Consider the following 287424-nt stretch of genomic DNA (forward strand, 5'->3'; position numbering starts at 1 on the left):
GCCCGCGGACACAGGGAAGGGTCGAGGTGAAGGGCTAGGCCTCACCTCGGCGAAGCGGCTGCCCCCTAGTCCGTAGCGGCTTTTGAGACGCTCCACTACCAAATCCTGCCCGGGCGGTTTCACTAGCCGCGGCTCCATAGCGCGCCGAGGTCGCCGTTGTCTCCCCGGGAACAGCTTTCAAACACAGAGCTGCGGGGCGCGCAGAGGCGGAGCTCGCGCAACGGAACGGCGACGTGACGCACGGTGCGCCCCGCCCCGCCCCCTTGGGGGGGATGGTCGGGAGCAACGCGGAAACGCGAGGAGGCCCAGCCTGACAGGGCGGCGGCGGGCGTGGCCAGAGGGGCGTGGCCAGAGGAGCGCGGCCACTTAAGTTGAGCCCGGGAGTCGGAGGCGAGGAAGAGAAGCGCAAACTGGAGTCCCTCTCTCACTCTCTGTACTGCGTTAAAAATGTCCTGGTGTTACAAACGTTTTTCCTGCTGAATGATTTAACGACCAATTCCTTTACTCCTGTGTTAACTGGGCTGATAAATGGCGTTTTATCTTTGACTTCAATTTTTTGCTACTTGCTACCAAACAAAGAGTCCGGTCGTCCGCAGCAGTTACACCTTAGCAGGTGTGGCCCCTCACGGGAGGGCGCTCAGCCGTAGCCTCAGGCACCCCCACGGCTTCTCCGGAAGCCACCACTTGCTCCGTAACCTCTGCGCCTTGCGTGCATGTGGGAATGCGTACACGCTACGTCCCCAGACGACGTGGTCACCAGGACGGTCCAAACCTGACTTGGTGGCAACCCTCTCTTGGCTCTAATAAAGCTTACGTGTATTTAGGGTGCGTTTGGACATACGAAAGTAGTGTTCTTTAATCAAGATGGCCTTTGCTAACTGTAAAAAGGCAAAAATCAAGAATACATCGTACTGCAAGACACAGAATTCTCAAAAAGGATTTACTCCCTTACTTGCCCTGCCATTGGCCTGGGTTCCATATGTATCTTAAAAAGCAGTGTTAGAGGGGGTGCCTGGGTGGCTCAGCGGATTAAGCCTCTGCCTTGGCTCAGGTCATGATCTCAGGGTCCTGGGATGGAGCCCAATATCTGGCTCTCTGTCAAATAAATAAAATCTTAAAATTTAAAAAAAAAAAAAAAGCAGTATTAGAATGTAAATTCCCTGTATCAATGTAATGAATGTAAGAGCATGTACTTTTCTTTTTTTTAACAGCTTTTCCCAATACCCAGAACGGGGCCAGGCATTTGTACATGCCCAATATGTATTGGGATGGTATACCAACCCAAATCCTCTATTAAACCGAGACTAATTGAAAGGAATAACTGAAAAACCACTTAATTTTTCTCATTTATACAATCACACTAGTGTGATCCTTTACTTTTCTAAATTGTGAATGTTCAACAGCATGTCTGGACTAACAAATCCTAGATTCTCTGGAGTATCTTTCAAGTTCTTCAAATGTCAAAGGTTTAGAAGATCATTTTAAAAAGTAGTTATCTGAAAATCATTTATACCAATACTCTTTGCCATCAAATATTACTTACAATGTATAAATAATTTTTTATACTCTGTTTTAAACAGATTTCTAATGAGACAACATAAAGTCAAGCCAGTGGCGGGGGGGGGGGGGGGAATACATGTCTTGGATTTATACTACATTAGCAATTAAATAACAAAAAGAAATAACAAAGTCCTTTCCTGAAATGTGACACAAAGTCTTTGTCATTAATGCCCCATCATTCATTTCCATCATTCATTACTCACACACAACAGACACATGACATCCCTCCCCTCCTGTCTGGTGGCTGATCGGGTATTATACGATAACCTATTTCCAAATCCCCAAACAGAATAAATGCTACTGTCTTTCACTTAAAAAAAAGAGATGATTTCACTTGGAAGAACACAGGAGGGTAGAAGGCAGTCACTGTTGGTAATCAGAATACATAAAATTTTGTGCTCTAGATTCTTTATAGTTGTATATTGAGTAGTATGAGAACATCTCCCCCTCACTAACCCCCTCCACCACCTTTTTAGCAGTTTGCCTAACTTTTGATACTAATCATTTCCAAATAAATTTTTAGTGTGTATGTATCAAACTTGTAAAGAAGTCACTTTCTTGGGAGCCTTGGAAATTATGTGGTAGTCTGATTTACAGAACTTTAATTGTCCTCTTTACTTTGGCTCTAAGATGAACAAACAACTAGATGCACAAGTAATAAGTTTTTTAAATGTCATGGCTGTTAACAATTGTCACTTTATTTTTGCTACAAAATTCACCAGAAAAAGGTACTGCAACAATCTAGTATAAAGCAAATCTTTAACCAAAGAACATGGTATAGACCTTTTTAAAATAGTCATACTTTATCACAACAACTGCAAGGAAAAATTCAAGTTCTATCAGAACCAAGCTGCAGTTTGAGGTAGTAGAAACAGATGACAGAGAAGTTAAAAAACAAAAACAAAAAAAACTAAGGAAATACTTGTTTAAAATGTAAAAATTAATTTAATACCTTTGAAAGGGCACAGGAAACTACATATCATTTAAGAAAAGAAGGTACTCTACTTAAAAGTTAATTTAACTATACAGGAGGTGCAAGGATTATAGAAGAGCACTTTGGTTAAGTCTCTACCCTCTGTGGCTCTACCCATTCATAAGTGAGTCTCTATGCATAAATGAGCACACCAATATTTAAAATTACCAAATATATTTCAAATCTAAAATAAAAATTATCCAAGTTGTGGTCCCTTTATTCAAATGGTAAATTTATCCATGCAGGAAATCCAGTATCTTAAAAGGTAAAATTAAATTGCATATATCATATTCCTTCAATAGTTTGAGAAGGTCTATTGCTTTTAACAAGATTAGTATTATTCCATTTTAATACAGATATGTCAGGAGTACATAAACACAAGTACACCTGATTTACACCAGTGTTTAAACTTTTATTTCACACCATGCAAGGTCAATTATAACACATTAAAAAGTGACAACAGCTATAAGCTGCAATTGTACATTTATACATTGGAAACGTCCATTTTCAAAAGCTGAACATAATTATTACCATATTGTCACAACAGCTAAGCTTCAATTCAACTGTTTATACAGGTAAAATTTACTAGAAAAAACAATGATTTTATATCTGTCCACATTCTGTGATACTAATTCTTCGACTAACAGACCCTATAGGAGAGCCAAATGATTCAATCTTTTTCACAGTATCCATGCCATCCTTAACAAACCCAAATACTACATGCTTAAAGTCCAAATGTTCTGCTTTTTTCAGTGTTATAAAAAACTGAGAATTATTGGTATCCCGGCCTCGATTGGCCATTGATAGTAAGCCAGGACCAGTATGTTTCACATTAAAATTTTCATCTTCAAATTTATCTCCATAGATAGATCGTCCTCCTGTTCCATCATGTTTGGTGATATCTCCCCCCTGAAAGAAGATTTCAATTAATAAGAGTTTTGAAGAAAATAATAAAATACACACAGATCTACCACTACAATGTTAAGTCCTAAAAACTCAACTTCCTTGAGAATGTGGTTTGAAAACTAAGAAATACCCATTTTTGAAAGACAAAAATGAAAAGGTCTTTTGCCCACCCTCAATTTCTAGCAGGTTTCAAGGTAACAGAAATTTAAACCATTTTAGGTTGAAACTGTTTGTGGGGACAGGAAGTTGGATATGACACCAACTACTATGCAGAAAAGCTAAAGAAATCTTAAGAAAATTCCAGGTGAAGAGAAACACTCAAATTTCCCAAGTTAGTGTGGTTCACTTTTCTAGACTTCAACTGTGATACACAATTAAATACTTACTTGGCAAATAAAATCTGGAATTACTCTGTGAAAAATGGAGTTCTTGAAGCCAAAGCCTTTCTCTCCAGTGCAGAGTGCTCTGAAGTTCTCCGCAGTCTGAGGAACAATGTTTGAAAATAATTCCATGGTTATACGTCCTAGAGGTTCATCGTCTGCGCAAACATCAAAAAACACCACAGGATTTGTCTCCTTCGATAACTCTGCTGTCAGTGATACTTGTCCTTTCTGGAGTTTCAATAAATTCTGTTGACATTCTTCAAATTTTTTTTTAAAACAATCAGCCATTTCTTTGGTTTTAAACCTTACTGCAAGCTGTTCCACTTTGGCTTCTCCATCTATTAAACAACAAAACAACATATATTTAATTTTAAATATTTAATATTAAAATAACTGTTATAAGCTGTCTTACATATTTGTTACGGATTTTAGAAAGGACCAAAAAAGTAAAAAGTAGCATTTGAATATAGAACTCACCAGCATAATCTGAGGCAGTCCAAACTAAAGCATTGTTCGAAACATTCAAGGGTTTTAATTCCATTGTTTTGGTGATGACATGGTTTGCACACACTTTAAAAACCTGGTCTCTTCTCATTAGGATCCGGTAGTAATTCTTCATTGTATGCCAAAGAATCTTTATGTCTCCTACACCACGCTCTTTCCACTGACTGACCTCTCGATCCCATCTATAGAGTTTGGCTCTCTCTTTAAATAAAATTTCTTCATCTTCTTCTCCAGATTTTACTTCTACCTATGACAGCAAATAAAATTATAAGCTGCTGCTTTTAACATATTACATGACAAATTCCAAAGATCCAAATTCCACACAATATTGTCTTTGCAATGACATTAACGGAATTTGAACTACAGTATCAAGATAAATGGTAATATCCAAGGGCTAGGAATACATCTGATTTGGATGAAGCAGTAAAGACCTGATTTGTCATGAAATATTTCTCTTATATAGTATTCTTCCTCCTTTTGGAAAGTAAATACATTGTTTTATGGGACAGAAGAGATTCCAAAAAGTGCTCTTGAAGAGAAATATTAACTACTGATTGTAGTTGAAAACCGACAAAATAATTTGCCTAAAATAACGTTCTTGTCCAGAAAATGTAGTTTACTTTTCATTGAAAGGATTTTGGCAAGTATGAGGCTGGATACTTTTTACTTCCAGAATTATATTATGAAAACAAGATATTCTAAAAAGATATGAAAAAACTTAGTTCTTCCCAGCAATTTCATGTAGAATCTATATTTATATGTGTATATATATAAATATATATATAGTAATAAAAAGCTTCCACTTGAAAGGGTAAATATTCTGAAAGAAATGCAAACAAAGTTAGTCCTGCAAGTCAAGCCTATGTCAAGTTTTAAATTTAAAATGTGAAGTTATTAGTAAGTGTTCCATTCTTTTAATATTTACCTCAGGTAATGACACTATTGGTTCAAAATGGATATCTTCATTGTGAACTACTTCTTCATCACTACCATCTTCATCTTCGCCAACTTTACTGGTTGACTGTGCTCCAAACACAGCTGCTCCAGTATTTGCCCACTGGAAATTCTTATCTGATAAATAAATTAGGATATTTAAACAGTGGTATCAAATTTTATATGCTTTTAATCCCCCTGTTACCTTCTTAAGGCCTGTAATTTCCAGTGATATGACATATACTTTTAGTAAAAATGCTTAAAATTATATTACTCTGACAAGTTTAACTCATATAGTGAGCACACAGTACTACTCACAGTACAGAGTACTGTATATGCTTTGAGCTACAAAGATAAGATCATCTGGGACGCCTGGGTGGCTCAGTTGGTTAAACAGCTGCCTTCGGCTCAGGTCATGATCCCAGCGTCCAGGGATCGAGTCCCACATCCGGCTCCTTGCTCAGCGGGGAGCCTGCTTCCCCCTCAGCCTCTGCCTGCCACTCTGTCTGCCTGTGCTCCGCGCTCGCTCTCTCTCTCTCTAACAAATAAATTAAAAAATCTTAAAAAAAAAAATTTAATTAAAAAAAAAAAAAAAACAAAGATAAGATCATCTGAGCCTCCGGCAAATTTCATGATACTGAACTATGCAAGAACTTCCAGTAATGAAGCACATTCTTAACACATACCCCGGAAATTTTGAACAATTAGCTCGGCTCCAAAGGTAATTTACTTCATAAAACATTTTATCACATATGAAAAATAACTTTTAAACCTAAAAATGTCCTCTCAAAGAGGCCATACCTGCTACCTCCAAAGTAGTCAAAGCAGCCTAAACACATTTATAGCTTTTCTACCTCAACTTCTTCCTGAAGTAACTAGTGTTGCAGCTTAGATTTCTTGGCCAGGTGGTAGAAGGTAGCACAGGGAGAAGCTCACTGACTCCCAACTATCCTCAAGGGATACCAGGCTGTTGGTGCTGAAGACTCCCTATTCCCATGCAGAGAAACAAAGATTGTTACTCTCCCTTAGGCCTTGGAGAAGATGAAAACTAGTTACTTCTTCATCCCCATCTCAGCCTGCTAATACATTCCTCACTGTCTTAGAGAAAAGAAACATCTCTTAGCTTTTCATCACTTGTTGATGAATCACTATCTTAGAAAATTCTATATCCAGTGCTAAAAACTCTTAAGGGGCAAAAATATCACAGATAATTTAAAAAGTAACTCAGCACCTTGAAGAAAGCACAAAATGAGTATCTAGTAACAGTAACTCCCTCTACGCCAAATTTAGTGGGGAGAGGAAAAAAAAAGAGAGGAAAAAAAACTTCAAAAAAGAGAAAGAAGACAAAAGTCCTTAGGAAGATATTGCAAAAGAGGGGTGCCTAAGTGGCTCAGTTGGTCAAGCAACCAACTCTTGATTTTGGCTTAGGTCAGGATCTCAGAGTTGTGAGATCATGTAGCACAAAGGCTCCGCGCTGGGCGTGAAGCCTGCTTAAGATTCTCTCTCCCCCCTCACTTTGTCCCCCACCAAAGCTCTTGCATATATGCACACACTCTCTCCTCTTTCTCTCTTAAAAACAAAAATAGAACACAAAACTGGTTCAGGAACTCCCAAGCAAAGAAAAATTTTTAATTACCCCAAAAGACCCTTGAGAGGTATGGCAGAAAATTCCAAAATGTCTCAGTGGTTCTTAATGCTGGGTGAATTGTAAGAATCACACAGGAACTTTTAAGATATCAATGCCTAGGCTACCACGCCCAGAGAGTCCAATATAATGTTTTGCTTTGTTTTTTTAAAAAAAAAAACCAAAAAATGAAAAACCTCCCAGGAAATTCTAATATGAAGCCAAGGTTTTTTGAAAACCAGGAGGAAGAATTTTATAGTAAAAATATAAGTTATACATGTCAATAATCACAATTTCACAGTAACAGTTCTAGGCAACAGGACGTAGGAGACTTGCACTATAAGAACAGGTTTACAAAAACATTACAAAATCTGAAGGAAATAGATAAAATAGTGATTACTGACGAAGGCAGGTGATTTTTAAACAGGAACCCCCTTATTATTCTCTTAGTTTCTGTATTAAATATTACACAACAGATGTGGAATGATTGACAGACCTATGTGAATAGAGCTTGCAAAGAAAATGAGTTAAAAAAAAACAAAATCACAACAAAAAATGAACAGGAGCAGATTTAAAAAAAAAAAAAAAAAAGAATCATTACAGAAAAAGAATATGCAAATAAGAAGAGGAAAAAAAGATTCCTCTGAACCTAAAACCAACCAAAACAGAAAGTTTAAAATCAGAAAGGTCCATGCAATGCCAGGAACAAGTTATATATTTAAAAAAGAAAGAAAGAATGAAAGGAAGGAGGGAAGGGAGGGAGGGAGGGAGGGAAAGAGTAAGGAAGATGGACACCCACATTCTGGTGAAATTTATGACCTCTTACAAAAAACCTAATTAAAAATAAAGTAATGAAAAAATCTAAAGATTAATCAGAAACACAAACAAAAGGAGAACTGTCCAAACCAAAAGGTACTTCTTTGAAAAGACAGCACAAATTCCTGCCATATCTAAGAACAAAATAGAGTAAGAAATGTAGTTAACAAAGAACTTGGTAAGTCACCTCAGCAAAAAATGACAAGTGGTGGTGAGAAGTAAATGTCATGAGGTTTGAGTCTAGCCTATTTCACACTTTACTGCACAGTATGGATAGAGTACTTTGAAAAGGTTACACTGAAAAACAGGCATCCTAACTCATCAACTTTTATTTGATAATTTTTTGTGTACGGATAACTATCTATAAGGGCTTATTATCTTCTGACTTCAGGCTACTATACATTAAAAAAATATATAGCAACTTGACATCGGTGAGGATATTAATTCCAGCATAACAAACAATACCTGAAGGTAATTTCTGAAAGTTTTACATGTGCGTCTGTAAATGGCAGGCGCTGTGAAAAAAGTGTAAGCATGTGGGTGGGAAGAACACTATTCTGAATTACATAAATCATGTAAGTATATATTTTTAATAACATTTATTCCACAAATCAAGCATCTTGTATAAGAACAACTTAGGTGGTGCTATAATCAGAAATATGATAGTCATTATAAGAAAGAGAAAGTAATATGCTAATAAACTTGAAACAATCAAGTAATATATTATTTTCTACAAATGATACAAAATGCACAAAAACAGAAAACCACTGAAAAAGATGGGAAACCTCATCAACCATAAATTTATAGTGATAAATCAGCACAAGCCTTATATTCAAACTCGATCAAGGAAACTAGAAAAATAGAAAGCTATAAAGTCATCTCCTTAAAAAATAAGATGCACAAATCTGAAATATTCACAAAAACCAAATCCAAAAGTATAATTCAAAGAACAACGCACCAAAATCAAGGTAATTCCGGAACTGGAAAGATGGTTCTACATTTCAGGATGGGAAAGACTACCAACAGGATTTATAGTGAATTAAGAGAAAATTCTCATGGTTTATATTAATAAATGTTGAAAATAATAGTAAAATATAAAAGTCCTTCCTTATTAAAACCCTTAAACAAAATGGAAGGTGAGATGAGGGAAGAAATGTCCAACTTAGTTACAACACTTGGCAAAGAACTAGTTCTTTCAGTTGTGTTTGATTCTGTAACATGATCTTTAAAATCTCTCCTCTTGATCTTACCTTTAGAACCAAAAGCAAAATCCCCAGAATTACTGGAAGCCAAGTCTGCAAATGACAGCCCTGCGCTACTTCCAAATCCAAATGAAACTGTTTTGCTTTCCACTGGCAAAAGGAAAAGAATAATTTAACATTTCATTTAATATATACTGAACATCAAAGCTTTTACCCAGGACCAAGAGAGAATGGGTTGGGATGTTCTATACTACCAAAGGGTTTGGGTGTGTGGTGTGAAGCATTTGTCTTCTGATTATTTCTCTAAAGGACAGTTACAAAATACAACCAATTTTGAACTTCTTCAGTGTAAAGTGTACAGGTACTACTCTCATGACAAACTATACCAACAGCACACCAAAAATCTTTTTTAAAAATGTAGGGCACCTGGGTGGCTCAGTCATTAAGGATCTGCCTTCAGGTCAGATCATAAGTCCTGGAATCAAGCCCTGCATCGGGTTCCCTCCACAGCAGAGAGCCTGCTTCTCCCTTTCTCCCTCCCCCTGCTTGTTCCCTCTCTCGCTCTCTGTCTCTCTCTGTCAAATAAATAGAATCTTAAAAAAAAAATTAAAATGAGATGTAGATCTATACTAAGCCAAATAATAGAACTTACAGTTTTCTATAATCTAAAACTTTCATTCACAGGCAGAGTTTCAAAAAAGACATGCATAAAGAATCTCTATCCTAAATAAGCTCAAAAAAAAAAAAAAAAATGAACATCTTTCTCATCTTTGGTCACCAGGAGTTTGGGGGTCTTAATCCTGACAATGTGTAACTACATGATCTCTTAGATTACTAAGCCCTACTTTTATTTTCTGAAAACATGAGATTTTTAGGTCTGAAATTACTTCCTCTTCTAACACATAAGGACTCTCAAGTGCCTATAAATATAGTAATTGTGCATTATTCAAGACTACTTCTGAAACAAATTAGGTAAAACAGACAAGCAATTTTAAAGGAATATAATTATAAAAGATTCCCACCCCCAATATCAACTGAAATGAAAAAACATGGAGGAAAGCATATCAGGTCTTGATTACTATAACTGATTAATCTAATAAAGCACACAGAGAAAAAGACACTGAGGTAGTACCATAAAAATTTAACCACCTTATTGTAATATCTACAATTACTTCATATATAAATTTTAATATACTTCAATGATAATTCAAACAATATTCAAATATTCCTATCACAAAGAAAAATCTCCACTAGGCATACTTGTTATTTATTCTCAGGTAGAAAGGTCAGAGTCACAGCGCTTCATATTCCTTAATAACGACAACTCTAACAATAAAAATACATGTTTATTATCTTTGTTGACAAGGCAGTATGATTTTCTGGTTATTATTACAAATATTTCATGCCCCTTTATACGTTTCAAATATGTTTTAAGGGAAGGGAGTTTTTAGAATTGACATTTGAATCTATTTTCTCAAACGCAGAGGTAGGTGACCTTATGTAATGTATGCCTAAGATTTTTGTAAACGTATTAAATTTTACCTTGGCTTGTAGAATCTGCATCATTTTCCTTTCTAGTAGACAAATCTACAGGTTTATCCACAGTTCCAGAAGAAACAGGTGGTGAACTAAGAGATTTGGTAATAAAATCAGGTTCTTCAGATTTACATAAAAATGGTGCAGTCACTTTACTCCCACCTGTATACATACTGTCAGCAGAGTTAGCTATTTCTTCACTCTGGGATTTCTGCAAAGAGGAAGTAAAAAATAACTATGCCATTAAATACTGACTGACAAAAAGGATCATATTCCTATTTTAAAAGAAATTGAGGACTTGAGAATTCTGGACATAATGGAATAAGCACACTTCACCCTATCTCTCCCATTCCACACTCCATCCTATCTTTTCCAATACCTACTATTGAACTGGACTGAAACAGATAAAGCAAGTATAAAAAGCCTCTGAAAGGTGGATAAAGCAGGAGGATTAAGAACCCCAAGATTTTGGGCACCTGGATGGCTCAGCGGGTTAAAGCCTCTGCCTTCGGCTCAGGTCGTGATCCCAGGGTCCTGGGATCAAGCCCCACGTCCGGCTCTCTCCTCCGTGGGGAGTTTGCTTCCTCCTCTCTCTGCCTGCCTCCCTGCCTACTTGTGATTTCTGTCCGACAAATAAATAAATAAAATATTAAAAAAAAAAAAAAAGAACCCCAAGACTTGAGTTATAATCCAGTGGTAAGTATCTTCCAGGGTTTTTCCTTCCCCACCAACTCATATTCCAGCCTCAGTGCTACAGAAGCTCCAAAACCGAAGCTGCAATGACAGAGATGGAAAAAAGTCCCAAGAAAAGCCAACTCTCCTCAGCCAGGGGTTGGGGGTTATCATGAAATGATCCATGTGTTGAATGAGCAGAAAAAAACTTTAAAGAAGCTACTGTAACAATGCTCCAGGATATAAGAGCAAATATTCTTTAAAATAAATGAAAAGATAACAAGTTCTCAGCAAAAAAACTGAAGGTATAAAAAGAGTCAAGTGGGAATTTTACAAATGAAAAAATATAGTAACAGAAAGCAACATAGATGATTTACCCAAAAAAACCACATTCTGGCCCATAAAACGCACCTCAACAAATTCAACAGAACAGAAATCATACAAAGTATATATACTCAGTCAACAAAGGAATTAAGCTAGAAATCATTGCCAGAAATATAGCTTGAGAAATTCCAAATATTAAGAGATTAAACAACCCATTTTCAAAAAATAATACATATATACAAAGGCCTCTAGATAAATTAAAAATATTTTTAAATAAATATGAAACTACAACTTATCAAAACTTATAAAATGCAACAAAAGCAAGGAAGGGAAAATTTACAGTACTGAATGCATGCATACATTAAGATCATCAATGGGGTGCCTGGGTGGTTCAGTCCATTAAAAGCATGTGACTTTGGCTCAGGTCATGATCACAGGGTTCCTAGACTGAGCCCTGCATCAGGATCCTTGCTCAGTGGGAAGTCTGCTTCTCCCTCTCCCTCTGCCCCTCCCCTGGGCTCGTGCTCTCTCCCTTCCTCTCTCAAATAAATAAAATCTTTAAGAAAAAAATCTAAAATCAATGAACTCCTACCTTAAGAAACTAGAGAAAGAAGAGCAATATAAAATTAAAGATTAGAAAAAAATGAAAAGTATAGCAAAAATCAATAAAGCAGGAAATTAAAAGAGGAAAACAACAAAATCAAAAGCTGGTTTTTTGAAAATGTCAATAAAAACCGATAAACCCACAGTAGGCTAACCAAGAAAACAAGATGCAAATTATTAATATTAGAAATGAAACAAGGAGGCGCCTGGGTGGCTCAGTGGGTTAAGAATGCCTTCGGCTCAGGTCATGATCTCGGGGTCCTGGGATCGAGTCCCGCATCAGGCTCTCTGCTTGGCAGGGAGCCTGCTTCCTCCTCTCTTTCTCTCTCTCTCTGCCTGCCTCTCTGCCTACTTGTGATCTCTGTCAAATAAACTCTCTCTAAAAAAAAAAAAGAAAGAAAAGGAAAAAAGAAATGAAACAAGGGGCGCCTGAGTGGCTCAGTCAAAGCGTCTGGCTCCAGTTCCAGTCATGATCCTGGGGTCCTGGGATTGAGCCCCTCCTGCAGATCTCTGCTCAGTGGGGAGTTTGTTTCTCCCTCTGCCCCTCCCCCTGTTCGTGCGCGCTCTCTCTCTCAAACAAATAATTTTTAAAAAAGGAAAAGAAATGAAACAAGAGCCATCAGTACTCACTTTTAATTGATGGGTATTAAAAGGGTAATAAATTTTAATTTAGACACCACAGACACCATTACACCCACAAATTTGATTAACATAAATGAAATGGACCAATTCCTTGAAAGTCACAACCTACCAAAACTCATAGAAGAAGAAATAGATAATCTGAATAGGCCTACATCTACTAAAGAAAATGTATCATCAATCAATTAATATCATTCCAGGACCAAATGGTTTCAGTACTGAGTTCTTTCAAACATTTAAGAAAGAAAGACTAGCAATTCCTACAATGTCTTCTAGAAAACAGAAGGAGAAGGAACACTTTCTAAGTACATTAAGCAAAAATTAATAGGAGAAACAGACAAATCTACAGTTATGCCTCGCAACAGTCTTCTCATTAATAAAAAGAATAAGGAAACAAAAAAGTAGTCAAAGATAATATATTGAGACTAGGACAGCACAGCATCAATTAGCTTGATCTAATTAACATAAAACACTACCCCAAAAGAGCAGACTACACATTCCTCTCAAGTGCACAACAATCACCAAGACAGCCTTCATTAAAACTGTAAGAACTGAAATTACTCAAAATACGTTCACAGACAATAAAGGTATTAAACTAGAAATCAATACCAGAATACGTGGAATATCACCAAATATTTGGAAGCAACATACTACCTAATGCATGTACCAAAAGAATACCTCAAGGAAAATAAGTATTTTAAACTGAAAGAAAATTAAAATACCACAGAGTAAAAGTTTTGGGATGGAGCTGAACAGTTCCTAGAAACTTAGAACATTAACTATACTAGAAACGAAGAATGGCTCCACTTTGAGAAACTAGAAAAAGAGCAAAATAAATTGGAAATGACCTTCCATGGATCAATGAATAAACTGTGTTATAGCCACACAATGGACTACTACTTAGGGATAGACAAATGCCTATACTGTAGGATTTCATTCATATGAAATCCTATACTATAGGATTTCATTCATATGTTGGTCTGGAAAACGCAAAAATATAGAAACAGAAAACAGATCAGCAGTTGCTAAAAGATATGGGTAGGGGAGGATCTGACTACAAAGGGATGATACGAAGGAATTCTGGGTGTGTTGGAATTATTCTATCCTGTCTTTGGTGGGAATTAAAAGAATTCAGGCATGTGTAAGAACTCAGAGAAAACAGATACACATACACAAAAGTGAATTTTACTTCTGTAAATAAAAAAAATTACTACAAATGAAAAAAGTCCTTAACATACCTGAAGCACAAGGAAAAGAAAATTCATTCTGTTTATATCAAATGTTTTATGCTATCACAGCAGTATTATTGTAATAGCCAAAAAGTAAAACCAACCCAAGTGGCCATCAACAGATGAATGGATAAATGAAATGTGGCATATCCATACAATGGAATATTATTCAGTCATAAAAATCAATAAATGCATATATATGCTACAATGTAGATATACTTGAACACATTAAGCGAAAGAAGCCAGACACAAAAGTTATTTATAAGAAATGTCCACAATAGGGAGGCGCCTGGGTGGCTCAGTAGGTTAAAGCCTCTGCCCTCGGCTCAGGTCATGATCCCAGGGTCCTGGGATCGAGCCCCACATTGGGCTCTCTGCTCAGCAGAGAGCCTGCTTCCTCCTCTCTCTCTGCCTACTTGTGATCTCTCTCTGTCAAATAAATAAATAAAATCTTAAAAAAAAAAAAAAAAAAGAAATGTCCACAATAGGCAAACTTACAGAGATAGTCCATCACTGGTTTCTAGGGCTGGAGGAACTAGGGGGAAATGGGGAAGGGTGGTAACTGGTAGAGGTTAGAGGTTTTTCTTGGGGTGATGAAACTATTCAAAACTGATTGTGGTAATGGTTGCAGAACCCTGTGAATATACTAAAAACCTCGGAATTATATGCTTTAAAATGAGTGAACTGTATGTACATGTGAATTATACCACAATAAATGTTACCCCAAAAAAGTAGGCTAGATTGCTTCTGTGGGGGGAAGGGTTTTAATTCAGCTCCTAATGCATCCTCACCTTAGAGGCCTTGAATGGAAAACTCAATACAGACAAATCAAATTACTTCTGTTTTGTTCAATACTGTATCCCCAATTGTCAGCATAGTGAAAGCACACAGTAAATGCTTATAAACAGAGTACACTTAGGTATTTTAAGCAACAGATATCATATTCAAAATTAATTAAACTGAGTGTAAAGCAGGAACAACACATTCCGAGAAAGTGTAAATCCACATCTCTTAGAGCATATTTTAGTTTAAATGGTTTTTAGTTTTCTATTTCATCTCTGTGTATAAAAAGGTACTAGCTCTCCTCCAAAATGTATACTTTATTGCAGCATTTTTTTCCCAACCTTTATAGAAGAGATTCATCATATTTAACTTTGGTACCAAAAGTATTTTTGGATAGCCACTAATACTACTATTTAATGAACAGTGTGATAGTGTTACAGGATATTTTCTAACAATCACAAATGTTTCAAAATAACACAATTGTCACCTCAAGTAAGATACTTCAAGTCCTATAAACAGCGTGGTTTATAAAATACTTACAAAATACACCAAGTCCTTGTGTGCCAGCTCAAGTGGCATGCACCACAAGGTAGAAAAAGAATAAATGATGAACAATTCAGTCTGTGCATCAGTACTGAAATTATTTTTCAGTTTTAAAATAAATGTTAAAGTAGTAACTTACTAAAAGTTTTGCACATAAGAGGCCATGTTTAAATCACTGTTTAAATCTGTATAATCCAAGTTTTTATTAATATGATTATACTGTACTTGTTGAATAAATAGCCACATGATAAAGCCTCTAACAGTGAGGAATTAGAGTAACAGTCACTAAATACTGTGAATGTAAATACAATGAAATACATGTAAATACAATGAATCCATGGAAACTGCTGAGTGATTTGAAATATACTTTAGATTGAAATAGTGAGACCACTGCTGCAAAAACTTCAGATTTCCACAAATAAATCTATCTGGTTATAAATGAGAAAGTGGTATCTTTACATCAACTGATGACCATTAATTATATGTGTACTGATGAATTAAATTTAAACCTACACATCCTAGGTGGCCAGCTAGACTCCTCAGAGTCAGAGAGACTATGAAGAACAATAAATTTCTTAGACTCAGACGACCACATCTCTCTCTAGCCACATGTCCCTTAAATAAACCACTACATGTGTAACTAATTCCAGGACTCTACTCTATTTTAACCATCTAACAAAAACAAAAATAAAACAACAAAAAAAGCCAGTATTACTTGAGGAGGCAGGAACATTCTGAATACATGCCAATATTAGACTGTAAACAATTACTAGACAGGGACCTTATCTTCTCTTTTCTGTGAAATACAAATTAAGATAACCAAGGTGCTTGATATCTATTAAAATTATCACTACAGGGGCGCCTGGGTGGCTCAGTGGGTTAAGGCCTCTGCCTTCAGCTCGGGTCATGATCCCAGGGTCTTGGGATCGAGCCCCGCATCGGGTTCCCCGCTCAGCAGTGGGCCTGCTTCCTCCTTTCTCTCTCTGCCTGCCTTTCTACCTACTTGTGGTCTCTGTCTCTCAAATAAATAAAATCTTTAAAAAAAAAAAAATTATCACTACAGTTGTGCTAAGAAAGTAATCAAATCATGAAATTGACAAAGCAAGTTATAGGCCAAGGAACTGTCTCAAATATTACTTCCTATCCACTCTGCCCACCAGAGAATAAACTAATTTGCATGGAAAATGAACTAATTAGTATCATTCTTAGTATTGTGGTAAACACTCCAAAGGATAGTCTGCTCAGTCCACCTCTCCCATCCCCACAAAAACCCAACATACACAGGAGGTGAACCTTTACAGTCCTCTATGCAGAAAAAAATTCCCTCTTCTCTGGTCAAAGCTGACTGGTAAATGCCTAACCCATTTTCTTTCCACAACACATTACCACCATTTGGTAAAAACATTCTAGTCTACTGCATCAACAAAGGCAGCTGAATCAGAAGGAAAATAATGGAGATGCTCTTACTTGAGAGTCCTGAACTTTTTGAAATTCTGACTGAAAGTCTTCCCCATTTCCATTGTCCTCATCAGTATCACTACAGACTCCACAAAAAAATGTAGGTGGAAGTTTTAATGTATCTGCTTTTGCCTTCTCTTCAACTGTTGGTTTCTTTTCCCAAACAATAACACATTCTTTTTCATTATCTGAAAATTCCACAGAACACAAGCAAAAGAAAGTTACAAGAAGTTCAACTCCTCTCCAAGAACGGTTCTCAATATAATGTACAGATTACAGACCCAGATAGCAATACCTATGAGTAGTAATGGAGAACAGGATCACCAAGAAAACAATGTTTTACACTTCATACTGTTTTCAAATATTTTAAAACATGAGAGGAATAGTACATAAGTAAAACTGGTAATTATAAAAATGATCAGAAGATTCCTTTTAAATAGAAGATTTTTTAAAAAACTTGTAACTAGTGGGGCACCTGAGTGGCTCAGTTGGTTAAGTGTCTGATTCTTGATTCCACTCAAGTCATGATCTCTGGATTCTGAGATCAAGACCCACATTTGGCACCGCATTGGACATGGAGCCTGCTTAAGATTTTCTCTCCCCTCTGCTCCTCCCCCTCCCTTTCTCTCTCTCCCTCAAATGAATGAATTAATTAATAGAATTTATAAGAGCATTATAATTAGTAATTTTAATTTAACATACCTGTTAGCTTTTCTTCTAATGGTCTACATTTTTCTGAGTCATCCAGATACAGTTTTCCATTAAGTTTCTTGACAGCTGTTTCAAAATCTTCATCTTAAGTATAATTGATTTTATTAAACAAAAGGAATCTCTATTAAGTTTCAGAAATTTTTCTAGCCAGAAATCTAGGAATTATCTTTCAACTTCATACTTTCCCTTATTCCCCACATTGAAAGAACACTCAATTTTGCCAATTCTATATTCCTAATGCCTCTCCTATCATTACAGAAATTCCATTCAGGCTCTCTTCTTGTGTGAGCTACTCTATCAATAATCTTCCTATCTCCATGTCCCACAACCCAATCCTCTACACCAAACTCAACCAGTCCTACTGAAACTTCCTGAGCATGGAACTCCCCTGCTGAAAGACTCTGGTATGGCTCACAGAGTTTTCCATAATCAAATACCCATCTGCCTCATTACTCCCCCATCCCTCTAAGTCAACAGGGAAACTGAGGATTACTTTCAATTCTCAAAACGCCTGCTCAACTTATGGTAGCCATCCACAAAATCCTCACTTAATAAATGCAATTGTTTCAATCATTACATCCACTGACTATTTACAATATATACACCGAGGATAAACATTTAAGCTACAAGGACAGCAGTGTTGGGTTCTAAGAGGCAGGCTTTAAATAATTTAACCATACCCCCCCCATTACTAAGATTAGCATGAAAAGAATGCATTTAAAATAACAGAAGATTTACCATCCTCTTCTTCTTCACTAATATAATCTGGTTTATTCTTATAGCAGAAGAAAGTTGGAGGAAGTTTAAGTTTGCTTGCAAGATCTTTTTGCTCAGGGGTGGGTGTTAATTCATATACAATAAGAACATCATCATCTGAGGGAGGATCTTCAGGTTTTTCCTTCTCTTTTGCTATAAAGTCAGTCCAAAAAATTACAAAGACAAGATATTAAATAGTTGTATTAACACCAATATCCTAGCTGAAAATAAAACCACTGAACTTATTTTTAGGTTAAAATAGCAGAGTGATGAAAACACATAAACTCTGATATGGACAAAGTTCTGTAAAGAATTAGAAGTCTGATTTAATGTTCTGTCAAAACCCTTACTGAACACAGAATCTATTTAAAACCAAAAAGCTACTGCATTTACTCACTGATCATTTAAAAAAAACTACTATTAATGGCTATAATTGTAAAAGGCATTTAAATAGTGCTGCCATAATCATATCTGGCATACTAAGCAATTGTTTAGCAAAATATCCATGCATTTGCAACAACTGAAAAAACTTAGAGAAATCATGAGCAAAGATTAGTATAAATATGAAACTAATGCAAAGCCAACCTTGATTAGTTCCTACAAGAAAAGTTAACAATTGCCAAGGATGGTGGGTGATTGGAGTTAACAACTGCCAAGGATGGTGGGTGACTGGAGTTATATCCAGTTTTGCACATTTCCAAGCATGATAACATATAAAACTAAATTAAAATTAAAATCCTTGGTGTAATACTGTAAGAATTTAGGACAAATTTTATAACTGAAAAACTACAACAAAAAAAGGAAAACACAAAGAAAAAGGGGATTCTTTATACAATACACTGTGGCCTATAAATAAAGAGGAATATCTGGCAAAAGGAACAGATAAAACAAATCATGTACCAACAGGTGCTGTCCAAAATCGTATCTTAGCCACATGTGGCTATTAAGCACTTTAAACGTGGCTAGTCCAAACTGAGTCCTACTTCAAGTATAAAAATACACACTAGGGGCACCTGGGTGGCTCAGTTGGTTAACTGCCGAACTCTTTGATTTCGGCTCAGGTCTTGATCTTGGGATCATGAGACTGAGCCCTGTGTCAGGTTTCACACTCAGAACAGAGTCTGCTTGAGATTCTCTCTCCTCCCCACTCCACCTCTCTGTCCCTCCCATTTGTGAGCACACGCTCACTGGCTCTCCCTCAAAAAAAAAAAAAAAGATAATAAAATAAAATAAAAATAAAAATACACACTGGACTTTGAAGACTTTGTATAAAAAAACAAAAAACCCAGAATATGAAGTATATCATTATTTTTACACTGATTAGAACTTGAAATGTTATTTCAGATATAATGTTACTGAATAGATTAAAATTAAATTCATCTGCTTCTTTTTTTCACCTATCTTTTATTCTATTTTTTAATGTGGCTATTAGGAAATTCTAGGGGCACCTGGGTGGCTCAGTGGGTTAAGCCTCTGCCTTTGGCTCAGGTCGTATCTCAGGATCCTGGAATCGAACCCCATGTCAGGCTGTCACCAGGGGGCCTGCTTCCCCCTCTCTCTCTGCCTGCCTCTCTGCCTACTTGTGATCTCTCTCTCTCTCTCTTTCTGTCAAATAAATAAATAAAATCTGTTAAAAAAAAAGAAAAGAAAATTCTAAATTACATACACAGGTCATATTTGATCTGATCTAGAGAACTGGAGACCTTTTACAATGCTAAACTTGCCTTTTACTCTCCTTAATTAGAAAAACATAGTATCAATTACAATACTGTAAGATATATAGATTCTTACTCCAATTCTGCTATTAGCTGGTAGAGAAAGTGTGGACATTTCAGATAGCCCAGCCAAGCCGCAGTTTCCTCAGTGTCTGAAACCTCCATTTCTAAGGTCCTTTGGGACCATTATATTCTTGGACTTGAAACAGAGTAAGGCTCTTTGTCATACAGTAGTATACTGGTAAATCTGCTCTTAAGACCAGGGATTCTTAACCTACAGTCCTGGAGTGTGCATTCAAGTACATGTCATTTAGAGGAAGAAGTCCACACTTTTCACAAATTCCCAAAGAATACACTGTTAAGAATGAGGGTTAAAAATTAAAAGCAGGGGTGCCTGGGTGGCTCAGTGGGTTAAGGCCTCTGCCGTCGACTCAGGTCATGATCTCAGGGTCCTGGGATCGAGCCCCGCATCGGGCTCTCTGCTCAGCAGGGAGCCTGCTTACCCCTCCCCCTCTGCCTGCCTCTCTGCCTACTTGTGATCTCTCTCCTGTCAAATAAATAAATAAATAAATCTTAAAAAAAAATAAGAATGCTTTATTAAAAAATATATATAAAAAATAAAAATTAAAAGCAAAGTTCTTTAGCTAGTATTATGATTGAGTAAAGGGCCCCCAAATCAAGGATTGTTATTTCATCACTGAATATAGTTGTGTTGCTCAAGGTATGTTGTTAGATACTAATAGTTTTCATTTCCCTAACCTTGCTCTCAAAGGTCTTTAACAGATTCCCCCACTTCCTATTACTCCACTCTAATACCAACGTTTACTTTTATAACATACCAGGTATACAACGCTGGCTGTTAAAAATGACATCTACTTTCAAATAGGATATTTTTCTAAACCCTATCCAAAAGGATAATATTAAAGGGCAACTCTGTTCCATGTGTATACATGCTAGCAGACAGTCCTGGCTAAAGATAAATGTTAGAAAAAACAAAGGTCTTCATTAAGCAGAGTTACAAATAATAGAATAATGAAGTATAAAGCAGCAAAAGGTAAAGATCACATGGATCTACCTAAAAATAATGCTGTACAATACTGAGAAAACATGTCATCCAAGTACATTAAAACCAAAACAAAACAAAAACAGCATTAAAGGATGTTATATACCACCAGCCAAAAAAATACTTGTTTAAACAGACATTATTTTAACATGCACACCTTAGTGTTAAGTACTTAATTTTATACAGCCAGTTACTTTGCTAAGGACTACCAGCTGCTAAAAAAAACTGACGTCATCTCATACTGAGAATACTCGCTCTATACCTTCGTTCTCAGGCTGTGAGGAAGGGATGCTGGTCCAAAAAGCCATTGGATTAGATTTAAAAAGGCTAAAATTAAATCCTAGAAAATAAAGAGTATTTCATTTTTGGACATCTTAAGAATCAAAGTGAATGTGATTTTAAAATACAAAAAGCCAGAGTCCCTCAATTTATACCGATTTGGCCATCACAGATACTCATTTATCCTGGTAGTTTCATTCTTTGCTCATTTAATAAATAGTGGTGAGACGACCTTATATGACATATAAACATCTCAGTATCATGTTTTTTGAGTGACAAGAGAATGATACACTGAAGAATGAACACTTTAAAAAAAAAATCAAACTCAAGCTAATACTCATGAGTACATGAGTCACTAAACTTTGGTACTGTATTAGGTTCTTGTTCTCTGCACTAAACATAATATAAATATCTTCCAGTTAGATCTCCTCAATAACTTACACACACGTTCTCTGCTGCTGTTTAAACAGTCACAGGGAAACAGATTTAGGCAGAAAAAAAAAATCTGTACAATTATTTTTTGGCTGTTCACAATGCACTATGTTTATGACCCAACTTTTACTAAAACATTAGTATCCTACAAAGAGTATATGCATTAAGCAAATTATTTACACACAATGGATGAAAAATTCTGCTTATACTAAAGACTAAGTGCTTACCCTTTTCTGGTGTTTTAAAGGTGTAGTTAGTTGAGGACTCTTCCTTTGGAAAAGCAAAGAGATTTCTGACTTTGCCATCTGAAGATTGTTTGCTATCTGAATTCTTTGACTCTTTGCAGTTAGGTTCCACTTTTCTTTCAGATCCACTCTTGACTACTGAACTAATTTCACTACTATTTTTCAAAGGTGCATTAAAACTAAATCCAAACAAAGACCCAGTGGCTGAACTGTGGCCAAATGCAAATGGTTTTGATTTTTCACTACTAAAAATACTTTTAACGGACTCTGAACCAAATACAAACTTTGGAGGAGAAACCACTGCTTTTGTTGTTGCTTCAGATGTGCTAGACACTTCTCCAACTTCTGAAGTTGCATCTGCTGTGTCGTCACCCTGAATTAAATCTGTCCTCTCTCTTGTGGTTTCTTCTAATACAGCAACAGCAATTTTGCCACATGGTGACTCTCTAGGAGTGGTTGAACGAGAAACCTGAGGTGTTATCAAAGAATCTTTTTCTTGGGCTATTTTTGCTTCATCAAATATTTTCTTAAATGAGTCTGCAACATCCTGTAGTTTAAAACGGACAGCTAAATGTTCTACTTTTCTTTCCCCATCTGCAAAATCACAAGCAGTCCACACCCACACTCGTTCTGTCCCTTTCATATTTTGCAAAGTCATATCTGGAGTTATTCTGTGATTGGCACAAAGTTTTAATACCTGGTCCCTTCTCATCACTATTCGAACTTGCTTATTATCATAATTCTGTAAAATCTTTATATCACCAATGCCTCTTTCTTTCCACTGACCAACATCTTTATCATATCTATAGAGTTTTGCTCTGTGGCTAAAAACAACTTGTTCATTTTCCTCACCACTGGACACTTCCACTAGATCAGGTAAAGGTACAACAGGTTCAAAGTACTGGCCATCTCTTTCTTCTTCCTGAGTAACATCAGATTCTTCATCAGTGCCAACTGAGGTCCCACTCTGGTTCAATTTGGCAGGAGACTTAGATGGACTCAAAGCAGACTTAAAACTGAAGTTAAATCCTGTTGTTGACTCACCAAAGCGAAAGAGATTTTTCCTCACGGGGCTACTTGCCAGTGGAGAAGCATGTACTGAGCTACTACTCACACTATCATCCAAAGCATCTTCCCTTAAATCATAGTTGTCCCACTCCAGTGTGGGCCCTGTGTTTTCAGGGTTTGGCTTGCTGGTTGTATCAGAGGCACTGGCAGCACCTGCATCAGAAGATTCACTCTCTCCATCAGTGACTTTTGTTTGATCATTTGTCAAAAACGTTTTGAAATCTTTTAACCCACTCTTCATTTCTTCTGCTCTCTGGATTAACTTGGCAGCTCTGCCAGTGTCTACAAGTTTATGAGGAGTTTGAAGTGGTATATCTAATAGAAGTCGCTGGCATTCCTCAAATTTCTGCTTGAATTCTTCAGCCAGCTCTGGTGTTTTAAATTTTGCTGCCAGCTGCTCTAGTTTGGCATCACCATCAGAAAAATCACTCGCTAACCACATCCATGCTCTATCGGATCCAGAGAGAGGCTTCAGGTTCATCGTAGTTGTTATCCAATGATTAGCACACACTTTTAGTACCTGTTCTCTTCGCATCAGCATTCTTAACTTGCCATTGACTTCATTCTTGAGAATTTTTAAGTTCCCCAGGCCCCTTTCTTTCCACTGACTTATCTCAGCATCAAACCTAAATAATTTTACCCGCTGTGAATAAAGAACTTTTTCATCTTCTTCTCCTGTTACAAGTTCTACTTTTTCAGGCATCTGAACTACTGGTTCAAAATGGATGTCATCACTGTCCTCAGTCCGATAGGCATCATCATCTTTCTCAAGGTCAGCAGAAGTGTCAGCTTTATCAGCCATTTTACCACTTTGTGATGAGAATAATTTTTCTCCTGCACCTGAAAATCCCTTGAAATTAGGGTCTTTTTTGCCAAACTGAAATCCTTCTCCTGAAGTTGATTTTGCTAGATCTGCAAAGGTAAAAGTACTACCAGTTTGACCAAAAATTACACTACTACCATTCTTCTGACTACTGATATCCTGAGCCTGAACACCAGTGTCATTTTCAAGGGGCTTTTCACTTTTCTTCTCTTGAATTCCAGACTCCTGAATGCCAAATTTAAATCCATCAGCAGACATAGGGACAGAAAAACTAAATCCTTCTTTTGTTGACTTAGAATCTGTATTAGAAGAACCCTGAAATGTAAATGAAGGTGTACTTTCTTGATCCACATGCCCAAATTTAAATCCTTGTTCTGTAGTACCAAATTTAAAACCTTTTTCAGAAAAGTTACTTTTAAATCCTGTTCCAACTTGACTTCCAGAAGAGTCATTTAACTTAGTTTTTGAGCCGAAAGTGAAAGCTGAAGAAGCTTCTGCAATAGGTTTATGAGTTGGTTTAGAGGCATTACAAGCCACACATTTTAAGGAAGAACTCTCATTTTGCACAAAGCAAATGCTACAATCCCACTGTCCTTCCTTCTTGGTGAACATTCCTTCAAATCCACCCTTTGGAGCCTTGCATGTATCTGACGAGGCAGGAGCTAGAACAGCAGAAGTAGGCTGATTTTGTTTACTTGGATTCTGGCAAGCAACACAGGTGGTAGCACTTGCCTCATTTCGCACTAAGCAAACGCTGCAATCCCACTGTCCTTCCTTCTTGGTGAACAAGCCTTCAAATCCACTCTTTGGAGCCTTGCATGTATCTGATGAGGCAGGTGCTAGAATAGCAGAAGTAGGTTGCTTTTGTTTACTTGGATTTTGGCAAGCAACACAGGTGGTAGCGTTTGCCTCATTTCGCACTAAGCAAATACTGCAATCCCACTGTCCTTCCTTCTTGGTGAACATGCCTTCAAATCCACTCTTTGGAGCTTTGCTTGTCTCTGAAGTACTAAACTTAAAAGAGGCAGGTGCTGGAACAGCAGAGGTGGACAGACTCAGTTTACCTGGATTCCGACAAGCAACACATACTGTAGCACTTGCTTCATTTCGTAATGAGCAGCAACTGCAATCCCACTCTCCTTCCTTCTTAGCAAACATGTCCTCAAATCCACTCTTTGGGGTTTTACTTATTTCTGAAGTACCAAACTTAAAGGAAGCAGGAGCTGAAACAGAAGAAGTAGGTAAATTCTGTTTTCTTGGATTCTGACAGGCAGCACACTTTGTAGAACTTCCTTCATTCTGTACAAGGCATACACTGCAATCCCACTGTCCTTCCTTCGTAGAAAAAACAGATCTGAAATCATTGTTAACAGACTTAGGAAGATCTCCCTGGCCAAATTTAAATGAAGCTTGCTGAACAAATGAAGATCCATTCTTGTTAGCAGCCTTTGCATTCTGGCATGCGATGCACCTAGATACAGTAGGTTCGTTTCTCACTAAGCAAATACTACAATCCCAGTGACCTTCTTTCTTTGGAGTCGTTGATGCAAATCTATCTGGTGTATTTTCTAGGCCAGCTGTAAGAGCAGACACAGTTTCAACTAATGGTGGGCCAAGGAGTTCTTTCTTGTTTGGGTTTAGATTCTGGCATGATACACACTTCTTAGCAGTTGCAGCATTCTTTAATGAGCAGCTGTTACAATGCCACCAAGACCCTTCTTTCTTTGCAATTTGAAATTCAAAATTCCTGTTTCCAGCATCAGATTTGCAAATATCTTTGTTATCATGACTCGTGGGTTCTTTTACAATTCTCATAGCCTGATTTGTTGTTGTGGCTACATTTGCTCCTAAGGCTTTTAAAATGTTCTGGGCCTCTTCAAACTTGCACTTAAAAAGTGCTGCCTCCTCGGGAGTTTTGAATCTAATAGCCAGTTGTTCTGGTTTGGGCAACTCATCAGCGTAATCAAGAGCATGCCATACAAAAGATCTGTCAGAGCCAGCGTTTGGTGTCAGTTTCATATCCGGACTGATGTAATGATTTGCACAGATTTTCAATACTTGCTCTCGTCTCATGAGAAGGCGAATTTTACCAGACGTTTTATGCCTGAGGATTTTTACATTACCAATTCCACGTTCCTTCCATTCTTTGGATTCCGCATCAAAACGAAACAATTTTGCACGATTGCAAAAGAACTCTTCTTCATCTTCCTCACCAGTTTTTACTTCAATCTTATCAGGAAGAGGTACCACAGGCTCAAAGTGAGGGCCATCATCATCATCATCACCATGGGCACTCCCTCCATCTGTTTCATGACTCTTGTTGGCCAGTTCCGGTGCAGGTGTTCCAAATACCGATTTCCCTGGACCATGGAAAGTAAACATGTCATCACTTCGACGAAAACCAGAATTCTTTTGCTGATTTGGACCCATGTTTTCAGTAAATGAAATTCCAGGCACATTTTTGCTTCCAAAACTGAACGTATTTCGAGGTCCAATGGTTTGACTAGCTTTTGGTCCACTGTAGCCATCTCCTTGCAAAGGTTTATCTGAAGTTAAGAGACCTAAAAGGCTTTCATTATTACTGTAAGCTGTAGAAGGGGGTTGTGTTACAACCTGCGGTGAAGAAAAGGTAAAGTCACCATCATTTGACTTGAAATTTGAGTTAAATTTAAAAGGAGTTGGCTGTGTTGTATGTGCAGGTGCTGTCAAAGATGGTCTTATTCCTTCACCTGGCACAGGCTGAACAAAATTAGATTTTCCAAATTCAATAACCTTAGATTCTGCAGGTCTTGAAGCATGAGCTGCAACTGGGGGTTTTGTGAAATAACCTGGCTCTGGCAAAGGTGGATTTGTGCTTGTCTGTTGAACATTGTAATTAAAGTAATCATCACCCCTGGGTGATAGAATTCCTGTTGCAGGAGACTCAAAACGCAATGGAGGACCATACATCTCTTGAGAGAACATACAAGCAGATGAGCTTTGGACTGGTGGTGTGTGCATCTGTTGGGAATAGGCATATATATGTTGTTGAGGTGGAAGCCTATTCATGCCATAAACCGGGCCCTAAAAGAAAAAAAGAGTTAAAGATTTTTGTTAAGTTGTCTACAAAACTACAGATAACTAGATACAAACCAATTCTCACAAACCACAAACATGAGCATTATAAGGTAAAGATATCATTAAAGTATATACCACAGCATTAAAAGAAGACATTACTTACAAAAATACTTACAGTTATACTCCTTTCTTGGCATATAACGGAAATTGCTTTAACTAATAACAGAATCTTAAAAATCCAATTCTACAATAAATGCATAGAATAAATTTCTTCTTTACTCCTAAATAATGTGTTCAATGATGTTAACAATAATGATGATGATGATGGAGACTAACATTTATCGAGCATTTACTAATGTGCCAACTGGGCACTATTCTAAGCACTTTACATAATATCTCATTTTAATATCCTCAAAAACCCTATGAATTAAGGGATTATTATCCTCATTTTACATATGAGGCAACTAATGCATAGAGAGATTAAGAAACTTGCCCAAGGTCACAGTGAGCAGAAGAGCCAGGGTCTAAATTCACCCAAGCCATCTGTCTTCAAAGCTTCATAACTCAACTACAGTTGTAATACTGGTTGTTAATAGACACCTACACAGTCACTTCAGGCCTGAAGTACTTACCACATAGTGGTTCAGCAAGGCCGTTCTAGTCCTGTTTCCACCAAAACAAAATGATAAAGGACCCATCACCACCACCATCCCCCCCACTTTTGGGAAATATTCTAAATGTTCACACTTATTGTAACATAAAAATAAGATGAGTAAGAAGCATAACTTCTGTATCTGGAAAGAAATTTAAAATAGCTATATCTTATGGGACATATAAGTTTTAATGCTGAACTACTTCTTGAATTTCTTTGAAGGAAGCCTGAACAATTAAAAAGGAGATATTTATAAATGTATAAATTATTCCTTTGTTACCTTTGTGGGAGTAACATTAGCTGCTGGTCTGAGAAGATACTGGGAATTATATGCTGGTGACTGACTATAATATACTGAAGGGCCAGTAGTTGCAACTAAAAAAAAAAAAAAAGAAAAAAAAAGAAAAGAAAGAAAACAGTTAAAAAAGTCTATACTATAGTTAAGACTATCTAGGCAAGAACTATAAATTACAAAAACAATAGAAATCAAAGAAAGATTTAACTATAGATTTTTTTAAATTTCTATACATCAAAATATACCATAAAGAAGATTATCAAATGACAAACTAGGAAAACCCCTAAATATGACACATGAGGAGTAAGAGAGCAGCACCACAGTGGTCAACAAGAACAAGCGCCTCACAACAAGCATCAAAAAAGGAGCCAAGAAGAAAGTGTTTGGTCCATTTTCTAAGAAAGACTGATATGATACGAAAGCACAGTCTATGTTCAACATCAGAAATACTGGGAATACACTAGTCACAGGAAGGATTTAAGGAACCAAAATGCATCTGATTGGCCTCAGGGCCATTTTTTAAAGTAAGCCTTCAAAATTTGCAGAAAGACAAGGTTGCATTTTATAAACTCAAGCTGAAAATGTTCCAGTCAAAAATCACCTGATAAATTCATGCAAAGAATCTCACAGGTAACACAAAACGTGTTCCTTGGCTTTAAAGAAAAAAAAAAAAAAAAAAGGCACATCATGACTGACACTCATGTTGATGTCCAAACTATTTATTTGATCAGTTTTGTATGAGTTTCACCAGAAAACCAACAACTGGAAGACACTCATGTTCATGGCAAAGCTACCAACAATTACTGCTTAGTTTGTTTTATTAAAGTTTTATCAGAAAACAAAACAACTTAAAAGACCATTTATGCCGTGACATGGAAGAAATGGAAACTGTGACCCAAGAGGCGCTAAACAATTGATTCTAGAAAGCCCTGAAAAAGACCTAGAAAAGACTAGTCTATTTATGTTCTCTTCATAGTGACTAGAAAAGTAAAAATTGCTAAAGAAGCCCAAGTTTGAATTTGGAAAACTAACGGAACTGCCTGGTAAAGATGGTTATTTTAAACATTCTGGGGAGAAAAAAGGAACAGAACACAGAACAAGCTGATGGATATGAGCCAAGAATCATAAAGTCTGAAAATTTAACTAGTGACTTTATCAGTGACTAGTGACTCTTAACAATGGAGGGGAAAAAAAGTTTTTATAAACCTACTAAAAATAATCTTATTAGGAAAAAAGTACCAAATAAACAGATAACTCAGAAAATATAAAAAGATCATAAACTGTTGAACATGCTCAGTATAAAAAATAAAAACTGATACCATGTTTGTTTTTAAAAATTGGTGAAGGTTTTTCAAAACCAATAAATTGCTAACAGTAAGCAAGAATGCAATGAGATGGGCACTATCAGACAGTGGTGGTAAAAAAGTGTAAACTGGCATAGCTTTTCCGGAAAGCAATTATCCAACACAAAAGAATTTTTTAAATACCCTAACAATCCTAAGAATGTGTCCACAGCATTATTTATAACAGCAAACTGGAAATAATAAGGGAATAAAATTTGCAGTCCTTCTACATGATGGGAAAACCTGTATTCATTAAAAATATTTTCAAAAAATATTTAAGAAAATGCTCAGAATTCTAATATTTAAAAAACAGACTACTCATCTACATACAACATGACAAAAATCTCACTAAAAATTCTTTACATATACAAAGAGAAAGGATCAGAAGGAAATGCTCCAAAATGTTAATTAATAGCACTCTAAGTGGTATAGTTTTTAGTTTACATTGCTAGTACTTCTGATTATTTCCTATAAACGTAAGAATCATTGTTTTCAATCATCTTATTTTAAAAAGACAAGAAACATTTTGGTATATTTTTACTTTCATTAAGAAAAAACAAAATCTGTGAGCATAGGAATGCAAAACAGGGGACTTAAGCTCTCTACTTTTCAGGGCCACAAAGCTGCTTTGCGACCTTGTCAATTAGCTATTAGGGGTCTCCCTATTTCTCAGTTGTAAAATGAGGATGTGCTGCTTCTATACATTTCATAGGGTAATTGCAAGAATAAAATGAGACAATGTGAATGTTATGTTTAACAACCAGAAGACCTTTTATGTCTGTACACAGAAGAAATGGAAATTGTGACTCAAAAGGTGCCAAACGATCGATTCCACACAGCACTCAAAAAGCCCTAGAAAAGGCTAGCCAGTTTACTGACTTCTCTATGCCAGACTCTATACAGTGCTCAGGGTTTTTAAGTGAGCAATGTATGAATTCCCGACACATCTCATAAATTTATCTATCACTTATGACATTTAGTAAGTTTGACTCTACAGGATTTCCTATTATTTTTATCTACATTAGAAGACACGGTCAAAAGAGGATAGTGAGGCTGGCTGCCTTCAGTACGGCCCTATGAACCATCATATAATGTGCTCATCTAAACTGGAACATACTGTTCTAAATCTTCCCTGGATTAAAACCAATTAGAAAAAAAGCACACTACTACCATTTCAGGAATCTAGCTCATGTCAAGGAAATCTGTTTTTATCATCATTTTTGGCTACCTGTGGGCAATATATCATACTGGCAAGGGGCTTTCCAGTTAAGACCACTGAAGTCTGAACCCCAACTCTACCAATAATTAGCTGTACAATAATGGATAAATTACATAACCTTTCTAAACCCACTTCCTCATCTATAAAAACAGAATTCATGGGGTACCTTAGCGGTAAAGTCAGTTAACAATCTGCCTTCAGCTCAGATCAGGATCCCAGGGTCTGGGACTGGGCCCTGTCTTCAGGCGCCCTGCTTAGCAGGGAGTCTGCTTCTCCTTCTCCCTCTGCCTCCCTACCCCCTGCTCATGCACTCTCTCTTTCTCTCAAATAAACAAACAAAATCTTTAAAAAAACAATAATAATAATGATATCTACCATTCTGGGTTACCATGATTAAAGGAAATTACATGCACAAAGCATTTTTGCACACAAACAACCCACAGGACACCCTTGGTGCATTAAGTGTTTACTGTACACTCTAATATACACCTACACATACACAAATGCTCACAATAATGTGAGGCAAGTTTTATCTCCACATTTCAAACACACAAACTGGCTCAAGAGGTCACTATGTACTAGACAGCACAACTTCAAATTCCAATATGGCCCAGCTCCAACTCCTTCCTTCTTTGTATGACCATGGTATTTCAAAATAAACAAGATTTCCTATGAATGTCCTCTAAGTATATTGCCAAAATAAATCCTGAGAAGGTTTTACTTAGCCATCTCTTAATGCAAAATGATACCAGGTAACACTGTCCAAAGTCCGGAATAGTCTCAGCTTCTCTGACAGATGTATTAAAGGATCAGATAAAGCTTGTTTTGTTTCTGCTTAGAGTTATAAAAATTTCAGTAATACCAAACATGGCTTAAGAAACATATAAGCAGACATGTATAAACATGTATATAAACAAATGTATATAGACAAGGTGAGTTCACAAGTTATCTGTGTAAAAGAGGAAGAAGTACAGTGACTTTACTAAAATCTGGGATTATCCAGTTGCGAACCTGTTAGTGGAGCCCCATGAAAAGTCTGTGATCCCTGATATCCATCAGGCGCTGAATCTGGTCCATAATTCTCTGCAGGCCAACGATGAGGGGACCCTGAGTTACTACTATGTAGTTTCAACTCCTGCATTTCTTTCTGTTGGAAGAAAGAAAACAACTGTAAAACAATTGTATCATCTAGAAATAGTGATAGAGCAAACAAATATTTTAAATTTAAATACTTTAAATACTTGATGATGTGTTTTTAGAGATTCAGTATTTCTAGTAGATCTGTGTATCAGGTGCTCATTTAAGTAAATGATCCTTAATTAGTTAAAACTTATTTCCTCCCATTCTTTCATTCTTTAGTACCATATTACCTAATTCATTCTGGATTAGAGTTAGCTATCACCTAAACTGATAACCTCCTAGATGGCTTTATCTCCATTTCCATTCCACACATGCCTAAATTAATCTTTCCAAGTTGACGGTTTTGGTTTTTTTTTTTTTTTTAAGATTTTATTTATTTATTTACTTATATGAGAAGGCAGGGGGAGCAAGAGACAGCACAAGTAGGGAGAGGGGCAGAGGAAGAGGGAGAAGCAGACTCCTCACTGAGCAGGAAGCTCAATGGGGGCCTCGATCCCAGGACACGGAGATTCTGACCTGAGCCAAAGGCAGACATTTAATCAACTAAGCCACCTAGGTGCCCCTAAAGTTGAGTTCCAGCCAAGACACTTCCCTGTTCAAAAACACAAGTACCTACAAATTAAACTTCTCTGATATTCTTGGTCCTCAGAAGTATTGCTCCAAACACCCTTCCAAAACCTCCTTTCCACACTGCTTTCCCTTCCAGTCCATCTAGGCTACTCAATGTTCTAAAGTACCTCCCAATACTAGCTTTCGACCTACACACAAATGATATAACAAAACACGACAAATCTTTCAAGGCTGATGCGCTAATGATCCAGTAGGAAAGGGATAATAACTGGTATCTGCTCAGAATATATTATATATATAATATAGAGTCCAGGTATTTTACTTAAATTCTTAATCCTTACACAAATAAGCAATATTAACTCACATCTTGAGAAAAATAAATGATGCAGGAAATAGCACAGCTGGAATTCAAACCAGATTTTACCCCAAATATGTTTTCTTAATACCACTCTGCTGCCTACATGTACAGAAGACATACTGCTTTCTAATGGTAACTATGTGGCTACTTACCAGATCTCTGTTTGTTTTACAGACAACTAAATGACAACACCCTCTCCACCCACAGAAACTATAAAATGTCCCTTATAAAACATGCACTTATCAAGAAACTATTTCTTTTTCCAAAGAAACTACAGTGGTATCAATTAGCAGTCATTTTTTAAAATAGTATCAAATATCTGTATATTGGTCTAGGTATCCAACCAGCTGTAAGTGAGGTCACAGACACAGCATGTCTTACTTTCTTCTTCTAACAGTGCTTCCAAATAGATATTTCCTAAAAGCCATAAATATGGAGGTCAAAGATATCTTGAATTTTCAAATTAAATGGATTTTCCCCATTCATCCATCTACTGTATTTAGCCCAGAAGCTACACATTCAAAAAAAAAAAAAAATAAGAAACTGATGGAATCACCTGGAAAAATTTCGTAGTCACTACAGTTTTGAACAGGCAATTAATGCTATAATCATAATTTTAAAATTCAAACAACTAGAAAATGTGCTGAGAACTGGTTTCAATAATTCCCACATTTCAGATGAGAAGCCAAGCAAAAAGAAAAGAAGCCCCTGGCTCAAGAGCATTAATTAGTAGCAGAGTTAGTACTAAACCTCAGCTTTTCAGGAACATAATGTTCCACTATACTTCCACAGAATACAACGCTAGGTACCTAAACCTATAAGGTAAGCCAAGATGGTATGTAATATCATAATAGGCCATAATTACATAAAATAAACAAACAAAATCTTTGCACAAATTCAAAATTTTGTTCCCCTCCAAACAGCACTTTTGTTAAGTCTTACACATTGCTGATAACACTGTAATAACTGCACACACATCACAATATCCTTCAAAATAACTTCAAAAGTATGAGTGCTTTAGTTCTTGCCCAACAAGCATGAAACAACCTACATGTACTCCCAATTCCAAAGAAGCAAATAAAGCTCCTTTAAGCCTAAGAGTTAAGATGACTTTCATATAGCTAATTTATAAAATCATGAAGACATAACCATTTCCTTACATGATTAAGTCAAATTCTTATAAAGGTACCAAAAAGATAGGAAACTCAGACTACATATCAACACCTAGCTATAAAATACGACACACAACACCAGAGAGAATGAACTCCTAGACCAACGTATTATTAGTTTATTTCACTAGTTCAATTCAGTCACTTGGGAACCACCTCTATGTCAGGAATGCTGCTATGTTTTGGATTAAAGAGTCTTTCCCTTTGAAGGATTCACACCTGGTGGAGGAAGCAGAAACAAGTAATTTCAAAAATATGGTTAAGGTCTAAAGACACATGAAAAGATGCTTAACATCACAGAAATGCAATTCAAAACCACAATGATATATCACCTCACACCTGTCAGAATGGCTGAAATCAAAAACACAAGAAACAATTAAGTGTTGGCAAGGATGTGGAGAAAAAGGAATCTTCGCACACTGTTGGTGAGAATGCAAACTGGTGCAGCCACTGTGAAACACAGTTTGGAGGTTGCTCAAAAAATTAAAAACAGAACTACCAGTAATCACACTACTGGTATTTACCCAAAGAATCTGGAAACACTAATTTGAAGAGATATATGCACCCCTATGTTTATTGCAGCACTATTTACAACATCCAAGATATGGAAGCAGCACAAGTGTCCAATGATAGATGAATGGATTAAAAAAGATGTGGTATATAAATATACAGTGGAGTATTATTCAGTCACAAAAAGAATGAAATCCTACCGTTTGCAACAATGGGGATGGATCTAGAGAATATAATGCTAAGCGAAATAAGCCAGAGAAAGATAAATACCACAGGACTTCACTTGTATGTGGAATTTAAAAAAAAACAAAATAAAGGAAGGGTGGGAGAAAGAAACAAACCGAAAAAAAACAGACTCAACTATAGAGAACAGAGAGATGGTTATCAGAGGCGAAGTGGGTGAAGGAACGGATGAAATAGGTGATGGGGATTAAGAATACATTTATCTTGGTGGGAATGCAAACTGGTATAGCCAGCCACTCTGGAAAACAGTATGGAGGTCCCTCAAAAAGTTAAAAATAGATCTACTCTACAACCCAGCAACTGCACTACTAGATATTTATCCAAAGGATACAAACATAATGATTCAAAGGGACACATGTACCCAAATGTTTTTAGCAACAACGTCCACAATAGTCAAACTATGGAAAGAGCCCGTGTCCATCAAGATGAATGGATAAAGAAGATGTGGTATATATATATAATGAAATATTACTCAGCCATCAAAAAGAATGAAATCTTGCCATGTACAATGATATGGATGGAACCAGAGGGTATTATGCTAAGTGAAATAAGTCAGTCAAAGACAAATACCATATGATTTCACTCACAGGTGGAATTTAAGAAACAAAACAGATGAACATGGGGGAAAGAAAGGAAAAAATAAAATAAGATAAAAACAGAGAGGGAGGCAAACTAAGAGATTCTTAACTACAAGGAACAAACTGAGGGTTGCTGGAGGGGAGATGGGTTGAGGGAAGGGATAACTGAGTAATGGACATTAAGGAGGGCACTTGATATAGGATGAGCACTGGGTGTTATATGCAACTGATAAATCACTAAATTCTACCCCTAAAACTAATAATATACTATATGTTAACTTAATTGAATTTAAATTTAAAAACTGGAAAAAATTAAAAAGAATATATTTATGTTCATAAGCACCAAGCAACATACAGAACTGCTGAGTCACTATACTGTGACTATACTGTAACCTGAAACTAATGTTAACGCTATGTTAACTACACTGGAATTAAAGTTTAAAAAACTAAAATTAAAAAATGAGAAAAATAATATGGTTAAGTGTCAAGGTAAACTATACAAAATAGTATGACTCTAGTAACACAGCAAAGGGACATTTTGGACAGTTTTACAAGGGAGTGAGGGAGTGGTCAAGGAAGAAATCTTGGCCTAAGAGAGGCACAGTTTAGAGATATTAAGTGATTTACCTTAATGGCCTCTACTTGTTGGCAGATCATTTTCAATAAGGAATTTTGATCTTCTGCCCATCGAGGTGGTGTTTTGGGAGAATACTAAAAAAAATAACAAGAAAGTATTTAAAACATTTACAACAGAAACATTCTGCAATGAAGTGATTCATTTCTTTCTACTTACCTTGTAACTTTTACTTGGTGATAGAGAATATATGCTGGGAGATGGCGTAGAATGTTTTATTTCTGAGTCTGCATTCCGCAAAGAACCATTTTTATAAAAAGGACCTCCTTCACTATAGTCATCAAGTTCCTGCATGACTGAATTAAGCATCTCTTTTACAGACTCCAGTGGCACAGGCAACTAAAAAAAAAGGGCACCAAATCAAAGGCTTTAGTTTGCAAAAATAAACTAGCAACTCTAAAATAAATACAAAAACTTTATCTTACTAATTTGCTTTTATGTTCACTTTTGTGTAATAAGCACTTTATACTTAACATAGGAACCCACATGAAACCATTGTGTAATCTAAAGTCTTCTGACTCTAAAGTCTATCTCTTCTGTTAACCATAGTAATGGTAGAGGAATGTTAACTTGGGAAGTTTTTCTACATGAACAAAATAAGCTACTGATTTTTATTAATTTTGAGTGGGGAGAGAAACACAGATGCTAGAAAGTGCCAGACAGTATCAATCTTAATGTAAGAGCAGCAACATGAATTAATCAACAAAATACTTGGAAGGTTGAACACAAATGAAGTTAATACCAACACGACAGTCTCAAACTGCTGACAGAAAAAAGATAATCCATAGCAAATGGAAAAGATGAGAAGAAATGCTCTGAAGGTGTCAGCAACTACTTTCAATTTCAGTAAAATGTTTAACTGCCAAATTAATTAACAACTAATCCTTAGGCTGCAATATTTGCTTTCATTACACTGCCAAGATAACAAAAATTAGGAACCTTTTTAAATTCCCTAACAAGTATTTTTATAGAAGAAAAAGTTAGATACCCAAGTTTAAGAAATATTAAACCTAAGACACAAAGCAATGCTAATATTTACACACCATTTCTGCACACTAATAATAAATATTACTACTTTTGAAATTATTGAACTATAAAACCAAAGTAAAACTACTTACCATCCATTCAGCAATAGTAAGAAAGTACAAAGAGCCTGCAGCTTACCTTCTTGGCCACTGAAAGATTGGAATCACTGTCATCTAAAATCTTTATTAGGTAGTCCCTGGCCTTTCTCAGGTAATTTTTGCACTCTTCTTGTTCTTCAGGAGACAGGGCATCATTTTCAATGTCTTCTGCTTTTCTGTGAAAAATCTACACAAAGAATGCTTTTATGAAACAATTAGGTTTTTAAAACAAACAAAAAACTATTAATTCACATACCAACATCTACTTACCAGTGCAAGATTCCAGTAAGAAACAACGTTTTTTATAGATTCAAAAGCAGTCATAGCATCTTCTATATTTCCATTAACTACATCCAATATAGCAAATGTTATGTGTGCTTCTTCCTCGTATTCACCAACTTCAGATGCCTAAACACATTTAGTCATTTTTAGTCCAGCTGCCTCTCCCCAGAATATCAAACCCAAGTGATTTCCCAAAGATTTTACAGGACCTAATTAACAGCTCAGCCTTCTTTTCTGCCATGTTTTGTGACAGCTAATGGATTTTGAGAACAAGAGAAGGATCAAAAAGCCAGCAATTGATTTAAGCAGTTTATACCTCTATTTCTTTGTTTATAAACTGGAAATCCATATCTCCAGTTCATTCACAAAGGCATCCTCCATTACCTGAATGTCTGCACTATGAAAATGTTTAAACAGAGGGTCCGCAGGTTCAGGAATACTGCTCTTCTTTTTGATTGTCTTCAACATTGGCAAAACTTTTTTCCAATAATGAACACTTCTGCCTATGTATTCCCGTTGATCATAAAAAGAATTAAGACCGCTGCCCTAAAATAGAAAGTTAGAAGCACACAACCTAAGGAACATAAATAACAGAATCTAAAAATTCCTTTATAAATGGTCTGAACAACTGATTAAAATTTCAAATCAAGGCAAAACAGAATCTCAAAAGTCACAGAACTCACTTTCCATATGTTGGAATAAACACCCACCATAATACCAGTGATCATTCTAGACCCAACCGTTAAACACTTTCAATGATACTACCTAATGAGGCAACCCCATCTGTTTTTTAAAAGTTGCCATTTTACATAGCCCAAACTTGTCAGAGTGTCACAGTTTGGTCGCAGAGTTAATAAACATCCACCCCTTGCCAAAAGAACAGACCTGTTCTTGCCAAAGAACAGACCTCAAATATTTATAAAGATCTGTAACACCCTTAACCTACAAGGCCTTCTGTTACCAACAGGTAAAAAAAAATTTTGAGGCTGGATAATAATTATCATAACTTAATTATGAAGTAATAATAACAGCTAATACTTATGTAATATTTACTGTGCTAGGCACTACTCTAAGTGTTTATATATTAACTATTAACTATTTTGTGGCAAGATTTAAAAAAATACATTTCACCTGGCATAATGTGAATAAGCTGACACTATTTCTTTGAACTGAATTTAAGACTCAGTGAAAAGTCCCGATTTTTAAAAATCAGCTAATGTTCTTAAAAATTCTTACACTTCAGTGAACTCACCGTTTTCTGAAGGCATTTTGCCCAATGCACGAGCAGGGCAGGCTGAAGGCCATGTTTCTCCTGGCCCCTCAGTGTGTTTATGTCATGCTGAACTAGAAGTCGCAATTTTGCTGTGGTTCCAGGTCTAAAAAAAAGTTTAATAAAACTGATTTATAAACACACAGTTCAAAACTTACATGTGTGTTAATCACATAAAAATTAAACTCAATCTTCACATGAGAATTAGATACCTAGGCATTAAGTTTTTAAATAGGTTTTTAAGTTAAAAACTTAGGCTGTAAATTAATGTTTTTATTTTACTACTTACATTGTTTTTCTGTGAATTAGATTACAAACTGCATCCCACCATGATTTTTGTCTTTCTGTACAAAGCTGTTTACAAACAGGAAGTGGCAAGCATAGTGGCTGATAGAAGCTATAGTGAGAACTACATTTCTCCTTTAATTGTAAGTGGCTGGTATATATTACTCCAAGTAGAAATACCTGTTTTGTTTAAAGAAAATCAATTTAGGTTAGAAAAAAATTAAACAAAATTCAAAAATTTAATTTGTTAAAGTCTTTGCTTACTTCAAGATCTAAAATACATATTGATTCAGGTGCATTTGTTTCAAGTCTTGAGGTCTCCTGGGGCAAATGATGAAACAGCTGCTTTAGCCATTTCCGAACTGCAGGTAAGGCAGACAACGAATTCCACTGTAAGCCAAGCCAGGTAAGGTGCTGAAGACTACCATTATGTGCTCGAATGGCACCTGAAATAAAGAGCAAAAACTGGCCTGAAGTTTTGGGAATCTTGCTTGTGCCATCAGTTTTGCCAATTAGTCACAATAAATGCATCTTAATTTTATAACTGCTTTTCTGTATCAGAGCTGAGTCAAATTCTATGCTAAGCAAAGTCTCATGTTCCTACTAAAGGCAGTCACACTTCATATTTAGGAATTTTAAAAACAAGCTCCTTTCAAGTCCATCTAAGAAAAAGAAGTACTCACTAGAACTCAACAGAACACAGGAGTGACAGAAGCCACAGAGTATGAAATCCTGAAACAACGGATGTTCAGTAAAGTCATTAAAACAATGGGATTCCACAACATTAATCCCTTGGGGTAGTAAAGAGATCTTTTTTTCCACAAGAAACTTAATACTGAAAAAGTTATGGGCTTTTAGAAGCGTAAAGAGGTACAACCTTCCTGGCAACATGGCAATTTGCAAGAGACTTAAAGGTGCTCATCGACTTTACTCCAGTAATTCTGGTTTTAGAAAACTCTATGGAAAAATCTGAAATAGAGATACTGTATTTTTCACAGTAAAAAAACTGAAAACATCTTAGAACTCAAACAGCAAAAAGTGGCAAGCATATTATGGCTAATTCATATAACAAATTATATTGCCAATAAAGTAGTTATTTACAGAAACAGATAAACAGGGAAAGAATTCATGATAGAAGACAATCACATGTACAGTATAAACAACTATTTAGAAGAATAACATTCCATCACTACCACTACCAATCCCTCACACCATCTTCCCCCCAACCCAAAAATACCTCAAGGAATACAGGGAAATATTAAGTCATTATTTCTGGGTAGTAAGATTATGAGATTATTTCTCCTTTTGCTTTTATTCTCCTAAAATAAAAGGATTGAGATACGAAATATTTACTTTAGAAGATGCAACTTACCAACATCATATCTAGCCAAATCATCAGGCTCTGGCGCTTGTACATCAATGTTTCCAATATCATCATTACCAAGAAAAGATCTATCTTTAGGTGACTGACTAGAAAACAGAGCATCATACAACGCAGACTGCCCACTTTTATTGGCAAAGGATTCTACAACCTCTTTTAAAAAATCTTGCTTGTCGCGACTTAAGTTTAGCAGCATGTGTCCTGAAAAACAAATTATTTCCATTGTTTAAAAAACAGATTATTTTTACTCACATCTCTCAACAGTTTCATTCATATACCCTACGGAGAAAAAACATGATTATCTCAGAGCTAACCCTCCAACCCAGCAACTAAAACTGAACAAAATGGGTGCTTATGCAAAAAATGAACACAGATTACAGTTTTAACAGTTATCTTTATCTACCTGCTAGAGCGAGAAGGAGACCAGAGTATGTCTGAAAATGCCAAAAGTACTTAAAGTATTTACACTTTAGATGTAAAGTGTATCATTTAAGTGGCCATAGGAGAGCACAGCCAAGCTCAAATTCTCTGATCTGATACACTGATTTTCAAACCTAGCTGCTAAGAATCATCCTTGAAAAAGCTTTTAAAAAGTAATTATTTCCAGGCTGCACTTCCTAGAGATTGGTTCCACAGGTGTGGGGTGAGGAATCTATTTTTAAAACATTCCCTTGGATGAAGTTTTAGTATATGCTAGAACATGGCGGAACCTCGAAAACCACTATGCACGTGTCGTGTAATTCAATTTATATAAAATGTCCAGAATAAAGAAATCTAAAGAGATAGAATATTAGTGGTGGCCTAGGACTAGAGGGTTTGGGGGAAAATGGGGAGTGACTGCTAATGGTTATGAGGTTTCATTAAGAGGTGATGAAAATATTCTAAAATAGACTGCACTGATGGTTGCACAATTATGTGTACACACTAAAAACCAGAGTTGTACATTTATATGAATTATATACAATGTGAATTTCATCTCAATTAAGCTGTTTAAGATAAAAACAACAACAACAACAAAAACACCACTCTTTGGAATAATTCGCTTGTCAGTCAGATCAGACTTAGCTCTCCGAAAATTTGCAGACAAGTTCGGGAACATCCAGATCAAAGACATTAAAACACAGTTCATTTTACTAACTGACACTGCAAAAACATCCATGTCAGTCTTGCAAAGACAGATGAGAGATATTAAAAAAAAAAAAATGCAGTCATTTCTTCAAGGATTGGAAGTCCACCTCCTACAAAAAACCAAGCTGTGAGATAGAGGAGCAATATATGCTTTGACCAGTAGCCTAACCACAGACAAAGCTTAGAGTAACTTTACTACTACTACTTGATCGATACAAAGTTCATTTAATTTTATATTAAAACTGTTTCTTACATAAAGCATTATGTTTCTTCAGTTCACTGCTTGATTCGCTAGCTACACAAACATCCTGGAAGAAGTGTCTGCTTTAGCAAAACCAGGTAATATGTAATAGACCTTTAGGATCCATCTCAAATAATCAAAACCAGGAATAAATTTACAAGTTCCAAAAGCCTAACAGTAATTAAGGATATATCTTCCATCTTCTTTACTTGTCGTCAGTTTCTTAAGGGATCCATGACTTCTTCACCTTTATATCCCCCATAGCAGTGTCTTATAAATTATCAATGCTAAATGGCTGGTAAATCAGTTAATTTGTCTTAGTTCAGGAAGTGCTTTAAAATATTCAGAAGGAGGCTCTAGCAGCTAGATAAAGGAGGGGTTAAAGAGTTTCTCTCCATCCAGGAGCAAAAACTATCAAACATTTGTTACCTTCTGAAGGAGAAATTTCTTCTAATTCTATCTTTATCTCTTGCCCTCACCCAATATGGTAAAGAGAAATAAGTGATTATGACAAATTATCTCCTAAACAGATTATCATAAATGCTCTAATAGAGAAGTTTTCCTTTTTCTTTTAAATATAAAATTAAACATTACTATTACCTGATTGGCTTAGACGATCACAGGCCATCATTTCCACCAGATTTTGTCCAACTTCTCCTTTTATTAATTTAATCTTTGGTCTTGGAACCTGATAATTTTAGAATCAAAGGTCTTAATTTAGTGATACCCATATATCTAATAGTAAGATGTCCCTTTCTATTACATTGTGCTTTTTTGATGACGAACAGTTAGCCAATGGTTAAACTGAGCTGGAGCTGCGTTATTCCAAGTGGAAAAAACTGGGAATTGAGGAATTTAGATAATATGTAAAAGATGCCTACAAAAACAAAACTAACTTCTGAGAAATTACTTTTTAGTATAAAAGCACCTTCAAATGCCACACTGTAGACAGCACATTTTCAAAGAGTATGGTTAATGCGGGATACCCCTGGGATAAAGTGGGAGAGCCAAGAGTGCAAAAGGACTCCATTCTTCCTCATCAGAATTAAATGGTTTCAAGACAGACTTTGTTTTAATGCCTAGCTGAAATGCAAATAGACTAATACCACAGCATTCCCTTGATCAAGAGTCTGAAAATCCTACCATTAAAGAAGCTGGCCTAACATGGTTTTTTTTAGGACCTCTGTGCCAGTCCATGCTTCCCCTGTAAGCTTATAACCATTTGATAATTACAAAAACATGATAATATAAAACTCAATCATCCAGGTTTTTCCATTATTTAACCATTCAATGGAAATGTGTGGTTAAGTGAGAGAGAGAGGTAGATGTTTATGTGCTGAAATGATATTAAATGGCAGATAAAGCATATCTCCACTGAGGCAAAAGAGTTTTTAAAAGTAAAGAAAGGGTGTATTTTATGCTTGCATATGCAGAAAAACTTCTAAATAGTAAAAAAACTGGTAACAGTCATCTTGTAGAAAAGGTATGAGTGAATGGTTTAGAAAGGAAATTAAGTTTTTACTATTAAAAGGGGTCAAAGTTTAAAATAGTTGACTGTATTAACTTTAAAAATCATATATACTAAAAAAATTTAAGATTCCAGTTTCCATTAAAAATAACTGTCACCTACTTGAAGATTCTTTAAAATATTAATAGTAACCTTTTAGTACCTACATAAATTAGCAAACTTCATTAACTTCCCTAATTTTCACTAATACATATATTCTTCATGAACCTAAATGCTTCTGCTGAGCAAATAAGAACACTTAACATTGTGAGCTGAATGTCAAGGGGTTTTTTTTGTTTGTTTGTTTTTAAGATTTTATTTATTTGACAGAGATCACAAGTAGGCAGAGAGGCAGGCAGAGAGAGAGAGAAAGGGAAGCAGCCTCCCTGCTGAGCAGAGAGCCGGATGCGGGGGCTCAATCCCAGGACCGAGATCATGACCCGAGCCGAAGGCAGAGGCTTTAACCCACTGAGCCACCCAGGTGCCCCTGAATGTCAAGGGTTTTTTAAAAAATCAGTATCATATGAACTAGAAGGAGGAGCCTTCCTTAAAAGTAATTCTACAGTGAATCCTTTTTTCTTTCCCTCAATCAAAAGACAGTTCTCTAAAACTACCAATAATTTTTATAAGCCAGGCTATTGGCAGACTTTTATTTCTTCTCATTTCAGAATTAAAGCAAGCTGTTTAAAGAAAACAAAGACTACAAAAATGGACTGGGAAGGGATAATAGCAAGCATCTCATCATCTCAAAATAATGGTTCACATTTTGGCATATTTCCTTCAGGTCATGTTCTATGTATAAAGAACAAAATCATGTTTTCAAAGATAAACATACTATTATATATGTCATTAATGTTATATACATATCAACATACATACATCTTTCAATTAACATGTTAAAATGCTTATGACAGGGGCACCTGGGTGGCTCAGTGGGTTAAGCCTCTGCCTTCGGCTCAGGTCAGGATCCCAGGGTCTTAGGATCAAGCCCTGCATCAGGCTCTCTGCTCAGCAGGGAGCAGGCTTCCTCCTCTCTCTGCCTGCCTCTCTGCCTACTTGTGATCTCTGTCAAATAAATTTTTTTAAATCTTAAAAAAAAAATAAAAAAATAAATGCTTTTGGTAAACAGATTCTTGTATCACAGCTTACGTAACCATCTCACAAAATTTATTTACCAGGTTTCTATCCAAGTTATGCATGTCCATGTTTTTGAATCAAATTTTACCCATATTTGAGACCATCTCCTTATTACAGATTTCCAGAAATAGCAGAGTAAAAAAGATTAAAGTCTTCAAAGTGGTCTTCCAGTTACTAAGTCATAGCAATACAGACTGCCTCCAACAATGCATCAACATTATCTATTTCACCTCACCAATACTGTATAAATCTTATTTTTCAGCTATCAAATTAACTATTTCATTTTGACTTCAATTCTACATATTTATTCATATTTTTAATATACACCAGGACACACCTCCATGCGAAATACAACAATCTCAGTGAAATGCCAACTGCACCCAAAACCAGAAAAAGCTTACCTGAAATGCTATGAGATAGCACAACGTAGCCAGCTCAGAGAGAGCTCGCCATTGCACTTCACTATGCTGACCCATCTTCAGAAGCAGAGAACCAGCATGCATGTAGAAATGTCCTTTTACTTCTAAGAAGGTAGTTGAGAGTTCATCATTTCCACCCACAGAAGACTTCACAGACTGAAGAGCACTATCAAAACTGCAATATTGAATTATTAAACAGGTATTAAACCTATTGCATTGCAAATAATCCTGGTTTCATGAGTTAATTAAAACAAAGGAATTTACTCCAAACTTCATCTTCCACATTCAAACTAATAATCCTTATTCTCTACTTCATAAATTATGAATCATCTAGTGTTTATTTTTATTCCACATACTTCTTATACTTCAAGCTTAACCTCTAGAAGGTCTTATTCCAGTTATTTCGGGCTCTTCACAATCACAAAAAAGATACAAATCAAATGACAAGATTACGGACTATGGTGAATTCTTCATAACTGACCACAATAAAACTGGAAAACTAAAACATTTTCCAGTTTCTTCTTGATCACATGGTTTCATTATTTAATTCAAAGTTGGAATTTCTCCAATTAGACAAGTCGTTTTCAAATTATAAGTAAATAACTGATAAGGTATTAAGGTTATCAATAACATAACTGCTCTTCTTAAGATATAGATAACTAGGGGCGCCTGGGTGGCTCAGTGGGTTAAAGCCTCTGCCTTTGGCTCAGGTCATGATCCCAGGGTCCTGGGATCGAGCCCCGCATCGGGCTCTCTGCTCCGTGGAGAGCCTGCTTTCTCCTCTCTCTCTGCCTGCCTCTCTGCCTACTTGTGATCTCTGTCAAATAAATAAATAAAATCTTAAAAAAAAAAAAAAGATATAGATAACTACAGGCCTAAATTGTATTCCTATTATTTGTAAATGTACTAATTAATGCTTCTAAATCCAAATGGAACTCAGAATCTTCATTTTGTACGAAAAGCAACATTTAATAGAAATGGGCTGCATGATTTCTAAGTAGGTTTATAGGAGGTGGGTTCCAGGAACTCCCAGAGTTTCTCAAGACTCCTTCAGGGTATCCATGAAGTTTAAATTATTTTTACAGTACTCCTAAGAAATTGCCTTTTCCACCCTCACTTGCTCAGGTAACCAAAAATGTTTGCGTATGTAAGTTATACAAAAGAAAACATCCTAAATATTTTCTAAAATAATCTGAAAGTTAAAATCTTTCTAGATACTACCCTTACCTTACCATCGTAGGACACTTAAGAAAATTCTTCAAGAAAACTATCCCATCCCCTAACATCAGATGGGGAACAAGAATTACTTTTCAAACAAATGGACAGTCCAAACCAGGGACTGACAAACTGTTTCTATAGGGCCACATACTAATCTGGCTATACAGGCATACAATCTGTGACAGCTGCTCAACTCCACCATTGTAGTATATGAGCTGCTAAAGATAATACATAACAAGAGGCACAGCTGTGTTCCAATGAAAGTGTATTTACAAAATCGGGCAATGAGCCTATCTGGCCTACAAGAGCTAGTCAACCCCTGCTCTAAACTAACACTGTTATACAAATCCAAGTGATGTTTTTGTTCAATGAAATTTATTTTAATAAAGTGGAGATATGGTCCTCAAAATCAAAATTTAGGAAAACAGAAAAATCATACGTTATATTTTAGTTATCTTGTTTCTAAGCTAAAACAGCAAGAGTTCTCTGAAATACTAGTGATGCTAACTGCTTCTACAACATCTGACAGATGGAAGTCTATTTTGATTTTCACACAAGATTATATCATTTTTGAAATAAAATATGAAACAGCAGTTAGAACATTTTCAGGACTGACTCTTTATTAAGCATGCCAAAATTGGATACGTAAGTATAATAATTTAATCAAGTCTGAAAGAAAACACAGTTTTCTAAAAATCAAAGTCATACAAAACCAATTATAATATCCCCACAGAAGAAATAAGATTCCAAGTGGTTTATTGTATTAAGTATTACCCCTGGGTATGTTACAGAAATAGCAATGCAGTAAAGATATTTACACTGATGAACTGAATCACTACAAAAAGAAAATCTATGATTGACACTGAAGTACTTTCCTTAAGTCAACATACCTTTCCAATAATTCTCTACTTTCTTGCACATCTCTAGTGGAGAGCGTAAGATGCATAAGGTTAGCATAGGCCAGAAGTAAATCTTTATTAGTAGTTTGCCAGTTACTTTTATCAGACTCCAAACACTGTAAAGATTCCAGATATTCCTATTTTGTAGAAAAAACACTCAATTATAAAACTTTACCAAGCACTACCAAGTTAGTTTTATGCCTATAAACTCCTTTGACTATCCCTATACTTGTAAAACTAATTTTTCATCAGCCTATGAAAACACCAAACATGCATACCTTAATTCTATTTATCTCTCTAATCTACCCATTCTAAAGTTTAAAACATCCTAGTAAAAGGTTCATTTCACAGCTGCTATACATAAATGAAATAAATTTAAGTTTTAGAGAGCAGTGCTTAAATACAAAGTAATATATACTAACTGAATACAGAGAAGTGTAGAGACCCAAATGTTTTTACCTACCTTAAGGGTCTGTACAACACATGAATTCCATTCTAAACTTGAACGCAGAGCTATGTTTTTCTCTGCCTCATGGCAGTGGCCCACAGCATCCTTCAATCTTTTATTTGAGCGATACAGTTCTACTAGTCGGATGTTCACATAGACATCATCAGGTCTTGCATAAAGTTCTGACTGAATCAAGTCAAAAAGTTTATTCCATCCATCTTCACCTTTGCAATCTAAAAGCTGCTCCTATTAAAAGAGCATCATTTAATTTAGAGAAAGACCAGTGTAAGTTTAAGCACATCATGGTTCCTATGAGCACAATTCCACCATGTCTAACTTTAGTAAATTACCACCAGAAGTACCATCCTATATAACCCAAATCTCAAGGGAGAGAGCAGCTCCTAGCCCAGAAACTAAACCTCAAGAAATTTATGTGGAGAGAAACATGTGGGATGACATAGTAGCAACAGCTGCCCATATACACCTTATAGACTGCAAGGACTATTGCCCCACATCGTTGTACACCCCACCCACCACCACAAGCCTAGCCTCCCCAGTCAACCCTCATAACCACAGTCCTTATCTCCAAACTCTTCTGCACATCCCTAAATCTGACTCAATCCCCCACCTCCTCTGCTCCCACTTTAAAGCTTCTACTGTTTTGCTATCTTCTCAGAGTCTTCACCATCTAGCCTTAACTAAATGGAGTATTATCTCAAGATAACCCCCATTACTTCCCTGCCATGGTGGCCTTTTCTCTGCTAGCCTATATACAAGTAGAGGAAGTGGGTTTAGTAAACTGCTCACCTCCAAATCATCTCCCCACACACACACCTGCTTATAATCCTGTCTTCCAAAGGACACGCTATCCAGCTCTTCCATTCACTCCTCCTCATGAGCAACTGGAAATACTCCATTCCTAACAGTCCTCACTAGCTAATACAACTGGAATAGATACAAAAATAGCCTGGCTACTCAGTTCATTAATTACCATATCTTCATGGCTTTGCTCTATATTCCAGTGTCAGCCATCCATTTAGCACTGACTTGGGTCTTCAAAATCTGTATTTTGGTCATACCATTTAGATCACTATACCTCTTATTCTTTCACCTCACTGTGGGCACATGTGCCCTCATAGCCACATATCTTTGTCTCTACCACATGGAAGGAAAGCTTCTGTCAATTCACTGGTATCACCAGATTTTAATTTTCCATAAGACACATATTTTCCTTCACTGTCAAGCTACAATGTCCCAATTCTTAATATCCGTAATTACTGCTTGCTTACAGATCACCTCAATTAATTCACTCTACCTTTCCTTAGAAAAACCCTACCAACTGCTTTCTCTGTGCCTATCTATACACTAACTGTTGAGCAATAGGGGGTGGGGCATTTGGGAATCTAGGGAGATCACAACCAGTCTAACTTTCATAATCTCAAGTCTCCAAACTGGTAATGCCTAGAACAAAATCATATGTGACCTCTAATAGATTTAAATTCTCCATTCCTGAAAAGGTTACTTCATACTCCTCAACTTTCTTCACATTTCCCACACTTTCCCTCAACCAACCCTTTCAACATATGACTACAATTCACCCTTCACTGAGAAAACTGAAGCCATCATTCCACTTTACCTTACCAACTGTACTCACCTTTTCACTGTTCCTCCACATAGCAAAGACCAAGCTCCCCATTGTGCTGTTTCACTGCCCTCTCCCTTCACCAATCTCTCTCCTTCTTACATATCAGTTCCATAAACTTACACTTGGCCTTTCTAGAGCTCCAAAAAAAACCCTAGACTTCACTTATGTGTAAGTTTAAAAATCTGTGGGGTGCCTGGGGGACTCAGTTGGTTGAGCATCTGACTCTTGGTTTCAGATCAGATCAAGATCTCAAGAGTTGTGAGATCAAAGTCCATGACAGGCTCTGTGCTCAGCAGAGGGTCTGCTGGAGAGTCTCTCCCTCCTCCTCTTCCTCACCCCCCCTCACGCACTCATGCTTTCTCTAAAATAAATAAATCTTTTTTAAAAAATTTGTAAGTAAAAGATCAACACCTTCATGGGTGCTTTTCAGAAACTCTTATATGCAAGAGAAAAAGCCCTTTCACCAATAATTTCATTCATTAAAACAAATACTAAAAAAATATTTACCTTAAGTAAGGCTTAAATTTTAGGAGAAACAGAATTACTCTGCTAAACAGTTATAAGTCTCATGCATTTCAATTTCAAAAAATGGGGGAAGATCTAATATAAAGAAGGTTTGGCTTTAGACAACAGTGTATTTTTTTTAAGTTTTTATGTAAGTAATCTCTACACCTAACATGGGGCTCAAACTCACAACCCCAAGAATCAAGAATTCCAGGCTCCAAATGATCCAGCTAGGCACCCCTAGACACTAGTGTCTTTTTTTTTTTTTAACCTTTTTTTTAAAGATTTTATTTATTTGAACGAGAGAGAGAGATCACAAGTAGGCAGAGAGGCAGGCAGAGGTGGGGGGAAGCAGGCTCCCTGCTGAACAGAGCCCAATGTGGGGCTCAATCCCAGGACCCTGAGATCATGACCTGAGCCAAAGGCAGAGGCTTAACCTACCGAGCCAACCAGGTGCCCCAACACCAGTGTCTTTAAAGTTACTAAAGAGGGGCACCCGCGTGGCTCAGTCAGTTAAGCTCTGCCTTCAGCTCAGGTCATGATCCTTGAGTCCCAGGATCCATCCTGGCATCCGGCTCCCTGCTGATTAGGGAGTTTGCTACTCCCCACTCTCTGAGACTCCCCCTCCGCTCATGCTCTCTCTGTCAAATAAATAAGTGAAATCTTTAAAAATAAATAAATAATAAAGTTACTAAAGAAAATCAACATCCTTCAGAAGCAGCTATTTTACAATACAAGAAAAATAAACTCCTATCAATATATATGTTCCTTAACATCATTGTCATCAAATAAAGTGGACTGTCAAGGCCAATAAGGAAATTATGTTTGAGGCTAACACAAAGGTAAAGAAACCTACACACTTAAACTTGACATTTTAGATTAATATCTAAAACCCAGCTGCTTAATTATAGAAACAAGAAAACTTGATGTAACTGGTATTTATCTCTAGGGTTTTTAAAAATATTTCAGATTTTAAAATCTGTGAACATTCGTTCATATGAGATTTATAATGGAAAAAAACTGGGAACAACCAAAATGTCCATCAAAAGTAAATAGTTAAACTGTGGAATACATCCATACACAAAATACTACTCAGCAATAATAGGAACAAACTACTGACACACCCAACTTGGACTGATCTCAGGAGCATTATGCTGAATGAAAAAAAAGCTAACCTCAAAAATCACTGCATGATTCCACTTACATAACATTTTGAAATTATAAAATTATAAATATGGAGAACAAATTAGTAGTTGCTAGAGGTTAACAATGATGGGAAGAGGGGGCTCCTGGGTGGCTCAGTGGGTTAAGCCTCTGCCTTCGGCTCAGGTCACGATCTCAGGGTCCTGGGATCGAGCCCCGCGTCGGGCTCTCCACATCGGGGAAGCGGAAAGCCTGCTTCCCCCTCTCTCTCTCTGCCTGCCTCTCTGCCTACTTGTGATCTCTGTCTGTCCAATAAATAAATAAAATCTTTGGAATGATGGGAAGAAGGGGGTGGGTAGGACTATAAAAGAGGTAGCATGAGACAGAAGTATGCGATGATGAAACAGTTTTGTACTTTAATTGCAGTGGTGGTTACACCAATCTATACGTGATAAAATGAAAAATTACACACACATTTTATCAATATCAAATTCCTAATTTTGATATTGTACTATAGTTACATAACAAGTAGCCACTGGGGAAAGCTAGGTGACAGATACACAGAACCTGTCTGTACAACCTTTCCAACTTCTTGTGAAAAATATAATTATTTCAAAATAAATTCTACTGGGGTGCTTGGATGGCTCAGTTGGTTAAATGTCTGACTTCAGCACAGGTCGTGGTCTCAGGGTCCTGAGATTGAACTCTAAGTCAGGATCTGCACTTAGCAGGAATCTGCTTGTCCCTCTCCCTCTGCCCCTCACCCCCCATTCATGCTCACTCACTCTATCTCAAATAAAATCTAAAATAAAGTAAAATGAAATCAATTCTAACATGTATGTATATATGCCTATATACATATACATATACAAAATATGTGTAATAGGGGTGGGGGAGCCATTAAAAATAATATACAGCTGACCCTTGAACAACATAGGTTTGAAATGTACAGTTCTGTTCACATGTTGATTTTTTTCAACAAATACAGTACTCTAAATATATGGTCTCCTCATAAATTTTTTTATTTTTTTTCTCCTAATTTTAACATGTTCTTTTCTCTAACATTTTAAATGTAGGAATACAGTATATAATACAACAGGATACAAAATAAGTGTTAAATGACTATTCATGTTATCAGTAAGGCTTCCAGTCAACAGTAGACTACTGAAGTTTTGGGGGAGTCAAAACGTCTACGGAGGAGCTCCTGGCACTCAGTTCCAGAGTATGTGACTCTTGATCTTGGGATTTTGAGTTTGAGCCCCACATTCAGTGTAGAGATTACTTAAAAAAATAAAATCTTAAAAAAAAAAATTATATGGAGGGGCACGTGGGTGGCTCAGTGGGTTAAGCCTCTGCCTTCGGCTTAGGTCATGATCTCTGGGTCCTGGGACTGAGCCAGGCATAAGGCTCTCTGCTCAGCGGCAGCCTGCTTGCTTACCCCTCTCTCTGCCTGCCTCTCTGCCTACTTGCGATCTCTCTCTGTCAAATAAAATCTTTTTTAAAAAATTATATGGCTATTTTCAACTGCACAGGGAGTCGTGGCACCTAGCTCCCACATCATTCAATGGTCAACTACACACTTAAAATTCTGTTGGCAAATTTGGAAAGACTTTCTCCAAAAGAGTTACTTAGGTAAACTATGTTTTACTCAGTAAAAAATAACCATTAGAATTGGTCATTGGTCAATACATTAGTAAAAACTTCCTATTATTTTTAGTAATTCTCTTTAACATATGGGAGAAACTGTTATCTTTTGCTTGAAAACTTCAACTGTTCCCTAACACAATCCTTTCCATTTTTTTCCTTAAAGATTTTATTTTTAAGTAATCTCTACACCCAATGTGGGACTCAAACTCACAACCTCAAAATCAAGAGTAACATCCTCTACCAACTGAGCCAGCAAGGCACCCCAGACTCTTCCTACTTTTAGATGACAGTTCTTAAAAAACCTGCGTAATAACCCTAAACTGTCATCCCTTTCACCCAATGAAGCAAAAATTTTGTATCAGACAGAGCTCAATTTAAATCCTAACCCTACCATCTAGCTATAAAAATGTAAAATCCCTATATTAATCATTTCATAAGGGTAATGATGCCATTTATAAAACATAATAGTGCCTAATAAAGCCGCATATACTCCGAAAGGTTTTGAAGAAAAAAATTTTGTTCTGCAATTTCTTATAGATATAATTAACATATAACATTGTATTATTTAAGGTGTACAACAATTTAAGGCATATATATAGTGACATGATTTCCACAATAAGGTTACATCCATCACTTCACGTGGTTATAAATTATTCTTTTCTTGATGTATCTGGGAGGCTGCCTTCAACTCAGGTCATGATCCGAGAGTCCTGGGATCAAGCACTGAGTCAGGTTCCCTGCTCAGCAAGGAGTCTGCTTGTCCCTCTGCCTCTGCCCCTCCCCCCAGCTTGTGAGTCAGCGCTCTCTGTCTGAAATAAATAAAATCTTTATTTTTTAAAAAAATATTTTATTTATTTATTTGACAGAGATCACAAATAGGCAGAGAGGCAGGCGGCGGGGGGGGGGGGGGGCAGGCTCCCCACTGAGCAGAGAGCCCGATGCGAGGTCGATCAAAGGACCCGGGGATCATGACCTGAGCTGAAAGCAGAGGCCTTAACCCACCAAGCCACCCAGGCACCCCTCAAATAAATAAAATCTTTAAAAAAAAGTTATTTTTCTTGTGATGAGAACTTTGAAGATCTACCTGCTCTCTTCATAGCTTTCAGATATACAATATGGTATGGTTAACAATAGTCACTATACTATACATATCCCCAGAATTTATACACAGAAGTCTGTACCTTTTTACCACCTTCACCCATTTCCCACCAACTCCCACACATACTGGTTTAAGGTTTGCTACTACAAAGTCATTTAAATTCCAAATATTAGAAATGGCTGTGTCTTAAGTTTTCTCCAACAGTTTTTACTATGTTTTGTTCTGTTTTTACCTTTAGTTTATAAATTGCAGGACTTCCTGGGAAAAGTTTAGCTGCTCTTTCAACCCAGTATTTTGCTCTTCCATCAGTAACATCATTTTTACAAAGCAATTCTGCAATCTTCAAAACAAGATCTTTTTGTGTTGGGTTTAATTCCACTGAACGCTGACACCAGAAAAGAAATAATAAGTTAGGATTCCTAAAGTACCTACGCTCACATATAAAAGTTAAAAATTTATCGCTGTCTACCTTAAAAATTGTTCCCAATGACAACATGGTATTTCAAAGTTGTTTAAGTCAAACTTAAAGTGTACTGGAATTTTTTGCAGATGAATTAAAGAAAAATTATGTTTTTATCAGGTAAGTGCTCCCAAAAAAGAAAGAAAACCACACTCATAAGAACAGCATTTCTGGGTGTTAATCCTCTTTTAGAAGTGCTAACTTAATGATTAAATTACAGTGTACTTTGAGCCAAATAATTTAAGATCTATTCTTATCAGTGTTAATAGTATTATCATACCAATGCTTATTTTCATAACATCCATAAAATATATTTGAATTATTTATTATATAAATTACTCTGGGTATCACGTGTGTGACTGTGCAAAGGCTATATTTTAATCTTAAATGCTTTACCTTGTAACATTCAACAGCTTTGTCTATATTTTCCTCCACTTCATGAAGAAGACCAAGAAATCTGTGAGCTTTGGGATCTCTTTCTTGCACATTAATATACGCAGTTATATATCTGTTTAAAAATAATAATACAAAAATAATCTTCATATTATAACATTCAGAACTGTATCTAATTCCAACCTGAAGAGTACATCTTAAACCAAAGCAAACACTAAACTAATCCACACTGTTATTCTCGTTATTGACTACCACTATTTACTTAAACTAGAATATGCAAAAAACTCAGAAGTATCCATAAAAAGAATAAACACATAGATACAAAATTGACAATATACTTATTTTACCATTAACTACTACATTTACCAAATGTTTTCTCTAATGCTACCCATACATAAGAAATGAACACATAAATTGCTTTTCCCCGATATTTTGATAAAGCACTAAAAAGTTTTACACAGAAATTAGAAAAAGATTATAGTAAATATTTACCTTTTCTTATTGTACTATTCACCTTTTAAACAAGAAAGTAATATCTAATAATAGTACTGTTCCCAGCTAAAACAGAGCAGAGGAAAAATTACTAAATAAACTAACAAACGTAGGTAATATCCATTTCTTAAATCAAGTTAACAGCTAAAAAATAAGCATCTTCTAGGCTCAATAAATATTATATATAAATATATACATAAACAATAAATGTATCTATATATACACCAAAAACCAAAACTGGAGGAAAAAGGGTCATATTAAAAAGGAACAAGGTTGACAGTCCCATTGCTGCTAGTTAAATAAAGGTGTTATTATTTTCCTCACCTATCAACATTTTCATCTTCCCATATATGTCTTTAACCTGTCTGCTCGCCTCCCTCCTAATTTCCCGCTTTAAGGCATTCTAAATCAGGAAATCAGATCACTGAACTTCTTGGCCTTAGGAGGTGAGACAAAGCCTCAGACTGTTACCTATTGAGTCAAAGATCTTTTACACAAGCTATTCTCCTGTCCAGAAATCACAGTTTAATTTTGTATTCATTGGCATTTTTCCAGCTGATTAAAGTACCAGATTTCTAACCAGGAAGAAATTTAAAACAGCATGGTTCTCTTTTATTCCTTAGAAGTGTTTTAAGTCTAATGGTTTCTTGCCCTAAGTATAAACAAGCGGCATGCATGCAGAAAATACTCATTCTAGGCTCAATCTTCACGGAATTGAGGCTAGTCCTTTGTATCAGTCTGGAGTGATATAATACCTTATTTCCAGGACATACATAGAAGAACTGCTAAAAAAACATATTATTTTCACCCATTTCAAGTAAGAATACCCTGATGGCGGCGGGGAATGACTTTAGAAAACTAAAGCATGTTTACAGTTTGGTACTTACTTTTTAGCAAGATCATATTCTTTAACTTCATAGTACAGCTTTGCAAAATAGAATCCTTTCATTGACTTCTAAAAAAAAATTAAGAGTTCTTTTAATTTTTCATATTTTAAATTTTGTAAAGTATTCATAGAACTAAAAATCTGCCCTAATAAGGTTAGTATTAACATACTTGATTCTTTTTCACCTAAAAGGTATGAAAAAAAAACTGCCTGCAGAAATGGACATATATCGTAAAAATCATGATTCCATGTTTTATAATTCTCATCATAAAACTAAAAATAAATTTAAGAACAGCAGGACAAGACAACAGCAGAAATTAAGAATTTATAACAGCAAGAAAGCTGAAAAAACATGTGGTGCAACTCTCTCACTTTACAGATAACTAAACAGACGGAAACCTGCTTTCTTAGGAGAGGCAAGGTATACTAAAACCTTCTCTTGCCATATTCAAGTCTTTATGGGAAAAAATAAGAAAGTACTTCCAACCCATTAAGGCATGGAGGACTCTCTGGTCCAGGTACTGTTTGTTGTTCTCTCTACAGATCAGTGTTTTACACTCAAGGAATTAAAAAGGTAGAAATAAAAGTTGAATACTTCCAGTAATAAACCAAGTCCACACCCTGGCTCTTTTACTTCCGTAAGTTCCAAAGTTTAAGATCCTGGGACGCACCAGATTCTATCATACACACACGATAAGAGTACAGAGCCATCAAACATAATTTTTGAAAATTATACAAGGACACAGAAAAAAACCAATATATTAATTGAAAAAAGAAGTCTACAAAGCAGTATGTTTTCATTTATTCATTTGATTTCTTTAAAAATGAAGATTTAGGATTTGTTTGTTGTGCCTGCTATCATTTACCAGGCACAGGGGCACCAGTAGGACACACAAAAAAATCTGTCTTCAAGAGGCCTGCATTTTAGGAGAGGTGACAAGCAAACTATTACCTATATAGGAGCAGAAGAGAGTGCTATTTTATAGTATTTCATCAATTATTTTCAGTATACCATATTTCGACAAAGCTAGAATCACTATTTATCTCACAAATCACAGGAATCCTAATACTGCTGCCTGTTCAGTTGGCAGTGTTTCTTCTTTCTTAGCTGGTAATGGGTGATGGTATGGCATCATATGTTCTATAAAATAAGAGAGTTGTCGGGAAACGTCTTACTAAGGGGATATTTGATCAGATACCTAATAAGGTAAAGAAGTGATTATCTAGGGAAGACTAGAGAGAAGATGGACTGTTTGCCCACTGTTAACTATGTTTCAATTTTTCCTTTTTAATCAAACCTACAGAAAACACTCTTAATCACACTCATCTTCTTAAAATATTCTTCTCAATGACTTCAAAGACACCATGCTCTCTAGTTTAACTTCCACCTTAGTGGCCATTCCTTCTCAGGCTCTTCCTCACACTGACTTCCCCACGAACCAGTCCTAAATCCTCTTCTCTTTCAGATCTCCTCTGTGACAAATACTGAATCTCACCTATGACTACTGACAGTATATTGACTCTCAAATATGTATCTTTGGCTCTCACTTTTCCCTAAACTCTAAACTTATGTGCAAAATATCATCACCAAAATCTGTCAGTTCTACCTTCTACATTACCTCAATCAACCCATTTTTTTACATCTCTGTTGCTATTACCAAAGTCCAAGCCTGCTATGATCTCCCTCTAGAACTTCTGAAAAGGCTAACTCCTTCCTGTTTCCCGCTATGTATTTTTTCTCCCATCTAATTCATTCACCAAAGGGGTATCATTTCAAACATAAGACAAACCATGTTATGCTTTTTTTTTTTTTAATTTAAAATCCTTCTATGGCTTCCATTATGCTTTGAAAATACCCAAATTTCTCACCAAAGGCTAGCAAGACATGGACTTTACTTCATCTGGCCCTTGCATACTATAGGTTAGCCAGTGACTAAAACCAGAATGCATCTCTACAACTGGGGCAGCCCTGGGGAATCTGTTTTAAACAGGCCAACAGCCGGTATTGATATGATATGATTTCTATCCATCACTTTTAGTATCAGAGTGAGAAATTCAATCAATGTACGTAAATGAAAGAGAAACTATGGTTCCTTAAACAAACGCCTCATCATCTAGAGACGTGTGAATGAAAGAACAAGATTCTCACTATCCTAGTGAAACCACAACTAAGGGGAAATGAGCTTGAGAGAATTACCTGACCAAAACAAAACAGAAATCCCTACTAAGCAAGACTCTAGTCTGACACAGTGAAACAGTTAAGTGTCGAATAAATGGAAGGCTCCCCATGCCCCACACCTCCCTCTTACCTCCCCCTATATCTTGGGGAAGCAGGGTTGGGTCCAGTGTATTTATTAAAAACGTAACACAGATATTCTAAGTCAAGTGAGTAGAGAAAAATTCTAGGGAAGCAAAAGGGGGGAAAAATCTACATTTTTAGTAGGAATACAGACCCAGAAAAGTGGGGTCTCCCAATCCTTCTGATTTTAAGTTTTGAGCAGATGTCAGAAAAGTTACCATACTGACTTTGGACAGTCAAGTCCTCAGAAACCTCACTTTTTGGTCCTTGATGTCACTTCATCCTATCTTTGTGAAGCAGAATTCACCTATCACTGGATTTGTTCACTCACTAATGGCTAGGTTTACTTAGATCTTCACCCCACATGAAGTGGGGTGAATCTTGCTCAGTACAAAAGAAACCACAGTTCAAACATTGACTGCCTGCATGAGTGTTTGCTTGATGAACAATTAAGACAAAGCTAACATCTAGGCAGGACAATGCAGCAGCAAAGTGGTATTTCAGATAGTTCTGAATAGCATTCTCCTGCTATCATACTAAAGTATGCCTGCTTCATTATTTCTCACAAAATCGTGTTAATTTCCTTCACTGAATTTATACAGTTCATAAGTATTTTTGTTTGTATAGGTATCTATCCCTCAAAACTCTAAGGCTTGGGCGCCTGGGTGACTCAGTGGGTTAAAGCCTCTGCCCTCGGCTCGGGTCATGATCCCAGGGTCCTGGGATTGAGCCCCACATCAGGCTCTCTGCTGAGTAGAGAGCCTACTTCCCCCTCCTTCTCTCTCTGTCTGCCTCTCTGACTGCTTGTGATCTCTGTCCATCAAATAAATAAATAAATAAATAAATATCTTAAAAAAAAAAAAAAACTGTAAGGCTCCACTGAGGTAAGACCCTGTGGTTTGCCCACCACCATGGAACCAGGAACATTAACTGGCAGATGTTACATATTCACTATTTATTGAAATACACATAAATTTGTGTACCATTGATTATTTCCTAATGAATTCCTAAAAACTAAGTAACTAGTTCAAAGACTACAACTAGTTCAAAAAATATAAATATGTGAACCATTAACTATATTGCCAGTACAGTTTATAGCATAGTTTATCATTTATATGCCAGTATAGTTTATAGCCATACAGTTTATAGCAATCTACTTCTCCACTCAGTATTTGAATGCCTCAGAGTATATACTCCTCCAAATTAATTAATTAATTAATTTTTCCCATTTCTTCAATCACTGCCAACTTGGTAAACAGAAGAGGTACCACTAAGTCAACCTGGCATTTCTCTGATTGATAAGACCAATTTTTAATGTTCACACTGAAATATTTAGAGTATAAATTCTCTACTAATATGCTATGGCCATTCCCAACTTTCAAAGGGCACAGAAACTATTCTCTTGCTAATTTTTAACGGTTCTTAACCATACTGACATCTGAAGGTTTTTTGGTTGTTTTTTTTGAAGCCAAGAGTCAGAGGTCCAACCAAGTGCACCACCCAGATGCCCCTCAGGGCTTTCTGCAGCTCTCCCAAATTGTCATTTATCTGTGTTTATGTGTTGTGAAATAAAGCTTCAATTTTTATGCAGTAAAAACTACCTTTACTGGTTCTTTTTTTTTTTTTCCAGATTATATGGTAAAAAAGGTCTTTCTCATTTGAGTTGAAAACTCATCTATATTTTCTTTCAGTTTCTCTAAAGTTACTTTTAAGTCAAACTTGTTTTGGTAAATAATGAAGAGCCCTATTTTTTAAAAATAAATGATTAAACCAAAAAAATCATTAAACAAAATATCAATTGTTCAAGCAACATCTACTGTATAATCCATATTTTCTCCATGGCTTTGCAATGTCACATAAATCTATGTTATGGCATCTTAACTTAAAACCCCTTTCTCCTACTATACTTCTTAGTCCTCACCAAAGAAGGTGTTAAATTAGCAGATATGTTTTAAGTCATAAAAGCATACGTGAAGATTAAAAAATTTTTAATTACAGAAAAGTATAAAGTTGGCAAGACATACACACATACACACACACACACACACACACACACGAATCTTTTGTTTGTATCTTACACTACTTCCTCTCTTAAGGAACCAATACTGCTAAATAATTTTCACAAGCTCTGACTGACAAAGTGAAGGAAGCCATAGGGCAATAATGGGACACAGATGTGGATAGTTATTTAGGGCAAACAAGAGCATGAAAGTGTTTTCGGGCTAAGGAAAAACAGGCAGTTGAGGAGAATCTGAAAGAAAAGGGGGGAAATAAGGGCTTAGGAAACTGAAAGGGGTAACAAGAAAAGATGTCAGGGAAATACCTTGAAAAGGAAATTTACAGTTGACAGAAGAATGAATAGGGCCTGGTGGTTCACTGCCAACAGTCTCAGTTTACCAATGAAGAAGTGAAGTAGTTTGTTGAGTAAACGTGTGAAGAATCGGAGGTGCACAGTGAAATTCTAAAACAGAGACTGAAAAGAGTAAGTGATCAAGGACAGGTGCAAGGCCCACAAATAAATGCTCACCTATACAGTCACATAATCTCCAACAAGGGTGCTAACAACACTCAATGGAGAAAAGACTGTTTTCAACAAATGGTGCTGAGAAGACTAGATATTCATAGGCAAAAGAGTAAAGCTGGACCCTTACTTTACACCGTCTGCAAAAATGAACCCCAAGTGAATTAAAGACCTAAAACTAAGATCCAAAACTATAAAACTCCTAGAAGAAAACACAGGGGAAAAGCTATATGACATTTGATTAAGCAATATATTTCTTGGGATTGACACCAAACACATGGGAAACCAAAGTAAAAACAAACAAAAAGAAGTAAATCAAACTTAAAAACTTTTATATATCAAAGGACACAATCAATAGGGTAAAAAAGTCAACCTATAGAATGGGAGTAATAAGTGAAACCATACAGCTGATAAAGGATTAATATCTAGGATATATTTTTAAAAAAACACTCCTACAATTCAATAATAAAAAAATCAAATAACCCAACTAGAAAACAGGTAAAAGACTTTATAATAGACATTACTCCAAAAATGATATATGAATTCCTAAAAGCACACAAAGAGCTGCTCAATATCACCAATAAAGGAAATGGAAATCAAAATCACCATGGGAGGGGCGCCTGGGTGGCTCAGTGGGTTAAGCCTCTGCCTTCGGCTGGGGTCATGATCCCAGGGTCCTGGGATCGAGCCCTGCATCGGGCTCTCTGCTCAGTGGGGAGCCTGCTTCCCCGCCTCTCTCTCTGCCTGCCTCTCTGCCTACTTGTGATCTCTGTCTGTCAAATGGATAAATAGAATCTTTAAAAAAAAAAAAAAATCACCATGGGCGCCTGGGTGGCTCAGTGGGTTAAGCCTCTGCCTTCAGCTCAGGTCATGATCTCAGGGTCCTGGGATCGAGCCCCGCATCGGGCTCTCTGCTCAGCGGGGAGCCTGCTTCCCCCTCTCTCTGCCTGCGTTTCCGCCTACTTGTGATCTCTGTCTGTCAAATAAATAAATAAAATCTTTTTAAAAAAATCACCATGGGATACCACTTTATATCCACTAGAATGGCTACTATGCAAAAAGGAAAAAAAAAAAAATGAAAATAACAAGTGTTGGTAGTGGTATGGAAAAGTTGGAACCCTTGTGTATTGTTAGTGGAAATGTAAAATGGTGCAACCATTATGGAAACAATATGGTAGTTCCTCACAAAAGTAAAATTTAAACTACCATACAATCCAGCAATCCAACTTCTGGGTATATAACCAAAAAATGAACAAATGAATGTAAGCAGAGAGATAAAAATTGTAAGCACAGAAAGAAATGCTAGAGATCAAAAACATTATCATAGAAATGAAGAAAGCCTTTGATGGGCTTACTAATAACCTGAACATGGCTGAGGTAAGAATCTCCAAACTTGAGGCTATCTCAAAAAAATCTACAAAGCTGAAAAGCCAATAGAAAAAAAGATAAAGACAAACAAAACAAAATATCCAAGAACTGTGGAACAACCACAAAAGGAATAACATCCATGAAATAAGACTACAAGAAAGAGAAAAGATGAAGGAACAGGAGAAATACCTGAAACAATAATTACTATGAAATTCCCCCAACTTAATGTTACACAAAAACCCACAAATCCAGAAAGCTCAGATCTAGCATCGAGCAGAATAAATGACAATAATAATAATAATAATAATAATAATAAACCTACACATATCCTATTCAAACTACTGAAAATAAAAGACAAACGATATAGAACCTGGAGAAAAAAGAAAACCTCTCCTATGACAGGAGCAAAAGTAAAAAATCACATTTAACTTCTCAAAAACCATGCAAGCAAAAGAGTGGAGTGAAATATTTGAAGTTGAGAGAAAAAACAGCCAACCTAGAGTTCAGTACTCCATAAGAAATGGGAGAAATATTTTCTCACACAAACAAAATTGAAGGAATTTGTTACCAATACATCAGCCTTACATAAGATGTTGATAATTTAGAGAAAAAAAAAAATGATACAGATGAGAAATTCACATCTATGTAAAATATACATATATGAAGGTAAAATAAAAACTATTTTTCTTTCTCTTAACTGATCTAACATATACCAGTTGTTCAAAACAATACCAACACGTATTTCCATTTTGTATGAGAAATGTATACAAAATTTGTATGTTTACATACATGCTCATGTATTTTATATAAAAGTAAAATATGTGATGGCAATGACACAAAGAAAAGGAAAATTTAAGATTACTTTATTATGAGGTACTCACATTACCCATGAAGTACTGTAGTATTATTTGAAAGTAGACCTGGATTAGTTGTAAATGTATACTGCAAACTCTATGGCAACCACTAAACAAGTAAAAAAAAAAAAACCTTAACATGCTAAAAAAGGAGCAAAATTGGAGTCACAGAAAATTCTAAGTGAAAACCAGGGAAGGCAGAAAAAGAAAGGAAGCCAGAAATTAGGAAGAACTAGGACAACAGAAAATAGCAATAAATATGATAGCTCTTAACACAACCATATCAATATTAACTAGAACGTCAATGGTAGAAGTCTACCAATAGATAATTTTAATGCACAATGACAATGTCTAAGATTAACTATACGTTGTCTACGAGAAACTCCAATTAAATACGAAAACTCATACAGATTAAAGGTAAATGGCTGAAAAAAAGAAAACACTAACTCAAAAAGATATATGCATCCCCAAGTTCGCTGCATTACTTACTTCTGCCAAGACATGAAAACAAACTACGTGTCCACTAACAGATGAATAAAGAAAATGTGGCACATATATACAACAGAATATATTTTAACCATAAAAATATGAAATCCTGCCATTTGCAATAACATGAGTCAATTTCAAGGGCATTACATTAAATGAAATAAGTCAGGGAATGACAAATACAGCATGATTTCCCTTATATGTGTGGAATTGCAAAAAACAAAGACTCAAGATCATAGATAGAAAAAAGACTGGTGGTTGCCAGAGTTGGGAGGGTGGGCAAAAATGGGATTGAGCCAGGCATGGGGCTCCTTGTTGAGGAGGGATCCTGCTTCTCCCTCTGCCTGCATGTCCCCTGCTTGTGCTCTCTAGTACACACACTTTCTCTGCCAAATAAACAAATAAAATCTTAAAAAAAAAAAAAAAAAGCAGACAAGAAATAGATTACCTAAATAGGCCTATACCTATTAAAGAAATTGAATAAATAATAATCTCCCAAGACTAAAAAGCACCAGGTTCACTGGTGAAGTCTACCAAACTTAATGAAAAAGAAATTATACCAATTCTCTACACTCTTCCAGAAGATACAAGCAAATAAAATAACTCTTAATTCCTCCTATGAGACCAGCATTACCTTAATACCAAAACCAGACAAAAACATTACAAGGAAACTACAGACAAGCATCACTCACAAACACAGCTACAAAAGGTCCTCAAAAGAATATTAGCAAACCAAATCCAACAATGTATAAAAAAGAATTATACGCCAAAACCAAGTGGGGATTTATCCCAGGTATGCAAGGCTGGTTCAACTTTTAAAAATGAATTAATATAATCCATCACATCAACAAGCTAAAAAAAAAAACCAAAAACAAAGAATAAAAAACTCATGATCACATTAATATATGTAGAAAAACATTTGACAAAAACTCCACACCCACTCACAATAAAACAAACAAACAAGCAACAAAAACAATGCTCAGTAAACCAGGAATAGAGGCAAATTCCTCAACTTAATAAAGAATATGTACAAAAGCAAACATACTTAATGGTAAGGAACTCAAAAGTTTTCTCACTGAGATCAGGAACAAGGCAAGGATGTCCCCTCTCATCAAGGATGTCCCTTTACACCATCATAGTGGAAGTCCTAGCTAATACAGTAACAGAGAAAAAAGAAAAAAGAAAAGAAATGAAACACAGGTTGGAAAGGAAAAAATAAAACTATATTTGCAGATGACATGACTGTCCACATAGAAATCTAAAACAACTGGTGAAAAAATCCTGGAAATAAGAAGTAAGTTTGAAGAATAATAGGGTAATACAAAAAAGTCAATCACTTTCCTATATACCAGCATGAACAAGATGAATTTGAAATATAAAACACAGTATCACTTACATTAGCACCCCCAAAAAGGAAATGAAGGTGATCCCTGAACATTGTGGGAGGTGGGGGTGCCATCCCTCTGCACAGTTGAAAATCCATATATAACTTTTGACTCCCCCAAAAACCTAACTACTAAAAGCCCGCTATTAATTAAAAGCCTTACTAATAACATAAGACAATTAACACACAGTCTGTACATGATACTATATGCTGCATTCTTAAAACTAGAGAAAAAAAACCAAATCATAAGGAAAAAAGTCATAAGGAAGATGAAAATACATTAATACCCTACTGTATTTATTTTTTAAAAATTGCATAGAAGTGGACACGTGCTGTTTAAACCCTGTTTTTCACGCATCAAGTATAGTTATAAACCTAACAAGATATGTGTAAGAAAAAAAACATATGTAAGATCTGTAAGAGAGTAACTACAAAATTCTGATTAATGAAATCAAAGAACTAGGGGCACCTGCGTGGCTCAGTTGGTTAAGTGACTGCCTTCAGCTCAGGTCATGATCCTGCAGTCACAGGATCAAGTCCCCCATCAGGCTCCCTGCTCAGCAGGGAGTCTGCTTCTCCCTCTGACCCTCCCTCTTCTCAAGTTCACTCTCTCTCATTCTCGCTCTCTCTCAAATAAGTAAATAAAATCTTTTAAAAAAGAAAGATATCAAAGAACTAAATAACTGAAGACATTCCATGTTCATGGACAGAAGAAGATCTGATCTTAACAAGATGTCAGTTTTTCCCAACTTCACCTACAGATTCAGTGCAATCCCAATCAAAATCCCAAGAACTTATTTTGTGGATATCAACAAAGTGATTCTCAAGTTTACTGATAGAGGCAAAAAACCCAGAGTTGCAAAATATTGAAGAAAAAAATTAGGAATGACACTACCTGATTTCAATACTTACTATAAACCTAGACTAATCAAGACAATGTGGTATTAGGTGGTCCCTTCCAAAGAGCTGATAATGTAGCAGAAGTGGAGCAGAAAAAGCGCACCTTCCACAAGTTCACCTACCCTGGCATGGACCTCAACCAGCTGCTGGATGTGTCCTAAAAGCCATTAGTGCAGCTATACAGTGCCTGGCAGCAGTAGAGGCTCAGCTGGGGTTTGTGGAGGAAACAACACTCAGTGCTGAAGCATGTGTGCAAGGCCAAAGAGGCTCCCCTGATGGAAAAGGTGGTTAAGATGCACGATCATCCTGTCTGAGAGTGGTGGGCAACATGGTGGGTGTCTACAATGGCAAGACCTTCAAATAAGAGGAAACCAAGCCCAAGATGACTGGCCACTATCTGGGTGAGTTCTCCATTACCTTCAAGGCTGTGAAGCACAGCAGGCCTGGTATTGAGACCACCCACTCCTCTACTTCATCCCTGTTAAGCAGCCTGTTCAGCCAATAAAGGCACAGACTTCTCAAAAAAACAAAACAAAACAAAACAAAAACAAAGTATATTAGCAAAATCAAAAACAAAAGTATACTAGCAAAAATATAAACAAAATGGACCCATATAAATATAGTTAACCGATTTCTGACAAAGGAGCAAGGGCAATATAGTGGAGGCAAAATAGTCTTTCAACAAAGAGTACTGGAATAATTGACATCCACACAAAACCATAATAAAAATAATAACAACACAGACCTCATACCCTTTGCAAAATTTAACACAAAATGGATCACAAACCTAAATGGAAACATAAAACTATAAAATTTCTAGGAGATAATGGGAGAAAATCTAAATGACCTCAGGCTTGGTGATGACTTCTTAATATACAACACCAACAAGACAACCCATTAAAGAACTGATATGCCATATTTCATTAAAATTAAGAATTTCTGTTCTGGGGGTGCCCAGGTGGCTTACTCGTTAACCATCTGCCTTTGGCTCAGGTCATGATCCCAGGGTCCTGGGATGGAGCCCTGTACCAAGATCCCTGCTCAGCAGGAAGCCTATTTCTCCCTCTCCCCCTGCCTGTGTTCCCTCTCTCGCTGTGTCTCTGTCAAATTTAAAAAAAAAAAAAAAAAAAAAAAAAAACCTTAAAAAAAAAAAACTTCTGTTCTGCAAAAGACACTGTCAAGAGAACGAAGACAAGCCACAGAATGGAAAAAATATTTGCAAGAGAAACATTTGAGAAATAACTATTACCCAAAATATACTAATTATAATAAGAAGAAAACGAGACTTTTTTATTTCTTTTTAAAGATTTTATTTATTTACTTGACAGACAGAGATCACAAGTAGGCAGAGAGGCAGGCAGAGAGAGAGGAGGAAGCAGGCTCCCTGCTGAGCAGAGAGCCCGATGTGGGACTCGATCCCAGGACCCTGGGATCATGACCTGAGCCGAAAGCAGAGGCTTTAACCCACTGAGCCACCCAGGTTCCCAGAAAACGAGATTTAAAAATGAATCAATGGGGGCGCCTGGGTGGCTCAGTGGATTAAAGCCTCTGCCTTCGGCTGGGGAGCCTGCTTCCCTCTCTTTGCCTGCCTCTCTGCCTACTTGTGATCTCTGTCTGTCAAATAAATAAAATCTTTGAAAAAAAAATTCAGTGATCTGAACACATCACCAAAAATAATAATAATAATAATAATACAGACAGAAAATAAATATATTAAAAAATCCACATTGATTTAACTGCAAATTAAAATAAGATACCATTACATATGTATCAGAATAGCCAATATCTAGAACACTTACAACACCAAATGATGGCAAGGTGTTACAGGAACTCTCATTCATTGCTGGTAGAAATGCAAAATGGTATATACACCGTGGAAGACAGTTTGGCAGTTTCTTACAAAACTAAACATAGACATACACATGTACACACACACACCCAAAATCTAAAAACCTAAACATACACTTAAATGATCTAGCAATAGTGTTCCTTGGTATTTACTCAAAAGAACTGAGAACTTAAGTCACCCAAATTCCCGCATACAAAAGTTTTATAGTCAAATCTTTGAAGCAACCAAAATCTTCTTCAGTAGATAAATGAATAAATCGTGGTACATGCAGTTAATAAGATATTATTCAGCACTTTAAAAAAAATGAACTATCAAGCCATGAAGAGACATGGAGAAGACTTAAGTATGCATTACTGAATGGAAAAAGCCAATCTGAAAAGGTTACATACTGTACGGTTCCAACTATAAGATATTCTGAAAAAGGCAAAACTATGAGGACACAAAAGAGTAATGGTTGGGGTGCCTGGGTGACTCAGTGGGTTATTCCTCTGCCTTCAGCTCAGGTCATGATCTCGGCGTCCTGGGATTGAGTCCCACACTGGGCTCTCTGCTCAGTGGGGAGCCTGCTTCCCCCTTTCTCTCTGCCTGCCTCTCTGCCTAGTTGTGATCTCCCTCTCTCCGTCAAATAAATAAATAAAATCTTAAAATAAAAAAAAATAAAAAATAAAAAAGATTAGTGGTTGCCAGGGACTAGGGGTAAGGATGAATAGGCTGAGCACAGAGGATTTTTAGAACAATAAAACTACTCTGTGTGACACAAGAATGGTAGATATACATCATTATATATTTGTCAAAACCCATAGATTATACAACACCATAAACGAACCCTAAGGTAAACTACGGACTTTGGGTGCCAATGATATGTCAAAATACGTTCAACTGTAACAAGTATACCACTCTGGGGGGGAATATTGATAACGGGTGAGGCCAAGCATTGTGTGCAGGCAGGGAGTTATGGGAGGAGTATCTGTACCTTCTCCACAATATTGCTGTGAACCTTAAGGTTGAGAAGAGGCCACAGGAAAGAAGGCAGGAATGGTCTAGGAGCAAAACAGACTGTGGCCACCCAAGGTTAGGAGGGAGACAGCACAGAGGAGGGCAAGAAACCGATTATCACACCAAGGAGTCCACAGGGGTAAGATGAAGTCCCATAATACTTGGCTTTGAAAGCAAGAGAGGCCGAGGAATTTAAAAATCAGAGAGATCTGGCTCTGAGAGCCCAGAACGCATACACAAAGCACAACTAACAGCCTACAGAGATACAGCACAGAAGCAGCAACTTGAAAAATATCTGCAGTATACAATGAGGAATACACTTATTTACTCATATACAGTTATTTACTCATCTCAGAGCATGTCACAAAGAGGCAAGGATAACAAGGATTCCCCTCCAGGAACAAAGGAGTTAACAGGGGCCATTTCCCTCCAACGACCCCAGCATAAACACATGACCATCTCTGGGAAACACAGTGGTATTACATTCACTACTTAACTTGCTTATACCAACCAACCTTCCTTCCCCATGCCACCCAGGCTTCTGTGGATCTATCCTTCCCAGTCACACTTCCCTCAGTCTCAGCCCTGTCTGTGGGTTCCTGCCCCAGAAGATCAGTGCAAACCCTGCCCACACCACATCTGTGACCCACGCATTTTTATCAGTTTAGAAGCAGTGGCAGCAGATCTCATTTCACAAAGAGCCCAGCATGTACCTTGCTAAAACACAGCCACCCCAACAGGGAACAAACACTGCCCACAACAGGCAAAAAGAATCTCTAAAGATGACTGGACTAAAGAAAAAATTGGCCAGAACAGAATAGCAGAGCACATCCAACATGCAGAGGAGACACTCCCTGAAGCACCAGGTCCTGGGAAACAGGGGACACTGCACTGCAAAGGCATTACATCCTCCTTTTCCTAAGGCATTACCTTCAAGAGTGGGAGACATAGCTGACTTTCCTAACACAAAGAAATAGAAAGTAGGGCAAAATAAGGAGACAGAGGAATATGACTCGAAAGAACAGGATAATAAACACAGCAAAACACCTAAGCAAAACAGATATAAATAATATACATGATAGAGAATTTAAAGTAATATTCATACAGATACTCCCTGGACTTGAGAAAAGAGTGGAAGACATCAGTGAGACCCTTAACAAAGAGATACCCAAAAAAAAAACAAAAACAAAAACAAAAAAATCCAGAGGTGAAGAATATAATAAATGAAATTAAAAATACCCTTGATGAAATAAATAGCAGGCTAGAAAAAGCAATGATGCTGAGCAAGTAAAAGAGAAAAAATTATGCAAATTGAGAATAAACTTAGGAAACTCAGCTACTCCACCAAATGTAATAATATCCACATTATAGGGACCCCAGAAGAAAAAGAGAGAGAAAAGAAGGCTGAAAATGTGTTTAAAGAAATAATAAGCTAAAAACTTCCCTATCTGGGGAAAGAAACAGATATCTAGATCCAGGAGGCACAGGGATTTCCCCCTACCAAAAAAAAAAAAAAAATCAACCAAAGATTATCTACACCAACACACATAGTAATTAAAATGACAAAACGTACCAACAAAGAAAAAAAATTTTAAAGCAGCAAGAGAAAAGAAGAGAGTTACATACAAGGGAAACTCCATGAAGCGATCAGTGGATTTTTTTTCAGCAGAAACTTTGCAGGTCAGAAGAGAGTGGGATGACAGATTCAAAAGGCTGAAAGAGAAAAATGTGCAGCCAAGACTACTTTATCCAGCAAGACTATCATTCAGAATAAAAGAGATAAAGAGTTTTTCAGACAAACAGAAACTAAGGGAGTTCATGACCAGTAAATCAGCCCTTCAAGAAGTTAATTAAAGGGGACTCTAAGTGGAAAGGAAAGACTATAAGTATGAAAAGGAGGAATCACAAATGTGACTTTTATACTTAAAAATAATTTTATCTGTCAAAATCAGTCAATGGACTCACAAAATAAAAGGATGTTAATGAGTGACACTATATACCTAAAACATGGAGGTGGGAGGAGAAGAATGGGTTCAAACATAAACATTAACTCATACAGAATACTAAATGCATTCTAAAGATGTTACATACAAACCTAATGGTAACCACAAATCAAAAGCTGGTAGTAAATATGCAAAAAATAAAAAGGACCCCAAGTATATCACTAAACCCAGCAAATCATAAAAAAGCGCAAGGATCAGAGCAAAACCACACAAAACAAGTAATAAAATAGCAATGTATATCTATCAATAATTACTTTGAATGTAAATGGACTAAGTCTAAATGCTCCAACCAAAAGACAGGGTGACAGACTGCATTTAAAAAAAAAAAAAAAAAACCAAGACCCTTCTATATACTGCCTACAAGAGACTCATTTCAGATCTAAAGATACTACAGATTCAAAGTAACGGGAAGGAGAAATATTTATCATTCAAACGGCTGTCAAAAGAAAGCTGGAGTAGCAATAGTTGTATCAGACAAGAGAAACTTGAAAGCAAAGACTGTAACAAGAGATAATAAAGGACATTATATCATTGTAAAGGGGAAAATCCAACCACAAGACATAACAATTATAAATATTTATGCATTCAATATAGGAGCACTCAAATTCACGAAACAGTTAATAACATAAAGGAACTAACCAACAATAATAAAATAATAGTAGGTACTTCAACACTTCACATACATCAATGGACATATCATCCAAACAAAAAATCAACAAGGCAACAGTCGCTTTCAATGACACAGTGGAACACATGGATTCAACAGATACATTCAGAACGTTCCATCCTAGAACAGCAGAATACACATTCTTTACAAGTGCACACGTAACACTGTCCAGAACAAATCACAAATTAAGCCACAAATCACATCAAATTAAAAAAGATCAAAGTTATACCATGCATCTTTTCTGACAACATGATTAAACAAGCCATCAACCCCAAGAAAAAATCTGAAAAGACCACAAATACATGCAGTTTATTAACATGATACTACTAAACAATGAATGGGCCAAGGAGTCAAAAAAGAAATCAGAAAGTACATAGAAACAAACACAACGGACCAAAAATCTTTGGGATACAACAAAAGATGTTCTAACAGGGAAGTTCAGAGGTGCCTGGGTGGCTCAGTCAGTTGGGCATCTGCCTTTAACTCAGGTCATGATTCTAGGGTCATGGGATCGAGACCTGCGTGGGGCTCCCTGCTCACTGGGGAGCCTAATTCTCCCTATCCTCCCTGCTCATGCTCTCTCTTGCTAGCTCTCTCTCCAATAAATAAATGGAAACTTTAAAAAAAAAGTTAATAGCAATACAGGTGCACCTGAAGAAAGAAAAACCCCAATGCAACTAAAAGACCCAGAAAAAAAATAAACAAAACCCAAGACCAGCAAAAGAATATAATATAGATTAGAGCAAAAATAAATGTTATAGAAACTAAAATAACAAATCAATGAAACCAGGAGTTGATTCTTTGAAATGATCAACAAAACTGATAAACCTCTAGCCAAACTCATCAAACAATCAAACAAATACTGAGGGGAGAGGGGGCTCAAACAAAATCACAAATGAAAGGGAAACAACCACCACCACCTGTAACAGAATATTGTGAAAAACTGCATGCCGGGGTGCCTGGGTGGCTCAGTGGGTTTAAAGCCTCTGCCTTCGGCTCAGGTCATGATCCCGGGATCAAGCCCCGAATAGGACTCTCTGCTCAGTAGGGAGCCTGCTTCCCCCGCCCCCTGCCTGCCTCTCTGCCTACTTGTGATCTCTGTCAAATAAATTAAAATCTTTAAGAAAAAAGCAAAGAAAAGAAAAACTGCATGCCAACAAAATAGACAATCTAGAAGAAACAGATAAATTCCTAGAAACAAATAACATACCAAAACTGAAGCAAGAAGAAATAGAAAATATGAACAGATTGATTACCGGCAATGAAACTGAATCAGTAATCAAAAAACTCCCAACTAGGGGCACCTGGGTGGCTCAGTGGGTTAAAGCCTCTGCCTTCGGCTTGGGTCATGATTCGAGCCCCGCACGGGGCTCTCTGCTGAGCAAGGAGCCTGCTTCCCTTCCTCTCTCTCTGCCTACCTCTCTGCCTACTTGTGATCTCTGTCAAATAAATATATACAATCTTAAAAAAAAAAAAAAAAAAAAAAAACTCCCAACAAAAGTCCATGACCAGATAGCTTCGAAGTAAAAGTCTACCAAACATTTAAAGAAAAGTTAATACCTATTCTTCTCATACTATTCCAAAAAGCAGAAGAGGAAGAAAAAGTTCCAAATTCAAATTCATTCTACAAGGCCAGCATTACCCTGATAGTAAAACCAGATAAAGACACAACTGAAAAAGAGAACTACAGATCTAACAAACACATTTGCAAAAATCTTCAACAAAATACAAGCAAACTGAATCCAACAACACATTAAAAAAATCATTCACCACAACCAAGTGGGATTTATTCCCAGGATGCAAGTGTAGTTCAACATTTGCAAATCAATCAACGTGGTACATCCCATCAATGAGAAAGGATAAAAACCATATGCTCATTTCAAAAGATGCAAAAGAAGCATCTGACAAAGTACAACATCCATTCATGATATAAACCCTCAACAAAGTAAGTTTAGAGGGAACATACTTCAAAATAATAAAAGTCTTACATAAAAAACCCACAGTGAACATCATACTCAATGGGGGAAATTAAGAGCTTCCCAAGGGCTAAGGTCAGAAACAAGACAAGGATGTCCATTCTAACTACTGTTGTTATTCAACACAGTACTAGAAGTCCTAGTCATAGAAATACAACAAAAAGAAATGAAAAGCACCCCAAATTGGTAAGGAAAAAGTAAAACTTTCACCATTTGCAGATGATATGATACTATACATAGACTCCACCAAAAAAACTACTAGAACTGATAAATCAATTCAATAAAGTCAAGAATACAAAATCAATGTGCAGAAATCTATTGCATTTCTATAAATCATTATGTATGAAGCAACAGAAAGAGAAATTAACAACCCTATTTACAATTCCACCAAAAATAATATAATATCTAAGAACAAACTTCACAAGAGATGGAAACTATAAAATAATGATGAAATTGCAAACGACAGAAAAAATAAAAAGCTATTCCATCCTCATGAATCGGAAGAACAAATACTGTTAAGAGGTTGACACCACCAAAAGCCATCTACACATTTAACGCAATCAAAATACCAACAGCATATTTTACAAAGCTAGAACAAACAATCCTAAAATTTGTATGCAACCATGGAAGACCCTGAATAGCCAAGAATGGAAAAGGAAAAAACAAACAAACAAACAAAAACTGGAGGTACCACAATTCTGGACTTCAAGTTGTATTACAAAGCTGTAAACAAAAAATCAAAAGTTTAGTACTGGCACAAAAACACACAGATCAATAGAACAGAACAGAAAGCCCAAAAATAAACACACGATTATATGGTTACTCTCCAACAAAGGAGGAAACATTCAATAGGAAAAAGACGGTCTCTTCAACAAATGGTGTTGGGAAAACTGAACAGCTACATGCAAAAGGAGAAAACTGGACCACTTTCTCACACCATACATAAAAATAAATTCAAAATGGATTAAGGATCTAAATGTGAAACCTGAAACCATAAAACTCGTAGAAGAGAGCTCAAAAAGTAATTTCTCTGACATCAGCCACAGCAACCTTTTCCTAGACAGGTCTCCTGAAACTACGGAAATAAAAGCAAAAATAAACTATCGGTACTACATGAAAATAAAAAGCTTCTGCACTGAAGGAAAGAATAAAAAAACTAAAAGGCAACCTACTGAGTAGAAGGTATTTGCAAATGACATATCCAAAATACATGAAGTTGGGACGCCTGGGTGGCTCAGTAGTTAAGCATCTGCCTTCAGCTCAGGTCATGATCCCAGGGTCCTGGGACTGAGCTGGGCATCTGGCTCCCTGCCTGGCGGGAAGCCTGCTTCTCCCTCTCCCACTCCCCCTACTTGTGTTCCCTCTCTCGCTGGGTCTCTCTTTGTAAAATGAATAAAATCTTTAAAACAAAACAACAAAACCAAAATACTTGAAGACTTTATACAACACCCAAAAAATAATACAATTTTTAAAAGAACAGAAGACATGTACAGACGTTTCTCTAAAGACGACATACAGATGGCCAACAAACACATAAAAAGATGTTCATTATCACTCATTACCAGGGAAATGCAATTCAAAACTAGACTGACAGATCATCTCACATCTATCAGAATGGCTAAAATTTCCATCCTTGTTGACAAGGATGTGCAGAAAAAGGAAACCTCTAGCACTGTTGGTAGGAATGCAAAGTGATGAACCTGTTATGGTAAACAGCATGGAAGTTCTTCAAAAACTTAAAAGACAGCTACCATATGATCCAGTAATCATTAACAACTGGTTTTTTACTCAAAAAATACAAAAACACTAATTCAGAGGCACCTGGGTGGCTCAGTCGGTTAAGTGTCTGCCTTCAGCTCAGGTTGTAATCTTGGGGTCCTGGAATCAAGCGCCACTTGGAACTGTTGGGCTCCCTGCTCAGCAGGGAGTCTGCTTCTCCCTCTCTCTCTGCCCCTCCCCCTCACTTGTGTGCACAAGCTCACTCTCTCAAATGAAAATGTAAAACCTTTTTTTAAAAAAGTTTAAAAAAAACACTAATTCAAGAGGATATACACACACACATATTTATTGCTGTATTATTTACAAAAGGTAAATTATGGAAGCAGCCCAAGTGTCTATCAAGAGTCAAATGGATAAAGATGTGGTACATATATACAAAATGGAGTATTAGCCATAAAAAAGAACAAAATCTTGCCATTTGCAACAACATGGATGGAGCTAGAGAGTATAACGCGAAGTGAAATAAGTGAGAGAGACAAATATACCATACGATTTCACTCATGTGGAGGTTAAGAAACAAAACAAACGAGCAAAGGAAAAAAGAGAGAGAGAAACCACAAAACAGACTCTTAACAAGAGAACAAACTGATGGTTACCAGAGGGGAAATGGGAAAGGGGATGGGTAAAATAAGTGAGAGGGATTAAAGACATACACTTATGATGACCACTGTATAATCACTATAATACAATCACTATATTGTGTATCTGCAACTAATAGAACAGTGTTAACAATGGAATTAAAATAAAAAACTTTTAAAAAGGCATTAAAATGGCAGATTTACTACATATATTTTACAACTTAAAACATCAATAACATAACATACCAAAACTCATCACAATGTACACTTCAAATGGTAAACTGTATCTCAATAGAGCTATATAAAATATCCTCTCATTTTATGGCAAAATAGTGATGTATTCTCAGAAAACTATTCCAAGAGACCTCAGTGTAACAGTATTGAGTATACATCCTTAACAGGATATATTTTAAAAGTAAAGAACTATAGGGGCGCCTGGGTGGCTCAGTTGGTTAAGCATCTGACTCTTGATTTCAGCTCAGGTCATGATCTTGCAGTCATGGGACTGAGCCCCACACTGGGCTCTACACTCAGTGTGGTGTCTGCTTCAGAGTCTAAATAAATAAATAAATTTTTTAAATAAATATAAAAGAACTACAAGCAATCTTAAACTTCAGTATTAATAAACACCTGAGAAAAGCAAGGAGGCTAGAAGTGTAATCATAAGAGCCTCCCCAAATCCATAAATTTAAGACATATGAAGAAAAACATATGAGAAAAACAAGGAGGCTAGAAGTGTAATCATAAGAGCCTCCCCAAATCCATAAATTTAAGACATATGAAGCAGTTTATGACAATATACAATAATCAAGATGGCATTACAATGAACAGAGCTTTCTTCCCCCTTTTAAAAGATGAATAGATTCCCACTAGTTACAATATCAACACATAATAGAAAAACCAACTCCACTGTCTATTTTGCTTCGAAATAGCCCACTAAAGACTATCTTAGGATAAATGAACAGCAATTATTAAATAATAATATACAGAACCATAAAATTGTGGGGAAGTTTGATATTCTTCTGTCTCTATTCTGTTCATTTTATAAAGGAACTGAAGCCAAAGGGGGTTAAGTGCCTTGTTTAAGGATACATAGGTAGAAAGAAAAAGAGCCAATGTTATCCATAATTCAGTCAGTCCATGATTCAGGACATCCATGATTCAGTCACTGCTTCTTCCCATGACACTTTATGCCACTGTAAGCAAATATTTAAATTCATTTACACTTTTAACTCTCAAAACTGATGTGGGGCTGAAAAGAGGAACATTCAGACCTGGAGGGACGTCACATTAACCCAGCTTTTGCACAGCCAAATCACTCTCCACCTTTACACCAGGTCCCCAACACACACTGCAAAAAGCTTAAGCAAATGATTTTTCCTCAGTATAAATCAACAGGCTCCAAACTTGAGGGGTCCTAACAAGGGTAAGGGCAGGAGTTATAAAGGCAGATAAGCAAAGTTTCTAGATACTGAACAATGAGTTCCCCAATCTCCTTCCCTTGGAAGAGAAGGTTAAAAATAGAATAAAGACACAAGTAAGAAAGATACGGAGAGCAAACCAGACCCAACGTTCAGTTAACAAAAACATAAGACTGGGGTGAGGGGAAGAGGGAGCTTGGGATGGGTGGGGGGTGTACAGATGCTGAAAGACATAAAACAATGTCCCAGAACTGAAGGAAATGAGTTTTCCAACTTAAAAGAAACCTCCAGAAAACCTATAAACTATCAATAACAAGAATCACATCAGATTTCTAACAATACAAATGATCAGAAAATAAAGCAATATTTTCAAAATTGGGGGCACCAGGGGGGCTCAGTCATTAAGCATCTGCCTTTAGATCAAGTCATGATCCCAGGGCCCTAGAATGGAGCCTCACATCAGGCTCCCTGCTCAGCGGGAAGCCTGCTTCTTCCTCTCCCACTCCCGTTTGTATTCCCTCTTTCACTCTGTCAAATAAATAAATAGAAATCTTAAAAAAAAAAAAAAAAACAAACAAACAACTTTCAGAATTGGAGATAAAAATTATTTCAAACGTAGACTCTGATAACCAAACTATAAATTAGGTGAAGACGTCTTCAGGCATATCATGTTAAAAAAAAAAAAAAAATCCCATCTATCCCTTCTCAAAGTAAACTGGAGACTGTGATACACCAAAACAGAGAAAGTCAAAAGGACATGGATTACAAAAAACCAAGGGTCTAAAAAAGAAAAAAAACTGAAGGTTATTCTCAAGATGATGATAAAGCCAAGCCCCAGAGGTAGAATTGTGCAGCCAAGAGAAGGAGAAGCCAATCCAGACTGCAGCAGTAAGACAAGAGTGCTCCACAAGAAAGACTCTTAAAAAAATTTTCAGGCTGAAATCAATGGATTATGTGACCTCTTTGATCACACTTGAGAGCTAAACTGAGTTTGGGTAAAGAATTAGTAATACCTCCTAGATAACTCAACAAACCAAAAAAATAAAGCAACTATTCGCTCCAGGAAAAATAAACTACACAATAAAGGTGGCTCAAATGCAAAATACATACCTTATCATAATTACATAAACACAAACTATACATCTAGCCAAAAATTACAACAACAAAACTAGAAGATGAGGGGGAGAAAAATCTGTGGACAGAGATCTGCAGGACAGAGGCAAAAATATCTAAAATGTGGAAAAGGAGACAGAGCAATAAAAGTATGTATTATTCAGAAGTCTAAAGTATACGGTAAACAAACAACTAGGAGCTGTCAGAGTGCATCTGAGCAGTAGGAATTAGGGGCGTGGATTGGGAGGCCAACTCAACAGAAATCTAGGAAAACTAAATAGAATCTAACTAGAGAAAGAAAAGAAACACAAGTGATACTATCAACAAGGACAAAAGCAGGCATGAAGGAACAGAAAATGACAAAACAAAAAAGACAAACAAATGAAAGCATAACAGAAGCCTGGAAAGGTAAGACTATGTACCCATCATTGCATTCCAGAACTTAGGACATCCCAGAAAGCATCACCAGTTCACACATGGCCAATCTCTACCAAACTGGAAGCCAAGTAAATACTAATCTTTCTACTCTTCAAAGCCACATCTCTGCCTCCACCACCCTCTCCCTTTGAAACTATCCAAAGCACCCTGTTCTGTCCTTTCACTTAAACCTAAGTTTATAGAACACCACCACCTGTTACAAAGTTACTCATTTGCTAATAAAAATCCCACTGAAATCCCCAAGTTCTAAAGTAAATGATTTTTCCTGTTTGAAGAAAAACATCTGATTAAAATAATACTCTTTAAATGTAAAACAGAGGTGGCCATAATAACAAGTCTTTAAAATTCTGACTCCATCCCCCTTTATTTGATGGAAAAGTTAGGTAGTTCAAAGAACATTCTAAATTCTGTCTACAGAATTAAGATCTTAATCTTTTCGGAGCCAGGGTCCCCACTAAAAATCTCAAGAAAGCTCTAAACTTGGCTTTTTAGAAAGTATGTCAATTTCAGCAGTACAGAAACCTTTAATGAAGTTCTGTTTTAGACTCCAGCACCACATTTGTTGTTTATGACTATGCCAGCAGTTAAAACTACAATCTGTATGGGACGCCTGGGTGGCTCAGTTGGTTAAGCAGCTGCCTTCGGCTCAGGTCATGATCCCAGCGTCCTGGGATGGAGTCCCACATCGGGCTCCTTGCTTGGCGGGAAGCCTGCTTCTCCCTCTCCCTCTGCCTGTGCTCGCTCTCGCTCGCTCTCTCTCTCTCTCTGACAAATAAATAAATAAAATCTTAAAAAAAAAAAAAAACAAAAAACAAAAAACTATAATCTGTATGTAGGTACCTATTCCTCTCTTCTGGTGGAACAAGCTATAACCTACTCCCTTATTCCTAAAAAAAAACTAAACCAGACCAATTACGAAAATCCTACAAAGACATATGCCTAGTATATGACTAAAGATACAGTTATGCAGCTATTATTATCATGTTCATCCCTGGGTTTCTTTTAATTTCTTTATTAAGAAAGAAATAACACATTAAGAAATAACACATCTTTATTCTCAGAGGCCCTTACCTAGAAGAGAGCTTGAATGACTGTCCTTTTAACATCAACGTTTAGTACTTACTGTGTGCCAGGCATTGCCCTAAATGTTTACCATGAGTCATCCTATATACTCCTATCAATACCACTACTCCAACTTACTTAAGTTTTTAACTTGCCTCAAATCACAAAGCTTACAAATGACAGTACTGTGATTCAACTCCCAAGAAAATTGACTCAAGATCCTGTGCGCACCACCCACACTTAGCCTTTTTCCTCACCCTCCACATCCAATCACTAAGATTCTGATGAACCCAAAATATCTGGCACCAAATATCTTAAAAGAGAAAAAAATACGCTGAGCATGTTGTCAAAAAGGCTAAAAATTTTAAGCCATAGTAACAACCGCCTGTAAGAAATTCAGAATACCCAAGACTGCGTTTAAAAAAAATAAAGCAGATGAAAGAAGCCTCTTAAAGAATACAGGCAATGGGAGAGTGGAGTGTGAAGAGTAGGGACAGAATCCTTATAAACGCACAATGACAGATGCTTCAAAATAGAGAAAACTCCCAGTGTCATTTGCGCGGTCTGTCAGGGAGTTGCAAGCGTGGCCACCCCTGCACCAGTCCGCTGGATACGTACGATGGTTGCCCGTCACCGCAGTAAAAGCCCCCCCGGAGGAGCGTCAGTGCCCCCGCGCTCGGTTCCACCGACCTCTAAAGCCTGGACCTCTAAAGCGGCACGCTTCCGCCGCAGCGGTAACTGTCCGGGAAAGAAGAAACCCGCCGCAAATGGCAGGCTCCGGAGCCCCGGTGACGAGGCCGCGGGGACGCAGCCGAGAACCCCGGGACGCGACGGGCCCGCCAATAAGGACCGTCAGGAGCAGGCCAGGAGGAAGAGGAAGAGCTGGCGCCAACGGCACCCGCCGCGGCCTTCCCACCCCCACCCTCCACCTCAAGCTCACGAGCGCCACGCCGCCCACCGGACCGCGGGAGCCGGCGGGCGCTTCAACGCGCCAGGGAGCGGCGGCCGCCGGGAGCCATGACGCCGGCGCCGCGCGGGGCCGCGGCAGGGCCAGGGCGGAGGCCACCGGCTCTCCAAGATCCACTCACCTCTCGGGGCGATGGGACGGAACCCTGCACCGAGGCGATGTACCGCTCCACGTCGGCCTTGCTGCGCCTCATCGCGCCACCGACCTGACTCCCAGGGCGCGGGAGGCCAGAGCCGAGGCCCACAGCCGTCGCCGTCTCCAAGAGCGAAGCGCCTGAAAGCCCGTGACGCAGCGCCGTCGCCGGCCGACGAGCGGCCCTCCCCGCGTGCGTGTTGCGTCAGCACTGTGCGCCACGCCGACGTTGGCGTCCCTCCCGCCGCGCACGGCCCTCTGGGCGGCCCGGCCCTTGGCTACGCGTGGTCCTGCAGAGGCCTGGTGGTATTTACGCTGTGGGAGCGTCTGCTGTGAGGCGTGGGAAGGGGAAGTTCAACACCGCGCTAGGACCAAGGGACTAGTAATTGTATCAGCGGGACGATGTTTTACCGCGTGGGTTCTCAAAACTTTCGGCCGTTTCTTTTAATTAACGTGATGCTGTGGAAGGGAAAAGCACTCTCAGGCCATTTTGGTGAGCGTGAAAATTGGAAACACCTTTCTGGAGGCTGTTGGTTAAATATGTTATGTCGGACACGTGTGAATAAGAAGCATACATGTTAAAATTCATGTATTTTAAAAGAACATGTTATATGAGAAAATTGAAAGTCCATAATTAAAAGGCCACAAATAACTGGTTTTGGACGGTTATAATTGTATAATTTGAAGAGACCCCCATTTTTATATTTATATATATATACAAATATATATATTTCAATAGCAGAACGGTATTTACCAAAATGTTTATAGTAATCATCTAAACATGAGTCATCTGTATTTTCCAGATCTTCAAAAATATTTATTTCCGCCCAACCCCCACTCCGAGACTGCTTTTTATTGAATGGCTTTCTCAGAACAGGAATAAGTCAACTTATTAAAGAAGTCAGATATTCTGACGACTTAAAAACAAAGTCAACAATGAATACTGTTACGCTGAAAAGAAATAAAAAATTTTAAAAAAAAAAAGTCAAATTGGTGATACTCCTAAACTTGCATACAGGTCTGGGAAATGCTTCTTTTGAATTCAAGTTATATTTAAACAATAAAGAATACATTTACCATTTAAAAACAGTATTTTGTTTTGATTAAATTATCTGATTTATGAAATTACACAGTTTAATTTGAAAAGGAGGTTTAAAATTCTTTGTATTTTGGTGGTAAGATACATCTCCCACACCTGTTCTTTTTTATAAGAAAAACACTTTTGTTTCATAGTCATTCTGTTCTTGAGAGCAATTTAAAACAAGAGCAAAATTCTATTAATGTACAACAATGATTTTCCCTCCTACAAAATCATTTTGGGCCAGGAAAGCAGTACCCCAAAATGCTTTGTACCCCAAAGCAGTACAAATGAAGTGAGCCCTAACACTTAGTAACAATTTATGTTGGCAAAAGTGGGCCTCCCTCAATTGTTCTACCATGGATGAAGGCAAAAAACTCTACATTCACCTTCACAGCCCCTTCATTCATGTTTTCACTACAGAAAACAAGGTACCAGCAGGTTTTTTAGAATATCCAATGTAATAATTAGCTGAGAACAAGTACCAGAGGAAGCAAAACAAAGAGCAGAAGAAAACTTGTAAGAATTAAATTATTATCTTCAGGAATATATGAGTATATATTGTAGCCATAAAACAAAAACAAGTCATTAAAAAAAGTTTACTTTGCAAATTTGAATTTTGAAATCTTAGTTAAAAATGCTTTATAAAATGTTTTCAGTGGTGAAGACATTAGGTATAAAAAGATCATATCCCTGTATACATACAATAGGGTCTTAATTATCCAGGAAAATATCAAATGAAATATGTTGAAATTTTTAGCTGGAAGTTTAGAATTTGTGGTTATGGATAATTTTTATCTTTTTTTTAAAGATTTTATTTAGAGAGTATCCATGTGCACGAGGCTGAATGGTGCAGGCAGTGTGCAGAGGGGGAGGGAAAGAGGATGGTAAGCAGACTCCAAGCCCAGTGTGGAGCCCCATGTGGGGCCCAGTCCCAGGACAGGAGATCATGACCTCAGCCAAAACCAAGAGTTGGGTGCTTAACCGGACAAACTACTCTTATTTTTATCTTTTTTTTTTTAATGTAGGCAAAATATAACTGTATCCAATCACCTAGAATTAACCTGGCCTCTACAGGCCATCTTCCCAGCCTCTCCTTTTTTATTTTTCCATATCTTCCCAAATTTTTTACAATCAGCAAGTATTGTTTTATAATGGGAGGAAAAAGAGTGTTCTCTTTTGTTTTATCTCAGTCATATTGGATGTGAATAAAAAAAACAAATGATTCTGAGATTAGTAGTATGACATATATTAGAAATAACACTTAGGGTGCCTGGGTGGCTCAGTCCTTGTTAGGTGTCTGTCTTCAGCTCAGGTCATGATCCCAGGATCCTGGGATCAAGTCCCACATCGGGCTATCTGCTTAGCTGGGACACTTCTTCTCCCTCTGCCTGGTGCTCCGCCTACTTGTGCGGGCGCACACGTTCTCTCTCACTCTCTCTCTCTCTCTCTAATAAATAGATAAGCTTAAAAAAAAAAAAAAGAACAAAGAGAATGTGGTTTGGGATAGAAGATCCTATTTTAGATAGTTGATTTATTTCCCTTTAGGTGCCATTTATATATCCGAGTGGAGATACCTAATATAGAGATGGAATAGTAGGATGAAGATCAGTGATGGATTGGAAATCATAAACCTTAGGTGACAGTTGAAGCCATGAGTTTGCCTTGGATGTGTTATTACTAACACAGCCATAGCTAACAAATAAGAACTTGATCTGTTCCATGTCCTTCTCTTAACATTTGACATGTATTAGCTCATTTAATTCTCAACAGCTTCAGGAGGGTACTATTAAATATTATCATCCTTGGTTTTACAGATAGGAAACCAAGGGAGTGAACAGCAAGCAACTTTCCCAAGCACACTTACCTGGTAAAATCACTACCATTAATCTGTTTAAGTCAAATAAACTGAAAAGCATTGGGCCAAAAGGAGAATCTTCTTGAAGAACTCAGATGACTTTTCTTAAGTATGTTTATTATGCTTCAAAACATAAATTTGGGGGACACCTGGGTGGCTCAGTACGTTAAGCCTCTGACTCTTGATTTGGCTCAGGGTGTATCTCTGGGTTGTGGGGCTGAGCCCCCACTTTGGGCTCAGCAGGAAGTCTGCTGGATATTTTCTCTCCCTCTTCTCCACCCTCTCTCTAAAATTAATTAATTAAATCTTTTTAAAAAACTTAGTTTTCACCAAATAGGAAGATGAGTCTGACCTGTGCTTTCAAATAGACATTCTCCATGATGATGTCCATTCTAGTCCACATCTTTTCCCAGCACAAACCAGTTACATCCAAATTTCTCACAAGTAATTACCCCTCCTCCAAATCATACATCTAACTATAATGTTCTCTACAAAGGAACTCCTTAGCAGGGAGATGAATTCCACTCTAATGGCTCCATTACTCATGTTGATGCACTGCAAATTCAAGTGAGAGATGACTCCATAGAAATATTTGGCTTATGACATTTTTCATTAGCATCAGTTTTACCTGATTAATCAGAGTCCTTAACTTCTGAACTAATTGAACTAACAGGCATTTAACATTGATGCTGGTCAAACAAGTTTCTCTCATTTCAAATACCCCTAGCCTCTATTGCTAATCATCATCAACTGCAGATACATCTTTCATATATCACATGATTTCTTTTTTCTTCAGAATCATGCATACTGTCAGTTCATCCCATCATTTTCTGTTTTCCCAATTTGTATGATTCTACAGTAATCCTAAACTACTGCTTTGTAGACAGCATTTTGAATATTCTCATGGCCTTTGAACTCAATAGACATGATGAGATTTAAAATGTTCATGAGGAACCTCAGAAACAAAAAGAACCAACATGACCACACACTGCCATTTTTTGGTTCTTGGACATAAGTTATTTTCATTTTAAAACTTTTGCTTTGGGGCGCCTGGGTGGCTCAGTGGGTTAAGGCCTCTGCCTTCGGCTCGGGTCATGATCCCAGGGTTCTGGGATCAAGCCCCGCATTGGGCTCTCTGCTCAGCGGGGAGCCTGCTTCCTCCTCTCTCTCGTGCCTGCTTCTCTGCCTACTTCTCTGCCTACTTGTGATCTCCGTCTGTCAAATAAATAAATAAAATCTTTAAAAAAAAAAAACACTTTTGCTTTGATCGCCTCTCTGAAAATAGAGGCTCTTGCACTTGCTGCTCTTGACGTCCATACAGCCTTAACTGTCTTTCATGTGCAGAAATGGATCTTTTACCCATCAACTGACAGAGGGTTTGGAGCTATGACATGACAGCACAACCCTGCCTGAAATTATGTGAGACAAAGCTTGTACAAATAATAAATTAAGGAATACACACACACACATATGTATATGTATTTGTATGCATATACATATATGTGTGTATGTGTGTATATATGTACATGTGTATGTATCTATGGGAACTGAGTCCCCCAAATCAGTGCTGTCTAATGTGACCAAACATGTAACTTAAAATATTCTAGAAACCACACTTTAAAAAGTAAAAAGGAACAGGAGAAACCAATTTTAATAATCTTTTATTCAACCAATATACTTAAAATATTACAATTTCAACATGCAATTAATATAAACAAATTGTTAATAAGCTATCTTACTTTTTGTACTAAGCATTTAAAATTTGGTGTATATTTTACATTTACATCTTAATTCAGATGCCAACGTTTCATGAAAAATACTTGATCTGTATTTACATTTAGATTAGATTTAGGGTTAAAAAAATAGATGAATATACCCAAGTTGTTCCAGACATACTTAGAAGTATTCAGGAATTGAACTGAATATCAAGTTTGTTGTTTGTTTATCTTTTTGTTGATTTGCAAATATGGAATGCTTCACAAATTTGCATGTCATCCATGCTCAGGAGCCATGCTGATCTTCTGTGTATCATTCCAATTTTAGCATATGTGCTGCAGAAGTGAGCACCGGATATCAAGTTTTTAAATTTAAATTAATTAAAATTAAATCAACTTTAAAACTTCATTGCTCAGTAGCAGTAGCTACATTTCTAGTGCTCAAGTGCCATATGTGTCTAGTGTGTCGGACAGCACAGTTCTATATAATTCTGTTGCTTGTTGTTCAGACATTAAACATAAAAAGGAACAGGTTATGTAACTGTAGAACTCAATGTGGCTGAAGGAACATCCAAAAAATACAACATCCCAGAAGCTAAAAAGTGGAGCTTTAAGAAGAGAATAATCAACAGCATAAAATGCTACCAAAAGATCAGGAACAGGGGAGCCTGAGTGGCACAGTCGGTTAAGTACCGCATTCTTGGTTTAGCTCAGGTTCTGATCTCAAGGTGGTGAGTCTGAGCCCCATGTCAGGCTGAGGACCTTATTTTTTTTTTTAAAGATTTTATTTATTTATTTGACGGAGATCACAAGCAGGCAGAGAGGCCGGGAGAGAAGCAGGCTCCCCGCTGAGCAGAGAGCCCAACGCGGGGCTCCATCCCAGGACCCTGGGATCATGACCCGAGCCAAAGGCAGAGGCTCCAACCCACTGAGCCACCCAGGCGCCCCAGGCTGAGGACCTTATTAAAAATACAGAGCTCACAGTGCCTGGGTGGCACAGTCAGGCATCTAACTCCTGTTTTTGGCTCAGGTCATGATCTCTGGATCATGAGATTGAGCTCCATGTTAGGCACTGAGCTCAGTGCAGAATCTGCTTGAGATTCTCTCTCCCTCTCCCTCTGCCCCTCCTGCTCCTGCTTTCACACTCTCGTTCTCGTTCTAAAATAAGTGAATGAATCTTAAAAAAAAAAAAAACCAGGAATGATGAAAAACTCTTTAAACTTGCTTTCTTAAAGTTGATTTTTGAAAGAAATGGTACAGACAAAAAACAGCATGCAAATGGCTAAGAAGGAATTAGGTGGTAAGGAAATGAAGGCACAAAATGATGATTACTCTCTTTTTAATAGGGAGAATTGATGTTGGTATTAATGGTAAATGCTCATCACAAAAAACTGCCCTTTTGGGAAGTATATAGCTTTATGACTTTTGAGATGTATAGATTCATAGAATCACTTCCACAATCAGGATACGGAACCATTCCATCATCCCCCAAGATTCAATCCCATTACCAATTTTGAGTCACCCCACATTCAACCTTTATCACTGATTATTTCTTTACACTCTAGTTTTGTCACTTCAAGAATATCATATGAATGAAATCATATAGTATGTAACCTTTTGATACTAGCTTATGTCACTTAGATTATGCTTTTGAAATTCATCCAAGTCCTTGCATGTAGGTTATTCTCCCTCTTTGCTGAGTAATGGTTCTCTATGAATGTACTGCAGGTTTAGCCATTTACCATATGTAGGACATTTGGGTTGTTACCAATTTCTGGTAATTATGAATAGAGTTGCTATAAACATTTGTAAATGTGTTTTCAATGAACACAGTTTTCATTTCTCTAGGGCAAGAGGTGGCAAACTATGGCCTGTGGGCTGGTGGCCTATTTCTGCAAATAAAATGTTATTGCAGCACAGCTTTGCCCCTTCATTTACATACTTCTCTTATAGCTGCTTTTGCACTACAGTGACATTGCAGAGTAGTTGTGGCAGAGAACTATGTCTTTAAGCCTAAAATATTTACTCTCTAGCCTCTTTTTTTAAATTTTATATGTTTATTTGACAGAGAGAGAGAGAGATCACAAGTAGGCAGTGAGGCAGGCAGAGAGAGGGGAGGGAAGCAGGCTCCCCGCTGAGCAGAGAGCCCGATGCAGGACTTGATCCCGGGACCCTGAGATCATAACCTGAGCTGAAGGCAGAGGCTTAACCCACTGAGCCACCCAGGCGCCCCTCTAGCCCCTTTTTAAAAAGATTTATTTATTTATTTATCGAGAGAGAGAGCACACACACACGCAGGGGGAGTGGCAGAGGGAGAGGGAGAAGCAGGTTCCCCTCTGAGCAAGTCTCGACGCAGAACTCGATCCCAGAACCCTGGGATCATGACCCAAGCCAAAGGCAGACGCCCAACCAACTAAGCCACGAAGGTGTCCCAACTCTCTAGCCCTTTAAGGAAAACTTCACTTATATCTGCTGTAAAGTCTCGGGATTGGGATTGGTGGATGCTATGGTGGGTGTTAGGGTTTAACATAAAAAACTGCCGACCTGTTTTCTAGAGCAGTTATATCATTTTTCCTTTCCCATTAGAAATATATGAGAGCTAGGTGCTCTGCATCATTGTTATCACTTGATATCATCAGTATTTTTTTGCTTAAGCCATTCTAGAAAGTATGTAGCAGATCACATCATGGTTTTATTTTATCCCTTAGTAGGGACGTTGTTTCACAGACGTATTTACCATCCATATATCTTGTCCAGTAAACTGTTTTAGTTGTTGAATGAGGTTGTTAGTTATCTTAGTGTTGAGGCTTGAGAGGATTTTGTATTCTGATTGAAAGTTCTGTATCAGCTATGTGATGAACGAACATCTTTCTCTCAGTCTATAGTTTATTTCATTTTCTGAACAGTGTCTTCCACAAAGCAAACGTTTTTTATTTTGGTAAAGTTCAGCTTCCAATTTTTTTTCTTTCATGAATCATGGTTTTGATGTCATATCTAAGAACTCTTAACATAATCGCCAGTCACAAAGGTTTTCTTCCACATCTTATGCTTTTATTGATATATATGACCCACTTTGAGTTAATTTTTGTCAAGAATTTGGGGAGGGGAGTTGCATATGGATATACAATTATTCCAGAACTGTCCTTCCTGCATTAATTTACTATTGCCCCATTTGTAGAAATTAAATGACCGTATTAGCTTGAGTCTATATCTCTTTTGTTTCACTGATTTGTCTTCCTTTCTTCCTCCCTCCTTCCCTCCTTCCCTCCGTCCCTCCTTTCCTTGCTTCCTCCCTTCCTTCCTTTTAGAGAGAGAGTGAAAGAGAGGGCAGGAGTTGGCAGGGGCAGAAAGAGAGAGAATCTTAAGCAGCTTCCACGAGGGGCTCAAACACATGACCCTGAGATCAAAATCAAGAGTTTGTGTTTTAACCAACTAAGCCACCCAGGTGCACCTGATTTATGTATCTTTTTTGCACATACTTCACAGTCTTGATTACTCTAGCTATATATGTCTATTCTTTTAAAGATTTGTTTATTTATTTGAGAGAGAGTGCACATGAGAGCAGGGCAGGGGGCAAAGGGAGAGGGAGAGAGAGAATCCTTGAGCCAACTCCCTGCCGAGCATGGAGGCTGGCATGGGGATCAATCCCAGGACGCTGAGATCATGACCTGAGCTAAGACTGAGTCCACTGTTCAACCAACTGAGCCATCCAGGCACGCCTAGCTCTATATAAGTCTTAAAATCGAGTAGTGTAATTCCTCAAGTAGTACAACTCTGTGTCAGAATTTCTTCTACAATTCCAACCAATATTTTGTGTTTTTTTCTTAAGATTTTATTTATTTATTTGACAGAGAGAGAGATCACAAGTAGGCAGAGAGGCAGGCAGAGACAGGGGGAAGCAGGCTCCCTGCTGAGCAGAGAGCCCGATGCGGGGCTCGATCCCAGGACCCTGAGATCATGACCTGAGCCGAAGGCAGAGGCTTTAACCCACTGAGCCACCCAGGTGTCCCCAATATTTTGTGGTTTTAAGCATATACATCCTGTACATGTTTTCTTGGACTGTAGCAATTCATTTTTCACAGAGTGACTGTAAATGATACTATTTTTTAGATTTTGGCTTTCAATTGCTCATTGTTAATACAGAGAAATACAGTTGATTTTTGTATGTTGACCTTATATCCTGTGACATTGCTAGTGGCACCTTTTAGTTGTAGGAGGTATTTTATAGGTTACTTGAGATATTTTTTAAACATTTTTTTAAAGATTTTATTCATTTATTTGTCAGAGAGAGAGCACAAGCAGGCAAAGTGGCAGGCAAAGGCAGAGAGAGAAGCAGGCTTCCCACTGAGCAAGGAGCCCAATGGGGGACTCGATCCCAGGAGCTTGGGATCATGACCTGAGCCAAAGGCAACGGCCCAACTGACTGAGCCACCCAGGCATCCCAGTTACTTGAGATTTTACACACTGACAATCATATTATGCAATCTGTATGCCTTTTATTTCTTTTTTTTTTTTTTAAGATTATTTATTTATTTATTTGACAGACAGAGATCACAAGTAGGCAGAGAGGCAGGCGGGGGGTGGGAGGTGGGGGGAAAGCAGGCTCCCTGCTGAGCAGAGATTCCCAATGTGGGGCTTGATCCCAGGACTCTGGGATCACGACCCGAGCAGAAGGCAGAGGCTTTAACCCACTGAGCCACCCAGGCGCCCCTGCCTTTTATTTCTTTATCTTGCCTTATTTTATGTCTTAGCACTATTAGTACAATACTGAAGAGGACCTGTGAGAGAGAACATTCTTTCCTTGTTTTAGATCTTAAGGGAAAAGACTTTCACCAGTAAGTGTAATGTCAGCTATAGGTTTAGGTAGATACCTTTATCAGGTTAGGGAAATTTCTTTCTATTCCTAGTTTGCTAACAGTTTTTATCATGAATGGACATTCTTTAGGCTGCTATTATGATTACATTGATTAATTTTTAAATATTAGACCATCCTAAAATTACCAGGATAAATCCTGCATGGTTGTGATGTGTGTTGTTTGTTTATTGTCATAAAATACACATAACATAACATTTACCATTTTAACCATTTTTAAATGTACAATTCAGTGACATTAAGTACATTCATGATGTTGTGCAACTGTCACCACTATCCATTTCCCAAAGTTTTTTTATTGTCCCAAATAGAAACTATACCCATTAAACAATTAACTTCCCATTCCCCCCAGGCCCTGGTAACCTTTATTCTACTTTATGTGTCTGTGAATTTACCTATTACCTCATATACCTGGAACTATACAGTAGTCGTTCTTTTGTGTCTAGCTCACTTGGTTTAGCATAATGTTTTCAGTGTTCATTCATGGTATAGCATTTTCTAGAATTTTATGGCTTTCTGTGGCTGAATGCATACTAACCTTTTATATACTACTTGATTCTATTTGCCAATTTTTGTTGAGGATTTTGCATCTAAGTTGAGAGATATTCATATTTTCTTTTATTATCCTTTTAAATTTAAATTTAATCTAATTAACATATACTGTATTATTAGTTTCAGACATAGAATTTAGTGATTCATCAGTTGTATATAATACCCCGTGCCCTCCCTGATGTGTCACCTAATTACACCATCCCCTCACCCATCTCCCCACAGCAACCCTCAGTTTGTTTCCTAGAGTTAAAAGTCTCTTTTGGTTTGTCTCCCTGTTTTCATTTTATTTTATTTTTCCTTTCCTTCCTCTATGTTTATCTGTTTTGTTTCTTATATTCCACATATGAGTGAAATCACATGGTATTTGTCTTTCTCTGACTGACTTATTTTACTCAGCATAATACCCTCTAGCTCCATCCACATTGTTGCAAATGGCAAGATTTCATTATTTTTAATGGCTGAGTAATATATATATTATATATAATATATATAATATATTCCATTATATATATCATATCTTCTTTATTTATATTATATATATTATTTATATTATATTATATATATTTTATATATAATATATATTATATATATTTATATGATATATATATCATATAAATATATATATATATATCTTCTTTCTTCATTCATCTATCGATGGACATCTGGGCTTTTTCCACAGTCTGGCTGTTGTGGACATTGCTGCTATGAACACTGAGGTATACATGCCTGCTACATTTGTATCTTTGGGGTAAATTCCTAGTAGTGCAATTCCTGGGTTGTAGGGTAATTCTACTTTTAACTTCGTGAGGAACCTCTGTACTGTATTCTGGAGCAGCTGCACCTGCTTGCATTCCCACCAACAATGTAAGAGGGTTCCCCTTTCCCTGCATCCTCACCAATGTCTGTTGTTTCCTGACTTGTTAATTTTAGCCATTCTGACTGGTATGAGGTGGTATCTCAGTGTGGTTTTGATTTGTATTTCCACAATGCCAAGTGATGTTGAGGGCTTTTTCATGTGTCTGTTGGCCATTTGGATGTCTTCTTTGGAGAAATGTCTGTTCATGTCTTCTGCCCATTTCTTGACTGGATTATTTGTTTTCTGGGTGTTGAGTTTGATAAGTCCTTTCTAGATTTTGGATAGGAGCCCTTTATCTGATAAGACATTTGCAGATATCTTCTCCCATTCTGTAAATTGTCTTGGTTTTGTCAACTATTTTCTTTGCTGTGGAGAAGATTTTTATCTTGATGAAATCACAGTAGTTCATTTTTGCCTTTGTTTCCCTTGCCTTTGGAAATGTGTCTAGCAAGAATTTCCTTTGGCCAAGGTCACAGAGGTTGCTGCCTGTGTTCTTCTCTAGGATTTTGATGGATTCTTGTCTCACATTTAGGTCTTCCATCCATTTGGAGTCTATTTTTGTGTATGGTATAAGAAAATGGTCCACTTTCATTCTTCTGCATGTGGCTGTCCAATTTTCCCAACACCATTTGTTGAACAGACTGTCTTTTTTCCAGTGGATATACTTTCCTGCTTTGTTGAAGATTAGTTGACCATAGAGGTGAGGGTCCATTTCTGGGTTCTCTATTCTGTGTCATTGATCGATGTTTCTGTTTTTGTGCCTGTACCATATTGTCTTGGTGATTACAGCTTTGTAATATAGCTTGAATTGTGATGCCCTCAGCTTTGGTTTTCTTTTTCAGGATTGCTTTGGCTATTTGGGATCTTTTCTGGTTCCATACAAATTTTAGGATTGTTTGTTCCAGCTGTGTGAAAAATGTTGATGGTATTTTGATAGGTATTGCACTAAATGTGTAGATTGCTTTGGGTAGCATAGACATTTAACAATATTTATTCTTCCAGTTTATGATAGAATGTTTTCCCATGTCTTTATTTCATCCTCAATTTCTTTCATAAGTGTTCTGTACTTTTCAGAGTATAGATCTTTTACCTTTTTGGTTAGATTTATTCCTAGATCTCTTATGGGTTTTGGTGCAGTTGTAAATGGGATCGATTCCTTGATTTCTCTTTCTTCTTCCTCATTGTTAGTGCATAGAAATGCAACTGACTTCTGTGTATGATTTTATATCCTGCAACTTTGCAGAATTCCTGTTTGAGTTCTAGCAATTTGGGGGTGAAGTCTTTTGGGTTTTCTGCATAGAGTATAATGTTATCTGCAAAAAGTGAGAGTCTGACTTCTTTTTTGCTGATTAGGATGCATTTTCTTTCTTTTTGTTGTCTTATTTCTGAGGCTAGGGCTTTCAGTACTATGGTAAAACAACAGTGGTGACATCCCTGACATGTCACAGCAGGTGACATCCCTGCTGTGCTCCTGACCTTAGGAGAAAAGCTCAGTTTTTCCCCGTTGAGGAGGATATTCACTGTGTGTTTTTCATATATGGCTTTTATGATATTGAGGTACGTTCCCTCTGTAAGGGATACTGATATTTTCTAATTTCGTTTGAGATTTTCTCTTTGATCCATCAATTATTTAGAAGTCTGTTGTTTAATTTCCAAGTGTTTAGAGATTCTCCTATTTCATTTTTTTTTTTTTATTCCTAGTTTGCTTCCATTAAGGTCAGGGGACATACTTTGCATGATTTCAATTCTTTTAAAATTATTAAGGTTTGCTTTTTTTTTTTTTAAGGTTTGCTTTCTGATCCAAAATATAGTCTATTTTGGTGAATCTTCCATGTTCACTTGAAAAGAATGTGTGTTCTGCTGTTGAGTGTTCTCCAGATGTCAATTAGATCCAGTTGGTTATGGTCTTGTTCCATTCTCTGTGTCTTTATTGATTTTCCATCTACTGAGTTATAATGATTATTGAGAGAGGGGTATTTAAGTCCCAAACTATAATTTTGGATTTGTCTGTTCTTTCCTTTAGTTCTTTCAGTTTTGGTTTCCAGAATTTTGAGGCTCTGGTATTAGATGCAGATGCATTTTGGATTATTGTATCTTGTTAGTGAATTGACATTTTTATCATTATGTAATGTTCTTCTTTATCCCTGATGATTTTCTTTGCTCTGAAATCTACTTTGTCTGATACTATATGTCTACTCTAGCTCTTCTGATTAATGTTCCTATGGTATTTCTTTTTCCATCTTTTTACTTTTAATCTACCTGTATCATTATATTTAAAGTAGGGTGATTTTTTAAAAGATTTTATTTATTTATTTGACAGAGATCACAAGTAGGCAGAGAGGCAGGCAGAGAGAGAGGAGGAAGCAGGCTCCCTGCTGAGCAGAGAACCCGATGCGGGGCTCAATCCCAGGACCCCGGGATCATGACCTGAGCTGAAAGCAGAGGCTTTAACCCACTGAGCCACCCAGGTGCCCCTAAAGTAGGTTTCTTAAACAGCATTTAGTTAGGTATTGTTTTATCCACTCTGACAATATATATCTTTTAGTTATTATGTTTAATCCATTTGTACTTAATGTAATTATTGATTGGATTTATGTCTACCATTAAACCAAATAAATGGTTTTTATTTGTTCCATTTTTCAATTCTCTTTTTACTCTTTTCTGCTTTTTTAGTGTTTTGAATATTTTGAATAATAATATTCTCATTTTGTTTTAATTTATTTATTGTCTGAGTATATCCCTTTGCATAGGTTTTTTAAGTGTGTCTCTAGGGATTACAATATACTTATAGACTACTTAGATGAATACAGTATAATTTCAAATAGAATGTAGAAATCTAATGACCATATAGATATCTTTACCTTCCCCTCTTTATGTTATAGGTGTCTCAAAGTACATTTACATGCATTGTAAACTGCACTGAACAATCTTACAATTTTTCCTTTCAATCATCAAAAATATTTTAAAGAACGATAAAGGTAGATACACTAGACAGAGATCACTAAGGAAATAGAAGATTTTAACAATGCTATAAACAAATTAGATCTAAAAGACATCTACAGAAAACTCCACCCAACAACAGCAGACTGCATGTTACTCTTACGAGCACATGGAACATTCTCCAGTGTACACCATGTGCCAGGGCATAAAACAAAACTCAATAAATTTAAAAGAATTGAAATAATAAAAAATACGTTTTTCCCACGACAATGGATTGAAGGCAGAAATCAATTACACAAAGAAATCTTAGAAACTCACAAATATGTGCATATTAAACAACATAATTTTTTTTTTTTTTTTTTTTTTTGGGTAGGCTCCATCCCCAGCATGGCAACACAGGGCTTGAACGCACCACCCTGAGATCACACCTGAGCTGAGATCAAGAGTCAGATGCTCAACCAACAGAGCCAACCAGGTGCCCTTAAAAACATACTTCTAAATAATCAGTGAGTCAAAAAAGAGATCACAAGGAAATTAGAAATATCTTGAAATGAATGAAAATAAATATACAATATATCAAAACTTATGGGATACAGTTAAAGTAGTACTTAGAGGGAAATTTATAGCTGAAATTCCTATATTTAAAAAGAATGATCTCGGGGTGCCTGGGTGGCTCAGTGGGTTAAGCCCCTGCCTTCGGCTCAGGTCGTGATCCCAGGGACCTGGGATCGAGCCTCACATCGGGCTCTCTGCTCAGCAGGGAGCCTGCTTCCCCCCCTCTCTCTGTCTGCCTCTTTGCCTGCTTTAAAAAAAAAAAAAAAAAAGAATGATCTCAAATGAATAACCTAAACCTGTATCATAAGACATAGAAAAAGAAGGGGCACCTGGGTGCCTCAGTTGGTTAGGTGTCCCACTCTTGATATCATCTTGGGTCTTGATCTCAGGTTCATAAGTTCAGGCTCTACATTGGGCTCCATGCTGGCTATGGAGCCTACTTAAAAAAAGGGGGGGAAGGTGTACCCGGGTGGCTCAGTTAGTTAAGCGTCTGCCTTCAGCTCAGGTCATGATCCCAGGGCTCTGGGATTGAGCCCCACATTGTAAGGGTTTCTGCTCAACGGGACCCTGCTTCTGCCTTTCCCTCTGCGTGCCACTCCCCCTGCTTGTGCTTTCTCTCTCTGTCAAATACATAAAATCTTTAAGAAAAAGAAGGCATAGAAAAAGAACAAACTAAACATAAAGCAAGCAGAAGGGAGGAAATAACAAAGATTAGAGCTGAAATCGGTGAAATAGAGACCAGAAAGATAATAGAGAAAACTAAAAAAAAAAATTTAATGGGTAGAAAAATTGGACGTTTCCCCAAAGAGGATATACAAATGGCCAATAATCATATGAAAAGATGCCAAATGTCACCAGTCATTAGAGAAATGAAAACCAAAATCACAGTGAGATCATTTTATACTCCATTAGGATGGCTACTATCAAAAAAAAAATCGGGAAATGATGGGGAGCCTGTGCGGCTCAGTCGTTAAGTGTGTGCCTTCAGCTCAGGTCATGATCCCGGGGTCCTGGGATCAAGCCCCACATCAGACTCCCTGCTCAGCAGGAAGCCTGCTTCTCCCTCTCCCACTCCCCCACCTGTGTTCCCTCTCTCACTGTGTCTCTCTCTGTCAAATAAATAAATAAAATCTTTTAAAAAAATCAGGAAATGAGAAGTGTTGGCGAGCAATTGGAGTCCTATGGACTGTTGGTAGGAGTGTACAAAAGTACAACCACTATGGAAAACAGTATGACAGTTTCTCGAAAAATTAAAAATAGAATTATTATATGATCCAGCCATCCCATTTGTGTGTGTATATACAAAAGAAGTGAAAGTAGGATCTTGAATTGATACTTACACACATATCTTCCTAAAAGCTTTATTCACAATAACCAAGAGGTAGAAGCCATCCATGTCCATTGACAGATTAATGGATAAACAAAATGTGGTTGTATTGGTTATATATACAGTGGAATTTTATTCAACCTTAAAAAGAGGAAATCCTGTCACATGCTATCCCATGGATGAAGCTTGAGGACAATGTACTACGGGAAGTAAGCCGGTCACCAAAAGGCAAATACTTGTATGACGTATCTAAACTAGTCAGATTCAGAGAAACAGCAAATTGAGTGGTGGTCACCAGGGGAGGGAAAAGGAGGAAACAGCTGTTTAATGTGTGTAGAGTTTCAGTTTTGCAAAAAGGAACAAGTTCTGGAGATCTGTTTAACAACAATGCAATTATACTTAACACTACTGAAATGTACACTTAAAAATGGTTAGGATGGTAAATTTCATGTTATATATTTTTTACAATTAAATTTTTAAAATTATTTTTAAAAATAGAGAAAATCAACAAAATCAAAATTTGGTTTTTGAAAAGATTTTGAAAAGTGACAAACCTTTGGTTAGATTGACCAAGAAAAATAGGCTCAAATTACTAAAATCGAGAATAAAAGGAAGGATATTAATACTGACTTAAAGAAAAAAGATTGTAAGGAGTACTGTGAACACTTACATGCATCATATGTTTGTGAATTAGATAATTTAGATGAAGTGGACTAATTCATAGAAAAAAACTACCAAAATGACTCAGGAAGAAATAGAAAATGTGAATAGACCTGTATAAGAGATTGAATTGGAATTAAAAAACATGCAGGAGCACCTCAGCGGCTCAGTCATTTGAGCTACTGACTCGGTTTCAGCTTGGGTTTTGATCTCGGGGTCGTGGGATCGAGCCCTGTTTGGGGCTCTGTGCTCAGTGTGGGTTCTCTCTCTCTCTCCCCCTCTGCCCCTTCCTCTGCTTTCTGTCTCTCAAATAAATAAATAAATAAATAATTTTTAAAAAGAATAAAAATAAGGGGCACCTGGGTGGCTCAACCATTAAGTGCTTGCCTTTGGCTCAGGTGATGATCTTCAGGTCCTGTGATGAAGCCTCCCCCCAGGCTTCCTACACACTGGGGAGTCTGCTTCTCCTTCTTCCTCTGCCCCTCCCCTGTGCTCATGTATGCTCTCCCTCTCTCTCTCTCTCTCTCTCTCTCAAACAAAAATCTTTAAAAAGTAATAAAAATAAAAATTTTAAAAAAGCATCTAACAATGAAAAGCCCAGGACCAAGTGGCTTCACTGGTGAATTCTAAACTTTTAAAGAAAAATGGATGCCAATCCTTCTTAAACTCTTCAAAAAATTAGAAGAGAATGGAGCACTCTCTAATGTAATCCCTGACCAAAGTATTACCCTGATTCCATACTCAGGAAAAAACAACAAAACTACAGACCAATATCCTTTATGAATATGCATGCAAAAATCCTCAGCAAAATGTAAGCCAACAATCCAGCAGCTTCTAAAATGGATTACACCAAGTAGGACTTATCCCAGGAATGTGAAGTTAGTTCACATACAAAAGTCAGCCAATGTATTACAAAATATTGATAGAATTAAATGACAAAACCACATGATCATCTCAACAAGTTCAGGAAAAAGCATTTAATAAACCTCAATCCCTTTCATGATAGATATAATCAACATGGTAGGAACAGAAGGGAATTCCTCACCTGTTAAAGGGTATCTACAAAACCCACAGTTGACATTGTATTTAATGGCAAAAGACAGAAGGTTTCCTTCTAAGATCAGGAACAGAACAAAGATGTTCTTTTTCACTATTTCTGTTTAACATTGTACTAGAGGTTCTAGCCAGGGCAATTAGGGGAGAAAAACAAAAGGTATTCATGTAGAAATGGAAGACATAAAAATACCTCTTTCTTTTTTTTTTTTTTTAAGATTTTTATTTATTTATTTGAGATAGAATGAGAGAGAGAGCCCAAGTGAGCGCACACAAGCATGGGGAGCAGCAGGCAGAGGGAGAAGCAGACTCCCTGCAGAGCAGGGAGCCGGATGCGGGGCTCCATCCCAGGACCCTGGGATCATGACCTTAGCTGAAGGCAGAGGCTTTAACCCACTGAGCCACCCAGGTGCCCCCAAAATACCTCTTTCACAAATGACATAGTCTTGTATATGGAAAACTCTTAAGTGTTCTAAAAAGAAAAAAAAAATCTACTAGAACTAATAAACAAGTTCAACAAGTTTGCATGATACAAGGTCAATTAAAAATCAGTTGTCTGGGACACCTAGGTGGCTCAGTCGGTTAAGCCGCTGCCTTGTGGCTCAGGTCATGATCCCAACATCCTGGGATCAAGTCCCGCATTGGGCTCCTTGCTCGGCAGGGAGCCTGCTTCTCTCTCTGCCTCTGCCTGCCACTCTGCCTGCTTGTGCGCTCTCTCTCTCTCTCTTCTGACAAATAAATAAATAAAATCTTAAAAAAAAAAAGTTAAAAAAATCAGTTGTCTTATGTAAAATAGCAATGAACAATTGAAATTAAGAAAACAGTTCCATTTAGAATAACATCAAAAAGAATAAAATGAATAAGTTTAAAGAAATGTAAATTTGTAGACTGAAAAGTACACATTTCTTTTTAAGATTTTATTTATTTATTTGACAGAGAGAGAGAGATCCCAAGTAGGCAGAGAGGCAGGCAGAGAGAGAGAGAGTGACAGAAGGAAGCAGGCTCCCCACTGAGTAGGCAGAGGCAGAGAGAGAAGCAGGCTCCCCGCCGAGCAAGGAGCCCGATATGGGGCTCGATCCCAGGACCCTAGGATCATGACCTGAGCCAAAGGCAGAGGCTTTAACCCACTGACCCACCCAGGGGCCCCAAAAGTACACATTTTTTAAAGGAGTTAAGGGAGATCCAAATAAATGGAAAGATACCCCATTTCATCAATTGGGCAAAAATATTTGTCCACCCAAAAACTTGCATGCAAATGTTTATAGCAGCACAATTCATAACAGCCAAAGGTGGAAACAATCCAAATGTCCATCAACTGTAAACTTAGAAACAAAATGTGGTATACACATATAACATATAACAATATTATCTGGTAAAAAAGGAGTGAAGAACCGATACATGCTTCAATGTGGATAAACCTTGACAACATTATGCTAATTGAAAGAAACTAGTCACAAAGACAACATATTATATAATTAAATTTTTAAAAAGATTTTATTTATTTACTTATCAGAGACAGAAAATACAAGCAGGGGAGCGGCAGGCAGAGGGAGGTGGGTGGGGAGCCTGATGCAGGGCTCCATCCCAGGACCCTGAGATCATGACCCGAGCCAAAGGCAGATGCTTAACTGACTCAGCCACCCAGGCGTCCTTATATAATTCAATTTATATGAAATGTCCAGAGTATGCAAATTCATAAACACATAAACAACAGAAAGTTGGCTAATGGTTGCTAAGGGATGAGAGGGGGGATTGGGAGTGACTGCTAACATATATGGGGTCTCTTGTTAGGGTGATGTAATTGTCCTATAATTAAATCATGGGGGTGGCTGACAAACATTGTGAATATACAAAAAAAAAAGAAAAAGAAAAAAATCACTGACAAATTAAATCCTCTGGAGAGCGTAGATATTTTTGTTGAGGCAGACAATCCACCTGGTTAGATTCAAACCACAGCTTCCAGCTCCCCTTCTGTGGTCTGTGATTCCAGTCAGTTCCCCTCCCAGAGCATGGATGGGGCTATTCAAGTTCTGTCCCAGTGTGTGCCACCTAGTGGCCAGTTGCGGACCACCGTCTGTCAGTTCAGCCTGTCTTCGCTGTGTTGAACAGGACCAGGTCTGTGCAGGAGCCGCTCAGAAAGCAGCCCCCGAGTTCATAAACAACATTGTGGGGTCACTTCCTTACGCAGCTCTCTCAGCAATTTCCCCGTTACTTTTGTTTCCTGAAGCTTCTAGTTTTCAGTCTTCTGATCAGAAAACTGAGGCTTGACCTATGCAGTTCTGCCATGCACTCTGCCTCTGGGGCCAAGCAGCAGGAGGACAGAGTTGGAACTAAAGCAACACAGTGTTCACCCTCTTGGGACTACAGCTGCCCCGGATGAAGTTTTTCCCCTTCAGAGTTTTGGCTCCTGGGTCTCAAATAAACGGAAATTCTCACAGGTTCTTTTCACAGGCTATTCTCTTGGACTGGAAAGCCCCCTGCCCCGTTCTCCCTCTGCAAAGCTCTTTGCCTTGTCTTTCAGACCCCAGTTCAGCCGTCACCCCCTTTGGGAAGTCTTTCCCAAAGAAGACTTGGAAGTCCTGTGATAATAGTCACAAGAGATAAGACTATTTAAATGAACCATTCTCCCCTCTGAGCAATCTGTGTATCCTACTCCTATTTCTAATGTCAGTTCTTACTGCATGATGTTCTGAGGCATTTTTTACGGCTCCTGGTACACTGTGAACGTTCCAAGGCTAAAACATTTATTACTGCTTCACTGGCTTGTAGTGCAGTGGCTGACAAAAGTTTACGTTCGGGTCGCCTGGGTGGCTCAGTGGGTTAAAACCTCTGCCTTCGGCTCAGGTCATGATCTCAGGGTCCTGGGATCAAGCCCCGCATCGGGCTCTCTGCTCAGCGGGCTCTCTGCTCAGCGGGAAGCCTGCTTCCCTTCCTGCCTCTCTGCCTACTTGTGATTTCTGTCTGTCAAATGGATAAATAAAAATCTTTAAAAAAGGGGCGCCTGGATGGCTCAGTGGGTTAAAGCCTCTGCCTTCGGTTCGGGTCATGATCCCGGGGTCCTGGGATCGAGCCCCGCGTCGGGCTCTCTGCTCAGCGGGGAGCCTGCTTTCCCCCCCCCCCCACTCTCTGCCTGCCTCTCTGCCTACTTGTAATCTCTCTCTCTCTGTCAAAAAAATAAATAAAATCTTAAAAAAAAAAAAGCCATTCTGACCTATGCACCAGTTAGTGACAATCATCAAGTGGACATCTCCTACTTGATCTTGTGGCATCAAAAATTCTAATATGACAGTAGGATTGGAAAGTAAAGAAGGAAATCCCAAGGTTTTAGAAGGGAGAAGAAATTACATTTTTCCTTCCCAAACACTGAGGTCGAGAAGTCGAGTCAGGTGAGGCAATCACCGCACTTGTACAGTCCCCTGTTGACTGGCGATTCTAGAAGGTGAGGGGGTGAATCCGAGGCACCGAACTCATGATCCACCCAGTAAGGTCTTAAGGTTTGGGGGGTCACAGTACAGCTTAGGGAGCACACCTGGAACAGAGCTTTACTCTCAACTCTGCTAAGTTAGAATTTGTGAGAATTTATGTAGGAGCCGCTTTAAAAAGCTCACCAGTGCTCCATGGATGAAGGAAAATTTGCCAACAACAAAGAGGTAAACAATATTGCAGACACATATTTAACCCATTTAATAAAGCACATTAAAAAAAATAAAGTTAGCATTTCCATTACTGTAGCATATTAATTTTGGCGAACTGGAAAGCACTAGATGAATTGAATAAAGTCTCCCTTCTTCCCTGCCAAAAAACTCCAAACAAAACACTTAAGAACCATTTTAATAACATTTTCAAAAGATTATTTTAGGGAGACAGAGAGTGAGCTAGCAACGGGGCACTCACCCCTGGCCTCTTCCCTTGCCTGGCTGACCAGTGATCCCCTCCGAAGATCCGGCTCCTCTAGGAGCCTTCCCTCCCCCTCTGCTGCTGTGATCTGGCGAAACTCTTTGCTTACCCTCGCAACACTTCCTACGTGGTGCTGTAATTCCCCATCTCTCCTACTTCGAGAGAGGAAATCAAACCTCTGCACCTGCCCCAGGGAGGAAAAGGAGTCCGAGACTCAAATCACAGAGACCCAGAATCTCTATGTTCAAGGAGGATGGAGGGGAAGGACAGGATGGTGCAGGGGAAGAGGAATGTCCCTCAAAGGCATCATGCAGTGCCTCAGGGCTGGATGAGGGACGTATGAAGATATGCCAATATACATATATAAGGAGACAGAAGAGATCTCCTTTGTTAAGAAGTGAAAATACTATGGTGAATAGTGGGAAGACTCCACCACTATTCTGTATGGTTCTGGGATTTGGCTCACACACAGCAACCAGGTCATGTTCTTTTATTCATACACATGAATATTTCTACTTTACATTCAAGAACACTTTCCTTTTCTCTCTCTTGCACACACACCCCAAGTAACAGAGTAGAAACATTTATACATTTGGAATCACAGGGAGACTTGGGTTCAGATTCTGGATATGGCACTTTTAAGTCATGCAACCTCAAAGGACCTACTTAATGTCATTATGCTCTGCTCCTCTGCTGTAATGTGAAAAGAACTTTAAGTAACTCATATAATTTTAAGGATTAAATAAGATAGTATTTCTGGAAACCGCCTTGTGAACTTTATATAGAGAATGTTTAATTTGATATTCTTACATGGATGGAGATATGACTATTTAAATTGTGTTCCAAAATACTACATATAGTAAAAATTTAAAATGACTTCAAAGAAAAACTTTTTAAAAAACTGATATATAATAGACATATAATATTCTATATCAGCTGTACATGATTCAATATCTGTAATACTTATGAAATGATGCCAGTAAGTCTAGTTATCCATCACCATACATAATTACAGAATTTTTTATTCTCATAAGAACTATTAAGACCTGCTCTTAGCAACTTCCAGGTATACAATATAGTATTATTAACAATAGTCACCATACTATATAGTACACCGCTGTGACTTTATAACTGGAAGTTTGTACCTTTTGATCGCCTTCACCCATTTCACCGGCCCCAACACCCAGCTTCTGGCAATCACCAGTCTCGTTCTCTGTATTGATGAGTTTTTTTTTTTTTTTTAAAGATTCTGTATGTAAGTGAGAGCATATACTTGTTTTTCTGTCTGATTTATTTCATTTAGCGTAAAGCCCTCAAGTTCCATCTATATTGTTGCAAATGGTAAAATTTCCTTTTTTATGGATGAATAATATTCGTGTGTGTGTGTGTGCGCGCGCGCACGTATGCACAACACAATTTCTTTATTCATTCATCTGTGGATGGACACTAAGCTTGTTTCCAAAACAGTTTTCTTTTTAAAAAAGATTTTAAAAGATTTTATGTTTTAAAAAAGATCTATTTATTTATTTTAGAGAGAGAGAGGGCACGAAAGAGAGAGTCGGGGGAGGGCAGAGGGAGAGAATCTTCAAGCCGACTCCTCGCTGAGTGCAGAGCCTGATGCAGGACTTGAGCCCATGAGCCATAAGATCATGACCTGAGCTGAAATCAAGAGTTGGGTGTTTAACAAACTGAGCAACCCAGGTGCCCCTTAAAGACTTTATTTTTTTGGGTGCCTGGGTGGCTTAGACGGTTGAGCCTTTGGCTCATGATCTCCAGGTCCTGGGATCTAACCCCGCATTGGGCTCCCAGTTCAGCAGGCTCCCTCTCCCTCTGCTTCTCCCCCTGTTTGTGCTCTCTCTCTCAAATGAATAAATTTTAAAAATCTTAAAAAAAAAAAGATTTTATATTTTAAAGTAATCTCTACACCCAACACGGGGCTCGAACTCACAACCCCAAGATTAAAGTTGCACACTCCACCGACTGAGCTAGCCAGGCACCCCACCAAAACAGTTTTCTTAAGCATTAGTCCTATCTTCTCATAGTTCCATGTCTCAAAGTTACTCAAATGAAACAATGCACAATAGGATTATTCTTAACAATTATGAACATTTATTAAGCACCAAGAATATACTGCAATGGTTGCTATGTAAAAACATAATTAACAGCATAGTGTCGTTGCCATCAAGCTTACAATCTAAAATGAAATACAACAATGCTACAAGCCTACCTCAAAATTTCCTTAACTTAGAAATGGCTATTTTGGCAAGTAAATGAAGCAAAATGGCCTATCATTTTAGGTATAATGTTAATAAGGCTTTGAACATGATCCAAAGAATGTTTTGCTTGTACCTACCAGACATTTCCTCAATTATACTAGTCTTGGTAAGAAAAAGAACATGTAGAAATTGGGTAAGAACAATAAATTATTTCAAATTGCCTTCTAGGACTTTAAACAGAGAAGGCTTACTAGCCTGAGTTTTTCCACTGCCACGGAAAACCCCATGAACAATATTATGAACTCAACCAAGCCTGTCTTCTATTCTACTTGCAACTTTTCGACTTCTTCCTTTCCCACAGGTAAGGGCTCCAATGATGCCCCTATCAGGGAAGAAATCCAGACAAAATATCCTAAAGTTGTAGAGGGTTACCAAACTGAACTTTCAGGAAATATGAATTCCTATTTTAAAAGAGGAGTGAGCAGAGACAGCAGTGGGACATCTGGCTGCAGGAGAGGCCAGGCTATGAAAGCTGTGTAAACAAAAGCAGCTGAGCTCAGTTCATGCATCTTCGAAGTGATTTTAATGGTTGCTTTTCTGTCTCTTATTTCTGGTGTAGGGGGATTTGACAATATAGGATCAAGATCCCAAATTGCAAAGCCTGTACTATTTTGCCTATGTCCACAGGATAATATTTAATAAATACTTCCAAAGTTTTCCTTGCTGGTCATGTATTAGTTGACAAAGGCACTCTGAAGGGATTTTGATTCTTACTGTCAAATGCAAAGACACTTTTAAATGTCTGAGTACATACAGTCTTCAACTACATATTGATTTTTTCAATCACTGATAATTCTTTGAACTCTAAAAGAACACTAAAAAGTAACTGGTTATAAGTTACCTGAAAACTGAAATAAAATTTACTCTGTAAAGTGCATGCACAAACTTTAAAAAAAATACATGCATACAAATATTTTAATGGCAGAGTGGTAGCATCCTGAGTTTTTGTTTGTTTGTTTGTTTGTTTTTTAATGGCAAAACAATATTTCAGCATTTTTTAAAAAAAAACAATAATTTCCTCCTTAAAAGTCCATCTTGGGAACTTTCTTTTAAATGGTAACACAGCAGCAGCAACATTTAAAAAATGTTCACAAAATTTGCTTTGCATACAAGTTTATCGAGAAAGAATGGTCCAGAAACTTCAGGATAAACTTTCTAAGAACACTTTCTATAAAGTAGAATAATCCACTACTTTTGACCTAAAATTGACATTTAAAAATCCTTCCAATTTAAAAGTGTCATTTTTACCTCCTCCTTATAGTAAATAAAATCCAATCACAACATTTGAAATGAAAAACTGAAACACCTACCAATATCATCCTTTTAATAAGATGAGAAAAACTAATTTCAACGTGTTTCCCAAAAAAAGGAGAGAAAAATAGAAAATCAAGTATCACCATAGCTGTGGCAGAGGAATTTGGGTTTACAAATCTCAATCAATGCACTTATTTTTGGTATTGCATGAAACAGCTAGAATTCCTGAAGAACGTATTTTCTAAGGCAAGGCAAGTTTGATTATGTATAAAGCATAAACATTAGCATGGTTATAAAGGCAGTAAGACCAATACATATACATTCACTTGTTTTAAGTCATACATTCCAAGCTACGTAAAATTTAATTTCGGGTCCTATTCTAAGACTACATCATTTACCTTAAGCTTAGAAGCAGAATTGCTGTAATGTGCTAAAAAATACTTCATTTTTTCCAATATTGTAAAGTATACTGAATTTTCAAATGCCTAGTATAAATTTTTTTGCACAAAATTTAAAAAGGCATACTATTAGCTAGCTATAACTACTGGGTTAAGTAATTGTACTAAGGAAGGAGTTCACAAGGAGAACAAAATATAAAACTAAGCATAATTATTGCATTTAACAAAAAAAAATGAAATCAAGTAGTTCTAAATGCACTTGTTTTTTTGTCTTAGTAATATGTATATTTCATTTTATAGCTACTAGCCATTAGTCTGATAAACATACTCAGATTCTTTAAGATTTGTTTTTCTTGGCTGGTTATTTTCCTTCTTTCTATCCTCCCCAACAGCAGTTGGAATTATTTTTCTTTCAAATATAAAGTAAAATAATGTTTCTATTTTTATCTGAGTCATGTGAAAGCTGATTCCTTACTTTCATTTTTAAAAGTTAAATTAATTTTTTTGGACCTTAATTAAAATCTAACATCTAAACCCTGTGTTTTTTTGCTGTTAAGTACAATCTACATTTTGACAAATTGATGAGGGTTATTAACAAAAGCAAATCTTGATTTCATGTGTGTTTTAAATATGATTACACAAGCTTTTCTTCTTTTTTAATGAGAAGAAGGAGATGAAGAAAACCATTTGTACAGGCCCTCTTCACTCTCAACTATTTTGAGATACAGCTTTAAATAGTGTGGATCAAGTCAAGTAATGTTGGTAATCTCTTTTCTTTGCATAGAAGAGAACAAACAAATAAAGGAAGTTATTTCCTTCCTAAGGTCTCAGCTAGTTTCTTAAGTCTTTTCTTCAGCTCCAATGGAAATTTCTCATAGCACTTCTTACAGACTGGCTTCATGTCAAACTCCACAAATTTATTCCTAAAGACAGTAACAATAATAAAAGAAATTAGGAGAAATGTATTTGACACAGATATATAAATAATGTGAGGTAATTTAACTGAAGTAAATGAAGACATTATTTGATGACATTGAAATTCACAGCAAAAAACTGTAATTCTAATCTCAACTTCTGTCATTGTGGTAGATGTAAAAAATTGTCCTTATAAATATATCTTATACATCTGTCTGTGTAATACAGAATGTACATTACATTTTAGTCTGTGCTACGAATACAGGAAATCTAATGTCAATATAATTTAGGTAAGTCAAGTCAATCACACATTAAAGTACCATGAGAACACTTTAAAGAAGAGTTATTTAAAGCCCAGAGTTGTATTTCTAATTTGAATGACCTTCTCTTTGTTGAAAGCAAATTAATCTTCATTAATATTTTAAATTAGGTAGCTATGAGGTTTCATCTTTCCCTACATAAAATGGTTTGATTTCTACCTCCAACAATGACAAAAAATCATTTTCAAAGAAATCTTAAGTTGTAATGGGTTATTTTGGTTAGCTGTCTGACAGAAAGGTCGGCAGGGGAGATATGAGAAAGTTTTTAATCACCCTTAAGAAACAGAAATGAAACTGGTTGCCTGTGGTTCCATTTTGTGAATGGTCAGCTGTATGGAGAACTCAACTCTTTTTTTCTAAACCTAGAGCAATTCACATTATCAATCTATTTGTGAAACAGTTCTGGAGAAGCCGAGTTTTTAGATAGCTTTCTAACTGTCTGTTATGCATTTCCAACTGGTAATTACAAATAGCTTCTTACTGCTGGAATCTAGGGTGTTAAACTGTGAACTGAGGAGATACACAACCTTGTAACTTGTACATTTTCCTAGCTTGTTTTTAGGTGGCATTTCTGGAACAAGGCTAGTGGTACATTGTTACCTATGGCAAATGATTAAATCAGATGATACAATTTTAAAGAACAAAGTTAATGCCAAAGTTAATTCCTAATCATATAGTTAATAAAATGAAACTTTTTTATTCTCAAGCATTACATGGCAGTTATTCCCTAGCTGTTTTTCACAGAGATCTTAATGCTGACAGAAATTCAAATGATGTTATTTTTCTACTGACAGTTTGATTTAAATGGTACTCCTGAATTACAATTTTCTCCCAAAGACTGCTAGCATGAAAGCTATTAAAACTGCCATTTTTTGGATGAAGGAAATACATTATCACTGCTTCCAGAGATACTGTTAAGCAAACTTCAATGGTTTTAGTTTTGTATTTGAATTTTAATTCCTCTTTATGGAAGGAAACATGAAAACTGGAATAATAAAAAACTTTTGGAGCTCAGAACACAATGGAAACCGTGAAGAAACAATGGGACAATCATGCCAGTAATTCAAAAGAATTTCAAAGATTGAAATATTTCCCATAAAAATCAGGAATAAAGTAGGGTTTGAAAACATCAAGAAAATGAATTCATAAACAGCAGCAATGAGCACTCTATGAAAGTGCATACAGACACCAAAGACAGTAGATCTCTTATTATAAAGAGGGTCTTTGCTTAGATACAAAACATGCTGAAAGGATTTAATACAGAGCTTAGAACATGTGACACTTGGAATTTATCAAATAAATCATTTTAGGCAAAGAAACCAAAACCAGGATTTTAGAAGATTGTAGTTAGCAGAGAAAAATACTTAAAAAAATTTTCTCAGTATCTACTAAATAGAGATTGGAATTCTTCCCTTTGTATCCATTTTTGGAAAAAATAAATCTGTACCACATTGTGATATGAACAAAGCGATGAGGGAGTCGGCAGATTAAGGGAAATAAGTGAAGTACAAGCTGGTTTTAGGTGGGGATTTTAGTAATGTAAGCTTTAATAATTTTAATAATTAGGCAAAAGAACCGGCTCTACACGGGTCAAGTACTTGTATTTCAAGCTCTGACAGCTACAAATATGTGCCAAAAGAAACAAAAAAACGAAAGACCAAAAAGAATAAAACATACTCTAAAGGACTAACCAAAGAAGAAAGCAGTGAAAATGATGACAGAAGGGACAGAAAAGTTTACAAACAGACTGGCTTTTTCTTTTTCTGCTTGTCCTTATCCTTTGCTTCTCTCTCCCGTTTGGCAAGTCGCCTCTTAAATTCTTCTGGCATTTTTTCATAACAGTGTTTGCAGACTGGTTTTAGATCAATTTCAACAAACTTATCCCTTTGAACAGGACAGAGAAGGAATAGAAGAAAGAACATAAAACAATTAAAGGAAGAACCTTTACTTTTGGAAGGGACACAAAGAATAAGGAATCAATTCTTTTTAAAACTCCATATTTTATAAAATTTTACCCCAATGTTTTCAGTCTTAGGATTCACACTGGACTAAACTGTAGACTTACTTGAGTGTTAATTTAGTGTTGCAGGTAGAACAGGCAAAACAGTTCACACACCAGGCCTTATTAAGAGCAGAGACCACTAGAGAAAGAAGAAAGAGATCGGGTCACACACGTTGGTATGGAAAGTGGAGCTGACATTTTCAACTCTGACAGAGCTAAGGTGGCTTCCATGACAGTTGGAAGAGGTTCTCAAGAGGTTTTATTGCAAAAGTATCACATGACTAAGAATCTCGGTGCCATTAATGTTTACCAAACCAATCAAATCAATTAATTAATTAATTAAAGGCTATTTTTTCACATTACTAGAAAAACTGAGCCCTTCTGTCTTCCATGACTATAGGCTGGTTCACCTTAGGGAAGATTAACAGTGGCTTTTTCAATCTTTACTTAAACTTTTTCTTCTTTGAGTATCCTGTGAGACATATAAACGGTATGTACCATGTCTTCCCATTAAAGCTTGTCCTCTCACTCCCGTGGATGCTGGGGTGTACATTTAACACGCACTACATCACTCAAATGCGCTTTTCTGGCACAGGGCCTGCCTATGAGCACATTTGCTGCTACCTTTCCGTGCCTACTGCCACTGGCCCAACAAAGAAATAGGGACTAGATAAGTAATTTAAAAAAAATCCAGACATTAACTTATTTGCCTATAGAAACTGACAAAAAGAAGCACGCTTCCCTTCCCTTCCCAGCTTCTCTCACCTGACAAATACGTCACATAGGAGGGAGTTAAGTTTTACTTTCTATGGCGCTGAAGATTGCTCTTCTGAACTACTCCTTTTGCAAACTGCATCATGGGCAGTGTATTGCAAAGTATTTCCCAAGTTGGGTTCTCTGACGAGAACCACAAAGCATGCTGAAAACAGGAATGTTTAAACTTTGCCAGGAAGTTTCTAGCAGAATTGTGCTAGCGACTATTAGCAAACACAGCTGCTTCCTTTCTGTCCCAGTTAATCAGCTCTGCCTAATTACTGCAATACAAGTAAGCATTTCTCGGTAAGCTGAGAAAAGTCTACAGAAAACTGCCAGGTTTTAGCATCTGCAGGGTTAAATTGACTCTCGCTGACTACCATGGCAGATTGAGTTGTTCCTAATAAATACTGCTTTACAGCTTCCAAGTTATGTAATTCCAGGGGATGGAAATAGAAACAGATCTCAAGGTTGGCTGTGAACGTTCCCACAATATCTACCATAACAACCCTGTGGCAATGCCCTAAAGTATTATTATAAAGGAGTAACAAATCCATCTCTTAGGATATTAGCATTTCTGCTATGGATTACTTGCAAAATATGCCAAAGGAAAAAAAAGTAACTGATAATGATCATATTCCAAGCAATATAATATGAACTCTTTCAATTTTCACATTACCTAAGTGTTCTTGTGTCAAAACGATGGCATATAAAATTCCTACAGATACCTACCATCACCTTCTATAACACGGTTGCAATGGAAACAAACATCACCAAATAGCTGAAAGTGAAAAAAAAAAGTGGTAAAAATTCAAGATACGTTAGAACTAAGTTTTAGAACACCAAATATTTAATATAATTTCAGTTCTTTCTACCACTTAAAACAGACAGCTGACTACCTAGATCCAGAATTTATCATTCATTACTAGCGAAAATTAGTAAAGTACATGGACTATTTTTCCTTTTTACAATGAAAATAAATTAATTTACTTTTCATTATTATCAAAAACAAAGAAAGGCTTTAGAAATGTTCCAGATTTTGGGGCACCTGGGTGGCTCAGTGGTTTAAAGCCTCTGCCTTCGGCTCAGGTCACGATCCCAGGGTCTTGGGATCGAGCCCGGCATCAGGCTCTCTGCTTAGCAGGGAGCCTGCTTCCTCCCCTCCTCTCTCTCTGCCTGACTCTCTGCCTACTTGTGATCTCTGTCTCTCAAATAAATAAATAAAATCTTAAAAAAAAAAAAAAGAAAAGAAATGTTCCAGATTTAAGGAGGCTAAAGGAAAATGACAACCCTAGATAGGGTCTAGTACTGGAGTGGAAAAAAATGATACAAAGACATTACTAGTACAAGTGACAAAATTGGAATACATACACTAAAGTATTAAAGTATTATATCAATACTGACTATGATTATGCAAGAGAACTCCATAATCTTGGGAAATATAAATTGAAGTACTTAGGGACAAAGGACCATGATGAACTAACGTACCATCAAATGCTTCAGAAAAAATAGGTGCATATATACAAATACATACATTTGCATATAAAGATATGCAAATTTATTAAGTATATGTTTGCACAGAAAGAAACACATGTAAATGATGAAAAGGTACATATGTTTTTTTCAAACCCTTTTTTAAAAATTTTTATTTCAAAACCTTTCTGTGAATCTGAAATTATTTCCCAAGTAAGTTAAAAAGAGATCTCTATAGTCCAATGTACATTTTTTCAAGAGATTTCCTTGTAGCTAAAATATTAATCTCAAATTCATCTAAGTATCTGTAGTATCCAATGAGGACAATAAATACCTGGTTATAGTGGGTTTCACAATACGCCAGGCCCTTCCTTTCATAATGGCGATGTCCAAGAAATGGCTTTTCACACTTGGCACAAACAAAATGCTGAAAAAAATTGCTAGAGGTCATTTTTGAATTGTGATATTTTATTTATTTAAAGAAGTAAAACTCCCAAAGTTAAACTAGATACATGAAGTTTGAGGTAGCTATTTCATTTGGCCAAGGCTAACCCTGTGACACTTTCCGTCTTACTTAATTCAGGTATCTTGAGCTTCTGAAAGGTTACTTTATGATACAGCCTATTTAAACAACACAGAATGAGAATAGAGGTCAACATGTGAGTAGCAGTTTTAGGGAGGGGTTGCTGCTGCATATGGACCATGACACTTCCAGCTTCAAGAAGGATTTAAGAACAAAAGAGCACATCCTGTATCATTACCAAGAGATCACAAAAGCAGTGTATATTCTATATTCTTAATTTTCTACAGAGTCATTTGTCTTGAAAATGTCCATATTTAATCTTTAGAATCTCCTTCTCCCAGCACATCTGAATGAAAAGTACTGGTTACCGTTCACAACTGACTCACCTCCACATGCCACTGCTTGCCCATGGCATTCACCACGCGCCCTTCAATGGGCCGCCGACAAGCTCCACAGATGGGGACCCCCATCTTATCATGGCACGGCAGGCAGTACAGCTCCCCTTTCAGCTCCCGGGCATCAGCAGTCAGCTCCTTCCTGTCCACAAGAAAGACATGGCACTGAACACTACTGCCGAGAGAGAACAATCAGGCAACCAATGTGGCTAACACACTTTTTAGCAGGTTTTTGGAGATTTCACTGTAACAATCCCTGTAACCCCTTTTCCCCTCTTACGGTTGCTCACAGTATCCTAAATTAATAGGCTTGAAGGGGTTTCAGATTCCTATCAAAACATCAATATCATACCATAATGATAAAATATACAAATAAGTTAGATCACACTGATCTTATTTATCACGTCTTTTTCTATTATCACATTACAATCCCTTTGTCTTCCTTAAAAAGCTAGAAGAGATTCATCACAATGCCTAGGATGGTGATGTTATCTTTCCAAAATAACTGAGGTCTAATTTAAAGACTAAAGGTCTAAATTTAAATTTAGACTAAAGGTCTAAATTTAAAGACTAGTTACTAACAAATTGTCACAAGCTATTAAGAGTTATAGGTTAACAGAAAACAAACAGATGAAATGCCCAGAACTTTCCTCCCCCAAATGCTTTAGTACAGTATTATTTCCAGTCTCCTGCATCAATAAATATTTAGCCAGAAGTGGCCCCAATTAGCCAAATGGACTTGTTTACATTTCATCTGTTTTAAGTAATTCTTCAGAAGTGCTAATGACAAATGAACAGAGAAAAATTCCACAAAGTGGAACAGGCAAGAAAATGAGATAAGATACAAACTGATAATCACAAAAAAAGATGAGGTGGCTGTCCTTATAGCACAAAGCTGTTTTCTTGATCTTTAGCTTCTCTCATCTCTCCCACCCCACAATAATTTAGTATGTACGTTCATATTGATTAAAGTAACTTTCTCCATTAAATTTTTTTTAAAGATTTTATTTATTTATTTGAGAGACAGAGATCACAAGTAGGCAGAGAGGCAGGCAGAGAGAGAGGAGGAAGCAGGCTCCCTGCTGAGCAGAGAGCCCAATATGGGGCTCAATCCCAGGACCCTGGGACATGACCGGAGCCGAAGGCAGAGGCTTTAACCCGCTGAGCCACCCAGGCGCCCCATCCATTAAATTTTTATATAGCAAATTTAGAAAACCACAGTCTAATAATTTATCATGAGTTTCTGAAAAAAAAAAAAATCCCCTTTAGAAGTAAATAAAGCAAAATTAAATAAATGTAGTTCAAGATATTTTAAGATAACACCCTAATTATTACAACTGTAAAAGTTAAATATGTACAAACAGGAGACTTTTTAAAGGTTTTTTTTTTCCTTTTCTTTTTCTTTTGATCCTGTATTGAAAAATCAGTGATCAAAAACAGTTTTGGGGACAACTGAGGATATTTTACTATTGACTGAATATTTAGAGGTATGTGTAAATGTACATATGTACACATATACACACACATGGGGTGAGTGTGTGCTGTACACACTCAAAAGTGGCAAAATGTCAAGTGATGAAATTCTAAGATGGTTATTTTTTTATTATTCTCTTGACTTCTTACAGGTTTTAAATTTTCTAAGTTACATGTTGGAGAAAAGCAATCTGGTATGCTGGAGTGACAGAAATATAGAAAAATGTGATCTTTTATTTCCACTATCTGTGCAATCAAAAGGGAGGGGATGGCAATACCCGCAGTTGGCACAGTTGAAATGGTCTGGATGGTACGGGTCATTCTTGAATATCAGCGGCTGCTCATCGATGATGGCATGGCACTTCTGGCAGATGTATTTTCCGAGGCCTCTGGCTTTCTCACGATTATGACAGGGACGACATAGATGTCTAAATAGAGCCGAAAACCTTTTTAGAAACTTCAATTGAAAATCTGAGGTTCTTTCTAATAATTAGAAATATGCTCCTCATATCTCTGAAAAGAAGTTAAAGAAATCATTTTTTAAAAAATCACTCCTGGCTTACCAGAGCAGAATCAAGCCACTGCTTTTTACATGAAAACTGATTTATTCCAACCCAGGTAACCCAACTGATCTTTAAGAAACTCCAGGTGAAGTACCGATTCCCCTTCTGTTGGCCCAGGGCCACATGTAGTCTAAGATCGTCTTCTAACAGATACCAGATGAACCAATACACTGCAGTCTTGAGTCCCCTGTACCTTCAGCTCAGTGCCCTAAAGAACCGCCTCATCAGGGAAAACAGGCATGACCTTGTAGCAGTTCCTTCTCCACCCACACCTGACAAGGATGGAACACTCCTACCTCCCAGCATTCTTGACAAAGCCAATATCTGCCAGAACTTCCTGGCAGAGGTCACAGCGGAAGCACTCAGGATGCCAGCTGTTATTCATGGCTTTGATCACTCGGCCAATGATGAATTCACCTGTGGGAAAGTAACACACAAAGGATGTCCAGTGTGCATCCTATTGCGGAAAGTAGTAAGGCAAAAGACACCAAAAGAGAAATGTTTAAATCGTTCTCCACAACTAGGGACTTTCTATATATGTGTTGACCACAGTAAGCACTGCATGAGGAAGAAACTCTTGTTTCATCTGAGTCCTTGGTTTTGATTCTGTAGTCACATTTTCAGGTTGTCTTATCACATCTCTGATCATGGTTTTCCTTTTCCCAATGACATACCGGGCTCTCCTGAAGACCTTTTGTTTATTTCTGGTCATCGCTGACATAGAAAACCTAAATCCACAGCACATTTTCTTGAAACCTATATTTAATTTCTTCTTTCACTAAACTTTAGAACATTCTACTCAGTTTTTCCGATCTCTGGAGACCTTCTAGTAGAAGCATTAGCAACCAGTGAGGTGGTTAAAATGCAAGCAAGTGAAACACTTGTGTAACACACAGCAACCCTTAAGCATCTGAGCACTAATGTCTTCCCTGCCTCTCTCCTGGCAACCCCCAAAGTGAGCAGGTAAAGGATGAACTAGCAGGGAACAAGAATATCCAAAAGATGATCTGATAAAAGTCTCAATCGGTCCTCAAACAACTTAACAGTGGATCTCCTTAAAAATCATTTCTCTCTGGGTTTTGATACTCTTCCAGCTTGTTATATGTTAATAAGGGAAAGGACGAATAAGTTATCTGGATGCAATTTTTAATGAGCACCAAACACCATTTTCACCACTGGCATAATTTTGAGACTCACTTTTTACTTTGCCATTCAGCAATAAGACTTACCGCACTGATGACAGCAAGGAGCAAAGAGCATCTGAAAGTCATGTTCACAGTACTTCCTTCCTTCAAACTGAAATAGAAAGTACCATCAACTTGTACAGACGAAACAATCACAGGATAAATATAATTATTCCGTGGAGACATATAGGAAAGATGTTTTTGAGCTAAGAGCTCTGCCCTAAGAATTTATAATTCTACTGAGATTTTTAAAAGCAGATGTACTTTTTTACCCTCCCTAAAGATCCAAACAACTGAGGTGAGACCCGGTACAATGGCTCCAGAGTACAAGTGACCTCCCTCTACCAATGCTAAGTCTTCTCTGGCTTGCAGACTCATCTTAAAGAGTCTAACGAGAGCTGCAGATCCCTCTCTCCAGAATACAGGCATATACACACAAACCCTGTCCTACTTTTTTTCAGGTTGATATCTGAAATGTTATACCATAAGCTTAAATATTTCCAAAGAGTAGATACTCCAGTATATTTCAGATTGACACATTTCAAAATGAGGCCAAAACCCATTTAAAAAAAAGAAACATATTCTATTTTAACAGTTGGAAAAAATTGTATCCTCCACTTTTCTCCTTGAACTATTTCCATATCATCCCCCAAAGTTTTATTTTGGTGTGGTATTTTTTTTCCTAAACTCTATACTGAAGTCCTTGACAGATCACCCTACCATACTTCTCGGCAACTAAAATGTGTATAATGAAACTTTAAAATATGTTTTATTTTCTGAACCCAGAAGGTTCTAAAACATTCTTTTTCTTCTGGATTAAATTATCATTACAATGATTACTAATACATAAATGGTCAAAACAGGAGTATGTCAAAATGTTAAATTTTACTTTCCACTATTTGTTTACTTGAAAAGCCTATCTTAATGAGATAAGCAGGGCTCCTCTTCCCCTCACAATTACTGCATGTATCCAAGGATAAATACGACTTACATTGGAAGAGTCAGGGTTCAACACTAATTTCTATTTTGGGGGCTGCTTTTACCCTCTTTACATAAGTCACGAGAATTATGTCTCCCTTTGAATCTTTGAGCTCCTTGCAAGTTATATATTAAATGTATTACATACTGTTTGACTATCAAAACCCATTTTTATTTATTTTTAAAGATTTATTTATTTGTCAGGGGTCGGGGGGGGGGATAGCACAAGCAGCAGGAGTGGCGGGCAGAGGGAGAAGCAGGCTCCCTAAGGAAGGAGCCTGACTCAGGATGGATCCCAGGACCCTGGGATCATGACCTGAGCCAAAGGCAGACGCTTAGTAACTGAGCCACCCAAGCATCCCTCAACATCCTTTTTTTTTTTTTTTAAAAGATTTTATTTATTTATTTGACAGAGAGATCACAAGAAGGCAGAGAGTGGGGAGCAGGCTCCCTGCTGAGCAGAGAGCCTGATGCGGGGCTCGATCCCAAGACCCTGAGATCATGACCTGAGCCGAAGGCAGAGGCTTAACCCATTGAGCCACCCAGGCGCCCCTCAACATCCATTTTTAATGATATTTAGTAGTCAACTCAATTTGCTCAATCGTAGAAATCAGCTGCAGCTTTGCTTAATTTATTGAACATTATCGACTATGCCTTAATTGGCAGACCAGCCAAAGCAGATTTATTTTTTGCCAGAAAAAGGCTTGCTTCATTTTGAAATTCAAATGAGTTCTAATACATTTAATGAATCTGTTTTTAAAAAGCTGCAAACAGATGATAATACATTGATATGCTACATTAACCCAGTCTTATCATAATGCACTGTACAGCCCCAAGCATTAGTTATTTATGAAGTAGATATGTTCCCTTATTGGATATATATTACATATGTATATATGAAATCTGATGTTTAGCTTCTAGCAGTAATTAAAAAAATTAAAGATTCAGAATCAACTCCATTGATTTAGTTGGACACGATAAATTGTTTACCACCCACCCAAGTCTTAATCAGTGGTGAAAGATCAGGCTCAGAAATGTGTGTGTCAAGTGGTCACTAACATTTAAAAGACTGATTAAGGATAACAATGCATCATTAATGAATAGTTGAACACTACATCAAAAACTAATGATGTATATGTGCCAGCTAACTGAACATAATAAAAAAATGCATCACAACATCTTCAGAAGGAAAGGAGAATGTTTTGTGCATTATTTGTATGTGTGTGTTTGTGCGCGCGCGCACGCACATGCATTACAGTTTTATTATAGTTTTTAAAATTAGTACTTTTTAAATGGAAACAACCTGACCAAAAAAATCTGTCACAGAATTTGGTGATCCATTAAAACAAAGTTTAATTAAAAAAGAAAAACTAAACTTTTATTTTATATTTAATGAAAGAGAAAGATGTATATTGTTTAAAACAAAAGCAAAATGAGTCCAGCTGTTAGCATATATACTGTATTTGCTAGCAGAAGGTAGAAAAAATTAGGATTGGTTGTAATTTGAATTTTTTTAAAGATTTATTTACTTACTTAGAGAGTGCATGCAGGGGAGGGTCAAAGGGAAGGGAAGAGAATTCCAAGCAGACTCCCCACTGAGCATGGAGCCTGAAACAAACAGGGCTCAAACCCACAACTCTGAGATCATGACCTGAGTGGAAACAAGAGTCGGATGCTTAACCGACCAAGGCATCCAGGTGCCCCTCCAGTAAATTTTTTAAGATATAATTCAAACAGGGGTGCCTGGGTGGCTCAGTGGGTTAATCCTCTGCCTTCAGCTCAGGTCGTGGTCTCAGGGTCCTGGGATCGAGCCCCACATCGGGCTCTCTGCTCGGTGGGGAGCCTGCTTCTCCCTCTTTGCCTGCCTCTCTACTTGTGGTCTCTCTCTCTAATAAATAAATAAAATCTTTTTAAAAAAAAGATATAATTCAAATAGGTAGTATAAGAACACTGACTGTGGATCCAAAAGGCCTGAAGTATGGTTGAACCACTGACTGGCTGTGTGACTTTGGTCAAGCTGTTTAACCTCTCAGTGCCTCATGAGAGTCACAAGTCTCTTCTCTTCTGGCTGTTGTGTTCTGGCTCTTTAACACATACTCATCATGTTCCCAATTTCTTACCACTGCTCTCTTTGCTTTGCTCTCACAGGACTCTCCCTTTAAAAGGATGAGTTCTGTGGTATAAATAAACAGTGGAATACCATTCAGCTATAAAAAAGAAGGGAATCCTGCTATTTGCAACAACATGGACAGACCTGCAGGGCATTGTGCAAAAGAAATAATTCAGGCAGAGAAAGACAGATACTGTGTGACCTGGTTTATGTGTGGAATGTAAAAACGCTAAACTCACAGAAACAGAGAGTTGTTATTGAGGCCTGGAGGGATGGGGGGAAATGGGGAGATGTTAGTCAAGGGGTACAAACTTCCAGTTATAAAATGAATAAATTCTGGGGATCTAATGTATAGTTATAGTTAAAAATACTGTACGGTAGACTTAAGAGTAGATTTTTTTTTTTTTTAAGATTTTATTTATTTATTTGACAGGCAGAGATCACAAGTAGGCAGAGAGGCAGGCAGAGAGAGAGGAGGAAGCAGGCTCCCTGCTGAGCAGAGAGCCCGATGCGGGGCTCAATCCCAGGACCCTGGGATCATGACCTGAGCCGAAGGCAGAGGCTTTAACCCACTGAGCCACCCACGCACCCCTTAAGAGTAGATCTTAAATGTTTTCACCACACACACATTCAAAAGATAATTACATGAGGTGCTGATGTGTTGACTGACCTTACTGTGGTCATCATTTCATAAGATACACATGTATTAAATCATCATGTTGTACACCTTAAACTTACACAATGTTGTCTGTTGATCATGTTTCAACAAAACTGGAGAAAAAGGATGAGTCCTTTTGAAATCAGGGATGAAAAGGGCAAAGTCTTAAAAGGAAGCTGTCATGATTACATTTCCAAATCTGCCACAAATCTCAATATAGAACATCCAACATAGTTCCTACTGTGTGAACCCAAAACTGGTTTAAAATACCATCAGCCTGTAGGAAGTATTAATGCTCCAGACAGTGTTAAAACAGAATGTCTAAGAACCCTGGTTGTTGCCACCTGCAAGTAACAGGGATTGTTCGGTATGAGGGAGGATGAACTCTAACCAAAAATAGCTCTGTTTTGAACTGTTCTAAGTTTTGAGTTCTGTGAAGATTCTCTTTGCGTGGGGGGTAAGAGGAGGTAGGGAGAAATTCTGCTGCTTTAAAGAGAGCTCAGAATTAGAAACTGGGCTGACAGTCTCATTTCAAGGCAAGTGCAAACGTTAACAATCTTCACTTAGTGATTTGTACTGGTTTGTCATAAATTGCTTTGAAGTGAGTGGGTCAGCAGACAAGCACCTCCTCTAGTTGGACAGTTTCCTCCCAAACAGACCTCCCTTCTCAGAGTTCAGCCTTCCTGAGTAATCATGATTCTGTATAAAAGGAAATGAGTGAAGAAATCTCTTTGTAAACTCTCTTTCCACTAAATCACTCATCATAAATTGGTCTTTCCTGTTATGCATTCTGTGATAGGGAGAAAAGGACACATTCGGGAATTTCAAACTAAAGAGAAAGAAACCTGAAGTATTAACAAAGAACCTATCCCCTAAACGTGTACTATGCCAAACTGAAAAAGGCTGCACACCATGTTCATAGCCTTGGTTCAGTGTGACTCGTCATGCTTCTGGAATTATAGCTCTCTTTAACTGTCAGTTCCATTTTACTTTCAAAAGTATCTTCTTAGGGGAATATTAAGATCATCCTTTTACTGGAGATGTTCCAAGATATCACAAACTTAGATTTAGGAACCATTATAGTGGCTATCTACAGTCGGTAATGTTAGGGCCTCTTGTTTGAATAGGTATCTCCCCCAGCCCCAATGGCATTTAAACAGCCTTCTCATGCCGCCAATGACTTGGTCATTTTACAAATATTTCTTCATATGTACTGGACGATGACTGGAGATCCTAGTAACTCATGAAAACCAGCATTGATGGAAGCAGATTTCCCTTCGAAGCTAACTACAATACCAAATTCAAAGATCACTAGTCATATATTCATACATTTATCTAACCTCTCTAAATTTTCCTGATCTGAAAATGAAGAAAAGTACCATGGAAGCCATCTCCAAATTCTACCCAAATCACTGTAAAAACTGTGTTCACTCCTAGGACTAGGGCATAGTGTGGCCTACACAGTCTGCCACACATCGCATTTGTAAGCTTTGCATAAATATTTCCTGAATGACTGAAAAAGCAGTGATGGTCATATACAAGAGAGCATTATCTCTCCGAATCAGTCCTAGGAAACCATTTCAGTTTTGGTGAGAGTCAGGGCATCCTTGTACAGACGAGCAGGTGTGAGATAAAATCCTGATCTGACCACATTCCCACTAGTTAGCTGTGGGCAAGGCCTCTGAGCCTCATCAGGGCGACTTGTAAGTTAGGAATGAAAATACCTAATTCGTAGGGCTCATGTGGGAATCAAAGGTATGAAGAACAACAACAAGAACAATTTGTAAAACACCTAGTACAGTACCTGGCTCATAACAGAGGTTTAGTTATTTCGGAAATAAAAATACTAATGTAACTCAAAATTAGCAATTACAGGGCATTTATTCACACATGAAGTACCACATTCCAGGCAAAGTGAAGGACTGTGAAGTAGTAAGACGAACTAGGTGACCTTACCCTCGAGAGACTCACATGAAACCAGACACAGCACCTCAACGTTTGGTGGTGCCGGTGGTGGAGAGCAACACCACCATGACTGTTTTAATGTGTTCCCTTTTATTAATACCCTGATGACTATCTTCTAAGACAAACAAAGTTAAAAGATAAATCATTGTTAGAATCATTCATATTTAAAAGGTGTTTAAAATGCAGAAGTAGGATATCAGTTTGTGGAAGCAGTTCTAATCACCACACAGACAGTGCATCTTGCCTTTTGCTAAACGACGATGATACTTTCATTATGAGTGATGACTATCCAAGAATGGTATACTTATATTTCCTTATGCCAATTTAAGCCAGAAAATATAGGCTTTCTTAAGGGTCTTCTTAAAGTTAAATCTGTCTGGAAATACTTTCTAATTAAACTTATCATCTAAGAATTAACTCTAAGTGCAGTCAAATTCTTGGAGACAGAAAAAGCGTTTTGTTTTATGAAGGTATTGCCTAAACAATCTGGGGAACATGTCCACTTGGAATGGACTTGCTATTATCATAGTGAAGCTCATGACCTATTCAAAGGGATGCCCTCATTCAGTGTAGTGGTTCTCAATAGAGGGTGATTTACTTTGAAAGATTTTCTTTATTTGTCTGAGAGAGAGAGAGCACGTACACAAGCAGGGGGAGCAGCAGGCAGAGAGAGAAGCGGGATCCCCACTAAGGAGCCCGATGTGGGACGCTATCCCAGGACCCTGGGATCATGACCCAAGCCAAAGGCAGATCCTTAACCTACGGGGTCACCCAGGCGTCCCTCAACCGGGGTGATCTAGCTCCCCAAGGGATATCTGGCAATGTATGGAGATACTTTTGGTTGTCACAACTGGGGATCTAGAGGGCAGAGTGGCAGAAATATTACTGAACAGCCTACGATGCACAAGAGAGCCCCCAAAACAAAGAATTACTGAGTTCAAAATGTCAACAGTGCTGGGGCGCCTGGATGGCTCAGTGGGTTAAAGCCTCTGCTTTCAGCTCAGGTCATGATCCCTGGGTCCTGGGATCGAGCCCCACATCTGGCTCTCTGCTCAGCAAGGAGCCTGCTTCCACATCTCTCTCTCTCTCTGTCTGCCTCTCTGCCTACTTGTGATCTCTGCCTGTCAAATAAATAAATAAATAATCTAAAAAAAAAAAAAGTCAACAGTGCTGAGGATAAGAAACCCTGGCTTAGTGTGTGCAAACATTACTTATCTGAGCAGTATCCACTGGAAAGTGGTACTAGAGAGTGAACTAATTTACTCGGTACTGTACATGCTACCTTGGTTCAAACTGCCTATGAGACATGTGTGATCATCCCTTGTTAGAGAAAACTGAAATTCAAAAATATTAAATAACTCACACCGAAGTCAGTAGAACTGGGATTCAATCCAAGGCTGTCAGACCCTAAAATCTGTGCTGCTGCTGCTTCTATATCCACCACCTCTCTTTGGCAGACCAATAGAGAATATAACCTAGAATTCTTTAATTATCTTGTGGGTTTCTGTAAGAACTTAAAAATCATGTTTGAAAGATTTCCTGGCTTCTCTGCCAACATACAATCTGAACCTCACTTGAGAATTGGGCATCTGAACACAGATGGAGGTAATTCTACTGAATGTGGAACAATGACATTAAAGCCTTGAACTACTGGGTTCCCTTTTGACCAGGTACCGATAAAGTGAATCCACCCTCTGTTTCCAATGCACAAATCTGAGAAAAATACTGAGGTCCTGAAACATCCTAATTATGGATACATGTTTCCTAATAAAGAATGAGTAAACAACACTACTGGAAAATCTCATGGAAGTCAGACCAAGCGAGGCTCTTTGGTCACCTCCAATCTGTGACAGTTCCTACCCTTACATGACCTTGACACCTTTGAAGGGTACCAGTCAGCTGTTTTGTAGAGTGCTCCTCAATATGGGTTTGTCTCGTGATTAGACTGAGGTCATAGATTTGGGACAAGAATACCACAGAGGTAATAATGTGCTCTATTTCTTGCATCATACTGGGAAGTACATGATCTCAACACAATTTCTTATCACTCAAGTTAACCTTGATCACTTGGTTAAGATGGTACCTGTCAGATTTTGCTGCTGCAAAGTTACTATTTTACCCATTTCTATATCCTTGTTAGAAGTGAGTCATTAAGTCCAGCCCATATCAAAGCAGAGAATTGTGCTCTTTTTTTCCCTTTTAACCTATGCTCTTGGAGAGCATAGGTCATTTGAATCATTTAAAGTCATTTGAATCATTTAAACAAACTGGGGGGGAGGGGAGCTTTTAACTCAAGAAGTAGTACTCCAAGTACCAGAAGTGATTATATTAAAAACCACCTAGATACAAGTCACTCAAAACCAGAACATTTTGGTAAGGCCAGTATCCCTAAAATCATCTCTTAACTACGACCCTTCCATTGTACCTCCCCTGCGGGGGGCGGGGGGGTGGATATTAAAAGTAACTTCATTTAGTGTTATATGTCTGCAAATTACTTCCAAATAATTTGGCAGAAGATGGGTGTGGTGGCATATGTGTGAGATGCATAAGGGTACATGATATTCACTGTACTATTCTTTCAACTTTTCTGTAGGTTTTATTATTTTATTATTATTATTATTTTTTTAAAGATTTTATTTATTTATTTGACAGAGAGAGATCCCAAGTAGGCAGAGAGGCAGGCAGAGAGAGAGAGAGAGGGAAGCAGGCTCCCTGCCGAGCAGAAAGCCCGATGCGGGACTCGATCCCAGGACCCTGAGATCATGACCCGAGCCGAAGGCAGCGGCTTAACCCACTGAGCCACCCAGGCGCCCCAACTTTTCTGCAGGTTTTAAATCAGAAGTAAGTTTATTCAGCGACACCACACTGACCTGAACTAATATCTCAAGTCAGCAGTCCACATGTGGTACTGAAAATACATCATGGCTGAGGCACTTAGGGTTCTACCCAAAACTGAAATCTCCTCTGTTTCTACTTAAGAATACATTTCTTGGGGTACCTTGGTGGCTCAGTGGGTTAAAGCCTCTGCCTTCAGCTCAGGTCATGTTCCCAGGGTCCTGGGATCGAGCCCCACATGGGCCTCTCTGCTCAGCAGGCAGCCTCCTTCCTCCTCTCTCTCTTTGCCTACCTCTCCATCTACTTGTGATCTCTGTCAAATAAATAAATAAAATTAAAAAAAAAAAAAAGAATACATTTCTTTCATCCACCACTCTCACAATAAAGCTGGGACAATGTTCGTGAGATGAACAATAAGTAAATGAGTAAAGCATACCAATTTTGAAGTATAGCCTGGAAATATTTACGTTAGAAAATGTTTGCCCTGGTTCCTAGTGGGTATATTAGCATTTTATCTTGCCATCTATACTATCCAAGTACTGTACACACATTATTGTATCTATTAAGCACCTCGTAGTCATCAAATATTGTGTAACAAATGATTATAGAGATACCAATTAATGAGGAAAGTCCTTACACCAAGATATTTAAAGTTAGAGGGGAAGAAGACAAGCATATAAATAAACATGTGAAATGCTCTCCATATTAAAGGTATAAACAAAGTGCTGTGGTACTAGAGAAGATAACTTAAATGAGACAGATGGGAGTGGCCTGAAAACATGAGTCACATGGCCCTGTAATAAAAACACCCTGAGTAAAGCAGTCATTGATGACAGAAGCTATGGAGCCCAAGATGCATAGAGCCCAATCTTTCATTCTTCAGGGGGTGATGTATTACAGTCTAATGGCAAACTGTAAGTTCACTAGCTGAACCACATGATCTGGTAGGACTGAAGTTCATCTTGAGTAAGGAGCCAATGCAGGTAATAATCCTGGCTGCTGCTAACTCACTTAAGAGGAGCTGCAGATGAGCCAGAAATAGCTGAGCTCAATCAGCTTACCTCCAGACAAACATCCTCGTGAGTGGGTAGGAAACAGCAGTGTAATGCTAAATTCGCCTCTGGGGCCAAAGGAAGGAGGAACATCCTGGCCATCCCATCCAAAATATCAGAAGTTCCACAGTAAAAATGAATCCCATTTGCAAGGGGAAGTGAGTGCAGAGAACCCACCTATAAGTCTTCAGAACTAATTCTATGGAGAAAAGAGTAGAGACTGTGCAAATAAGGGAAGAATGATGTTTTAATCATAAGACAAAAGCAATATCAAAGCTGTAGAGTGCAAAGGACACAGCTGCTATTTTTTTTTTTTTTTAAAGATTTTATTTATTTGAGAGAGTGAGCGAGTGTGGGGAGCAGCAAAGGGAGGGACAAGCAGACTCCATGCTGGGTGTGGAGCTGGACACGAGCCCAATTTCATGATGCTGAGATCATGACCCAGGCTGAAATCAAGAGTCAGTCATTTAACCACCTGAGCCACCCAGGCGCCCCACATCTGCTATTACTACATACAGCAAGACTGAAGTACATACATTGTGTCTCAATGGAAAGCAAGCCAAGGTAAATTTTTGGGCTTCCTTTTCAATAACTGAGAATACAGATTATTTCTTGGAAGCCTTGGACAGCTTTTTCTCTAATATCATTCAACCAAAAGGAAAAGCCAGATTTTCCACATGCAGGTTTACAAATCCCTGGCTTTGAGAAAGGGGTTTTAATTGTCAGTGTAGCTAAAATAGCAATCTTCCTCAGGACCCAACGGACCTTAAGCTGGGCAACAGCCCATTAATAGACCAGTTCTGGGTATCTGTAACATTCTAGAATAATATCAGACAGACCCAGGGAGCATATTTATACTCCAGAAGTAAAAGGGAGTGTGAGGTGGGCAGGGGGACAAGTGTGAGTCATGCCTTATTCTGTCCTACTGGAAGCTCTCACAGAGCCTACCCTCTGACTAAGCATAAGTGGCCTGGCAGCTGACAGTTTACAGATGCAGAACCAGCCCCTCAGGAGGTGACTGTGCTTGACAACATAATTAATTCCAAAGTGCCAGGCACAGAGACCATATAATATGGAACTAATGTTTGGAAAAACTGACCCTGCCTTTTTCTTGTGGGTCCTTCTCTTGCTCCTTTGGACCCTCTCTTAAGGATTCTGCTGTAACTACCCACTTCGATAAAAATGTCTTAGATTTGAAAAGAATATGCAAGGGAAAGAATACCATATTGGGCATTAGGAGACCAAATGAGGTTCTAATCCCATTCATGTCACAGATCTGCTGTGTTATAGGGACATTTCAATCTCTTTGGGCCATGAGGCAGGAAAAAGGCAGGGGTAAGCTTGGGACGACAGAGTCTGCAGGCTCATGTTTCCTCAGGAGGCAGACTCCTGACTCTCTTAAGTGACCTCCTTCCTTGCCACAGTCCTGGCATGGCTCCACTGTGCTGACCTGAGAACCTGAATGTCTCATCCAGACCACGGAAGCAGGTCCTCATCCTTTTACTCCAACTGAGCCCCCATTTTGCCCCCGCTCCCTTTCTCCCCTTGCTGCCCAAAACCCTAGCAATTTCCTTTTCTTCTTCAGGAATCTAGCTGCCACCCTCCTCATTACCACTGGCAGCCTCTCCCACAGCCTCTGGGAGGATCTGTTACCATGATGCCAAGCAGCACAGCTCCTACTCCACCCCGACTTCCCTCCTACTATGACTCTCCTATTGCTTGCTAGTCCTAGCCCAAAGCCATTACCTCTGACAGAAAAAGAGATTCCCACTGCCCAAGGAAAGAGTTAGGAAGAAATGAAACAAAAGAGAACAAGAGTTCCTATACCTATTGCTAGGGTTTTTATTGTGAGGAATGCAATTTCTAGGATATAGCAGGAGCTCAAAAACGTGTTCTGGTGAATAAAACAGTGATCCCTAATCAAATCTCTTAAAGCTGTTCCCAGAGTTACATTACTATATACAGGGCAGCTCTGTATGTCATGTGCATATGATGGACTAAATAGCTTGTCTGCAGGCTGGCCTGGAAACCTCCCCTCACAGGAGGCATTGTTTCTATGGGAAACTGCAGTCTGAGAGGCAAACAATTGGCTTACTAATGACCATTAGAAACTACCTTCCTTCCTTTTAAAATGGCTTTTAAAACAGGGAAATTAAAAAATGCGGTAGGCAAAAAGAAATCAAAGAGCACCCATCTCTGGCTATAACAATTCTAGGTGCATACATTATCATAGAGAGACACACGTATGAATAACACACAAATAGATATGTAAGGAGTAAGTTGGTAAAAGTACACGATATAACTGGACACACACACACACACCCCACTCTTACTTTCATTAACAGCATGGGTTCAGCCTCCACGGACTAGTCCCAAAAGCATACATATTCTGTGAGAAGGGGGTTTCAGTGATCATAAGAAATTCAAAGGATATGTAGACACCACAGGGTAACACAAAAGAATCAAGAACAAGAATTTGGGGGACACCTGGCTGGCTCAGTTGGTGGAACATGTGACTCTTGATTTTGAGGCTGTGAGTCTGAGCCCTACATTAGATATGGAGATTACTTAACAAAAATTAAAAAAAAAAAAAGAAAGAGCAAGAATTTGAAAAAGAAGATACATAGAAGAGCTTAATATGGACAGGATATCCCTCCAAAACATCTGAACAAGATCCTCCTTAGGCAATAAATACATGGAAGTTCCCACTCATTGCATGAAAGGTCAGTAACAGATGCCCTGCTTTAGAGAGGGTATTTCATGGTGCTCTGAGTCAGGGAAAGAGAGAGAGGCAGGAATCAGTAAGGCATGTGTAGGGGGCAAGCAAGTGGGGACCTGAGTGGAAAAGCCAGAGAGCCTGTGGCTAACATTTATGAAAGGGCTCTGTCTGCTGAGCTGAAGTGCACAAGTATGATAGGTCAAGTCACAAGGTACCAAGGGTTCTGAAACAGGAAGATGAGATGAACAATATAAGTGGCAGGGTGGGGTGTGGGGGGCGGGGTCTGACAGGGCATTCTGCACAGAAGTCATCATTGACCTGATGGGTACCAAATACCAGGTATGTCAATATAATCTTCATACTGAAATTCAAAACAAAGAAGGATGCCTCAAAACAGCATCCCTGTGCTTCTGTCCGGGCTGACTCACCTCATAGAAGAGTCCCTCCGGGAACTGCTGGAAGCACTGAGCACACACAAAGCACTGCTCGTGGTACAGCTCCCCGTTACTGTTCACGATCTTCTCGGCAGGCGCAAACCCCCCCTTGCAGCGCTCACAGGTGGCGTTGGCCAGGGCATTGGCCATGTTGCTGTAACACACAAAGGAGAGGAAGTCTTTAAGTCTTAGACTCTCAAGTCCTTAGACTTGAGACCAAATGACATGAAGAACTGAGAAGAAAGTTCTATCTGATCATAAAATCATACTGTAGCCCTAAAGCCCAATTTCTTGTGTCTTAAGAACTCAAAAGTGCTCCCATCTCTTTGCCCTTCCATCTAGGTGCTGAAAGGGCCCCATGCTTGGAATTTGTTTTTCTTTAACATGTCGGACGTTCCTCTTGCTAAATATAAGTGAGTGCCTACTACCTGTGAGGAACTAGGGATAGACAGAAGTCAAGAGCTGTCCTCAAGGAGACTGAGGTTACAGCTTAATAAGTAGCTAATTAAAATAGCCACAGGTCACCATCTCAAAGCCAATTTCTCTTCCTTCTGAGAACAGAATCTAAACTGCATGTCAACTGAACACCATGTCCTGACACAGGTTAGCCCTTCGGTTATTAGATTCTGCTGAAAGCAACTGCTGCAAGTAGCTCTTAAAACCACCAGAATGTGGGGCGCCTGGATGGCTCAGTGGGTTAAACCTCTGCCTTCAGCTCAGGTCATGATCTCAGGGTCCTGGGATCAAGCCCCGCGTCAGGCTCTCTGCTCAGCGGGGAGCCTGCTTCCCCCCCTCTCTCTGCCTGCCTCTCTGTCTACTTGTGATCTCTCTCGCTCTGTCAAATAAATAAATAAATCTTAAAAAAAAAAAAAAAAAAAACAACCCACCAGAATGCCTTAGTCTTGTAATCTCATTGGTAGGACAAGTATTGAGCACTAACATTATAAGCTGTATCTTAGTCACAGGGTTGTACATTGTGAAAATCATTTTATAGACATGACACGGGGAGGTTCAGGGAATTGGAGTAATCAGCCCAATGTCATAAAGCTCAGCAGTTAACGGAAGACACGGGACCAGAATCCAGAGTCTCTGTTCATAAAATCACAACCAGATTATAGTATCCATTTCAAACACTGAGAAGATGCGATAAGGACACCATCACACTTTGCACACTGGGCAGCCAAATGACCCCGATGAACCCAGTGACCTGGTCTCTTCCTTGCAGTCATTCCACTATTACCTTGAAACATACAGGAGACACTTAATAAATGGACCGATACCCTAACTAACTGTGTAGTTTTGAAGAAGAAAAGCATATACTCAGATAATTATTTAGCTCTAACAAGCCCTGGTTTCACATAAAGAACTGCTTTGTTCTAAAAGGCCTTGAAGTGGGGAAGGTCCTCTACCCATAGCAGTCATTGGCCAAGCTGTCCTTCACAAATTGGCAAGTTTATTGTCAGATGCCCGCTCAGAGCACAAGCTCTACCTGTGTGTCTAGTTGCCTGGTGCAGCCTGTAACCACCAGATATTGAGTCAATCCACCTCCTAAAGTTACTGCCAATGTTCTCTAGAATCAACCACTCTGTGAGGCAGGTGAGGAGTCTTCATTTTACAGCCAGATTAACTGCCTTGTCCCCAGCCAGTTTCTAAGTTTTCCTGTTTGCTTAGCAGAAGGGCTCACACATACCTTGTCTCAACTCCATCCCACCCCAATGGAAGACAATTTTGCCTTCTTGCCCTCAATGTTTCAAAGAACAGTATTCCTATTTTGTAGCCTTACTGTAACTAACCTCATGTAGACGTACCACGTTCATACCACATACCAATCAGAACTCAATACTTAACAGGCTTAAATACAGAATTAAAACATCACCAAAAAAGGGGGGGGGGTAGGAAGAGAAGCAGCCTCATTGCTTGGCAAAACTGGCCTAAGTCTCATTAAATTTTCTACTTTGTCATTTCAAAATTACTGTGGGTTATGGAGAAAAATGCATCATATTCCCTTCTTCATTTGGGTTTGCCATAAGCCAAATGAACTGTAACAGTTTTAGCAAAGCTCTTGGAAAGATTTGGAAAGGTCTTTCTCCTGACCAAAATCCACAGGTGTCTCTAGATGAAGTATAGTAAACCTGCCCCAGTAATTACTAATATTGTTTTGAAGATAAAATAAGTATATAACTGTGGAAGCCAGAAGATGCTACTCAAATATAAAGCATTATTATTAACTTTGAACCCTCTCAAAAGATTCAGCAGATCCTTATAATTTTAACAGAACTCCCAAAGAACAGGAAGAATATTCTGGAATGTCTTGATCCATTATCTAGATCAGTGGGTTCTCAAAGTACAAGGGCCACCGTAACTCTTTTAGGGGTTCAAAAGGTCCTTCCTTTTCCAACTACATCTTTGTAGAGGCATATTTTCATTATACACATTATCTAAAGCAACATATTACACTAGGATAAATGCAGAAGCAGAAATGAGAAACTGTCTTATTTAGACAGACATTAATGAGATTTGCAAAAATATAATTCAATGCCACTTTTCCCACGAAGCTTTTGTTATTTTGGAAATAGTTATTTTTCATAAAAAGTCATTAATATTAATACTTATTAACATGTAATGAGTTTAGTGTTATTTTAAATGAATACACATTTAATTTTGCTCTCAGTTTTTGTTTTCTAAGACAGTAAATACTGATAATCAAAAGCTCTTTGGGGACCTCAATAATTTTTAAGAGTGTAAAGTGGTCCTAAAATCAAAGCATTTATCACCTGTTTCCTACTCATTATACTAAACACTGGTTATATTCAAATCTAAATACTCAAATAGTTAGAAAATAGGTAGACACGTTATAAAAACAAACATGTAGTTTGCCACACATAGGAAAAATAAACCAGCTTTAGAAATAATGTCTTATGTATTTTTGAAGAAGTATTCCTTTTAATAACAAGCAGGATAAGAAAAGAAATTACATTAGGGAAAACTTTCAGGAAAGAGCCCCTAATAATCTCACCAACCTACTGAGCTGTTTACATTTCCTTTTCCTCTCTTGTCTTTGACCCTCTGCCACTGTGAATTTTTTCAATGGACTATTTTTTAGAGTAGGTTCGGGTTCACAGTGAAACAGAGGAAGGCGCAGAGTTCCCCTTCACCCCTACATGCCAGCCTCCACCCCCCCACCATCATCCTCCACCAAAGAGGTACTTGGTTACGACTGATGAACCTACTGTGACCTGCGTATTTTTTTTCTGTTGTTTTTTATATTTAACACTACCTATGATAGAAATTACATTTTAAAAGTCATAAATGATAGTTATAACTGTCATCCAGCTAGTTAAAATTAGTTGGCTAATTTTTCAAAAAAGGATTTTTGCTAAGAAGTGGAGTTGATGACAAAGCATACATCTGTTGGGAAATATATATGTAAAAGCCTTTAGTACAGCATCTTCACATTTGGCTAGTTATAACTGATTTACCTGATCCTCTTCCACAAATCAACTGCACACAGAAAACTTGGTATCACTGAGCTTTTTGTTTTTCAAGTGCTTCATTGGTCAAAGTCTGTGAAACAGACTTTTTGACATGAAATGAAAACATGCGTAAATCCAAAAAGCATCTTGAGAGTCCACAAAGCACTCTGGTTACAATATAATTTCAATTACCCAATTATACATAAACAGAACTCTTTACAAGTTGTGAAAACAAATGACATCTGTTACAATATCACATAGAGTGGATTAATGGAAACAGAGAATCAGGTCAGTTATATTTTCCTTAACTCTTAATTGACAAATTGGGGATCTGCAATAATTCCAAGCTTATAACTTTGCAAGAGGTCAACAATCTTATACGAGTTGGTCTAAATACTACTCTGCACTACTTTTTTTAGTTGTTTGCTAAAACCCATTTAATAACATGAATTAGACATTTTAGAGTTAGTGGCATATATATGTATATATAAATACACATATATTTGCTAGTTACACAGCATTCTTATTTCTTATTTATTCATTCAGTCCCCTCAAGACAGTATTAAGGAACCCGGTCAGCCTACGTCAAACTGCTGACTGTTAAACCTAACAGAAATGTTTATCTTTATCAACAGTCTGTAATTCAGTTTTTACTGCTCCCTCAACCGACCCCTCATCTGTGGGAAGTTTTAGAGCATACAACTTTTCTATTATAAATCCTCACAGCAAAAACTCTAAACCTCCCTTTTGGACTACGTAATGAAAATGTACTATTATCAGGAACTTACTGAACACAAAGACATTACTACTATTACTTTAAAGGTAGCATTTTCTTTCACTTCTGCATTTCATCTGGTATATTCCTGCCTGCTGGAATATGCCCCTCCCCCCCAATCACCCTGGAATGCTCCTCCTGAAAGTTGAGAAAATAAAACCATCAATGGGCAATGAACTCAAAGCCCAAGAAGCCTAGATATGGAAAATAGGAGCGCCTCTTCCAGAAGAGGAGACACTTACAATTTCGCATAAAAGTCACAAAACTCCTTGTAGACCTTTACGTCACTGTGCCTGCGCTGCAGTTTGGACACAGCCCTCTCGTCTTCATTGCCATTAGCCTGGTGGACACTGTTAAGGGCTTCCTGGGGGATTTCTTCATTTTCTGGGATAACATGGGGGCGCGCCCTGCCCGGGAACGCCATCCGCGGGTGCTTGAGAGCTCTGAGCCCAGGGCAGAGAGTAGCAGGACAGGGGACGGAGAAACAATATCCAGGCCTCCCCCGCTTCCCTGCCAGGGTCACTCCCACTATTCCCACACACGTCAGCCCTGTGTTTGCCAGGGTCGCTCCTGGCCCTTCATGTTAAGAGCTCTAGCAGCAAAGCAGTCACTTGGTGTGCCAGTCCTGATTTATGGAGGCATTTCTGGGAGCTCTAGAAAACACTCCCCAAAGCAGTGACACAGTCTTTGCAGAAGCAACCTTCCCAGTAGACTGTCTGTAAACACTATCACAGAAATAGAGGTTTGCTTGGCAGGGTCTAAGAGAAACAAACATCCACATGCCCTGGGGAATCTGTCACCAAGCATCATCCACAAGAGCACTGTGCTTCTTGTAAAGCACCCCCAGATATTCTGTTTCTAACAAGCTCCCTGCTAAGGCCAATGCAGCTGGCACACTCTGGGGAATATCCTAATGCCCAGGGCATGCTTGCCAGCTATCCCTATAGCTGCCTTCCCCCAGGGGTCTGGGAGTCCCTGAGATCTGGAGCTTTTATTGATCCTAGCAGTTGGCACATAGCAAGAGCTGGATGATGTGTTCAATGAATGGATAAAAGAGGAAATAGGAAAGAGTTGGAGTCTAGTTAGAAACCTCCAGCTAAAGGTGGTCTTTATTATGGCTAAGGATGCCACGGGCATTCCTGCTGTGGTCAGTCCACACTGTTGTCATCTTGTAGCAGTGCCATAGATGAGGAGGGTGATGATGAAGGCCACAGGCAATACGGGGCTGAGAACCTTTCTCCAAAAACAAATAAGTCAGAGGGATATAAGGTGTAGCACAGGGAACACAGGCAATGGTATTATAATAGCATGGTATGGTGACAAATGGTAGCCATGTTTGTAGTGAGCATAGCATAGGTCATACAGTTGTCAAATAACTACGTTGTGTACCTGAAACTAATGTAACAATGTCAACTACACTTTAATTAAAAAAACAAAACAAAACACATACACACATACGCACGAAACAAACCCAAAACACTTAAAAAGCAAACACTGTAGAACTTCGTGGATAAAATATAGAACAGTTTGAAGATTTATTCATTTTAAAGAGAGCAAGCGAGAGATTGGGCATGGACGTGCACACGGGGGTAGGGGCTGAGGGGCAATCCACAGATTGCAACCTGTAATCGTTTTTGATCTATGGAATTGTAATTTAGAGAAAGTTACTGCTATGGACTGAATGTCTATGTCCCTCCAAAATTCCCATGTCTGAAAGCCTAATCCCCAATGTGATAGTATTAGGAGGTGGGACTTTTGGGAAGTAATTAAGGTTGGATTAGATCATGAGAGTGGGATTATAATCCCCTCATTATGGGATTAACATCCTTATAAGAAGAGAAAGACACACAGATCATTCTGTCAGTCAGTCATGTGAGGAAATAGCCAAAGGGAGCTGTCTGCAAGCCAAAATGTGGATCCTTACCAGACACTGGATCTGCTGTACCTTGATCTTGAACTGCCTAGCCTCCAGAGCTTTTAGAAATAATTATTTGGGGACGCCTGGGTGGCTCAGTTGGTTAAGCGGCTGCCTTCGGCTCAGGTCATGATCCCGGCGTCCTGGGATCGAGTCCCACATCAGGCTCCTTGCTCCGCGGGGAGCCTGCTTCTCCCTCTGCCTCTGCCTACCACTCTGTCTGCCTGTGCTCGCTCGCTCTCTCTCTAACAAATAAATAAAAAATTTAAAAAAAAAAAAAAAAAAAAAAAAAAAAAAAAAAAAGAAATAATTATTTGTTTAAGCCATAGAGTCTACGGTATTTTTGTCATAGCAGTCCAAACTGACTAAGCCAGCTACATGGAATCTTATAGCATGTAATCTTTTAAAATTTTATTTATTTTTTATTTATTGGACAGAGAGCGAGCGAGTCGAGAGCACAAGCAGAGGGAATGGCAGAGGGAAAGGGACAAGCTTGCTCTGCACTGAGCAGGGAGCTCGATGCAGGGCTAGATCCTAGGCCCCTGGGATCATGACCTGAGCTGAAGGCAGACGGTTATCCATCTGAGCCACCCAGGCACCCCATATGTGATCTTCTAAAGGCTGGCTTTTTGTATTCAGCATAATGCCCTCGAGATCCATCCAAACTGTTAATATATATCAACAGTGTATTCCTTTTTTATTGCTGAGTAATATTCCATGGTAGGGACATACCATGGTTTGTTTGACCATTTACCCACTGAAGGTAATTTAAGTAGTTTCTAGTTTGGGGCCATTGTGAATAAAGCTGTGTATCAGTTCCTATGTAAATGTAAGTTTTCATATCTCTGGGATAAATGTTCAAGAGTGAAATTTCTGAGTTGTATGATAAATATATATGTAGTTTATTTAAGAAACCGCCAAATAATTTTCTTAGAGTGGTTATAGCATTTTACATTGCCACCAGCAATGTATGAGAGATACAGTTTCTTCACATCTTCACCAGCATTTGGTGCTACCATTATCTTTAATTTTAGCTGTTCCAATAGGTGTGTAGTCACATCTTTTGTATATGTATATGCATATTGTATGTACATGTATTAAGTTTATGCTTATGTATATGTATTAAGTTTATGTATATGCAGATAAGTACAAAAAGTCAGTCAGAAATTTCAGTCTACCAGATAACTGTATTGACTAGAAGAGAAAAGGTAGTACATGTATTTGGGAAATAATTCAAACACTATGGAGAGATATAAAATGAAAAATAAAGTCTCTTAATAATTTATCCACACCTTCAACTAAGTCATTTCCATGGTATCCTTCTGCTAGATCAGATTAGTGCTGGAAATTTAGTAAAAATTCTCTTATCTCCTCAAATTACACTATTTTAAAAAATGCTGTGTTATGGTGAAGCAGGGAGGAGACCTTCCATTTTTTCTGGTTTCCTCTACTTCCAGTTGGGACTAATTTAATGTGTGCTTGGCACACAGTAAGGCCAAATAGAATTCTTCAGTAGAAATCACGTCAGCAGGAGTTAGTTTTACAATCGCAGTTATCATATACGATGCTAATATTTTTAAACTAATCAATCAGTATGACTATATGGATGTTGAGACAGATTCATGGCTCTGTCTCTTTGTTTACAGTTTTGCCAGATCTCATTCTTTTTTCCTTTCTCTTTTATAACCAAGGAATATCATAACTGGCAGCTGAGAGGAGAAGAAGGGAGGCTAAGGTTCTAAAGAAAGAAAAGATGGGCGGGACAGAGCTGGAACTTCTGTCCCACATCTCCTTCCTATGAGGTCCCCCCTTCCTCCCAGGAGCAAAAGACCCTGGCCAGTTGACTCTTGCAGAGAAATTTCCTGAACCTTACATGCCCTGAACCTTATGCCGAATCAACAAAGGAACTCACACAGTGAGAGTTAGGACCAACTAGGAAGGCAACTGCAATTTCCCTTGCAATTGTGAATGAACACTGATACTTAGGAGCTAGTAGCAATGGGCTGCGTTTCCTTGAACAGCTTTTCCACTAAGGTCTGTAGCTTCTTAAAAAGTAATTGCTCCCATTAGGGGCACGTAGGTGGCTCAGCTGGTTGTGTCTGATTCTGCTCAGATCTTGATCTCAGCATTGTGAGTTCAAGCCCCACATTGGGCTCCACACTGGGTATGGAGCCTGCCTTATTTTTTATTTATTTATTTATTTATTTATTTATTTATTTATTTATTTATTTATTTATGTGTCTTTCTCTGTAGGGTTTATTGGGATCATGCCCTCGAGGTCCATCCAACTTTTTTTTTTAAATTTTTTTATTTTTTAATTCCTTTTCAGTGTTCCAGAATTCACTGTTTATGCACCACACCCAGTGCTCCATGCAGCAAGTGCCCTCCATAATACCCACCACCAGGCTCACCCAACCTCCCACCCCTGCCCCTCCAAACCCATCAGATTGTTTTTCAGAGGCCACAGTCTCTCATGGTTCGTCTCCCCCTCCAATTTCCCCCAACTCCCTCCTCCTCTCCATCTCCCCATGTCCTCCGTGTTATTTCTTATGCTCCACAAATAAGCGAAACCATATGATAATTAACTCTCTCTGCTTGACTTATTTCACTCAGCATAATCTCTTCCAGTCCCGTCCATTTTGATATAAAAGTTGGGTATTCATCCTCTCTGATGGAGGCATAATACTCCATAGTGTATATGGACCACATCTTCCTTATCCATTCATCTGTTGAAGGGCATCTTGGTTCTTTCCACAGTTTGGTGACTGTGGCCATTGCTGCTATGAACATTGGAGTACAGATGGCCCTTCTTTTCACTACATCTGTATCTGTGGGGTAAATATCCAGTAGTGCAATTGCAGGGTCATAGGGAAGCTCTATTTTTAATTTCTTAAGGAATCTCCACACTGTTCTCCAAAGTGGCTGCACCAACTTGCATTCCCACCAACAGTGTAAGAGGGTTCCTCTTTCTCCACATCCTCTCCAACACATGTTGTTTACTGTCTTGTTAATTTTGGCCATTATAACTGGTGTAAGGTGCTATCTCAATGTGGTTTTAATTTGAATCTCCCTGATGGGAGCCTACTTTAAAAAAAAAGGAAAAAAAGTTACCTACTTACATTATTCCTCTGTTTGCTTATTTGCATTATTTTACATCATTTCTGAACATATGGAACTTTTATTATGAGCTAGCTCACAATGCAACAGTCCTAAGGGGTACCTGAGAAGTACCTGGTGAATGACTAAACAATACAAGTCACAGCCTGTTCTATGAGTATACAAGGTACTCAGGGAAATAATATATGGATATACATGTTTTCTTCCACCATTTAAGCAAATAAGGATGAAGATTTCTACTTCAGTGCCAGGTACTGAGTGAAAAGGGCTGTCTGTGTATGTCCTAGTACCTGAGTAAGAGCAGTAACCATATGGCCACTGCAAGGTTAGGTGGCACTATTTACCCAAAAGGACTGCGTAAGGGAGTTGGTTGGTCAATCACTTCTTACCCAGGTTACCAAGAAGAGAGCTAAAATAAATGTGTGGTTATTTTTCTAAGAGGCCATGGGGGATCATTTCAGGCCAAATCAACACCACTGCTTAAGTTTAATATTCAAGCATTTTGCTACTTTCAAACCATTTCTGACACTTAATAATGTTGCTCTAAGAAATGTAAACAATCCTTTTAGGCTGTGACTGCAGCCATGAGAAAAATATTTATCTGAGCACCTCTGATGGAAATTACTACTGCCACTACAGTGGCATCAAAATAGTCCTTGAAGTAGGGTAGGAGGCTGTTTTTAAAAAATATTCCAAAAGCCAGTTTTGTCTGAATAGTGAGCCTGTTAGGTGGCTTTTGCTGAAGAACTAGGGTTTCCCAAGGCCCATGCATGGTTCCTTAAGGATTCTTCCCAAGAGGTTCTATAATCTAATCAGCTCTACTCATCATGGTTGATTCGGGTCTTTGAGAGGCCCCTAGGACAGGTCTGAATCCCAATCCACAGAAGACAGACTTATATTTCATAAACTCAACATTTTTTGATCATCTACTGTGGGCCAAACTCTACCACTCATTGAGCGACCTGCTGTGCTGTGTCTTTGTCCATTTGGGCTGCTACAACACAATACCATGGGCCATATGGCTTACAAACAGCAGAAATTTATTTCTTACAGTTACAGAGGCTCAAAGTCCAAGATTGAGGTGCCAGCATGCTTGGGTTCTGGTAAGTGCCCCTCTCCCCTCTTCCTGGGTCATTCCCCCTCATTGTGTCCTCATATGGTAGACAGTGCTAGGAAGCTCTGAGTGACCTCTTTTGTAAGGGCACTAATCTCATTCATGAAAGCTCCACCCTCATGACCAAAGCACCTCCCAAAGGCCCTACCTCCCAATACCATCACCTTTGGAGGCTAAGATTTTGGTATATGAATTCTGGGAGCACACAAACATTCAGACCGCAGCAGGCAGGACCTGGGATCCTGGTGGACTGCATCTAATAGTCTGTTAGATCTAAACCACACACAGCATATCTGATGTTAAGCTGACCATTCCAGGGTCCCGTAAAGAATGCTGAAGGCCTTCAGATTCCGCCTATCCAGCTAACTCCATTTCAGGCAAAAGAAATCCCACCCAACATACTACCTAGCCAAAAGATAAATAACCTACTTAGAGATATCACACAAAAATATTGTAGCTATTTCCAGGAGCTCAAATACTTAAAGCCCAGATATAATCATAAGCATGGTTACCAAAATTAATACTCAACTTTTTAATAACTGGTATTTTAAAATTCTCTCAAATAGCAACAACTTAACTAGTGGTTTTTAAAATCCAAGCTGAACATTTTGACCAACTGCTTCTAAAACACAGGACTCTAATACAGAAAAAAAGGCAGTGCAATTACATATTTTATACCATTCCACAGACAGCTGTGCTTCTGTGGATGGCTAGGTCAACCACTTGTCAATAACAACTACTAGAATGTAGTTTCTCCAACTTCAATCAAAGGCTTCCATGAATACTGGGATATTCAAATTGTTGAGACAGCCTGGGTAAATTAACATATGGAAAAATGAAATATTTTCACTACGAGTCCCTATTCTACTCAAATGGAAAATTTAATCTGATTTTCCCCCTACTATACCAAAAACACAAGAATCATGACATGCAAGTACAGATAATGGAGCTGGAAAGTTCTTTCTCATTTCCCAGTGACCAGGACAAATGCACTGTTTTCTTTCAACAGACAGTGAGGAAAGAGCCAAAGGTCAGCTGGTCAGAGAGGACAGAGTTGCAATTAACATGCCATTTTGCCTTGTCTGTTAAAATTCTTCCCTAATTCTGGATTGCACAAGCAAAAAAAAAAAAAAAAGTATTTATTACAACAGAGGCAAGAGAGTGAGAAAGAAATAAGATGCACATCTTAAACTAACTTCAAAGAAAGGCACATTTGTTACCTGCCTGCATGGGTGCTGCTTATGGATCATGATCAAAGCAGGGAAGAACCACTCTATCTAGCTTTGTTACTGTACCTTGGAAATAACAGGAGAATAAGTAGAAAACATTATTGCCTAATAAGGAGGAAAGAACAGACTTAAAGGACCTCCCTATATACTAGTTACTGCCTTCCCAGGGCCTCCCACTCATCCCAAATACTCAGACCAGCACAGCAGTGACCCAGAGGCTGGGACTCCAGAAGGTTATTTGTATCTGATTCTAGCACCTTCTTAAATGAAGTTAGAGAATCTTTGGTGTTGAGGACAGAAGATTTACAGCACCCCAAATTTTGTGCTGTTTTAAGAAGTGTGTTCATATCTCTCATAAGGAAAATGAGTGAAACACAACTCAATCTCAAGTTGATAATTTTCAAGAAGTAAACTTCAGGCATGTTTTCCATACTAAAATCAATTAAAACACAGTGTTTCTAGTGAAAGCCGGTGAGGTAAAAATTCCTCATCTGGTGTCTGGAACTGTCCTGGTTTTATTCTTGATGCCCATAGTAAGAGAGTCCCTACTCGGGAGCCATTAGGTGAGAGCTGCCACATGCTCTCCTCAGTGCCCTGAGGGTTCTGTGACATACGACAGATCCTGAGGTGATCTGTAGCTCAGGAACACTCTGCCCACAACAGGCACAAATTATTGCAAATTTTAGTTCAGTTTTTCAATCTTTTTTTTTTTTAAAGATTTTATTCATTTATTTGGCAGACAGAGGTTACAAGTAGGCAGAGAGGCAGGCACAGAGAGAGAGAGGGGAGGAAGCAGGCTCTCTGCTCAGCAGGGCTCGATCCCAGGACCCTGAGATCATGACCTGAGCTGAAGGCAGAGGCTTAACCCACTGAGCCACCCAGGTGCCCCCAGTTTTTCAATCTTAACAAATTAACAAGCACTGACAATCTACTTAGTTGCTTACTTCTTGGGAAGTACCTCTTTCTGGACAATCTCTAGAAGTTTTCCAACATTACCCAACCAACAAATACCCATCCACTTCAGCGGGTAGAGGATACAGAGCCTAGGGAAGATACAGGAACAAGATCGAAATAAAGCTCCTTACAGTGTTTTCCCCCTCATCCATGGCACTCTGACACTGACAGGTCTACTTTATTAAGAGACATTCTGAGCCATGTGCAGAGAGAAACCAACAGAGTTCAATACTTGTGGTATCCTTCCCTGGCACAGGCACAAGAGCACTGACTTGCTGCCTACAACTACCCACCCTATCTCTGCAATAATGATGACTTTCTCATCCCACAAGGCAACCCACTACAGAAAGAAAGAAATACAAAATTTGACTGGGAAAGTAGCAGAATGTGTAGCAACAAGGCAAAAATCAGTAATAACAGAAAACTAACAATTGACATAACAATGGAGCAGCTCAGTTTCTGGAAGCCCCACATATATAAGAGCGTGAGCACTCTGGGACAGGATCACTGGGTTGCACTGTGTTGTTTGGCAAGTTGAATTTCTCCACCCCCATCAACCCCAAAGCAACACAGCTTGTTAAGGAGCATTTATAAAAGGCAGGGAAGATTCATTCATACTCTTGTCATCTAGAGATAAGCACTGCAACATGTTGATCTCTGTTCCTTGTAAAATATATAACACACACATGATTGTAAATAAAGGCAGGACTGTTGCATGGTGATTGTTCAGAATTATCTTTATTCCTAGTGCTGATCATGAAAGGACATAAAGTTCTTTAGAAGAATACCACTGACCCCTTTTTCCCTGAACTCTCTATCTGAAACTTGCCCAGTCCTCAAATTTCTATTCAAGGTCTTTTCTAAAAAGCCTCCTCTGAGCATTCTAGCCTGTACTAATCTGTTTAGCATCTACAGAGCTCACTGCATATCCTGTTCAGTGAGTGGGTGAGATTTTAGTCGATTCCACATTGTGTTCTGTATTGCAGAGGTACTCCTCTCAGGAACACCATGAGCCCTTTGGTGTGAAAACTTCTAGAGTCTTTACATCAAACACTCTCTTAGTAGGCAATTAATCTAATTGGCCCTTTTGTGAAAAGGTGCTGCACAACAGAGCTGGGGAGGTGCTGGTAAGCTGCCACCATCCCCAGAAATTCAAGACAACTCAGAGTAGCTTCAGTATGTACTTAAGCATGACATCTCTTGTCAGTAAAGGTAACTCTCTTAACATCACTGCAGTCTGAAATCTATATACTTTCTAACAAACTCTCACTAGATCCCCATGGTTGCTCAAATAAGTGGAGTGTTTGGTCAACTAAAAAAACATTCTTGGAATTCTCTTTCATAAGCTGGGCAATTTTTCTCTGATTTTTCAAACATCCTCACTGGAAAATATCTCTGGAGCAGATCTTCCATTGTCCAAATCATTTCTCCCTGTTATTCATACTGTGACCCACTAACATATATTCTCACCACTAAACATCTTTTTTAAAAAGATACCTGTGTCCTAACCAAAATAGATGAATTTGAGAAAGCCCTGTATTTCAAATATAGAACAGTATTTTTAGCTAAGAATGTTGACTTACGAGAATGCCCAGCTTACCAGGGAAACCCTTCAGTGAATCCACAGGCTCCTTATATGGCAGGGGTAGTCATCAGCACCAAACTTTCTGGCTCTAAATGACATTCTTATTTTAGTTCTGACTCAGCCAAGGATATCTCACTGACCACTGACCTTCAGCTAAGTTGGGAGAGGAAGTCAATGGGAGTTTTTATTTTGTGAATAAGCTTAACATGAGGTCTACTTTCCTCAATGGTAAGGTAAAACAAAACCATAAGTTTCAGTATGGAGGGACAGAAAAAAACTTGCTGTACTCAAGTCAAGTGAAAATAACCCCTTCAAATTTCAATCTATGTATCTTTCATCTTCAGTTGTTTTATTCTTAACATAGAACATATTTTTCATGCATTTTATTGCATTAAACATTTGAAAATATTGGATAGGATTAAGTAGAAGAACTGAAAAAATTTTTTTTGCAAACTTTAAAAAGGCTTCTTCTCTTTCACTAACTTCAAATTTTGTGAAGTGCGTACAGAAAGACAAGAAACTGTTTTAACTACCGTGAGTGAGAGTTACCATTAATGTGAACAAAAGATGTGGAAATTATATAAGGTCATAGGAGGCCTGAGCACCTAGTGATGTCATTATAAGGCTATTTAGCACAAAGCTAGAGCTTCAGTTTCTCCCAGGTGTCTTCTGTATATTCCTCCCTTTCTTCTGGATCCTGTCTTCAGCTCTTCTCTCTCCCTATATAGCTCACTATTCTCTGTGACAGAATGAAGTCTGGGTTTTTGGAAGTAGTTTACAGGGTTAGGTATGAAGCTCTTTTTTCAGATCCTTTAGCTCTTTTCAAAGAGACATATTCTATGAATCCAGAAATAATATATAAGAGAATGATCATTGTGACTACAAACAGACACTTCATTTCCTGATGAAGATTATGGCCTATCTTTGGTGTGCTGATGATGGAAAGTGGTCTTTTTCCTCTACCAGCTGGCCCAGGGGCCTTTCAGCAGAGGGCGCTGGAGAGACCAACCAGAGGAAAGGGTTTTGCATGCTAGTCCCTGCAGGCTCTACTGGCAAGCTCCTGTGGGCAGAGCTTTCTTCGGTTCAGCCTCCAGCAGCACACACAGCTTCTTCAGCGTCCAGCTCCAGTGGACATGGCAGCCAAAAGCAGCCAGTTGGCAAGCAGCTTGCCTGGTGGTTCTGCAGCAGGAGGCCTCTGGCTCCTGCAGTGAGTGGCAGCCCACAGCACACTGACCAGGCTGCCTGCCTCTCCAGCCACCACACTGCCCACCTCCCCCACTCTCAGCAGTTCTGGAATGAAGCCCCTTGTCGCCACCTGTAGGGAGGCTTTCCTACAAGTTCAGACTTCTAGCATGTTTCACTGGTGCAGGGCCATAGCCAACTTCTCTGCTATCCCCACGAGCAGTGAGTCCTGGTTGGGGAGGAGGGCTCCCCCTTGCTAGATCTTTCCAATCCTGTAGCTGCTGAATATAGCGGCTGCTGTTCAATACTCTTCGCATTCTCTCTACTTCTTACTAGCTAATCCCTTACTACTGCAAACCCCTGCTGGAGTTAATAACTTAAAAAAAAATCTTTTTATTAAACATTCCTCCTTCAAATTACTGTGTGGCTTTTCTCTCCTGATTGGATTTCGACTGAACCTCTGCCAATGAGAGGCCAAAATTAGGACTCTTAATTGACTGTTCTTAGACCTCACTGGGTCCTTTATCCAGTATGAGGCATCTTTCTCACTTAAAACAACCAAATGTGCATTTGAAACTAGAAAGGGGGGCGCTTGGGTGGCTCAGTGGGTTAAAGCCTCTGCCTTCAGCTCAGGTCATGGTCTCAAGGTCCTGGGATTGGGCCCCACATCGGGCTCTCTGCTCAGTGGGGAGCCTGCTTCCCCTTCTCTCTCCACCTGCCTCTCTGCCTACTTGTGATCTCTCTCTGTCAAAATAAATAAAATTAAAAAAAAAAAAAAAGAAAAGAAAGAAACTGGAAAGGGACGGGAGGAGTGGATTATAACATAAAAAAGTCCAGCATAATAAAATGGCCAGTTAGAGGGGAGTTCAAGTCAGCTGACCTCACTCTTTCTCCAAGAACAGACTTAACGTTCAATTCGGCCAAGAGGATAAGGCAGCGCCCACTTTTCCTCACCTCCCCAGTACAGAGCAGGCATCCCTTCCAATGAGAATCTCTGCTACAAGGGGCATGTTTGGGGACCAACCAGTCAATTTGAGTTCTGATAATATTTTCATACTAGGTATGGACCCAGGAAAGAGTCAAACAAGGGGACACACCTCCATTTCAGTGCTCAAGAAACAAAAGAAGAGAATAAAGGAACCTATGTTAATCTTCAGTAAGCTCTCTCTCATCTTCAAGGCTATAAGGAGGCTGGTGATAAGAACTGCAAGCTTCCTGAGCATGTACTATGCACCTGCTCACTTGGCTGTGGGGTATTCTGTGCTACCTGGTGTGAGTGCTATACAGCTTTCCTTGGCCACAGCTATTCCTTTTTCCCTCCCTGTCATAAGAGTCTTGCTGTGGAATACCTAAGCAGCAGCCTGTTTCCTAAATGGTCCCTCAATTTCAGTATACTTGTGGTGAAAAGGACCATATGCACTGCTTAACACTGACTCACATGTCATCTCTGCAGGGGATCGTGACACAAAGAGCCCATCTGTGGCTACAGCCAGCACAGTTCCAGGAGGGCCTGAAAGCCAGCCCTGAGAGGGCTTCAAGGCCTGTCCCATGTTTCTGAGTTTCCACATTTTCTAAGGGGATCAGGCAAAATCTAAAATGTAATACAATAATATCTCAAACAACTTCTGTCATAAAATGTACTTTTAAGCGATGTCACATTACCTTATTTTTATCATCTCTTCTGTCTCATCATCTACCTTGCTTTCATTCCCCATATATACGAAAGTTGAACCAAATGGTGGGCCCTAAGAAGGAACGGGAGTCACTGAACTGCAAGTGCTCTGTGAGACATGGCAGCAGCCCCAACAGAGAGCAGACCAGACCTAAGGTCCTTCTTTCCCTTCCCTTTACAGACATCCTGGTAGCAGCTGTCTGCAATCCTAAACAGGCTAGTGTTAGACCAACTTCACAAGAGCTGTCTGTGTTCAGCCTGCTTTCTCCTTCTCCATTCTTGCAGGACTTCTTTAGGACACCGCTCCCTCCTTCTCCTCTATCTGCCACAAAGAGGCTAGAGACATAATCCAGTTTCCACCCCAACCACAAACCTTCCAGAAATACTATACCTAAAGAACAATGTACAAGAGAAAAATCAAGAAAAAGTCTTGGAGAGAGAAACAATACCATGGAGCTCACGAAGACTATTTCAGTTGCTTTTTTAATTGGGGTTTACAAATGTGTACATGCACACACGTGTGTGTGTTGTCTTTTAATATTTAATTACTTAAATCATATTAAATGAAACTTAAACCTTCCTGACTGAAGAGCATGGAGACTCCTGCTCTAATCCTATTCCAAACAGAACTGATGCCAAGGGTTTCAGTTTAGGACAGCAAATGTGTATTTGGATGACTCTGTCTATCTGAGCGTAATGACACAAAACAATCTCTTTTCAAGGCATACATAAGGAAGCAAAATGTCATCAAAACTAACTTGGTACCAGGTCAAATTCTAAGCAGGGAAAATAAAACAAAATAATTGAGTTCTCAAACAGCCTGGAATCTAGGTAGAAAAGCAAATCAAAAGATGAAATGCTGAGAATGGTTTGCATAAACTAATAAAACCATATGGTCTGAGTGTAAGTGAAAGAGCTGTCTAGTCCTCAAATGACTGTATCTGTGACAGCTGCATCAAAAGTCAATGATCTTTCTAACGTAAGAAATACAAAACAAAAACAAACAAACAAACAAAGTCAACGATCTGCCTTTATTAAAAGTGGCAGTAGCTTCTATTCTTCCACAGATAGCAATATTCCAAACTAGTAGAGACAAATGATCACATGACTATTTCAAGAAAGTTTTATCCTTTCAGATAAAACTGCTCTGAAATAAAGGAAATAGTTCTGTGTTAAAAGGATAAATGAAAAACAATCACCATATTAATTCCTAAGAGTTAAGATGCTGGCAAAAGTGAAGGGACAGAACAATTAGCATTTTAAAAGGGCAAAACCCAAATTTTAACACTGCTGTCATGATAAATATTTCAGTCATAAGGGATGCATGAATGCTTTCAGGGACAGAGGGGGAAGGGATGAGGGGGGAAATCTCATGGTACAGTTTATTACCCTGAGCACAAATACAATCAGTGCTCAATATTATAATGGCTCATAAAGTAATGTCACTGTTTTCTCATCCAGAAATCAATTTGTATCCTTGCTACACAGGTACAGATTGCCTCCATGCAAACTGCTTAAATACATATGAACAAGCTAGTTTACCTTCCCTTTTATTTAATGTTTCCATGTAAATATAGACAGTCTGGGTCATTATTATAGAGCCCAGAGGCCATAACCCCAGGGGCTCACTTTTAGCTGTGTAGAAGCAGTTTCAGACAGACCATGATTAACATTTTGGTTCTTTAGTAATATTTGCATTCCCTCTTACATTTTTCAAGACTGAAGAGGCAGAGAAAGAAGCTGGAGGCTTTCCTGCAGCTCATTTACCATTCATTCCACTCTAAACATCAATTTCTGCCATAAGGTCTGGCACTGGCTGGCAAGAAACAAACTGTCCCAAATTATGAGAATTATGAGTACATGCTTCCTTGGGTTATCTTTCTTGATTTCTTCATACTTTCTGAGAATCTTGCACTTTTTCATTTTTTTTTTAAGATTTATTTATTTATTTGAGAGAGAGAAAGGAGGGACAGAGGGAGAGGAAGAATCTCAAGGAGACTCCACTCTGAGCACAGGGACCCAGGTGGGGCTCAATCCCAGGACCCTGAGATCACGACTTGAGGTGAAATCAAGAGTCAGATGCCCAAATGACTAAGCCACCCAGGCACCCTGAGAATCTTGGACATGTTGAGTAGCTCCAGCACTTAAATTTTAACAAGGTGTCTTTCAAGAAAGAGAAGGTAGCTGAATTCCAAGAGATTACTAACACAGGTACTCAAGAAGCAAAGCATAACATAAAGAGAAACTACCATTCTGCTTTGCAAACAGATGTGTCTTTCCAAATAATAAAAATGGATTTGATAGCCAAAATGAAATACAATAAATCCTCCTTGAATAACTCTAAATCTGTTAATATTATTCAGCTGGTAAATGGAGAAATTCAAGCTCCTAAAAATAAGTGACTTGTAATAGTCAATTACTAAGTGGTGATACCAAATATTGGACCGAGTCTCTGCTAACCTAGACTTGAAAAGCTATCTTAAATGGCCCACATTCTACTGGCCAAGCTCTTATTCTCAAAATAAACATAAACTGTCCTACAAAATAAATGTCCTACAAATGAAACAAATCTATCTCTGCCAGGGAGGTAAGAGCAGTAAATGAGATGTTCAGTCCAATCTCTTTTGATACAAATTGTAAAAGGCTTAATAATTACCACAGAGGGTGCCTGGGTGGCTCAGTTGGTTAAGCAACTGCCTTTGGCTCTTATCATGACCATGGAGTCCCTGGATCCAGTCCCACAATGGGCTCCCTGCTCAACGGAGAGTCTGCTTCTCCCTCAGACCTCTCCCCTCATGCTCCCTCTCTCTCATTCTCTCTCTCCCTCAAATAAATAAATAAAAATCTTAAATAATAATAATAATAATAATTACCATAGGTAGACATCCTAGTTAAGGTAAGGAGCTCCTATCTCTTTCCATCCTCCTCCTCCCCCCAACCTCCAAATTATACATGCCAGAGCCACAGATGCTGAAATCCTGGTTGGGTTTATAGGTTACTGACAGGCAAGTAGCTGACAGACTACTGTTAAGAATGTTGATTAGGCACAACCACTGATAAGCCAAGTGATAAATTCTAATGTGATAGTTACATATGAGGAGGTTAAAGTTAAAATTGTGTCATTTGGGGTGCCTGGGTGGCTTATTAGTCAATTAATCTTCTGCCTTTAGCTCAGGTCATGATACCAGAGTTCTGGGATGGAGCCCCACATCGGGCTCCCTGCTTGGCAGGGGAATCAGCTTTTTCCTCTCCCTCTACCCCACCCCTACGCCTGCTCATTCTCTCTCCCTCAAATAAACAGATAAAATCTTTTAAAATATGCTTAAAAAATAAATAAAACTGTGCCACTTCTCATGATACATATCAAACAATTATATACTGTAATTACTGAAGTCTTGAAGCACATATTGAACTAGTACAAACAGTAAAATGAATCCCATCAAACCCAACTCAATGAAAAAAGTTATCAAACCATGACCAGTTTATCTATTTTTCAACCATAAAATATTCTGAAGCAAATTCCATACATCACTTGATCCATAAATTCTACAGCATGTAACCATAATATATATTTAGGCTCTTATTTCTTCCTATAGGAATGTAATGTAGCACAGTAAATTTTGAAGGAGGCTCAGTAGAGATGTTTGACTTCCACTGTTTCAAAATTACAGACTCTTTAAGTGCGAGCAGGCTGTCCTCCACTAGTTTTCACTGAGATGCCTCAGCAGCTGCCACAGCACTGGGGGAAGGTTCAGGAAAAGAATCCGGTCCAGTCATCCCACCCCTTTCCTTCTCATCACTTCCACAGAGCATCACTGCTTTTGTTCTGTACACCACAGTGCCCAGGGAAATCCTGTCTGGAAAAGATGATTCTTTTAAAAGCTTCTGGCTGGACCTTCTATTCCTTTTCTGAGATTTTTCAGATTCCTATTTGTTCTTTTGTTTCTTTTGTTGTTGCTGTTTGGTCTGTTCCTGTAAAAACCGGAAGCTCTAAAAACGTGGACTGGTTTTCTGAGATGGTCTGATACTTTTCCACTTCTATTATGAGTGACAGTTAACTCACTGGTATATACCAATTTTAACTGGTTATTGAGTTGATCAATCTCAGTTGCTCTTTCTCTCTATATATAGCTCAGAAGATCACCCTACATTCATTCACAGAGAAGCATCTTGCCGGGAAACAATCCTGTAAGTTCTTCTTTTCCCCCTCAAACATGGCTGAAACATTAAAAATGAGTAGCCCACATGTAAGCTGCGGCCCATTTCTAGTTCCATGCATATTCATGCTCCTTCCCCAAATACTGTCATTTTTTTCATTCCCATTACACACCTAAGCAATCAGGATTTTGACAAAGAAACGTACTATTTCATCTCAGTACCATTTAACAATGCCTTCTCTTTAAGCAGTTGTAATAGCAGATGGCAATATAAAGATGTACAAAGGTGACAAACATCAGAGAAATCAAAATCACAATGTGGTATCACTTTACACCAATCTGAATGGCTGTTATCAAAAAGACAAGAAACAACAATTGTTGGTAAGGATGTGGAGAAAAGCAAACCCTCTGCACTGTTAGTGGGAATGTAAACTGATGCAGTCATTTTTGGCAACAGTATGGAGGTTCCTCAAAAAATTTAAAAAAAAAAAACAACTAAAAATAGAAATACTGTATGACCAGTAATTCCACTTCTGGGTATCTACCCAAAGAAAACAAAAACACTAGCTTAAAACACATATGAGGGGTGCCTGGGTGGCTCCTCATTAAGTGTCTGCCTTCCATCAGGTCATGATCCCAGGGTTCTGGGATTGAGCTCCATGTCAGAGTCCCTGCTCAGCAGGGAGCCTGCTTCTCCCTCTCTCACTCCCCACCCCTGTCAAATAAATAAATAAAAATCTTAAAAAAAAAAATGAATGGATAAAGAAGATGTGTTATGTATATTTTCTAATGGAATATTACTCAGCCATAGGAAGAATGGAATCTTGCTATTTGTGACAACACAGACAGACCTACAAGGTATTATGCCAAGTGAAGTTAAGCCAGACAGAAACAGACACACCATATAATTTCACTTATATGCAGAATCTAAAAAAATAAATGAACAAATAAAAAACAGAGACAGACTACATAAATACAGAGAACAAAATAATGATGGCTGGGGGGGGGTATGGGGATGGGCAAAAAAGACTGAAAGGGATTAAGATGTACAAACGTAACAGAGGTAAAAGAAATCATAGGGATGAAAAGTATAGCCTAGGGGATATAATCAGTAATACTGTAATAATATCCCCCATAACCTGGGATGTTTCTTCTCAGTAATTCTCTTTCTACTAACCCCTACTCTGTTTTCTACAAATCCCACCTTCCTTCGCTTTATTTGTAATTGAGCCCCATCTCTCTCCCCCAGTGGTCCCTATACTTAATTTTGATCCTGAACAGTCTGCATTACTGCTGAATACTGATTTTCTTTAGCAGTGTTAACACCTTCGTGGAATCTCCTCATCTGCAGTGTATTACGCTGGACTTACTGACTTGCTTCCAATGAAGGCATTATAGCAAAAGTGGTTATTTCTGAGATTTGGTTATAAAAAGATTGTGGCTGCCATCTTGAACTCTCTCCCTCTCCCGGATTGCCCCCCCTCCCTTTGAGCCTGGAGAAGACTACAGTCCTTACTGAAAGCTCAAAAGGAGGATCACAAAAGACCTTAAGCCAAAGTCACTGAATTAGATGTACCTGGATTCCTCACTCACAGAAACTGTGAGATAACAAACACTCATTGTTTTAAGCCTGCAATCAGTAAATCAGTACCCATAGACCAAATGTGGCTGTCTGCTTCTGTAAATAGTTTTATTGGAACACACACAGCTATGCTGCTCATTCACTTAACGCATTTTCTATGGCTGTGTTCATACTACAACAGCAGAGTTAAGCAGTTGTGACTCAGAATGTGTGGTGTGCAAAACCTAAAATATTTATTATCTGGCCCTTTACAAAAAAGTGTGCCACCTCCAGTTGCCCCTAAGTTTGGGGGTAATCTGTTATTCATTAATAGGTAATTAATGCACTCTGATCTGTGATCAGCATCACAGCTATTACTCTAGATATACAATATCTTGTAATTACCTCAATATGTCTATTTTTCCACCATACAAAAGGTTCCATATTAGTAGATAAAGAATGTTTTAATCAAGTTCATAACCCCATTTCCCCAGCACACAGTAGGACCTTAATAAATGTACATATAGAACCAAGAATGCCTACACAAATATATTTTACATACTAAGGTGCGAAACTCACAACTTAGCAATACATCCTTTAAATAAAGTACATCATATTGAGAAAAGCCAAAATTACAAATGATGCTGAATAGCTACTATTTCCAGTTGAATCCATTTTAAAGGTATTTGTTGACTGCCACAGAAACAATGCTTCTAGATCCAGGAAAACTGTTATCTTTTAAACTGGCTATACTTTTATGTTTTTTATTTATTTAAAGATTTTATTTATTTGAGAGAGTGAGAGAGAGAGAGAGAACATGAGTTGGGGGAAAGGCAGAGAAGAAGCAGACTCCCCTTTAAGCAGGGACACTGGAATAATGTGAGCCAGACACTTAACTGACTGAGCCACCCAGGCAACCCTAAACTGGCCATACTTTTATAAAACCTCATTGTTTAAAATACCTGTACATCAGTTTATATCAGATACTTCCAAGATTATTGCCATTAGTTTTAACCATGAAACAAAGAATATATTTTCCAGCACCTGGAAATGTTACTGAAATTTTCCAAAACACTGCAGAATTTCAGTTTTGTTCCAACAAATTTTGCATGCCAGAATTAAAAACTAAAGTTGGCAGCAGCAACTGTCAAACATAAGTCAACATCCTACATGCAATGATTCATTTGCGGCTTTCTATCTCAGTCTGGTTCCCTTCACATTCTGTTTGCTAGGGGCAGGAGGACAACATTGTTGGCAAAGATAAAAACTTGGATATTCTTGTAATGTTCAATTTTAAGGAATATATTCATTATGACATATAAATGTAGTATTTTTAGTTTTTTAAACCTGGATATTTTCTCTGGCAAATGTCTACGAAGAAGAGGCAGAAAAATTCCATTTTTGTTTCAATCTTATTACCTACAGGCAAGCACAGGAGGTTAACCTTTACTTTTATGTTCAATGATAAATTTTTAACTTTTAAGATATGATCAAGTATATTCAAAACTTCCACATAAGAAAACTTATTCTAAAACCTATGTGAAGCCTAAGTTTTGTTGTTAAGAGCTCACACTTTGAACATAAGACACAAATGGGTATGGCCCTGGGTTAAAATCCCCATGGCCAAAATTATCAAGCATGAGTCTCTAACAATACTTTCCTGTCTCTGTGAAAAGGGAGAAATACATGGCACCTTCCAGGATTACTGTGAGCATTCACTGAGCCTGTGAAGTACTTACCCCATAGCCAGAAAAGCACTAAATGGTATGAAAGGCCAAGATGACTTTAAAAAATAATTAATGATGGAGGCATCAGAAAGGACGAATACCCAACTTTTGTAGCAACATGGACAGGACTGAAAGAGATTATGCTGAGTGAAATAAGTCAAACAGAGAGAGTCAAGTATCATATGGTTTCACTTATTTGTGGAGCATAACAAATAATATAGAGGATAAGGGTAGATGGAAAGGAGAAGGGAGTTGAGGGAAATTGGAAGGGGAGGTGAACCATGAGAGACTATGGACTCTGAAAAACAACCTGACGGTTTTGAAGGGGCGGGGGGGGTGGGAGGTTGGGGGAACCAGGTGGTGGGTATTAAGGAGGGCACAGATTGCATGGAGCACTGGGTGTGGTGCAAAAACAATGAATACTGTTACGCTGAAAATAAATAAAAAATTAAAAAAAATAATTAATGAAATTATATTTATATGAGTCATATGTTTTAATAATCTTATTGACTGTGGGTTTGGGAAAGGTTTTATTTTATTTCAAAGATTTTGTTGTTTATTTATTTGACAGACAGAGATCATAAGTAGGCAGAGAGGCAGGCAGAGAGAGGAGGAAGCAGGCTCCCTGCTGAGCAGAGAGTCCTATAAGGGCTCGATCCCAGGACTCTGAGATCATGACCTGAGCCGAAGGCAGAGGCTTTACCTCACTGAGCCACCCAGGTGCCCCGAAAGATTTTAAATAGGACACAAAAAGCACAAACTTTATAAATAGAAAAAAATCAATAGTATCAAAATTAAAAAAAAAAAAAACCTTTGCTTTTCAAAAGATACTGATAAAAATGAGAAGATAAGCCACAGACTGGGAAGAGACATTTGCAAAATATATATCTGATAAAAGACTTATACGTAGAATACAGCAAACACTGTTAAAACTTAATACTCTTAAGGAACATCCCAATAAAAGGCAAAAGACAGATAGGTTGCAAATAAGCACATGAACTGATACTCAACTACATGAGTCATTAGGAAAATGCAAATTATAACCCACCCTCAAAATGGCTAAAATTGAAAAAAAATTTCCCAAACCAAGCATTGGTGAGAATGTGGAGAAATGGATCCCTCAAAAACTGCTTGTGGGAATATAAACGGTACAATCTCTTTGGAAAGCAGTTTAGACATTTCTTTTTTATTTATTTATTTGACAGAGAAACAGCAAGAAAGGGAAAACAAGCAGTGGGAGTGGGAGAAGCAGACTTCCTGCTGAGCAGGGAGCCCAATGTGGGGCTTGATTCCAGGACCCTGGGATCATGACCTGAGCTGAAGGCAGATGCTTAGTGACTGAGCCACCTAGGCGCCCCTCTTTTTTATTTTTTAATACTTAGAAAAAAATTGTTTATTTATTTGGGAGAGAGAATGCATGCATGTGTGGGCAGGGAGGATTGGGGGGCTGGTTTGAGAATCCTGAGACAGGCTCCCTGCTGAGCATAGAGCCAGAGGACCCTGAGATCATGACCTAAACTGAAATCAAAAGTCTGTCATTTAACCTACTGAGCCACCCAGGTGCTTCTAGACATCTTTCAAAAAATTTAATACACATAAGCTACCCAACAACTAGTCATTCTAACCAAGAGAAATGAAAGCACATGTCCCTGCAAGGACTTGTACAAGAATGTTCACAGCAGCTTTATTTGTAATAGCCAAAAACTGGAACCAACTCAAATGTCAACCAACAAGTGACTGGCTAAACAGATAATAATATCTGTTATAATGGAACATCACTCAAGGATACAATCGAACGGACTGTTGATACAGGCAACAACATGGATGGATCTCAAAATAAGTATGCTGAGTTAAAAAGCCAGTTAAAGTAAAGAAAACATTATTGTATGATTCTATTTATATGAAAGTCTAAAAAATACAAAATAATCTGGAGTGACAAAAAGCAGATCAAAGTCCCTAGGGATGCAGGGAAGGATTATAAATGGGCATGAGGAAACTTTGGGGATGATGAGCATGCTCATTATCTTGATTGTGGTGAGGGTATCACTGTGTATACTTGTCAAAATTCATCAAACTGCACATTAAAATTATGCACTTCATTGAGATTCATTAGTTCAACCTCAATAAAGCTGTTCTTTAAAAAACTGCACACTGGAATTATTTTTAATCTTCATATACTACTGTATGAACAGACCACTGCTATGGGCTGGATTCTGTGCCCTAAAAAGGTATGTTGATGTCTTAACTCCTGGTACCCGTGAATAGGGTCTTATTTGGAAATAGAATCTTTGCAGATATAATTAAGATACAAGTTAAGATGACTGGTGTCCTATTACAAAGAGAGGAGGAGAGGAGACACAGAGAGATAAGATACATCCATAGGGGAGAATATTGTGTGAAGACAGGACACATTCGGAGAAGACATCCATGTCATAAAAGAGGCAGAGGCTGGAAAGATATATCTACAAGACAAATAGTAAACAAGCATCGCCTCAAAGGCCAGAGGCCAGAAGAGGCAAGGAAGGATTCTCTTCTTCAAGTTTCAGAGGCAGTATGGCCCTGCTGACACAATGATTTCTCACTTCTGGTTCTCAAAACTGAGACAGTAAATGTGCTGTGTGAAGCCACCCAGTTTGTGTACTTTGTTTCAGTAGCTCTATGAAACTAACGTAACCATTAAAAAGACAAGGAGTTGGGGCAGCACCTGGCTGGCTCAGTCAGTAGAGCATGTGACTTCTGATCTCGGGGTTCTAAGTTCGAGCCCCACATTGGGTGTACAGATCACTTAAAAATAAAATCTTAAAAAAACTTGAGGGGCACTGGGGTTGCTCTGTTGGTTGAGTGTTGGTTTCAGCTCAGGTCACAACCTCAAGGTAGTGGGATTGAGCCGTATCAGGCTTAGTGTGGAGTTGGCTGGAGATTATTTCCCTCTCCCTCTGGTCCTCCCCATGCTCGTTCCCTCTCTCTCTAATGAATAAACAAAATCTTAAAAAAAAAAAGCTTAAGAAGCTGTATATTTATGTGAAAACATATTTAATGTTTATTTCTAAAAGCAGATATTCCACAGGAGAATACTTGTATCCAAAGGTGGTTTTAATCACAGAATGGTCACTGGGTCTCACAGATACACAATAAATGGCTGTGTTTCCAAAATATGTATTTTAAACATTAAACATATAAAAAATAAATAATAGTTTCATTTTAATAGCATCTATCCAAATTATATAGGTAAAGGGCTAAGTTTTAGTCAACTGCTATATTTTTTAAATAAGTAATTTATAACTGATACTTTACCTTTTTTAAATGTGTTTTAAACCAATAGGAAAGCAATTATAATGATTAAAATCTTGGTATTTAATTGTCACGGTAAAACATTTAGAAAATTTTATGTGTATTGACAATAAATTTACAAATTGATTCTACTGAAGTTGAGGTTCATTCCAAAATTCCAGTCTCTCAGCTATATGGAAAAATAGAAAAGGGATCTTTACCTAAAGACTTATTCACTCCTCTTAACTATTCTTTTCATACACCTCATTTTTTAAAACTTTTTTTTTTAAAGATTTTATTTATTTATTTGACAGACAGAGATCACAAGTAGGCAGAGAGGCAGGCAGAGAGAGGAGGCAGCAGGCTCCCTGCAGAGCAGAGAGGCTGATGCGGGGCTCGATCCCAGGATCCTGGGACCATGACCTGAGCTGAAGGCAGACGCTTTAACCCACTGAGCCACCCAAGCGCCCCTCATTTTTAAAAACTTTTAAAAAAGATTTTATTTATTCATTTAAAAGAGAGAGAAAGCACAAGCAAGGGGAGTGGCAGGCAGAGGAAGAGTGGGAAGCAGGCTCCCCGCTGAGCAGGGAGCCTGATGTGGGACTTGATCCCAAGACCCTGGGATCATGACCTGAGCTGATGCTTAACCATCTCAGCCACCCAAGAGCCCTTCATACAGCTAAGTTTTAAGGATTAACATTGCTATTTTTAATTTCAGCATATACTTTCTAGTCTATAAAGAAATATTTTAGGTGACAAAGAAAACATATTCCCCTTTAGAAAATATGTTTCTCAAAACTATTAAAAAACAAAATAACCATGATCTTTTGACACGATACTTTGGTAGATATGAAAGAGGTACCACTAAACCACTTTTGTTTTGCATAACTTCACTCATTCAATGAAGAATAGATACGGACAGTAATTACCAGGTTACTATGGTAGATGCTAGAGATATAAAAGAAGTAAGGCAAGGCCTCTCTAGGCTTAGAGAATTCTCTCTAGTAATGGGGAGGGACATAGGGGAGGGACAGGTAAGTGAGAAGGTAAGGAGGGGTAGGCCTATAAAACCAATGATTACAATATAAATACTTGTGGATTTTACTCTCAAAAACATCTGTGTAATTGAAATATAACTGACACTGTGTAAGTCTGAGCTAGCCAACCCAACCTGTTTATATCTTTATGTGAAGTTGACTGGATGCAGCAGTGAGAAGTTACTTGTTGGAACATCTTTGAGCTGTCCTTTCCTGCCCTTTTCCTGATGGAGCTGGACAACCAGGAATAGGAGGAAGTGCAAAGAAAGTAACCTTTACTTTCTGGTTATTAAGTAAACGGTCTGAGCTCATATCTTTCTAGATATAGGATGTAATCATTTTTAAGTAGAGGGAATGTCCTTGACTTGGTTTCAGAGCAGAAAATTGAAATCATGTGTACCTAAATAATATGCTACCACTCTATTTAAAGAATTCTCATGTTTTCAGTGGTTTTTATTTGTTTTTTAATTCACAATTCAATAAGGAGGAAGAAGTATTTTTTCTTTTCTTCACACTCATTTCAAGATTGACACAGCCCTGACTTTACCCAGGTATGATAAATCTAACTGGGATGTGAAAGAGTGGGGGAGGGTAGATGCACAACTAAAAGAACAATAGGAAAGGACTAAGGGTTCTTTATCTTAGCACTAGATCAACGATGTAGTGCCAGTATAGCAAGAAATGACCAGAGACAACACAGGCAAATAAGCCTGGCTGTGTTCCAATAAATCTTCATCTATGGATGGTGAAATATGAATTTCATGTAATTTTTATTATGTCATGAAATATGCCTCTTTTAATTTTTTTCCAACCACCAGAAAAATGTAAAATCCATCCTAAGCTCATGAGCCATACAAAAACAGGCAGTGGGCCAGAGTTGGCCAATGTTTCTATGTAAACTATGTTTTGGACCCAGCCAGCAAAGACTTGAATTTTGAGATATCCCCAATCAGGTATTTAGAGATCCTTTATATCTATGGCAGAACAAAAGTGACTTTGACAATTTTAAAGGGTGTGTGTGTGTGTGTGTGTGTGTATTGTTTAGGTGTGTTTTTCATTCACATTTCCTAAGAAAACAAACAGGGTGCAACGTAGTTTGAGAGATGGAATAAATAGCTAAGAATCAGGTATATATATAAGGGTACATCTTAGATGCGATTTTTGGGCATCAAAAATTCCAAGGGAAAAAGGGTGAATGCTCTATAGAGGTGTAAGGCTCAGAACTTGTTCTGAGCCCACTTATGTAAAAGTGTTAGCTAAGGAGTCCACTGTTTAAATTTGAAAGTTAAACCAGTTCTAGCCAGGTCATGAGGGACGGCCCTAAAGACAATCTATACGTGTATTCACAGCCTTTATATAGAGACAGTCTTTAGGTATAAATGAATATCCATGCTTTATCCAAATCATAAGGGAAAATAATTTCCAATTACTTCTTAGTCATGTTAGAATCTAGCCAAAATTAAGGACATGTTATAGAACTGAAGACTAAGGCCCACAGGAGGACACTTTTTCTACTAGCAGTAACAGCTACTATTTAAATAACATAAATTGCCGCAGAATAATCCTCAAATGTAGAGATTAATGTTCTATTGTACAAAGTATGCAAGTGTAGTAAGTTTTGGATTCTACTTTGTACTTTAAAATAAAAATCTGTAAAAAAAAAAAAAAAAAATCAGTGTTTTTCATGCTGACCTTCCCAAGTTTGAAGCCAGGGTTGTTTTCATGTCTTTCACGGTGCTCCCTAAACATTGGGTTTTGTTTCAGAGCACAATCTTCTATTTTAACTTACAAGAAAAATTTTTTTTGGCAATAAGCATAGCTCTTTTTGTCTCTAATAGTTTTGTTAGAGTCCATAAACATACCAAGAAAGTGAACACGAGTGTGAGAAGGAATGCAAGCAGGAATGGGTCTTGTGCAATAAGGAGACAGTGTGAGCGATGTTTGATATTACTTGCATTCAAAGTCAAACAACTGCTTGCATGAAGAGCACCTGCTGGTCTCGGTTCATGTGCCAAAACCTTGCTGTGCCTTGAGGGGAAGAACTGTGTCTAATTCATCACTTGCATCTCTATTTAGAAGAGTAGGCACCCAATAAAAATTAACTGAATAATACACGAAAGCCATTAGCTCTACAGCATTACATACAAAATGATAATGCCTCTGTCTCATAGGTCGGGGGTGAGGATTTTGAGAAAGTAAACGATGCTAAATAACGGCAATTATTTTTATCCTCATTTTAAGGAGGAACAAACTGAGGTTCAACGAGATTACATAACTTGTCCAAAAGAGTGGTGCTGAAATGGGTGTGCCTACCTTCTCTGATTCCTATTAGTTAAGAACCTGATTTAATACTAAACATGGGCTTCCTATAAAATTAGAAAAACAAACAACTTGACTCTCGAATTAACAAAAAGTCCACAGAAAAACAGATAATTGCATACTTTTCCTAGTGAAGCAGTGCATTCCTAAAATAAGGAATAATGGTCATTCTCTCTGCATGAGAGACCAGAGAAATGGTAGAAACATGAGTCCCTTATTGTCACCAGGGAACTACACGACCAGAATGGGTGGCAAAACTTTTCCCCTTAACTCAGTGGAATAAGCAATACTTCTTCTTCTTCTTTTTTTTTTTTTTTAAGATTTTATTTATTTATTTGACAGAGAGATCACAAGTAGGCAGAGAGGCAGGCAGAGAGAGAGGGGAAAGCAGGCCCCTGCCGAGCAGAGGGCCCGATGTAGGGCTCGATCCCAGAACCCTGAGATCATGACCTGACCTGAAAGCAGAGGCTTTAACCCACTGAACCACCTAGGCGCCCCAACAAGCAATACTTCTTAAGAATTATTCTTCCTCCTTTGATTTAAAGTCAAGACAAAAGAAAAGTATCCAGTTGTTTTGAAGGTCATTATAATTATATAAATAACTACCTCCTTGGGCATATAAGCAATTTTATTCATGGGTACTTTACTACTGTCTGAAAATAGTTAAAATATGGTTGGTCTCAAATATTAATTTTTTAAAAAAGGAAATTCCTTAGGACTCCAAATCTGAAATCAAAACTGCTTCTGGTGGGGTGCCTGGGTGGCTCAGTGGGTTAAGCCTCTGCCCTTGGCTCAGGTCATGATCTCAGGGTCCCGGAATCAAGCCCAGCTTGGGCTCTCTGCTCAGCAGGAAGCCTGCTTCCCCATCCCTCTCTGCCTGCCTCTCTGCCTACTTGTGATTTCTCTCTCTGTGTCAAATAAATAAATGAAATCTGGAAAAACAAACAAACAATAATTTAAAAACTGCTTCTCGTAACTTTCACTCCTGGATCAAGAGTAGATTGGAGTCTATAAGCAAATGTTGACTTCAGAAGCCACTACCCACGGCCTACCTGGTTAACAAGTGAGAACTCAGTATTTTCACTAAACCTCATAAAATGTGTAACAATTCAAACTCTGAAGGCTTTAAATTCTATCTAATCCAATCAATTCAAAGTTAATACATCAAAAGTACCTAAGAGACACCTGATACTGTATGAAGTAAATTCTAATAATGTTAATACCAATCACAGTCCTTTAATGCTACTATTCTCTTCAAAAGGTAATGAAAGAGTTGATAGTTTTCAAGTAAACGCTTCGCTTCCAAACTATAGCTCTCTTAGTATATATGGTAGCTAAAAGACAAATACAAACTAACATAAGTTTAAAAAAGCTTCCTTGACACTTTCTTCCCTGTCAAATTTAAATACAGAATTAAAAAAAAAAAACCTCTAAAAAATGAAGTTATAGAAAGAAAAGAAATATTACACAGCAAATACTTAAATCAAGAGTTCATAAACAAATTTAAGTACTACACAGTAAATGTAATAAAAAGAAAAGGAAGTCTCTCTTTACTGCAGCCTCCTGTTAGCAGTAAAACAGGAACACTTATCTCAGAAACAGAAAATCTAAACCCTTCAGTTAGCATAGTATTTTAAATATGGGTTAATGTTGCAGGGACTTTTTAGAACCTAAAAATCCAATACCAATTTTCAATAGCTGTAACAAAAACTAAAATTGTGTTGTTAGAGGCAAATTAACTTTGGAAACAAACAAGACCCCCCCCCCACAACCTTTTAGTTAAAATGTCTCCAGATTTTTGATGTCCTTCCTTCCTAGGTTACATTCAATAGCTTCTGCATTCCTTTGCTGAATACATTTCAATAACAAAGAATCCTCTATGAACGCCCCCAACCCCCACCCAAAACACCACAAACTAATCTCACCACCAAAATCCAAAGAAAAATTCCACACAGAAACTGTGTTCTAATAGGTCAAAGCAACCTATCTTTAAGGGGGGAAAATCAATTGTTTCCAATTTTAAATATTGCTTTGATGATTATATAATTTTTAAAGACATAATACTGCAGGGTTGGGGAACAGCTAAAACAACTTACAGGATTTGTGAAGAAATGGAAAAATGAATTCTAGTTTGCACAGTTCCAATCCAGCACAATCTTGGGATTGTGTTCAATCTTTAGTTACAGACTGAGAGATTCCAGTGGAACCTCTTCAATGTGTATTCCCCACTGCTGCATCCACTTGGACATGAATCTCACCGCAATCACTAGGTGCCTTGACCTCCAGCCAACCGTGACTTTGCACTCACCTTAGCTCTTCCTCCGGTAACCCATTTAGTCTCACACTATCGGGGCGATCTCGTCTTCTTCGGTAGAGACCTGAGTGTGACAGCTCTTTAAGCTGTAATGCAGTCATATTTCTCTCTACACATCAGTTAACTGACAATCTGAAGCACTTATGCTGAGCAGCGTGGCTGCCAGGGTCCAGAGAGAGCGTGTCTCTTGCCGGGACCTCAGCACACCTGACCAGAGTTGGAAACCTCCAGGCAAGCCGGGCTAAGCACAGCTTCCTGTTTCTCTGTTGGTACACACCCTCCTCAGCAAGGCCTGGCCCGCCTTATCTCTGGGCCTTGCACCTTGGGGAGGAGGGGGAGAGGGAGAGTCAGTGACGGGTTGTTCACGTGTTTACTAACAAGCAAAGTTTAATTGTTATGAATAATCACACCAATTCCTTTATAAACCTTTCCAGCATCATTCTGAATTAAAATTGGGCTAAAAAGCTCCAGTAAGGTAATGACTAAAGAAGGGTCCTGCCCTATTTTATTTGCCAGGAAATCCAGTAACACTGCACAAGCAGCTGTCAGTTTAAAGAAGTGCCTGGTCATCATGAGCTCTTTGGGATACTTTCCTTAAAAAGAAAAGAAAAAAAAAAGGCAGAATTGTGAAGGAAGCAGTGCAATTCCTCTCTCCCTACTCTACTTTAAATCCTCTTTAGAAAGGAAGGAAGTGTCTTTGCTTTCCCCCTAAATTATTATTCAAAAATTCCTAACTGAAAGTGGTTTCTTCTATCAACCTCCACTCAATGATTTTCTAAATGTAACTACCTATTCTAAAAATTCCCTCCTATCAAATGTGCACCTCAATGTAATCAACACTGTCTGCCTAAAGGTGTTTTGGGTGCCTAATGCTGCCCTTGTAGTTGGTGGCATATTGATCCTAGATGGTAAAGTTAGAAAGGGGTTTTATTTTGGTGTGTATGGGGTGTAGGTTGAGTGTCTGCAAGAGGAGTCTGCAGATAATGGAGTACAAATAAATGTAAAGCAAATCCTTTATCGTTACTGTTACAAACGATGTTGGTACAACAAAACACAAGGTTCTAGCTTCCACTTCTGATTCAATCCCACTCAGTACACATCACCATCTTACAGACGCAGTTTAGATCCTTGGCAAGTTCTTAGCTAATAATTTGACTTCATTGTTCTAATAATTCCTCTCTGAGTAATCTGTATTAACTTCTTTCCCCCTCAATAAGAGCACAGAGAGATGTCTCTGAAACTTCTTTTTGCACCAAGGGTTAAATAATTAACATATTCCATGAGAGTATCTATATTATAAATACATAGATTAAGGCACCCACAAAGAAAGGGGAGCCTATATCTTACTTCTTCACTCAAGGCATGCAGACGCTAGCTTCCCTCAGGGCTACAATTCCACCATCATGGAAAACAGCTTCTTACTGGTTCCATCTCCTCAGTGAAAAACAGCTTCTTACTGCTGCCATCAAAATATAACACATGTTTCTGAAGCTGCAAGAAGTTACGAATTTTGTTATAAGACTAGATTTTCTTCTTAAGATTTTATTTATTTAGTTGACAGAGAGACACAGCGAGAGAGGGAACACAAGCAGGGGGAGTGGGAGACGGAGAAGCAGGCTCCCTGAAGAGCAGGGAGCCCTTTGCAGGGCTGGATCCCAGGACGCTGGGATCACGACTTGAGCCACCCAGCCGCCCCTGTTATAACACTAGACTTAAATAGTCAAGAAACACATAAAAAAAATCAAGTGACAAATGTATCTGTTTCTCTTTCTGGAAGGAAACAAACATATAAAAGGGGTAATACTGGGGGCCTCTGGGGAACTTGGCAACAGGAGCAGAAGAAAACTTTTCTGTTACAAAGTTCTGCTCTGAACTTTGAATATTCTGCCTATTCAAAGATAAATTAAAAAATTTAGAAGATTTATATATGTCTTTTGTACAAAGCCCTAGTATCCTACTGAGACTTAAAATTCAGAAAAACTTAAAGTTTACAGTAACAGAAACATATAATTAGGATTCCTAAAGTGTCTAATTCTCACATTTTTCTCAAGATAGGTGTGAAAAACAAATGAAGAGAAACAACCACCAATGTTCAGTTTCTTTTTTACTCAAGGCATCAGGACAGAATAGACGCCTGCTGAATAAAACACAAATTAATTTGTATTTACTATAAACACAGAGACCTCAACATTATTTTTTTTCCTGTTTCAAGTATTTATTTAAATTCCAGTTAACATACAGTGTAATATTAGTTTCAAGAAACCTCAACATTAGATAATATTTGTTTCTACAAAAGATATAAATAAGAGCTTGATTTTTAAAAGAGCTTAAAAGAAGTAATGCAGCATGCTGACAAGGAAAAAGTGCTTGGCAACTACTAAAGGTTAACGAGACAGGAAACATCTCTCTGTGTAGGACGAATCCTGTATTTGATGAGTCTAAGGTTAAAAGGATGTGACCAGAAGAAAAAAAAAAAAGTTCCAAGCTATATAACAAACAAACTGAAACAATTCTTGCCCTCTGACTTTTAAAATGGCCGTAATGACAAATGGGAATTTCAGTAAATCAATGCTTATGATCTAAGGAAATTGTCACAACTGAGTAAAACTATATTCCCGGGCTTAGGGCAAAGTGCTTCTCACAGTATCTTTTCACTGAGAGGCTTTCTCTGTCCCTAGCACTCCTTCTGACGTGCTCTGAGATTTTACTGAGCTGTGAGAAGAACCAGGTGGAGGATACACCAGCACGGCTGGGCACATGCAGAATTTCTGAAAGGGAAATTCACAAATGCCACAAAACACACAACTGACTGACCCCTTCATGAAGCAGCCAGAATACCAAGTCCTCTCCTCACAACAGTGTTCCTGAACTTCAGCACCAAGGGAGGGAGAGCACACCCCTGGAGCACACAACAAGGTAGTAACTGGCAAAGGTGGTCTCATTTTTTTTTTTTTTTTAAACTTTCACGCTTTTCCAGAGAAACAGAGCTATCAATGGTGCCTTCTGCTGACAGTACAGAGGGAGACCTACGCAGGTGCACTTTGCTGTGGTTTCTATACAGGGAAACATTTCATTTTAGCCCTCTAAACATCTCTGAAGGCCAGTCTAGTCTCCCATTCATTGAAGAATTCCCTACTCTCATTCTACACATGGCCTCACTCCTACACAGTATCCTTTTGCCCGAGGTTCTGGCTTTCCTTAGAGGCTTGCAGGGCTGAGGTGCTCACTACTACCCAGAACTCCTGGGGCTTTCCCTAACCCCCATGCTCAATGGTTGTTAAGGAACAACAGCTCACAAAAGCTATTAAGGTGTGTATCTTCTATCCCACTTCCACTGTAGTGCAGCTGGTCTATGAACCTAATTACAACTTTTTGTTCACTTCTGTCCAAACTGTTGGTTCTCTCTGAACCTGTACTTTGACATAATTAGATATCTGGCATAATTAGATATATGTTCCAGCTTAACCTCATCAGAATAGCTGGTAATTTCTCTTATAAGTTTAAGACCTTGGTTGAATGACTAAATACAAAGTTCTTTGGAGCATTAAACAGGTCCTATTTTGCCAGGCTCATATCTAACCCAGTTGTCTTTCACCTTTCAGAGGGCTGGGGACATTTTATGAATCTGATGAAAGTAAATAACTCCCAGAAAATGCATGTAAGCATAAAGATTTATAATCATTTCAGGGAATTAATAGTTTCTTCAGAAGCTAACAGATGGACTTTACCTTGGATTTTTCTGATGTGCACTGCTCTCCCCCCTTCTCTGAAAACCTATAGCACTTCAGAGTGCTGTAGGTTTGGTTCTCATTTGCTCATTTAGTATGTACTTACTCAGTGCCATACAGTGGGCCGGACAGTTTCAGAAGAGTTCCTTTGTTTCCCCTTCACTTCTCCTAACCGATCTTTCTGCCCCTGAGCTTACCCTCTTCCAATCTATCCTCCAAATTTCAAAGTGCTCTTTTAAAATAAACTGATCATGTATTGATGCTGCTAAAAAACTCAATGGCTCACTGCCATGAGTCACCAACAGAACCCTGCTGAGCCTGCACTCTCCTCACACCAGCACTTAACTCTAGGTGGTTCCCACGACAGACTTCACTTCCTCTCACCTCCTGGCCTTTCCACACACAGCTTCATAGGACTAGAAGACAGACCAGCTCCTAACCATCCCACCGGGACTCATCTCTTACAAGAAGCATTTCTAGACCCTAAGCACCGACAGTTTCCTTTCTGTTGCTCCCAGAGTGCCTTCCCCTCACAGCTGTGCTTGCTTCCTTCTGTCATCATAATCATATCGCCTTGTGAGAGGTTGTTTCTCTACCTACCTCTCCCCTTAGGATAACAGGTCTGCAAGGGTAGCAACATATCTAATTTACAACCATGTCTACAAGGCCACATACACAGTAGACATTAGTTAAGTAAGTTCTTTGGTTTAGTGGTTCAACCGACTGACTTTGAGAGCCTAATCACTTTACAACACTACTTGTGAGATTCAAGCTCCACATTTCTGAAACTTTTTTTTTTTTTGCATTTAACACTCAACATTACCTAAATGAGATTTAAAAAAAACAACAACAAACCACTTTATTTATTTATTGGAGAGAGAAAGATTGAGAGTGCATGAGCAGTGTGGACGGGCAGAGGGAGAGGGAGAAGCTGACTCCCAGCTGAGCAGAGAGCCCGAAACAAGGACCCCAGGATCATGACCTGAGCTGAAGGCAGATGCTCAAACATCTGAGCCACCCAGTTATCCCCTAAATGAGATTATTTATTTATTTATTTTTAAAATTTTTTAAAGATTTCATTTATTTATTTGACAGAGATCACAAGTAGGCAGAGAGGCACGCAGAGAGAGAGAGGAGGAAGCAGGCTCCCTGTGGAGCAGAGAGCCTGATGCGGGGCTCGATCCCAAGACCCTGGGATCATGACCTGAGCCGAAGGCAGAGGCTTTAACCCACTGAGCCACCCAGGTGCCCCCTAAATGAGATTTTTAAAAGGCACATCTATTCCATGGTTTTGCAAACATTTACTTTCTTGGTGAGACTGTAGAAACTCAGAAGTTTTTCATATTTGTAGAGTTGAATAGTACCTCCCACTGTATAAATACTTACTGTTTGGGATAAAAATTTTTAAAAATTAGCCTAGATTTTTACATATACCTGACACAGTCCAGTTTTTTTTTTAAATTGAAGTATAATTAATATACAGTGTTATATTAGTTTTGAGTGTACAATATAATGACTCCACAATTCTATACATGACTAAGTGTTCATGATAAGTGTATGCTTATGACATAGTCCAGTTTTTAGTGAACTTGGTCCAAGTACTCCTTCAGGTATGAGAGGGTAAAGAAATCTAGTTAAACATCAAACCTCTAGGGGCGCCTGGGTGGCTCAGTGGGTAAAAGCCTGTCTTTGGCTCAGGTCATGACCTCAGGGTCTGGGAATCGAGTTCTGCATCGGCTCTCTGCTCAGTGGGGAGCCTGCTTTCCCCTCTTTCTGCCTGCCTCTCTGCCTACTTGTGCTCTCTGTCTGTCAAATAAATAAATAAAATCTTAAAAAAAAGAAATCAAACCTCTAAAATTGATCATTAGCGTTACTGAACTGTCAATCTTCCTCCAACAAAGAAATAAGACCACGGCAAACTGGCTTCTGCGGCAGAGTTAGAGTTAGTTGGGCCTCATTAGCAGTACCTTTTGTACTAGCTACTAAGAAAGCCTGTAAACTGGCTAAACAGCTGTACATTTCCAGGCCATTTACTTCCTTGTGTGACATACTGTAGAAGAAGAATTTTATATTTTGCAATTAACTTTGAACTTAATGGAAACAGATCTTTATTTAGTTTAAATTTTATCTTATGAATAGTCATTTACAGGGGAAAGCAAACTTTCTCAAGTCTAGCAAGAATATCATCCTTTCTCACTATGTCTAACACCTTCCTCTCCCAAACAGTTGCTTATCAGCCATGCTATCTCCCTAAATGAGACCTTCCAAGAGTGTTCTGGGCTAACAGGAAGGACGGACCCAGGGTTGAAAACAAATCTGAGGCAGAAGAGTTCAAACTCTAATATGCTGAGTTCAGATTAACCAGAACAAAGAATATGAGAAGGCAGAATCAACTTTTGCAAAAAAACCATCTCAGAGTCTGAAAAAAAAAAACCAAAAACCCCAAAACGCGATCCCATTCATAAGTAGATGACACTGCAACTGCCTACAAGTCCCTCTGAATTTTTTCTTTAATCAGCTTTTCTGTAACTCACTCAAGATGGACACACCAAGTGGACAGGCTGACCTAACATGAGAAGCTCGTGGGAAGTTCACTGAATCATTCTGAGTCAGAGACAGACTGAAGTTTCTCTCACAACTAGCAGCCTGAGGTCATCTGCAGTACTTTGTTAGACAACTAAAGAATGTTTTCAGTGAAGTGACGCAGTGTGTCTGCAGCATCTCCACAGCTGTGGAGGCCGAAGAGACGGTAGAATTCCTTTAGGAGTTCCCTGGACATCATAAGATGATCCTGGGTGTACTGCGTCAACAGGGGGGGCAGGACCAGTTTACCACATCATTGTGATTGTCAATGGACACCATTTTAAGGCCCATCAGTCTGTTTGCGCTGCTTGGGTAATTTTTGATTCAACTGTTCAACTGGATGCAGCATAAAAAAGGAGGCAATTAAGAGTCATCTGGGGGCGCCTGTATGGCTCCGCCAGTTAAGCAACTGCCTTCGGCTCAGGTCATGATCCTGAGGTCCAAGGACTGAGTCCCAGTACTGAGTCCCAGGATTAAGCCCCGCATAGAGCTCCCTGTTCAGCAGGGAGTCTGCTTCTTCCTCTGACTCTTCTCCCTCGCATGCTCTCTCTCTCAAAGGAATTTGGAATAAAATTTCAAGTAACCTATCCCATCCACATTTTTAAAGGACTAAGTACAGGGAAAGCTGGTGTAAGAATACAAGAAGGAAACCAGAAGACATTCCACATTTGGCAGCTTGCTTGCTTTGGTTGGCATATAAGTACAGGAAGTCATTTAACTATCAAAGCCCTCAATTTTTCCATTTAGAGACAGAATCAACCGAATCAGATATCAGTGGTCTTTTCCCTAGATTAACATGACTTGATTTTAAGAGAGGACCTGAGTAACATGATGTGCCAATCTTGATGAAGCTCTGGCAACACACTTTATCCCTAAATCACTGTGTTAGTGAGAAATCCCATTCCTGAGTAAATCAGGAACACAAGACCAGGATTTATATATCAGCTCTTCAACAAACATTGCCTGGAGCCTAACACATGCCAGGTCCTCAGAGTGTAGAGGCAGGAACAGAGAAGAAGGATACTAAGCATCTCTTAACTTTTCTTGATTGTTGCTCTCCTCTTCACTTTCTCTTTGGGTCAAAAGAGCTGCTCCAAAGATAAGATCTAACAAGGCTATAAATACCACAAAAAGGTATACTGATCCTTCTGGCTCCAACACACACTTGCGGCAAAAACAGAGACTCCTTCTCAACAGAGCCCTGAAATCATAGGGAAGGAACAACGAAATAGCTTGTTTGCAGGAAGATTATACTCCTCCTCCAGAAAGGAGGAAATTGTAATGTACCTCATATGATGTACTAAACATGTTTTTGGAAAACTGAATATAAGATTAAACCTCTGTAAACAGAATAATTTTTAATTCTCTAAGGAAACTTGTTTTAAAAAGAAATTCTACTGGTAATATTTCAATAAAAGAGAGCTTTCCTGATTATCCAGATTTTCACATAATTCAACTTACATGTATTTTGATGTAAGTTTTTATAACATTGCTATTTTGTTTCTACTCTTTCTACCTGTCTACCTCATAGGGCATTGATATCTGTGGAGCATATCTCTAAACTAAACCCTCATTTGGAAAAACACAATAGGTGAAGCAATTGTGTGTAAGAGGACGAAAGAAACAGTCATTTCCACATTCTAAGGCAGGCAAAGTCACAAGCCAGCAACTATGGTCTTCTGAAGATCCAGAAGAACAAACATGGTTCTGCTCCCTGCCCTGGAATTTCAGAGGTGTGTCTTAAAAACTAAACCACAATACCTGCCCTATAGGACTCATTACTACAGGTAGTCCACAGCAAAACTATTTTCACCAAGTTCTCAAAATATTTCCAGGTTCTGTATGAGGCCTCACCTTAAAGGCAACAACATTAAAAAAGAAAAATTTCTGTTAACTCATTTCTAATGTCAGCATCATCCCTTCACTTACTGTTATTTTTCTCTCCCTAACTCAGAAAACAGGATTTTTAAGAAAGCTCTAAAGATATAATTATTTCAGCAAGGACAATATTTCCTGTATAGTTTTATATTCTAGAGTGATTGGTGGCAATTATTTGGCACAAAAAGGTATTCATGATATAGTGCTGTGTGAAACAAAGGTTATAGGATACTGTACACTGTTTCCATTTTATATGAAAAGATCACATATGTATACACCATGTATGTGTGCACATCTACACATCCACACATACCACATCTGGAAGAGTATACACCAACATATATCTGGTGGGTAGGATTTAAGAAGATTCAAAATTATTTTTTCGGGGCACCTGGGTGGCTCAGTGGGTTAAGCCTCTGCCTTCAGCTCAGGTCATGATCCCAGGGTCCTGGGATTGAGCCCCACATCGGGCTCTCTGCTCACCGGGGAGCCTGCTTCCCCCTCTCTCGCTGCCTGCCTCTCTGACTACTTGTGATCTCTCTCTCTCTCTCTGCCAAATAAATAAATAAAATCTTTAAAAAAATTATCTTTTCTTATGGATTATCTGTTATTTTCTAAGTTTTCCAAAATGGACAAATATAGTTCTGTAATAAGGAATCAAAATTTAAAATGCTTAAAATAAGAAAACAAAAAATTAAATGAAGATATACTATTCCATATTCCAAGGGATTTGTAATCAAATCAGGAAGAAATGACACCTCATCAATGTCAGTATATACAATCAAATACTGATGCATCCCCTAAAGCAGGTTGGATTTGAGTGGGCACTGTACAGGAAAGGATCTAGGGACAGGGAAGTGGAGGGCACTCCAGGTGGAAGAAACATCCTCCCATGTGACTGACAGATATGTCAAAGGGACAATGAGATTGGCAGAGCAGTGGACCTTCTACGGCAGGACCACAGCTTTCAAGATGATATGAGGAAAATGGAGAGTCGTGCAGAGGGTCTCCTTGCCCAAGTATAAGATGAGGGTCCAGATGAGGCTCTCATGAGTAAGGGAAGGGGGACAGACAACATTACATAGGCCTGACAGGGTACAGAAGAGTGTGCTGTGACCTCCCCATGCCAATCATTACATTCATACGCGTTTAGCGAGCACCTAACATGTGGCAAGTTCTGCTCTAAGCACTAGGGACCCAGTGTCCTTGAGGAGCTTGCAGTCTATCGGTGGTACTAGTACTAACCATATAATCACACAAATATATTTAAAAACATGTCAAATGATAGATCAGGCTGCCATGAGAATGCTTACAACAAGGAGCAGAGAAGGGATGGCAAGGAAAGCTTCCTGAAACAGAAACATTAGATCTGATACCCCAAAAACCCAAAAGATGAGAAGTCACTAAAGGCTAAAGGGTGCAGGGAGCATTTGTGGAAGCAGGGCCAGTTGGTACGAAGACCCAGGGGCAGGAGGAAAGGAAATCCGACTGTGTGGCTAAGGGGAAGCACTGGCAGGTGAGAGGAGAGACAGGCAGTGGCATGTTTCAAAGAGCCTCGCGTTTTTTAACCTTAGAACAACGGGAAACCACTGTACTGTTAAACAAGAGACTGACACGATCAAATTTGTTCCACAAAGATTCCTCTCACAGTGGCATCTGGGGAGGGTGGATTTTAAGGGGCAAGTGGGTATGAGCTTGGAGGCAGTCCAGGAAACAAATAACAGCCTGAGCTACAATGGTATGAGAGGAATTTCGGAGGTAATAGAGAAGCAGGGGCTATAGACTAGACGCAGGGGCTGGAGAGGCAGTAAGCACTGAAGCTGTTAACATTTCCCCACATTCTGTTAGTGACGTAGCAACCACACCGACCTGGTGAAATACAGCATAAGCTGTACTTCATGTTCCTTCAAACTTGTCCACTGGCAGGTATTTTAAACCTACTCTGAATCTAATAAAATAGTTTTTAAAGAGTGTTTACAAAAGAAAAAGCTGGGACACAAAAACGTTCACCTCCCTGACTACAAAGTTCAAAGTCTCCTGATTCTCTAATACAATTGGTCACTACTAACAACAGCAGGGTTATGAGTGCCTACCAAGCATACTATGCATGCCATCTAATTTAATTTTTTTCTCGATCCTATGAGGTGTGTATCATTATTTTTCCCATTTTGCAGGTGAAATAACTAAGTGCTAAAACAGTTAAATGTCTTGACCAAACAACATAAGCAATAAGGGAGATAGTATGGATCCCAAGTCAGGTCTATCTGATTCAGATGTTCTTGTTTTAGCCATTGACTGCACTGTCTCTGGGGCCCCAAACACTGTCCCCACGGATCAACAAAAGGTCTACTCTGAATTAGAACTGCCTCTCAACACCGACAAACCTAACCCAGGAAGCTTCTGGAACAATGACAGGCACAGAAGCCCTGAGGACAAGTCCCAGACTGTAAACACAGATGAGAGACCGCCAAGCTCACCACAGCAAGCCCACACTTTCCGTCCCTGAAAATGAAAAGTTGTCTAGTTACGCTCTAGGTGAATATCGTGAATGGGAAGTCTAACAGTTTGGAAGGAGACCTGTGGTATACCCCTGTACAAACCCCACTAATACACATCTTCCTCCTTGGCTAATTTTCTCCTACCAGTCTGGAAGCAAAGGCCAATGAAAGAAAGGAGTCAAATTGGTAATCTCCTATTTAACTGAATTCCGGGATTCTTTACAGTTCTGTAAGTCAAAGTTACCAATGCTGCCTTATTTCCTTGCAGAGTTCATGTGATGACTCAATGTTTCCAAGAATTCTGGAAAAAAAGGGCAAAGATTCTAATGAAAACAGGTTTCCTCTATCAGAACAACTCTGCCGAAACCATGCACACTGTTACACAGCAACAGGGGAGGCTCTGGAAGCAACTGAGACAAAACAGAGATGTTAGGAGGGTGTGGGTACAGGAAGAGGCACTGAGAATGTGACCAAACCCATTTCAATTCCTCTAAGAGTACTTTACACCACAAACAAATGTTACAGTTTAAGCCATATAAACAGCCACCTTATAAAGGAGGTGATTCTAAAACAGTAACCACAATTTGAGACTAATCGAGGGGAAAAAAAAGTACGCAGTTTCATTCCCTGATCATGATCTTAAGAAATCCCTGTCAAGGTAAAAAAAAGTAACTCCTGAAGCACATATTTGATTGATCTACACATACTAAAGAAATACGTTTTACTGAATAAAAATTCTTAAGATAGAGCTGAAATACTTAAAACTGAATGAGATCCTGTCACAGAACCAAAGCAAAGGAACTCATTCTAAACAAATGGTCCCCCACCCCCTGCCATGGGAGCCAGCTTCTTCTCTGACATTCACTATGATTTAGGAAATACTACCTTTGTCAAGAGCTACGTTTACTGAGTGCTTTCCATGTGCCAGGAACTCTTCTGAGCACTCTGCATGCATTTATCAAATTTACTTTCTGCAATGATCAAATAAAGTAATATTATTATTTCCATTTTAAAGATGATGAAACTGACGTAGCAGTACAAGTAATCTAAGATCACACAGTTTTTATGTGATTAAGAATTTGAAACCTTATACTTGGTTTTAATCACGCTTTTAACTATTACAGGGTATTGCCTCCTAGCCAGAAAAGGGCTATTTTTCTCAAGAGAAGACACCTTATGATCAGAAATTATTTTAAAATTCAACCAAGGCTAAATGCAATGTGGTATCCTAGTCTGGATGCTATTAAGGTAATGTAAGATGTTAACAAAAGAGGAAACGGGATGAGGGAAATAGAAGGATGCTCTGAACTATCTTTGCAACTTTCTCATAAAGCTAACATTATTCCAAAACAAAAGTTTATTTTATAATTTAAAATTATTTTATAATTTTATAATTTAATTTATAATTCAACATGACAAGAGAGCTCATATCTCCAAAAAGTAATTACAGGAGAGACAAATGGGGAAGGAGTTTTCCTCCAAATTGAAAGAGATTTAAGAGATGTAACAATCAAATGTATTATTAAAGTATGGCCTTTGTTTAGATCCTGGTTCATACAGGCCAACCGCAAAGGAATATTCTTAGGATAGGCGAAAAATTTGATCAGGGATTGGGTATTGGATGATGCCAAGGAATTACCACTCATTTGGTTAGATGTGATAATAATGTGTTTATATAAGAAAATGTCCACATTATCAAAGAATAATTCTGAAGTACAATGGGATGAAATGACCTAATGTCTGGGATTTGCTTTTAGATACTTCAGTAAATTAAGAGGGGGAAAATGGTCCCAATAGCCAAAACAATCTTGAGAAAGAAGAATAAAGCTGATTTCAAACTATATTACAAAGTTACAGCAATCAAAATAGTATGGTATTGGCATAAAACACACACATAGCTCAATGGAACAGAACAGAAAGCCCAGAAGTAAACCCGTGAATTTATGGTCAGTCAATTAATTAATTAATTAATTAATTTTTAAAAATGACTTTATTTATTTGAGAGAGAGCGAGACAGAGAGCATGAGTAGATAAGGGGGCAGAGAGGAAGGGTGAAGCAGACTCCCCGCTGAGCAGGAAGCCCAATGTAGGACTCAATCCCAGGACGCTGGGATCATGACCTGAGCTGAAGGCAGACGCTTAAGTGACTGAGCCACCCAGGTGCCCCTACGGTCAGTTAATTTTTTTTTTTTTTTTTTTAAGATTTTATTTATTTATTTGACAGTCAGAAATCACAAGTAGGCAGAGAAGCAGGCAGAGAGAGAGAGAGGAGGAAGCAGGCTCCCTGCTGAGCAGAGAGCCCGACATGGGGCTCGATCCCAAGACCCTGGGATCATGACCTGAGCCGAAGGCAGAGGCTTTAACCCGCTGAGCCACCCAGGCGCCCCCGGTCAGTTAATTTTTAACAAAGGAGCCAAGAACATACAATGGAGAAAGGACAGTCTCCTTTATAAATGGTGCTGGGAAAACTGAACAGTTACATGCAAAGAATGGCACTGGACCACTCTCTTAAACCACACACAAGCACTAAGATGGATTAAAGACTTAGGGATGCCTGGGTGGCTCAATCATTAAGCGTCTGCCTTCGGCTCAGGTCATGATCCCAGGATCCTGGGATAGAGCCCTGCACTGGGCTCCCTGCTCAGCGGGAAGCCTGCTTCTCCCTCTCCTACTCCCCCTTCTTGTATTCCCTCTCTCACTGTGTCTGTCAAATAAATAAAAATCTTAAACAAAACAAAACAAAAAAAAAAAGACTTAAACACAGACCTCAAACCATGAAACTCTTAGAAGTATACATAGGCAGTAAGCTCCCTCACATCATCTTCACAATGAATTTTTTTTTTTTTTTATTTGAAACCAAAGGCAAAGGCATGGGAAGCAAAAATAAACACGTGGGACTACATCAAACTAAAAAGCTTCTGCACAGCAAAGAAAACCATCAACAAAATGAAAGGGTAACCTACCAAATGGGAGAAAATATTTGGAAACCATATATATGATGAAGTTAATATCCAAAATATACAAAGAACTCATACAACTAAATAGCAAAAAACAAAACAAACGAAAAAACAACCAACCAATTAAAAAACAGGTGGAGGATCTAGACATTTTTGCAAAGAAGACATATGGTTGGTCCAAGAGTACCTAGTATCACTCATCATCAGGGAAATGAAAATCAAAACCACAGTGAAATATTACATCACACCACTTAGAATGGCTACTAACAAGACAAGAAGTAACAAGTGCTGGCGAGAATGCAGAGAAAAGGGAACACTTGTGCGCTGTTGGTGGGAACGTAAACTGGTGCAGTCACTGTGGAAAAAAATATGGAAATTCCTCAAAAAATCAAAGGCAAATACCATATGATCTAGCATTTCCACTTCTGGGTACTTATCTGAAAGAAATACAAACACTAACTTGAGAATATATTGCACCCCCATGTTCACTGCACCATTATTTAGGAGCCAACCTAAGCGTTCACTGATGGAAGAACGGATAAAGAAAATGTGACATATAGGGGTGCCTAGGTGGCTCAGTCAGTTAAGCATCTGCCTTCAGCTTGGGTCGTGATTCCAGGGTCTTAAGATCAAGCCCCGCATCAGGCTCCCTGCTCAACAGCGAGTCTGCTTCTCCCTCTCCTTCCACCCCTTCCTCTGCTCTCTCTCTCAAATAAATAGAAAAACTCTTTTTAAAAAAATGTGATATATATATGTGTATATATAAACACACACACATACATGTACGTATGCATGCATTCTCACACAAAGGAATATTACACAGTGGACTATTATTCAGGCACAAAAACAAATGAAATTTTGCCATTTGCACCAACATGGAAGGACCTTGAGGGCATTATGCTAAGTGAAATAAGTCAGAGAAAGACAACCACTGTGTGATCTCACTTATATGTGGAGTCGAAAAAAAAAAAAGACTCATAGAGACAGAACAGATTGTGAGTTGTCAGAGGTAGGAGTTAGAGGGGTAGGCAAAATTAATGAACAAAGGCACAGAAAGGTGGAGAGCTGACTCAGAAAAAAGTGGGTAACCTCATTCTGTGGAAACACAGTGGGAGCAGAAGGATGTGGGAGATAAGGCATCAAGGCAGTCAGAGCCGTATTTTAAAGATCTGTCAATGCCAGGCCAGGAAATTTATGTGAAATGTGATAAAAGGGAATAAATGGTTTGGATCCAGGGTGGAGAGGGTTACAGGCGTGGAGACATCCAGCTGTGGAATACAATCTAGGTAGCAAGATGTGTCATGGAAGGAGGGAAAGAGAAACTCCAGAGTGGTGGCTGAGCTTTCAGGATTTGTCAGGTGAAAAGTTGCTGAGAAAAAACAAAACAAACAAGAAAAGCATATACACCTAAACAGGAAATTCTTTTGCAAGCACAGCCAGATCATGGCCCAACAAGGCCACTTCAAACCCTCAGCACTCTTGTGGATAATCTCACTTACTTTAGAGAAAGCAGAAGTCATCTGACAGAAGCCACCTCAACTGTCTACAAGTCCACATTTTCACTATTCTCCCTCTTCTTTCAGATGACTTCCAGTTTCAACAGAATTTAATAAATAGCACAAAATAATGCTGGTTCTACATTACTGTTATCTTATTGTAGTGGTGATAATAGTAATAGTTGTGGTGTTAATGCTCTATATACTATTTCATTTATTGGTCACAACACCCTGTGAAACAAGTGCTACCCCTATTTTGCAGAAGTAGAAACCAAGCTCTGTACTTAATAAGTAACAGCAATGGGATTCGAAAGGGTATACCAGGTCCCCAGCTCCCCAGTCTATAATCACTCTACTCCTACTGTCTCTCTAAATGTCTATCCTTAAGAAAAAAAGATGTAAAAAATTGTGATTTCTTCAATGGAACACAAGAAAAGAAGAAAAGTCATTCATTCACTAGAACTACATAAATCCACATGAATAAATCTAAAAAATGTTAAGTGAAAATCCAAAGTTTCATAGTAACACAAATAGTATACACTATATAAAATCTAAAATAAAAGAAACAATCTCATGCACTGTTAAGAATACATAAATGTGTAACGAAAATAGAAAGATATATAGAGAAGTAATACAAATTTAGGAAAAGAGTTTCCTAACAGAGGAAAAGTAGAGGTGGGGGATAACTGGAACAGGAAAGTGTGCCAAGAAATTTCAACTATATTTGTAGTATTTTCTTTCTTAAGATACGTGATAGATATTTGAAGGCATCTTCTACTAAATTCTATACTTTCTTCTTTTTGTCCTTTTTTTTTTTTTTTATAAAAAAAGGATGAAGATACAGAGCAGACACTCAGAGCATGTCTGTAAGTCCACAAGTTTCAAAACACTGTTTCTGCCATCATGTGGCTCCTAAAGATATTACATGCACACACTTTTCAGAAAATGAAAGTAGGTTTTAAAAGGGGCATTGTTAATTCTCAGGTACAGTATCAAATGAATGTCACCCATATGTGAAAGCCTGAATAGCCACCACTTACTATATAACAATTACTAAAAATACCTTACCACTTCAAAGTAATATTTAATAAAACAGAAGACATAAAACATTATGCTGGTACAAAAGAGTAACACTGGACCCCTATCTTACACCACTTACAAAAATTAACTTGAAATGGATTAAGGACTTACATGTAAGACCTGAAACTGTAAAACTCCTGGAGGAAAAGTAACTTGACATCAGTCTTCACAGTGATTTTTTGGATAACACAGCAATAGCACAAGTGACAAAAGCCAAAAATCAGTAAGCGGGACTATGTCAAACTAAAACGCTTCTGCACAGCATAAGAAGCAATCAACAAAATGAAAAGGCAACCTAACACTGGAAAAAAAATATTTCCAAACCATGTATCCAACAGGGATTAATATCTAAAATATATGAGGAATTCATATACCTCAATAGCCAAAACACAAACAACCTGACTAAAAAATGGGCAGAGGCCATGAAGAGATTGCCTAAAGATATGCAAATGGCCAACAAGTTCATGAAAAAGTGCTCAGCATCACTAAGCTCTATGGAAATGCAAATCAAAACCACAAGTAAGGGATGCCTGGGTGGCTCAGTTGGTTAAGCCGCTGCCTTCGGCTCAGGTCATGATCCCAGAGTCCTGGGATCGAGTCCCACATCGGGTTCCTTTCTAGGCAGGGAGCATGCTTCTCTCGCTGCCTCTGCCTGCCTCTCTGCCTGCTTGTGTGTACTCTCTCTCTCTCTCTGGCAAATAAATAAAATCTTAAAAAAAAAATTAAAACAAAACAAAACAAAAAACCACAAGGAAATATCACCTCATACCTGCTGGAACAGTTATTATCAAAAAGGTAAAAGTTAAGTGTCAGCAAGGATGTGGAGAGAAAAGGAAACCCCTGTGCACTGTTGGTGGGAATGTAAACTGGTGCAGCCTCTGTACAAAACAGTATGGAAATTCCTCAAAAAATTAAAAATAGAACTAGTGGCATTTATATCTCAATAAAGGTGGAAAAATTAAAATTAAAAAAAAAAAATCTGCGGGGTGCCTGGATGGCTCAGTCGTTAAGTAGCTGCCCTTGGCTCAAGTCATGGGATTGAGCCCGGCATCTGTGCTCCCTGCTCAGAGGGAAGCCTGCTTCTCCCTCTCCCACTCCCCCTGCTTGTATTCCCTCTCTCACTATCTCTCCCTCTGTCAAATAAATAAATAAAATAAAATAAAATAAAATAAAATAAAATACTTTGCTAGGAAGCACACTCAAAAGAAGATGATAATGAGAGTTATTGGATATAAACTGTTTAAGAGAAAAGGATCAACATAAGACACATTAGAGACAATAAGGTTAAATAGTCAAGACTAGCAAAAACAGATACAAAGGGCTAGCTTTCAGATGCAATTCCCTGAAGAGGTAAATGAAGACCTAGACACATACTTCAAAACCCAGAAGTAAATTAGCAAAAAGGACACAGTAAAAAGAACTAGCCCTAGTATTAAGTTTCACTTAATTTTGTACTTTGGAATTTAGTGCCTTTAGTAGCAAATTTTATGAGAAATGAAGGTCTTTTTTCTGAATATTTAGGTTCAGAGAAAGAAACCTAAAATTTATATCACAGGTAATCTTAACTAGATAGAAACATGTCATTGCATAAAAATAATTGCATACAAGCATTACTGATACGGTAAATTAGACAAATGGCGTGCTTTCATTATGTTCTATTTATCACCCGGTGGGGGCGTGGGGAAACTGAATATTGTACACAGTGCTCACTACGTCCTTTATCTTGATCAAAGGCATTCTTGGTCATCTGGCTGCCAAGCTAAAAATCTCAGTCTTTCTCAGCAACTTCCTTCTCACCAACAAAGTCACTAAAACCAGTACACTTAATGTATGAAATGCCATCTCCATTTTTCTCTTCATTTACATTTACGAACCTAACACCCTCCCCATACCATACTGCACACCCAATTGATGTTCCCCATCCTCACTCTCCCTTCTATAAGAGGCTGGGTTCAGAGTCAACCAACCTTGAACTCAGATCCCAGCTTCAGTTCTTACTAGCTTTTTTTTTTTTTCTAATAAGGGGATGGTTATAACCATACCTCATACAGCTCCTATGAAAAGCACATGGGTTAATGGAAGGAATAAGGGAAACCTCACTGGAAATGGAGTTGGAAAGACCTGAAGGGGGAGCTCTCACCAACGCACCACTTGCCAGGGTCTGCATAACTTGCTACAAGAAGGAAGGTAATTTTTTTTTTTTTGACAGACAGAGATCACAAGTAAGCAGAGCGGCAGGCGCAGAGAGAGGGGGAAGCAGGCTCCCTGCCAAGCAGAGAGCCCAACTCTCGGCTTGATCCCAGGACCCAGGGATCACGACCCAAGCCGAAGGCAGAGGCTTTAACCCACTGAGCCACCCAGACACCCCGAAGGAAGGTTAATTCTTATCTTGACAAAAAAAGGGCACCTTTCTCACAGGAATCTTATCTCTGGCTTTTAAGAAAAAGAGGGACAATCTCTCCCCGCTCCAGAAACCTCCGGCCTCAAACACTTGTTCTTTTCCAGTGAACTTTTGTTCACAACAATCTTTCCCAATTTCCCCCAGCACCCAATAAAAGCAAACTTCCTTTGTCCCTTTGGACTTACCTGTGGTTTCCCATAGTTTGCTTGTCCCAAATTGCAATTCCTCTGCTATTCATGAATAAACTCATTTTGCTAGGAAAATAACTGCCTATTTTATTTTTAAGGTTGACAAGTGACACATAATAAATGTTAAATACAAAATACATATCACCATTATCATCAATATTTCTCCTTTCTCTCACTGCAAAGATTTTTTTAAATGCAACTCTGATCATACTATGGATCAGTTTAAAATATTTGTATAGATGTCTATTTTATATGGGATACAGTTCAAAGACCTTGGCAAAACACATGAGACATCTGTAGGAGTGCTGACAATACTGACCCCATCTTTGGCCCTCTATTATGTTCATGTTCAATCGATAACCTCTTTGGGGGCTGTGTTCCAGGTCCCTTGGAGATTAACATACATACCTCAGAAATGCCTACCAAGGCCAGGATGGGGGGAGGCTTGTTTTGGCCTGTGTCAGAGATAACATTCCTAATGCACAGGTGGTGCCGTAAGATTTAATCAAAAGTTAGCTGTTGATTAGGTGCATGCAAGCCCTCTGGAGTGTGTGCAGACCCTCTGATCTCACTATAGTGCCCTTCTGCATGTCCCGTTGCTCTACAAAATCTGTGGACTAAGGTCTGGACTTTATGGAAAATAACTGTGCAGCTGCCACGGGTCATCTTCTTATCTTCTGCAAGATTCCCCTCACCACTGCTGCCCGTGTCACCATCCCCACTCCCACCGCCGGCAGCAAATTACCCTGAATAAAACTCTGTAAACTATGGAGTCACCTGCTTCTTCTTCAGGTCTCAAAAAATGCCTTCTCAGTTTGGAGGACACTTCACTGTCCCTCCCTCACCTTCTAACAACATAACCCTTTACAATGTACTTACCTGCCTGTCTGGCCTCATTTCTAGCCATTTCCCCCCTTCCAACTATTGATCTCCTTCCCATCATAAATCCCTTTCCCCAACCACTATTCCCCCAACTCAGAGCACTCTTTTGTGTGCCCATAAGGACAGGCAGGGAGAGTCAAAGGAGGCAGTGGGTTACATTAGATGGCTCCCATAAAGCCTCCACCACTATAAGTAGTGATCACATCCCCGCCCTGTGACCATGGTGCCCAACTGCCCCACAGAAAGGCTGTACCAGGCTCCTGAGGCCTCCCTCTGACTTTTCTGTCATTCTAGCTATTACATGGCCACCCACAAGTTTTCTGCAAAGCCTTTACTTTCTTTGCTTATAAATCAAAGACAGCATATGCTTGTTTACCTCACAATCTTTTTGTATGAATTAAATAGGGTATTAATTAGAAACAAATTAAAAACAAACTATAGTAATAAAGTACTATAGCAATGTTGGTCACTGAAAAGCGTGACTCAGTATACTACTACTGGGTCACAGGGAAGTCAAAAGAGTTATTAGCTCTTAATGTGTCTGCAGCAGAGAGCGAAGATCTTTACACAATTCTTTAAGCATGTTTTAAGGCACTACTGCAAGTACATGCCAGGAAATCATTCCTTGTTCCTAATCTTTGCTCCAAGGGAGCTATTCCAGCATTTGCCTCCTACCATGCATAGGTGCCTAAGGCCATTTCCAAGCCTCCAGGACTTATCTGACATTTTTTTAAAAAGATTTTATTTATTTATTTGACAGATGGAGATCACAAGTAGGCAGAGAAGCAGGTAGAGAGAGAGGAGGGAGCAGGCTCCCCGCTGAGCAGAGAGCCACATGCGGGGCTCGATCCCAGGACCCTGGGACCATGACCCCAGCCGAAGGCAGAGGCTTTAACTCACTGAGCCACCCAGACGCCCCCTTATCTGACATTTCTATAGGCAGAAACTTTTGCCTTGAATTAAATCACTGGGTAAAAATATCAGCCTTGCTTTACAGAATTAAAAAATGAGGTTTTAATCCTTATCAAAATCTCAATAAGGTTTTTACAGAAATAGAAAAATCCATCCTAAAATTCCTATGAAATTCCAAGACCCCCAAAAGCCAAATCAATCTTGAAAGAAACAAAGTTGGAGGTCTCACAATTCCTGATTTCAAAACTTACCACAAAATTCCAGTATCAAAACAGTGTGGTACTGGCATAAAGACAGAAACACTGACCAGGGCACAGAACTGAGAGGCTAGAAATAAACCCTCACAAATACGGTTAAATGATTTTAGACAAGGGTGTCAAGCCAATTCAATGGGAAAAGGATTCTTTTCAACAAACACGAAAATTTAATTTTTTATTTTCTTTTTTTAAAAGCTTTTATTTATTTATCTGAGAGAGAGAGAAAGAGACTGCAAGTGGGGGGAGGAGCAGTTGGGAAAGGGAAAGGGAAAGATTCTCAAGCCAGGCGCAATCCTCAGGCCCTGAGATCATGACTTAACAAGAGTCGGATGCTCAACAGACTGAGCCGCCCACGCCCCAAATGGGAAATATATCCACACACAAAAGAATGGAGTTTAACTCATATCTCATACCATATACAGAAATTAACTCCAAATGGATCAAATAAAACTCCTAGAAGAAAACATATGGGAAAAGCTTCATGACATTGAATTTGGCAATGATTTCTTGGATAGGATACCAAAGGAAGAGGCAACAAAAGTCAAAATAGAGAATTGGGACTACCTCAACATAAAAACTCTGTGCATCAAAGAACATAATCAAAAGAATTAAAAAAGCAACTCATGGAATGGGAGAAAATATTTGCAATTATGTATTTTATAAGGAGTAAATATCCAGAATCTATAAAGAACTCATACAATTCAACCACAACAAAAACCCAATCAGATTTTTTTTTAAATGGGCAAAAGACTTGAATAGACTTTTCTCCAAAGAAGGAACAGAAATGGCCAATAAATACGTGAAAAGATGTTCAATATCATTAGTGATTAGAGAAATGCAAATCAAAATCAAAACGAGATACTACCTCATACAAGTTAGTATGGTTACTACTTAAAAACCAAAAAAAAAAAAAAAAAGAAAGAAAAAAGAAAAGGGAAAATAACAGATATTGGGGATACGGAGCAACTGGAAACCTTCTGTACTGTTGGTGGGAATATAAAATGGTGCACTGTGAAAAACAGTATAGCCATGCTCAAAAAACAAAAAGCAGAGTTACCATGTGACCCACAATTCTATTTCTCAGTGTATCTAAAATAATTCAAAACAGGGACTCCAAGAGATACCTGTACACCCATGTTCACAGCAGTATTGTTCACGATAGCCCAAAGGTAGAAGCAACACAAATGTCTGTTGACAAATAAATAAGCAAAATGTGATAAATGTGATACATACACACAATAGAATATTCTTCAGTTTTAAAAAGGAAGGCATTTCTGAGGCCTACAACATGAATAAGCCTTAAGGACATTACACTAAGTGAAGAAAGCAAGTCACAAAAAGACAAATACTGTATGATTAAACTTCATATGAGGTATCTGAAATCTCCAAATCCACAGGGACAGAAAGGAAAATGGTGGGAGCGTGGGGCTGGGGGTGGAGGGAAATGTGAAGTTAAGTTCAGTTTTACAAGACAAATAGAGTTCTGGAGATGGCAGCACAACAATGTTAATGTAAAAATTAGGCTCCAAGCTGCAAAGTGAGGGACCCTGAATGACTGCGAAGGATTTGAATTCACCCTTTTCATTTTTTGGGTGTAGGAATGGAATTAAAGTCCCACAGGTAAGAGACCAGAGAGCAGGACCCTAGTACAGAGCTTACTACCGAAACAAAACAAGACAAAAAGAAAAAAAAAGAAAGTATAGTGAGTACAAGTATAGTGAGAACAGACTGAAAGAAGTGACAGAAGTTAAGTGGGACATAGACAACGAAGTAGGTGGCACAATCACAGGAAGAGGATGAAGGGGAAATTCCAAGAACATTTTAAAATAATTCCTGTTTTGCTGCAATAGAAGTCTGCAACTATCATTTATCTTGCTCTGGGTAGAGCTGAAGGCTGTGAAAATTCCCATATAAGGTAGTTTGTTCATGGTTATTTCCTCAAGCAGACATTATAGCTCCCATCTGAAAAAAGCATTAGGCATGTGGAAGAACTGATTCTTTTGTCAACACCATGCATATATACATTAAAAGCTGTGGTTCCATTCCTAATGGTTAGTAGATTTGCCAAGACATGTCATTCCCCTGACTAAATATGGTTCAGTATCTAGCACTTAATGCCACAGTTTTCCTGTGGTCGTTACTAGTGGTGGTGATAAAAACTGGTATGACTTTACCACTCTCCGTAAATGGCCCTGCAGTCAGTAATATGCCTTACATGATACGGTAATGACTTACTTTCTTCTTCTTTTTTTTTAAGATATTATTTTTATGTAATCTCTATATCCATTGTAGGTCCTGAACTTACAACCCAGAGATCAAGAATCCACTGACTGGTACCCTACATCTTTACTTTCTTAATTTTAATTTTTAGATAAGACTTTGTTTATTTGACAGAGAGAGAGAGAGCACAAGCAGGGGGAGTGGCAGGGGGCAAAGTAGAAGCAGACTCCAGGTTGAGCAGAAGCCTGATGCGGGACTCGATCCCAGGACCCCAAGATGACCAGACCAAAGGCAGATGCTTAACCGACTGAGCCACCCAGGGGCCCTCTTTACTTTCTTAATTTTAAATTTTTATTTAAGCATAGTTGACACACAGTGTTTACATTAGTTTCAGGTATACAAAAGAGTGACTTGACAACTCTGAACGTTCTGCTGTTTTTATTTGCTTTTAAAGAGCAGTCCTGCTTTTCGTGTATGGTACTTTTCTTCTATAGTTTTCCTAAGAGAAGCTGCTCTCTTGCTCCATCTTATTTCCTCCCAATGACTTCAAGGCAGAGCCTCTACCCTCAATTTTTTAGGATGAGTCCCAATACCTTTCTTGAACCCATGCTAATTTGAGGCCACTATCCACACGCAGCAACTTGAAATGTGGCTAGCCCAAATCAAGATGTGCTATAAGTGTAAAATGGACTTGGATTTCAAAGATTTAGTGCACAAAATATAAAATACCTCAATAGTTTCAATATGTTACATAATATGTACATAGTTTGAACATGAAACTGGTGTATGTAGATAAATATATTATAAAATTTAATTTTTCACGTGGATGCCTGGGTGGCTCAGTCAGGGAATCATCTTCTGCCTTTGGCTCAGGTTATGATCCCAGGGTCCTGCTTCTCCCTCTCCCCTGCTCATTCATGCTCTCTCTTTCAAATAAATAAGATCTTTAAAAAAAATTAAGTTCACCTGTTTATTTTTGTACATGGCTACTAGAAAATTTTAACCTGTACATGTGATATGGCTCATATTACGTGTTTATTGGATGGCACCAATCTAGATAATACAGTAAGTCTCGTTATGGAATAAAGAAATGTAGTCCAGAAAAAAAGGGGGAGTGGCAGCCTGGACTATCTCCTATTAGCCAGGATAAATTTCTTCACCTGCAGGACAGATTCTTCATGTACAAATGTGGGCATAATAAAACCCCCTCACAGGCTCAAGAACTAACAAACAGAAGGAAAGCCTTTAGCACTTACCAGCACAAAGTGTATTTCTCAGTAAATGTTACTTCCCCTTTTTTTGAAGGTCTTAGAAAGCCCACGGACATGGTGAGTTGCTGATATAGTCATCTTGGGGTTCATGGAAAATCTGGATCACAATTCTTTTTCCTTCCTTTCCACTCTTATTACTGCCATAGAATCACCCTTGCCAGGCAGGGCTGAGGGGTGTCTTCTAGACAAAATCTATCCCCTTCCCCACACCTGCATTACCTATTCCCATTGTCCATTTACCCGCCATTTTCTACCCTCCACCTCTCTACTGGTCCATGTGTTAATAAATCATTAAAATTAAGGTTAAAATTCTGGCTGTGGCTCATTTTCTCCTAAGGACCATTATCAATAGCTCATTGCTACTGACTAAATTTAAACATAGCTTAGTTCTAATTTTAGCTACTTCATGTGTGTACACTCCATTCTCCTAAGATGCCTGGATACATCCTTTATTTCCCACTAGTGTCTCATCAGATACACAATGAATGAAGGACTTTATAATGGTCTGAGATATAAGTAAAATCAAGCTGAATACTGACTTTCAATTACTGACCAGGCCAATCAGGATTACAGGGAATGAAAAGCAGTTTCTTTGACTAAGTAATCACATCTGATTTGGCAGTCTGGGTTTATTTCTGGCTGATTCATCTGTGAAAAATTCCCTTATGGTTTCCTTCAAGCTGTTGCTAATAGCATGCTGAGCTGGCAACCCTGAAAATATTCCTCTCTTGGATGATGTTATTTTCTTATTTTCTACCCAACTTTTCCCAAACACTTCCCATTATTTACTATAAATGCCAATCCATCTGAAAGTCTGGCTTAAAGAAGTTTATTATGTATATGCATCAATGTGATCTAGCCTCTTGATCTTATCCCACCTCTAACAACTCCAGGTCCCAGTGAGGCTGGGGGATGGAGAAGAAGGACCAGCTCCTGACAGATTTCTTCCCTTTAGAAAAGATGGGGGATGGTGATAGAATCAGAGGGGGAAAGGGAAAGAACTGGTGAGGGAAAGAAAACGTAAGAGAAGGGGAACAGATTTAAGAAAGAAAACAAAAGAGAGAGAAGAAAATCTCTGCAATCAATGGTATTCAGGCAATGGGAGAGTTTAAAGAGGTTCACACTTGTGCCCTCTCTGTCAAATAAATAAACAAAATCTTAAAAAAAAAAAAAAAATCATACAGGGGCACCTGGGTGGCTCAGTGTTAGGCCTCTGCCTTCGGTTCAGGTCATGATCTCAGTGTCCTGGGATGGAGCCCTGCGTCGGGCTCTCTGCTGGCAGGGAGTCTATCTCCCTACCCGCCCCATCTGCTGCCTACTTCTGATCTCTGTCAGATAAATAAATAAAATCTTTTTTAAAAAAAATCTTACAAGTGGTAGAAGGAAGATTTGAACCCACATCTGGTAGCTCTAAGACCCAGTCTTCCAACTATACCAAAGTGTTTGAAGGATAAACATACTCAGTGAATAAATACATGAACGAGAAAGGCAGCTTCTCCTTACGGGTCTGAAACTGTCAAATTAGTGACAAGAAAGATCATGAATGGCTGAATACAAAGAACTAGGTATCCAAATGGTTCCTCAGGCTGCAAACTTCCTTTTGCATAGTTTTTAAGCCCCATAAATATATTGCTAAAAGAATATCTGCCTCTTCTCTCCTCTCCACCCAGAATATTTGATAAAATTCATTATTCAATTTTTCAATTTTTCCATGTTCTATATATCCTATCCCAAACTCTCATCTGGGGTGGGAGAGTACCCATCCTCCCCCTCAACAATACCACCATATACCACCATATACCTGAAGCAATGTTTGGTATATAATACTTCCCTATACATCACCTCATTTATTCAATTAGCCACTCGGTAGGACATCATCTCCATTTTGTAGACTGGCAAACTATGCCCCCAAAGTGAACCACTTACCTGGAGCTAAAATCTGACCTAGTATAGACACTGCGTAGAGGCAGTTAAAGAGGCGCTCTTCCTATAATGCATCTTTCTTCTGAGAATGAATGGGCCAATCAATGTATTGATAAGAACTTTTAGGTAAGATGTAATTAAAAATCATGGTAAGGTCTCTGCATTAAAAATATATACATAAGACTAAAAACACTTTTCGAAGTTCCCTTAACAGCTTCATTTTTTTCTCTGGAAACTCCTAGAGCTGCTGACATCAAAAACAGTCAAGGAGACGTAATACTCCTTGCTACCCACGGTAAAGCCCTGATTCAAGTGCCCATCACATCACTTATTTGAGACCTCTAATGCAGGATGTTCACATATCTGTTCCTACCAACTAGAACTATTTCCCAGTCATCTTTGTATCCGCAGGACTGAACACAGTGCTTAGCATGGAGCAAATGAGTCAAATACCCACTGTGTGAAGGAATTGTTGATACTTTCCATTCGGTTTTAACAATCTCCACTCTCTGATTCTCCAAGTCCATCCTCCACACTGCAATGTTACCATATCCCTTCCCCGCAAAATCACCCCAAAACTTCATATTGCATTCAGGACCAGTACTCCATGTGCACTCCCTATCACTTTTTAGAAAAATTTTTAATAGATTTTATTTATTTGAGAGAAAGAGAGAGAGAGAGAGAGAGAGCGCGAGCATGAGAGGGTCAGAGGGAGAAGAGAGTCCCTGCTGAGCAGGGAGCCTGATCGGGCACTCAATCCCAGGACTCCAGGATCATGACCTGAGCAGAAGGCAGTTGCTTAACCAACTGAGCCACCTAGGCGCCCCTCCCTATCACTCTTATCCCGCAAACACATCTTACATCCTAGCACATTAGATGCCTTTGAATTTCTAGGGTTCATTCATATTCATTTACGAGCACTCAGAGGTCTAGGCACTGGGGATACAACAGGGAACATGAAAGACAAAGACCCTGCTTCATGGATCCTACAGTATAGTGGGGAAGAGCGGGAAAGACATGGTATCTGAAAGGAAGAGGAACCAAGGGCAGGGCACACATCAAGTATGCCCTTGCAAACCAGAATAAGGACTCCAGGTTCCATTCTAGGTGAGGTGGAAAGGCACTGGAAGATTCTGAACAGAGAAGTAAACTGACCTGCAAAAGCTTTGCTCAAGATTTCACCAGTCGTGGGGAAAAAAAAAGATTTCACCAGCTGTGGCTAGAAGAACACTCTTTTCCATCATTTTTAAATTTTTTTTAAAATTTATTTGTTAGTTAGAGAAAGAGCGAGCGAGCACAGGCAGACAGAGTGGTAGGCAGAGGCAGAGGGAGAAGCAGGCTCCCCGCGGAGCAAGGAGCCCGATGTGGGACTCAATCCCAGGATGCTGGGATCATGACCTGAGCCGAAGGCAGCTGCCCAACCAACTGAGCCACCCAGGCGTCCCTTCCATCATTTTTAAATGTTGAAATTTATTCATTCTTCGAGGCCCAATTTAATAATCAGCTAAATGGTGCTGTCCCTGAGAATTACAGGTCACTTCTTTTAGTTATCTCCCAAAACTTGACAGTACTCATGTTGGTCTGATTATGCCTGGTTAGTTGTATGTAATTTTTTTTTTACACAACTGTGTAAATGTTTACCCAAAGTATCTTATTCATTTTTTTATTTTATAAGCCATGCACAGTGCCTTGTTGTTGCAAACTGAAGTTTGTATCCTTTCTATTAATTTGCAAGACCAAACCAAAGTGATCATCCTCTTTTTAACTTTTTCTTTCTTGTCCTTGAAAAAAAAATATTTTCCTAATGTTATAACTATTCCATATTTTATGACTATGTGTTTCCATATAAAAAACAAATATCTACAAATATATAACCTATATAAAATAAGAAAGTCCCTTATACATCACCCCATTCTATATCACAGCTATCTTCCCCTCAAGACTACAATAATCCTGGAGATTGACTGAGAAATAAATGTTTTCATAAATACCTTTAAACTTCTAAGGAAGTTCATTGTGTAAGGCAGATCATGTGTAAGGCACAAGATCCTTTGAGGGGTAATAATCACTTCTCAATAAATGTCTTACAAATGTAGATGTGGTGTATTAAGGTTGCTTTTTTTTTTTTTAAAGATATATTTTTTTATTTATTTGACAGAGAGAGAGAGAGGTCACAAGTAGGCAGAGAGGCAGGCAGAGAGAGAGGGGGAAGCAGGCTCCCGGCTGAGCAGAGAGCCTGATGCGGGGCCGATCCCAGGACTCTGGGATCATGACCTGAGCTGAAGGCAGAGGCCTTAACCCACTGAGCCACCCAGGTGCCCCTTAAGGTTGCTTTTTAAATGGCCTGCTAGTTTTACACAGACTTATACAGGTTCATGAATAAGTCTCAAATAGTTATAGTTGCTTTTCCCACACCATGGCAAGACACATATTCACTAACCATAGTGTTAAACAGTATATGATTGTTTATTTTAAGATCCTACACAGAATTTGGGTTAAAAGTATTTAATGTAATAAAATGACAAGAAGCATTACTATAAAAATATTCTATGTCTCTGCAGGACCATAAAGTATATGGCACTAAACACTATCAAGGTTGTTAATGTTTTCTCTGCAAATATAAGGGTATAGCCTCCCTTCCTCACCCTCTTTGAAACCAATAAAACATAAAGTCGCTTTTACATATACTCAGTAATTAAATATGCACCCGCAGGAAGTTAAGAACCACAACCATTACACTTCGTAGCAGTGAAAAGAAAAATTTAATTAGTATGGCTAAAAGCTACTACAACTTACCCAAGATTGTTCCTGTTATTGGATATGCAAGTTTAGACGAATATCTTTTCGATGACAGTCTTCTCTCAAACTTCTACTCCCCTGCTTTAATAACTTTGTACACACAGCCCCAACTCTGCAAAAGCAAGTGGATATTCCAAGCACTTTTCCTGATGTGCCTCCAGACTCTCTTATTCTCACCTCAAGAATAAAGCATCTCCTTTCTGAATCTTCTGCTCTTGTTTTCCCTCATTTATCAGGGCTTGGGCAACCAGTTCCAGATCAGTGAATTATCTTTAAAAGCTCCTGTTTCCTATACTGTATAGTACTTCCTCATCTTAACCTTGTGTCTGTTGCCTTGAGCTATATTTAAGCCAATGAAACCAACTTGAGGGCTTTTTTTTCTGCATTCAGACAAATCATGTGACATGGCGTGTTACACGATAACCCCAAAGTTCTGAAGCAATAAGGCAACACCCCTAAATGTCATAACTCATATCCTGTTAAGTTGTTTTATGTACCTTACTAAGTTAAGAAATTCATCCACAAACTTGCTGAAAGCATTTGTACTGTACACAAAATATTTAGGAAAAAAAAAAAAACAATAACTGATCAGCACAGGAAAGAGGTGGAACTTTCATAAAAAGATAGCCTCTACCCTTTTGGATCTTAAAAGTATCCACATGTTTGAATTATTAGAGCTTTTTCTTCTTCTCTAATGTTTTACCACTTCAGTGTTGAGCGGCTGGCTTTATTTTCTCTTCCTGGTGGCTCAGCCCAAGTTTAGAGACAGGCAGGCCAAACTCCAGCAGACTGAGCAGGGGAAGCAGCTCCTTCAGTCCCAGATATCCTCGACAAACAGTGCAGGGAAGGAGTAGAGCCAATGCTAATGAGGCCTCACACACCCGACTGAGTCACCTCCCAGGACTCCTGGGTGCCAAGTTTCCATTGAGGAATAATAAAGGAATCTTTGGCTGACATGGAGGAACTCAGGAACACTAATTACAGCCTTCCGCTTCCATAAATGATGACTTCCTTGCCCTGACTCACTGAGAATACTAAAAGGAAGTTCCTTAAGCAATTTCTTTATTATAAGGCAGTCAATTTTAGAACGATAACAGCATTTCTCAGTTATAGGTGAATCTTTAAAAACAAGAAGACAACGCCTCACCTTCGCTTGTTATGCCAATACTAGAGACTGGGTACTGGCAGCATTGTGAGATGGTGACCGTCAGCAGAAGGGCAGAAGTGAAAGGCATCCTGAAGAGCCAATCTACCCCACAGGGAAGCAGTCTGCTGTCTGGAGAGGTGAAAGAGCTCACCTAAGACAACAGGCAGAGTGAGCTCTAAACTTCAGGGCTCTGTGCAGCACTCCCAGGGGGCATCTCACACGCTCTACTTTCATGGCTCACTCTAAAGCCCCACCATCAGAACTAGGTTTGAACTTCATACACAATCTCAACACTGTACAATTCCAGCCAGAGGACTCTTCTGGCCCTGATTTACTTACTTTCTTTTGGGGGTATGTGAGTGGGATGTAGAAGGAAGCTGGAAGTACAAAAGCTGTTTGTGGGTGAGAAGCAGCCTCCCCCCAACTCCCACCAGAGACAGGACTATACCAGATAGAAACCCTGGAAAGCAGCCACCATCACTCTTGGGAGAAGGAAAATAGAACGGAAGTCTTCCGAGCAAGATTCCCAGCATATGGAATTCTCTTTAAGAAAGTAACTTATGTTACTGCAATTAAAATCTAAAAGAGGCAAACATCTGCCATTTCTTTGTGTCCCAGCTCTTTACTGATCACCATGCACCGTGAAGGAAATAGGGCGGTGTGATGGACAAAGGGGCACACATGCTTAGATCAGCAGAAGTCTATCGTAAGTCCTTCTAGTTACCATCTCATCCCCTCCTCCTCTCTTCAGACAAATTTTTCTAGGCAAGAGCAAACCCAGAAAACATTTTTCAATCTTTATCTTTATCTTTATTTTGACATTTAAAAACAAGGCTTTCCTGGATATTTTCAAATCAGTACCCTTGGGGGCGCCTGGGTGGCTCAGTCGTTAAGCATCTGCCTTCAACTGAGGTCATGATTCCAGTGTCCTGGGATTGAGCCCCACGCCGCCAGGCTACCTGCTCAGCGGGAAGCCTGCTTCTCCCTCCACCTCTCTCCTGCTTATGTTCCCTTTCTCGCTGTCTCTCTGTGAAATAAATAAATAAAATCTTTAAAAAAATCAGTACCCTTGGTCTCCAGGCCATTACACCATTACTCTTATCTTTTTCATCATCCCTTCATTGTCTCCTCTACAGGATCTCCTTCCTCTGCCTGCCTTTTAGTGCAGCAACGTCTCTAATTCGAACTCTGGCTCTCTGCCTGTCTCATTATGCATATTCTCCCTGATGACTTCACCATCTCTCATGGGTCCTCTACTTCCTCCATGTTAGCAACACTGGCCAGACCTTGCTCTTGAACTCACAGTCATGCAACAATTTGTCTGCTGGCTGCTTTCATGGAGACGTCCTAACTCAAAATAACTAAATATATCAGTCATTCCCTCCCTGCCATGCCCACAGCCAGTTCTTTCCTTTTATGGTCCCTCTCTCAGGTATGGCAACATTATCAAACCAGTCACCCAAGCTAGGAACTCCCTGGTCACCCTTCTTACCTTCTTACCTATGAGTCATCTATTTCTGCTCATTTTAACTTCTAATGGATTTTCAAATTTGTCCCTCTGCACCATATCACTCTCATTTTTAGCCCTGTCACTGTTCCAGGCCTCATGATTACTCACCTGGTCTATGGCTGCAGCCTCTTAAAACTAGGTTCTCTACCTTCAACCAAATCCAGGAGACCCAACCAGCAACTTATCTAAAGAACCAAGGGTCTCTCTTAAACTCTACAATGGCTCTGAGCACAAAGGTAGGCCCATTAAAGAAGCAAATGGGGCTTCTGGGTGGCTCGGCCGTTAAGCGTCTGCCTTCGACTCAGGTCATGATCCTTGATCCTGGGATCGAGCCACGCATCAAGTCCCACATCAGGCTCCCTGCTCAGCAGGAAGCCTCTCACACTCCCCTTGCTTGTGTTCCCTCTCTTGCTGTGTCTCTCTCTGTCAAATAAATGAATAAAATCTTAAAAAAAAAAAAAAAAGAAGAAGAAGAAGAAGAAGAAGAAGAAGCAAACAAACCCTACATTCCCTGGCCTGCCAATCCTCATCTCTGGACACTCCCTGCCACTCACTTTATACAACCCAGCAGTGATACCTGCCATGCAGGCCTCATCTCGATGCTGCTGCTTATGCTGGCTCCTCAGCCTGGAAGATGCTTTCATCTTCCCCTTGCTGATTCTAATATCCTTGTATAATAGAAGTGAAGCATCACATCTTCAAAAAAACCTGTTCCAATCCTTCTCTAGTCCCGTTCTCCGGTCTGCATCAGGGACTCCTCGTCAGGGCTCCCGTGAGGCTCTCTCACTTATAACAGTTTCTTTTTCTAACCCATGTGAGGGCAAGAACTCGGCTCCTACTTATCTTATGCCCTTATGCCCTCCTACTTATCTATGCCTTCCAAACACACAAGGAACTTAACGAAAGTTTACACTGAGCGTGCAGGGGAGGCAGTAGTTCTTATCTTACAGATAAGGAAAATGATGCTCAGAGAGGGTACATCTTAAAAGCCATCCATGGAGAAGTCTAAGAAGGGAACTTAGAATGCAAAAATGTACTAGCTAAATTGAAGTCTTTTTCTTAAAAGCAGAAAGCCTCTCAGAGCTAAGCATGGTGAGAGCAGAGAATGTGTCTACATTTTTACTACTGTTACCCTAAAACCTGACAAAGTGTTATTTCGCACACAGGGAATATTTAATAAATACTGGGTGGCTCGCTAAGACTGTATACAGACGGTCACTTTCACTTACGTAATGTGCAGGTGTGGGTCTGCTTCTTTCCAGCAGATGGAGCTACAGTCCCATATGATCACCAGCTACAGTTTGGGTGACTGGTAAAAGAATCAGCCTCTTTCATCGATCCTTTTCCATGCTTCCTTTTTCCTTTATAAGTCTCACACAGATAAAAAAAAATCAGCAGGGGCACCTGGGTGTCTCAGTGGGTTAAGCCACTGCCTTAGGCTCAGATCATGGTCTCAGGGTCCTGGGATCGAGCCCCATGTTGGGCTCTCTGCTCAGCAGAGAGCCTGCTTCCCCCTGCCTACCTGTGATTTCTTTCTGTCAAATAAATAAATAAAATCTTTAATTAAAAAAAAAAAAGAAATCATCAGACATATTTTCCACAGAATATTCTCTGAATGGACACAGATCCATTCTGTAACTTTTTCAATGCCTCTGCATATCTTTTTCTCTCTGGCCTTTTAAAAAATCTGGGATAATCTCACCCAATTTGATTCATCCAATCTATCAAGTGCTACTGAATGTCTACACCTTTCTACATGCCTCTTAGGTCCTTCTTTATGAAACACATTTATAACCCAGCAAGTTCATCATGTTCATCCCTAGACACATGCTTTCCCTGGTGTCTCTGACCTATTTCACTTAAGAAAAACATTAGTTTACCAATCAACTCTCACTTAAAAACATAATACAAAACAAAAACCTTTTCAATATATATTTTTAAAAGATTTATTTTGGGGAGAGAGAGACAGCGGAGTGGAAGTGGAGAGGGAGCAAAAGTCTTCAGCAGACTCTGCACTGAGTCCCTATGCAGGGCTCAATCTCATGACCCTGAGATCACCACCTGAGCCAAAACCAAGAGTCAGATGCTTAACTATGCCACCCAGGCATCCCTCAATATATCCTAATTGCTATCTTAAAGGCTTTGAGTTTCTAAACAGGATAAAAAAAGAAATTAATACTACCTATGAGAGTATAGCTTACAGTAAAATCCCAAGCAAACTTCATTTTTTACTCAACTTAAAAATTTCATGGTATTCGTGAAAAACTTAGTGTTGACTGAAACTGTGCAAAGGTACTCCATGATTATATCTAAAATAGAATTGGGGGGGTGCTTGAGTGGCTCAGCTGGTTAAGCTTCTGCCTTCAGCTCAGGTCATGATCTCCAGGTCCTGGGATGGAGCCTTGAATCAAACTCCCCGTTCAGCAGAGAGTCTGGTTTTCTCTCTCTCTCTCTACCTCTGCCCCTCCCCACCACTTGTTCACTCCCAAATAAACAAATAAAATCTTTTGAAAAAATAGAATTAGGTGCTTTGCTCAGATAATTATAAAAGTTTTTCTTTTTTCTTTTTAACCTGTACCAAAGTCCTGTGGATGCAAAGTCTATGACATCTAGCATCCCTGGCCCTAGCCAACTCAATGTCTATGTGCCTCGTGCCCAAACCATCGAGGTAACAAAAAAATACCCCACAAATTCCCAGTTGCTCCTTAGGGAACAGTTCTAGCACTGCTGAGAACTACTGACCCAGAGGATTTCCGAGGCCATTAAGCTACCTAATGGCAAAAGTGTTAATTAAAGTATCTGAAGGGGGGCACCTGGGTGGCTCAATGGGTTAAAGCCTCTGCCTTCGGCTCAGGTCATGATCCCAGGGTCCTGAGATCAAGCCCCAAATCAGGCTCTCTGCTCAGCAGGGAGCCTGCCTCCCCACCTCTATGTGCCTGTCTCTCTACCTACTTGTGATCTCTGTCTGTCGAATAAATAAATAAAATCTTAAAAAAAAAATAAATAAAGTATCTGAAGGAACCACCTGTCAGGGTGTGACGTGAACTACAACGCTGAATACTATTAAAACACTGTAACTAAAAAACTTCCAATTACAATTTAAACTTTTTAATCAAGTAAGCCCCCAATTTTCAAGTATTTTCTTTCTTTTTTTAAAAAAAAGATTTATTTATTTGACAGAGAGAGATATCACAAGTAGGCAGAGAGGCAGGCAGAGAGAGAGGGGGGAAGCAGGCTCTCTGCTGAGCAGAGAGCCCGATGTGGGGCTCGATTCCAGGACCCTGAGATCACGACCTGAGCCGAAGGCAGAGGCTTAACCCACTGAGCCACCCAGGCGGCCCAGCTTTTCATTTTTTAACAGCTGCATTTTAAGTTCCCCCAAATGCTAAACAGTAGTTTAAAAACACATGAAGCACCATTTTCCTCGTACTTAAAAAGTGAAGTATTATAATACAGAGAAATTGGTATTTGTTTAGAATGTGAATGGGTAGGGGCACCTGGGTGTCTCGGTTGGTTAAGTGTCTGCCTTTGGCTCAGGTCATGATCCTGGGGTCCTCAGATAGAGTCCCATATTGGGCTCCCTGCTCGGTGGGGAGCCTGCTTCTCTGTCTCTCCACTCGTTCTCTCTCTCTCTTTCTCAAATAAAAATCTTTTTAAAAAAATATAAATGGGTAAAAACAGTAAAAATTAACTTTTGAGCCAATGCAAGTGTTAACTTATCATTACTCACTTTGTACCACTAAAACAGAGGGGTGAGTGGCAAACAAATACCTGTAAATTGAAAACTTCCCTTCATTTCCATTTCAACAAATATGTAGCCAATGAATACCATGTAACTTACTGTTGAGGGCACAGGGCACTAAGGATGAGTAAGACAAAGCTCCTGGCCCAGAGTAACTTCCCAGACTATGAGATACATACAATGCACATTACAGTATTCTAAGAAATAGCTGAGGCAGTGTTGGCAAGGAGCTGTAGCATAGAGAAGCAGAAAGAGAGGCTTTAGAGAGTAACTGACTGAAGGGAGTCTATATTGGTTGTGCCCACAACGCAAAAGGAGGGAAAGAAAAATTCTCAGGGAAGGGAATAACGAAAAAGCACCACCTGCTAGTACCTGCTAGTACAGTGTGCTAAGCCCCAGGAAACAAAAAGGAGACAGTTTCACTGCTTTTAATGAGCTTACAGTTTAAGGGAGACAAGGAATGGTCACCGATTATACAACAATATGCTCGGTGTACTGACAGTTCTGAGAAATCATATTGTATTCTGAGAAGTTCAAACCCATTTTCAAGAAAATCTGGACATATGAGTGAAGATCAAACCACAAGGTCAGAAAGTGTGAGGCAGTAACAGAAATGAGTGTCCTTATTCCGGGTGGTCAAAAAACTCCTGTTAGGAAGCACTTTTCTCCCTAAGCAAAGGGAGCGCTCCCTGTCCTTTGAATACTGTTCTCTCTCTCTCTCTCTCTCTCTCTCTCTCGGACATTTACCATATGCTGCCATGTATCAAGATAAATCCAGACACATGTTAACTAGACTCACTGCAATGATCACTTTGCAATATATACAAATATTTAAGTATTACGCTACACACCTGAAACGAATATAGTATGTCCATTATAACTCAATATAAATAATTAAATGAAGGGAGAAAGGGAAGGAGAGAGAGAGCGAGGAGGGAAGGAAAGAAAAAAAGAAAGAACAAAAGAAGAGAGAAAAAGAGAAGAGAAAGCAAGTGAGCGAGCTTATTTTACTTCTCCCTACTAGATTATAATCTAGACCAGGAGGTTTGTTCCTTCCCTTAAATTGAATGATAACTGGGACTGACTTGCTATGGAAAGTTCTAATCCGGGGCACCTGGGTGGCTCAGTGGGTTAAAGCCTCTGCCTTCAGCTCAGGTCATAATCTCAGGGTCCTGGGATCGAGCCCCGCATCGGGTTCTCTGCTCAGCGGGGAGCCTGCTTCCCCTCCCCCCTCTGCCTGCCGCTCTGCCTACTTGTGATCTCTCTCTCTCTGTCAAATAAATAAATAAATAAAATCTTAAAAAAAAAAAAAGAGAGAGAGAAAGTTCTAATCCAATCTCCTCACAGGACAAATAAAACCTAGTACCCAGTAGCTCTTGTTCTTGTGCGTAAATCCTAAAACCTTATTAAAAAACAGAGCTAGGTGTGACTGGCTGGCACAGCTGGTAGGTGTCCAACATTTGTTTCAGTTCAGGCCATGATCTTGAGCACAGAGTCTGCTAGATAGTCTCTCTGTGTCCCCCTCTGCCCCTCCTGCTCCTGCTTTCTCTCTCTCAAATAAATCTTAAAAAAAAAAAAAAAAAAAAGCTAAAATGATTAGGGAAAACCAATAATGGATAATTACCCTCTGTTACTGCTGTAATTCTAACATTAACATCAAGACCAGGCCTCTCCCCCACATCCCATCCCTCATCTAGAATCCTGGCCTCAGCTGCCCTTGGTTCCTAATGCGGGTGTAGAGCACGTGTGCCTATTTGCATTGTCTTGTTTTTTTCTGCAGTTGGTTTTTGAGTTGGTTTTGGCTATAGAATCAAACTGCTATATCCTATGCTTATCCAAATATCCAAAAGGAATACCACCGCACTGACACACACATGCACACAAGACGACAGACTAAATAACCCCGATGACTCAAGACTGACTTCTGGAATAGTCATTACAAATCAAACCAGGAAATTCTTTAAAGAAAAAAACAATGCCTAAGGGAAGATGGGGAAAAGGAGAGCTGTAGCTAAAGCTAGACCTGTGAAAGTCAGTGTTCAGTCCGGTCCAGCAGCCTGATGACAACAAAACATTATCAAACGTAGGAATAAGAAGTCAGGAGAGAGACGGTATGGAGAACTGCGTCAGACCAAAATGGCCCCCCGGAGATTTCAAGGAGAAATGTTTTCTGATGAAAAAGAAAGGAAAGAACCAAAAACATCTGGATGGCTAACATAGCTTTAAACAAAGAACTAACTGTCAGTGCCTGCTATGTGTGGGTTCTCTGTGATCCTGAAGGGCAAGTAAAACAATTCAGTATTTTAAGATAACTTTGGGAGGACTCAGGTTTTCCTGTCATCAAGGCCAAGATTGCTGATCTCTGTTTTTATTGTTTGAAGAATGGTTAGTTCACTAAAAGTATATGACTATGTTTGGTGGGGGGAAAAATACACACACACACACACACACACACTACTCCAGGTTTAAAAATCCCACCTCCATTCTTACAACCTTGGATGTGAGATGTTATAAATAATAAAGCAAGCTAACAGAGAAAAATGACAGGAGAAATTATTTTACATGATCAATAACTCCAAAGGTGTTAGGCTTATCACCAAGGGAATGTACAAGAGATAATATATATTCTAAGAAAGTAAGAGTATTCCTCACCAAATGTGGATGTACACTTACAAGTTATTAAATTTTGATATAAAAATCAGCAAGACATGGGAGGTGGGGAGAGCGGGATGAACAGGCAGAGCACAGAGGATTTTTAGGGCAGTGAAAATAATCTGTATAATACCATAATGATGGATACATGTCATTATAATATTTGTCAGAACCCTTAAGACATGAATGACAACATACCACTCCACCTCCCCAACACAAGCTGGGGTTGATAGAGGAGGTGACAAGGCAGAAAGGAGTACAAGGTTCAGCAGCTATGACTGTAAGTAAGGTGCAAGGTGTACAAGAGCACCTGGTATGGGGTTGGGGGGGGGGGCATCCCAAATAGACCAGGCTTGGCCACTCACTGCTGACAAAATTCAAAGGCAGAGAGAGGAGTGGTGTTGAAACAAGAAAGGTATTTATTTCAGTGAGGCCAACACCAGGAATACAGCTGATTAATGTCTTAAAGATTGTCTCCAAAGTGCTTAAAATATGTACAGGTCTATGTAAGGAAAATGTGCAACAAAAGTTGGTGGGTATATGCAGGTGGGAAGTAAAGGTCAGTTTGATCACTGTTGTGGGTCAGTTATAAGGATCTTGCTGGCTCAGGGCAATCCCTATTGCTTGAGGGGTAGTTTCAGTTCCCCACATGGGATGCTTTGCTTGCAGGATCTTTTGCCTGAGTTAAGAGATAAGCTGGAAAGAACTTAAGTCAATTGGGAAGTACAGACTGAGGTCAGCAAGGAGGTAGCTGAAGTCTTCTTTCAGAATCAAAGATAAAGAGTCTGGAGCAGCGCTGCTGGCAAGTGTAGAAGGGAAGCTGTGGGCACAGGAGAGCAACCAGATAAAAGAATCCCGACAAAGGCTCCTGTCAATGCCAAGGAGAGCTGTCTGTTAAGCATCAGGTCATTCGTAGTAAGGAAGGACTTACACAATCCTTAACTTCAAAGTGCTTAAACAAAAGGAATGCCTTCTTTCCAAAGCTTTAATCATCTGTTCCCCTTTGAAAATTCTTTCCCTGATTTTGTCTGGCCTTCTATGTCCCCTAGAGAAATTTCATCCACTTAAAAATGGAAACTCAACTCTACAAAACTCAACTATTTTGTGCACTTAGGAATAAGATACTCAAAGCCTTGGAAAATATCCAGACCTAATCAAAAGCAAGATTCACATAGAGAGCAGACTTTCAGGCTAACTCCCTACTATACATAAATTACACTCCCACTCCCAAATGGATTTCCACTTTATCTGAACAAACCCAGGCAGCTTTAAACCAGGAGCATGGATAGTGAATAAAAACTATAAAGCATAATGGAAAAGGCCAAATGTGAGTTTAAACCCAGATGAGCCATTTACTAGATGGGAGAAAGGTCTTCATGTCAGTGAGCATCTCAAAAAATTCCAGGACCTTTACTACTGCTACTAGCTCTGAGTGGTTCTCTCCCCATCAGTCCCTTCAGATCTCTGCCCAAATGTCCTGGCAGTAAAGACTTCTCCAACCACTCTACTCAAATGTGCAATCCCCACTTCTCATCCCTTATACTTTTCTCTAGTTTACTTCTCTTGACATCATTTATCACCATCTAATAGGTTTCATTTATTTGTTTATGATGTCTTCCCCCCCCAACAAAGATGTGAGCTCCACGGGACTCCTGTTGCCTCTCCAGAGCTCAGGACAAACCTGACCCATAGCAAGGATTCAGAAACATTTAACTGAATATGTAAATATAAATGAGTTAATTCAACCCTCCACTGGGCTAATATCACCTACAATTCAGGGTTATTTTTAGAAATAAAAAATAAAAATGTTTTGCCAAGACTGAATTATGAAGAAATAGGCAGTGTGAACAGACCAATTACTAATAAGAAGATGGAATCAGTCATCAAAAACCTCCCAGCAAACAAAAGTCCCGGACAAATGGCTTCATGGTAAAGTCTACATTTAAACAAGAATTAATATCAACTCTTCTTAAACTCTTCTAAGAAATAGAAAAGGAAGGAACACTTCCAAAATGTAAGAAGCCAGCATTACACTGACACCAAGACCAGACAATGCCACCACAAGAAAAGAAAACTACAGGCAATATCCTTGATGAGCACAGATGCAAAAAACCCCTAAATATTAGCAAACTGAGTTCAACAGTACATCAAAAGGACTATACAGTGTGACCAAAGTTGGATTTGTTCCAGTGATGCAAGGATGGGTCAATATCTACAATCAAAGTGATATACCACATTACCAATATGAAGAATAAAAATCTTACAAATCTCTCATACAGAAAAAGCATTAGACAAAATTCAATATCCATTCAAGATAAAACAAACAAACAAACAAACAAAAACACCTCAACAAAGTGCATAACGAGGGAGTGTATGTCAACACAGTAAAGGCCAAAGATGACAAGCCCACAACTAACCTCATAAAAAAACACTTTACATGTTGGCTGTCATATAGTGAGTACTCAACAACTGTTAGTTTTCTTTCATTTCTTAAGTCAAAGTAATTGCCAAAAGTTTCAGAACATTCCAAGTGAGCAACTCCAAAAGCATGCCTGCGAGATCTCTGTACCCAGTGACACACACGGGGAAAAGCAGGGCCCCCTATCACGGTGTCACTCAGTGTAGCCTACGATCACGAGATTTTGCCATCAATCTGCACTGAAATCGGTGCAGAAATTAAGAATAAGTACTTAGAAACTTAAAATTAGACAGAGAAATTTTATATCTGCTGAATCTAAAGAAAAAAAATGAGACTTGTATTTATAGGACTTTTTTTAAAAAAAGATTTTATTTCTTTATTTGACATAGAGAGTGCAAACAAGCATAGGGAGCAACAGGCAGAGGGAGAGGGAGAAGCAAGCTCCCTGCTGAGCAGAATGCCAGATGTGGATGAGGGGCTCCATCCCAGGACCCTGGGATCATGACCTGAGCCAAAGGCAGACGCTTAACGACTGAGCTACCCAGGTGCCCTCACAGGACTACTTTTTCCTTTCATTTTCCTAGCAACCACTTTTTAAAAAGGTTTTATTTATTTGAGAGAGAGAGAGAGTAAGAGAGAGAGAGAGCATGAGAAGGTGGAGGGTCAGAGGGAGAAGCAAACTCCCTACAGAGCAGGGAGCCTGATGCGGGATTCAATCCTGGGACTCCAGGATCATGGTATGAGCCAAAGGCAGTTGCTTAATCAACTGAGCCACCCAGGCGCCCTCTTATAACCATTTTCATTGTCCTTTATGGAAGTATCAGAGAGTAATGGACTAACAGGCTTTTTCTTTCTTTCCTTTTTTTTTTTTTTTTTAATGAAAACCTCAGTCTTCACTATAGTTTGGAAAGTACTGGCCAGCAATGCTTGATGTGGCCCAGGAAGGTGTAGAGCACCAACAAAGTAACTTGTACTACATGTTCAGAACTGTAATTTTATGCAGGGTTCCAGGCCAAGAGAGGCACAGATGAGCAGCAGGTGGAGAGGCAGGCTCAAAGGCCAGGAGTTACCTCAGGGATCCAGGCCAGTTCTAAAATTTAAGAGAATTCTCTAAGACAATGTTTCTCAGACCTTTTTCCTATACACTCCAAATGGCAAAAGAGTCCCAGAGACCCAGAGAGAAGAGATGGACAAAGGAGCATGATGCAAGCTGAGGATGATACTTTCTTGATTGCAGGGATCATGTCACGAGTCAAAACTTACAGACACGAGTGCCCAGCTGGCTTAGTTGGTGGATTATGCATAGACTCTTGATCTTGGGGTTGTGAGTCTGAGTCCCAAGTTGGGTGTGGAGATTACTTCAAAATAAAGTATTAAAAAAACCTTACAGTGTTAAAGTCAAATATGAATGGCTTATTGCACGCTAACTACACCCCAATAAAGGGAAATTCATGGAAGGCAAAGAAGAACAATAAGATATGAAGGATGTGGGTATAAAGTCAGAGTTAAGATATTAGGTCCCATGATAAAAAAAAAAAAAAGTTACAGTTACTCAAATCCCCCTTCAGAATAACTTTTCTAGTGTCTTTTAATAGGCCTTCCATAATGCAATCAGTATTTAGACATAAGCTCAACATGTATTCATTGTGCATATATGTTTTATTATGGTTTTACATATATATGGTTTATTATGGCTTTTATAATGGTTTTGCAACTGATGAACTAAACTGACATTTTCTTAGAACTTTACCCTTTACCCAACTGTTTTAAAATTTAAGGGTCAGTGGTTCTTAGCCTGGAGGCAGACTGTTAATCAAATCTGGCTGAACTTTAGAAGAAGAGATGATGCCAAATGAGATATTCTCCCTCAGCAAATTTCAAGAGTCTCTGTTGCCATCCACACATTAAACAGCTCACCTATGTCTTCTAGTCCACGGCTCTCTAGCTACATTTTTTTTTTTTTTTTTTTACCATATAGAATTATGTGCTAAATGCTCAAAAACTAAAAAGAGTCTTCAAAGAAAAGATTAAGTGTTTAAGATTCACACTCTTTGTATAATATTACATTATATTACATGAGACTACTGTGTTCCTCTGTTCACCAGAGAATGCTGTTCCAATGTAAGGTATTACATTTCTGTAACAGTATCTATTGTCCCACTTTAGTCAAATGATGTGGATAACAAGTAATTACATACTTTCGTGTTTATTTTCAGAGGTATTTACACTGTGAATAGCTCAAAGAGAATATCTAGTACAGTGGGACAGCAGTAGAATCAAACATTCCACAATTACTATTTATACTAATATGACCTACAGAATCACTGTTTTGAAGTCTCTTGTCATTTCCATAAGATGTAATGTGATCAAAGACCCAGACCTACAAACTTTACATAATATTCAGCTCAGTTTCTCCATCCTTAAAAAGACCTTTCTCTTCCTTTAGATAACTCAAAACATTATCTACAATAACAGTCTTTTGTCCTATTACCATCATTATTACTGTTATTTATAATCATTTTGTCTTCTCTATTGCATTGTAATTCTGATGGAAGGATGCATAACATTAACATAGCTTACAGTAAGTAATATATACAGATACTTAATACTTACTGAAAAAAGGAAGGGAAAAAAAGATCCAAATAAGGTTTCTATAACCCTATTTATATATAATAAGCCCAGAGATTTTAACAAGAGAATCAGATATTTGAAATGTTTCAGCAACTCTGAGGAATGTTACCACATTAATCAAAAAGCTATATATACACATATATTTCCTCCCCCAGTTAGCTATTCAGAGTTCCTATGGACCCAATTTTTCTGGAGAGCCCATTTTTTTAGGTAGTTGAAGGCTTACACTTCAGGTGAAGGGGGAACGGCTATGTGCGCCCCCCTTTCCCCTCCACTACCAGGCCACAGAGCTGGATACCTTCAGTCTGGTCCCTCTTCCTCAAGGTCTGCCACTTATGCCAGTGCTGCAGACTTCCATACCCCTCCCTTCTGGCTCTTCCATGCTAACTTTCCTTATTCGTCTCCACTGCCTCTGGGGATGGCCCCATTCCTTCTGAAATGCTGCTGCCCTCACTGTGAATCATGCCATCAGAGTATATAGAGTACAGCCTCTTTTGAGTCCTTGGCTCTTTTTCTCCCCCATGTCTGTCTGCTTTTGGGAACTCAGGGCCTCATTAGTTTGCCATTAAAAAGGTTTCCTCCCCCACCACCAACCTGCCAGCAACTTCTGGATTCCAGACACCCTGTATTTCTGCAAAGTTGGCTCTTCAGAGCCAAAGAGAATATTGTATTACTGTAATGCCTGGATTTTCTTTTCTCTGCATGAATAAATAAAATATTCAACTCTGTCTAAATCAAGGAAATAAATTATCCATAATTCTTGTAAACATATCGCACAAAGATTTACAGATAACCTTATCCATCTATGCAGCAGTAAACAAAAAAAAAAAATCAGCATTATTTCTGCCCCAAATAGTTACCTGTCCCTTGTGTTATCACTCTCTCTTCTCTCCTTAAACCAACTGCATGGTGGGAAAGAAGTCTTTTCAACAACTGATGCCGGGAAAATTCCATACCCATATGCGAAAGGATGAAACTGGATCCTTAATTAAACTACACACAAATATAACTCAAAGTGGATTTCACACCTAAATGTTTAAGATCCCAAACTATAAAACTCCTTGAAGAAAACCTAAGGAAAAAGCTGCATGACCTTGGACTGGGCAATGTTTTCACATATATGACACCCAAAGCACAAGAAACAAAAACAAAAATAGATAAATGGGGCTACGTTAAAACTCAAAACTTCTGTGCATCAAAAGATATGATCAGGGCGCCTAGGTGGCTCAGTGGGTTAAGACTGCCTTCATGGGGTGCCTGGGTGGCTCAGCTGGTTAAGCCGCTGCCTTCAGCTAAGGTCATGATCCCAGGGTCCTGAGATCAAGCCCCACATCAGGCTCTCTGCTCAGCAGGGAACCTGCTTCTCCCCTTCTCTCTCTCTGCCTGCCTCTCTGCCTACTTGTGATCTCTGTCTGTCAAACAAATAAACAAAATCTTAAAAAAAAAAAAAAAAAAAGACTCTGCCTTCAGCTCAGGTCATGATCTCGGGGTCCTGGGATCAAGGTCCGCATCAGGCTCTCTGCTCAGTGGGAATCTGCTTCTCCCCACCCTGCCTGCCTCTCTGCCTACTTGTGATCTCTCTCTGTCAAATAAATAAAATCTTAAAAAAAAAAAAAAAAAGATATGATCCATAGGGTAAAAAAATCAACCTACAGAACGGAAGAAAATATTTGCAAATCATACAGGTAAGAGGGGGTTAATATATAAAAAACTGTAACTCTGAAACAAAAAATCAACCTGACTAAAAAGTTGGGCAAAGGACTCGGAACAGACATTTTTCCAAAGATGATATATCAGTGACCAACAAGTATATGAAAAGATACTCAACATGACTAACCATCAGAGAAATGTATATCAAAACCATAATAAGGTATCACCTAAAAGCCATTACAATGACTATCATGAAATAAACAAACAACCTAAAAATCTAGAAAACAGAAGAACAAGTGTTGGTGGAGATACAGAGAAGGTGGAACCTTGTACATTATTGGTGGGATTGGAAATGGTGCAACTGCTATTAAAAAAAAAGTATGGCAGTGCCTCAAAAAATTAAAAATAGAACTACCGTATTAAACAGCAACCCCACTTCTGGGTATATATCTGAGAAAACTGAAAACAAGGTCTCTAAGAGATATTACACACCCATGCTCCCATCACTATTTATAGTAGCCAAGAGGTAAAAGCAACCCAAATATCTATCAATGCATAAACAGATAAATGAAATGCAGTATACATATGCAGTGGAATACCATACAGCCTTAAAAAGATGGAAATTCTGTCACATGCTACAACATGAAGTTGGAGGACATTATGCTAGGTAAGAAATAAGCCAGTCATGACAGAACAAATACTGCATTATTTCACTTACATGAAGTATCTAATGAATTTATGACTAATGAAATTCATCATATAGAAAGAATGATGAATACCAGGGCTGGGAAGAGCAGCAAATGGGGAGTTGCTTCATGGGTACAGAGTTTCAGTTCTACAAGATGAAAGAGTTCTGGAGATCTGCTTCACAACATGTAAACATACTTAACACTACTTAATTATACTATACACTTGAAAATGGTTAAGATGGTAACTTTTATATGTTCTTTTTTTTTTAACACAATAAAAACAACACAAAATATTTCAAAGAGCCTGAGTGTGAGTCTTACAGACCCAAGTTTGAAAGGTGGTCAGCTCTGCCACTTAACTGTGTGGCCGTGGGCAAGTTACCCACTGAGAGTTCCTTTCCTCATCTATATAAATAACGGTATAAATAATACAGAACTTAAAAAGTTGACCTGACACTGAGAAGAGAACTGCTGACACAGAAGACACTCACAATTGGATTCCTTACTTCTACCCCCAGGGCCAGCATCAATGGATCACTATCATCAAAGCAGCTAAGGCAAATTAAAGGCTTATTGGGTCTTGTATTGTCCCCTGATTCCCCACACCTTAAAGGAAGGAAAGCAGGCAGGATTATAGTCCCCACTTTGCAGGTGAGCAAAGTGAAGCAGAGAAGTGGCCTGAATTGCGCAGGCTCTAGCATAAGAGATGGTGCCTGGTAAACCCTGAAACACTTCATTTTATTGTACATAGACATGAGAAAGGGCTAGTAATGCAGAAAATGAAATCGACAGCATAAAAACAGAAGTGAGCACAACATATAAAAGAGGCCACAAAGATAGAATTAAGAAAATTAATTTTACCTTTACAATTTACAGGGGCGCCTGGGTGGCTCAGTGGGTTAAAACCTCTGCCTTTGGCTCGGGTCATGATCTCGGGGTCCTGGGATCGAGCCCCGCATCGGGCTCTCTGCTTGGCGGGGAGCCTGCTTCCCTTCCCCTCTCTCTGCCTGCCTCTCTGCCTATTTGTGATCTCTGTCTGTCAAATAAATAAATAAAATATTAAAAAAAAATCTTTAAACAATTTACATTTCCAAGGATTGGTATAAAAGGTCATCGTACTTTCTCTGCTTATCTTTTCACCAAGTTTCATTCCCTCCCTAAACATTCATTTTAATATTCAGCTATCTTCCAAGACAGAATTTCAACTCTACATCATGATGCAGGGCAAATCAATTTAGTTCTTACTTTTTTCTCCAGCTAAGACAGGAAGGAGCTGGTTAACATCCTCTGATTACTAAATGACTCAATCATGTGCCAGCCATATTTTTTGGAGACCTTCGTTCCTACCAAATTTTAACTATCCACTTTAGCAACTCTGCCAGAAATCGTATCACCTTGGCTAAGCCCTAACCTAACAACATCACTGTGGCAACCTTACATGCATTCCACTTTGACCCTCCCCCCCCCCCCCTTGTGGAATGTAGACAGGGTATCTAGGAGAGGACAAAAGTTAACTCCTGGCTTTTAACAGTACCCAGTAAGCAAGGCTGAGTTGAAAGAATCAAGTATTTCAAAGGTCAACTGGGTTATGGAGAAATTCTGAGTTTATGCAGAAATGGACTTGGACAATGCTCAGAGATCTCATCCAGCACACATCCTTTCTGAAACTATGTTTCTCTGAAAGAACTGGGGCAGAGTTCTGGCCCTGTCTGATCTCGTAACTCTGGGCTACAATGACTGCAATACAATGTGCCCATTTTGGATAACTGCAACAGACAGGTTCCTTCAGGCTATGCTGTTATCCACACCCTTATTTCTTTCACAGTGTTGTCATCTCTCACATCTTTTAGACAACCTCAATTTCAGCTTCAGCCCTAACTTTAATGACAACATAGCTGTAGCAACCTTATATACATTCTACTTTCAACCACCCCCATGGAACTTAACTGTGTGCTCAGTCTCAGTATGTGCCAAGCCCTAAACCAGCAGGTTTATCTAAGAGGCATAGCATAATGGTGAAAGTAAGATTGATTTGCATTCTGTTAGCAGACAGCCTTTGGACTTGAACTACAACACTGGCTCTTCCCTCCGTCTCCAGACTGCCAGCCTAGCCTGCAGATTTCATAATCATGAATGCCAATTCCTGAAGAGCAACCAGTCAGTCAATCTCTTTCCATACACACACACTCACACACTCTATTGGTTTGAACCATAAATCAGATTTATTATTAATTTACTATGTGATCTTGATCATGCTCCTTAACCTCTTCAAACCTATTTCTCCATCTGTAAAATGGCTCATAACAGTACTTACTTCCTAGTACTTACTTTCTTATCTTTTATGAAGATAAAATAGGTAAAATGTGTTAAACTGGGATTCAAAGAAAAAAAAAGAAAAAACAAAAACAAAAACAAAACAGGGATTCAAAGAAATTAAACAACTTGCAAAAGGTCTAAACAATTCCAAATTTCATGTTCCCAGCCACTACCCTGCTCCTTATATCTAATCAAAAGGATTCCACACATCTAAAACCAGCAAATTGACTGTTAAAATTTCTTTCACCTAAAAATTAGAAAGTATGGAACTCTTTTATTCCAGATGATTCTACTCCCCCTCAATTGATAAGTACCTCAGAGAACAAAATGCAATGAAACCTCTCCTTAGGGAGATTCCAACCCAAGAGTTGGGAAATGCTTAGAATATTTCAAGCAGGTGAAAAAGGTAAGCGGGAAAGGCTGAGAGTACCTCTACCATCTGATACTGCATGAGTCTTTAAAGCAAACATTCAGCACATGTCCTCACTCCAGATGTGAGACACATCCTTCAGTTTGCATCAGTTAAAACAAATCAACACAGGGAGAGATTCTGATAGAAGGCAAGTGACAAATATCAACACCACAGACAGTAAGATATGTACTTGTGTTTGCAGTCTGCAGTCAAAAGAGAGATACAGCTGATTTTTCTCTGAGCTGGGAGAAGGCTGGGAATCAACCTTTCTGTTGACCAACTGATTCTGAACCAGAATCAGACCAACTGGCCTTGAGGCATAGTGCTGGCAAAACAAGTCATTTAGTCAAAGCACACACAGACACACAAAGGCATCACTGTGGCTCTACTATAAGTGTATTTCAGGTGTACCTGGGTGGCTTAGTCAGTTAAGTGTCTGTCTTTGGCTCAGGTCATGATCTCAAGGTCTTGGGATTGAGCCCCACATCAGGCCCTCTGAAGGAGTCTGCTTCTTCTTCTCCGTGTTCACTCTTCCTCTCTCTTGTTCTCACTCTCTCTCAAATCAAATCTTTAAAAAAAAGTAACTTTAAAAAAGTTTAAAACTTTAAAAAGTTTCAGACAGAAACACTGGTTAAAAGTTTTTTTTTTGGGGGGGGGGCGCCTGGGTGGCTCAGTGGGTTAAAGCCTCTGCTTTCAGCTCAGGTCATGATCCCAGGGTCCTGGGATCGAGCCCCGCATCGGGCTCTCTGCTCAGCAGGGAGCCTGCTTCCTCCTCTCTCTGCCTGCCTCTCTGCCTACTTGTGATCTCTGTCTGTCAAATAAATAAATAAAAATCTTTAAAAAAAAAGTTTTTTTTTTTTATTAATTCAACAAATACTGAGTCATTAACAGGTACTCTTACGGATGTTGCAGATACGTCAATGAATAAAACTGAAAAATCTTTGCCTTGGTGGTCCTTAATAGTATGGAGAGACAGAGAACAACAACATTAAAACCCATCTATTCATCCAAGGGGAGTCTGTTTGTGTTTCAGAGATACAAACTAGGAGAAAAGCAAGGGGAGGGATTATCAGGAGCACGAGGGAAAGGAGAGTTCCAATTTTTGATAGGGTAGCTGGGGAAGGCCTTACTAAGGAAGCCACATTGGAGAAAAGACCCACAGGAGGTGAGGGAGTGGGCCCTGTGGCCACCTATGGACAGAGCACTTCGGACAGAGAACAGCTAAGGAAAGGTTCGGGATGGAAGTCTGGCTGGTGAGTTTGAGAAACAAGAAACAAAGAGCCTGGGTAGCTCAGCTGGTTAAGTGACTGCCTTCGGCTCAGGTCATGATCCTGGAGCTCCACGACTGAGTCTTACATGGGCTCCCACTCTGACCTTCCCACTCACTCTCTCTCATTCTCTTTCTCTCTCAAATAAATAAAATCTTAATAGATAAATAAATTTATAAATAAAAAAGAAACAACAAAGAAGCAGGTGTGGCTGAAGGGGAATGAATGAGGGGAAGACTAGAAGGCAGCAGGAGGCCAGATACTGGGGTCCTTGTAGGTCACTGTAAAGACTGTGGCTTGTCCTTAAGGTATAATGGAGATCCAACGCAGACCTCTGAACATGAGTGACCGGATCTGACTTACCTTTTTCTAACAAGATGACGTTGGTTTGTTTTTTTTTTTAAGATTTTATTTATTTATTTGTCAGAGAGAGAGCGAGGGCAAGTATGCGCAAGCACTCGCATGGAGGTGGTGGGTGGGGCAGAGGGAAAAGCAAGCTCCACACTGAGCAAAGAGTCCAATGCGGGACTCAATCCCAGGACCCTGGGATCACAACCTGAGCCAAAGACAGACACCCGACCAACTGAGACACCCAGGTGTCCCTGGTTCTGTTTTAAGAATGGCCGGCGGAGGCAGGGGGCGGTGAGGTTAGGACTAGTTAGGAAGTCAATGCAATAATCCAAATGAGGAGTGACTTCATTATTACTTATTTACTCACTCAGCAAATGTTCATGGGACATCCACTCAGTGCCAGGCTCTCTGTTGGCCCCAGAAATACAGAGTGGAACAACTCCACTCAGGAAGGGCTTTAGAGAGGCATTCTCTACCCCTCTCCCTCAGGCAGGACATGAAAAGGCCAAAAGACTCCCCAAACTGTATACTCCATGGTGGTAAGGGCTGGGAGAGGGCCTCTGTCTACGTATTGGTAAATCCCCAGCACCTAGAACAGTTCCCAGTGTATCTGCAGAATAAATGACTAACAAATAATGGTTTTCAAGGCTGATTTAATGCCAAAACCACTTTCCACTGGTTGCCTATTTGTTTAAATGTTAATCAACTCACTGAAAATATTAGAGACACACACATATACTGATCACAAGCATGTGCTGAAGGAGACTCTCTAGATTCCCCAGCAATCATATCACAGAATATGTTCCATTTCACACAGGGTTTCACCAGAGGGTAGGGAGAGTAGGATGTTAAGAGTCAAGTAGAATGTCTTCTAAATATGAACAATGTGATCCCTATTAAGAGATTAGAGTTTTATCAAGCCCTTTCATACTTCTGAAGTAGTGTCTAATGTAATACAAAACTAATGGTGTGCTGCAAAATGAAATAGTTTAAGTAATTAAGATAGATTATAAAACCACAGAAAGTTATACTTTCAAACTCCTGATGGAACAGAAGTAATTCTAAATCACAGGCAATTAAAATCAACCCATATTTACAGAATAAGAAATAAATCAAAAGAAAACTTTTCAATTATATGTAATGTGAGTTACTTGAGGTGAAGTTAGAAGTTACTGTCAAATGTTTTAACACAGTGGAGGACATTTCAGAATAGCATTTCCAACAACCACAGAAGTCAAGGATTATTACCGTTATTTACCTCCACAGCTTTCTTACATGGATTTTACGTGCAAACTGAACTAAAGCCAACCTGGAAGGGCATATAAATTATTCCACCCAGAATAACTTCTGGGAAAAGATGCAACCTCCCTGATCAATCAGCCCCGAGAGTGGGAATCTAGTGCTGCATCAGTCACTTTGGCAGGGTTTCTGCAGTATTATTTTCCTAATTTTAAATGTGTTAAAAGTTTTCTCACAGTGGATGTAAAATGATACTTGTCACCAATATATTCTGCAGGCTAAGCTAGTCTAAGTCACGTTAAAAAAGGACAACTGCCAGATTAAAGGCATTTTCGGTATGATAAAAATCTAATTTCAAGGAAAGAAAGGGTAATCTATTTTTTTAAAAAGATTTTATTTATTTATTTATTTGACAGACAGAGATTACAAGTAGGTGGAGAGGCAGGCAGAGAGAGAGGAGGAAGCAGGCTCCCCGTGGAGCAGAGCCCGATGTGGGGCTTGATCCCAGGACCCTGGGATCATGACCTGAGCCGAAGGCGGAGGCTTTAAACCACTGAGCCACCCAGGAGCCCCAAGGGTAATCAATTTTAAATCTATGATTACCTTCTAGTATATTTCAGAGATATTGCAAAAAGAGTTTCTACAATTACTTTCTTCCTAATTCTGTACCTATAATTTTTTAGGCATCTAATAATCCAATGTTATTTCTGTTAATAGAACAGCAAGATCTTGTATTTTATTCCCATATTTTCTTCATTATACCTTCAGCCTTTTGTTTTTCACAGGTCACAAAGATGCTATTGTGTTTACTAGCAGAAGTAAATCAATTCATTCTCAACACACACAAAGGAGGGTACTTTGACATCAACAATCTCATGAATCATTTTATACTTAAATCTTAACTTGGAGAACCAACTATTTTCTTATTTGACTAAGGAGGAGAATATACATAAATCTGATAGTATGTATATTCAACGTGTTATAAAAGGGCCAGTTCATGAGTCCTATGTAAAACTAATTAAATTCTCTCAATTAATGAAAAACTATGTAACCAAGAGAAAAAACATAGATCCACCTTATAATCTATTTCTAAATACATGATAACAACTCATTTTTTAAGAATCAACTTTTCAGCAATTTGGTGATTCCCTCAAAAAGTTAAACATAGAATTACCATATGATCATATCATATGATTTTGAGGCATATTCTCAAAAGAATGAAAAGCAGGGACTCAAACAGATATCTGTACACCAACGTTCACAGCAGCATTACTCACGATAACTTCAGTGTCAGATTCATCTTCAGATGAATCCCCTCATGGCACAGGATGACTATACCACTGGAAATAAGGGTTACATTTCCACTACCTGAAAACTGAGATGATGATGATGATGATGAAGATGCTTATTTTTTCTCTCCTGCTGGATGTGAGAGAAAATGCTTACACAAAACAAAGGATCAGTCTTTCCTCATGACTGAGCCAAACTATCCCATGACTGTCCCTGGACCATTAACAGTCACTGAGTAGGGGAAACCATGCTCTGACCACCTGAGACAAAGGATAGATTTGCATGGCTGTCTATAGGTGAGGTGGAAATAACTGGAAAAAAAAAAAAATCTGCATTTTGTTATCAAGAAAAAAAAGAGGAATGTGTGCTGATAGGCAACCAACAATGCCCATTATACTAGTGCATCTTAAACTTTAAAATGCACAAAAAATCCTCTTTAGGATCACACTAAAACGCAGATGCAGATTCAGAAGGTCAGGGGAGGGGTAGAGCCCAAGATTCTGCATTTCCAACAGCTTGTAGGTAATGCTGACGCTGCTGTTCCCTCTGTATACTCAGGGACTATTCAACACAGTTTCTCTATTTTTTTTTTTTTTTAAGATTTATTTATCCTTGGTGGGGGGCAAAGGGAGAGAATCTTTTTTTGTTTCTTTGTTAAAGATTTTATTTATTTATTTGTCAGAGAGAGAGAAAGAGAAAGAATGAGCACAAGCAGTGGGCAGAGAGAGAAGCAGGCTCCCCACTGAGCAAGGAGCCCGATGTGGGACTCTATCCCAGGACCCCAGGATTATGACCTGAGCTGAAGGCAGACGCTTAACTGACTGAAGCACCCCCGGGAGAGAATCTTCAAGCAGACTGCCTGCTGAGCGAGGAGCCCAATGTGGGGCTCCATCTCATGACCCTGAGATCATGACCTGAGTGAAACCAAGAGTCAGATGCTCAACTGACTGAGCCACCCAGGTGTCCCTAGTTTCTGTATCTTACCTAAAGAACTCACTTCCTCTCATCAGCAAAGTACCTGCAGCCTCCTGAAGTCATCATGCCATGTATTTGGGCAGGCTGGCTGCCAAGTGGGCCCTGGACTTTACAATCCAGCACACTCCTCTCAGCTACAATGGCAGTGGGTGTTGAGTACTGTAGGTGACAAATCAACCTGCAGCCTCCAGAAGCTAAGAAGCTTTTTATACAAAACACTTAGCAAAATAATCGACGGTGATGAATAAACAATGTACTCTACCTCTAATGGTAAGCACATTATGATTTTATCACCCCATCTGCATCATAGTTTCTGCCTCTAGAATAAAGGAAGATATATTTCTTCAGAGAAAGGCTGTCCTCAAGCAGCACTCATCAAAGGACTCTACACTAAAAACTGAAGGGAGGGGTGACAGGTCCTTGAGAATCAGGGTATGGATGCCAGAAGCATGCCCTTGGTCTGACTCATTCCAAAGAAGTAAAGAGTAGTTAAGTGGCAAGTGAATACACAGAACAAGAGCAGCAACATGTCTTCAACTTTTTCTGGGCTCTCCATAACCATCTGACCCCATCAGTAGCTGTCATTCACCACCCCTTCCTTTGTAGCTAGAAAGGTGAAACCCTATAAAACATCCAGCAGTTTCCCTGGTTTCAGAACAAAGAGGTCAAAGTTTTTGTTCCCCACTACTGAATGAACTAACCAGAGCCCATTTAATGTTATAGGAATTGCATAGGAGTTGAAATTCCAGGATCCAGGTCCTAATTTTAGCTCTGCCACTTTACTAACAAGCTACGTGACCAGACAAGTATTTTCTGTGTCTCAGTTTGCTCATCTGAAAAAAGAGAAGGATGCTAATCAAGCCTATCTCCAATGTGTGGATTAAATAAAATGGCATAAGAGAAAAGTCCTTTGTAAATCATGAGATGCTATACAAATGTCTGTCACTATCATTCAAAGCATTCCATATGGAGAGTGAGCAATCTCAGGTGTGCCCATATGCCAAACACCTCCATAACTCTGAAGAATTCTGTACATTCAGACTGAAAATGATTTGGTCCCTGACTCATCCACATAAAACAAATGTCCCCTGGAGTCCACCGTGGCAGTCCTGGTGGCACATGGCCTGAGGCCAGGTCCCCAGAGATTCTGGGACAGCTGGGGTGGGCCTGCACTAGCTTGCAATTTGGAATTTCCTGTTTCTTAGTGGTTTATGAGACTGATCAGGACAGTTTACAAAATGAGAGGTTCTTTTTGCGCAGAAAAGAATACCACAAAATTGTAACCTTGGTACAAACTATCATTATTTCTAACGAAAGAGGACTGCTTAGTTCTCTGAAGTCTCTTCCAGTTCTGCCATTTTGAGGTTCTGTAATCCTGAGCCTTCCCTCAGAGAAAGCTTAGCCCAGATTCAATTGCTATCAAAGCCTCTATTATCATGAATCCCACTTAATCCTGCCAAGTATCAGCCACTGTCCTCAACTGGCCCTCTACACTTATATAATAAGTTAACACTGGCCATTTGTTCAAACATGGAACAACGGTTTTTAAAAGAACTAAAAGTTAAAAGCATTCTTTTAAATGGCAGAGAACTCCAAAGGGATACTCATTCTTTCTCTCAGAGGAATTTACTTGCATCGAGCCAGGCTGAATCTAGGCAGGGAGACAGGAATCAGGTCAACCATATCAACCCATGCTAACCCAGCACCTAACAGAATCAGCAAGCTTGGAAATATTTTTTATTGTGAGCATCTGTTTCTTAAGATATTATTTATTATATGAACTAGAACACCCTTACTACTCCCTTCCATTTTTTTCAGACTAATAAAGTATTCTCCACCTGACCTAAAAACTTGAGTCCTATTATAAATTTTCTGTCAGTCTGTGTCTGAATAACATCTTTAAAAAACTACATACGTGGGACGCCTGGGTGGCTCAGTGGTTTAAGCCTCTGCCTTTAGCTCAAGTCAAGGTCTCAGGGTCCTAGGATCGAGCCCCACAATGGGCTCTCTGCTCAGCAGGGAGTCTGCTTCCCCCTCTCTTTCTGCCTGCCTCTCTGCCTACTTGTGATCTCTCTCTCTCTCTATCAAATAAATAAATAAATAATCTTTAAAAAACAAAACAAAACTACATATGGAAATTCTTTGAAGAAAATCTCTTAGCTGACTTTGCATGCCTGATTGGGCAAAATGAGATTTGAATTAACTTTTTTTTTTAATTTGTTTGTTTGTTTAAGATTTATTTGAGAGAGAGAAGGTATGAGTGCACAGGCAGGAAAGGCAGAGGGAGAGGGAAAGAGAATCTCAAGCAGACACTGCTCAGTGCAGAGCCCAACACAGAACTCGATCTCACAACACTGAGATTATGACCTTAGTTGAAACCAAGAGTCAGATGCTTAACCGACTGCACCACCCAGGCACCCTTAAATTACCTTTGTTTTTAAAAGGAATGAATCACAAATTAGGTGGTGCCCTTGTGGTGGCATATGTTGATTTCCTCTGATCCATTTCCCTTCTTCTAGTACTAACACCTCTGTTCTCCTTTGGTGAGACCAAGTAAGGAATCCCTGACTTCCGCTGGCCAAGGGGGAGCACACACCCAAATCAGGCCAGGCAGACTCTCCAGATATGGGAATCTTGAGCCAAATGATATATGCATGAAAACCAGCTGGAAAGACTCATCCCAAGACAGTTTGAAGAGACTGTGACTAATACCCCTGTTCTTTCCAAAACGTGAATAATCAGTTTTCCTTTTATCTATTTCATAGCCTTTTAATAACTCCCTTTCTTGACTTCAGTTAGCCAGAATTACTTTCTGTTGTTTGCAAGTAAAAGAGCCCAATGGATAGACAGAGTGATTAAAGAGAATGCTAAACTCATTTCCCTGCACAGCATATGCAGATCAGTTTGTAAAATTACAAGAAACCTTTCATTGTAAACTGCCATCGTCCAGTGTTTTACTTAAATGACTAACGTAAGGGGAAAGATTCTAACCAGCAAATGTACTCTAGGTCCTTTTGAAAACATAGATTGACCCTTAAAAAAAAATTTTTTTTTAAGATTTTATTTATTTGACACACAGAGAGAAATCACAAGTAGGCAGAGAGGCAGGAAGAGAAGAGAGGGGGAAGCAGGATCTCCGCTGAGCAGAGAGCCCGATGCAGGACTCAATCCCAGGACCCTGAGATCATGACCCGAGCCAAAGGCAGAGGCAAAACCCACTGAGCCACCCAGGCGCCTGACTCCTTAAAATTTTATGGCCAAAAAAAGGTGACACTTTAGACAGCAAAGGAATGGGTACTTTCAAAAAAAAGAACACCCAAATTTTATTTTATTATGGCAAATTTAATTTTGGCAAAACTGAAAGTGTTTACAATGCTGCATCACACACTGCATGTTGTTGTAAATAATCACAGCAAGACTGCCATGAGAGTTAATATGCAATCTGAGTACATTATACACTCTAAAGACAGAATGATCTTGAACTGTGCAAAGGAAAATGATCAGAAAAAGGAGCAAGCCACAGAAAGAGATACTTTAGTTTACGAGAAATTCTAGCCTGCTCGATCTAGAGAGATGTGCACTTCTTAAAAACAAACAACAAGGAGAATGAGCTCCTGGAAGCTGTATCTTGTGAATTCACGGCACAATCTGTACAAAAGAAAGCTCTTGAACACTTACCGACTCATTCTATGAGGCCAATATTACCCTGACACCAAAAGCCAGGCAAAAATAAGACAACTACAGAATATAATGATTACAAACATAGATTTTTAAATCCCCCAACCCCCCCAAAAAAGGGACTGGGAAACCTAAAACAGAATAGCAAACATCTAAAAAGGATTGTACACTATGATCAAATGTGATTTATCCCAGGAATGCAAGTTTGGCTTAACATCCAAAAATAAAATATACCATATTAAGAGCATAAAAACTAATAACCCTGATTCTTTCAATGAGCATAGAAGAAGCATCTGACAAAATCCAGGGCCCTTTTATGATAAAAACACTAAAAAAAAAAAAAAAAAGGCAATAAAAGAGATGTACTTAATGGTAAAAAACTGAATGCTTTCTCCAAAAGATCAGAAACATGACTAGGAAGCCACTTCTACACAACATTGTACTTGGTGGGTCTAGCCTGGGCACTTAGGCAAGAAGAAATAAAAGCATTTATATTGAACAGGACAAAGCAAAACTATCTCTACTTATAGAAAACATGACCTTGTACATCCTAAGGAATATCTTATAAATCCTAAGGAATCCACATACCCACACAAAAAAACTACCAGAACTAATGAACGGTTTCAGCAAGGCAGGATACAAGAACAATATACAAACATTCCATCGTATTTCTATATTCTAACAATGAACAACCCCAAAATATAATTAAGAAAATAACTCTATTCACAAATAAAAAAAATAATTAAAAGCAAATTTACATTGTTGAAAGAAATGAAAGAAGACCTACATAAATGGAAAGACATCCATCCATGTTCATGGACTGGAAGGCTTAAATACAGTTAAGATGCCAATACTCCCCAAACTGATCTATATACTCACTGTAATCCCTATCAAAATCCATTTTTGGAGAAATTGGCAAACTGATCCTAGCTAATATTCATATGGAAAAGCTGGGAACCAGAACAGGATACAAGTCTTGAAAAAGACAGCTGGAGAACTCATACTTCCTGATTTCAAAATTACTACACAGCTACAGGAACTAAGACAGTGGGGTGGTACTGGCATAAAGACAGACATGTAGATCAATAGAGAAGTAACTATATAAGCAGAAGGCGGGCTATGTGTACAGAGAATGGGAAAGGCTGGATGCCAATGCTTCCAGTGTAGGAGAATACTGGGTTGATGATTACTGAGTATACTAGCAGGTGTATTCCATTCAACATTAATAGAGTCTATCTTGTGTAAGAGATTATGTTAGGGATTTAGATATGAAAAACATGCAATGTCTCAGGTGGTTCACAGCCTCGAAAGGGACAATAGATGTATATAGACTAAGTAAAACATGATGTGATAGTATGAATAAAGTAGCACAGTAGTACAGAGAAAGAAATTATTAATTTTGCAATTAAAGAAAAGGAACTTTGGACACCAAGGACTTCTGAGTTGGATCTTAAATACAATTAGGAATTTACAAATGTAAAAGAAACTAGGAGTGGGATCCAGTGGCCTGAGGAGACTTCTGGGGTTTATGAAGGGTTATTCAAGGCAAGGAAGTATTAAGAGCAGCGGAAATAGCATTTGAAGAAAGGGGATACGGAGATTAATAGAAAATTAGCAGGAAAATTAGGTTGGGGCTAAACTGGCAAGGGTTTAAAATGCCTTTACCATGCAGGCAATGGAAAGCCAGTAAAGGTACCAGAAAGTGAATCAGTTTCAGGCTTAGATAGAAGGCAGGCGATGTGGAGGTGGCGAGGAAGAGGCAGAGCTTAGTTTGGTGGAACAGAGAGAAATCCTGCTTATTTGGCCAGCTCTGGAGAATCACCAGAAAGTTTTTTGAGGAATTAACTTAGCAAAAGTAAAGTTCAGAAAATAAACCACAGATAGGATTCAGGAAGAAGACAATAAACCAGGACTAGAGAAAGAGAATGGCAGGAGTATCCAGCCAGGGGGTCTTCAAACAGAGAGAAGTCAAAGTAAAGGCTGATTTCAAGAGTGATCAATAATGTGAAGTAAACAAAAAAGTTAAGAAACAACATTCAATAAAAATATACAGACTAGTTAGAAAAAAGTCACTAACAATCTTAAAGAAGGTCATCTCACTAGTGAAAACATAGCTTCTGGGGGTAATGTGGAAAAAAGGTGAAAAATGGGGGCAATTCATTCAAAGAAACTGTCTGAATAGAAGGCAGAAAGTAAGACTAGAAGGACATCAGTGTTAAGGAAGAATTTGTGGAAAGGAGAAGTATGGAGACAAGCTCCTTTAGGAAGCTGAAAGGAACTGGATCCAGAATGGAAATAGAAGGGCTCTTCAGAAAAAAGGACGGAGGGAAGATACAGAAAGGAAACTGGCAGCCTACTTCCTAATTTTGCCTTGCTGGAAAAAAACTGTTTCCCTTTCCCCAATCCCAACTTAAAGAAATAACATAAAATCATAGCTCTTGATGTTGCCTGAATTACTTCTGTGCAACCGTGCTGGATCAGAACACAGATACCTGCTCAGAAGAAAGCATTAACTAGCTAATAGACAACCTGTTTTTTCTGGTTACTTCTAAGCAAATCAACAGTACACATCAAGTTAACCCAACAAAATAACAATGTGCAATAAAAATGAGGCCTGTAACAAAATCCAGAGTAATTACATGCTTACTAAAACAGTCTGCCGGACCACTCAGGGTTAAAGCAATTGTTAATGAATTTAGCCTTCTTATCTGGATAACTAGGTTTCTCCATGATGTATTTCTATATAAGTTTTAAACCTCCATACTTGATTTCTCAGCATAAAAGGAAAATGCCAGGGAATAAGAAACTGAAAAACAGCAATATTTTTAAATCACCAGAAAGGAACTTATCAACTGCATAAACTAGATAATATTGATTTATATTATAATCATTTTAGCATCAACTTAAATTCAAGTCAGTTCCATCCAGAGCCCATAACATCCCTCCCCCATTTGCTAACATATTCTCAAATTACTCTTCTGTTTTGTTACAGTGAGAACTAAAACAGGTTAAGAGTTTAAAGGAAAGACTAAAACGTGAATTTTTAAAAAACACTTTGTACATTAGTCATTAGGGAAATAGAAAATAAAAACACAATGAAAGAGATATTTGTACCCCTATGCTCTCAGCAGCATTACTCACAAGAGTTAAAACTGCAAGCAACCCAAGTATCCATCAACAGATGAATGAATAAGCAAAATATAGTGCACACACACAACAGAGTATTATTCAGCCTTCACAAAGAGGGAAATCCTGATATATGTTACCTTGAGGACATTAGAATAGGACATTAGAATAAGTGAAATAAGGTGGTCACAAAAAGATAAATATAGCATGATCCCACTTACTTGAAGTTCTTAAGAGTAGTCAAAATTGGGGCACCTGGGTGGCTCGGTGGGTTAAAGCCTCTGTCTCTGGCTCAGGTCATGATTCCAGGGTCCTGGGATCGAGCCCCGCATTGGGCTCTCTGCTCGGCAAGGAGCCTGCTTGCCCCTCTCTCTGCCTGTCTCTCTGCCTACTTGTGCTCTCTCCTGTCAAATAAATAAATAAAATCTTAAAAAAAAAACAGTAGTCAAAATCATAGAGAAGAAAGCAGAATGGTGGTTGCCAAGACTTGTGGGAGAGAAGGATGGGGAATTATTGTTTATTGGGTACAAGGTTTTAGTTTTACAAAATGAAAAAGAGTTCTGGAGATGGATGGTAGTGATGTTTGTACAACATTATGAATGTACTTAATACCACTGAATTGCACACCTAAAAATAATTAAGATTGTAAATTCCATGTATTTTTTACCACAATAAAAATACTGGGGAAAAAATAAAACCACTTCACACCTACTATGTCGGCTATAATGCAAATGACAATACATATCAAGTGCTGGTGAAGATGTCAAACATCCTCATACACTGCTGCTGGAAACAGCCACTTAGGCAGTTTCTTCTATAAAATCTTATCATATGATCCAACAATTATACTCCTAGAGATTTACCCAGGAGATATAAAAAAAGTATCTGCACAAAGACATATACATAAATGTTCACAGCAGTATCATTCATTAACAAAAACCAGAAACAATTCAAATGTCAATCAACTGGTGGATGGATACACAAAATGTGGTATATCTGTACAAAGGAATATTACTCAGCAAAGAAAGAAACTACTGACAAATGCTACATTATGAAAGAACCCTGCAAAATAATAAATATATACATTGGGTTTGCCCTCAGGTTTTGACACAGGGCTCCCAAAACCTTTGTAAATAAGGGTGCTAGGAGCATCTTCTGTTCTAATATGAAGTCTTTGACCTTGATTTCTGGCACAAAGCTCCTAAAACTCTTGTAGTTTCCTAAATTATAAGAGCACTAGGGACAGCTTTTATTCTAATATTTGGTCTTTGACCCTGGTTCTGGTCACATGGTTCCTAAATCCCTTGGAATTTTCTTGGTGACAGGAGTGTCTTTTGTTCTATTGACGTGACTCTAGGTAGGCTCCAGGATGGCTTCTGGAGTGGGGGCTAGCCACAGGGAAGACCAAGGCATGATTAGAAGCTTGAAAATTTTACCCCACCCTCCATTCTCTAGAGAGGAGAGAGTGGCTAGAAGTAGAGTAATTGATTATGCCTATGTGAGGCCTCCCTTAAAAAATCCCAAAACTACAGGGTTGGGAGAGCTTCCAGTTTGGTGAATACATCACTACACCACCAGAGTGACACACCCCAACTCCACAGGGACAGAAGTTCCTGAGCTTGGGTCTCTCCCAGACCTCACCCTATGTATCATCACTTCATCTGGCTGTTCACCTGTATACTTTATCATATCCTTTATTACATAGTAAATTGGTAAATGCAGTATTTCCCCCAAGTTCTGTGAGCTGATCTAGCAAATAACCGACTCCCAGCGGAGGAGGTTCTGGGAACTTCTGATGGGTAGCCACATCGGACAGAAATTGTGGAGACCTACTACTTGCAACTGGCACCTGAAGTGGGGGAGAGCAGTTTTGTGGGACTGAGCCCTTAACCTGTGCGATCAAACATGCAGCCGGTGTCACAGAGAGTTGCTTAGTGTGGGGAAATCCCACAGTCCTGGCATCAGAAATGTTGGCAGTGTAGAAGTGTTGAGAATGAAGGAGACACAGAGGAGGAGAACTCAGCTTCTAATTAAATCTCAAAAAACACCCCAAGAGAAAGAAGCCAAAGATAAAGACTATAAAATGTATATTTCAATTTAAATTAAATGTCCAGAAAAGGCAGATTTACAGAGACAAAAAGCAAGTCACTGTTTGCCTAGGCCTGGGGACAAGAGTGAGAGGCATGAACAAGGGATCTCTTGGGAGTGATAAAAATGTTTTCAAACAGGCTTGAGGGGATGGCTGCACAACTTAAAAATACATGAAAACCTCATACACTCACACAATGGGTGAATTTTATGGAATGTAAATTGTACTTCAATAAAGTTATGTTTAAAAAAGGACTTTTTATTTTCTAGCCATTTTATGTTTCATCATAAAAGTTGTAATTCTACCATGCTGTAATTTCATGTACAGCTTTTTTATTAACTAGAAAACATGATCATGATATAGTGATATTATGAAACTTCAATAACTATCATTTTAAATACCTACATAATTTCACTAAACTGGTTATCATCAGGCATTTTAAATGATCCTCTATCATTATTTATGTATTTTCAAACTTTCCACTATTATAAATAATACTGCCAAAATCTTTTCACACATCAAATTCTCTCCACTTTTAGAATAACTTCCTTAGGTATATTACAAGTTACAAATAATCTCAGACTTGACACTTAATACCAAATTATTTTACTAACAAATTTTATCAATTATACCTCCATACCAGCAACATATGATAAATATGTTTGTAGCTAGCTCTGCTAATATTGGAGGCAACTGATAATACCTATTTTAATATAGACTTCTTTGGTGAGTCACTAATGTTGAACATTTATTACGTTTTTGTACTTGTTATATTTTCTCTTTTGTTTCTATTTTTAAAATATTTTCTCTAGTCATCTTCTTTTCCTTACATATGTACTAGAGTTTGTAATATTTTTATCAACAAATACTAATGCTTTCTATATTGTTTTTGTTGCAAATATTTTTCCCAATCTGTTTTTAATTTATAGGAGTTTATTTATTCTTATTCAAATATATCTTTTTATAATTTGTTCCTAAAATTTCTTTAAACAGTACTTTTCATCCTAGGAATCTGATATACATTTGTTTCTATTTTATTTCAGTGTTTATCTGGCTTGATTTTATAAGTAACTATTAAATATCACCTTCTGGAATTTCTTCCGATGTCATATAAAGCTCTAAACTTTTTTCCTCTAACTGCTAAAAATGATCTCACCACTCGTGGGACATCATAGAATAATCAATCTGCCTATTCTCTACTGCAAACCCTTGTTTATCACAATGCTCATATTACAGACTCTATCTCTGACCCACTGACCTACCTAATCTTACCTGAGAAATATATTGCACAACTTGTACCAACCATGTGTTTCAACAGCAAACGCAGTTCATGTCCTCTCCCCCTCACCATCTTTCTTCCTTCCAATAACTAGCTTTTCTGCTATCCTTGCCTGTTTACTCCCCTTAAGAAACTTCAGGATATTCCATCAATTTTACCAAAAGAGTTTCATCTAGAATTTAATGAATAACACTAAAGATATATATTAATATGGAAAACTGAAGGAGTTCACAAGAAAAAATGTTACTGTTTGATCTAAAAGATTTCTGGGAACTTCACTAATCCAGAATATAGCATCTTCCCATGTCAAATAACTTCCTACGGTAAGTCCTAAGGAAGGAAAGCAGTATGTGCACAGTATTATACAAATACTTGTACTTGTAATTACTGCAATTATAAAAAGCTGAAATAACCCTTCAAGTCTAATTTAGTGCTTCCTGAATGGTATTTTATTAGCATTTACTCACATACTATTTTATGCAATATGTAAATAAACATACTCACTAAACCAGAAAACGATATATACCACATAAAATATACCGCATCATTATTCATTCATTTGACAAGTATTTACTGACTATTATGTGCTATGCATTGTTACATGAACTTGGAATACACAGGTATCTCAAAAAGCATAAGGAGCTTTTAGTAGGACTATGCTACATTCTTGTATCAAAATATACCTCAAAAACCAACTTCATATTTTGACTTTCATCCCATTTGTTCAGCTAATCCCTAGCAATGCTTCCTCCTGGAAAGCATGAGTAATGCTAACTGAGCATAAGAGAATTTCATCTCTAAAAAGTTCCCAAGCACTGTATCCTTGGAGTTCCCATCACCCTCTTAATCACACTCACTTGCTGTAGGCTTCACATTCCAGAACCTATCACCACAACTTCCTTCATAGAAAGCACTCTAAATGACCAAATATATTATCAGAAAGAGATGTGGTGTTTATTTTAAAAATCAAAAGGGCTCAAGCTCAGAAAACTCTTCTTTTAAAGTCTGGTCTCACGGTCCCAAAATGACCTTTGTGGGGGGAAAAAAAAAGACTCTGAAATTTTGAGGAATCACTGGAACTTTTATCTTTTGTCAAATTCAAGACAGCTATGTATTAAAATTAAGCACCATTTTTTGCACTTTACCAACATCTTTTGTGATCATTAGTAACATTCCCAAAGGGAAAGCACCTGAAAGTACTAGAAAACCCAGGTCTAAAATATAGTAGCAAAAACAAAGTAGCTTTCATACAACTAATAACATACTTTGGTTAAAACATTCTATTAGAGAGCATTAAGAAACTGCCTTAAACAGACATCTGCAGATGTTTCATACTTTGTACAGATCTGGCAAATGCCCAAGAGACAAAAAATGCTCTCATTTTGAGATGTGATTAGCTAGCATTAAAACAAAACAAAACAAAACAAAACAAAAACACATTAGGTCCAGAAATGCCATTAAATTATTTCAGACATTAGCCTTCTACTCACTTCACAGCTACAGCATCGTAAATCTGCTTTATCTTGTAAAACAGATAATCTATGCCCTATACATGTATCTTCAAAACATTTTTAAATAGTGTTTTTTTCTGTCATTATCCTTAGTTGTGTAAACATATTCAATCACCTGAAATGAGCTAAGTGCTAACAGAACTTTCCAGTTATCACTGGGCTAGTCACAAACTCTCACTTTCTTGGACTCATTTTAAAACAAAAAACTAGGGACACCTGGGTGGCTCAGTGGGTTAAGCCTCTGCCTTCGGCTCAGGTCATGATCTCAGGGTCCTGGGATCGAGCCCCGCATCAGGCTCTCTGCTCAGCAGGGAGCCTGGTTCTCCCTCTCTGCCTGCCTCTCTGCCTACTTGTGATCTCTCTCTCTGTCAAATAAATAAACAAATTCTTTAAGAAAAATAAAAATAAAACAGAAAACCAGTTTCTAGCCATATTTACAAAGGATTTGTGACTATTACAAAAATATCACTACCCACACTCCTAAAACAAAAGGCTGCTCATTTGATGAATTACTCCATTTTAAGATTCTAAGGAAGACTACATGATATTCTCTAAAACATGCTTCGCTGCGACAAGATCTACATTGTATTCCAAAGAAAGACCTATTCTGACAGCAATTCACTAAAACCCAAGGGAACTGACAGATGTATTTTAACGTGGGCAATGAACATAAACTGTGATATTTTGGACATCCTTTTCCCACACACTCTCTAAATGAGAAAATTTGAAAGTAGTGAATGAGTATTTATTTTGTTCTAAACTTTCCCACTATAATAAGAGACAGAGGCATTCAAGTCAAGCCTGAGGAATCACACTAAATTTTAACCTACATTTATACGCTTTAGCTGGGTAGAAGGCCGAAGTCAAAATGCCAAAGGTCCCTTCTTTAATTACAGGCTTAGCACATGTCATTTTTATCTGACTGCTTCTGTTTTTATCTGTTTTATGTGGCTGTTTCTGTCTCTGGGAGCCCAGGACCAATATCTGAACCACTGCCTCAGAGGGTGTCCAGCCACTTGGAGCCAGAGTTGGTAAACTAAACTTTGCTGAAGATTCTTACCACCATGTTCTAAGGGTTTGAAAAAGACAGACATTCTCTAGCTCACCAAATTCTACCTCTCCCAGACACTGTCCTTCAGTGATGACATGGAGAATGCTGGCAATTCCCAATGAAGTCCTGCCTGGTTGTTTACCACCCTGGAATATGACTGGTTTACTTCCCAGTAACTTCAAGTTCAACCCCACAATCACTAAGTATGGAAGCACACCGGTTGTGTGGGAACTCAGAGTCTAACTGCCATTTGTAATTCAGAGAGTGAGGAAAAAACCTTTACTCGAAATGTGTGTGTGTGTGTATATATTTTGAAGATCTTATTTATTTATTTATTTGAGAGAAAGAGAATGTGCATGAGGTTGTGGAGGAAGGCCAGAGGGGGAGGAACAGGTAAAGAATCCCAAGCAGACTTCCTGCTGACCACAGAGCCCCAGGCGGGGCTCCATCTCAGGACCGCGAGATCATCATCTGACCCGAAACCAAGAGCTGATCGCTTAACACATGCAACCTTCAAAATGTATATTAAATTTAACTTCAAACACAATTCTACCTGAAGTTAACCATCCTTACCATATAATGAAATCAGAACTCTTAATCAGTCCTTTAATCTCCTCAATTACACATTAGTCATAATTACAGCCAGAGAAGGCATCTATTGAAAAGAAGAAAGTTTTGGGGCACCTGGGTGGCTCAGGTGGCTAAGCAACTGACTCCAGATTTTGGCTCAGGTTATGATCTCAGGGGCATGAGATTGAGCCTGTTCAGGGCTCCATGCTTGGCAGGGAATATTGCTCTCCATTAAAAAAAAAAAGTGGACATAATTAGCATTCAAATGATAGGCACGTGCTTTTAAAAAGTCTCCATAAGCAACTAACTTTGCCCTTTACAGTTTTTTTTTGTATCTCTAATTGGACATTTTAAACTCTACATGATATTCAACATGGAACTATTTTTACCCCTGCTTTAAAAAAGGGTCATCCAATTAGAGGCAAGTTTGCTAAGTAATTAACAGCTAGGCTTTGCTAGTTCTGCTATAAATGACACAAACATTAACTACATCCTCCAGTGGTATGGCAAATGGCCAATGAACAGGGATCACTAGGTGTGAGCAGGGAGTTATCCACACCCCAATGGGTTTCCAGATACCACCTTAACCAGAGGGGTTCACACCATAAGAGCAACATACTTAAAGAGTAGAGAGGCGGCCTGAGAATGAGGTAAAAACACTGGCCCAAGAGTGTGGATCTAACTGGATCCACTGGATCTAATTCAAGTGCTTGTAAAAACAAAAGTGTTACGTAGGTACCACGGACAATGTACTTTTCTGAGCAGAGATCTCATGCCCAGTACAGTACAAAAGTGATGTATGGTAAGGTCACACACATGCTGAGTAGGGGACTGGACTTTATTACACAATAACATTTGCAACCTGTCAAGTTGTGCCAGTGGGTTATCAAATTAGTCAATAGGGAGAAAGCTTCTCTTTTTAAAAGTACTGCAGCCTGGACATGAAATGTCTAAAACAGTATCACCACTTTGCAGCCTCTTAATGAATTAATGATTTAGACTGAAAGTATGGCCTGCTGCCTATTTTTTGCATGACCTGTGAGCTAAAAGAATTTTTAACATTTCCACACATTAAGGAATTCTTCATTTCTCCATTTTTGTCAGCAAAAAATACGCAGAGTGCCTAATGTTCTATGCACTGTTCTAAATGTTTTACACATGGTAATTGTTTAACGATGATAATCACAGGAGATGAGTACTATTACCTTCATTTTACACATGAGGCAGAGAGAAGTCAGGCAATTACCAACAGGTAAGAAGCTGGGATATGAGCACAGTTTAGATCCAGAATCCATGCTCTTACTCTCCATGTGTGCCATTTCCCATTTGTAATGTTTAATTGGTACAGATCAATGAAAACATACGGCTCTTTTCATTTCAGTAAGGTGAAAGGTATACTAATGTCAATGGGCCAGGCACCCCAGGTAGAAAAACCATTATTCTTTAAGTCAGTTACTGGATCCAAGCTCTAGTTCCTATGTCAGCCTTGTACTCTGAATACATATTTTAAATTTCTAAACCTCCAGTTTTTAGTGTGAAAATAAGAATGTTCTTATTTCTCTACCTCATTCATTTACTTACTGGGCACCTAATGTCAGGCACTGTTGCTGGATCTTGGAATACAAAGGTGAATGGAGAAAAATCATTTCCCTGAACGAAATCAGAGTCTAAAGTGGAGATACAGGAAAACAGCCCCTTACGTGCTGTGTGACAGGTTTTATAGTATAGGGGTTACCGTACATCAAGAATAATAAATGTAGTGAAGAGAAAGAAATGTGTAACATTTCTCTGGGTAAGGAAGAGGGAAATGTATTATCAGGGATAACATCACAGAAAAGATGATTTTTGAAATGAATCTTGAAAGATTAGGAATGCCTCCAAGGACACAAAATATTGGGGAAACAGGGTATGTAAAAACATGAAGAAACAAAAGAAAAAGATAAGTCCTAAATTCAAACGGTTCTGAAAGTGCAGAACACACATCTGCAGGGAAGTTGGGGTTAGGGGTGGATGAATCCTAAGTGGAGCTAGAAAGGTAAGGTTGGGGAACAAGACTAAATATTTAATCAATTCCAAAGCACCACAAAACTAGGCAATGGTTCTTAACATATTCTTTACTAAGCACCCAAGTCATGACTGACAGTCTGACGTCTCCTCAGTTGATGCAATGCCACAATGTACAGCTCTAGACAATGTGGAAGCCTTTCAAACACATCAGAAGCAATGAAAAGATTATTCTTGAGCTCTGTTGCAGAATCACCTGAGATGGAATTATACCTTTCCATGCAAAATGTCAAATTTTAAACACTCTAGTTCTCAATTAGATGTTCTGCATCTGGAGAAGCCAGCCTGTGTTTATGACAGAAATAGAGAAATCTGAGACCTAAAGTGTTCTTTAAGGAAGACCTTTCAACCATTCCCATTTGAAGACATAAGGGTCCAAAGCAGGGAGTCTGGATTACCCAGACAACCACTTCAATTTCCCGTATCTCTCTGCTTTTGGTAAGTGATGCAGGAAATGAACAGCAAAATAATTTAATTCAGGTGTCCTCAAAACATATTTATTTTCCATACTGTAATTGACTCTCCATTTTACTCTTAGGGAATTTCAGTGAAAATTAAGAATAGGCATTGTCTGGGAAATGATAGCAGTATAATAAGTCTATGTAAGTTTCAGCGGGGAACAAGTGCAAAAAGGATAATTGTTGCCCATTTAGGCAAACATTCATTTTTAAAAAATTAATGTTTTGGGATGCCTGGGTGGCTCAGTCAGTTAAGCATCTGACTTTGGCTCAGGTCATGATCCCAGAGTCCTGGGATGGAGCCCCACATTGGGTTCCCTACTCAGCGGGGAGCCTGATTCTTCCTCTCCTGCTCCCCTCCTTGTGCTCTCTCTGTCTGTCAAATAAATAAATAAAATCTTTAAAAAAAATTAAATGTTTTAAGATCATTGTAGATTCACATGCAGTTCTAAGAAATAATATCTTATGTACACTTTACCCAATTTCTTCAAATGGTAACACCTTACAAAAATGTAGCACACTAAGATCACAACCATGATACGGATATTAGTACAGTGAAGATACAGAACATTCTATCACCACAAGGATCCCGCATGTTGCCCTTTCATACCCATACCCTACTTGTGTCCAACCTCTGTTCCCATCCGCATCTCCTCTTAACCCCTGGCCACCACTAATGTTTTCCATCCCTATAATTTTGTCATTTAGAAAATGTTATATACATTGAACCACCCAGTATGTGCCTCTATTGTGACTGGCTTTTTTATTTCATTCAGTTTAATGCCGTCAAGGATCTCATGATCCACCCAAACCTGCACAAAAATCAATAGCCTATTCCTTTTTATTGCTGAAGAGTATTTCATGAGACAGAGGAACTAAACTTCATTTAAACATTTACCTGCCGAAGGACATCTGAGCTGTTTCTAGTATTTGGGCACTAAGAATAGAGTTGTTTCCTGTATGTTAAACCAATCTTGCGTACCTGGGATAAATCCCATTTGGTCATGATGTGTAATTCTTTATTTATTTTAAGATTTTATTTATTTATTTGACAGAGGGGGACACAGTGAGAGAGGGAACACAAGCAGGGGGAGTGGAAGAGGGAGAAGCAGGCCCCCCGCTGAGCAGGGAGCCCAATGCGGGTCTCAACTCCAGGACCCCGGGATCACAACCTGAGTCGAAGGCAGACGCCTAACGACTGAGCCACACAAGCACCCTGGTCATGATGTGTAATTTTTTTTATACTTTTTTGGATTGAATTTGCTAATATTTTGTTGAGAATTTTTACATCTGTTCATAAAAGATACTGGTCTGAAGTTTCCTTTCCTTGTAATATCTTTGTTTGACTTTGGTGTTAGGATAATGCTAGCTTCACAGAAAGTGTTGGGAGGAATTCCTTCTAGTTTTATCCTCTGAAAGACTGTAGAAAAATGGTATAAATCTTCCTAAACTATTTGGTAGAATTTGCCAGCAAGCCCATAGGGGCCTGGAGTTGTTTTGGAAGATTATTATTTATTAAGTTGTTGTTTTTTTTATTTGACAGACAGAGATCACAAGTAGACAGAGAGGCAGGCAGAGAGAGAGGAAGGGAAGCAGGCTCCCCACTGAGCAGAGAGCCCAATATGGGGTTCGATCCCAGGACTCTGGGATCATGACCTGAGCCAAAGTCAGAGGCTTTAACCCACTGAGCCACCCAGGCGCCCTAGAAGTTTATTATTTATTGATTCAATTTCTTTCAATAGATAGAGGCCTATTCACATCACCTATTTTTTTCTTGTGTGATTTTCAGCAGATTGTGTCTTTCAAGGAATTGATCCACTTCTAGTAAAATATCAAATGTGTGGGCATTGAGTTGTTCATCCTATTCCTTTATTATCCTTTTACTTTCCACGGGATCTGTAGTGATAACTCTTCTTTCATTTCTGCTATTAGTAATTTGTGTTGTTTTTTTTTCTTAGCCTGGATATAGCCTTATCACTTTGTTGAACTTATCCAAGAACCAGCTTTTGGTTTTATTGATTTTCTCTACTCATTTCCCATTTTCAATTTCACTGATTTCTGCTCTAATTATTTTTCTTTTTAAAGCTTTGTTTATTTATTTTAGAGAGAGAGAATGAGAATGAGCAGGGGGAAGAGGAGAGGGAGAGAGAGAATCCACAAGTGGACTCCCTGCTGAGCTTGGAGCCCAATGAAGGGCTCCATCCCACCACCCTGAGATCATGACCCTGGGCTGAAACCAAGAGTTGGGTATTTCCTATAAAGGCAAAATGTATTTTTTTCCTCTAGCTACTTTCAAGGTTTTTTTTTATGTCTTTAGTTTTCAGAAGTTTAATCATGATGTGTCTTGGCCGAAATTTCTTTGGGTTTATCCTGTTTGTGGTTTATGCAGCTTCTTGAGTTGGTACATTTAGGTTTTGAGCCAATTTGGGGAATTTTTCAGCCATTATTTCCTCTGGTATTTTTCTACCCTTATCCTCTTTCCTTCTCCTTTCAGGATTCAAATGACACAAATATTTGCTCTTCTGTTATAGTTCCACAAGTCCCCAAGGCTTTGTTCCCTACCCTCCTCCCCCAACCCTCCCCACCAGTCTATTTTCTCTCTGTTGTTCACACTGGGCAATTTCTAGTATTTTTATCTTCCAGTTCACTGATTTTTTCCTCAGTCCCTTTCAATTGAACCCATCCACTGTTGAGCCCTCCATTGTTGAGCCCTCCACTGAACTTTTTATTTTCATTATATTTTTCAGCAGTAGAATGTCCATTTGATGCTTCTTTATATCTTACCTTCTTTTTCTTTGCCGAGGCTTTCTACCTCTTCATTTTGTTTAAAACATCTTCACAATTGTTTAAGAAAACATTTTTGGCTGCTTTAAAATCTTTGTCAGATAGTTTTAACATCTCTGTCATCTTGGTGCTGAGATCTATTTATTGTCTTTTTCCTTTCACTATAAGATTTTCCTGGTTCTTGACATGAAAAATAATTTCCTAACAAAACATGAATATTTTTATTGTGTTACGAAACTAGCTTTCTCTGAAATCTCTCTAGCAAGGGAGCTCCCTCATTACTGCCAGACAGAAGTAGAAATATGGGTTCCTCATCTGGCCTCTGATGACACATAAGACAGGGACTCTTCATTAATGATGGGCAAGGGTAAGAGTTTTAGCTCCCTACATTGTCTGCATTGACACTGATAATGGAGGCAGGACGGGGGGAGAGGGGGGTGGTAATTACCAGGTGGTGAGGATGAAAGTCCTGATTCCCTAGTTGGCCTCTTGCTGACCCCACCAAGACAGGGGTGCTGGGAGTGTCAGGTTCCAGCCTGGTGATGATGCAAGTCTAGGCTCCCCATTTGGACTTTGCTGACATGAGTAGGGATGTGACCACAGTTTTTCATGGGTGTTTGGTTGGAGTAGAGCATGTACTATCTAAATGTTTTGTCTTGTTAGATTTTCTCTCTCCTGGTCCTTGGCTAGAGAGAGCAGTCCTTTGTTGTGGCTTTTTGGTCTGCATCTGTTGGCATTTCCAGACTGCCAGATTCTTCAGCTCTAAGATTAGAATATATAAGGTAAAAAGAAAACCCAGAGAACTGACCATGCTGCTGGGACCTGATGAAAAACAGAGACTAACAGATTTATCAGTCTGTCAAACATGTAAACCTTACTTAGATCCCAATTCAGAAAAACTATAAAATAAAACAGATGCTTGAGATAAATGGAAAGTTGAATACTAACTGGGTAGTTGGTATCAAGGAACTGTTAGTAATCTTTTTCAGGTGTGATAATGATACAGTTACATTTAGAAAAAATTTTTAAGGAGCCTTTATTTTTTAAGGGTATATTTTAAAATCTTTATGATACATAGAAAATAAAGGAGGCTTTATTTTTTAAGGGTATATTTTAAAATCTTTATGATATGACATAGAAAAGAGAGGAATGAAAAAAGAGAGGAATCAAAGATTTACCATCAATCAATAATTTTTGAAGCTGAGTGGTAGCACATGGGCATATATTAATCTATTTTTTATGTATGTCTGAAATTCTCCAAAATAAAACATCTTAAAGTACAGATTTCATGACATTTTCCCCCCAAGAAGTATGGAATTAGGATGAATAATCTGCAGTTAGTATGAACCCCCTGCTGTCAATGGTCTGCTGCCAATGTTCTGAGAGTACTGCTATAATAGATTCATGAATCTCCCCTACAACATTCCAAACAAACCAGCCTCTGGTTGAACACTGCCATGAATGATACATCTCTACCTCCTGGGAGAGCTCAACAAACATTTGACTGATCCTCATATCTTAAGTAAATAACAATAAATCTTCAATAACTGGTGACAAATGATTGCTTCCTCCTTTAAATTTCTAGAAGATTTTTTAAAACTCCTCCTATGGTACTTGCACACAAGCAGCTACAATACAAGATAGACAAAGTGTAATCCCTCACTGTATTACAGTGACATGCTTCAGAGCCCACAGCATAGTATACACAGTGAATGCACACTGAATTGGAACTGTGTCCTCAAATTTGTAAAAACTATTTTAGTACCGGGGCACCTGGGTGGCTCAGTGGGTTAAGCCTCTGCCTTCAGCTCGGGTTGTGATCCCAGGGTCCTGGGATTGAGCCCCGCATCGGGCTCTCTGCTCAGCGGGGAGCCTGCTTCCCTCCCCTCTCTCTGCCTGCCTCTCTGCCTACTTGTGATCTCTGTCTGATAAATAAATAAACAAAATCTTAAAAAAAAAAAAAAAAACAAGGGGTGCCTGGGTGGCTCAGTGGGTTAAAGCCTCTGCCTTCGGCTCAGGTCATGATCCCAGGGTCCTGGGATCGAGCCCCGCATCGGGCTCTCTGCTCCGTGGAGAGCCTGCTTTCTCCTCTCTCTCTGCCTGCCTCCCTGCCTACTTGTGATCTCTGTCTGTCAAATAAATAAATAAAATCTTTAAAAAACAAACAAACAAACAAACCACAAAAACCATTTTAGTACCTGCAAACATAACCAAGAGTTCAAAATTAAAATAGCAGACATTTGTGTATTGCACACAAGTACCTACACACTAAATTTAAGTAAAGAGTTTAATCTTAACCAGTATGTTTTCTAGGAGGCCAAGAAAAAAAAGACTAAGAAGAAGTAGAGGAAGCCAGGGAAGCCATCTTCAGGACAGAAGAATTTAAGCTGGGCCTTGAGCACAAGATTTGGAACCCTCTACCCCACAAAAAAGGAAAAACCAAGTTCAGAAAGAAGTATTGTGGTACATCTGGCAATAAAATGATGTAAAGAAAGACTAGTGGGGAATAAGACTGGATAGGATGGTTGGCATCCTAAGGTAAGAGAAATCCTTCATTCAAATCCTGCCAAAGAACTGGAGAGAGCTTTGATCGACTGAACAGGGAAGTGAATGGAGGAGACAAAGGCCTCTGGAGGGCATGACAATGTGAATGCCGGTGCTGTCACATATGTGCAACCTGGTGAGTTTTTCACCTCTTGAACTTAGTACCCTCGTCTGTAAAATGGGCATTAAACATTCTACTTTGTGGTGTGGCTGTGAAGGTAAGATTTGTTACATAGATGTTCAACACCTTTAAAGTACCTTTTGTCAAAGTAGGTAATTAATTAAATGTGGTTATCACTAAGAGAGCTTTCAGATGAATGGCTTGGCAGTGAAATGAAATCATCTAAGTAGGAATGACTAAATATCATTTGAAGTTCTTCCCAATGTTCTGTGGGTGCTGGGTCTCTGCCACTACACTGTAGAGTTAAGTTAAACCAAACGAGAACGTTATCTTGTCTTACTCAAAGTTTGGTGACTTTATTCAAATGATGTCACAGGCACTAAGCCAAACCAGCTCTGAACTTTTCAGTTCACTAACAAATGAAGGAATAAAAGGAGAAATAAAGTTCATTTAAATCTAGTTTGTTTTTCTTTGGACATTTAAAGAATTTTGATTAAGATATTCCTTTAACTTTCAGAGATTACAATTTGGCTGGAAAGACTGGATACATATATACTAACAACTATAACACAAAACAGAAGTTGGTAACTACCAAAAAAGAAGCAAAAATGCTTTGGGACAGCAGATACAAGCTCTGAATCTCTAACTCCCTAACCATACAACAAGGGCTCAATAAATGTTCCAGAAACTCATCATTTCATGGGAGAAGTGGCAATTCTGCCCCAAGTGCCAAGAAGACACAGGAAAAGATGATTTTCTGGCCCAAAAGAACAGCATGAGCAAAAACACAGAGATGCCATTTTCAGAAAATGGCGAGTAGGTGAGAGTTAAGTGAAGACTAAGTCAACAATGTGTGACAAAGCTATCAAGACAGGCTGGGGCCAGACCAAAAAGCCTTAAACTTCAGGCTCTAGAGTTTGGACTTCATGTGACAGGCAATAAGAAGTCTTCTTAATATTTCGAAAGGTGGAGTAATATGACCAAAGTGTTGCTTTAGGAAAATCAGGAGCCAATATGAATGATAGAATAGTTAAACTTTAAAATACTCTAGAGATGGGACCATGTCTTATCTGCCTTTTTGGTCTCTACAGTTGCACCTGCACTGTGCCTTGCATATTAAAAAAAATCTGTGAAATTTTCTGCATTTAGAAGGAGGAACAACAAGCTATGGCAGAAGCAGCAATTGCCCACCCTCTCTTCCAGACTGTATTAGGAAAGCAGATTCCATATGGGATAGCAATGTGCCCAGCTTTAAAATAAAAAACAAACACACAAAAACAAAACCAACAACTACAACATTTGCCAATGAGAAATAATTTACAATCTGTTTAAGCAGTTGGTGTATCTGTCACTTAACTGACGCATGAGTAAAGAAGTCTGTAATAGGAAAGAATCTCTCGGACTGTAGTATGTGGGGGCAATGCACATGGGTGGGCGAGAAGACCCAAGTCTCTGGGAATGAAGAAATACAATCACCATCACATATGCCTATGAATCCCATGTCTCCAACAATGTATTTCACAAAAGGAATCCACTTGAAAGAGAGTGACACTCAGGACCTTTGCAATAGAACAATTCTAAGGCAACATTTAATAATTCATTCAGACATTTCCAGAACGACTATGTTAATGGGGTTCAGAAATATCAAAGTCTCAGCTTTCAAGGCATTTACAATATAGATGGGAAGATAAAATATATATGTAACAAACTACAACAATGCAATTTGAATGAAGAGGACTCCACACTACCTTCAAAATCTGGGCTGTAGTATTAACCCTACTATTAACTCACTTTGTGGCCTTGAATAGAGGTAAATAAAATTACCTCTCTATGCAACTCCTGACCTATAAAATAAAGGAACAGTTTAGTGGACTACTGCAATAGACCCGGAAGTATTGAATACATTAGTTTAGTGGAGTCTAACTTTTGCACATATGAAGCCATTTTTTTAATGTTAGGCAAATTTCTTAATCTTCATGTTACTATAATTGTCTTTTTAGTATATGCTAACGGAGAACATAGACTACAAAAATGCTACCACAAATCCTATAACACCTTTAAAAGAATCTGTACTTAATCAACATTTAAATGACAAACAGGAATGCATACAGAATTATGTGTTCCACCTCAAATGTTTCATATGCATATGTATTTTATTTTGCATTCTCTCAAGTCCTTCCCAGCCTTAATACTGTTATCTTACATTCACTTAAAAGATAATGAGGGCAAGAGTGAAAAAGAAGTAAGAGAGGATTGAGAAAAAGAAGTATGGATTCAAAGAAAATTCTACAGTAGGAACTCAGCAACAAGTATAGAGAGTGAAAGATTTCTTGGTAGAAATCCCAAGTGACTGTATCAGTGCCATTAACAGTGAAGTCAGAAGTTGTAAGCTTGGAAAAAAACCATGATAGGAAAAATCAACATTAACATCTATAGTTACCATTAACTGAGCATCTACTATGTTCCTGACATGATGTCAGATTCTTTAAAAAAATTGTACATGCACATGGTTAAAAAATCAATACAAAAAGGTATATAGTCAAAAAATTTCCCTCTCATTCTAGATTCCTAAATTCCTTAGATTCCTAGAAAACCTCTCTAGTGGCAATAATTATTAATAGTTTCATTTGTATCTTTCAGAAATGTTTATACTGGCCTTCATATTTAATTCTCACAACTCTCTGAGATAGATGGTATTACTTTATAAATTACGAAAATAAGCCTTAAAGAGGTTAACTGGGTAAGGCCATAGAGCCATGAAGGGACAGAACTGGGAATATAACATGGGCCCAAACACCCATGCACACACCTGCTCAGGGATCTCCTACAGAATCACTGGCACAGATGTTCAACCGACTTGAAGTAACAAAAAACTGAAACCAAAATGTCCATCAAGGGCTGGTGATATAAGTCATACCACGTGTATACCGGAACTACTATACAGCCATTAAATCTAAAGTTAAAAACTTATGGTAGATCTAGATATGCTACACAGGAAAAACTTTAATGGTAAAAAAAAAAAGGTAAATATAGAGAAAATGCTTCCTCCTCTCCCCCAGTGAACTCCAGAGTGGAAATGTCTGACAAGATCAAATAAAAGAGAAGAGATGATGTCGATATGAGGGGAGATAAAACCGCTGTGGGGCAGAATTCACAGTGTGTGGCAGCAGGTAGAACAGCCCTTGCTTCTCAAGTATCTTAAAATTGAAGTTTTTGGAAGACAACATGGCAGCAGTCCAGCATGTAATGTAGATGACATTCCTGTGGGTGGGAACCCACAGCTTAAAGCATAATTAGAAGAAATGTAAAATCGACAAATGGCCTGAGATGTTTTGTCTTCTATTTAAGTGCAACCCTAAGAACATGACCTACACTGGGGTTTATTTAAATGATTATCTGAAGAACAAACACAACACTATTAAAAATAGAGACTCTCAGAGCAATCTCCCATTATAGATCTGCTTTAGCCACTGCTTTCTGACCCAACGGAGGGGCAGAAAGGCCCTCTCTAGGAAGAAAGGAAAGCTCAAGTGCTGTACCCACATTTGCCAAGAGAAAGAGCTGTCCAGAAGATGGTTCAGGGGTCACCACAGAGGAAAGGGATGGGAATGATAATATGTGGAATCCAAAAACAAAAAATGAACAAACAAAACAGAAACAGACTCATAAATACAGAAAACAAACTGGTGGTTGGGTGGCGGGGAGGGGTTAGGGTGGAGGACCGGGAACAAGGGCGAACCAGGTGAAGGGGATTTAGAGGTAAAAACTTCCCGTTCTAAAGTAAGTCAAGGGGATGAAAAGCTCGGAATATAATCAATAATACTGTAATAACATTGAATGGTGACAGATGATACTTGCATTTACTATCATGGTAAGTACTTTGCAATGTATGGAACTGTCTAAGCACTATGTTCTGTATCTGAAACTAATATAATACTGTATATCAATGATAAAACTTTTTTTAAAAAAATTCAAGACAGCAGTCCTAATCGATTGTTTTCTCTAAGCTTGTAGGCCATGGAACAACCAGAACTGAATGTCATCTTTCCACCACTTAATTTTCATTGGTTTTCTTAAAAATGAAGAGCCCAATTTCCTCATCCATACAAAAAGGCATAGAGCACTAAAGGTTTAGGTAGACACTCACTGCTATGACATTTTCCCCTTTCATAACAACACTGGCTACCTTGTCAGGAAAATCCTCAAGGGCAGAAAACTTTTTTTTTTTAAATAGTGATTTTTCAAGTGTTAGTGAGTCCCACTAAAATTCCCCAAACTAGAAAGCACAGAGAATAACAAGCCTTTAATACATATTTTAAGAAAAATCTTTCTATATAGTCTTTTAAAAATATACCAAATATACACTTCCCTCATCATTTAGGATTATGTCATTAACAGCGTTTTTCCAAATGTGGTCTCAAAACCCTGGAGGAGGTAGGGGTGATGCAGGTATATATCTCCCAGACTTTTACAAGAGGTCTGGGAGATCAAAATTCTTTTCATAATACTACTAAGAAGTTCCAAAAAAAAAAATTGCTGTGGCCTTTGGCACTGTAGTGGCACTCTCACTGATAACGCGAAAGCAAAGATGGGTATAAGAGCTGGCTGCTAAGTGGTGCAACTGAATTCTTCACCTCCAGGGACTTGCAGGAAAAGAATGCCAACTTCCCTTTTTAATATCCTTGATGAAAATGGTACAGCCACTTTGGAACAGTCCAGCAGTTGCTTAGAAAGTGAAACATGAAATTACCATACAACTCAGAAATTGCACTCTTGAACATTTATCCCAGAGAAAGAAAAATTTGCATCTACATAAAATCGATCCACAAATGTTCATGGTAGCTTTATTATTAATAGCCCAAACCTGGAAAAGCCTAAATGTCCTTCAGCTGGTGAACAGACTGTTCCATACTCACAGCACGGAGTACTACTCAGCCATGATGAGAAACTATGATATGTATAACTTGGAGGCATGTCCAGGAAATTAAGCTGAATTTTAAAAAAGGCAATCCCAAAAGGTTATATATGTATGAGTCTACTCATATAAATTTTGAAATGACAACATTTTAGAAATGTTGAACAGATGAGTTGTTTCCAGGCTTTAGGGAGGAAGAAAACATGGAGGTGGGTGTGGGTATAACATGGCAACATGAGGGATCCTTGTGATGCTGGAACTCAGTGTTCTATATTTTGACTGTGGTGACAGACACATGCACCAACACTTGTGATAAAATTACACAGAACTAAATACACATACACACAGACTACAACTGGGAAATACGAATGTGACTTACAGACTGTATTACTACCAATATCATGATTGTGATACTACACTACAACTTTGCAAAATATTACTGGGGGAACCTGGGTAAGGATACACTGGATCTCTCTGAATTATTTTTTTTTCCTGAATTATTTCTTATAACTGCATGTGAGTCTATAAAAATTTCAATTAAAGAATGCATACCTATGTTCACAGCAGCATTATTCACAATAGCTAAAACAAAGAAGCAACTCAAGTAACCATCAAAGGATGAAAAGATAAGCAAAACAAATGAATGGTATATACATACAATGGGATATTATTCAGCTCTAAAAAGTAAGGAAATTCTGATATACTACAACATGGATGAACCCTGAACGCATTGAAGTGAATGAAATAAGCCAATCACAGAGAGACAAATGCTATGTGATTGATTCCATTTATATAGTCAAAATCAGAGACAGAAAACAGAGTAAGTTATACCAGGGGCAGGCAGGGACGGAGGAACAGAAAGTTGTTGTTTAATGGGTACGGAGTTTCAGTTTTGCAAGGGAAAAGAACTCCGGAGATAGATGGATGGTGGATTTAACGGTCATCCAACAATATGAATTATGAATGTATTTAATGCAAAAGAGGAAGAAAAAAAAAGAAAAGGATTGCTAACAGCAAATTCAGGATGGGAAGGGGATGAGATCTAGCAGGGACACCAGATCAATACAAGGGTCTTAAAAGGAAATAGTTTATATTCTTTATTTAGATGTCACATTATTCTTTATATCTTGTATCTTAAATTTTGTATCAACTTAATATTTAGTAAAACTTTCAAAAACAAAAAAAAGTCCTTGATGAAGTAGTACAAATTACTGTTATTATATCTTGACCCTTGACCTTCTTGTTACTTGTGATGAAAAGGGAAGTATGCATAAAGCAGTTCAGCTGCATACCAAAGTAAGATGGTTGCCTCTAAGAAAAGCACATGTGTCATTGACTGATGAGTTGAATCAAATGCTTTCTTCATGGTATATCATTTTTACTGGAAATAGTAAGTGATAAACTGTGGGTTTTGGACTTGTATTTGGCAGACATTTCTTGAAACTCAAAAAAGTGAGCCTGTTGCTTTGAGGAAAACAACTGACAGCAGTTTCCTGCCAATATTAAAAATCAAACTTTCAAGTGAAATTCAGAATGTTAGGAAACTTGCTCCCACCGCCTCGAGTTTGACAGGTTCTCAATACTTAACTTCTCTAATAAAATCAGTGGTGATATTAACAAATATTATCAGTGGTATTGTCTAATGAAATGTGTCAGCATTTGGAAGATCTGCCTAACTCTATGAACCAATATTTTCCAAACGACAAGCATATGTTACGATGGGTAAGAAGTCCATTCACACTGCAAGTGAGACCAATGAATTTTAATGTAACAGAGTGTGAAAAATTCACTGGTTAGGCTTCAGAGTCCACAACCAAACTAATCCTTAAGAAACTACCATTTATGTAGTTTGGGAAGCGCAAAGAAGATCCACAATTATCTGCAAAAGCTATTAAAATACTGCTCCCTTTCCAACTGGGTAGGTATTTGCCCAAGACCTGATTTTCTTCACACAGTTCAGTCAGTCAAAACGCCCATCACAACAGACTGAATGCAAAGCATTTAGGAAACTCTAGCTATACTTCTACCGTGCCAGACATTGAAGAGATTTGCAAAATGTAAAAGAACACCACTCGTCGCACTGAATTTTTGTTCAGAAAATACTATTTTCATAAGCACGTGTTATGTCTGTTAACATATCATGGATCTACTGTTTCTTTAATGAATTAAATATTTTGTGTCTCAGTTTTCACTTCTAATACAGTAAATATCCATAGGCATAACCATTACGAGCAAAAAGTGCTTTTACTTTTTAAGATGGGTGCCAAGACCAAAGCGTTTGAGAGCCGCTGGTTTGCATACGTGTTCCAACGGGCAGAAGAGGAATTATTCACTCAACAAACATCTGTTGTGGGGTGCTGCGCTAAGCCCTCGAAGTGCTTAGGCGATTCTGGACACGTCACCAGTAACCAGTGGACCTCTCACAGCGGCCGCCAGCCCGGGTCGGAGAGCGCCAAGGGGGTAGCGCGGGAGCGTGGCTGCGGACCGCCCGGCCTCGGGGACGCGGCCCCGCTCGGCGCCGAGCTCCAGGGCCGCCGACTGGCTCGGGCCGAGGCCGGAACGCGCGGAGAGAGGCCGCCCGCCCACGACCGGCACCCAGGCCCGCGGGAAGGCCGGGGAATTGGTTCGCCGCCGACGTGGCGGGGGCCGAGCGCAGCCCAGTCGCGGCGGCGCGCGGCACTTACCTGTTGGTCATTCCTGCCGCCACGCCCAGCATCTCTCCGCAGTCGGCTGTCCTCCCTCTGCACGTCGGCTGCTGGCCCGGCTGCGACCGCCGTCTCCTCCCTCGCGCCGCGGCCAGCTACGGGCGGGCGGGCCGCGAGCAGGAAGGGGAGGCCAGCAAGGGGCGGAGAGGCCGCCGCCGCCTCCGGCCCTCAGCCGGCAAATCGCTGGGCGCGCCGCGCGGGGGCGCGCGCGGGACAAGGGCGAGGCAAGGTGGGCGCGGGGGAGGAGCTGCCGGCGGGGGAAACCCTGCCTTGGCCCCGCCCCGGCCCCGCCCCTCCTCCGGCATGCCCTCTGCCCCGCCCCTCCCTAGCCTCGCACAGTCTCTGGCGCAGATAGGCAACCCCCCATTCATCGCCCCATCCCCGTCTGGCCCCGCCCCTACCCCGCCCCCGCGTCTCGGCCTCGCCCTGTCCCCCCCACCAGCCCCGCCCAGCCCCCCTAATAAGCCTCGGCCCCGCCCCCTCCTGGTTTCGCCCCCTCCCCCGCCCCCTCTCCCGCACCCCCCCAACTCCGGCACGCTTCAAAGACCATACCATGGGGGCGGGGACAAAGGCTCCACTGCGAGGCGGAGGTTCCCCCGGAACCCCGGGCTTGGCTTGCGGCGGGTGTATCGCGACTGGCCTTTGCCGCTCCTTTTGGTTGACTGCGTCGCACGCCGCGAGCGGAGGGAGCAGCCAGTTTTTTCCTTCTCCGAGACACCTCTGATTCGGCTAGGCTGATGGACTGCATGGCTCTGCCAGAAGACTATGGGCCCAAGGTGTTGGGATTCCACCCTGTCTGGGTGAGGGGTCCTGAGGAGACTTCTTCAGAGGGTGGAGTCAGCTCCCGGGACTCTGGGAGGGAGCCTTGTCTGCTCTGGCCGGGATTGAATCCCTGTACACAAAGCCTGGCACGTTCGGGGGAGCTCCATGGGATACCGCTTACAGATTGTGAATTTTGAAAAGTGAACCTTTTTTTGAGACACTTTGATCTTGTCTCCTCATTGTTTCTTTCCTTACCCATTACCGCTAACAAAACCTGAAATCTGCCACGGATGAAATATAGGTTATTTATACTGAGCATAAATATAAGTGATCTCTTCAAGATATCAGAATCTGTAACTAAATGTACTTTATAATTATAGAATGAAAACTGTGTCCCACCGTCTATATCTGCGCGGGGTGGACACTGGGTGCCTTTGATATCCTTATACCAAAATTAATTCTAAACTGAGCAAATGTTTACATGCAAAAAAAAAAAGTCGTATACAAATATTAGAAGAAAACACGGAAGAAAAAAATTAAGATTGCTGTGGAGGTACTTTCCAAATAGGATATAAACCCTAGAAATCGTAAAATTAAAGATTAACAAATGTAACCAAATAGGAATATTAAAATTTTTGCATAGCAAACAAATATGGCAAATAACAACTGAAAAAGGTCTAATTTCTTCATTACAAGAGGAATCAGTAAGAAAAAGTTCAGCCACTCAGAGAAACATACAAGGTACATACACAGGTTTCCACAGAAAAAGAAAAATAGGAATGAGTTTTAAAGTACAAGAAGGTGCCCAATATCATAAATAAATTTTTAAAATACCATTTTCACATAAAGGCAAAGATTAGTTTGACATGTTATTTTGATGAGAATATAGGGAACACAGGTACTTTGATGGGAGAGTAAATCTACACAATTTTTACTGAGGACAAGTGAAGACCAGCTATCATAATGTAAAATTCAGCTCAGGTGACCCAGAAAAAACCATATTTTGGAGTTTATCTTACAGATGTATTACATGTACATAAAAAAGATGTACAAGTTTTAAAGATACCTGGGAAACTAATTATGAACTAAGTGATGTAATGACTGAGATTTCCTTTAAAATAAAATGTGGGGATGGGAGATCTAGGTAGGAGTGTCAGTGAAACAAAATTGGCCGGAAACTGATGACTGTTTCGGTGGCTCATTGGTACATGGAATTCTTCATATTAGTTTGCCTACTTTAGTGTATATTTGAAATTCCCTAATGAAAAGGTTTTTTATTTTTTTAATTTAATTTAATTTTTTCAGTGTTCCAAGATTCATTGTTTATGCACCACACCCAGCACTCCATGCAATAGATGCCCTCCTTAATACCCATCACCAGGCTCACCTAAACCCCCAACCAATTCCTCTCCAAAACCCTCAGTTTGCTTCTCAGAGTCCACAGTTTTCCATGGTTTGTCTCCCCCTCTCATTTCCCCCAATTCACTTTTCCATGAAAAGGTTTTTTAAATGGAAACCAGAAAATTGTAAAATGAGAGCCATTGCAGTTTTGTTTTTAGGAGCAAGTGAGACAGTTCATTTAATCAGGATATTAATTAAATAAATTATAGTTTCCATATATAATGCTATGCAGCTGCTAAAAAAATGAGAATGGCTAACAAGTATATGAAAAGATTCTTAACATCATTAATCATTAAGGAAATGCAAATCAAAACCACAATGAAATACCACTTCACCCCCATTAGGATGACTAATGGTGGGGTTATGGAGAAGTTAGAAACCTGTGCACTTTGCTAGGAATGTAAAATGGTGTAGCCACTGCAGAAAACTGTAGGGTGGTTCATCAAAAAATTAAAAATAGAATTATCCCACGATCCAGCAATACCACTTCTGGGTATATATATCCAAGAGAATTTAAAGCAAGATCTCAAAGAGATATCTGTACACCTATGTTCACAGCATTATTCACAATAGTCAAAAGGCGGATACAACTCAAGTGTCCACTGCAGGATGAGTGCGTAAACAAAATGGGTACATACACACAACGAAGTATTCGTTATAAAAAGGAAGAAAATTCTGATACATGATACAACATGAATGAACCTTGAGGACATTAAGCTTAGGGAAATAAACAGACACAAAAAGACAAATACTGTATGAGTCCACCTATGTGGGGTACCTAGAGTGGTCAAAATTACGGAAACAGAATAGAATGGTGGATGTCAGGGGTTGAAAGAGGAGAATGGGGAGTTATTGACTAATAGGTACAGCATTTCAGTTTTGTAAGATGAAAAATTCTGGAGGTTGGTTGCACAACCATGTGAACCTACTTAACACTACTGAACTGCACACTTCAAACTGATTAAGCTGGTAAATTTTATGTCATGTGTATTTTACCACAATTAAAAAAATAAAGATAAGGCTGATGATATGCAGTAATAAAGAATGATCTCCACGACATAATTTAAGTAAGGAAATAAAGCAAGGGAGAAAAATTTGTTTAGTATGCTATCATAACACACATCCACTTACTTTATCTATAGAAATATCTGGAATGATAAGATATACAAAAAACATAACAGGAATTGAATCTGTAGAAGGACTAGGGATTAGGAGCAAGAGGAGAACACGCACACAATCTATTATTTCCTTAATGGAGTATTATATATCCATCAAAAATTTGTTATAAGACTGTAGCAATATGAGAAAATATGCACTATGATTAATTGTATGGGATAAGTTAAAAATTTTATATATACTGTGTGACTTATAAGTCAGAACCCTTAGAAGTTGTATTTTGTTTGAAAAACAATCTGTGATGTTTTTCTACATTTCTTTTTTTCAGAAAATTATGTGTATTGATTTTTGGAGGGAAAAAGAAACATCAAAAAATTTAGAGCCTTTATTTTGTCTTGACAGCTCATCTCCTGACAACTTTTATCTCTCACTTCTTTTTGAACAAACAATTTTTAGATGTGTATGATCCAATAATTAATCTTTTACTTTGTCTTTTTTAAAAATTTGATTTGTGATGTAGACAGTTTTGTTTTGTTTGAAGATTTTATTTATTTATTTGACAGAGAGAGAGAGACGGTGAGAGGGGAATAGAAGCAGGGGAGGCAGAGAGAGAGAAGCAGGCTTCCTGCGGAGTGGGAAACCTGATGCGGGGCTGGGAGCCAGATGTGGGCCTGGGAGCCAGAAGCGAGCCTGGATCCCAGGACGCTGGGATCATGACCTGAGCCAAAGGCAGACACATGCCCAACAACTGAGCCACCCAGGCACCCTCTTTTACTTCATCTTTAAAAAGAGAATCAATTGCCTTGTTTAATTGTTGTTATGCTTGTATTTCATAAAGCAGATTCCTTTCTACAGTACCTTGCTTCCAGCGTGCTGTAGTTTGTGATCTTGCTGTCATGCCAAGATATTTGGCTAAAAAGTATGGTTTCTTCTTGGTTTCTAGTTGGTACTTTTAAAGTAGTAGTTCATTTTTGTCATAGTTATTGGGTCTGTGGAATGTACTCTATGGGGGAGACTGCTTTCACGGTTGACCAGTGTCTGTCACCAAGACATGGAAAAAATATTGTTTGTAGGTCTTGAATAGTAAATTAATTATTTTATTGCTCATTTCTACAGTTTCCCAGGATGAAAATACAGATGTCCCCATGACTGCTTCTTTCAATTTTGTTCTTTCCTTACCCAGCCTTCAAAATGAAATTCGGTATTTTTTAGTTTGTGTATTATATGTAGGTGTATATACACACACACACACACACACACACACACACATCACATTTTTTGCAAGTATTTTGAAGGTTGTGTTCGCAATAAACACTTATTTAATATGGTTTTTCCTTTTTTCCACCTTCATTAATTTTCAACAGGTAACTATATAATAAGAGGGCAGGGAAAAGGGCATTTATTTGTTTCAAAATAGTGGATTATCAACCACCATACTGCTTTCTGTGTCTATGAATTTGGTCATTCTAGGTACTTCATATGAGTAGAATCATACAGTTTCCTTCCTTCCTTCCTACCTTCCTTCCTTCCTTCCTTCCGCGTAAGCTCTATGCCCAATGTGGGGCTTGAACTCACAGCCCCAAGATCAAGAGTTGAACGCTTGGGGTGCCTGGGTGGCTCAGGCATTAAGCGTCTGCCTTTGGCTCAGGTTATGATCCCAGAATCCTGGCATTGAGGCCCGAATCAGGCTCCCTGCTCAGCAGGACGCCTGCTTCTCCCTCTCCCCACTCCCCCTTCTTGTGTTCCCTCTCTCAAAGTTGTGTTTCTCTCTCTCTGTTAAATAAATAAATGAAAATCTTTTAAAAAGAAAAAGAAAAAAGATTTGAATGCTCTACTGACTAAGCCAGCCGGGTGCCCCCAGTATCTGTCCTTTTGTGACTAGCTTATTTCACTTAGCATACTAACATCCTTAAGGTCCATCCACGCTGTGGCATGAGTTAGAACTTTTTTCCTTGTTAAGGCTGAATAATATTCTATTGTATAGCGTATATCACAGTTTTAGAGCTGGTATTTCTACACACTGTGAAATACCAAAGTTACATATACATGTGGGACTCATTATATTCTGGGCTCATTATTCTAGTCTGTTATTCAATTGGTCTTTGTGACCTCTCTTAACTATTTGGTGTTGTGTAATTGTTGATATTTGTTAGGGAAAGTCCCTGGTTCTTGATTTTCTTTTTCAGAAGTTCCCTGCCTATTGCCCTTTCCTGTCCTATGTACATTTTACAATCATTTTATCAAATGCCAAAAAAATCCCATTGCATTTTGGTTGAAATTGTTTTGAATCTATAGATTAATCTGGAAAGAACTGACATCTTTATGATACTGCATTTCTCTACTCACAAATCTGGGTCTTTCTATTTACTTACATCTTGAAAATATATTTTAGTAAGCTTTGTGACTTTCTTTCTAAGGGTGTTGCATTTGTTACATTTATTCCTAGTATTTGCTATTCTCTGATTCACAATGGTGTCTTCCAGTTGTTTGCTCATAGTAAAATGAAATATATTAATCTTGTAATTAGCCCACTTGCTAGGCCCTGCTATTTTTTTGAATACTTGATTCATAGTTTGTGTGTTTTAAATGTTAACCATCATATCAGCTGCAAATAATAAATTTTATTTTTCTTTTACAGATCTTATGCCTGTAATTTCTCTTATTTTCTTGTACTATATAGGGCTTTCAACGCCACATGAACGCGAAGTCATTAAAGTGAGCATTGTGATATCTGTTCTGATTTTAAAATGAATGATTCTATCAGTACCCAATTAGGATGACTTTTTTCTTCATTTTTCATACACAGTCTTTCTTTGTATAAGAATTTTTTTCTCCTATTTTTAATTTACTAAGTTTATATTAATATATGTTGAATTTGGTCAAGTGCCTTTTTTCTTTTTCTCTGTTAATGTCATAAATTATATTTATGGATTTTCTAATATTAAACTATCTTGCATACATAGGATAAAGCCAACTTAATGGTGTATCATCTTCTTTATATATAGTTGGAATGAATTTGTTAATTGAATTTTGTTTCAGAATTTTTAGAACTACAGTTGACCCTTGAGCAATGCGGAGATTAGGGGCACAGACCTCCCACACAGGTGAAAATCTGCAGATAACTTTTGACTCCCCCAAAACTTAACTACTAATAGCCTATTGCTGAATAGAAACCTTACTGATAAGGTTTTAGAGCTCTTACCTTTAAGTTTAAAATTTCTGTTTACACAGAGGTTTAAAACTTTTATTTCATAAAATTTTTAATCTTTCTTTTATGGATCTCTTCCCCTTTTGCTTTTATGAGTAGAAAGTTATTACCTATCCACTGATTGTGTAAATTGTCATTAACACTCAAATGAGGTATTTTTAATTTTTTTATTGCAGTATAATTAACAGTGTTGTATTAGTTCCAGGTGGACAATGTAATGGTTCAAGGATTCTACACATTACTCAGTGCTCACCATGACAAGTGTACTCACCATCTATCACCAAACAACATTATTACAATCTTATTGACTATTCCCTATGCTGCAGCTTTCATCTCTGTGACTTATTTATTTTGTAACTAGAAATCTGTACTTCTTATTCCCCTTTATCTATCTCACCACTCATACACCTCCCCTCTGGCGTCCACCTGTTTGTTCTCTGACTTTAAGAGTCTGTTTTTTGTTTGTTTGTGACTTTTTTATGTACTTTGTTTCATGATACCGCATATGAGTGAAATTATATGGTATACCCTTTAGGTCCATCCAGGTTGTCGTACATGGCAATATCCCATTCTTTTTTATGGCTGAGTAATATTCCAGTGTGTGTGTGTGTGTGTGTGTGTGTGTGTGTGTGTGTGCAATTTTTTTAAATTATGTGATTATTTGGAATAAAATTGGTGTTTGTGTGGGGAAGAGGGTTAGATCATGTTGTCATTCTTTCTTAATATATATATATTATATATATATAATATATTATATATAATATATATATATTTCTTAATATATTAGCCTGGGTGGCTCAGTGGGTTAAAGCCTCTGCCTTCGGCTCAGGTCATGATCCCAGGGTCCTGGGATCAAGCCCCACATCAGGCTCTCTTCTCAGCGGGAGCCTGCTTCCCCTCCTTCTCTCTCTGCCTGCTTGTGATCTCTGTCTGTCAAATAAATAAATAAAAATCTTAAAAAAAATATATATATATATATATTAGCAATTTCCCCTTTCAGAAGCAAAAGTCCATTACTTTTAACTTGCCTTCTTCATATCATAACTTTTGCATAGATCCTAGATTCACAAAAAGTAATTTTTTTATTGTGCTGTTCACAGAGTACTTAAAGACAGAATTTTTTTCTATTTAATTTTTTAAAATAATTATCACCAAAGTATATATGCACTACAGAAGTTTAAAAAAAAAAACCTGAAAACAGGCAAAAAAATCTTAGTCAGGGGTATCTCTTGCTACAGCCAAAGATGAGTAAAGTAGCCACAAGTCTGGGTGAGGCAGAGGTTTGGTGGGACTTTGGGCAAAATACCGCAGAACAAACAGAAGGAGCATGGTCCCAAACACTTATAAAATTATGCTCTGTGACTATATAATCAAATTTCCAGAGACTGGGAGAAATTTTCAGGAAACTTTTGGTCTCTTCAAAAGAATATAAGAAAGTGTGCTACTTGTGAAGCAGAAACAGAAAGCCGTAAAGAGCGAACAGGCTAAGGTGAGTGAGTATGGTGACCCTTAAAGGAACTAAAGAACGCAGAAACAAAAATGCACAGCAGACACTGCAGAAAGTAGAATCAGTGTCACCACACACAAAGAGCGGCTCTCAGAATGCAGAGCACCTGGAGATAGTACCAACAAGAGAATAGACAGTCGATGGTAGAACAAAGGTTATCACTTTAACATGGAGTGTTTGATGTTTCTGAAAGAGAACAGAGCAGGCAGAGCAGAAGCATTGTTCAAAGATAGAATGAATAAAGATTTGGGGGGACCAAAGAAAGATCTGCATGTAGAGATTGAAAGAACTCATCATATTCCAGAAAAATCACTGAGAAAAGCATTCTATAATTAAGCACATCCTATAATTTAGACACAAATTATAGTTTAAAGTATTAAATTATGAGGATAAAGGCAAGCAAACAAACAAAAAGCCAGTAACAAACAAAAGCCAGTAACCTGTAAGAGAAGAAAAAACCAAGCCAGCCTTGTGCCATGCCAGGTGTTGATAGGAAACTACCCCCTCGCATTTTGGAGAGGGAATTTTTTTTTTTTTTTTTTTGAGAGGGGAAATTTTAATCCAAGAATTTATACCTAGTGAAGATGCCTTCATAGGTGAAGACAGTGGAAGAAAGACATTTTCAGATATGCAAGTGTTCAGAAATTACAGCACTTCTTGAGAAAAGAGGCTACTTAGATGGTTCCAACCCATTTAGACATGAAAGAAAATTGGATTTATTAAATCCATCTCATACCAAAAGACTGTACTGGAACTGAAAGCATTTAAACATAAATAAATTTAAATAATTTTTGTAAATCTCTTTATTAAATGGGGTGAAATGTTAAATTCTTCAAAAGGATGAACACTGGGAACCGCAATAATTTAGTGATATTTGGGTAAATTGTATTAACTGATGTTAAAAACTGAGAAATAATGGGACCCTGAGATTGAGGTACAGATGGAGGAGTTGGTAAGTAAAGTCCAGGGTAATTTTTTTTTAAGATTTTATTTATTTACAAGAGCGAAAGCACAGAGGAAGAAGGAGAAGCAGACCCCTGCTGAGCAGGGAGCCCAGAGTGCAGGGCTTGATCCCAGGACCCTGGGATCATGACCGGAGCCAAAGACGGACACTTAACCGACTGAGCCACCCAGGCATCGCCAGGAGAATTTTTTTTAACATTTCAAAGGAGGAAATACTTAAAGCCATGTAAACTGTCCCAGGGTGTAGAAAAAGCACCCTAATTCATTTTATACAGTTAGCATGAACCTAAGACCAGAAATTGTCAAAGAAAGTACAAAAGAATTAAGTAGATTAAAAAATCTTAAAGAATTATGACTAAATCAATATCACATGTATATCACAGGAACATTAATCCATGACCAAGGAGGCTAACATGCAGTCTAGAAATATAAGTTTGGGTTTCTGGTAAGAAATATATATTTTATTCTACTTGTAAAGAAAGAAAGCTGTACAATCATCTTAATAAATGTCTAAAAATATTATAATTCAACTTACAACCCTGATAAAACTTATTAAAGTATGCTTAAAGGAATATGAAATCAATAATAAATTTACTATGATGCACTATGTATGTGTTTAAAGAGAGGAATAAAATTAAGGAGTCCACTGAGGAAGTGTAACTTTGGGAAAGGAGAAAAAAATATAACCACTTGTAGATGATGTAATTAATTGGAAAACTAGCATTCTTTCGAAACTTCAGCATGATACCCAATTGTAAAATAAACATATAAAAAGCAAAGCTTTTATGTATCCCAACAATAACTAGAGATTATTTTACTTACAATAATAATAAACTTAATAGTTTATAAAAGAAATTTAATAAACATACGTTGCCTATGGTAACCCCCAAACTGTTGTCTGTCTCTATGAGCTTGGTTTGTTTTGTTTTGTTTTTAATTCCACATGTAAGTGAGATCATACAGTATTTGTCTCCGTCTGTCTTATTTCACTTAGCATTGTGCCCTTGGTTCTGTCCATGTCACAAAAGACAAGATTTCATTCTTTTCTATGGCTGGATAATATTCCAGTGTGTGGGGGCACCTGGGTGGCTCAGTGGGTTAAGCCTCTGCCTTCGGCTCAGGTCATGATCTCAGGGTCCTGGGATCGAGTCCCGCATCGGGCTCTCTGCTCTGCGGGGAGCCTGCTTCCTCCTCCTCTCTCTCTCTGCCTGCCTCTCTGCCTGCTTGTGATCTCTGTCTGTCAAATAAATTAAAAAAATATATTTTAATATTCCTCTGTGTGTGTGTGTGTGTGTGTGTGTGTCTCTCACAGGTTTTTTTTTTTTTTTTTAATCTATTCATTCTTTGGTGGGCACTTAAGTTGGTTCCATATCTTGGCTATTGTAAATGGCAGCAGTGAATGTGATGGTGCACATACCATTGGGTTAGTATTTTCATTTTTTCGGCTGAATACTCAGAAGTGGAATTGCTGAATCATATGGGAGTTCTATTTTTAATTTTTTGAGGAACTTCCCATACTGTTTTTACAGTGGCTGCACCAATTTGCATTCCCACCAACATATCCTCCCTAACACTTGTTTTCTTGTTTGTTTGGAAATCGCCATTCTAGGTGGTGAGAGGTGATAGGTCATTGTGGTTTTGATTTGCATTTCTCTGATAATTAGTGACGTGGTATATCTTTTCCTGTACCTGTTGTCCATCTCTATGTCTTCTTTGGAAAAATGCCTATTTAGATCTTTGGCCCTTTTTTTTTTTTAAGATTTGGTTTTTTAAAAAATTTATTTATTTGACAGCGAGAGAGAACATAAGTAGGCAGAGAGGCAGGCAGAGAGAGAGGGGAAGCAGGCTCCCCACTGAGCAGAGAGCCTGACGTGGGGCTCGATCCCAGGACCCTGAGGTCATGACCTGAACCAGAGGCAGAGGCTTAACCCACTGAGCCACCCAGGCTCCCCTCTTTGACCCATTTTAAAATTGTTTTCTTGTTTATTTGCTATTGAGTAGTATAAGGTCTTTATATATGGGGTTTTAGCCCTTTATCAGAAACATCATTTGCAAATACTTTTCCTCATTTAGTAGTTTGCCTTTTCGTTCTGTTGATGGCTTTTCCTTGCTGTGAAGAAGACTGAATTTGATATAGTCCCACCTGTTTATTTTTGCTTTTATTGTCTTTGCTTTTCGTGTCAGATTAAAAAAAAAAAATCACTAAGACTGATATCAAATTACTTACTGCCTGCATTTTCTTCTGGGAATCTAATGTGTTCTTCTAATCAATGAGCTGGAATTTCTTTTGTGTTTCTTTATGTCTTCTCCAATTTCTTTCATCAGTGTCTTATAGTTTTAAGTGTGCAAGTCTTTCTCTTCTTTGGTTAAATGTATTCCTAGGTATTTTTTTCTTTATGATGTAATTCTAAATAGGATTTTCCCCTTAATTTCTCTTTCTGATAGTTTGCTATTTGTGAATAAAAACAAAACTGATTTTTGTATATTGATTTTTGTATCCTGAAATTTCACTGAATTTGTACACTGGTTTTAATAGCTTCTTGGTAGTCTTCAGGGTTTTCTATATATAATATCATGTTGTTTGCAAATGCTGAGTTTTACTTCTTTCTTTCCAGTTTGGACGTGTTTTATTTTTATTTATTGCCTAATTGTTGTGGCTAGGACTTTCAGTACTATGTTGAATAAAACTTGCAAGAGCAGTCATTTTTTTTTTTTTTTAGATTTTATTTTATTATTTATTTGACAGAAAGAGAGAGAGAGAGAGAGAGAGAGGGAAAACACAAGCACAGGGAGTGGCAAAGGGAGAAGCAGGCTTCCCCCAGAGCAGGGAGCCTGATTCAGGGCTTGATCCCAGGACCCCGGGATCATGACCTGAGCCAAAAGCAGACACTTAATGACTGAGCCACCCAGGTACTCCAAGAGTTGTCATTCTTTTTTTTTTTTTTTTTAAGATTTTATTTATTTATTTGACAGACAGAGATTACAAGTAGGCAGAGAGACAGGCAGAGAGAGGGGCAAGCAGGCCCCCCACTGAGCAGAGAGCCTGATGCGGGGCTTGATCCCAGGACACCAGGATCATGACCTGAGCCGAAGGCAGAGGCTTTAACCCACTAAGCCACTCAGGTGCCCCAAGAGTTGTCATTCTTGTCTTGTTCCTGATCTCAGAGGAAAATCTTTTAGCTTTTCACCATTGAGTATGTTAGCTGAGGCCTTGTCCTATATGGTCTTTATCATGTTGAAGTTTATTCCTTGTATACCTATTTTGTTTAGTGTTTTTATCATAAATGGGTGTTGAACTTTGTCAACTTTGTCAGTTTGTCAATTTTGTCTTTGCTGCATGTATTAAGATTACCATACGATTTTTTTAAAAGGTTTTATTGTTTAGTAATCTCTACACCTGGGGTGACTGGGTGGTTTAGTTGGCAAAGCGCCCAATTCTTGTTTTTGGCTCACATCATGATCCTGTGGTCGTGAGATCACGTCCCATGTGAGGCTCTGTGCTCAGCATGGAGTCTGCCTCAGATTCTCTCTCCCTCTCCCTGCTGCTTTCTCTCTCTCCTTCAAATAAATATATAAATAAAAAAATTAATCTCTACACCCAATGTGGTATTGGAACCTACAGTGGTGAGATCAAGTCACATGCTCTACTGACTGAGCCAGACAGGTGCCCCAAGATTACCATATGATTTGTATCCTTTGTTTTGTTAATGCGGTATGTCACATTCATTGATTTGTCTATGATGAACCATCTTTAAATCCCTGGAGTACCACTTGTTCATGGTGTGTTATTTTTTAATGTATTGTTGAATTCAACTTAGTGATGTTCTATTGAGGATTTTTGTATCTATGTTTATCAGAGATTTGACCTGTAATTTTCTTTTCTTGTGGTATCTTTGATTTTGGTATCAGGGTGATGCTGGCTGTGTAAAATGAGTTTGAAAGAGTTCCCTCCTCCTTTATTTTTGCAAGAGTTTGAGAAGGTTAGTGATTCTTTTTTTTTTTTTTCTAATATTTGATGGAATTCAGCAGTGAAACTCTCTGGTCCTGAACTATTGTTTGTTGGGAATTTTATTATTACTGATTAAATTTCCTTACTAATAATTGGTCTATTCAGATTTTCCTTATCATTCATCTTGATAGGTTGTATGTTTCTAGGAATTTATCTATTTTTCCTGGGTTGTTTAATTTGTTGATATATTTGTCTTATTCTTTGTTTCTAATCTGAGTAATAGAGATCTAGCTTTGAATAATGTTTATTCTTTAAAATTTGTTGGGTTTTTTTATTGACATGATAAATTTTTGTAAATATTCCAAAATTATGTCCCCTATTTCTTGAGAAAAAAGGCATTTTCTAATTATTTGATGCAACCCTCCATATATGTCCCTTCAATCAAATTTATTAATTCAGATAGTCTATATCCTCAGTTAAGTTTTTGTCTGAGAAGAATGCCCCATAGTTCCTGAGTGTACAAGATGAATGTAGAAAGTGAGCCGGGAGAGCTGTTGGAGGCAATTACAGAAATCCAAGTGAGGTCTGCTGATACACGGGAGTAGGGGTGACACTGGGGAGAGTGGTTTGCAAGATATTGATGGGATGGAATGAACATGAGTATGGAGTCCAGTGAAAGAGAGGAAGAATGTTGAATGACTTCTGGGCTTCTGACTCGTCCAAACAGTGCATGGTGTAGACATAATGTAAAGGAGAGCAATTGAGAAGGTGGAGAGGAAGTAGCAGGCAGATGATACACGCAGTATCATACTTGCCACATTTGAGGAGTTTGTGGGGCATCCAGTATGCAGTAAGGTAGATGGATGTAAATATAAGAAAATTGAAAGTTTATGAGTCAAAGATCTAATAATTGGGACACTTGGCTGACTCAGTCAATAGAGCATGCAACTTTTGATCTGAGGGTTGTGAGTTCAAGCCTCCTATTGGGTGTATAGCTTAGTTTAAAAACAAACAAATAAATGTTTATGTATAAATTATTTTTAAAAAGATCTAATAATCCAAATGGGGAGAGAGATAAGTAAGACAGTCAGAGTAATACATAAAGAAATTACTTGAGGGTTTAAAATGTTTGGAAAAGTCAGAAAAGTTTTGGCGGGATCAAAAACAAATGAAATAAGGTAAAGGTGGGATCATCAGGGCTGGCTTCCTGGAAGTCCAGGATTTGGTTTAAAAGTTGAACAGGCAGAATCTTAAAAACACTGAAATTGTTTGATTCCACTCACATGAGGTCCCTAGAGTATGTCAAATTCATAGAGATAGAAAATAGAGTGGTGGTTACCAGGGGCTGCATGGATGGAGGGTGAGGAGAAAGTTTTTATAGGGACAGTTTCCATTTTGTAAGATGAAAGAATTCTGGGTGTGGACAGTGGTGATGGTTGCAGTACATGAATATACCTAATCCCACTGAACTTCATTCCTAATAGTTAGGATAGTAAATTTTATTTTAAGTGTATTTTACCTCAATTTTAAAAAATTGAGCAGGTGGAAAGACAGTGGCATATTCCGGATATAAACAGCTAAAGGAAAGGATATGAAATTAAATGAGCCAGGTTGAGTCCTGAATATCAGAGAATGCTGTATTTTCTATGAAAAAAAAAAAAAAAAAAAAAACAAACCAACAACAACAACCCTGCAGTTTTAAGTGTAAAATGTAGATATGGATGATTTTATTTTTTTATTTTTTTATTTTAATTTTTTTTAAAGATTTTATTTATTTATTTGTCAGAGAGAGTGAGCACAGGCAGACAGAGAGGCAGGCAGAGGCAGAGGGAGAAGCAGGCTCCCTGCTGAGCAAGGAGCCTGATGTGGGACTCGATCCCAGGACCCTGGGATCATGACCTGAGCTGAAGGCAGCCGCTTAGCCAACTGAGCCACCCAGGCGTCCCGATAGGGATGATTTTAAATAGAGAAAAACTTGAAGGCAATATTTATATGTATGTGGTCTGAGAGTAGGAAATCTAGGGTCAAGGAGAAAAGATAGAACTCTGTCTTAGTAATTCAGAAAGTGATATTAACAGGAATGGAAGAAGAGAGTAGAGAGAACATCTTGGGGGGCATCTACCCAACTCTTGCTGGTTTGTTTATTTTTCAAGTAATTTACTTTAAACTTTTCACCCCTAAATTACTCAGAATGTATATTTTTGAAAAAGAAAATTATTTTACCACATAATCACAATGCAATTCTCACACCTCACAAAACTGACAGTTGTTTCTTGATGTCACCTAAAAGCCAGACGACTTTCACATTTTCTCTATTGACCCCAGAATGCCTTTTACAGCTGGTTTGTTTAAACTGGGGTCTAATTAAGGAGAACGATTTGCATTTCATTGTTTTGTTTCTAAACATTTTAAAAATCAAGCATAGTACTTGCTCCCATTTTCTGTCTTGATCTTGAACTTGTTGGAGATAGTCAGCCAGTTGTCTAAGACCCATTTTTTCAATTTCTGTGTTTTCTGGATTGCTTCCTGATGGTGTTCTTTCTTTAGCTGCTCTCTCTTTTATTTCTAGTAAACTGGAATTTTAATCTGAAGATTTGAATATACTTATATCAAACATTTTTGGCAAGGATTCTTCACAGCTAATACTAATTTTTTCCAGGCACGTAATGTCCAGAGCCCCACTCATAGAGGAGTTCAGATCACAGAATGAAGGTATCCCTCCATTGGAAGGTTATATTTATCTTTTTGCAACCAGGACATATTCTTTTTCCTTTTTAAAGACTTATTATTTATTTATTTATTTTTAAAGATTTTATTTATCCATTTATTTGAGAGAGAGAGAGAGTGAATGGGGGGGAGGAGCAGAAGGAGAGGGATAAGCAGACTCCACCTGAGTGTCAAGCCTAATGTGGGGCTCAGTCCCCCAACCCAGGGATCTCGACCTGAGCCAGAATCAAGAGCCAGACCAAGAGTCAGAGACTCAAAAGATTGAGCCACTCAGGCACTCTGAAGATTTTTTTATTTGAGAGAGAGAGAGCGCGCACATAAGGGAGAGGGATAGACGGAGATGGAGAGAGAATCTCAAGCAGGCTCCACATCAGGTGTGGAGCGGGGTTTAATTTCACAATCCTGAGGTCATGACCCCACCCCAGCCAAAACCAAGAGGCCAACGCTTAACGGACTGTGCCACGCAGGCACCCCCACAACTAGAACATATTCTAAAAAATTTGTCAGCTTTGACCTTGGTCAGATTTCACCAGCCTTTCCTCCAGTCTCCTGTCTAATTCAGGATTCAGTTCATGATCCTCGGCCATCGTTATTCTGTGACTTGTCCCTCAGTTTGGGTTGGATGTTTTCTCGTGGTTAAATAGTTCATGGATTCTGGGGGAAGGATACCACAAGGCTGCAGTGCCCTCCCCAGAGCACCCTATCAGGGGCACCCAGCACCAGATTGATACCAGCCTTGGCTCCCTGGCTATGGTGGTTTCTGACAGGTTTCTCCAATGTAGAGTCACTATCATTCCTTGCAGCCAACAAATATTCTTGGGAGAGACATTTTCAGCTATGCAATATCCTGCCCCTTCTTAAACTTTGGACACTAATTTTCATATTCCTCATTTGATTTTGCTTACAGAAATTACTAGCTTTGGTGTTCTGACAGTGATTCTTATTTCCCCCACTCCTAACAAATACGTTAACTGGAATTCTTCTGTATGGAAGAATCGCTTCTTCTCCCCCAGTTTTAAGTTCATGCATGGAACTCATGGGTATCTATTTTATTCTTTAGATTATAATCCAATATTACTGTTATTTATTTAATCGCTCAAATTGTTCCAGTTTTGGCCACTGGAGCTCTTCCAGGCTGATTCCTGTGTCCCCTTGATATGTGCCCATACTTTTGTTTTTGTTCAGCACTTCCTTACTTTCTTAGCACTATAAGATGCTCCAGGCTCTGTTTATATTTTCCCTACCCAGTCCTGGCATCAACCATTTCATCATGGAGCCCTGGTTCTTTATATCGGAAGATAATATTTTAAGTTTTAAAACCAAGAGCTGGGCACTAAGTATGTTCATGTATGCCCTCCTAGCCAACAGAGCTAAAAAAATATGTACATGTATACCAACTCATGTATATACACTTAGCTATATTTTTATCTGTGTGTGTGTAGCAAAACAAACAAACATGATTAATACTGACATTTCTGATTCCAGCCCAGCACCATGAGATTCATTCTAGCCTTCTCCTTTTGCTCATTTGTAATTTCTTTCCGACAGCAAGAAACCTGGCTTTCAATATTTTATGCAGTTTTCAAAGTCAGTTTTAAATTTTGTTTTGTAAAATGCAGTAATTTTGTACCCTGTACTTATTTCAAGGCTTATGAATTTTTTGCTACTCTAAGGGGTTAACAGAACTTTCACACATGTTGTACTCTTTAAGAGGAGAGATTTTAATTTAGTTTGTAATTCACGAATATTATGACAAAAAGTTCCGTAGTTCCCTGAAGGTTCAGTTATCTTTGCCAGGTTTTAGGGGAAAAGGCAAGCTAATTATCTGATTCTTTAATTGATACTAAGATGGGAATGAGCTAGGCCTAATCTTCATCAATTCACATTTTAAAAAAGGAGCTTAATAGCCCCCAAGTAATATGTAACTGGAGATGAAGAGTGAATATTTTTGAGGGGAGAAGGCGTATTTATCATGCTTGCTGGCTTTTAGGAATTGAAGTTCAGGGAGGCTTCTTACTTGGCACTTGATTCCTGAAGGCATTTGGAGTTAATTTTAGGACTTAACAGAATGTCTCTTTAGAGCTGCACTGTATAATAAAAATGTAATGTAAGCCACAAATAAGATCCTTCCAAGTAATTAAAAAATTTTCTAGTAGGCACATTATAAAAAGTAAATAGAAATAGGTGAAATTAGGGACACTGGGTGGCTCAGTCAGCTAAACGTCTGTCTTTGGCTCAGGTCACGATCCCAGGGTCCTGAAATCAAGTCCCAAATCAGGTTCCTTGCTCAGCAGGGAGTCTGCTTCTCCCTCTGCCTGGCACTCCCCCTGCTTGTACATGCTGTCTCTCTCTGACAAATAAATCAATAAAATCTTTAAAAAAGAAAAAGAAATAGGTGAAATTAATTTTAAGAATATATTTTATTGGGTTGCCTGGGTGGCTCAGTCGTTAAGCATCTGCCTGGGATTGAGGCCCACATAGGGTTCCCTGCTCAGCAGGAAGCCTGGTTTTCCCTCTGCCACTTGCCCTGCTTGTATTCGCTCTCTCTCTGTCAAATAAATAAATAAAATCTTTAAAAAAATGAGAGAATATATGAATATATTTTATCAGTAATATATTTTACTTAAGCTAATATATTCACAATTTTGAAATTTCAGCATGTAATCATTATAAAAAGTTTTAATGACATGTGTTATTGTATTTTTTTCATATGTCTTTGAAATCTGGCATGTATTTTATATGCATAGTGTATCTGAATTTAAAATAACCACATTTCAGGGTGCCTGGGTGACTCAGTGGGTTAAAGCCTCTGCCTTCGGCTCAGGTCATTATTCCAGGGTCCTGGGATTGAGCCCCGGATTGAGCCCTGGATCGAGCCCTGCATCGGACTCTCTGCTCAGCAAGGAGTCTGCTTCCCCCTCTCTCTCTCTGACTGCCTCTCTGCCTGCTTGTGCCAGATAAATAAATAAATAAATAAATAAATAATATTTTGTCTGTCTGTCAAATAAATAAATAAATAAATAAATAATATTAAAAAAAATAAAATAACCGCATTTCAGTCTTTCAAAAGTCCACATATGACTAGTGGCTACTGTATTAGAGCAGTTTCAGAACAAAAGAGTTCCTTCAAAAATATTTCAGTCATTGTCTATAAGGCAGTTTGAAAGCTGATCTGAATGATTTCCCCTTTTCCAGGAAAGGAAGGAGAAATAATGCAGTCATAAATTAAGTCAGCTGCATAGTTTATGGGTCCCAGGAGAAATAGGCAAGGCTGGAGAGAATGATCTCAGTCAGAAACTCAGAATGAATCATACGAATTAAACACTGGACAATGTCCAATACTCAACATGAGTTTTTAGTCTACCATAAGATTACATTATACCACCATATGTAGAGATGTTCTGATTATGCTTAGTGCGGGAGGTATGTTGCTGTTGTTTTATAGACTACCTCAGATCCAAACTTTGTGAAAAATTATATTCCATTCTTCGGGAACGGTATCATATTGTAATCTTAAACTGCACTACAATAAATATAAACTATTAAACTCTTCAGAGCAGCTCTGAATCTGGTGTCCACTTTGGTTATAAGAGAAGAAGTGGGGCACCTGGGTGGCCCTGTTGGTTAAGTCTCCAACTCTTGATTTTGGCTCTGGTCATGATCTTAGGGTCGTGAGATGGAGCCCCATACCAGCTCTGCGCTGGGCATGGAATCTGCTTAAGATTCTCTCTTCCTCTCCCTCTGCTTCTCCCCGCTCCTCACCCCCACTCATACACATGCATGTTCTCTCTCTTTCTCTCTCTCTATAAAAAAAAAGGAGAGAGAGAGAAGTAGTAAAAATCATGCTTTTGTGTACAAACAAGACACTGAAAACCATCGGTGGTGATTAGCAAGCAGTGCTCTTACAAAAGGAAGATCCTTTCTAGAACCCGGTATACCATTTGATATCAGTATGGCCATAAGGTCGGCTCATTCATTGTTTCCCATGTTTATAAGTTTATAAGCAGCTAAAAAGAATCTTCACTGAGAGACCCTATGTGGTGGGACTTGCAGTTAACCTCGATCTTTTCTCCACTAGACTTATATGACCACCCAGCTGTGCAACGGGTAACGTCGCACCTACACGCACACGAAGTAACTGGAACAATACATCACTGAGTGCTTCAGCTATACACTGAATAATACATATCCTGCTGTCAGACAGCTCAGCCTTAATGAACGGATCCTTTTCCTTGGGGAAGTTAATGACGGTAAAGACTGAAGGGGAAACGGAAGTGTCTCTCAAGGGAGTGTGACCTGGTAATCCACTGGGGTGAGAAAAAGAGCCAAGAAGGGTTAGCCAGTTCTCAAAAGAGGCCCCCAAAGGAAAGAATACTCTTGTCTAGCCAACAACAGCACTGTTGAGAAATAGTGAGCATAATGTTTAGCAAAGTTGACCAAAATACAAATGAAAAACCAAACACCTATTTTTGCCCAACTTACCAAAAAGGATTCAAGCAACACAACTAACAGAAATTGCAATATTCTGGATAAACTGCATTTTAAATTGCTTTCACTAATTAAGAAAGCAGCAACAGGAATGATCTAGATACCATTGTTTCAGCTCTAAAATATTAATTTTATATTTAGAATTTAGTACATCCCTCAGAAATGATTTGTAGCCACAATTAGTTGACTGGTGACATCGGTGTTAATCTTCTTAAAGAGAGTGTGAGGGAACTAGTTTATAATTACACATTCGGAGTGGAAAATACATCTAACATTTGTCATACATAACCTATGTACCAGACACTGTGCTGAGTCAGTCTCTTACCTATATCATTTGATTTAATCTTATGAGGTTACTATTTTTACTTGAAAACTAGGAATGAGTCAGTACATGTAACAGACATTATACTAATGAGGGTTTCTTTCTCTCATGTAACAAAAAATCTGGGTAAATCGGGGATAGTTTATTAACAAGAACTAACCCATTTCCTTCTGTTTTTAAATCTACCATTCTTAGCATAACTGTTGCCACAGTTCCAGGCAACACATGTACTTTCCAGTCAGGAAAAAGGAGGAAAGTGGTCCAAGAAGGTTCTCTTTTCTTTTTCATGAAATTCATAAGCCTTCTCAGGTGGCCTCTAGCAGCCTTCCTTGTCTTATTCACTCACCAGGAAGAAGAATAAGACTGAACATAGCTTGGTCACACCTAGCTGTGAGGAAGATTGGCAAGGTATGTGGCCTTCAAACATCTGGAATGGGAGGAGCAGGAGAGAAGAAGGTGGAATGGCTGATGGGTGGGCCAACTTAGGGTGTTCCCACACCATTTAATAGATGTGGGCACTGATGTGCAATAGGGACGACTAACTTACCCAGAGTCATATAGTTAGTAAGCAGTGGAGGAACTCTTGAAACCCGGCACTTTGCCTCCAAACCCTGTGCTCCTATTCACCCCCTTGCCTTCTCAGACAGAATGAAGTTAACTGCAGAAATCATGAGATTTTTGCATAGAATGTTTTGCTTATAGAATTTACTACCTTGAAATAAAAGGTTAGTAGTATATCATTTTTTCTAAGATGTATTTCTAACTAACGTATTTATATCCAACCAATGAAATTACGTTAGTGTTAGTCAAAAAAATCTGGATTAAGTGGGTGCATTAAGAATTTATTTCTAATATAGAATGCTGTGAAATCATCACACCACACAACATAAGTAGTAAGGCATGTTGGAAGAGAAAAATCAAGTTACAGCGCTTAGTGGGTTGCTTTCAGTTTATCCAGGCTTACCCCATGAAATATAGGATGTGGAAGTATTTAGGTGTCTTGACTAGAGCTGTTAAGTTCACAAGTTATTTTTACATATAGTAATTACGAACGTTAATTTTATGTTATTTGGCGCTTATACCACTGGCTCTCCTGATCCTTTGGTTTGCAGAAAGCAGATCATGGGAGTTCTTAGTTCTGTTTCTCTGGAGAACCCCAACTAATATAGTACTATATAATGAAATAGAAGGAAAAATAGTCACAAAAATCCTTTCACTTATGTTAGTGAGAAATGAGTCTTACTAATCTATCAATTATTGATGTTTTCTATTGATATTTGTTATTCAAGATCAGTAGATTTAGTAAACACAACAAAAAATGGACAATAATTATAGATCCTAAAAATATAACTTTAACATAGTATTGTGTTGACATGTGTATTAGTCAGCTCTGGCTGTCATAACAAAACACCACCACCTGAGTGGCTTAAACAACAGAAATCGATTTTCTCACAGTTCTGGAGGCCAGAAGTTCAAGCTCAAGGTTCTGACTGATTTGGTTTCTGGTGAGGGCATTCCTTCTGGCTTGCAGACAGCCACCTTGTCACTATGTCCTCACCTGGTCTTTCCTTGGTGCATGTATGTAGATAGAAGGAGAGCGAGCTCTGGTCTTTTCCTCTTGTTCTAAGGACAATCCTCCTGGGTTAGGGTTCCACCTTTATGATCTCTTTTAACCTTACTTCCTTATAGGCCTCATCTCCAAATACAGTCATGTTGTGAGAGAAGACTTCCACATATGAGTTTGGGTGGCATGATTCAGTCTTTAACTACATGTATTAGAGCAATATCTCTGGTAACTTTGGATTCCTGTTCCTTATGTAAATGTACCACTTATTTGCTTTAGTTTTAAAGTATTATAAAAGAACAACACAAATCCCTTGCTCTACTTTTCTGACCCTAGGCCTTTTCTCCAAAGGCAATGACTTTAAACACTTTCACTTTTTTCTTCTGGTATTTACCTTCATATTTCTAAATAATATGCTGACTTGTCAAATCCATTTTCTTGGAAATTATAAATTTAGTGTATATTTCTTTTTTTTAGGGAACATATATTATATTATTTGTTTCAGGAGTACTGGCCTGTCATCAGTCTTACAGAATTCATAGCACTCACCATAGCACATACCCACCCAGTATCCTTCACCCAGCCACCCTATCACTCCCCCATCCTCCCCCCAGAGCAACAACCCTCAATTTGTTTCCTGAGATTAACAGTCTCTTATGGTTTGTCTCCCTATCTGGTTTCATCTTGTTTCCTTTTTCCTTCCCTGCCCCTATGATCCTCTGTCTTGTTTCTCAAATTCCTCGTATAGGAGAGATCATATGATAATTGTTTTTTTTCTCTGATTGACTTATTTCACTTAGCATAATACCCTCTAGTTCCATTCACATCGTTGCAAATGGCAAGATTTCACTTTTTGATGGCTGCATAATATTCCATATATATCACATCTTTATTCATTCATCTGCAGATGGACAGCTAGCTCTTTACACAGTTTGGCTATTGTGGACATTGCTGCTATAAATGTTGGGGTGTACATGCCCCTTCAGATCACTACATTTGTATCTTTGGGATAAATACCCTTTGCTTTCAAATCCATTTTTTAAAAAATATTTTATTTCTTTATTTGAGAGAGAGAGAACATATGAGCTGGGGGTGGAGAGGGGCAGAGGGAGAGGGAGTAAAGCAGGTTCTCCACTGAACAGGGAGCCTGATGTGGGGCTGAATCCCAGGATCCTGAGATCATGACCTGAGCTAAAGACAGACACTTAACCTAGGCAATGTTGTTAAATCCACTTTTTATCTTTTTGATTTACTTTTATATTAGGTAAGAATTTAGGGACTTTGTGTATCCTTACTTCACTCATACCCATTCTCCCAATATGACGTTTTAATATTTTGCAAATAGTGTTTTGACTTTATATTGTTATCCAGTGAACCACAAGTATACTATGACTATCTTCTTTGTCATTCACCTTGTAGTTCTCCTAAAGTTAACATCAACTCTCCCCACCCATGTTCTTAGTCTCCTATTTACATTTCACTAATTCTCTAACAACTTTCTATTCTTTATTTATTTTAAAAATTAGGTAAAACGATTGTAGTATCATTAACATAAGTATATATTTGTTCCAGGTGTACTTATAATGAATTCCATAATTCTATGCATTACTCAGTGTTCATTGTGATAAGTGTACTCTTAATCCCCTTCACCCATCCCTCACCTACCTCCCATCTGGTAACCACCAGTTTTTTCTCTGCACCCCTATGATTATTGCAGCATTGTTTATGCTGGTCAAGATATGAAAACAGCCCAAGTGTCCATCCATGGATGAATGGATAAAGGAGATGTGGTATATATATACAATGGAATATTACTCAGCCATAAAAAAGAATGAAATCTTGCTATTTGCAACAACGTGGATGGAGCTAGAGGGTATAATGCCAAGTGAAATAAGTCAATCAGAGAAAAACAAATACCATATGATTTCACTCATATGTGGAACTTAAGAAACAAAACAAATGGGGGCACCTGGGTGGCTCAGTGGGTTAAGCCTCTGCCTTCGGCCCAGGTCATGATCTCAGGGTCCTGGGATTGAGCCCCGCATTGGGCTCTCTGCTCAGTGGGGAGCCTGCTTCCCCCTCTCTCTCTGCCTGCCTCTGCCTACTTGTCATCTCTCTCTCTCAAATAAATAAGTAAAAATTAAAAAAAAAAGAAACAAATGAACAAAGAAAAAAGGAGACAAAAAACCAGACTCTTCAGTTTTTAGTAATTTTTTATTACGGAAAATTTCAAACATATATCAAATGGTGAGAATAGTATTATAAATACTCCAGCCCTCATTATTTAGCTCCAAATATCAATTTTTGTCAAGGAATGCAAGGTTATTTTAATATCCAAAAGCCAATCAATGTAAGAATATGATATCATATTAACATGATAAAAGACAAAACATGATAAAAGACAAACCCTTGTAATTATCTCAAAAGAGATTTAAAAAGAGATTTAAAATTTTTTTTACAAAATCCAACACTTTCATGATAAAAACACTCAACAAACTAGGAGAAATAAACTTTCTCAACTTGATAAAGGGCATCTGTGAAATTCTCAGAGCTGACATCCTACTTAATGGTGAACAGCTGCATGTTCTCCTCTATCAGATGTTAGCTGGGGATGTCCTCTTTTGCCCCTTCTCTTCAATATTGTGCTACAGTTCCTAGCCAGGCAAACAGGCAAGGGAAGTAATTAAAAAGCATCAAGAAAAGGAAAGGAAGGGGTAAAACTCTGTTCGTGTATGATATGACATGAACTATGGAATATAGTTGCATATATTCCTATGGAATCCACATATAAATAGCTACTGGAACTGATAAAGACTTAAGTGTGGGTGTAGGATATACAATTAGCATAGAGAAAAATCAACTATATTTCTATACATAAGCAATGAGCAATCAAAAAATGAAATTAAAAAAACAATTCATTTTACAATAGCATCAAAAAGAAAGATATTTAGGTATAAATTTAACTAATAAATAAAAGACTTGTATACTGGAAGCTACAAAAGATTGTCAAAAGAAATTAAGCAGACCCAGAAAAATGGAAAGACACCCTATGTTTATGGATACACCGTTAAGAAGGCAATAATTTCTAAAGTGATCTACAGACAACATAAGTCCTATCAAAATTTCAACTTGTGTTTTCACAGACTGACAATCTGATCCTAAAATTCATATAGAAATGCAAAGGACCCAGAAGAGTCCACAGTCAATACAGTCTTGAAAAGGAAAAAACAAAGTTAGAGGAAACATGCTTTCTCATTTCAAATCTTACTAAAGAGCTGTGGTAATCAAGACTGTGTGGGATGGACATGGGGACAGATATATAGATCAAGGGACTAGAATTGAGAGCCCAGATATAAACCCTTACATTTATGGTCAAATGATTCTCAACAAAGGTGCCAAGACAATTCAGTAAATTGTCTTTATTCAGTAAATTACTGAAATTGTCTTTATTCAGTAAATTCAGTAAATTACCACTAAAGAGCTGTGGTAATCAAGACTGTGTGGGATGGACATAGGGACAGATATATAGATCAAGGGACTAGAATTGAGAGCCCAGATATAAACCCTTACATTTATGGTCAAATGATTCTCAACAAAGGTGCCAAGACAATTCAGTAGGGAAAGGATCCTGTTTTCAGTAGTCCTGGATGACAATGTGCAAAAGAATGAAGTGGGACTCCTTTCTATATCGTATTAAAAAGATTAGCTCAAAGCAAATAAGACGCCTAAATGTAAGAGCTAAAACTAGAAAACTCTTCAAAGAAAACATAGGAATAACTCTTTGTAATTGTTGGATCAAGCAATGAAGCTTGGATCTGACTTCAAAAGCACAGGTGACAAGCAGAAGGGTAAATTGAGACTTCATCAAAATGAGAAACACTTGTGCTGCAAATGATATCATTGAGAAAGCTTAAAAAGACAAACCATATGGTAGGAAACACGTGTAAATCATATATCTGATAAGGGACTTGTATCTAAAATTGTGTATCATGTAAAATGGTATGTAAAGAACACCTATATCTAAATAATAAAAAGACAAATAATCCAATTTTTTAAATGGGCAAATAATTTAAACAGACATTTCTCCAAAGAAGATATACAAAACACACGAAGTACACTTTTAACATCATTAGCGGTTAGGGAAGTGCAAATCAAGCCCACAGTGAAATACCACTTCATATCCACTAGGATGGCTATCATCAAAAAGGCAGATAATAAGTTTTGGTGAGGATGTGGAGAAAATGAACCTCGTACCTTATTGAACCTCATACAATTGATGAAATTGTAAAGTGGAACAGTCACTCTAGAAAAGTTGGGCTGTTCCACAAATAGTTAAACATGCGATTACCATAGGATGCTAAATTCCATTCCAGGAGAACTGAAAAACATATATCCACACAAAAATTTGCATGCAAATTTTCATAGCAGCAATTTTTTTCCTTTTTAAAAGATTTTATTTTATTTTATTTAGAGGACTGAGGGGGAGAGAGAAAGAGTCTCAAGCAGACTCCCCATGGAGCTGGATGTAGGGCTCCATCTCACGATTCTGGGGTCATGACCTGAGCCAAAATCAAGAGTCGGAGCTGAACTGACTGAGCCATCCAGGTGTCCCATAGCAATTTTCTTTTTATTAATATATAACGTATTATTTGTTTCAGCGGTACGGGTCTGTGAATCATCAGTCTTACACAATTCACAGCATTCACCATAGCACGTACCCTCCCCAGTGTCCATCACCTCACTACCCTCTCCTTACCCCTTTCCCCCCAGCAACCCTCAGTTTGTCTCCTGAGATAAAACAGTCTCTAATGGTTTATCTCCTTCCCTGGTCCCATCGTGTTTCAATTTTCTCTCCCTTCCCCCCACACGCCCCCCCCCCACCAGCCCTGCCTCTCAAATTCCTCATACCAGTGAGATCATATGATAATTGTTTTTCTCTGATTGACTTATCTCGCTTAACATAATACCTTCTAGTTCTAGTTCCATCCATGTCATTGCAAATGGCAAGACTTTGGTATTTTTGATGGCTGCATAATATTCCACTGCGCGCGCGTGTGTGTCTGTGTGTGTGTGTATACGTACACACAACCCTCACATCTTCTTTATCCATTCGTCTGTTGATGGAGATCTAGATTCTTTCCATACTTTGGCTATTGTGGACATTGTGCAGCAATTTTCTTAATAGCTAAAAGTTGGAAACACCAAAATATCCACCAATGGATGAATATGTAAAACATGGCATTTTATACAAAGGATTATTATTCAGCAGTAAAAGAGAATGAGTACGGCTGCATGCTACAATGCAAATGACCTTGAAAACATTATGGCAATAAAGGAAGTCAGTCACAGATTTATGATTCTACTTGTATGAAAAGTATAGAATAATAGGCAGCTCAAAGAGGATTAGTGGCTATCCAGGGTTGAGGCGGGCTAATGGGGGAATGACTGCCAATGGGTAGGCAGTATTTTTGGGGGGGGTAATAAAAATTTCTAAACTCAGATTGTGGGGACGGTCTCACAACTCTGTACTAAAATCATTGAATTGTACATGTTCAACAAGGGAGCTTTATGGCATATAAATTATATGTCAACAAATATGTAAAAAACAAAACAATGTATAAATGATGTCAGAAGAAAAGATGTATGCTTGTAGTGTAGATGGGAAAAAACACAGAATGAAGATGTTTGAGTAGATAAGAAAGCAACCCTCAACTCCTTGTCAACCCTCTTTCACTCACACTCCCACCCACACGGTCCCTTCCATATTAATTTGGATCAAATATAATTTCAACTATAAATATTTTAGCATGTTTTAAAAATAACTCTTTTTAAACATAGACACATTATCAAACAAACATATTTCCTTAGTATAAAATATTTTGTCAGTGTTCACATTTCCACTTCCAACATCTTTTAATAAAATTTTACACTTCAGGGGCGCCTGGGTGGCTCAGCGGGTTAAGCCTCTGCCTACGGCTCAGGTCATGATCTCAGGGTCCTGGGATCAAGCCCCGCATCGGGCTCTCTGCTTGGCGGAGAGCCTGCTTCCCCCCTCTCTCTCTGCCTGCCTCTCTGTCTACTTGTGATCTGTCTCTCTCTGTCAAATAAATAAACAAAATCTTTAAAAAAAAAAATTTTACACTTCAGCTACATCAAGTAACCCACGAGTTCCTTTTTTTTTTTTTTTTTTTCCTTCCTGGAGAATCCCCCTTTGGACTCTCAGTTTCTGGTTCTTCCTCTTCAAGCACAGCAGGTATCCTGGGATCACTCTTCAGCACTCTCCTGTGTTCAGTCTCCTTTCCTGGCTGCTCCTCTTTTACTTCTGTTTTCTCTCAGCCTTCTGGAGCATATTCTCTCAACAGGAAAGGCTGCATGGGAAGTCATTTTTCCCCAGTTCTTAGGGATCTGAAAAAGTCTGTTTTCTCCCACTTAATTGGAAGTTTGTTGTTTGGAGAATTTCAGGTTGCAAATCATTTTGACTCAGAATTTTGAAGGAATTTCTCTGAGATCTTCTGGTGTGCTGTGCTGCTGTTTGAGAAGTTTGAAGCAATTTTCCTTCCCTTCCTGTGTATGAAACTTGCTTTTGTCTCTTTGGAAAATTTTTTCTTTTGTCAATTTTAACATTTAGCAATTATTACACTAAATAATACAATTTTCTCCCCATGCATACCATTTAACTGCATCCAAAAAGAGATTCTCTCTTTTTTCTTTATTTATGGGTTTGAACTGCATAAATCTACTTACAAGTGGACTTTTTTTAATGCAGTGCAGTACTGTAAATGTATTTTATTTTTTAAAATTGTAGTTGACATGCAGTGTTAGTTTCAGGTATACAACAAAGCTATTCAACATTTCTACAAATTATGCAAAGCTTACCATGATAAGTATAGTTACCATCTGTCACTAGAATCTTTTTATTTAATTTTTTAATAAATATATATATGTGTATATATGTATATATGTATATATATGTATATGTATATGTATGTGTATATATACATATGTATATATATTTATTAAAAAATTAAATAAAAAGATTCTATATATAGAGAGATATATATACATATATATGCATATATATGTAATATATATGTATATATACATAGTATATATACATATATATGTGTATAATATATATATAAATATATATGTGTATATATGTATATATGTATATATATGTATATGTATATGTATGTGTATATATATACATATGTATATATATTTATTAAAAAATTAAATAAAAAGATTCTATATATATAGATATATATACATATATATGCATATATATGTAATATATATGTATATATACATAGTATATATGTATATATATACATACAGTACTGCACTGCATTAAAAAAAGTCCACTTGTAAGTAGATTTATGCAGTTCAAACCCATAAATAAAGAAAAAAGAGAGAATCTCTTTTTGGATGCAGTTAAATGGTATGCATGGGGAGAAAATTGTATTATTTAGTGTAATAATTGCTAAATGTTAAAATTGACAAAAGAAAAAATTTTCCAAAGAGACAAAAGCAAGTTTCATACACAGGAAGGGAAGGAAAATTGCTTCAAACTTCTCAAACAGCAGCACAGCACACCAGAAGATCTCAGAGAAATTCCTTCAAAATTCTGAGTCAAAATGATTTGCAACCTGAAATTCTCCAAACAACAAACTTCCAATTAAGTGGGAGAAAACAGACTTTTTCAGATCCCTAAGAACTGGGGAAAAATGACTTCCCATGCAGCCTTTCCTGTTGAGAGAATATGCTCCAGAAGGCTGAGAGAAAACAGAAGTAAAAGAGGAGCAGCCAGGAAAGGAGACTGAACACAGGAGAGTGCTGAAGATTATTTATGTATTTGTGGGGGGGAGGGACAGAGAAAGAAACTTAAACAGAGTTTGATGTGGGGCTCAATTCCGTGACTCTGAGATTACAATCTGAGTCCAAACCCAAGAGTCAGGACTCTCACCCTGTCCTGGCATCCCTGTCATTGGAAAACTTTTTAGGAGCATGTTCTGTTCTAAAAAGTTGTATCACTATGCCTTTATTATACTGGATCTCTGATAAGTCTTTTATGTTAGACTCTTGTCTTTTAGTTTTGTAAACTTGTATTATTTCTTTGAAAATTTCTTCCTATTTTCTTATTTTCAGAGACCAGAGACTCCTATTAAATCCTGAGCATCCTAGATTAGAATCTCCTTTTCTCTTTTTAATAGTTGAGTTTGTTCACTTCCTTGTATTTTTTTGAACTTTGGTTTCAAGAGATCATGGTACATTTTTAATTGCTCATTTTCATTAATGAGCTGATCATGTTTCAAGAAATCTGTATTCTAATCCTAGCTTGGGGCAGATTGTAAAGTTTTAAAAAAACAAGAGGTGATTATCAGAGGCATGTGCAGTTAAATGTTATATTCACTTGATTGCTAAAATCACTTACTCATTAAGCACACTTTAGTGCTATGTGCTGGGCACTGAAGGACAATAAAGGGGACGAAAAGAAAAGCGAATTGGTAAAACTTGCTGCAGGCTGCGGAAGTAGGAAGGTAAGACTGAAAAGGGGGACGACATTGGAGTGCCCACTGTGCTGGGGTGATGATGTCCATGTCTTGCAGAGAGAGAGATGGGGGCTCAAACAGTCAAGAGCACAGCCTGAGTCAGTCAGTAGTGAAGCAGACATCCTGTCCAGGTCTGAGTGTAGAGTTTCTCCTCTCACCACCGCACTGTGTTCCAGATACCTGACAGTCACTCTCGAAGCACATGCAGAAGTTTACTGAGGATGCAAGGGACAGAGTCTGGAACCCACTGTACCTGTCTCAGGTGTTAGAAGCAGAATTGAAGCTGCCCCTTCCCCCTCACCGCATATTTGTTACCTCCTCATGTCAGCTTAGCCTCCTTAATGCTTTCTAGGTGGGTTTTTCTCTGCTCCTTCTGGGCATTCCAGAGTTCCTGTCATTACATACCACAATTCCAGTTACACAGAGATGTGAACCTGACTCTGGTCCCAAATCCATGTTCCTGAATCTAATCGATTTGGCTTGGGTTAGGGCTCTGTGCTTGGTTCAGTTGATTCTGTTTGCCTCTTGGTATGGTGGCGGGGGAAAAGTTCCCAGAAAAAGGGGTGGAGAGGATTGTTGTCATCTTCAATTCTAGGCAGATATCTGGAGAGGTAGCCACTATGTGGGCTCTGAGTGAGCCCACTCTGAAGGAAACCTGGGGTGGTCACCTACATTATTGAAATTGAAACTGAAAACATATTTCTTCACCATACTCAATGTTCTATTAACATGCACCTTTCTATTTTTTTTAAAGCAACAATTTGAAGGTCACAACTTGATTTTCCCTCCATGTAGTCACATTATGAATGCAGGGGGAAAAGATTTTTCTTCGGTATATAACTTATATGTAAATAATGAAATGCTTTTTAACACTCATGGGTAAAAATGAGCTCAAAGTCACCTGCAATTTTATATCAGATTGTTTACCTTAGTGTGCATTTATTTTGAAACAATAGCTGATTTTCAGATACCAAGTCAAAGTAGAATAGTCTTACACCAAGTTGTGACCACTACATTCCAACTTAATCATACAGTATGAGTAATTTTTTGTGTGCATCATGCTATTCGCCAAACCAAATTATATCTTTACTGGAAATTGTACACTCCTCAATACTATAGGTTTCCAGTGACATCACCAGCTAACACGGGATTTACAAAGAACACAAAACACTGCTTGCCTTTAGCAAGACTTTGCTAATAAGCAGTTCAGTTACATTTCTTCCAAAGTCTGTTTAAAGGAATGCAATGCTCAAAGTTTGTTTAAAGGAATATAATTCTTAATCGTATGCTCTTTGGAGCATAAGCAAAGCTCACTGTATACATCACAGAGGAGGCTGGAACTTGTGAGGCGCCCAAAGAAAGGTTAAGTGAGGCTCCCCCTTCCAGGTGGAAGGTAGACGTCAGACACAGAAGGCATCATGATCCACACATCGCATAACAAAAGGCCAATCTATGTTCTCTCAAGTACCCGATACTCTAGGTCCCAACTGTCTAAAGACAGTAGTAAGGGAATGTGTAATGCCAATTCATAGACTAACTCAAAAACTCCAAAGAGACAGTGTCTAACAGAAAAAAAGTTTAGGCATAAAAATATGATATGCAGTTAAACATATTTAATAGAAATATTAAAATAATCAATACATTTTCCTCTTGCTGAAATCATGAAAGAATATCATTTTGTAATCAAAGTTAACTTTATCATGCAAAATGGTATTTTTGCTATTACATTCATAAGTAGAGACTATATTTCAAAATAAGTTTATACAGACTTCAAAAAGGTCTACACTTATAGTGAAATTTATTTAAATACTATCACAGTTACATTGTATGCTGCTGGTATATGCATAGTCACAGTTTACAAAGTAAAAAAACTAAACTTAAAGTCAGCTCTGAAATGGATGCATTTTCATTAATACATTCACTAGTTAGGTCTGTTCTAAAACTGGAGGAAAGACAGATATAGAAGATATTTTGTAAAGAACAAACTCAACATGTCAGCAGCAAATTTCAGTTAAATTAAACTGGAATCGAAACGAATGTTCTGAGTAAACAAAGTCAGTTCACCAGGTGAGAATGAAAATCAAAGTATAAATTGGAAGGCTTAAGGGAACTTTACAGAGCATACTGTGTGGTGATTTTTTAACAAATAAATATTAAAAATAGAATTCTCAAATTTATGATTTAAGAACACAATTCTGATCTTGTCAATAAAATATATTTAGAGGCATCAAAGGCAGGTAACACCACAAGACCTGTGAAAATGTGACACTGACCTCGAAGATGTGTTCCTGAAGTTCCTTGGGATGGAGAGCGTATGGAACGGCATGTCTGCTGAACCACGGGAAGCACCACTCTCCTATTAGATACAATGCTGCATGATGCAGTCGATGTTCTGATAAGTTTTTAATGGGGGAGATGGAAAGAATTCTCAAAACAGATTTATGGCTTAAAAGTAGATGAACCCTCTTAAGAGCCTGGAGAGACACCACAAAATCACCCCATGGTAATGAGCTGGTCCTGTGTTCATGTTTTGTGTCACACCAGCCAACACGAGGGCTTCTGACAACATAATGAGTTTTGAGATAATGTATTTTAGAGAAAAAAAAAAAACAAAAACCAATTCATTTTAAAGTTACTAAGTAAAATGTTAGTTTCATAATTAACTGTACATATTTGCTTTATAATCCCTTAATAAACATGTCAACATTATGCACAAAGCATTTTCCTTCATATTCTAATTACATTTCAACAATTTATAATAATAATCTATCTGCAAGTTTGCTCTTGCAATAAATAGTCTTGTAACATTATTTTCAAAACCTAAATTCCAGTTGGTACTGTACCAAAATTTAACTTCGAAATTCACAGTACTGCCCAGAAACAGGCGGGTCCTGAGGTTCCACAGAAGGAGGGAGGGGCGTCGTTCCTTGGTGTTCTCATCTGGCAGCACTCTTGGGAGGTCACAGAGTCAGAGGGCTGTGGACTGGTATCAACCCGTCAGGCTGCTGTACTTTAACTTCATACTTTTACTTCAAGCAGAGACTTTTTAAATACATCTGACAGACGTATGTACAATATATGTAGATGTGAACACATATACACACACTTTTGGACAAAAGAATGACAGCAATACATGTGAAACTTTCTTTTTTGCCACATGGATTCTATTTGGTTAATAAATAATGTTTTCCCATCAATCTACCGAAGTCCAGACCAACTATGCAGATAGGATGCCCATCCAGATGAACGGGAAGCATTTTCTTCCTCACCTTTGGGGAGTTTAAAAGAAAAAAAATGCATTAATCTTCTCAGAACATACTTTGATGTTACAAATCTGTTCTTGACTTTTCAGTATTTGCATTTCTCCATTAGACAATTCCAAAATAAAGACGCCAGCACAACTAAGAATTATTGATAATAAGGGGAATTTGTACATTCTTTTAATATGGAAGCCTTTACATAACTTAGAACCTAAACCCAATAGTTGTGTGGTAAACCTCAAAACTAAACCAAGAGAAACAAAAACAACTGGTTTTAATCACTCTGAAATCAGGTATATATTGAGGTATAATTTACTTATAGTACTTCATCCTCTTGAGGTGCAGCACCACCATGTCCACCATTTGCCTTTTCCAGAAAGTCATATAAATTGGGCCACATCATGTATCTTTTGAGTGTGGTTCCTTTCACTTAGCAGGAGGCATCTGAGAACTGTCCATGTTCCTGTGGGTATTGGTGGCTCATTCCTTTTTACAGCTGAGCAGGATTCTACCGTGTGGCTGCACCAGTTTGTTTTACTCATTTACCAGTGAAGGATATTTGCATTGTTTCTAGTTTTTCCCAATTTAAAATAAAGCTGCTCTAAACATTTATGTATGGGTTTTTAATTCTAAAAAATTTATTGAGAAATAATCTACATGAGATTCACCCTTTTAGTGGTTGGGTTTGTGGCCTCTTTAATAATGTGAGCTTGTAAGTGGAGAAGGTAGAGTCTGCTAATGAGACAGAAGTCACAATTAACCTAATCATGGAAGCGGCACCCTGTCACCTTTGCTGTATTTACTAGTTAGAAACAAATCACGAGGCCAGTCTAATGGCCACTCAAGGGGAGAGGGTTACATAAAGGCATGAATTTCTAGAGGGCATTGTAGTGGCAGAAGACTTTTTAAAAGTCAGTCTTTCCACAGAAAGCTGGAGGAAGTGACATTAAGGGATGGAAACCTGGGCACTGACTCTGCTTTCTCCCATTAGAGGAGGCAGTGGCCTTGCTCCCAAGAATTTCCTAAATGAAACCCTGCATTTCCTAAATGAAACGCAAAAACTGCTGTATGTTCATCTGGAATGAAGGGTGCTCTCTGAGTATAAGACTTGTGACACCACAAAAATTCAGGCATGTCCCAGATCTGGCAGGATTCTGCCCTATGCAGACAATGTTCCTGGCAGCTGTTCACGTCCTTAGGTATATGAGGACCACAGAAAGGCTGAGATTGGATGCATTTGCACCTGCCCTGAGTACCTATTCTTTTCCGATAAGGTTCTGAGTCCTCTGCAAACCAAATTAGACACTTAAAGTGAGTATGAGTGTGTTCTCTTCCTGTCAATCTGGAGATGACCAAAAAAAGCTTGATAAGTCTTTGCCTTTTTTCCTTTCTCTCTCTCTTTTTGTCCTTAATTGAGGTAAAATTGGCATATAACCTTGTATTAACTTCAGGTCTATTTCCTCTTTATTTACTTCTACAGAGTATTAGACTTTAGTAATTTTGTACAGTAAGTAACAACACATAGCTCTGTAAATTATAACCTAGTTGGGGAGCAAAAATGTAAAGAAGCAACTTTCAGCTCCTACTTGAGCAGCAAAGTTGAGATTCCAGTCTTACAAAGAGAAGCACTATATGACTGACTTATTTAGGGAGCGAACTCTGCTCACCTCAAGTTGTGTCTCAAGAAGAAAAGAAAAATGCAGTCTGTGCACAGTGGTGGGATCTAACATGCGGGAAGCAGGGGGAATTGACATGTGAACTACACACAAAGCAACAATTGACACTTGCCAGCAGTGTCTTCTTCACATTACTTGTTTTGAGACTAATGCAGTGCTCTGTGTTTTTTTTGCCTTATGTAGCAATGCCACAGGCAGCTCTGAGCAGCTCCTGACACTTGCCTGCAGTGTGAACTGGGTCCTTAAAAGGTGTTTATTACAGGAAGTTTGACATCACTTGTCAGAGTTAGATAATCTAGTTTATCCCCTAAGCTGATGTTTCTCAAAATTTGTGACCCAGACCCATAGAAAGACAAACATTTTATATCAGGAGTTGATACAGACAGATACCAACATCCACCCATATACCCATATACCCAGAGAATTTCATGAAACACTTCTTATCCCTACGAGATTCAATGTATTCTGATGTCTGTCTCATTCTCTCCATTAAAAAAAAAATATATTCTGGATGTGATTCACCAAATTAATTTCAACATCCATTAGTGGTTAGCAACCTGAATGAAAAATACTGGTATAAACTCTATACAAAATCAGAAAATATAAATACTGCTTCAAAGGAGATGAAGGAGGCAAGAGGTACTTGTGTTTTTTGCTCTTATGCTCCCATTTTTTTCAGTGCCAGGAAGAGCAGCCCTCTTTTTAGCCTCGTTTCTGCACCCCAGACATGTATGACATGGTCTGTTGTCCTGAAGGCCTTGGTAAAGAAATGTCCTTGGTCTGGCTGGTGAGGCTCAGGACTCTTATCTGCAGCATGGTGACAAGTCTCCTGTACATGACATTCCTTCTTGCACCTCAGACCTTTCACTTAGGTTTTCCTTTTACATGGAGTACGTTGCTGAGATTTCCAATGGAGGCAAATTCTTAAAGTTTCTATCAGAAAAGATCTCGAAAAATATTTCTTGAAGGCTGACAGTTATTTCTTACAGCGTGCTAAAGATTGTACTTCACCAATGCTGCTGAGAAGTCCCCTATGAGCCTATCACTCCTTTAAAGGTAAAGAGGCAATGCGTCTTCTTTTGAGACTTTTCTCTGTCCTTTTTGGGGGCAGTTTCACTTTTATGCAAAGAGGTAGACTTCCTTTCATTTATTCTACTTGAAATTGTATTGAGATTTTTCAAATGTGTGGATGGATGTCCTTCAGCGGCTCTGAGAAATTTTCATTCTCTTCAAATCCTGTCTCTACCTCATTCTTTCTCTCCTCTTCTTTTAGAACTTCAATTATTAAATATGTATTACTTGTCTTTAGTATATCCTCTATGTCTATGACCCACTCTTTCATCTTTTCTTCCATTGTTTTCTTTCTTCTGATGATTCCTTCTGACCTTTCAGTTCAATAACTCTTGCTTAAGCCATATCTCTATCTGCTGCCAGACCATAACACTTTTAACTCAATTTTTATAAGTTTTCTCATGTAATTAAGAGATAAGAAGTGAATTCTTTCAAAGGTACACTAGCTTAATAATGGCCAGAGCATCAGTATCACCTGGGAACTTGTTAAAAATGCAAACTCTTGGGTTCCACCCTAAATTTACTGAATCAGAAACTTGGGAGTGTGTGGCCAGCAATGTGAGTTTTAATCATCTCATCAGATGATTCTGACACCTGCTCCATCTTGAAAATCACTCTCCAGCGTTACTAGCGTAACCAGATTTTTAGGGAATAAAGGAATGTGTTAACACAAACATGGGGCACTTGGGTGGCTCAGCTGGTTAAGTGTCTGACTTCAGTGCAGGTCATGATCTCAGGGCCCTGGGACTGACTCCTGTGTCCAGCTCTGTGCTCAGCAGGGAGTCTGCTTGTCTCTTTCCCTCTGCCCCTCCTGATGCTTGTGCATTCTCTCTCTCTCTCAAATAAATAAAATCTTAAAAAAACAACCCCAAAACACCAACTTGATGAGATAAACCAGTCAAAAGCAGGACAACCAGACATTCTGGGCCTACTAATGTGATGTCTCAGAAAGTACACAGTACTTTCAATACACCTATGAGGGATTTTTATCTCCCACCCTCTCCAACTGCACCTGTATCTAAGCAGAGATCTGACTTCCTATTTACAGGCAACAATGGAAAAACTTACATGCTATCTCAAAGTGACAAATCCAGAACTGAGCTTCTAGTGGACAAATGACTAGTTTCTTCAACAAATAACTGACATATTATGAAAAGGAACATGGAACTGCTATAGATAACAAAAACAAAACAGAGCTTAAGGGACATCAACCAAATGCAATGTGTGAGCCCTATTAGGATGCTGCACAAAGACATCTGCAATAATAGGAACACCAAGCATAAACTGGGTGTAGATGGCAGAGGAGTCTGATAGACAGTGAAGAGTTTGCTGGGAAAATCATATGATATGTGGGATCTGCTTTAAAATCTCTAGCCCTGGGGCACCTTGGGTGGCTTAGTCAGTTAAGCATCGGCCTTCAGCTCAGGTCATGATCCCAGAGTCCTGGGACTGAGCCCCATATCGGGCTCCCTGCTCTGCAGGACGCCTGCTTCTCCCTCTCCTGCTGCCTGCTGCTCCTCCTGCTTGTGCTCTCTCTCTGTCAAATAAATAAATAAAATCTTAAAAAAAAAAATTCTCTAGCTCTGCTCTTCCCCTTTCAAAAGAAGTCTGATCATGAAAATTGTTAAAGATGATAGCTACAAAGGACACGACAGCATTCTGCCTGTATGCCTGAAAAGGTCACAAATAAAAACATTTTAAACTAACAAAAATGAAACCATGATCCTTAAGGTGTAGTCTGAAATCAGATAACTACAGCAGTTGTATGAGAATCATTTTAAAGGAGTTTATAAAATCACAGTGTTAAATTTATTTGCCACATAAATCTAAGCACCAAATACAGGACAGCTTTAAAACAGAGTCTGCCTTGAGAAATGGGACTGTGAGGTATGATATGGGCCAACTGTTGGGTCATATGACTCTGCTGCCTCTAGATTATTTGGCAGGGGGAAGGAGTAAGAGTAAGGTGGTGGTGGGGGTGGTGAGTAGGAAAGAATAAGCTAATACATGTTAATTATGATATAAAATAAAACCACTTTGATAGAATTCAATGCTAGAATTACATGTCTAACTTTCAAAGATCTAACTAAACACTGTATTGTACTTGTTGCATCTTAAAATTATATTATGTACTATAATTGCCCTGAAGTGTTAAAACGTTAGCTTTTCAAATCTAGTCACAGGTTACATATATGATAGAACTCACTCAAATGAACCAAATATTAAATGTTTTAAGTCACAATGTCACAAACAAGAATGTAAGCACACAGAATTTCAACCGTAAGTCCAACATTTAGTATAAGTTATCCAACAAGAGTTTTAATACTTTCCTTCACCAACCTTGAGCAACTGCAGCCAGTTTTCCCTTTTCTTCAGGGCTGAGCTGCAACATTGTGTCTATAACAGGAAGGAGTCTCTCTTTCTCACTACCTGGTTTCAGGAAAATAAACTGTAGCAAGACATTCTTCAAGTACTCCAGGTTAGCCACAGACTTTTCTCGTTCCTGATTTCTTTCCAATCTTCTTATTTCACTTTTGAGGAGCTGATGTTGGAGAAATGAGTTAAAAATGAGTTTTAGGAGCTTCAGGTTAAACATGGCAGACTGAACATATGCACTCTTCTTCTCTTCCCCCCGAAATGCCCCCCAAAATGACTATAAAGGAGTGATTAGGAGATAAGGAAAAAAATAGATGAGAAATATCAAGAAATTCCTACAAGATGGGAAGGAGATAAAGTGGAAGAGACTCAGCCCAGTGGCACACCAAGTACCACTGACAAGAAGACAGAATGGATCCCACAGAAACACCAAGAAGCTCCTGCCTCAAAGTATAGAGGAGCACAGGAAATGGGGCTGAAGACTGAGGACTGATGTCAAGTCTACATAGCCAACCTATCATGGTACCAACTACCATGATGCTCCCTTCACCTCCTATTCTCTACAGAAAGTAAACCAGTGGGCTCAGGGCTGTGGGATAAGACACACTGCAGAGGGCAAGCAGAGCTTGAAACCAGGGACTAAAGTAAACATCTACATCCACCACTAACCCCTTCCCTGCCCTGCTCACAGACTGCAGGTAGTTATGGTGTCTAACAGGAAGTTATATTTACCTGATGAACCACAGCTGTTTTGTTTACCAAAACAAAAGCCAAGTCTATGATAGAGTGAAAGTTCAGGAATGTAAGACAATCTAAAATACTACCAGAAAAATGGGGCAACAGATGATATGCAAAAGACAGTAGAATGCTAAAGTGTTTGAGGAAGATTTCTGGGTTGAAACAAAAATAGTGATATTTCATCATTTTAGGTTAGTTCAGAAAAGAGCCAACTCTGTTCTAAAACCTACAGTCATTTTAAAAAGTGACAATAATGTTTAAGAAATCATTCAAGAACGTAAATTTGTGGAAATACAACATTTGAATAGTCACTTAGTTCATTGGGCTAGTTAGCGATTTGTTAGATGTGATAATGTTTTGACTATGTAGGAAAATGTTATTTTATATAGATGCATACTAAAATACTTAGAGGTGGAATGTCACAATATACACCATTTTCTATGAAGAGCTGAGTAATTCAGCATTAAAAAATTAATTTAACAAGGATAGCTGAGGCCCTGCACAGAGGGAGGATAGTCTATTTGGAGAAGCATACAGAGGGCAGAACCATGTGCTTTCCAGACAGACATGAACTGGAATGTTGCTCCACCGTTTATCAGCTTCAATCATTCTCTTACCAGTGAGAATGAGGCTTAGATAAGATGATACATGTAAAGCCCAGGGCCTGGCTCACAAGAACTGCTCAGTTAAGTAGCAGGACTATGTTTGGAGAAGTGACTTAGCTGTGAGCCACGGCGGATTGTGTAACCCTCAACTGCTCTACTATCTACGTGTTGCCACACGTTTCTAGTGTCACCTTTAAGTCGGAAAGTTTCCTAAGCTACTTTACTATCTCCACCCACAATCTGTGATAAGTTTAGTGCCATAAACATCAGCTGAATGATCTGAATGAGAAGTGTCCCTGGTTTATCTTTAGAACATAAGGGCTCATATCCATTTAAGTTTTCCATAAGCATATGTGGAACAATGACTTATGAACCTACATCTAATCCATTTCTAAATCTATCATAGTTTCTTAGAAAAGATAGTAATTTAGTTAGTCCTTATATATCCAAAGCAATTTATATTTCTCAGTTTCAGGAATGTCACATCATAAAGAATGAAGATGTGATGGATGTGTCTCATCTGGAGATGAGTGGGGGTGGGGGGGTCAAGAAAACCAACCTGTTGCAGAGAGAATTTTCTGGGTGGCAGTACTGACCTTACCTTAATTTGCTCCATAAGGATTGCATTGGTTGCTTCTGTTTCCCGAAGCAGGCCGTTTAAGTGATCGGCACTTTTTGTGGTGGAGCTGAGCTTTTGAACCAATTCTTCTTTGGTAAATTCAGTATGCCATAGAGGAGGCTCTGCAAGATGTTGTTCCAGTCATTAAGTTTCAAAATCCGAGATTACAGATGAAGATTCTAAGTAAGAAATGTATCTAAGCACAGATATTTTACTCTACAGTATTACTCAGGCCCACTCTCTGTCATTCTTCTATTCAACATATCTCAGTGAAAGGTTACACGTCGCACATGACACAAATAAGGCAGAATCTCTGATGTAAAGTATATAATCTAATTGAATTCAAGCTCTACGAGTCCCAATTCTAGAATTTGTTTGCCCTGTGTTTCTAGACTATTCTGTTTCCCCACTCGCACTCCTCTATGTCCCAAGAGTTTATGTTGTTTTACTTATAAACAGGGGAGTAATAACATTTACCAATCATTTATATCATGGATGCTCATAAGAATATTATAGGAGGTGGGTAAGTATCATTATTCAAATTGTGTAGATGAGGGAAAAGGCTCAGAGTTGATAAGTAATCTGGCAAAAATCACAAAGTCAGATGTAATTCTGGAGTCTGCTGCCACTCTCTTGTGATGCCTCCATGTCATCATTACTAACCCTGCCTGGTGGGATTGCAGTTTCCATTCACACCAAGATTAGTGACCAAAGACATAAACAGTCTTTACTCTAGATCCTGAAGCTTCAGGAGAGAACAAAATTCCCCCTGAATTGTGAACATTCATGACAGGTAAAACTAACATATACAGAAGCTTTAGTATGTTTAATAAATTTAACAGAGGAATAAATAAAAGCTGTCAAATTCTTAGAAGAATGAGAGAATAGTTCATCTTACTTTCTGATACTACTATAGGACTTTCAACCATCCTATTCTGGCTCAAGCTTGGGGCAGAACTAGCATTTTATTTTAAAAAACTCAACTGTTATATTTTGCAGGAGAGTTTTCCATTTGGAGTGGAACACTGAAAGAAATTTTCTTAGAGTAGCTCAAAAAAGCACATAAAACTTAAGAGTTAGGATTTATTAGACAAGACAGTAGAGCTAAAGAGGAAAAACATACCCAGTTTAGTTTCAGGAGAATTAAGCAGCTGCTCTAAAGACTGTGTGTGAGTGCCGGAGGAAGATACAGACTCTGTGTCGGTTGTCTCCATTCCTTCTCCCTCCTCCCGGGTAATGGCATACATGTCCAGAAGGGGGAGATCTGTGCTTCTCCTTTCTCGAAGGTTCTTCAAAGGTTGGTGAGATGAAGCTGGGCCTATTGAATTTTTTTAAAAAAGTAAGTGTGAGATTGTTCAAAATCATGGATTCTGTATTCACAGAGATACGCAATGAAATTAAAATGATCATAGGAATGTCAAGTGGTATGACAGGGAATTTCAGTAACGAGAAGACCAATAAATGGTGCATAATTTCTAAGACTGCCCTAAAAACTTAGTTATTAACTTTAAATTGTTTAAGTAATTTCAACAGAAACTATAAATTATTTGCTACCACCTAGATAAACCCTATTATTAGATACCATAACAGGGAGGGCTATACAGTTGCAGAATACTGGCAGAAATTCTCAAACTAGACTGTTTTGGAGGATTAGGTATTTCAGATAGCTGCGTACTTTCTGACACAATATACTTGCTGAACAGATGTACTTGTTCATCACTACCTTACACCTTCATCTTTGCTGGGTCCCTCCATCGCCCCCTCACATCTTCAGTGTTCAACCAAGAAATGCCTAGCACCCAGGGCAGGGAACTAATCTATTTTACTCCCCCAGCCAGGCTTTCTTGTTTGCTGGCAGTGAACACTTGGATAGAACTCTAAGAATTATAAGGCACTTTCAAACACATTACTTGATTAATCCCAATAAACACGAAAGTCAGGGAAATTAAATGACTTTGCCCAAGGCATCATAGCAGGGTTAGGAAGCAAACTCTATGCCGTATCTTTTAACTTCCAATTTCATTTATTCTCCATTCCATGATGTTGCCTCATTTTTCTCAAACATTAGCCTCCAGCTGCCTTTGCTGAAGCACTTTCCAGGATTTCTGATATTGTGCCAACTGCTTATTCCACTGCTGATTCCTAGATCACAATCTCTCATGTGACTCGTTTCCCTGACTGATTACTTCCTTTGATGACTCTTGGCATAGGCTGAATTTTTTTCTTTTTTTAAAGATTTTATTTATTTATTTGACAGAGAGAGAAACAGCAAGAGCAGGAACATGAGCAGGGGGAGTGGGAGAAGAAAAGCAGGCTTCCTGCTGAGCAGGGAGCCCAATGAGGGGCTTGTTACCAGGACCCTGGGATTATGACCTGAGCTGAAGCCAGATGCCTAATGACTGAGCCACCCAGGCAGCAGAGGCTGAATTTCTTGAAGCTGGGTTCGCACCCTGATGAGTGACCCATTGCTGCCAGTGTCCTGGTGACATTTTCCAAGGTAAATGGTATTAAGTATAAAGTTGATACCTTAAAGATGATGTAGCCTCATCTCAGCTGGCACATTTCCATCTCTTCCAGGGAGGAGAATGGAAGATACCAGCTGCAGCTGAACTAAATCTCCAACTAAGGAGAAATTTTAAAGGGAAGAAGCTATACTGACCAATCAGTCCTATAAGTTCAGTGAGGCTTGGGTATTTCTAAGCCTTTCATTCTAATATTCCTAATTACAAAATAGATATATTTGATGACTAACAATGGAGAACACCAAACAGATTCAGTGAATACTGGAATTTGGACACACATCATGAGACTGCAGAGTATGTCTGAGTCAGAGAACAGGACATGGCATTACATGGAGGGGAACAGATACAGGAAAATCAGTACTGGAAGAGGTGATACAGGCTGCTCTAAGTATAATTAGGAAGGGTTCAAATGGTTCAAATATCTTCTCAGTAAGCAAAACCAAAATTCTTTAATCACAGAATTGGCACTGGTTGTCACCTAGTAAATTTTCTTTTTTCTTAGGGATTTGTGACGAACGTATTTAAGTGACATAACTGTGTGAGCAAAGGTGAATGACTGATGCTCTCATGCACACACACATACTTCTTGTGGTTGGTTCACTCTTAAGCTGGAAAAGCTGAGCTTCCACCTTGGACAGTTGCTGCTGTAAAGTTTCCATGGTCTTTCTATGCTCTTCCTGCAAATGGCGCACTTGATCACGGAAGCTGCTGCGAAGGACCTCGTTTTGGGATGTGAGTTGACTCA

At 38.4% G+C, this 287424-nt stretch overlaps 4 protein-coding genes across 10 annotated transcripts in view; all 4 read right to left on the bottom strand.

Moving 5' to 3' along the window:
* CCDC138 (coiled-coil domain containing 138) overlaps positions 1–230 on the bottom strand; it is a 148344-nt gene extending 148114 nt beyond the window's left edge. Inside the window, exon 1 of the mRNA XM_080814221.1 lies at positions 46–230. Coding sequence (XP_080670347.1) covers positions 46–138 — 93 coding nt within the window. The 5' untranslated portion in view covers positions 139–230. The remainder of the gene's footprint in view (positions 1–45) is intronic.
* A 1988-nt stretch (positions 231–2218) lies between these two features.
* On the bottom strand, positions 2219–80094 carry LOC308349407 (E3 SUMO-protein ligase RanBP2). 2 transcript variants are annotated; one of them, XM_080814077.1, is made up of 30 exons: positions 79939–80094; positions 55158–55225; positions 53782–53893; positions 53158–53310; positions 46903–47133; positions 46431–46576; positions 44305–44497; positions 41860–41947; positions 39882–40091; positions 38774–38955; positions 38514–38689; positions 38207–38330; positions 37339–37500; positions 36943–37080; positions 36713–36859; positions 35708–35887; positions 35542–35625; positions 31358–31493; positions 27770–27864; positions 21872–26843; positions 21196–21273; positions 18138–18308; positions 17391–17483; positions 16698–16876; positions 10444–10648; positions 8950–9051; positions 5252–5397; positions 4300–4573; positions 3826–4160; positions 2219–3442 (listed from the first exon to the last, which is right to left on the bottom strand). In XM_080814077.1, the coding sequence occupies exons 1-30, from the start codon at positions 80008–80010 to the stop codon at positions 3137–3139; spliced, it is 9558 nt and encodes a 3185-aa protein (XP_080670203.1). In that variant the 5' UTR covers positions 80011–80094; the 3' UTR covers positions 2219–3136. The 2 variants fall into 2 exon arrangements, with proteins under 2 accessions (XP_080670203.1, XP_080670204.1); XM_080814078.1 differs by lacking the exon at positions 21196–21273 and having other exon boundaries at positions 2229–3442.
* Positions 80095–103407: 23313 nt separating this feature from the next.
* LIMS1 (LIM zinc finger domain containing 1) lies at positions 103408–243430 on the bottom strand. Of its 6 annotated transcripts, none has more exons than XM_080812991.1 (11): positions 243233–243430; positions 127588–127747; positions 114888–114954; positions 113955–114075; positions 113374–113523; positions 111614–111764; positions 111039–111131; positions 109964–110012; positions 108542–108617; positions 108168–108360; positions 103408–106164 (listed from the first exon to the last, which is right to left on the bottom strand). In XM_080812991.1, exons 1-10 carry the CDS (start codon positions 243262–243264, stop codon positions 108213–108215), a joined length of 1047 nt encoding a protein of 348 aa, XP_080669117.1. In that variant the 5' UTR covers positions 243265–243430; the 3' UTR covers positions 103408–106164; positions 108168–108212. The 6 variants fall into 6 exon arrangements, with proteins under 6 accessions (XP_080669117.1, XP_080669114.1, XP_080669118.1 ...); XM_080812988.1 differs by lacking the exon at positions 243233–243430 and adding an exon at positions 132084–132386; XM_080812992.1 differs by lacking the exon at positions 108168–108360 and having other exon boundaries at positions 243233–243423.
* Positions 243431–275404: 31974 nt separating this feature from the next.
* GCC2 (GRIP and coiled-coil domain containing 2) lies at positions 275405–287418 on the bottom strand. The gene is made up of 5 exons (XM_080814682.1): positions 287263–287418; positions 285281–285475; positions 284140–284279; positions 282160–282361; positions 275405–277081 (listed from the first exon to the last, which is right to left on the bottom strand). Exons 1-5 carry the CDS (start codon positions 287336–287338, stop codon positions 277011–277013), a joined length of 684 nt encoding a protein of 227 aa, XP_080670808.1. The 5' UTR covers positions 287339–287418; the 3' UTR covers positions 275405–277010.
* Positions 287419–287424: the final 6 nt, after the last annotated feature.

Source organism: Martes martes (assembly GCF_963455335.1).
Source record: "Martes martes genome assembly, chromosome: 9".
Classification (NCBI taxonomy): domain Eukaryota; kingdom Metazoa; phylum Chordata; class Mammalia; order Carnivora; family Mustelidae; genus Martes; species Martes martes.

Bases quoted from the DNA above. Each gene is read 5' to 3' on its own strand.
- GCC2 (XM_080814682.1), bottom strand. From the start codon at position 287,338: ATGGAAACTTTACAGCAGCAACTGTCCAAGGTGGAAGCTCAGCTTTTC. The intron at 285,476-287,262 runs GTATGTGTGTGT...AAAATTCAATAG, and splicing joins GAGTGAACCAACCACAAGAA to GCCCAGCTTCATCTCACCAA. The intron at 284,280-285,280 runs GTATGTTTTTCC...AACATCTTGCAG, and splicing joins TTCTCCTGAAACTAAACTGG to AGCCTCCTCTATGGCATACT.
- LIMS1 (XM_080812988.1), bottom strand. From the start codon at position 132,265: ATGGCGTTCCCGGGCAGGGCGCGCCCCCATGTTATCCCAGAAAATGAA. The intron at 114,955-127,587 runs GTGAGTCAGCCC...TTTCTATTTCAG, and splicing joins CGGAGGGACTCTTCTATGAG to TTTGAAGGAAGGAAGTACTG. The intron at 111,132-111,613 runs GTGAGTCAGTTG...AATTTTTTTCAG, and splicing joins GCAAGCAGTGGCATGTGGAG to CATTTTGTTTGTGCCAAGTG.
- LOC308349407 (XM_080814077.1), bottom strand. From the start codon at position 80,010: ATGAGGCGCAGCAAGGCCGACGTGGAGCGGTACATCGCCTCGGTGCAG. The intron at 9,052-10,443 runs GTAAAATTTAAT...TCCTTTTGCCAG, and splicing joins TGCAGATTCTACAAGCCAAG to TGGAAAGCAAAACAGTTTCA. The intron at 4,574-5,251 runs GTAAATATTAAA...TTGCTGTCATAG, and splicing joins CAATAGTGTCATTACCTGAG to GTAGAAGTAAAATCTGGAGA.